The 288,358-nt window shown below is 42.8% G+C and overlaps 2 protein-coding genes across 2 annotated transcripts; one reads left to right on the top strand and one right to left on the bottom strand.

Moving 5' to 3' along the window:
- The first annotated feature begins 23,724 nt into the window (after positions 1-23,724).
- Positions 23,725-24,363, top strand: DNAJB8 (DnaJ heat shock protein family (Hsp40) member B8). The gene has a single exon (XM_058032254.1). The coding sequence runs from the start codon at positions 23,725-23,727 to the stop codon at positions 24,361-24,363; it is 639 nt and encodes a 212-aa protein (XP_057888237.1).
- A 140,243-nt stretch (positions 24,364-164,606) lies between these two features.
- On the bottom strand, positions 164,607-287,933 carry EEFSEC (eukaryotic elongation factor, selenocysteine-tRNA specific). Its single transcript, XM_058031843.1, has 7 exons — positions 287,663-287,933; positions 255,985-256,192; positions 253,700-253,796; positions 251,948-252,112; positions 223,154-223,795; positions 207,991-208,147; positions 164,607-168,094 (listed from the first exon to the last, which is right to left on the bottom strand). The coding sequence occupies exons 1-7, from the start codon at positions 287,931-287,933 to the stop codon at positions 167,910-167,912; spliced, it is 1,725 nt and encodes a 574-aa protein (XP_057887826.1). The 3' UTR covers positions 164,607-167,909.
- Positions 287,934-288,358: the final 425 nt, after the last annotated feature.

Genomic DNA, 288,358 nt, shown 5'->3' with positions numbered 1-288,358 from the left:
ATCCCGGAGCAATGGAGGACTTCTGGGGTTTTCCTGTTTCTAAAAGTCAACCTCTGCTGGTTTCAGCTACATTTAACAGCCATTCTGATAGGGCAGGACTCTCTCTTTCTTCCAAACATGTGCATCTTACATTTTACACCATCCTGCCATGCCTGGCTCAGTGCATAACCTCGAGGGACAGGAGGCATCATCATACCTGCTACCTTTGCAGAGCAGCACATCTTCCTCAGTTGCATTTGAGCTCCTCAAGTGTCAGCCAGGTGGAAACAGCAGTGTCTTTTCCTTGCTGGAGCCACATGCAAACAGACTGACCCAATACAAAACTCTCCTCCACAGGGCAGAAATCCAGCCTTAGCTCCAGCCCTGCCAGCCACAGCTCACTTCACTTTGTGTACAATGTCAGATGTAGTTTGCTAACCTGTCCCAAGGCACTGAGTCTGTGGGTGCTGCCTGTGTGACTGCTGTAAGCCATGGGAAGTAAATTTTTTTGGGATCTGGCACTAAAACAGCTTTATGGGACACACTGCAGTTCCCATGTTCTTGGCCACCAGCTTCAAACTCTGAGAGGACCATTGGCACAGGAAGCTGTGGTCAGAGGCTCACCAGCCCTGCAGCTTAACCTGATTGTAAGGTCTGCATGGAGCAAATATTAACAAGAGATCCGCACGCTGCAGGGCTGGCTGCAGAGGCTGGGCTGCAGAGCGAGTGTCCATTAGTGAGGAGGCAGTGCAGATGTTATCTGCCTGCAGCATCATCCCTCACTGTCCTAACTTCACTTTGGACAGTTAAGATCTTGATGACATTAGGAGCAGGGCTAAGGGCAAACTGTGGCCACAGCCAGATTAGTGGCACACACAGGGCCTGGCTGCTGCTGTTGCTGCTCCTTTCCTGGGCTGTCCCATTCCTGCTCTGCAGAGCAGTGCCCCATGCCTGTACCACAGCAATCCCTTGCAAGCCATCACACTGAAATAAATTTTTAAATAATTTAAAATTAATAATTAAATTTAAATGAATTTAAATGGTGAATTTAAATAAAACCACCAAGGAAAACACATTACAGGCCCAGTTACACCCCCAGCCACAGAAAGCAACAGGCACAGGGACATTCCCTGCTTTGCTGGGTGAAAGGTGTGATGGCAGGATAACCTCTCCCATGGGTTCAACCCCGCACCTCCCAGCAAAGCTTTTACCACCCTCAGCCCAGGGGCGGGTGATGTTTGCTTAAGCCCAGGCTGTTTCACGTTTTCACAGTGATATGATAATTGCGTTTAGATAGCCCTGTCTCTCTCTGCTGGCTTTCACAGGGCTCTCCTGGCCTCCAGCAGGGCTCATTTAAAAGCGGCTTCTCAGTGATATGCCACAGTGTTTTCAAAAAGAAACAACCAGCAGTGGCTCTCTAGAAAAATAACAAAGAGACCCAATTACAAGCAAATGTGTTGAAGGGTCCCAGGGCCGTCTGTGGGCAAATTAGGGCCAATTAAAGGTCAAAATGATTTAAGGTATAAGGACAAGAGAGAGAAGGGAAACAATTGGTCAGATTCCTGCGCAGAATAAGTGTCTGCTGCCAGGTTTGAATATATTTTAGCACCCAAACAGTGCATAAACTTCAGAGTTGAGGTTGTGCCTGATTTTTAAAGTGGGTAATTTTTACTTTCGCTTCCATCCATGCTCGGGAAAGTGCTTGGTGTGCTCACAGTGAGCAGTCTGCCTCATGAGCCCTGCTAGGGCCTGGCACATGGCTGCCTGCATGGCCCCGTGCAATCCCAAACCCTTGGGCAGTGGTGTGCAGATGAGTTCCACTGTCATCCAAAAGCTGTGAGGAGGTTTGCTCTGGCTGTCCCTGATATCCAGAGGGGACTCAGAGCAGCACTCCAGGTCCTCACTGCCAGGTTACAGCTTGGACCAGCTGTTCCATCAAGTTTGTTGAACTCAGCTCAAAGCTGAATATTTTCTTGGGCGAGTCAGATGGCTCCCCAAGGGAGATGGTGACAGCCATACTGGGTGACAGCCCTGTCCCACCCCTCCACTTCCCCTCCCACCACACCACTGCAGTTCTGACCTCTGCCTGTGCTCCTGTTGGCTCCATGACCTCCTGGCATGTCCATGGACAAGCTGGCCATGGCTGGTTGGGGCAGATGGACTGCTGAGCCTTTACATTCACCTTCCTGCAAAGGCAGCTTGAAATGCAGGAATGAATGTAACCCTGCTCAAAATTTTTAAATTACATGCTCAACCATGTAATTTAAAAATTTTTTCAGCAAATCATCTCTTTGGGATGATATTTTGGAAATGTTTAAGAAGTCATACTCAAGTGAGGCGCACAACTCTTCTGAATGAAACTGTCTTCCTCCTGCTACCCCAGCATCAAAGCAAAGGCAAAAGCAGCTTTTCCCTCCCTCACTAGGATGTCTGTTTCCATGCCCTCATAGATGAGATCATCAGCCGCTTGAAAAAGCTGAAGTCTCATCCAGAAATGGTCCAGCACATGAATCTGTAAATGGGCTGGGGATCTGACACCAAGTTTCCATACAGAATCTGTTCTTCTGTCTGCAGTCACCACAAATACCCCAGATATGCTGCAACAAATACAACATGATAAATACTTTCACCAGATCTATTTAAAACCAGAGAACATGCTCAGCCTGTTTTCTGTTGAATTTCAGAGGAACCTTATGCAGGACTTGGTTTTCTCATTGCCATTTTTATCCAAAGACAAAGAAGCCTGGGTAAGGTTTGAACTGATTACTTCCCCACATTTCCATTTATGCAAAGACCTAAAGCTCTAATTTTTAAATTATTTTGTAAAAAATTATTTCTCCCCTTCCCTGCCCAAGAACAGAGAGGCCATTTGAAAAAAGTACCCTGGATTTAGAATTCACACATTCCTCGGTGAATAAGTGTTGAAATCTAAAGAAAGACTCAGAAAAGTAGTCCTGATGTAGCATTTTGAATAGCCCATGATACTGGTTGGCTTTTTATAAGAAAGCAAATAAAACCATTTAGGAAGAAATCACACCACAAATGGTTTTACCCAATTATTCATTATTCTGTACATCTTCATCATCTGCTACCTGGACCTTTTGGAAACAGCTTATTATTGGTGCCGTATTTCTATGCAGACTTGCTTAAACAACCACAAACAAACCTAAAACAACAAGAAAAACATAGTTTAAACCCATTTGACAAATAGTTCTAAAACTTCCAACCCTGTCCCGTCTCCTCCTTCCCCCTTCCTACATTCTCCAGCTGGAAAGAAGACCATAAAGCAGTTTTGTGCAGTCACATGTAAATCCCCTGTCTCTGTTAAGGCAAGAGATTAGCCTGTTAACAAAGTCACCTTGTCACCTACTCTGCTTAATCCTTGCATTTCAAAGTGTAATTTTATTGAGCGCCTTGGAGCTGAAATCTGGTATGTGCTATTTATTTATTTTGTTCCCTATTTTTTTTTTTTTTATTATTTTTAATTCACCTGGAGCCTAAAACATTTTTTTTCCTGCCCTGCTGAAACTTGTGACTTTTGGAAAGGCAACACCTGTGCCATCTGCATTAATTTAAATACATTTATTTAACCCTTCGGGGACTGAGGTAGTGCAAAGACCCCCTCCTCCTCCCTCTTCCACACCTTTCTGAGACGACAGTCAGACAGTCTCCACACGGTGCCGTACGGCTTCTGGTGCAGCAGCATATCCTGGCCATAAATCTGTCAATACAAAGAGAACAACACACACATACAAAATGTGGCTAAAACCAAGAAATGTAGCATAATTACAGGTTCATTATTGCAAACAAAAGCATCCCCCGATCCCACCCCTTTGGCAGGGACGGGAGCAATTCAAACAGGCTCATTATGTAGTTACCTGGCCAGGGTCAGAGCCTCCTGAATAGCTCCTGTGGCTCTGATTATTATCCGGCTCCGGACGCTGGGAATGCGCCCGTTCAGGCTGTGGAGGTGCAGGAGCAGCGAGGCTCCCAGGTCTGCTCTCCCCCGCCCTGCCCACCTATTGTTATCTCCATCCTCAGAAGAAGATCTGCCTTTGTGCTCGCTTTGAAGAGTGTTTGGCCATGGCAAAATGTGGTTGACAGCCTTGGAGACTGAAATCTTGTGCTCATCTGCCCAGTGGGCGCAGCAGGAAAAGGGGAGATGGGGTGCAGCAACAGGCATGGGAAGGGGAACAGCATTTTCATCTCCATTGCCTGCTCCATTTCCCCTCCAAAAGCGCCTGCCACAAGGCTGGATGCTGGCTGGGAGAGGCACACAGCTCCTGCAGGCCCTCCAGCAAACACCTCTCTGCTTGGAAACACCTTGTACTGACCTGGGGTGGAAAAACCACAATTTTCCAAATCATCCTCAATTTCCCAGAAGTCTGAGGGCATTCATAACATGCTAAACCAGAACACTGCCTTGGGCTAGCAGGCAGAACTTTTTCCCAAAACATCTACTCCAGCCCAGTGCAAGCCTGTGCTCTGTCCCATCACTCCTTCCCCACACCCAGCCAGGGATGCAGCCGGTGCTTTCTGAACGTTTCCAGCCCGGGCTCCCCTTCTCGCCAGGCCGGGAAGTGGTGTGAAGTCCCCTTTGACACCACGTGCCCCTTCCAGAGCCACAGCTTCCCTCTGCGATGGCCCAAGAATTGAGGAACTCCAAACGGCACCGCCGAATATTCAGGGAACCTGCCAGCCCCCTTCCCCTCCGCCTGCAGCAGCGGTGAGCGCCGCTCGCACCCACGCCGAGCCTGCCTCCATCCATAACCTAAATGTCAAAACATTTCCTCTCTTGCAGCCCCGTTCATGTCGTGGAAGCCCCGAGCCCAGGTCCCAGTCACTTTTGCTGCTTTTGGGGTCTGCCTGGCTGAGCCATCAGTGCCACTGCCCCACTGTGTGCAGATAAGAATGCACTGCTTCTTCTGACTCATTTAGCTAAAACAATGGAACCACCAGAGGCCAAATTAGTCCCTGGCGATTTCAGCAGAGTTACACCAGTCTAAATTTGGTCCCAAGCGTGCAATTAGCACAGAGGAAAGCACAGTGTCATGACAGTGAGTCTCGGCTCTCGCTCCAGGCTTCTTTCACCAGGCTCACCCTCTCTGCAGAGCAGCTGGGTGCTCCCTCTCAGCCATCTCACTGGTCATGTCTTGCCATTTCTGGGCACTGGGCAGGGCACCCTGCAAGGGGAAAAGGCGCCTCATCACCAGCAGTTTTTGCCTGGGAAGGGCAGATCCTGTTTCCCTCAGTATATAGAAAGAAAAAGCTCATCTTCCACACCTTGGGCTTGAAAGGAAATGAAAGCCATTCTCTGTGAAAACATGCCTGCAGGTACCCTTCCAGCACTGGACATCCTGCTTGATGCCTTCAGCTGGCTGAGAATCTCTCCCAGTTCTAGTCTCCAAGCCCTTTTACTACCACACCACAGGTCATTAAATTCAACGCTGAACCAGCCTTTCATCATTGTTATCATCACCATCATCACCAGTTTTGCGCAACCAGATTCCCTCTAGTAATAGTTAAGCCACTGAACTGCTCTTTTTCAGCATATTTGCATTTCAAATGCTGAGAAAAATGCCTCAGAAATCATACAGGAATTTTCTTTGGTTGCTCATGGCTGACCAGGCACTAGGAGAAGTGGAGGCATTGCCTGTGTGCTCCTGCAGCTGCACAGAAATGCCACACCCAAAAAATAGAAGCGGCAGAAAAAAACTAATTAAAAAATATAAAAAAGGCAGCTAACCAGAACTTTTCAAACTCCCTAAACACTTCCTCAAAAAAATGGTTTGTGTGTCATGCATGAGCAGAGCCTGGATCACAGAGCTACTTCCACGTGCTGTTCTGCAGCAAGGTGTGGGAAATGCCACACCAGCAATGCCATGGTGTAGGACTGGGACTTTGCTGAAACTGTACAAAAATTCTTGCTGGCCTACGAAAGTGCATGTGAGAGAGACAAAACAAATAAGCAATGAAAAAAACTTCTAATAATTTAAGAAAAAAAAAAAAAAAGGAAAAGGGGAACAAAGAGCAGAGTGTGGGTCTGGAGAAGGTCTGTGCTTGATGCCTCCCTCTCTGTGTCCCCCTGCCCCCTCTGGCTCCACAACTCAGAGCCTTTTCAAACATTCAGACTTCTCATTCCTTTGACAATTCTTCAAAGGCCCCAGGATTTGAGGGAACTTCCTGTTCCATCGCAAACCCTCGCTTTCCTTTCCTTTTCCAGACGATTAAGCCCCGCGCTAACGAAGTGGCGCTCGCCGCGTGTCCCACAGCCCTGCCTGCTGCGTGACATTAAAGATACACTGCTCAAGGTGTTTTGGTCCTCACATCCCCCTTCTGACCCCTGGGTTTACTGCAGAACAAAGTCTTGTTAAGCTCAACACTGGAAAATATATTTCCTTCCTCGCATGCCTCGTGGTGGTTGTTTCAGCGTTGTACAGGGTTGCGTGTATTATTTTGTTATTGCAGGGTTGCTGGTGACAACTGATCTGCACACACTGCTTTGTTATTGTAGGGTTGTTTTAAAATCCTAGACTCCTGGTCTTAGTTTTATTTGTTTTAGGGAAAGGTAGTTTTTGAGGGTTGAAAAATAAACATGCTTAAAAACTTACCAAGATATGGCAAGGAGATGGTGTGGAGAGGAAATCCTGTCAAATCCAGGGCCTTGCCTGCCTGAGCTGTGCCCCTCCAGCATGACCACTGCTCTCACCTCAGCTGTCACAACCCAGTAGCAGTGACTGACTTGATACTCAGCATTTTTAGAGTGCACATTTAATGTTGCTGTGAAAACAGCCCAGCATTAACAATTCTCAAAGGCTTGAGTTACTGCAAAAAACTGCACCAGACATGAAGTTTAAAAGTTCAGATAAAGGAAGAGATGGAAGGGAAGAAAAGAGCAGGGAGCAAGAGAGGAGTGAATGATGGCATGTGCTGATGGCTCTCATTGTAACTAACAGGCATCACCCCAGGCAGGATCCCCTGCTGCCAGGGAGCACCTGGAAGGGCTGCAGGAACTCACTTCATTGTCTGTTGGTGGGTGACCAGCTGTCAGAAAGGCATTTAGAAATCACAGAAATCCATCCCAGCATCCGTCTCACCTACAGCGCCCCCAAAACCTCCTAAATTTGCTCATTTAGACAGAGTCCAGTCCCTGACACTGCTCAAGAGCACAGCAGTGATGGTGCAAGGGCCCAGACCCTCACCTTGCCCTGGAATCATGTCTGGGTCTCTTTATCCTCATCTGCTGAGGGAAGGGGGAAAACAGATGAGTTTGAGCAAAGCAGAGAAGAATCAGAAACAGTGCACCCTTCCCAGCAGAGCATCCACAGTGAAACGGGAGACTGAAAAGACAATGAAATTAAGGGGAGAGACTCCTGTCAAGCTAAATAATTAAGTCCCAGGGTACATAATTGATGGGCTCTTGATGTGGACCCTAAATCATTTACAAAGCTGGTGCATCACCCGACATGTGCAGCTCTGGCATGGCAAGAGCAAGGGAGGAGCACCTCCTGCAGCAGAGTGAACTTAGCAGGGCACTCCTGCTGCTCAGGAACACACTCCCAGGGGCTGGGCTGCCTTGGGGTGCTGCACCTGCCTGCTCCCTGCTTCCCCAGCCTGTAATCAGGCTCCTCAGCTGTGCCACTTGCCTGGCCTTATGCTCTGGTACACAAGAGTAGCTCCATCAGCCCAGGAAAGAGGTTCATGTGGCAGGACAGAGAGGTATGACAGGGAGATGCTGCTGTTTCTCTGCCAAGACTTGTTACCCAGCTTCAACTGAACATAACCTCTTTAAGCTGAATCTTAAACATCAACACAAGATACCCAGCACTACTGTAGCACACACAGTTTTTTTCCACCACTAGAGTCAAACTGGAGCTCACCTGCAGTGCATGCACATGGTCTGCTGGATACAAACATCCCTGCCCAGTATTGCTTGGGAACAGCTCTTTCAAACTTCTCCTTTCCCTGCAGCTGTGCTGATCTGTATGCCTTACCCAGAGAGATGGAGTAATCAATACACAAACAAACTGCTGGACTAAACAGGGCCAGTGGGGACAGGGTGGTGCTGTGGACACAATCCCTGGGGTTTCTCTGCCTGGGCTGAGGAGAAGGACATAGACCCAGCAGCTGACTGCACAATGCCATAAGAAAGACATCAATCTCCAGGGCTTTTTCCACTGTCAGTTATCTGCAATCCTCCTCCCTGCCCCATCAGTTGCCAAAGTCAAATGGTACCATGCATTCCTGTTCTGGTCTGGTTCTTTTCTCTTTCTATACGCCATCATCAAGAAGATCTCTTTCTGCCCTTCTCATGCCTCCCTGTGACCCTGCCACCTGCATTGCAAGAGCACCAACACATGCCATGAAGGCTCTGGGCATCACCAGGTGCCTGGCCTGGTGGCAAGAGCATGGAGCAGAGCACAACTCAGGGCTGTCTGCTGTCACAGAGACTGACCTGGAGAGCAGCAGATTGGCTCCATGCTGAAAAATATCACTGTTGCCCCCTGCTCCCAGTGTTTTGACAGTCAGTTTGATGATCTGGGTGCGTTAACAGTCACCCAGAGTCCCACCAGCTCCACTCCACCCTGTGCCCACCCCAGGCATGCGCTGTCTGCCTGACACTGCCTACAAACTCTATTAGCTTTGTAATTAAAAACAGCTGTAATCTGATCAGGTGGAGATCATGATTACAAAATGAAGGAAGCCATTAGCAGGAAATGTTGTGGTTCAGGCAGACATCAAATCAGTTTAAAGAGATTGGATTTCATTGTTTTTATACAGTTACTCCATTACTATAATGCACTGGGTCCATTTAAGCGGCTGGCTCAGAGGAGTGCTCATAAGGCAGTAGTGACATCTATGTGAAATGAATGGCATAAACTGCAAACTCTGAGGAGATAGTGGTGAATTTACACCCCTGCCTCTGCGGGGAATATCAATGCACCCTGAGCTGCTGGACTGGGGCTTGTTGGGGGCTGGTTTTCTCTCCTTTCTCTCCAGCCCCCGTTGGTGTTGCTGGTGCCTCTGTGGGACTGAAAGAGCCTTCCCAGCAGGGATCAGATCCAAGGGCCATTCCTCTTCCCCCCCAGCCACAAACCAAACCACGGGTCCAGTTTCTCAGTAGCAAGGTGGAGTGAGAACTGAAACCACAGCAGCCACATCGCTTTGCTTCCTCCTGGCCTCTTCACCCCTGTGTAAACAGCAGCCAGTCAGGACAAAAGCAGGAGAGTAAAATATTTAAGTTCTCACATGGGATGTTGCCCTTTTCCTCTCTTTTCCCCCCACAAAAAAGGGGAAGCAATCTGTGTTTGAAAGCATCAGACTGGTCCAAGAGCACTCAGTCCAGTGAGGTGACCCTAAGGCATTGCCATCAGGAGGGGCTCTCTGCAAAAGCTGCTGCCTCCTGCTTTCCATTTAGTCCTGTCCTGAAGCCAATAGCCAAAGATAAAGCTGAGGTGCCTGAAGGAAAACCTACATCAAGAGGCTCAGCATGGCCCCTGACTTCTGCAAGGCTGATGGTGGTGACTAGAGGAGTGAGCAGGGTAGAGAGTGGGAGTTTTTGCAATATTTTTACAATATTTTTACAATATTTTGTGGGTTGCACAGCACCAGTGGGGACAAGGCTAGTGAGTTGAGTTGCCATGAAAAAGCATGGCCAGAAGCAATGCGAAGGAAGGGCTGTGTTCCCCTGATTTCAGCCCATCATTGGTGCCTGTAAGCTCTTCATGCTCCAAATATTGGTAGGACAATTGGTGCCTCTAATGTGTCTCTAGAAAAAAAGCCCCATGTAGTACCACGTGGGTTCATTTGTCTTTTCTAAGCCTTACAGCTTCCTTCCAGCAGGAAACTGGGCAGGGAAACTCATGACAGACCTGGTATAGGGTCTAAGATGAGAAGGGTGGTAAGGATATGCAAACAGGGGAACTCTGACCATCCCATGGTCCTGCCTGAGCAGCAGAAGGACTCTCCAGGCAATACAGAATACAAACACCCTCTCCCCTTGCCAATCTACTCATCAGTGACAGAGATAAAAAGCACCCTCCAGACAAATGCTCAGGCTGCCTCCTGCCCATCGTGGCCAATCCCAGCACAGGGAGCCCCTGCTCTGATCAAAATGCTCTCGGTATTGCTAAAGCCCTCTTGGCTAGAAAATGGTTCTGTCATTTTCATACGAATCCAGTTCCCACACAAACAGGCAACTCTTTCCTTCCCTGCCACCACTCATTGCCTTCCTCTCCTATCCACCCCCTCCTCCTTTTCACCCTAAACTGTATCAAATGAATCAAAGCCCCAGTAAATTATGTTTCCTTTGACCTGCTGGCAACAAGTTCAGCCACAGTACATTAAAAGAACAGAGGCTGAAGTTTCCTGGTCAGTGAAGGCAGAAGCAGAGGGGGAACTGCAGGCCTTTTTGCTGCATTGCTTTTTCCTTCAGAAGTGACATTTTCAGCCAAGTTCAGTGGGTACTCAGTACCAAGGTTTGGGGCTCAGCCCATATAGGAAAGGGGAGCTGGTTTCTGAACAGCCCCACAGCTGCGTGTCCTGGCTGGGTGGTCTGACCCAGCACAGCAATGGCATTGCCTCCCACCACCCATTTCTGGAGATAATGGGCTGGACAGAGGTTAATGGGGGCCCAGGGGAAGTGGCAAGGGCAGGAGACACAACACAGCTGGGCTGGCTGAATCTTTGCAAACCCCTGCATGGGTGCAGCTTTGCTCACTGGGGTTCACCGTGCGTGCTGGGCTGATCACAACCTCCCACAGCCCTCCCCATCCTGATGGTTTCCCCAGGCATGGTCTGTGCTTTGGAATTCATGATGTTACATGGGCAATCAGAGCATCCTCACCTGGTTTTGGGTTTGATTGCAAATGACACCCATACCTTTGCTGATGACGGCTCCTTAGGCTGCTGCTTGCTGCAGGGAGGAGACACGGGCTGGTAAAGCCAGCAGGTCATGGATTTCTTTTGGGGGAACTTTGTGGGCTCTGGATAAGACAACTAGTGCCCCAAGTTTCTAGCTAGTTGTCCCTGGTGTGTCTGAAGTCATGATGCAGAGGACGCTCAGCATCACTGCAAGCCTTGGCACCCTGTGCACAACAGCCCGTGTTGAGAAGGGAAATGAAACTGGAGAAAAGTGTCTGTGGCATCTCTGGCATTTACACACTGGCTCCAAACAAGATGATGGACATAAAGCAATGGTGAATATTGTGTTGCCTGTAGAGAAGCAGAGGTGCACAGGGTCTGGCTGTCATCTCACAGTTTGTGCTCTCGTGTCCTGGCTGTTCCTGCCCTGACTCAGGCTGGTGTCACGCAGAGCTCGCAGTGCCCTCCCCTGAAGCCGCTGTGACTGCCATGCCAATCCCCAAAGAAGCGGCATCCAATCTGGAGCCTGTGAAGACATTGCCAGGAAAATAAATATTAGCTAATATTTTTAGCCTGTTCTTGTTCAGAGAGAATTTCTTTGTGTCCTTCTGAGGAGCTCGCTGGATCTTTCATCAGTTTGTTTTTCTCATTAGCCGGCATAAGCTTTGTTCTTATTTAATAAAGATTAGGATCTGCTGCCTCCAGCCCTCTCTTTTTGCTCCTCCATCAGGCCCACGAGGGCTCAGGCTGCAGTGACATGTTTGATGCTGGGCCACGGAAGTTGAAATGTGGGACAGAAGCTGTGCAGGGTCTCACATTTGCTTCCCTGAAAAGCTCTGTCCCACACAGCTGCACTCCCACACCCTCTGCAGAGGGCTGCCCTGCAGCAGGAGAAGGGAAGGGGATGGGGCTGATTGGGAACTGCTGCTTGGATCATCCAGAGGTTTCCAGGCTCAGCTGGCTCAAAGCATTGATCTTGGTCTGAGCCATCAACAGAATGGGGGAAAAACAGGGAACAACTGATACAGCCCGTGCATGAGTCTAATAAAATAGGAGGCATGCCATAAATGGGGGAATGGCTTCTTCCAGCTTCAGAGGTCAGAGAGATGTCAGAGAGATCTCCCATCCCTTTAAATGTAATTGAATTCTCCTAGTTATCAGTAAAGTAAAATAGCTCATTTCTTTCTTGAACGGAATCATTCTTCAGAAAATTATGACTTTAAAACAACAGCAGGTATGAACCAGAAGGAATTTCATGAACTCCCAGAAGGCAGTGGGGTCTTCTGAGTTTCTGGTCTCTGCTGACAGCTCCCACCACTGTGGGCTACTCTGGTCAGAATGCCACTGCATCCAGCTGGGATGGAGGCTGCTGTGTGCCAGTGTGGCTGCAGAGCACTCCAGGGGCAGGACCAATGCCACATCCCTGGGACAGGGATGGCAAGGGGACGAGTTGTGCCTGTGACGAAGGCAGGACCTATGTCCCAACTCAACATCTTCCTTATTGTCTCCACTGCCAACTGCACAGATGAGCTGGGCTGTTGCTCTGCACCTCAGTGCAGCTATCCCTGGAGCTACAGTATGTTTACCTGGTAAGAAATGCTGTGGTTATTTACTTGTGGTAACATATATAACTAGGTTCATACAGATCCAGTGCTATTAATATTACTATATGTTAATATGCTTCTTTCTTGGAGATTTTTATTAAAAAAAAAAAACCAAAAAATCTTCAAACACCCACTCTTGGTATGGAGACTCCCATTCCAGGAGGAGAGCCAGTTTTGCATATGCGTAACTTAGAAGGGGATGAATAACTTCATGGCCAATAACATTTATAGCTCTGCCTTGCACAGGGAGATAAGGGCAGAGGAACGCAGGGCTCCAGGGCAGGAGCTGTTTGCTGAGAGGGGCCGGGAAGGAATCCAGTCCCCACCCTGCTGGAGCCTTACCTGCGCCCAGGTGCGGCGGTGGCGCCGAGCCCCGCCAGCCCAGCAGCAGCCGCTGTGAGGCTGGATACCAAACTCCCAGCTCACTCTGGCATGGCTCAGGGGGAGGAGGAAGGGGGGACGGAACAGCAGGGAAGGCAAATTTTAGAAATACTTCTTGAACAGTCACAGTTGTAAATGAACTCACCCTCACCATGTTTGTGTCACTTGTGTTTGCTGCCTGGGGCTATGTGAGAGCACAACTTTTCCTGGCACGACAGCTCTTGGAAAATCAGCTTCCAATCCATATATGATAGTATTCATGGAAACCACAATTCTAATTTACATGCACTGGTTTCCATGCCAGAAACCATGCTGCCGTCCAAGCTGGCCATAAAATGCTGTCCTGTGACTTCCCTGCCCCATCACAGCCAACCAATTCACTTAAAACCCAAATATTTTCCAGGGACTGTTTGCAACCCACGGCCTAGAAAAAGGAAAACTTTCCCCAAATTCATGTGGTGGCTCAGCACTACAATTGTATTCAGGAGGCTTCCCAATAGGTATTTTCCAAGACACCACAAAGGCAAAACAAATAAACCCTTGAGAACTAAATCTTTCAGATACAAAATGTCTTAAACATTCTTCATTCACATTTTCTCCCTTGTTTTCTCAAGCACTTGACACCTTGCTAAAGAGCCATACAGGTCACCAATATACAGGGAAGAACCTGGCCCTTTTAAACCCCTTCTGCCCTGGCCAAAGCTAGGGAGAGGTTCTCCTTCCTCTCCCCTTGCTGAGCTCAGCCCAGAGTCCTGCTTCCTCTGCTCCAGCCACTGCTGTTCTCTGTGCAATGGAGCAAAGGTTGGGGTGGCGGAGACAGAACCCTTAATAAAGATAAAATCTATTTCTAATGTCTATAAAAACCAAACCCAAATTCCCAGTTACTTCAACGTGAGCTGTGGAGATGGGGTAATGGAGAATGGAGTTATTTATTAATAGAAGGGCATTTCAATAGAGATCAGAGGAGGTGATATGGGCCAAATGGAGGCATTTACAGAAATAATGCTCAAGAGGTTTTACCCAGCTTGGCCAGGTGTCTCACTACTGTTACTTAAGAGCAGTTGTCTTGCTTTCCCTGAAAAGAGCATTTTTGGGGAGCCGTGTGCTCCCAAAGCCCTGCTATCACTGAACACATTTACCCCAGACCTGGCTTTCTTTTCCATCTGGAAGTGGAACCAGAAGAGCAAGCGCGGAGGGGGGTCCTACCCCTGCTGGGTTTTTGGGAAGCAGTGTGATGCTGTTCACCTCCCCAGCTCAGACCCTCCCACCGCACACCCAGCGCGGGGCAGAGGAGCCGCAGCCCCTCTGGCACACTCCCTGCCTTTACCTGCCTGGGCAAGGAGCCCCGGGGTCAGGAGCCTTAAAATTGCGTGAGACCCCGCTCTGATTCCTACCGCTGCCTCCCACAAAATGCAAAATTTCTCTCCCTAAATTTCTCGCCGAATCCTCTTTAACGCACACCTCTGCTCTTGCTTGGCAAGCAAACAGCGCCGAAATTCCCACCTGCCTCTCCCTCATCAGCCATGCAAATAAAAACTGCTCCGAGAGCCCGATGGCCAATTCCCCCTCTGCTCTGGCGGGGAATGACAATTCTCAGGGGTCTTCAGGGAGGGAGGAACGCGGCACAGCGTGGCTGCGTGAGGCAATCAAGCTTTCCCACCGCCCCCCGTCCCCGGGGAGCATCCCAGCTCCTGCTGTGAGGAGCCAGCAGCGTTCCTCTCCCACCTTGTGAATCCCCCTTCGCTGCGCTCCCCATCCCGAGCCCTGGGATGCCCTGGGAAAGCAGCGCCCAGCCCTGGCTGCCCCTTCTCCCTTCTGCCCCTGCTCCTCTGTGCATGGAGGAGAAGGGGAAATGTGCGTTTCTTAATTGATTTTGGTGAAGAAGACGGGCGGCCGCGGCACTGTCAGATTAATTAGTTCCAGCGCTGTTTGCAGTTATGAGCCGCGTTAAGATCAGTGGCCATTGCGTTTTGGTGCTAGGGAGTGGCGGGGGAAGAAGGTTTTCTAAGTTTCTTTGCTCTGGTGGCTTTCTTTAAAAACATAGAAGAAAATAAAAGAGAAAAGAGCCCTGGCTGCCCGCTCTGCCCCAGGGCCAACTCCTGCCCTGCTGCAGCACAGAGGATGGGGTTGAAGTGGCCGCTTCGGTCCTTCGACATTCTCTGCTCCAGGCTGGACAAAGCCAGCGCTTTGCTGCAGCTCTGGCCAGACTATTCCCTCCTTGCAAGGGCTCCTAAGTGTCACCCCGGTGCCACCCCTGCCAAAATGTGGTGGCAGCACCAGCTCCTGCATCCCTGCCAAAGCGCGAAGGGAGGCAGCCAGACACACCAGTCTCACCTCCGGAGATGCTTGGCCCCTTTTGTCCCCTCTTGCCCTCTCCCCTCAGAGAGCAGAGTGGGCTGAAGACTGGAGGAGCCTCCGAACCCCCGGGTGCGGCTCACGGGGCTCAGATCCCTGATTAGATGCGAGCGCCTGCTGCAACCTGATAAGGCGGCAGCGTCTGCCGGGGAGGCTCCGGCAGCGCCCCTCCAGCCGAGGCGCGCTATTGTTCGGCAGATATTACCCTGCACCCTGCTTACATCTGGATATCGATAAGCGAGCCTGTTTATGCATAAACACAGTACAACATGCAGCCACATACCTTTGCATTCCTCCTCCCCTCCCTCCCCTTATTCCTTTATCTCCTCCTCATCTGCTTTTGCCTGTTAAATGTTATCTCTGCTCTGCCTTCAGAGCCCAGTCCTGGGAAAGGACAGTTCTGGTGGGTCACACATACGGGGTGCTGAAGAATGGCAAATATTTCAGGTGAATTTCCAAAGTTTTCAAGGGTCTGGGTGGAGAGAAGCAAGGGAAGACACTTTTGGCAGACCACAAAACTGCCAAATAGAGCCCAGCCAGGGTAGGAAAAGGCAGCGTGGTTTGGCCAATATACACAGAGTGTTCCTGAGTCTGCTCAGACAGGACCTCTGCCTCTGGGTTTGCAGCCTGAGCCTCCTCTGCCCAGCCATGCACACAGGCACCCACAGCCCTACATCTGCACATGCTCTTGTGATAAGAGTGCTACATCTACTGCAAAAGCAAAAGAGCAGGAATGTGGGTGTTACAGTGATTAAAAATTATTTAAAAAACCCCAAAAACCAACCCAACCTCTCCCTTTTCTGTTCGTCATTCAGTAAAAGAAGGTCCGAGAAATGAGCTAGCACCAGGGGTACCAAATACCACCCTCAGCACCTATGGCTGCCCCCACAGACCAGAACCATCTCTGAGACAAAACACTGCCAAAACTGTGTGCTCGGGGCATGGACCTGGGAGATGGGAAACATCCAGCAATGCTGTTGGGGAGAAACAGCATTCAGAGAAACATGTCTGGAACTCGAGGACTTGTCTTTGCTGAAAGGCTGGTGTTCATTGCTGCAGGTGCTGCTCTTGGCCCCTGTGCTGGACCCTGAATGTGAGCCCTGGTACTCCGAGGAGCCTCAGTGCTGCCCCACTCATGCCATTGGGGCTGGGGCCTGTGCACAGGGGGCTGCAGGGCACTCTTTCTCCAAAAGCAGTCTGAGGCTCACCCCGAGACAGCCAAAGCACAGCCTTCCCAAGAACTGACCCCTGGACACTTGTGCAAGGACAGGGAACCCACTGCCAAGCCCATCCCCTTCATGCTTACTGTGTGCTGAGGGCTTGGTCCAGTGGGCTGGGAAGAAAAGCACCCCATTGCATCTTCTGGTGTTCTCCCAAGATTTGTCCCCACCTCTCCTTGCTCAGAGTATGTCATCAGCTCTGCCCTCAGGAGGACAGCAGGTTGGCACTGGGTGTTACATCCTCACATAAGGGCTCCCAGACCAAAAGCCATGTCTTTGGGATGGGCTGGGTGAATTCTAGAAGCAGGCTGGTTTCCAACTCTCCATCTTCCTATAAAAAAATGGAAAAGCACATAATGCCAAAGATGCTCACTACACTTAGGCAATTTATCAAGGAACTTTGTCCTGGACCAGCTGAGTGACAGCTGCAACCCAGTTGTACAAACCCAACCACAACTCACCTCAGAATCAGCCTGACACATTAAGCCCTGCTCAAGAAGCTCTCCTCAAGCCCTCAGCCCCAGGGTAGGGGACACATGGGGGATAAGTGGAAAACTGGGGGAGACACTTGTGCATTGTGTAGCTCTCTAAAAGCTCTATCATTCCCACTCTGGCATTCTCCACTCAAGAAGTGATGCTGCTTTGACTGATTCCACGTATGGGACAAGGTGGCCATGCAATCCCTGCTGCCCACACACAAGGACACGGGTAAGAGCATGGAGCCCCTGCAAGCACCAAGCAAGGACACTTGGACAGCAGGTAAATGCAAGCAAGTGGCTCCTCAGTGAGGGGGGGACTGTCCCTCCTCCCAGGAGCTCATCTTCAAGGACCTGCACTCGTTCCCTCCCTGCAGTGAATGCCAACACAGCTCCAGCACAAGCGCTGGTTTCTGGGCTGAAGCAGCAGCAGGGTGTCCACGTCTGTACATAAGCAGCAAACTCCCATTGTGCTCAGGCAGGACAGCGTCCCTGGCCAGTGTGTGCTTGTTTCCAAGCATCTGTGCACACACACACACATATGCAACATTTTGGGAGCCAGGCAGGGCAGAAGGGCTCCCTGCAGGGCGTGGGTTTGAGCAATGGGAGCAAGGGCAAGCTCGTGAGCCCAAGGCAGTGCGGCTGCACCGCATGCAGGCTCTCTGGAATGGGGCTGTATACTGAATTTATGAGCTCTTAAGTCATCGCATTTACAATTTGTGTTCTCCAGTCTTTTAATCTCAGCAATAAACTCAGACTAAACCTTTGCTGAGGCAGTGTGGAAATTTCACTGTTCCCGTCAGCCCTATGTACAAAGTGCCCATGCAGGACCAGAACACACTTGCTGATGGCTTCAGTGTTCTTACCCAGTTCCCATTCCCATGAAAGTCATTGGTCAGTCCCTCACCCGCTACCTGGGTTGCCCAGGTCCCCCTTGTTGGATGTGGGTTATATTATAAAATATGGGGGCACAAACACTTATCATCCCTCCTGCATGTCTGTGTGCACATCACCAGGACCCTCACCTAAGCCTTGTACCACTGAGGACTCCCCCCTTGCCCTGCAAACCAGCACCACTGGTGCATTTTTTACCTGTACAGAATTGCTTTGCTTCAGAGGTCCACAGCAGTAAAACATCTCCAGGAGGTTTTCTGCTAGAGAGCTGGCTCTCAACAAGGACTAGTCTGCAAAGTGAGCACCTTCTTCATTAACAGGCCTCAAACTGAGATGAAATAAGCACCAATAAACCTACTAATGGAGTCAGACCTTCCCTGCTTGGATGAACCTCACACTTTCAGAGGGTGGCATCATTTCTGCAGAATGCTTGAGTGGCCTCAAATAACACACTGAACTGTCAGGCACAAACCCAAGTGATGGCGTGAGCCAGCACTGAAATAATGAGAAGCTGATCTACAGCTTTTCCCCTCTGGTTTATTAAATGAATGCTCCACATACCACTTCCCACTGACTGGAAACAGGGAGAAAATCCCAGAACAGTAACTCATCATCCTTTCTCTCCCTGTGAAGATTCAAGGCTGTGGCTATGTATGGATGTTGTGAAGTGATACAGTTGCTGTGGCTTCAGGAGTCACCACACATCAGCTGAACTGTGCCATCTGACCGTGCTCCCAGCTCCCTGCAACTGGGTGGTAAAACATGTTCACTCATGATGGGGCTGGAGCAGGTACACTGGCGGGCTCCAGATAAGCATGCTTTGCTGATAAGCAGTACCTCATTAAGCCCCAGGACTCAACGGCTTGCAATGCAATCCTTGCCCCAGAAGCCTCTCCTCTTTTCAAGTTGTAGCTCTCAGTCATGGAACAAGCAGCAGGAAGCCCCTCTGGGAAAGTGGTCAATATTGGATGAGTTCCTGTGTGTTACATGGAGAGGATTTAGGGCCAGAGACCATGCCAAAGAGGGGTGGTGGAAGGACCAGCCAACCGTGTTGCTGAGTACAACTTCAGCATGTCTGGAGAGGATACTGCCAATGACACGTGGAGATGATCCAGTCAGTGAAACCAAAGTGCTCTGAGCTCTGCTGGGGTCAGAGTCCATGGACATCAGTAACAATAGCATTTGGGCTTTCCAAGACTGAAGCAAGGTCCAGCCCTGTATATGGGGCACAATCTAACATAAAAAACATTCCAAGTTCCTTCTTGATTCCACTAAATAGGACCAGGCCTCTTTGTCTTCATATCTCAAAAAATAATGTTTTTTTGAGGTTCCTGCCCTTCCCCACTACCATTCAGAAGAGATGGTTGTCTTCTTGCCTAAACCTTGGTTTAGTTTTAAGCCCCATCCTGAGTCCCAGAAAAGCTGGAAACAGACCCAGCTCTGTGTCTCAGCCTCTGGGGGTCTCTTGCAGTCAGCACTCCCCAGAGCCACCCCATGTCCCATCCCAGATCCAACCTCTGTGCTTAGCCCATTGCATGGGATCAATGCACAGGACATGCTGATGCTCTCTCCTGTTCAGAGTGGGGAACTCATGTAGTTTAAGCCTTTTCTGCTCAACAATCACATTTGCAGAAACAGCAGGCAAACTCCAGACCTCCTGAAAATAAGCGCCAGGCACCTCCCCTTCTCCAGTGCTCCACCCAGATGGGATGGGAGGTACACACATTCAGGATGGGTTCTCCTTACCTAGGTGTTGCACTTGTATTTTGAGAGGTGAGGAGACATCTTCAGGGCAAATTTTCTTTTTATTTTTCTTGTCTTGTTCTGAAGTCAGGCAGGTTCCTCTGTTCGGCCCCAGTGGGAGGAGGGCCCAGTGTGCCCATCCCTGGCCATCATCCCCAGGAATGTCACTCCAAGGCCGAGCACAGCATCACCCCCTGCAGGGCTGACCCGCAGGGAGCCTTCTAATGACAGCTTGACTGGTGGAGCAAAGCTCGACTCATGTTTGTTTGGATAGTCAAAGGACTTGGAACAAATGTCTCTGACTTGGTTTAGATAAAAGAAGCCCAGCCTTGTCACAGAATCAACAGGGCTGACGAGAAATCACTTGTGTAGACCTCCTCTGCCCTCAGATCCTTTTAAAACAGAAAAGATCACAATGACAACAATAATAATAATTATTCTTTAGGTTGGAAAAGACCTTTAAAATCACCAAGTCCAACCGTTAACTCAGTGCTGCCAATCCCACCACTAACCCACCACAACCAGATGGCTTTTAAATACTTCAAGGGATGGTGACTCAACCACTGCTGGTTGATGGGCAGCCTGATCCAGTTCTTGACAGTCCTTTCCTTGAAGAAACTTTTCCTAATATTAATCTAATCAAAATAATAATAGAAAGTTTTTTTTCACAACTTGGAGGCACTCATTCCTTTCTGGACCAGGGCTCACTGGGGTTCCAAGAGCAAGATCAGGGATTGGGGCTGCATGGTTGCGATCACCTGTCATCTGGGTGACAAAAAGTTTGGGACATTTTGCTACATAGTGCTTTCTGTTTTGCTCCCCATCCTGACCTGGCTGACAATCCCTGCCCTTACAGATCCAATGTCTGGCTGGGAGGGAAGAGAAGGCTGGACATGGCAGTGCCTGGAGTGGGGAACCAGGGGGGACATCCACATCCAGCTGGCATACTGAAGAATGAAGGAAAAGGAAGGAGGGGGCGGGTAGAAAAGAAAATCCCAAAGATCCTCGGATAATAAGCACCATTAAGGTTAGTCTGTCTCATGATTGTTTCTTATTAAAAAGAGACTGTACTTTATCTGTGCAGGATATGCTGTTTGGATGAGGGAATTAGCAGAGTGACTGCCTCCATATCATCTAATTAGCAAAAATGTTGATAAGCAGATACAATCACATATGATTAGGATCCTTTTAAAAAGCCACTCCATTAATTAAATAGACAGAAAGGCTGCCTCCAGCCCTCGCGTGCCACTGATTAGAATACAAATATTTACACTAATCTCACCTCCATCAGCCATGGGACACTTTTGAGTATTTTTAGTGACATCAGATTACTATTGATTTTCATCCCCAATGTCAGACCATTTTGTTAGTATCTGAAAGTGCTGCCTTCAGTTTCGGATGCTTTAAATCATGTTAAGGGTTTATCTTAATGACGCTGCTGATAACCACTGTTCAGGTCACTCGTACTTTCTCTTCAAAGAACACAGTCTGGGCGGGCTTTTATTGTTTGTACTTGAGATTTAAGATACGAAAAACATTTCTCATTTCAAAGCCTTGGTTTCTAGGGATGGGGCTGCCAGGCCAGTTTGGGTCTAGTTACTTGATGTGTGCATGTCTCATTTCCCTTTCTCCCTAACTCTCCTTGACCCTCTCTTTTTTCCTTGCAGACCCTTTTGGCTCTCAGCAGTGGCCTGTCTTGAATGGCTGCTAATCACTGACGCCTGCTGCAGGCAGCAGACAGACAGGCAGTGAGCATCCTCCGTTTGGGGATGACAGGAGAAAAACACTCCTTACTTTTCAGCTGGGTAGGATGCACTAAATCCAAGACAGATAACCCAGTGCGCCAGCCAGTCTGAGATGGGCTCACAGCATCAAAAGCAGGCAGGGGAAGAGACGCTTTGCAAAGACACAGCAAAAGGCAGTCACCTCCCTTCCGTGCCCAGCCCCACTCCCCAAGGTTGATAACAGCCCTGGGACCCTCTCCAACAGACTTTTCTGATGTCCCATTTCCCCTTCTGGGTAATAGAGAGTAGGAACAGCAATCCTTCTTGAAATTTCTGCCAAGCATCTGCAAAAGGACCGTGCTGGCAGTGGCTAGAAGCTGCTGGGGACTTGTGGGTGGTAAGCTTGGATCACCCTCAAGTCCAATGGACAGTCCTTAAAGATCTAGTGCCTTTTGTGAAGATTTCAAGCGTAAGACTACAGTCTGAGTGAGCGATCAAGTCTTAGCTCTCCCCTCAGTGTAGAAGACCACTTCAGGGTGTTTTGGGAATGCAAAGAGCCCTCTGAGCTCAAATGGGCTGCAGCAGCTTGCTGTTGGGCCCAGATTACTTTTGCCATTTCTACAGAACAACATCCAGCAGAAAAATAATTCATTTGGCACAACCACCCTGTAATTAAGAAGATTTCTGTGCCAAAGGGGGCAGAAGCTGAGATCTGTCCAGTGAGGTGAGCCCACAGGACCATGAGCTCCTCCAGCCCCCAGACCTGCACGGCCCTGCAGCAACCTTTGCTGCCCAAGTCTGACAAGCACCTCTGTGCTGCTGCCCCATCATCGACCAGTGAGAACACCAGCAGGACAAATACCTCTCCCAGCATGTGTCAGCTCAGTTGCCTTCCTCCTTCTGTGATATTGCTGTCTCCAGGCTGCCATGACTGCCCCTTGCATTCAGAGCCCCCCCATCCCAGTTGTGTGTCAGGACAGCAGCCAGCTCATACGCTGTGCACATGCTCTCTGGTCTGGCTGGCTCCTGACTTCTTCCCAAAGTGTGGGATAATGGAAAAGAGGGCAGTGATCTGCAACATATGCTGTTATTAGTAGGTGTTTATGACATTGTGTTACAGACAGATGAATTCTCATTATTGGCACTTCCTTGGAGATCTTCTTCATGCAATGTTTCCCTCTGAGGATATTGAATTTCCCACCAGAATGGCAAATCCAAGGAATAGAAACAGATGCAGGATGACCCTAGATTCGATTGCCTGTGTCAAGTTCCTGGGCCATCCCTGTTGTACATGCATACACACCTTGGGACAGATATCCAAAAATGCACATAGAAAAGAGGCTAAGGTTGGTAATTTGGGGAATTTAATTTACTACCAACATGAAAATGAGGCTCTTCTGAAAGGGTTAGGCTTGTCTATAATTTCAGAAATATGATGTCCATCTAATCTTGATTTTAGGAAAAAATCCCATTCAGGGTTTAAAAATGGCCACATGGGGAAGTTCCAGTGATTTGCTACCTTCAAAAAAAGGATGTGCAATGTATTTTGAATTTAAATTTTGCTGATGATACCTTCCACCTGCTTTGTCTGGGAGCCTGAAGATCCTGTGTCACTGAATTGCTGTTCCCATGCAGGTTCTTGCTGGCATTGAACTTCCTCTTTCCTCAAGTCTCTCACTCCAGAGCAGATTTTCCAATCCCTTAGTCACATTCTATGGGCTTTCCCTGGGCTTTCTCTGATTTACCCACACTCTTTCTGAACTATGGGTAGCCAAACTGCAGCTTCCCTATAACTGCTGCCATAGGGAATTATGTCCCATGGATAATATGACCTGACTACACCACACTTCCCTGGACTGCACACGAATCCACACTATGTATCTGAGAATCCCACTGCAGGGTGGGTTCAGGCAAAAAGTAATCTGACAAAGTCATAAGGGTGGTAAAACAGTGAAAGACATTGCCCAGGGAAGCTGCAGATGCCCCATCCCTGGAAGTGGTCAAAGCCGGTTTGGTTGGGGCATTAAGCAACCAATTCTAGTGGAAGTAGTCCCTGCCCATGGCAGGGGACAGGGATTAGATGGCCTTTTAAAAAGGTCACTTCCCACCCAAACCATTTCATGATTCTATTGCAGTCCTGCATCACAGCTGTGTCAGCACAGTTACATCCAGCAGCTACAGCATCATGTGCATGATCTACATTTACAAACAGAAGGCCAGTGACAACCAACTCACCCTGGAATGTGGTCAGGACAACAGAGCCAGGATTGGCTGAACCCTCTCTGAGGTCACAATCTCACGGTTTGTGAGCAACAGGTTTGAAAAGAATGTCTGTGGTCAAGCAGCTCTTGCTGTCCTTGCACTGCAGCAGGGCAGAGCAGCTCATGGGGTGGGCTGAACATCTCTCTACCCTCTGCATGCTGATCAGCCTTGGTAGGAGAGAGAAAACCAGGCAGCTTCCAAACAACCCCAGGTGTCCTCTGAGATGGTAGATTACTACAGGGTCCTTGGACTGCAAAAAAATGCCTCACAGGATGCTATCAAGAAATCCTACCACAAACTGGCACTAAAATGGCATCCTGATAAGAATCCCAAAAACAAGGAGGAAGCTGAGAAGAAATTCAAAGAAATTGTTGAAGCATATGAGACTTTGTCCGACCCTCAGAAGCGATTGTTCTATGACAAGTCTCTTGATGAGATCAGAATCCGCAGAGAGAGAACTCCGACGAGTTATAACAGCTTCTTTGACCCTCAACATGGATTCTCCCATCAAGACGAGTTCTTTGGAGGCATGTATCCATTTTCATGTATTTTCTTGAACCCTTTTGACATCAGAATCAATGGTGAGAACTGGCAGACCAGCAGTGGAAGTAGAGGAAGGCCCAGGGAGCCGTTTGTGCAACGGAATTCATTCTGTTCCAGCGGGCACCCCACCACCTTCTTTGCTGAAAACTCATCTGGGCCATATGGTCTCAGAACAGTGATAACCACTACTGAAGTGATCAATGGCAAGACTGTCACCACCCGGAAAATCTTTGAGGATGGGCAGGAGACAAAGGAAGTGGAAGAGGATGGCCAGCTGAAGTCTGTAATAATCAACGGGAGAGACTACCTGAATTCCTAACGTGTCTGCAAGCATTGACTGCAAGCTGTGGGACAGTGCTCTCATAGCTCAACTGATGGGATTTGCTTCAAGAGTATCAATAAATGCTCTTGACACAACCGATGCAGACTTCTCAATGGCTGGGAAAAAATATGTCACAGGTAAAGATACAGTTATGCTAAACTAAAGAGTGTGAGTCCACAAGGCCTCAATGAGGTGCTAGATAGTGATTATTCAGTAAATATGTATCACAGGTACATGTGAAAGCAACCTTGCTGGTTTGCTAAAGAGACCAAGTTGATTAATAGAGCAATAGGAGACAAGCTGATTTGTGGACACGTAAGAGAGCCCTATAACAAGCTATAGGTTCCCCTCCCAGTCCTTGAGATGCCAAAGTTTACCAGCTGGACGAATAAAGCCTTGTGTGACTCTCATACACAACCCTAAGTGAAGAATATCCTTCCTACTTTTGGTGTATGAGAAGATGTATATCCATTGAAAAAAGGTTTTTATACATGGGAAGAAGGTTGGCAGGGGTCAGTGGGACATGGAGAACCTAGAGAAGAGAGAATGGCATAGAAAACAACAACAACAACAACAAAAAAAAAACCAACAAAAAAAAAAAAAACAGAGGAAGGAAGAAAATATCATTCCTTCAAGTGTAAAAGAAAATTGGGGCTTCCTTGAGAATGCCCTGCAAATTATGATCAGAGACCCTGATGGAAGTACTGCATAGCTCAGGGGCTGAAACTGAGCAGGGAAAAGGTGAATTTGGCTCTTGAACTGGGACAATCTATATTCCTTCTCTGCCTGAAGTCATTCAAACACAAAGAGCTAAATTCAAACCATGAGCCAACAGATTCCAGGGGCCTGAGTTTAGCTCCCTCTTTGTGCAAAGCTGGATGTGAAGACTTAGATGATGCTTTACCATCCTTATTGTCTTGCTCACAGCTGCAAGAGCCAGTTCACAATGCATTTCTTGCACAGCCTGCCAGCATGCTGTTCTTGTCCTCCACTGAGCTACAGAATGCACTCCCCATGTTTCCACCCTCCCCTGGGCTGACATGAGCTGCTGAGCCTTGTTTCTGGCTTGGCCAGGTCACCTTAAGCATTTAAAATCGTACACACCTCTTGTTTTTGGTCCCACGCTACATCCCCTTGAGTTTCCCAGCTTTCCCTGCCCAGTGATATCTCCCTGGAGACAGGAACTCGTTTTCAGGGACATTTTCACTTTAATCCAGATTGCAATTGCTGCCTGTGTTTGGGCAGGTCTTTGCATCTGTTTCCTCTGCTGTAAAATGGGAATAACAGACTCCTGAGCTTTGCAGGAGACTGTGAGGTAGTGTTGCTAGTAACGGACTCTGAGCATTAATGAATAAGTTAAATTAGCCAGAATGCTGCCATCCCTTATTCAAGCCTTTTTCTCTTGTAAAGACAATGTAGCTTAAATCACCATCCTTAGCAATTGATGCCATATCCAGCATAGAAAAACAGGCAAAAAATGTATTTGTAATGTTAAGGGCTGTTAAGCTCCTCTCCCAGTGAGAAAAAGGCAGCACTGGGCAGCAAGTGGAAGCTTAACTGCATGCTGGGTGCATGGGGGGAGGCCAGTGGCAATGGGAGCAGGGAAAGCCTCCATGCAGGGACAAACTGCTGCTCCTCCACAGTTTGGAAGCCATCAACAGTCCTGCAGGCACTGGGACTCTGAGAACTGCAAATATTTAAGGGGCTTGATACAGAAAGATTATTTTGGTCAGAGCAAACACGAGTCAGTATTTCTACCAATACTTCTCCTGTGGACACCATACTAATGAGAGATGGCTTAGGGAGTTTATGTTATTCTGCCTCAGAGGAAGTCCAAGGTAAAAAAACCCAAAACAAACAAACAAAAGAAAATCATCATCATCAATAACAACAACAACAACAACAAAATCAAACGGCATGTTTTGTGTTGGAAACTGAAATGGTCTTTGATCCAAATAACATGTTTGGAAATCTGGACCAGAGTTGAATTCCCAGCTCCTCAACCTTTTCAACTTCCTAGCCCTAAAACTTTGCTTCAGTCTTGTCTCTAATGGGATATTTATTTATGTACATCAATATTTCCTGATCTGAGACAAAGGTATGCAAGAGTATATATATCTTAGACCTTTCTTGCCTTGGGTCAGTAGTTCCCTCTCCTCTGCTGGTATCTAAAGCAGCTCCTAAGAGCAAGTTCTTCATTTTTCCATCCCTGGGTCAGAGTGTGTCTATAGCTCTTGCAGTAACAGGGATCTCCTGGGGCTGCTCTGGCAGCTGCACATGCCCAAACCTGCTGGAAGGAATAAGGGAACAGACTGGGAAGGGACCAGCTCACCCAGAAAGTGTTGAGTCCAGGAGGACCTGCAGATCTTCGTCCATTTCTTCCTGTACCCTGCAGACCATGGAGCACCTCTCAGTACTTCCTGTGAGCTAAATATTAAAAAAAAAAACAAAACTAACCAAGATCATCAAGGTCTGGTGGTAAGAGAGCGGGCATTAGCAAAGTCCTGCATTCCTGCAATAGCAAGAAATCTGCCAGGTGTGCCCAAAGCACCCCTGGAATGGGTTGTGTTACAGTAAGTCACAGACACACACATTCTGTAAGTTCTGTAAGCGAACCCCAACACACCTTGCCTTGGAAGCAAACCATTTTCTGTTCCAGGACATTGGATCAGACTAACACTGAGCCTGCCAACAAAACACCAACAACTTAAAGGGGTTTTTAAAAACTTTTTCTCATGCCATTTAGCAGCCATAGCACCAGAGGAGGCAGCACCAGATGTCCATTCAGCCACAGCACAAATTTGTAAGTCTTTGCCTTGCCCAATTCTAGTTCTCTGTTCCTCTTCCAAAAGTGCCTCTGTCCTCCAAAAACCTGTATTTTGGGACCTTACCTGGTTAGTGGTGAGTCTTTCGGGTGTGTTCATGGCTGAAGGTGCTTGCACACGCCTGCACATGCAGTCGATCCCCCTATGAGGACCAGGGGTACCAGCTGCACAGCCTTGTGCTGAGCTGCTGATGGAAATCAGCCCAACATGGTGAGCCGGTGCTCATTTCCAGCACCAGCTCTGCCTGAAGATGTCACACTTGGGGGCAGCTGGCAGCCTCCCTTCTGAGTGCAGCTCCAGCGTGTGGCCCTGGCTGCCTGGGGCAGAGCAGGGAGTGAGGGTGGCTCCAGCTCCATCCCTGAGCATGGCCAGCAGCCTGCACTGAGAGGCTGAGTCATTATTTTATTAGCAGGGCCCACAACTACTTTAATGTGGGCTTAGGCTGCAAAAACAAAAACATACATAAAAGCATTTGGAATTACTTCATAAAATACTAAATCACGATATTAACCGACTGACCTTTGCTCTATGCAGACCTGCTAATTTTAGCAATTACAGCCAACAACTTGAACATATCAAGTGGGCAACTGTTTAACAATAATGACATCTGCTTGGAAAATCAAATTATGTCTAAACATCTTTAAATTCCCACTAGGGGATACCTGCTTTTTTTTTGCAACTGTTAGTCCCTGTTTAATAGGATTTTAAACTCACAGCCGGCTGCACACTGTGGTGGCAGCAGCCCCTCTCCCTGGAGTGACAACAACAGGACAGACATCCCATTAAGCAGAGTGAGAGTCTCTCCTTGGACAGTGATGGAAGTGGTTTGGGTTTTGACAGCTTAATCTGATAGACGGGTGCATTAGCTGGATCCTTTGCCTGTGCCCCTGCAGATACTGCTCCCCTGTGCAGCCCCCCAAGGTTACATGTGCTGGACACATCCAGGGCTGATCTCCACTGGCTGTTGCTTGGGAAGGATGGAACCTTGCTACCAAGATGGGCTTTGCAGCTTTCAGTGCTGTTTGTGGAGCCACTGACATGAGATTTCCTCCTGCAATGTCCTCATACACAATCTAGTTTTATTTTTGGTGATGAGTTTTGTTTTTTCCCTCTCTTTTCTCCTTTCTTTCCTCCTGTATCCTCAGCTGCTTAAATCCCTCCCTGCTATTCTCTGCTTCATGAATGAAGATCCAACACAGATCTGTTCTTCCTTTATAATGGCCTAAAACATGGCTACAACAGCTCTGCAGTTGCTGCTGTAGCCATATTTCAGGCCTGTAGGTTTTTCTTGCCAAGAAAATTAACATTAGAAGCAAATGGGACCAGTGAGAATGGATGAGCACAAGAGCACCCAAATCTCCACTGAAGCACACCAATGCAGACCCAGACCATCCACCATTAAATTAAGATCCTTATTCAGCCCCCATTTAGGCTGCTGCAGTGCCTTGAGCTCTGCTGATCTGGGAACAGTCTCAGCTCTCAGCTCCAAGGTCCCACTCCTGATCACTCAGCACCCTGGGCTGCAAGGCTGTTGTCAGATATTTGAATTGAGATACAAGAACAGAATATTTCCGCCCCTTCTCCTCTCTCCCTCTCTCCCCCTCCCCGGCCAGTCTGGCACTTCTCTGATGGAGCGTGCAGCAAAATCACAATCACATGTTCGCAGCAGTAGGAGGCCATTGGCATGGAAGTGGCAGTGATGTCACTACAAACATTTCCACCCTATCCCATTTCTCCAGAACAGTCTCCGTTTTTATGACCCCATCCTGAGATCTGCAGGAAATCAAATTGTCCTGATGCTATTTTGAGCGCTGGTGTCATGGCACCGCTGCACAGCGCCGCGGTGTCAAACCCGAGAGGCGGGAGCGCTCGGCCCCGCTCTGCTCTGCTCTGTGCAAGGGCTCAGGGCTGGATCCCAGCCCTGCAGGGACCCTCGGGGGGTGTGTGCTGAGCCAAGGGCAGAGCTGAGCAGGGCAGGCCTGGCTCCTGTCCCTCAGCAGCTCCCACACCCCGCTGGAGGGTACCAGGCCCCGCAGTGCCAGGGGGCAGAGCAAGCGCGCAGCACGCGGCGTGTGGTTCCACACCCTGGATGGCAGCCACCCTGGGGGCTGCACGCAGGGAAGAGCATGGTTACAGGACATTCATGAACAGTGAGGGGAGATCTGGGGAAAGACAGACACTGGCAAGGTGCCTAGGACACGAAATCAAATGACAATCTGACCAAAATGGGGAGAAACAGCACCCAGCAGCTACAAATGCTTGTCTGAACTAGGATTGCCATCTAAACAGAATGAGGCATGGGTTAGATACCCCTGTCTATCAAACTGAGATTTAAACAGCGGTTTAGACCCCACTGTGCTCACAAAACCCCATTAACATGAACCCCTGCAGCCTGGAGCTCTTCCTTGTGCCTGTGCCTCGCAGGAAGGATTCAGGCCCTGCAATATCTCTTGCCAATTAAGCTCCGGTGGCATCCCTACCTGATTCATCTCCTGCACCTAAATCTTATCTTCTCCTCAAATAGCATCAGATCTAACACACGGCATACACAAAACACTCCTGAGCTGAGATCTCAAACAGAAGAAACAACATCTGCAGCAAAATTTTATCTATTGGGCAAAGCTTATCCTGGGAGAACTTAAGAACCCCTAGAGTCTCCTGCAGCAGAGCAGGAACAAGTACCAGTTTGACTAAAAGTAAGCAGTGGGAGAGACATGGTGGTGGCCCAGAGCTCCTAGTGGATAAGAAAATATTAACTGCTTCTTAGAAAGTGTAGAGGGAGCTTCTCTGTTATTTCTTTTAATGTAAAGGACAGGACAATCTTATAACTTTAAAGTTTTTGCAGAAGGGTGCAGGTTTGAGTCCTACAGTAAGAGCAGCTCCTCCAGGAGAAACATTTTTATCAGGCTGTGTTATGAAAAGCTAGAGCCTCCTTGTGAAGGCAGAAGAGAGCCCAGTGACAGAATCTGAGTGTCTCAAGGCTGACAAAATGTCTGCCAAGTGCTCACTGTGCTTGCTCTCCACAGTACCAGAAAATACCATGCTACAACCCCAGAGAGGAAGAGTTTTTAACCCTTGAGGCACTTTGTTTCTGACTTTGCTTTCAAGCACATGGTGTGAAGGTTGGGGTACCCTGTGCAGAGCCAGGAACTGGACTTGATAATCCTGGTGAGCCCCTTCCAACTCAGTATATTCTGTGATTCTATGATAAAACTCCATTATCTCATCTGAACCTCACCAAGACCACATATGACCATTTGCCTTTAGCCATAACTGCTAAACTCACTGCATCCAAAGGAGTACAACCACTTTGTAACCTCCTGGATAGGGAACATTAGTAATTGGAGATAGTGTCCAGCAGCCTTCCAGCCTGAGACAACGCTTAAGTTCCCATGAAATTGAACTGACCCACGAATTGGTCATTAGTCATCTCCTCCAGCTTTCATTTTCAAGCCCTCCTTTATCTTTGGCTACAATTAGCACTCAACTGCATTCATCTTTGGTGACCCTCCAAAAACCACCAGGCAAAGGAGCTCATGGGACTTGAATACCACCCACTTCTCAAGCATTCAAGAAAGTTCTTTACTGTTTGACTTCAGTATCTGCTTTCCCATCTTCCATGGGGCTATGCCCTGTAACTCTCTCTTCGTGGCTGGCAGAACTTTGTGCCCTTCCTTCCCCAGGCTCAGACCTCCCTGGTGCCACTGCAGACAGCTCCTCACTTTCCCATGCCCTTGATCACTCAGCATCTTGGCACAGCAATGCCATCCAACCTTTCCAGCTCCTCCGCTTCCTCACTTTACCCTGAATTCCTCTCACCTCCCTCCAATGCCTTCCAGGAGCTGCTGCTTTCTTGCCTTCCTCCTGCTGCTTGCAAATTCTTTCCTTCCCACTTTGGACACTGCGCTCCTGTAAATAAATAGTTGCTTGAACTGCTCATTTAAGAACCTGGCCTCTTCCCACTACCCAAGGCATGAGGAAAACCCTCAGTGGTGTTAAAGCAGCTGCAGAATGAGGCCCAGCAGCATCAAGTGACTTGGCAAGGAGCGGCACTGGTGTTAGAGGCACACGTTCCAGCGTGGTCGAAGTGAGGAGACCATGTAGGGTGATAACATTTTCTTAATCTAATTTTTTTATTTTATTATTCCCTCTCTTGTGGTCCCTTCCGTTCCCACAACGAACAGGGGTTTTTATTGCTGGGGTTAAAAAACATGAATTTGCATTACATCCTGGCTCCTGCTGTAATACTTTAGTCTTGTTTCTCTCTCGTCCCCTCTCCAGAACAACTGATGCTATCACAGCCTGATTTAATTTCAAAGACGGATTGTGATTTGGCAGTCGGGGGAAAAAAAAAAAGCCAAGTTAATCAAAAGTCACCATCTGCTGTGTTGCCATGGGGATATTCCTCCCCAATAAATGTGCTCTTTGCCAAAATCACAGATAACAGCACTATAAAGGGTGGGAGGTGGAGGGGGGGAATCAAAGAAAGAAGTTCCGACACTAGGGGGGAAAAATGAAAGAGAGAAACAAGAGAGAAACAAGAGGCAGAGAAGAAGTGGGAGAGGAAGGAGCATGGACTACTGAGGAAAAATGACAAATGGACCAACTAGGGAGAAGGAGGAAAACAGAGACACTAACAAGAAGCTGAGTGTGACAAAGTGATGGAGAATACAGACAACTGGAAAGAGGAAAGAGGAGAGACACCTCGAGACACTCTGCCACATAATATACCAAAACAAAACAAGCAGAGATAAGCAAATTGCCCTCAAAGCCTTGTCTCAGGGGAAGGGGAGAAAACTGAAGCATCAGTGAGAATTCTCAGGGATCTTGGTTGGGGCACAAGAAGAGATCTTACCACTTTTCACACTGCAGTTACCAAAAATAAATCTTTGGCTGAGATGGATGGTAACACATGGGCATGACCAGGGTCAGGTTTCTGGTGTTTCAGCAGCCTGGATGCCATCAGGACCCTGTGGTGAGCTGGAAAGGGTGACTGTGCTGCAACACAGCACCAGGACCTGGTGGGACAAAATACAAATTATCTAGAAATGAGCATCTTCAGGCATCTTGAGATGGCAGAGAGATGGGGGCTGGTCACTCAACAGCTGCTCTTGCTTTTCATTTCCCCTGGTGATACTGGGTGGCAATTCAGGATATGGAATATAAGGCCAAAGAGTGCATCTGTGCAAGGAGACATTGCTGTCCCCAGTGCTCAGGGGGGACCAGCCAGGCTCCTGCAGCACTGTGCACCCCAGGCACAGGCACCAGGCAAGGCAGTTGCCCAAAGAGTAGTGGGGTCACCTAACATGGAATGAGTAAAAGCTGTCAAATTTTAAGTCACAATGTGTTGGCTGCCCCCTGACCCTGCTTAGAGTGTGCTTGTGTGTGTTGAGTGCCCCTATTAACCCCAGCAGCACACGGAGATATGGGAGGCATCCCGCCCTCCTCCCCAGCCCCAGGAGGGGCCAGGCAAAGGGGTCACTCAGCACCCACGCTGGTAAAATGGGATGAATTATTCACAGCAGAGGCACCACCAGCCTTTTTCTCCCTCCTTCCCTGTTGAGGAATAATTCCAGAATACACAGGTTGTATGAATTCTTCACTCAAAAAATAAGTGAGTGACTTCTGCATGAACTTGGTTTGCAATTCAACACTAGCACTGATAAGGAATGGTCGCTGCACAGTGACTGGAGGAGCACAACACCACACGTTGCCCATATCCAACAGTCAAAAATGTGAATCAGCTCTCTTTGCTACCACCTCCACCCCCCACTAAGAGGTGCTGTAAAAATCACAAGTCTGAAAAGACAGTGTTGGATGACTTTTTCTGTATAATCATTTCAGGGCACTGGAGTCACACTTCCGTCCTTCTCTGCTCAACTGCGTGTTTTGTTTTGAAGGAACGCTAAAGAGACTCCCATCACACACCTCTGGGAACTGGGGTTTAGAAGTGTGCTCTAGGTATGTCCCACAAGAGCATTAATGCCACTTTAACCCATGTACATGGGAAGAATGAATTAATTTAAGAATTACAGCGGGAGGTATTGAGGATTTTTCAGAGTAGCTTCAGTGAAGACTGAAGGCATTGGGACCTCTGAGATCAAATGGCCTCACCTGTGCAAACAGAGCCAGATGGGCTGTCACAGCAGCAGAGTTTCTGTATTCTACATCCCATCCTGCCCTCATAACACTAACTCAAGGCTCCCAAAACACCTCTCCCAAGCCTGGCGATGTCTAAGCAAACAGAGATGGCCATGGAAATAATGGGGCTCTTCCAGACCCAGCATCTTCTCTGTGTTGGCACAGTGGAACTCACCTCTGGCTGGAGCTGAGAAAAGGTCCAACAGGTTGTCTAAAATCCTCCTTATCCTCTGCAGATGCAGGATGGTGCCCTTAGGGAGTCCCGGGGGCTTCTCTGTCATGGCTCTCCCTATCCTCTCACTGGACTATGATAACATTTTACAGAGGTGGGAGAATGGTAGTTTCAGCAAGACAAGGGACAAAAATTGGAAACAATGCAGATTTTTTTAAAATTAGAGAATTTTGTTAAACAAAACCTTTTCTTATGCAGTCACCCTATTGCTATTACCAGTTTTCTCCCCTCACTCCCTCCCCAATTAAACAGCAAATTATACTTATCAAAGAAAAGAAGGTAAAGAAAAATCTGAAAGACTGTGAGAAATCTTTAATTACTAGTACAGTGGCATGAAAAGCTGTTGATCCCCTTAGAAACATACATGGCCAATTATCAAAAAATATAAGCGATGCAGAAAGAAAGGTTTGTCTAATAAGTACGAATCGCAGGGCCATTTAGAACATCAGTGTTAAAGCATTAGAGTTAAATGGAAAAGTAAAAAGGGGCTGATGGTTTTAACTGTTTCACAGGAGGACAAGAGGTTGATACTGATAAGACAAGCAGTATAGTGAAGTTAATTATCTGCGGCCCTTGGTGCACAAAGCTTTTTGAGCTGGTGATTAATAGAGATAAACCATTCAAACTTCACATTTCTAAGGTGAATGAAGATGGCAGAGGAGCTGCACAGCCCCAGCATACTAACAGCATGCTCAGAGCATTCTAACAGCACGCCATCTCCTCTGACAGTGAGGGGCTGGCTGCTGCAGGGGGCACTGGGTGGGTTCATCAAACCTGATCTGCTTCCCCTCCTCTAAGGGCAGGGAGGTTTGGGAGGGATGGAGAAGGGGTGGCCACACATCCCCACTCCTCTGGGTGCTGCTTCATTGGAGATGGCTGGGGCTGCTTCCCTTTAACTAATACAAATCATCCTTACAACACTCCAATGTTACCTTTCTGACAGCAACACTGTCTGGGGGATGCTTGTATGCAAGAATTTCATGCCATGCACTGCATTTGCTCTTTGCACAAGGCCTGCTTGCTGCTGGGATGTGCAGAGGGCCCTTCAGCCTCATCCCACCCTTTAGCTCAGGAAAGAGTATTACAGCCTCCCTGGACCAGTGTCAGTGCAGCAGGCAGGATGTGGAATTTGGAAGGAAGCACGAGCCCTTGATAGTAGTTCTGTGGGGTACCTGCATGGAGGGTAGGAATAAATTAAGTGGTCTGGCACTTTGGTGAGAACTCAGGAAAAAAGATGCAAAGGCTGACTCAGCCCTTGGTCTTCCTGAGACAGATAAATCAGGCACCGGGGGGTTTATCATGCTTGAGTCTGGCAGATAAGACCTAAAAACTGGAGAGCCTGGGTGGAAAATCAAGAGAGACAGATCTTGATCCTACAAGATTTCTAGCCACATCTCCAGACCAAAGCAGTTTAGACATGCTCCCAAGAGAGTCCTAACCCCCAAACTCTGGGATTTGGGTCAAATATTCCTCTGAATCTCCTGGAACTGAAAAATTCCCAGAAGATTTCTAATACTTCCTGCTGTACCCCCCTAGATGCTGGAAGGACTGGTTTTCTTCTTCTGATACTTCAGTGTTTCTATCTAGAGGCCAGTTAGAACAATGAAGTTCAGTGACAGCAGCAAAAATGGATCAGGAAAAATGAACTTCATTTCTAAGCTTCACAAATTACTTGGTGCATAGGTTTCAAGTTCAATTTGAATTCTAGGATGACTTTGGGCTTGGCTGTTATTTTCTCCAAAGTGGTTGGTTGGCTGTTATTTTCTCCAAAGTGGTTCTCTTGTCCTTGATAAGTTTGGAAAGGCATCTCAACTTCAGCATCTGCAAACAAAAGAATCTTATATTTTTGGCCAAACTAAATTGAATAAATTTTGTGTTTGTTAATTGCATCCAGGCCAACCTTGTGCAGGGCCAAGTTTCAGCCCAGTGGGATTTGCACATGGCCTGGATACAAGCTATTGTAAATGGGGATCCCTGAAGGAAAAGCTGACAGATGGTGATTCTAAAAATGTTTGCCAGAGCCAGCCTTTGTGACACAGAAACCCCATAGCCAAGGGGGTCCCTGAGTTGGAGAGATGGTTCTGAAATATGTGGAAGGCCAGGGGAGTTTGTTGGTAGTGGAGAAATTTGACTGGGCCTCTTCTCATTGCTTGCCAAAGCCCTTTCCCTTAGAACTCCTTCTCTAAGGTCTGGTTATTTGGATAAAATTGAAATTGGATCAATGCTGCACCTGGTTTTCCAGCTACATATTCCAAATCCACTCTTATTTCCATGCTATAAAATAGGACCAAGATGGACATAGTTTATTCAAGCTGTATGGAAACCCTCCTCAGCCAGCACCACGAGCAGAGTTACAGCCTGGCTTGTGCATCAGCTTTTTGGTGATGGATCAACACCAAAATTCATTGGTCCATCTCCCCATTAGTGCCACTTTTCTTCTAATTGAATGGTGCATCCAGAGTCTGGACAAGGAGAGGTCCCAGCACATATATGCAATTCACAAGGGAAAATTTCTCCTTGTGGTTTCCTTGTCAACACCGCAGATTCAAAAGTTTCCAGGCAAGGAAGATGAGATCCAAAAATGAATTTCCAAGTTGGCCCCATTCATAACAGCAGCATCCTAAGACACCCACAGCTTTCCCAAAGTGCTCTGCAGCAAACATCAAGCTTTTGCAGCTAAGATTCACTCTTGCAAACAACAGGTCTCTGCCTTCCCTTGCTCATCATCATCAGTGTCAGGTTTCAGCGGCTGCCAAATAAATGGGTTTCAGTAGCCACATGCAAAGCCGTGGCAGAGGAGTGAAAGCCATAGAAGGTGCTGTGAGTCATCTCTGCCCACAGATAACGGGGATGAGGAGCTGGAGGTGCCAGGAGTGCAGAGCCCAGCTCCACAAAGGGCCTGGACACCTGGGGGAGAGGGGAGCTGGCTCCAGGAGAGGTTACAGGGCCCTTGCGATCAAGTTCAAATTACACATCAGACACACGCTCCACAAACAGACTCCAGACACGAGCTGCTTATTTTCAGACTGGAAAAGCCTTTTCTTACCAACACAGGTGGTGAGGCTGGAGAGGCAGAGCACCAGCAGCACCAGCAAGCCCATGCCCATCCATCCCCAGAGGGGCAGTGCCCTCTGAGCACTTTCTGTCATCTCTTTGCCCTTTTGCGGTGGGAAAGGATGAGAGATGTTCTGAATTGCAGCATAGGGACCACGAGCAGCTCTCTGACACCCTGGCACAGGGTGTGCACAGCCCCAGAGTGCCTTGCCTGCTCTGGTGACCAGCCTTGAGCTCTCTGCTGAGCTCATCAGTCCCAATGTTCAGCAACACTCATTCAGAGACTTAAAGAAAACAATATAGCAGCTTGGGAATTGCTTCTAAAAACCCCTCAGCTTTTCTGCATTTAATTCCTCATCATTATAGCTGTAACCAAACTAGTTCACAAGTCCTGACATCCTGCTAGCTCCTTCAGCAACTGGACAAATCATTTGGATCAAATTATTTATTTGATGAATTCTGCTTTCTCCCTGCAAACAGCAAGCAAAGAGTCTGCAATTGTTTTGGAAACATTTTTAAATTTTCTGCAACTAATTTTCATGATTTGCATCACTCATTGCAGCATTTGTCATCTGAAAACTGAAATTTAAATCCTTCATCTGGCTCCTAGCAAACATACCTGTAACATGCCCATTTAGGTGGACAAAAATTTTAGGAAAACACACTAAAAAGAGTTTAAAGCTGCCCCTCACCCCCCAACATTCTCTGCCATTAGCCTGTTTTATCTGTTGCCAGTCATATTCATACACATATATATGCATGTGTATGCCAGGGTATTAATGGAAAGTCAATACAAATAGGAAACAAGCAGAGCAAATACATTTACCACAACTTCATGTCAAACTCCATGTTCTATGAAAATGCACATTCTTTCTCTTACATCTCTGCAATTATGGATGGAAAACGCAAGAAACAAGAACTTATCTAAGAGATACCCTTTACAGGGATGGGAAAGCAAAGTTCACAAAATATTTCAGACATGAAGATAAACATTTTCAGAAAAAAAAAAACCAACAGAAAGAGAAATGGCCTATTCAAATCTCTAAGTTTAAACAAGAGATGACATTAAACAAGAAAACCAATCTTTCCCTCTCAGGGGAACTCACCTTTTTGAACTCTGACTGCAACACAAGGCTCCACAGAGCCCTTTGGCTCCTGCCATCTTACAGGATCCTACAAAAGAGCATATTTTTCTAAAGAGCATATTTTTCTAAAAATCTGTATGAATTCACTGGGAGTAAGGAGGTATTTCTCCAAAGTAAAAAAAAAAAAAAACAAAAAACAAACAAACAAACAAAAAAAAAAAAACAGAAAAAAAAAAACAAACCCAAAAACCTGCTTACATTTTGTTTAATGCTCTTTCTGCACAAGACATTCCTTCTGGAGGCTCTTTGACAAGGAAGGCCGGAGGTGATGGTCACTGCTGTATCCAGGCTGCACATTTGGGGTGTGCACACACATGGTGAGGCCTCAGCAGGGCAGAGGGCTTAGCAGCAGCTTACACATGGCTGGCACAACAAGGACAGGGAACCCTGAAGAAGCTCTCATTTCTGCATGGATATTGAAAAATAACACCTGAAAATTTGGGAGATGATTCCAGGCCACAATATATATTTTTTTTCCTTTTGAGTAAGAATAACTTTATGCTAGGATTTTAGCAGTAATGGAAGAGTGTAGCAAGAGCCAGGCTAAGTGTCTATCAGAGGTATTCTGCTCCAAATACCAACAAGATTTTTATCAAGGGTAACACAAGCACTCCAAAAAAATCTAGTGTGGCAAGTTTGCTCCCATCTACCTTAATGTCTGGTTATGATCTTCTGGCAGGATACAGCTCATGAAAAAACTCTTACCTCACCTATTATTTTTGGGTGGGCTTAACTCAATCACACTACTGCAAAGGTCATTTATTAGCTCTTCTCCCTGTGTTACCTCCTGCCCCAAATCTTTGTGCTGTTATGGCTGATGGCACCCCAAGGCAGCCATGAAAAATATCCCAGTTGCTTGTGCTGTCCCATTATGGGAAGGTCTTGTTCTTCCACAGCCATACTGTAGGGAGGAAATGATAAAACACAGTGGTGACATCTCAGGGAAGATAAAGTGTTGCTCAAAGTAAAACCAGGCTGCCTCAGGTTTCTGCTCTGTGTCTCCCCTGCCAGCCATTTGTCAGGAATTTATGCATGGTCTTTAGTCACTGTTGACTCACCTTCTCTCCTTTGCTTTTAATCACTCTTCAAATAGCACGGGAGAGGAGAAGCTCTGCTCCCTTCCTTGGTTAGGAAATCAAATGTTTGGAAAACCCTGGGTGCATCTTCCTCCTGCAAGCCACAGCTGGTGCATGAGCTGGGATTGCAGAAGAGCCTTCATCTCCCGTCTCTCCCATCTCATTTTTCTAATGACTCATTTATGGTACTGCAGCAGGGGCTTTCCAGTTTTTCAAAGGAGAATAATCCTGAAATGCTAAGGCAGTGTGGAGAACCCCTTCTCACACATGTTTTTGTTACAATAAAAGGCCTTAACTCAAAGGGAAGACCCGGGCACCCAAAGGGCAGGTTCTGAGCACCCTGACTCAGCCAACACCAATGAGCTCTGTGGTTTCCCAGCACCCTTCAGGATGAAAGGCTTTCAAAAAACAATTCATAGATGTTTTTGGAAGCTATAGAAGGCTGTAAATTAGCAACAGGAAGACACCCAAAAGATCTATTCCATCATGAAGTCTCTGCTATGGAATCTTTTTGGTTGTATTTTAGTACAACTAGTGATGATAACTAACTATAAAGCCCTAATAAATTTGCTAAATGGTTTTTGGGGTTTTTTTTGTTTTGTTTTTTTTTTTTCCTAGAAGCCATGCAGCCATATGCTCAACTCCAGTCCTTTTTGCATAAGTTAGGCACGTACTTGGCATCTCCAGACTCTCGGTCTGAATTCAGACATGACAAAATACAAATGTGCATGTAGCTGCTCAAATGGGTAAGTGCCTGCTGGAAAAAAGGAAGGTGGACATCAAACAGATTATACAGTACATGGCAAATGCTGGGAGATATTCTGGTGAATTTTTCATACAAAGAAATAGAAATCTTGGTCACAACTTACTGGGATATTTTAATAAATAAAGTCTAAGAAAGGGAAAACTTTAAAATAGCAATTTCTGACAGAGGTGAGATTGAATATTATTTAAGGCAGGTTGTAAAACGCATAGATTGGAAAGATGGGGATCACAGCATGAATGATTTGCAAGTTAATGTTTGGGATAGAGATTCACTTAACCACTATTTGGGAGGGATATGATGGGATCATCTCAAACTGCAATGATTAACTGCTTAATTATTTCTAAAGTATGTAAAGGCAAAATATTCCAGGTCTTCTTTTCTGAGACAAAATTAGAATGATCAGACTTCTTTTGCTTCACGATACTGTTTCTGTTGCCAAAACCTAAAGTATATGTCCAGGCTATAATAAAGCCAATTTGGTTCTTCCAATAACTCCATGAGCTTGTATTGAGTTTTAAAAAAAAATTATTAATTTTGTCATACTTATTTGGAACCAACAACTACTCTCTCTCTCTCACATGCTCATAATTACTATTTTTACCTACATGCGTACATTCATTGCATAAACATACATATGTATACAAGTATACATCATCTTCATGCCCAAATCAAGAAGGCAGCTCATTGAATTCAAATAGTTTCTGCTTGCAAAGTTCTCCCATAAAAGCCAACAATACATTTCAGAATAAGAGTAAAAAGGAGAGACAAAAGAGAAAGAAACCAGCACTGTTGAATGTATATGGAGCCTGGACTACTTCATTTCTCTGTGTTGAAACTAATTTGTTGCATTATGTTTCTATCTCTTGCATGTCCACATTGCCACAAGCTCTTATTTTCACAAAACAGACCCATCATTCTTTCCCACAGGATGAAAACACGGCTAAATACTTGCTGTAAAAAAACCATTATGTGATGTGCTAGCCAAATGATACACTAATACTCCGACGTAAGTGCTTTTTTGGCAACTACTCAAAGGAGCAAAAATTACATCGTTTTCAACCCCAGTGATGATAAGATTACACAAAAGAAAGCAAAATATACAAAACGGGTTGATGATAAATATTGTACAATAAATGGAGAATAAGCTGGTTTTTCTTGCTGTCACACTCTTTGCAGTTTTCTGCAATTTTTCCATCACTTGAGACAGCCCTACCAATTATTTCCATTGTATTGGGTGTCCCCTGTAAAAAAAAATCTGACAAAAAAAAAAAAGAATTTGAAAGATTCCTTTTCAGGAACTTCCTCCACCAACTATTTCCTCCTTTTCAAATGGGGTTTTCAGAGAGGAAGTGGTGGCCAGCAGTAACATTCCCCACGGGAGGGACCCATCTTCCCTTCACATGTGGAGGAGCGAGAATATCCTCTTATGAGGCAGAGCAGGAAAAGAAATCATCCTTTCATCAGCAGTGTATTCTGCCTGGAGAGGTGTCTGGTGTCCATGGTGGTACCTTCTGAGGAGCCACTGCCAGTTGGCTTCAAGCCCCACACTGCAGAAGGACAATCAAGAGCCCATTGGTTTATCCTCTACCCTACTTATTTTGGTTGGAAACAAATCAAGACGTTAACAACCAAATAAAAGCAACCCTTGATCTTCACTCAGATCCTCCACCATGAAAAGATTTTCTTACATCCTCAGCGAGGTGCTCAAATATTTCTCCTTGCTGCTAGCAGACACTGAGTTGGTGGGAAATGTTTCTTGCAGCCTTTCACCTTTTTTCCCCCCACAGTTTGCAAGCCCAATTTCCTGCCTTCTGAGTATTCCTTTGCTCCTTATGAGTGTTTACTGGGTAGGTGGAAGGAACCAAGGTTGCAGAGGAGCTGTGTACTTTGAATATGCTTTGTTGTATTCAGGTATGTAAATCACAGCTGAGCTCCCTATGTAAGTTTTTAAACAGAGGGGAAAAAATAAAGCAGTACAGTTAGGATGAGGCATGGAATGGGTAGAGGGGGAAATCTGCAGCAAAAAAGCCATCATCTCCCTTGTCCTTCTCATTCCATGCAGTGTGCTTATTGCAATCTCCAAATGTCCAGCATCCCATGGGAGCAGAAGCCTGTGGACCAAGCCTCCATCACCACAGCATCTGATGGCACACACCTCACTCCCAGAAAGCATCCAGAGCCCCGGGGAGCCCCAGCGCCAGCCCTGTCCGGGTGCACGGAGCCGCCACATGTGGCCGGGAGCTGGGGCTGCCCGCGGAGCCAGACGAAAAGCAGGCGGCCCGCAGAGCATCCCTTGTGCACAGATGTTTGCAAAGGCAGGCTCAGGGGGGCCGCGGAGCAGGGCAGCGTCTCCGAGGTGTGATAGCACCAGGAATGTTTGCAAACACCATTTAGCGGAAGTCAGATGCCTACTTATCGCTTTCAAAGGGAGACGAGATCGGCTGTTAGTGCTCGCGGGATCAAATGGGTAAATTAGAGGCAGAAAAGATCGCCGTTCAGGCTAATAGGATTTACACTCTGAAATCAAGTTATGTGGATGCATTATAGGGAGTTCACATTGAGGGGAGCCAATTACCCCATTAGCACTAATAGGAATTGCACTAAGGCATCATGTGAGAAGACACATGCAAAAAGATCGCAGCTTCCCCTCACTTATGCAGGGTTGTTTTGCTGAAACAAGGCAATAACTGATGGGTCTCTCTCCCCTAAATACGGGCCAGGGTTTAGATGTTAAGTGTTGACTTCATCCAGCCCCTTCACTCATAAAGCCGGGAAGAATCTTCTTCCCAGAGAGCAGATACAAGGAGGGCTCACCTCTCTTGTACCTGTTGCCACCTCTGTTCGTACGCAACAAGGGCATAAACCCAAGTCCTCCTGCTGCTAAGGAAGCTGCATCCAGGGATGTGCCCTTTATCTGTGGTTCCTCCTGACTCTCTGAAGCTGCTTGCTGGCTTTGTCTCCAGTTGCTGCTGTTTATCACCATCTCTTCACTGGCGAGTGCCCAGCGGACGCATTTATTCCCTCTGCAGTGCATGGAGGCATCTTAAGCACATACCTATAAGCCTAATGACAGTTCTGTAATGAAGAAAAGGCAGTAATATTAAATGCGACTGGCACATTACCACACTTGTTTTAAATTGATATTTAATTAAAAAGTTAATTATTAATTAAGTTTATCAATTGCACATCAGTTGTTCAATAGAAAAGGGCTCATTCATTTAATTATCTGTGTGCAACCGATAGTATATGCTTTTTAGCCAGGCAAGGTTATCTCTGCATCTGTTCTAATTTAGATCAGTTTAGCTTCTAATCTATCGAGAGTGCTTCCTTTTGCGAGCTTTTGATTTGATCTATAAATGTTTACTCACAGAACTGTTAGGTTTTAGAAGCTGATCAAATAAAGGGAAGAGCTCCTCGGAGCTGCGCTGAGCTTACCAAAGGGCTGTGGCTCTTTCTTGCAAAGACCTGCTCGGGCTTTGCTTTAACAATGCGCCTGCTGTAAAGTTTCAAAAAAGATAAACATCCACCCCGAAAGTATGTTAATAGCCCAAACAATGGGGAATCTTCAAAGGGCGAGAGAGGCCTGAGAGCAGAATCGAGCGACAGACGGCCACCACCACCTGGGGAACCTCCTCACGGTTCCTGCTGCAGGGAGGGTTGCAGGGCACAGACCATGGTCAGGGCTGCACAGAGGTTCCAGCTGCAGTGAAACACCACTGCTCCTACAAAGAACTACGGCTCCAGCTTTCCTTCCTCTTCAAAGTTTTTCCTAGGTGCAAATCAAAAGCTTTTTATAGAGGATTTTTGGATACCACATAGTAAACTTTGTAAGAACCTCTTCTAGTACTTGGATAGTGTAAGACAGAAAGATGCCCTGTGGAGGTTGTGACTCCAATAGTGTATTCTAATAAATTATCTTGTATTTATTTTAATTGGAAATCACAGTCCTGCTCAGTTTCTAAAAAAAGTAGCATTCAGTGCATATATTAAAATATTAAAGAGTCCTAGTAGATTAGTATATTATTGGGGATGAGAGCTGCTTGGTACTGAGGATGCTGAGCATCAGTAAAGTTAATAAGAAACTGAGGGTAACCAGACCTGTGAGCATTGTAGGAAGCAATAGATGGGTGCTGTGTAACTAATTAGAAACAGCCCCCAGCTCAAAACTTTCAGCCTTCAGCCCCAAAATGGGCTGCAGCTCTTGCATATCCCTAAATGATTCTCATATCCATGACAGGATAAATGGCTTTCCATAGGCAACCACCACAGCACAGTCCCTGCCCCAGGAGTTCAGCTCAAATCATGAACGTGTGACAACAAATGTGGCAAACTACAGAGGCTAAGGCAAGGAAAATGTGAGAGGAAAAGATGCTACAGAACAGAAGGCGGATGGACTGCCTTGAGGGGGCAATGCTGAAACAGATGTGTCTTTTCAGGGCTTAGTTAATCAAGAAAAGGAAATGTATCACAACAAGTAAATAGCTGCATCACAGAGGTTCATATAATTCAGGTGAATGCCCAGAGTCTGCAGCTTGTATTTGATCTGAAGACAACAAGCCCAGGGCTGTCTCCCATCTCCTGAGTCAAAGGCACTAAGGGAAGAGGGCTTTTAAAAGGAAGGTAATTTACAATGCAATATTGCCGGGGGTGGTGGTGCTGGTTTGTTTGTACAACTGGAAAGATGATAAAAGAAATCTCCATGAATAGTAACTCTATGTTTATAGATGGGTGCCTCTTTGCCAACACTGCATGCAATGTGTATTCATCTTCACCAGATATTCAAGTGGCAGGACTTTTTCAAGCAACAGTGTTTATAGAAAATGACTGTTTTGAAGCTTTACACACTAGAGTTTTAGGAAACTTAAAATTTACATTTACAAACATCATCAGTCACCCTATCTGATAAATCAGAACAGAGGAATCTGGTTTAACTATTATAGATGGGCAGCAAACAGCAGTCAGTTTCTCAAGAGAATTGCTAATATGGGTTAAAATAAGAAATGCAGCATGCATCGGCTCACAGATATTCTGAAAAAAACCAAAAACCAAACATATCAAAGCACTGATTTGTGAGGAATTGTTTACACCAGTGCTTTTTCTTGACTAGGGGATAAAACTGGAAAATTTCCTTTCTGTTGTATCACCCCATTTGGTGGAGCATTGAGCCACAGAGTGCTCCTTTCCCTCCAGTGACAGGACTAAGGTGAAAATAAAGAACTTCCACATTGTCACTAGCAATGAAAGTGCTATATAAGCCAGCAGCTCTGAGAGATGGTGGTCAGGGAAAAAAACAAAGCCCGTTTGTTTGTTCTTTAAGGTGCCACTGCACAACAAGATGGTTGATAAAGTGAGAGTGTTTTTGACTGGAGCTTTTCCACAGCTGGGGGACACCAGAGAGCCCTCTGCCTCCCCCTTGACCCATCCTCTGCTTAGGATCCTCTGCTGTATGATAAGGAATGAATTAACACTGCAACTGTTTCCTAATAGGGGTGCTAATTTAGTCTGTCATCTCCAGTTGAGCAGCTTTTCTCACAAAGCCTGTAAGAATTTCATATGTCTGAGCTCTTCAGGCTTTGTGGCCAACTGAGTTTGAAGAAGTCACTTGGGGAGGGATTGAAAGATGCTGGCCTGATACAGGATGTCACACCATTTGTCTTTGAATTCTTGCATTGAAGAAAGCACCTTGAATAATTTAAACAATTTCTGCACCTATTGAGCAGTAGGACTTTTAGGATGAGACCATTTCTTTATAAGTTATGAGACACCAATAAACACCTTCCTTCCATCACCTGCAGAAATTAGTTAAAAAGAACTAGGTTCCTCTAAACTTTTGGCCCAAGAGGGCCAGTGCTTGCCTGAGTGTTAACTCTGTCCTTCTGCCCCAAAGGGTGAACCTTTCCAGCTGTCAGCAAGCAGAAAGCAACCCATCAATCAAGGAAGAACCAGATCTTCACACAACACTTTGATTAAACCTCTGGTTTCAAAGCTGAATCTCCTGTGTCCTTCTGTAGTCTCAGGCTCCACTGGCAAACAAACGCAGAAGTGCCGCTGGGGAAAGCATGTTTGTGTGAGATTTCCAACCCAATTCTGCAGACTCAGATGTTAGGCAGTTTAGATAAGGGGATGATTAGAGGTCTAAGCCTAAGGTTTGAAATACCCAGACTTCCTGGAACCACTGGTGCAAATCCCAGCAGGGCTGACTCAGCCTGCACCTCTCCTCTGGATGAAGATAAAGTGAGCTCCATGCACAAGTGTCACTTGTGAGGCTCCACCAGCCAGGACCCCACTGGGGTGGAGATAATGTCACAACGGTGGTGTCAATCCTGTAGGAGGAGATTCTTTGCTGGGTCTGTCCCCACCACAGCTTCTGCTGGTGCTCCCATTCCTGGGCTCCACCACAAGTGATTTATGAATCCTGAACTTCTCTAGAATTTCCCTCCTGCATGTCTTGGTGTGCATGTCCAAAGTCTTGCAGTGCTGCTGGCAAAACTATGGCCCTTCTTATCTTTCTGTTGTGCTATATATTGACCCCTCCAGAGGAGCTCTGTATCAGCACAGTGGGTGACTCACTCAGAGAAAAGCCCTACAGAATCATATTACATCACTTTTCTATCAATCCAATAATTATATTTCAGAAAATAAACCAAACTCCCAAATCTCTGGTATGATATTCACACAAACATTTTGTTTGCCAAGTGCAACTACTTAAAAGTTATCAGCAAAAACCTTTTAATAAACAATCAGAACGAATCAATTTATCCTTACTTTTCCTATCAGCTACTGGACAATTAGCCAACATGACAAAAAATTCTAGCATGCATTTCCTCTTTGAAATTATGCATAATATTCTCCTTTAATAATTCACAGAGTACTCACAATTTATTCTTTTGTGCCGTGTTCTGAAAATTAAGTCATCTGATCAGGGGCTCCTAAGGAAAAAAGATAAAGAAAACCACACAATTTCTGTAACCATCAAACACAGCATTGATGACTGATTTCACAATGAAGCATATCATTTGAAATGCACTTTAGGAAAGTATTGAAACAGCAGAGCTAATTAAACCTTTGCTTTCCAGTAACATTCACCTCATTACAGCTCAGACATTCACAGGGCAGCAAATCTGCACATACTTGAATATTCTCAAGTGCAACTGCAAAAATGACAGAACCAGATGCACGTTTTGCCATTCCTCCTCCCATACCAACAGATTGATCACATTGACCAAACCAGCTAACAGGTACTCAGGTCTATTACTCAGCCCAACATAAAAACAGCAGCAAGAGAATTTTAACCCATCCTCTCTCTAGCTCCTGTTTTCACTCTGGCCAATTGGGTGATGACTCATCAGCACCTCCACCCCCAAAATGTTCTCCAAGAGAGGCAGGGGATAATGTGCTCATTTATGGCTCTTAGAGCCACAAGAGGCATCTCCAGACTGCCACCCATCCAATCACACAAGCAAATTCAAAACAAACAGGTAACTCCAAGGGATGTGGAAATATGGACTCCATTTTTCTGAGCTCCATGTTCCCAGGGCTGAATTATCCTGTGTCTTAAAAGGTACAAATCTCATGTAGGTGTTGGAAACATCTCCAATGCCTGCAGCCACAGTGGCTGCATGACAATACCTCACCCTTCTTTTCCTCTTTCTCATATCTTTTTATTCTAATTATACTGCTTCTGCATGTGCAAAAGCTTTTCTTTTAGTTGAAATAATGGCTTGGTTGCCTCTTCACCTCCTGGTGTTTTATTTTCACACAACAGGAACAAAGGATTTTAGAGACCTCTAGCCTCCTGCCATCTTTCACTGAACTTTGCACATAGGCTCCAGTGTCACTGAGGGAAGGAGTGAAACATTTCTTTTAAGCCAAGGCTAAAAGTTACTGCAGAAGACATGCATGCACACAAGAAAAACGAAATTACTTAGTGGAATCCTTGACTTTCCAAATAAAAGTGTCCACCTTCTGGTTTTTAATACAATGCAGCCAGCATTTTCACTCTGCTTTGGTCTGGCTTAAATTTGAACTCCCTTGGGGCAGTGTCATTGCCTTTCTATTTGCTTTTAAAATGCCCTATGTGCCCAGCAGCTCCAAATATAAAATAATCTCTAGAGCTGCAAGGAGAAAAGTCTCCATGAAGACGTGCCTGAATTTTGTAATGAAGTTGTCTCCATGTTGAGATGTCCTGGTGCAGAAAAATTCCTTCAACAGGGTTCCACTAGCACAAATACTTGCTTTTTTCATTTCATGTTAGAATACACATGAAGACTGCATCTGAGTTTGGGTAAGTATCCACATCAGAGCAGCTTTGTAAGTGAAATTCCCACTCAGAAAACAGAGAGTGATTTTTTTTGACCCATCCCAATTTGGCAATAAAATTGAAATGTGGCAAACCAGACCATCCAGGCTTTTTATTTTTCCTTTCTTTCTTTTCTCAGTCCCTCACCCCTCCTTCTTTTTTCAAAGCAGCAAACAATTTTGTTGAATTGTTCTAAATAATGACAACATTTGAAACCACTTCAGTCTGTTCAAGATCTCAAGGGAAAAATTTGGTGAATAAATGACTCAGGATAAATCAAATCATTTTGTTGTAGTAACTGTGTCTCTCACTCTTCTTATCTCAGTTGCTATCCCTACTATGTACTCCCAACTCCTGGGCATCACCCTTTGCCCTGAAGTCTCCGCTGCACTTGTCTCCAGCTCTGCAGTGGTCTTCATCCCACCTCCTCTCATCTGGTGGTATCTTTAGCTTGTCAGAGTGACCCCAAGAAAATTTGGAAAGTCTCTTTTCCCAGCCCTCAAATAAGGAGTCAGGGCTCCTCATTTCTTGGTCTCAAGGTTGTTTATTGTATCTTATCTATAAAATTCTTTCTCCTGCCCTGCCGAGGTCCATTCAGCAGGACAGACAGAGGGACTCTGCCTGCCCTCAGAGCAGTGTTATGTCTTTACACTAAAAACTACTTATACAATGCTTACAGTTACTTTCCCATACCTATCACCTATGTTAGACAGTGAGCTTCTACTCTAAACCAATCTGTAAGTGACACCATCACAGCAGAAGATGGAGGCCAAGAAGAAGAAGAAGGAGAAAGGCAGGACATGCCCAGATTCCTCCATCTTGCCTCCTGAACCCCCATTCTAAAAACCCCAAAATCTACTTTTTCACCTTGTGATAAAGTCACTATCATTCTATTTAATTTGTCATGGCTTGCAGATTTTCATCTGAGGTTGGTAACTTGCTCCACGGGTCATACTCAAAACCACAGGGGCATTTTGGGCTCTCTGCCAGGGTCTCTTAGACCCCTGGCAGGGGTCTTGGCTGCTCAGGACAGCCAGAGGGATGTCCTGGGTTCTGACACTCATCGAGCTCTCAGGTTTCTCCTGTGTCATCTTCCATTGCAACTCTTTTCTCCACGCAGTTCCCAGCCTCTGTCCACCAGCCCCACTCACCTGCCAGTGCCTCCTCCCCCTCCCTGCCCATCGAGCCTGCTGCACATCTCTCTCTGCTGCTGTCTGGCTGCTCTTCTCCCCGAAAATCAACAGGCACAACCCCACCTGGACCAGACTCTGGTACCCCTCTACATCTCACTGCCAACACAAGCTGAGCCAACACCCTTTGCTTCTCCCCTGTCCCCTGCACCGCCATCCCCTCCCCACGCTGCTGTTCACGGTTTGCAGTAGCTGCGAAGCTGACAGCGCCCTTTGGCAGCCTCTGGGCACGGATTGCAGATGAAAGGCTGCATGGCCCTGGGCTGCCTGCCGTGCCCGGGGTGTGTGCCAGAACCAGGAGAGGTCGGGCCACTGTCTTGACCTCCTGAGCCCATCTGCCTCCGCCAAAGTGAGGACACACGCTCTAAACATGGATTATCTTTTCAGGACATTTGTTTCGGGAGCGAGTTGTGCTAAGCAAAGGTACGTCAATTGATAATAAACCTGCTCCACACTGTCATTTGTGGGTGATTTGAGGAAAACCAGACCATGTAATCAGGTCTAAGGGGTCCCTAATACCAGAGACGCTGGTGCTGTCAGCTATAGAAAATAATTAGAACTGTTATCCCTGTGGCAAGGAGAATGTAAATACATCTAAAATACGACATAATGTCATTCTCCTCTGTAAGCCAGGGGATCTGCTTCAAATAAAAGGGCCATTAACACAACAATTAAAGCCGAGGGGGCCGGTGAAGTAGGGAGCTGGCCTGGTGCAGGGCGAGGCGAGCGAACGCCCGGCGTAAATCTTTCGCCATCCCAGCCAGGAATGTGACTATTAGCCCTCTCATGACCCGAGGGCTTCCCAATAATGCATCTGCTCTCTGTCAGGGCCAGGATTTCGTAACGTCCTCCCGAGCGAGCCCAGGGCTGACTCCACGGTGCGGCGCCAGAGCGGGAGCCGGCGGGAGCGGAGGCTCCGCTCGGGCCTTGGCCCCCGTTCAGCAAAGCACTTAAACACCGGGCCTGGACACGGCTCCTGCCGGGGATGGGTGTTCGGGCACCCGGGGATGAGCCATGGGTGGGCTTCACTCACCATGGATGGACCTGTTGTCATCTGGAGAAGTCCCTCTCTCCATCTCCGCTCTGGGGATGCGCCCGCGGGATGGGGAACGATGTCCCTGTAAAACTCCGGCTCAGGGAACCTGCAAGAACCAAGGCACGGAGAGCACCATGGAAATTAAGGCATTTTTCAAAGGAAATAATGTCACTGCTTTCACCGTCCAGACAGCAAACACCCTGAACAGGCTACAGGCAACATAGAGATAATATTATCTATAAGCTCTTTGGCAAACTTTAGGAAATGATGGACAAGTGCCTGGAGAGGCCAGCAGTTCCCACCTTTCATCCAGTATGAAATAGGTGATGATAAAACTCCCAAACATATCAGGAACTTTGATTCCAACACAAAATGCATCCAGCACATCCCTGCAGGTTGTTGGCAAAGGAAAAATATCACTGAACTGGCATAATCAGCTTCCACAATAATATCAGGCTCAGGCATAAGTCTTTCTAAGGCTGACACGTTAGGTCACAAAAATTTTATTTCCTTCCTTGTAGAGATGAAAGTCTCATGAGATTCAAAATACTTCTTCATATTTTTCCTCTGTTTTTGATTTTTAGTTTTGTGACTTTTTGTGGTAAATGCAAAATTTTATGTGTCCGGTGGAAATTTGTAAATGCCAGAAAACAGGAAATAGCTGAGTCTTGCAGGAAGAGAACAGCACCAAATCCAGCTCTTTGGGAAAAATCTGTCAAAAGTCAGTTTTATTGCACCTATCCTCTTTTTCAATTCTAATAATGATTCTAAGAGCATGACATATCAGGGTCTTTGAAACAAAACAAAATCCTCAGGATTGTACTTTTAAGGCCCAATGTTTCAAAATCCAAAGGTAACATGCTGCCTGGGCATATAGACATTCCCACTTCCCACCCCAAATGAATAAATTTAAATTGTTGCAGGACATACAGAAACTTGTAAGGCTAGTTAAAAATGAATGCTAATTTAACAAAAGAATATAATTCATATCCTCTCATCCTTTATAAGTAAAGAAGATCTGAAAATAACTACAGAAGTCACATTTCCCTTACAAAATCATACCAAACACCTGACACACAGAGATATTTTTTCCCAATATTAATGACTTTCACAAAAGAAGTCCTTGTTTAATAACCAAGAAGCAGAATAACCAACTGAAAATCAGAACTGGATATCCAGAAATATTTGCATCTCATGAAATGAGGCTCTGGTTGCCAAGAAATTCAGACCAAATTTTGGGGCAAAGCAAAAATGTCTCTCCTGGGCTGTGTGGGCACTCAGTCCATCCACCACTGATGGATACAGGATCAACACCCTCTAGAGGATGCACAGCTGAGCTAAGAGAGAATGATGTATTTTAAGGTAGAGCTCACAGCACAGTATGATCTCAATATGGAAAAAAATTGCATAAGCAAAACCTTATCTGCATGTCCAATATAGAATAATCTTTGAAGATTCTCATTACAAGTAAACACAGGATAATAACTAATGGATAAGCTAATTAGTCATGCAAATCTGATGGATTTTCACTGCCTCCTTCCAGCCACTTACTTCTTTAGAAGGCATTTCATTTTCTGAGTAGTGCACAGTTTAACATCCAATTCATATTAGCTGGGCAAAAAGACAGTCCTTTAATCTTCTGACACTTGGGTCCTCAGTGTGAAACACAGAGAAACTGTCCAACGGAGAAGCAAAATGAGTCATAATATAAAAGAAAATATTAGCCAAAGCTCTCATGGAACAAAATCAGGTGGTGTTCTCTGGCAGATCTCATGCCTGAGCATTGTAGACAGCAGTAACTTATAACCTGCGATTGCAGAGACAGCAGCTGACACATGTGTCCCTTTCAATTATGTGAGCTGCCTTATATATAATAAAGCTGGTAAAAACCATCTGAAATAAACCACAGCCAGCCTTTATAGCTAAGGTCACACTGGCCAAAAGGGTTGTGAATGTTCCAGCAAGCTAGGAACAAGTTTCTAGACAGCTGGAGATATTTTGAGCAAACATGGGCCAAATTAAACCGACGTGGGAAGCCAAAGTGAAACCAGTAAAAGCTTGCCTACTCAGATGACTTTTGTTTGAGCTGGAAGTTAAATTCAAACAAAATTCCTGGGATGATACTGCTTTGACTGTGACAGCAGACACCTGAGTCATGTGATAAGCACTTTGCTTTAAAAATTCCACCATGTCACTCCTGAGAACAGTAACATATCAGATCCATGAGAAGCAAAAACAAAAGGGGGAAAAAAGAAAAATAAAAGCTTTTGTACAAACTCTCTGAACCAAGTCCCCTATGTCTCTTCCCTTCCAGACATTTGTGAAAAAACAGCTCACTGGAACCACAAAAAACAACAACTGAGCAGCATTCTAATATGGGACATCCTGCTGGACCAGCATGAGCTGAAGGAAAAAAGAAAGCCACAAACGTCAGAACTCAAATTGGACACTCAAACCTAAAGCCTTACATTTTGGTGCATTTTTTCCCATTTAAACCGGTATAATCAATTGGTCACCATAATAGAGGCTTCAAGCAGCTGGCTCAGTAACGTCCATCTGTGACGAACCCTGGAACCAAAGCCATGTGTTCAAAAGTACACACACTTGGAAACACAAATAAATGATCAACTATTGTGTCTTAAAATATCTACAGTTGACTTTGTGCATCACCACTAATAAGTATCATAGCACACTAATGTTGTTTGTGGAACTTCCAATCAATTCCTTAGAAATACAATTTATACAGCATTAAGTCCTAGGGATGGATTTCTCCTCATATTGACTTAAAAGCCATGGGCAAAGTTTTATCAAGGGTCATTGCCTTGTGCTAATGACCCTATCTTGGGAAAGGCTGCAGTTCAGAGGGCATGAGGAGTAGTATGAAGAGATTGTCAAGAAATGAAAGACTATAAAACAAGACAGTAACTTGGGGAAAGTGTTGGGGTTTGGTTTTTTTTTAACCCAGGAAGCAGTAAATAACTGGAAAACTGGAAGGTAAAAATCCTCCCTAATTAACTTAAAATAATTATTTCAAAGCAGACCCTTAAAAGATGATTAGTGACAAGGTCCACAAGTAGTTCTTATCCACCTCTGTCTACGAGGTGTCTCCACTTTGCTTCCTTCTTGCCAGCTGGGCATCAAGACTTCACGGCTCCCCTGAGCAGAGCAGGGCACTGTCACATACCCAAGCACTGGTGCCCCAGCGCCAGGAGACCAGTCTGGAGACAAAAGGCTGCAAGGATGAAGCAAAACTGAGCCCAGTCCCAGCACGGCGTCAGATCATGGCTGGACCACGACTCCCAGCCAGAGTCCAGCTTGGACCAAGGAGCTGGAAAATGCTCCTTGGACCCTATTCCATCTCTGGGATGTTTTTCAAAACTGAACCAGCTGCAGAGCCAAGGTCTGATAAAATGGAACCTGGAACTCAACCAGGCCTGTTTTTTGGATTTACAACCCCAAAATCCAACAGCCAAGACACCACAAATCCAATAGGATGCCTGAAGAGTTGGGCTGCTGCAGGCCCCATGCTTTTAAGGTCCACATTTGGTTTATAATATGTTCCAGTATGGTGCAACTCTCCCTCTCATGGCCTTTTACCTCAAATAGGACCCACATATGCTCAGTTTTGCTGTATCTACCTTCTTCACCTCCACTTTCTCTCTACTCTCCACTACCACTCCCTTTTTCCATGGTTAGCAGCCTCAAAGATAAACTCAGTAAGTAAATGGCCAAGGGATGTTGAGGCTGCTGCAAGACCAAAACCAACCACCGACTCTCTTTTTATCTATTAAAGCAAAGGCTTAAATTCTCCTAAAAATAAACTGGGTTTTGTTGCAAAAGAAAGAAAAATTCCTAGCAATAACAAGAACAGAGATAAATGTCCTAAGAGAACATAATGGAACTGGAGTAAATTACTTTAAAATAAGAAATCCAGGGTGATGGGGAAACTCCCCAAAAGTGAACAAGTGCTTTTCACATCTTAAATAAGGAAAAGATTCCTTCCCGCCCTCCCTTTTTTTTTTTTCTTCCTTTCTTTCCAGCAGCTAGAAGTCCCATCTGGTTCCTGTTTCTATTCATCTGATCTCCCAGAAACTTCTAAAAGCCATAAGCATCAGCCAAAAATTCCCCAGGCATGGACTCCTTTCCAAAATAGCCCACAAAACGGCATTTTTTAGGTGGGTTGGTTTGGAAGGAGCAGAAAGGGGGAATGTTGATTTCTGTAACATTCCTAGGAATTTTTTGCATCTATTCTCCCCTGTAGGATTTCTTCTCTGCCTGAATTCCCCTTTCACTTTCCGCTGTCATGCTGGTCAGCACTGGGACTGCCCACTCCCATGTGGCAGGATTCAGCTCTTCTTGTGGCAGCTCACAAGATGATGAGAGGCTTTTATCCCCAAGGAAGGCAAAGGAAGTTGCAATTCCCTTGCAGCTGAGATCTCCTCTGCTGGGTTGGTCTCTGTGCCATTTGGAGGCTGCATAACTGGATGTTTTCCCTTGCTAAGGTGTTGTTAAGACAGGAATTTTGGAATTAGCGACTTGATGTAAATAAGCAAGATAGATAAGGCAAAAAAAAGCCTGGATAAACCCTACATGCTCTAGTTCATGGCCTTAGGGACAGGTGGAAGAGGCTTTCTAGAGATCCCCAGGTCCCATCTCGCCTGCGAGCAGAGGCAGTGTTGTGTGGCACCATCAGCTCTCATGGCTGAAGAGAATGGTGGCTCTGAAAAGCAACCAGTGTGTTCAATTTCTGTACACTCAGGATCTGGTCCAAGCAAGATTTGTGAAGGTGATTAGTTCTCACTGACCTTGGTGAGTGCTTAAGAGCTTCACTTTACATAACTAAGACCAAACAAAAGCCACCCCATTTAATTCATTATGAGTACATCTCTTGATTGCACCCATGCTTCTTGTAAAGGTGCACAGACCAGTCATGGACACTCCAAGCTTCTTGGTCTCCTCTGCTTCTGAAGCCTCATCATCCTTCACTGAATCAAACAAACTCTTACAAACTTTTAGACAGAGATTCAGAAACACAGGGAGAGCAGGGCAGCTCCAGAGGTGGGACATGGACTCTAGTGGTCTGTCCCCCACAAAAAATCATCCCAGGTCACTGATGACTATAGGGTGCTACCTTTAGATATCTGAATTAATGAAATTATTTTAACCTCACAAGAAACCCCCAGCTGCCTCACTGGACCCATTCAGTATTTATAGAATAATAGAATAATCTAAAAGGTCACAGCCTTATCTCTCCACCCTGCACTTGCTTAAGAAAATAAGCTAGAGGCATAAGAGAGGGCAGGCAGGCTCTAAGGCTCTGTGGCACAGCTCCAGGACAAAATGCCATGCTGGGCAGAGTTCAGCACATTCTCTCGTGCTGTCAAAACACATCCACTCAACAAGTCTTGTGTCATCTTAGCATCTAGTCCTGTTTGAGAAGGTATCACTGGAGTTCCCTGGCTCTCCTGGCACAACTGTGGCATGTCACCAAAATCCCCATGGCATCCCTTCACCCTTCCCATTCACAAAATATTTAACCTAGCCTGGCTTTTTGTACCAAAGATCAACTGGCATTTCTAGTCCAGGCACAGTCTGAGATGCTGCTAAGAACACCTCTCAAACCCTCTGTACAATTAAATACTTCATTAATAAAAAGTAAACACACTTCATTTTCTATTATAAAAGAATCCCTCCCTCCCCCCCAATGTTTTATTTTAGCAAGTGCACTCAACCATGTTCTCAATCTGCACTTCATTTCCTCCTATTCAGTTTTCTGTGGTTCACAGACAAAAATACCTGGGGGAAAAAACAAAAAAAGCACAATACCAGATCCCAGGGGGCTCTGATTTACCACAGGAGAAAAATGTGTAGCACTGTACAACAGGAGCCTGCTGCCCAGGATGGGAGTTGGAGACACAATGGGTGAAACAGAGAGCATAGAGCTCAGGGACAGCAGTGCCAAGAGCTTCTCAAGTCCTCTTCCAGCCAAGGGTATCCCCAGGAGGGCATCCCTGTCTTCTTCATCTATCATTTATCACTGTAGAAGTAATAATAATAATAATAATAAAAAAAAGTGTCTTTCTGCGTAGGGCATTCCACCAGCCCAAGAAAAAGAGCAAATAAGAGCTTTAGTCCCTATTCCTGCCAGACCAGCCCTTTCATCATTATAGAGTTAATACAGAGAAACGCTTTTCTGCAGCCACTTCCATCCATGAGGATCCCAGAGTGCCAGGTCTTCTGCAGCTGTGGTTGGCATAAGATATGAAAGCAGGCAGAACCTGACAGCAGATTGCCATGGGATTTATAGAGCAAGATGTACAGCAAGATGTACATGGCCATTCTCTTTGCAATTTGGGCAGAAGGAGGTTTGGGAAGAGAAGTTTGGTGTCCTTGGCAATGAAGTTCTTCCCACCCACTGCAGCACAGGCTTTTCTCATCAAACAGATGCTTCTGGTGCTGCTCCCTGTCAGACAGAAAACCCAGGGGACAAAGTGAATCAAGACCAAAGATCCATCAAAAGAGAGCCAGCAGACCCACCTCCTCCATTGCAGCAAGGGATAGCAGGTAAGGCTGGAGATGGAATTGTGTCCATCCCAGCGGGCATGGTCCCACCCCACCCATTCCACTGGGTCACAGCAGGGATGGAAACCAGCAGGGAGTTCACTCACATGTTTTATCACATCACTTCACTCCAAGTAATGTGTAACTAGGCACTAAGTAGGCAACACAGCATTACAAACATCCAGCCTTGTCTCTGTGCTCCAGCTTCCCCTGCTATCCCAAGTGGAGAATTGCAAATTACAGGGTTTGCTGGAGTGGATATCACAAAGAGGAAGGAGAGGGACAGAACAAGGCCAGAGAACAAAAAGATGGAGAAAGGAAAAGACTGGGGGAAGGAGGGGACTTGGGGCTAAATACAAGTGTTAGGGAACAGAGAAGGGTTTGTGAGCACAGGGATGGGAAGGCAGAGACGAAGAGCCAAGGATAAATTGTTTTGATGAGTGCTTCAATGCTGAAATAAATATAACCACCCAAGGGGGCTGTGTGACTCAGTCTGACATTTTGGCTATTTTTTTTCATGCCACCAGATGTAATCAATTTAGCTGGGGGGGCGAGGGGGGAAGCACACACATATTTTTATTGCATTCTAATATCCGCAAAAGAAAAAAAAAAAGTACGTGTTTTGTTTTGTTTGGGTTTTTTCCTAGTCGTAGTATACAACACTTTGTGCAGAACCAAGCACAAGCAGAACTTTCACCTGCCCTTTACCATCACAGAAACTGGAGTTTTGGGGACTGGGTGCAGATCAAGCCCCTCATCTCCAGAACAGCAGGGAGGAAACCCCAAGCTGAAGGAGGATGTAAGGGGTAGCTCTGCAACTTCGTTCACATTCGCCTCAATACGCACGAGGGAACAAATATGGCCAATAACATCCTAAGATATTGTCGTGCTGAAATTCTTTGTTTACCAAGAAACGACATGTTGAAAGCCCTTGGCATTTATGAAGCAGATGATTTCTATTTTGAAATTGAAGCATTTTACAGTACTTACCCAGACACTTGGAGCGATTAATTTGCCAGATCTCATGTGGAGGACTGGGGCAGATGGGTGAGCTCCAGAAAAATCTCTTAGGATCCTAGAGGAAGTGGCGTGGTACTCGGGTGGTGCTCACCCTTCCATTTAGGACCAAGGTAAGGGAGGGGGCCTGTACTGTTGGATTCTTCCAGTTGTATCTTCAATTGGGCATTCAGAAACCTTCGACTCCTGTCCAAAACTTTGGGAAAATGTTTCTGTGCATTGTTAAACAGCTCCTGCATTCCACCCAGAGGCTGATGCTGTTCTGTGGTAGGTGAATAATTCCCATATTTACTCTTTGCAAAATATTTTGGACTCTGGAGAGTTTTTGCTCAGGCAGACTCCTTCTGAATTAATAACAGCTTTGCCTAAGAAATGAGAAGACAGTGCTGCAGAAATTCATATTTTTAAATTCATCTTGGTCATGGGCTCTGCAGATCAGCGTGCTGGTGGGAAATACACATTCTTGTCTTTCTGTTACCCAGCTGTCCTCCTCTATCTCCTGCCCATGTATCTTTGAAGGAGCCATAGGAACTTAGCCCAGCGCAGGACCTAGGATCACACATCCAATAACTAAGCATAACTATTCACTGAACTGGTTGCCAAGCCTCCATCCAATGACCAACATAATGTCCATTTTATCCAACATCTAACTCATAACTGAACCCACATTTTATTTCAAAATCTGTAAAGATGCAGCAGTCCTCAAGAGTTACTTCCACCACAACTAGATTTTTGGATGTCTTCTCCTTGGATGGTTATTGGCATGGAAAAGAAGCCCTAAACTTTCCCTTATAGGGCCTCTTTTTCAGCTCATTAAATTAATCCCCTTCCCACTTCCTAGGAGCTCTGTGCTGAAGGCCATCAGAAACAGGGGAGTTCTGTGAGGCTGCTTAGTTTTTATAGATGGTCTCTAGTATATCTTAATTTCAACTCTGAGCACACAATTTTTTTTCTGTCTTTAACACATCCCCAGAATCTGAAACTCTATTTTAAAATCAAATCCACATTTATTTAAAGTGTCACAGCTGCTCTTATCTGTCGTGTTAATTATAAAGACTTTTTTCCTTTAAGTGAGAGTCATTTGAAATATATATAAACGATTCCATAACACGACTTCTTATCACCTTTTCTAATGTTTCAAATCAAGTCACCCACAGTAATGCATCCTGGGTATTTTGCAAATTAGCCATTTTGAACGTGTTTTGTGTGCAAGGAGTTGTGTCTTGTGCTCTGTGCAGAGTCTACTGATTCTGTACATGTATGTACATGTCTGAAATAACCAAATTTATACCTACTTGTAGGGACAACCCATGAACATTCAAGAAGTTGCCTCATCACAACAGGGTAGAGAAGGAGATAGAGAAAATTCTACAGCTGCACAATGAGCTTGTCTTAACTCCATAATGTCATTGATCCTTGGACTGAAATTGCTAACTTTTAAAGATTTAATTAGTTAAGCTTAGTATTTGGTTGTCCTAGCTTTCTAAGATGAGGAAGGTTGTCAAAGGAAAACAATCTTTAAGTTTGAAAATCCTAAGGAAAAACATGTATTAAAACATAAGTCTCCTGTAAATTATAAATTTAACCCTGGAATCACTGTTTCAAAATCACCATGAATGCAGTTCCCAGAGGTAATTTTTAGTCCTGCAGTCCTAAACAGATTTTTCTGTATTTCAGCTATCTTAAAAAAAAAAAAACCAGAAAAAAACCTAAACAAAAACTCCCACCACAAACCAAAAGCCTCCTACCAGAGATACTTAACTAAGTCAAGACCAGATTTTTAAGTCTGGCGTCCTCGACCCAGATAGGGAGAAAGGCGAGCTGCAAATCCAATAGTTGCACTAAGATACCCATTTAAAACTTTCACAACTTTATAACTGATAAAATGCTTTTCCTTAAGCTGAATAATTTTTCTCGCCTCCTCACTAAGGAGATGGAATTGAAGTCATGATTGAAAAAAAAAAAAGTTGATACATTAGACGTAGGAAGTGGAGATTTTTGCCTTTATGTTTTTGAATCATACTGAAGAAGTAGAGCAGACTAAAAACTAATAATCAAAATACATTTTTAAAATAGAAAGTGTAGTTTTCACAAAATCTGAATGTTTCATGGAAAAACTTTAATTTTGCCACAGTTGCTTAGTTTTCCACTGGGGAAGATCTAAACAAGGGATTTCTTTTTAAGTTCTAGTTGACTGAAATGTAAGATTTTAAATAACTTTTTCAAATAATAAACAAGTAAATAAAGGAGGATCTAAGGGTTTTCTTCAGCCTGATGTCTCCTGAGACATGAAAGATGGACCTTTACCACAAGGCAGAGATTAGCAAGGAGCCCTACAAAGAGGACTCCAATGAGCACTGTCCATACCTTCAGCAAAAATGTGTCACTGGGCTAAGACAAAGCATGGAAAATTTCAACCCAAAGGGAGTGAGCCTGAGAAAGACGTGAGCATGAGTGATGGAGGACAGGCAGGAACAGCAGTTGGAGCTCCATGTCAGTTCCAGCAGCTCTTGCCAGAGCTGAATAATAAATTAATAAATACCATTAATAAACACCAGCCCCTGTGCAGAGCATGCACAGCCAAGGTGAGGCAGCCACAGCCACTTGTGCTGTTTAACACCTGCAGGAAATACCTGCTGTGGGTGCATGAGCAGAGATCCACACATCATCCTTGCCCCAGGGACATCACCCCTTGGGATGTCACATCTTAAGGGCAATATCCTACTTTTCTGAGCTTCCATGCATGGATCCCTCTGGCTGCTGGTGGCCTGGGAGTCTTGGAAGCACCAGAGGAGTGGTTGGGTACCTCATGAACACTTCAGCACAGATTCAGGTCCTTCTGTGTGTCTTCCTTGAGCACAGGGGCAGCACACCATTGCCATGACTTCCAGATGACCAGCAGGAAAGGAGCTTGTCCTCTTCAACCTTCCTGCCTGCCAGGCCTGGTCCTGGCCAGCCTGGATGTTTGCTGCAGAAGATGATGCTCCTATGGGGAGGAAGAGCTTCATGGAGCCTTTCCACTGCACAGCTGACCTCTCCTTGTCCTCCTTGAGAACCTGGCATTGCTGAGACCTGAGCACAATCAGAGGCAGCTGCACCCTGAGTCCTGTCCCAGCCTGAGACCCCCACACATGTCTCTGCCCTCTCTCAAAGCAGGGCAGCTGTCTCCAGAAGGCAGCTCTTGAGGAGACAATTTTCAGACAATCCAAGACAAATGGAATTCAAAAACCTATTTCTTCACAGTTTCTTCCTGCCCTGAAGCACCTTATATTTTTGTTCACACTGCTGGCACTCAGCAAAATGGAGGATGGTTTTATTTTCCTCTGGAAAACAGAAAGAAAAACAAAAATAATCAGTGTTGCCAGCTCTTGAAATTTTAGTCCCACAGTACTTTTTGTTTTTCTTCACCCCCTCCTCAGCTTCTTGCTTCATTGTGTTATGCAAAAATCTCAGATTTCATTTTTAAAAGAGAAGAAAAATGAAAAAGCATTTTGTGGACTTCCAGGTTCTAGAAAAAAGCTGAGAAACATTAACTCAGAACATCCTAAGGCACCACCAAACATAAAAAGAAAGCATGGAGAAAATAATATTTATCACCTTCTTTTTTTTTTTTTTTAAGAGGTGAATAAAAAAACAAAACCCTCAAGACCTGAAGGACCCAACTGATTTTTGAGCCCTTGGGATGAAGGGCTAATTCCATAGGTACCACCCGTGGCTTGCACTGGCCAGATTTCAGCTCCCTGTGCAACAACAGGGAGATGAGGAGATGTGCAGGGCTAAATTTCTATCCCACACTTGACTTTCTGGAAGAAAAAAGGAATAAATCATGTCTGGAAGGGAAGGAAGACTGCACCTCAGTGGGATTTCAAAGCTGCTCAGTGAGATGGGTCCGTGGTGCTCTGTTGTCCCAGGAAGACAAGTGCCCATTTAAGCCATGGCTTTTCCTGGGTTAGAGGATCCAAGGAGATTAAAACACTAGACATGGGCAATGCCTAGAGGTACAGGGTGCACAGTGAGAGCATGGGGTTCTCATGCACCCCATCATGTGCTGGGGGACCAGTTAACCCCACGAATTGTCCCTCCTGTGCTTGCTGGGTCTCTGCACTTTTAGGAACAGTGCCAAGAGAGCCCACTTAGTCCCTGTGTCAAGAACCCATTTCAGAGGAATGAGATGCACTCAGAGTAACTAAACTGCTTTGGAGACTGCTTTTCCTCTGTCTTGTTCTGGCATTTAATTTTTTTTAAAATCTAAAACACAAGACATCCATTTTTGAATTTTGTGGCTGAAATTTTGTGGCTGCTGTTTATGTATGGAAAATATTTAACAGTTCAAGTCAGAAAGCCCAATATTCAGAACCTTAAGGGCAATCCAAAACTCCTAGGGTCTTCACAATCAGACTAAAAATACCATGAGAGCAGGCTTCCTTGGACCAGATACTGATTTTCTGCAGCAGTGTGAAGGAATTAAAGCTGGTCCTTAAGCACCAGCTGGGAACTGCCCTGACATTTTCGTGTCATCTGCTCCCTGGTCCTCTTGTGAAGGCCATGCAGTGAAAGGCTGGAGGCTTTCAGGGCCCTACTACAATCCAGCAAACCTTGGCTGGTAGAACCAGCCCCAGAAGAGATTCCAGCTGGCTTCAGTTAGAGCAGCCCTGTGGCTGTTCTAACTTAAACCACCTGCCAGTTCAGTCCTGGGCCAGCTCTAGGATCTGGGAGGTGGAAATGTGGACAAAAATAAAATTTGCCTGCTGTCTTCCTTATCTTCCCAATAGGAGGCTAGAGGTCCAAACCCCATTTGGAGATGTCCCTGGTATCAGAGGGACACCTTTGAGCTCCTGGTTGCATCTAAAATCCAAGAATGCCCACTATTCAGTCCCACCTTCCTTCCTTACCTTCTCTCATCACAGTGCTTGCATTCATAATAGTGAAGCCTGAACATGAGGAAATGTGCAAGGACAGGTTATTTCCTGGAACAGCTGATGCTTTCTGACCTCTTTTGACTTTCCAGGCAGCCTCTCCCCTGCAGCTCTGGTGCCTCCACTCCTGTAGGGAACCAAGTGATAGAGACCAGACCAGATAGAGAGGGTTTTTTGCTCTTTTAAAGAATGAAAAATCAGAAAGTAAATTTAAAAACAAACAAACAAAACTTTCCCCAAATATTTCCAGAGCTGCTGATCTTGGTTTGAGCTTTGCCAGTAAGATCACAATGATTTAAACAGCCCCAGTTCACCCTTTCAGAGAGACACACATAATCATGTGCAGTGGTAGGAATTACCCTGGTAATACAGCCTGAATTGTCCTGCCCCTGCCCTTCCTCCTTGCCTCTCACCATGCAGCTACCAAAGATAATGAGTAACAGTGATATTAAACAGGGATTTGGGGGTTTTTACCTTTTTTTTTTTTTTTCCTCCAGAAAGTGGATAACATCCTACAGTAGATAGAAAAATCCATCCGACTTTATTTAACTGTAACATTTATTAAGAGCTGTGAAAAGGTCAGCAGGGACTGTATGGGCTAAACTCCTTCCCCAGCCTTGAATGCGACAAGAAAGCAGATCCTTTAAGATGCAACTATCTTAAGCTCCCCTCCGATGGTTAAACTCTTAGTAATTCTAGGTTTTGGAGACAAACGTCAAAGCAGAGGGCTCTTCCCTTCATTATTCAAGAAAAGGCCCCATCAATATTATCTGTAATAAGAATCTGCTGTTGACATGGCTCACCCCGCAGTTCCTGTTCCAGGCAGTAGTCCCTGTCAATAGGATTAAAGTGGAGGAATGCCTTTGACAAGTCCACCGGCTGCTGATTCATTGCTGCCATCAGGCTGCGGGCTGGGAGAGGCAATGGGCACCAGGAGCCGGAACTGCCCTGGGGCTGGGAAAGGCAATGGGCACCAGGAGCCAGAACTGCCCTGGGGCTGGGAAAGGCAATGGGCACCAGGAGCCAGAACTGCCCTGGCCAGGCAGGGACCAGTGCCCCTGAAGCTTTGGTTTCTTGTGCCTGAGGGAAGCTCCCTGGAGCTGCAGGGGGAAGTGGGGAGAGGGAAAGCCTGGGAGTGGTTTGCACTGCTTGTGTCCTACCCTGTTGCTTTTGGCTGAGCAATGGGCACATCAGCTGGGAAGTTTTGAGGTGGTTTAATGAGCAGTGTTGAGCCCAGGGGCACAGGGAAGCCATCCATCATGTACAGGATGGGAAGGAGTGTTCCTCAGCCTCTGTCACCATCTCCTCCTTGCCAGCCTGGGAGATTGCACACTGGGATGAAAGAGGGACTCTGCTCTCACGCTGGAGTGTTCTCAGTGCCACAGGAAGCCACGAGCAGTGACACCTGAGCAGTGCTGCCCAGCTGCAGCGATGGCAGCTGACAGGCCTGAGGCACAATGGCCCTGGGAACTCACAGGGAGAGGCAGGAGCAACTTTCTGTGACTTTCTCCTGGAGCTGGCCTATGCTTCACCAGGCATGGGGATGCAGGGATGTGCTCAAGGACCAGGAGTAAGACCATGGTAAAAATGAACCACTGTGGTAAAAGCCCTGGAACGAAAGCTCTGGGCACCAAGGGTACATAGTTGGGCACATCCACTCCTCGACAATACTGACTTGTATTTTCTTTCTTGTTTACCACAGCTCCCTATACAAAGGCTCTGTCATCACCCCCTGACTTGCAGAGCCCCAGGTCTGCAGAGGCCCTGGCTCACCCTCCCTGCAGGCTGGTACCCATGGTGGAGGAGCCAGAGCAGGGATTGTGCAGCCCCTCTAGAGCCTGCAGGGTCTGGCACCGCCCAAAAACCAGCGCCCAACCACAAAAGTCAGGGGAGAAGTGAGCTGCAGGGAAAATCTGAGCCTCCTAACCTTCCACCTCTCAACTCTTCTAGCAGAGCATGCAGGACACATGTGCACACACACATACACATTAACACCCTCATCTTTTCCAGTGACTAAGCTCCTGTCTAATTCGTTCTGTTCCTGTCCCCTCAGGTGCTGAGGCCAGGTCAGGAAGCAGGCAGCCTAGAGTAAATAGATCAGCTCATTTTAAAATAAAACCTCTATTATTATCCGTAGGAAAAAAAATAACAACCCTCATTTTCAGGAATTGTTACATTTAATTAGGCTGCAGGTTCCACTGGGCTCCACAAACGGAGCCAAGAAAGCATGAATGTCAAAATATTCTGCACACAAGATGAAAAACCCTGAGCTGGGCGATCCGGTGAAAGGGAGCCCTGTCAGCTCGCCTGTCAACTGTGCTGCAGATTTTTCAAACCTAATTAAAATGATCTTTAATTTTTTTTTTCTTCTGCTTTTAAAGAAACACATTTTTCTTTTCTTTTTTTTAAATTTTTTTTTTCCGCTTTAGTTTTTAATCAGTCTGATTTCCTGCATTGAGCCAGCCAGGAAGAAAGTGAAAGGGAGACTCTCAGAGGCATCCGAGGCTGGAAAACAGGAGGATGGGTGGCTGTGCAGGCAGCAAAGCCTTTGCTGCAGCTCACCACGCACCCACTGTTTACTCACATGTGAGATCAGCCCTAACAGGAAGAACAAGGTACCAAATTCTGTCCCTGCCTGTTTCCTGCCACCTTTGGGGGAATGGGACCTTTTGGGCCCTTTGTAAATAAACAGGAGCACATCAAAGGGACACCTGACCACTGCACCCATTTTTGGAAAAACTAGAACAACTTACAGGCACTTGAATTTTTGGCTGACAGCTCATACCAAAAAAGCCTTTACTGCCCTAGTATTAGCTTGTAGCTCTGATGCTTTGGAGCTGATAGAGGAAACCAGTTTGCAAATCCTGAAACAGGAGCCTTACAGGAGAGCTTGAGCCACCGATTTATTTTGCTCACATCTATGCCTTGCCCCTGTGGGGCCTTGCCAACACCCACTCCCTCACTGGGTTCATTGTTTATATGTGTGAGGTTATTTGGATGGGCTGATCTCAGCAAAGTGGTTTGCAGAATTCTGCAGCAAAACGGGAGCTTGCTGAGATGAAGGTGGCAGCACAGGGCAGAGCAAGTCATTAGGACTAATAACCAGCATGATAAAAATGGGCATAAATAGGGATAAAGAGATTTAAACCAAGAAACTAATGCTTAAGGGGAGGTTGGATCAACAGCTATATAAACGCACGCTTCCCCTCCCACCTCCCCTGCTGTAGTGTCTTCAAGAAAAATATTTGCTTACTTAAACAACCATTTATTTTCAGCCTAGTTTCCTAGAGAAACAATTTGTTTGTGATCATGCTGTGGGTATGTCTGTCTTTCTCTCTTATAAACTTGTGAAGTCCCTGGCCAATTTCAACCAACTTTACCAGAAGGGCAGAGTCCTCAAAGATACCAACTGCTTTGAAGTCTTGCCAGACCTGGGTAGACAAGAAAACACTGAACCCATGGTGAGACAAAGGCTGCAGCCAGGGCACTCCTGATATTAAACACCAGAGCATCCAACCTGGAGTTGCCTCATGTGTTCCTCTGCAGGAAGCCACAGTTCTCTGAATCACACAAAGTGCCCTGTAGAAATGGCATCATTTGGGCTGAGAGTTTAGAATGATGGTCTCTTTCTGAGAAATACCACAAGAGTAGTGTCAGCATGGGAAGGAGTCCCAGCCAGGTAAAATGGGGTGCCTGCAGGCACAGGGTAGCACCAGCACTGCTCTCCAGTCACCTAAACTGGTCCTCAGCCATTCCTGCACCAAAGCCACCTCTTGGACCCCAAGGGGATTCAAGGCCAGGAGCAGGGATGGGGTCACCTTCGGCTCCATGCAACATCCCAGCTGCAGGGTCTCTCCTGCTGCTTGGGCGAGCAGAAGTAGAGGTAGGTGCAGTCTAGCTACTGTGGGAGTCAGTGACTCATAAACTGAGAGCATTTGACCTAGGATCAGCCAGAGGGAAGGACATTCTAACAAGGTCACTCTCCTACAGCATCAATTTTCAGGCTCAGCTTGCTCTTTAAAAGCAGATTGGGAAAGGCCTGCTTCAGATGCCCCTCTCTCATAAAGGGCACAGGGACGCTCTTGGTTCGGGTGGGAGCATGGAAGTGAGCTGGGACCTGCCATACTCCAACAGAGCTTGGGTATGGATGAGGAGGAGGGCTTGAAAAGGATAATGGAATGAATCGACAGTCCCAACCAGGGCTGCTCACTGCCAGCACAAGAAAATGTCCTGATCAAGAGGGTCCCTTTTTCTCTAGGTTGGGTTTAGGAGGTTTAGTGCAGTCAGATTTAGGAAAAAAGTCAAGGGGGTAACCAAAGGTTTAGATACAGCCATGAGCTCCTGTTCTCCAAGATGATGGAGACAACAGACGGGAACGCAAAAAGGATATTTCTAATGGGAAGGATCTCAATTTCAACAATCTTACCTCTGCTCCCACATCATTTAAATTTGGAAATCTCCTCAGAATATCATAACAATCCTTTTAGTTGTGAATGTCCTGGCACTTCTTCCCTTTCATCAGCTCCCTGTTATCTCATTGGGAACACCCTCTCATCTGCTGAAAACAATAGAGCATCTCCTGGAGTAAGAAAACCCTTCAGCCAGAGCCGAAGGAAGCCTGGCAGGTTTTACCCTGTGATTGCTCAGGGAAAATTGAGCCATGTGATCTTTGTGTCCCAGAGAGGAGATGAAATCGAGCCTTGCGCAAGGCGCTGCAGGGAAGGGACGGCCAGGCCAGGTGGGTTTGCCCTCGCGGTGAACAGGCCGGGATCTTGCGTGCCTGGGAATCATGTCCCTAGGGGGATAGATGGAGCTGGCATTTTTGGGACCCTGTGACTGGCTGTCCAGCTAGTAATTTAGCAAAGGGTGAGCAGGTAATTTCCTGTTGGACTGGTCTGTTGGAAGGGCCTTTCCCCTGCGGGGAGCTGCTGGCTACGCAGCCAAGCCTGAAGACACACGGGAGCAAAGCGTGCTCGCTCCTTTTATAGCGGGGCTGGTTTCCCCGCATTGCCGTCATCCCGGGGGCGAGCAGTGCTGCAAGACATTTGAGGCTCTCCCCCGCAGAGGGTAAAAAGTCAAAAGGGTATTAAGCTGTCACATTGGGGCAATTTATGTGTATAAACAGAGCCCCGCTTTGCTGATTTACACCCTGATAGCACATGGCCCACAGGTAATGAACGCAGCACATCCCCACATCTGCCAGTGGAAGCAGTTTGGATTGACTGACCCATAAAACTGCAAGGCCTGAAGTTATCTGTCCTCACATCTACATATACACACGCAAACAGCCGCAGCCAGCAAGTGCTCATGGAGTAACACGATATAAGCAATAAACGCTTTCCCCCAGCAAAAGTTAGGGGAGAGATTAGATAAGGTGGCTAAAACAAACTTTAACCACCACGGTGGGAGCTTGGCTGGGCTGTCCTTTTACTCAGCTGAATAAGTCACAGCACAGGGAGCCCACAGCACCAGTCACCCCGTAGTGCTGGTTCCCCAAAGGGTGCAGACAACCTAAATTAGCCAGCCTATCTCCAGTCTCTGTGAAAGCATCCTTATCCCCATCATTATGAGAGAGCTGTGCTCCCTCCCAAGTTCAGGGTCCAGTTAAGTCTTGCCTCCCACTGGAGAAGGGCAGCAAATCTTTTTTCCTGTTTGGGAATGCTCCTGTGGGGAGCTTGGGACAGGGCTGGCTGTGATGGGCACAGGGGAGAGGGAGGTGGCTCTGGTGCCATTGCTCCCCTCCCAGATGGTGCAATACAGCTCCCTTCAACTACATTGCACAACCAAACCCCACTCCCTCCCATCTTTCCAGGGAAAATCATCTTGCAGTTGACCTGGAAACTTCATCCTTTCCCCTTCAATGACACCAAAAAATCAGATTACTCCCGACCACTGACATCTGAAGGTAGGACTGATGGACATTCAGATGGGTGCCTGCTCCCAACATACCATGTGCAGCATTTGCTTCCCACCATTGCAGCCCGTGCCTTCACATCATTGTGCCGCTGTGGGGATGTGAGCAGCCACTACATTCCCCTTCTGCCCAGCAGACTTCAGTGTCAATTGCATGCTTTGGGCAAAAATAACAATTGGAAAAAGTAATTGCATTTATCATGTTGGCGACTCAGCCAGCTACATAAGAATGTTACATAGCAAAACCGCAGAATTCAGCCTGTTTTCACACAAACAGCAGAACAATGACTGGCAGGAATCCCCTGACATCAGACACTTGCCTTTAACTCAAGCAGTTTTTCTACCAGCATCTTGAATCCACCAACCTGGGATGCCACAGCAGTCTGGCCTGCAGGTAAACCTGAAGCTGATGAAGATACCAACAGCCAGAGGACAATTTCCAGCAACAACTAAGCAGGCAGGAACACCACAGCAGACTTATTCTACTATTTTGTCAGTGGAGGCTCAGAAAGATGTAGGATTTAACTTTTCAATTCACACCATGATTCATAGGAAATTAAACTTCCCATGCTTGAGGCAGCAGTGATGGGTGACAATTATGGAAGAGGCAAATGTTGGCTCTTCCAGTGTCACCATAAACCCCACAGATATGTGAATTGCAGCTGTGCCTCTTACGGTAGCTTTTCAACCTGCACAGTAACATGTGTTATTTCAGTCTAGACTTTCCTTCTTTGCTTAGCCCACTAACTCTGCCCCTGTGTAACCTGGTCACTGTGCCTGCAGACTGCTTTCTTGCACAATTTGTCTCATTAGAATATGCTGCTAACTTGCTTTGCTGTTGTGAAGAGGGATTTAAGATAATGCAATGCCCATCTCAAAGAGTCCAAGTCAGAAAATCAACTGTTATTGAACAGGCTTCATCCCTTTTAACTGAAGGGAGCCACAAAAATCCCACCTGCTCTTTTGGACTGTAGTGACTGGGAAGCCACTCTGAAAGTTGTATTTTTTCAAAGTAGATTGGATCCAATTTGAAACCAGCTCACCAAAACAGAGCCTGCACAAGCAGCAAATAAATCCAGCTCCTCAAGAGACAAGGTGAGGCGGGAAGCAGAAGAGCAGTGCTGCCCCTTTTGGATGCAGTGCCAGCTAGATGGGTTAGCCAAAACATGAATTTGTTCCCCAAAGCCTTGTAAGCAAATGTAAGTTAAAATAGGTCCCTCTTGGATTCAGTGTTCATTGGTCTTCTGACTCCATGATGTCTAAATTATGTCAGTTGTAGGCTCCCTACGACTTCATTGTGTTGGCATAAAACATCAAAATGAATCTGCCTGGGGCATTCTTCTGCTCACAGGATATAAACAGTTGGCAGTGACTGATCTGCCACTTGTCAATGCACTCTCCTAGCCTGATCCTGCAAAATAAACTGCATTAGCCTAAGCTACCTCAAAGATGCAGTAAAGCCATCCCTGGAGTTAGTTTGTTCTTCTCAATGAAACTTGAACTGCCTTAGATCTTATTTAGCAAACAACTTAAATACAGAGCAACACCAGTGCAACTACACTTAAATTGGTCCTAGATGTTGGTTCATGCTGTGGATACATGTTATGATGGACATCCTTGTCCTTCCTGAGTTAGCTGAGAGTTTAACCACAAGATGCTCATTGGCACTCCCCTAGAGAGGCTGCAACCCCACAAACCCACTGCTGGATGTAATCTTTTGAAGCTGAGGTGGACAAGAACCAGTTGGTTGTGGGTATGGTAACATTTCAGCTATCAAAGCTTCTTACATTGTGAACACACTATCCAAAGATTTGGAGTTACAACCAGCACCACCTACAGCAGTTTTAAATCAATTTTGAGATGCCTATCCAAGAACTTGTACTACATTATTTTAAAAATACTTTAGTGGTTTTTTACACATTTGTGTATAGACCAGGATATAAAGGTGTCTAAGAACTCACAAGTTCTACGTCCCCCAGACCTTGGCACTTTTAGTACAGACTTCTACATAAGCAGTTTCAGCTTTTACTTACGTGCAGGTGTCAGTCACCAATCTGGCTATGCCAGTATGTAGCAGTTGCTGGTTTAATCTGGCTGAGAGTCTGGTCCTGCACTCAGGTGTGCCATGAGTTGCTGAACCTGGACAAAGATCCCAGACAACAGAAATTAATTCCAATATCCTAGTATTTACTTCACTCCCCACATCTGGAGTTGTCCAAACTGGGAACAACTCTATCTTCAATTTTGCTATTGTGGCTTAGCAAATGGAGTCCCTCAGGGCTTTTCTATCTTTCCAAAATTTTCCTCTTTCCTGAACCCTCTCCAGCATTTTGATGTTTTTACTCATCACAGCAGCACTGAAATGAGAAGGAAATACATTAGAGACACTCTATGCTCTTTCTACCTCCAAGTATCCTCCTGCTCAGTTACAGCTCAGCACCAAGAACATCCAGTCAACTGATTTTGGCTGGTGAAAAACTTTTCCAAAAGAAAAAAAACAAAACCAAACTTCCCAAAAGCTTCTTCAGGCTCCTTCATCCTGGAGTTCACTGTCTTATAAACACAGCTTTTATTCTTTGTTCTTGCATTCACCTGCATCACCATATTTGTTGTTTGCTTGGGCCTGGCTCCCCAAGTGCTCTGTATTCCTCCCTATCAGTGACCTCTCCTCTCCATTATTTACTCTTCCTGTCTCATCACACCATCAACAGACTACATCAATGGTGATTTTACCTTTTCTTCCATGTCATTGATAAAGATATTAAAACCAAGAATACTGGAGGGACTTTGCTACAAACACAGCTGGCAGATGATTTACAGTTACATTTGGAGACTTGTCAGGGAGCCAGGTTTTAATCCATTTAATGCACACCCTCTTGATTTTATACTGCTCTAGATTCTTAATCAAAATGTCATGTGGTACCCAGTCAAATGTCTCACAGAAGTCTTGTATGTTACTATCACTTTTATCAACTAAACTAAAGAGAGGCATCCCATTCTATTTTCCATTAACTCATGCTGATTGGCATTAATTACAATTTTCATCCTTTAATTGTTCATGGACTCCCATGAATAAGGGCTAACTTGCACCACCCAGTGCACCACTAACAGCATCTGTCTGACTCATCCTTGGCACAGTCCATGTGTATTTTGGGAACAGCAATCCTGTAAAATCTGAAGCTGGACCTGGGCACAAGCAAAGCTGGGCACTGTCTGAAATGGCACAACAGGGGACCATGGAAACAATCATGGTTTTGCTGATGGCTTTGCCTCTTCCAGAGGGCTGGAAGGGCAGGTGAGCTGCTCATTTTGGACACTAAAGAAAGGATGTGAAGAATGCCTCTGTCAAGTGAGTCAACCAGTCTTTGAAATAGCACTGACCCACACTGGAATCACTTCCACAGGAGTGGTCAGGAGAGTCTTTTTCATGGTACAAGGGGTGATTCAAAATGTTTCTCTCATTGCAAGGAGACCAAAGCTGTTTATTCAGCACACATGTGAGACTGAAACATACTTCTAACAATAACAAAGCACGTGTTACCTTATCATCACAACTATTTGGTTTTTTTCCTTGAAGGCTGGATGTAATTCATTAGCTTACCACTGAGTCACTGCCTTGGTTTTTTCAGCTCTGCTAGTGAAATACAGGAAGAAGTCCCACAGCACCTAGCCACAATACTGACACATCTATGACCCTGGACTGTTCCCTTTTTATCCTTTAACTCTGCAAATCATTGTCTAAGTGTCCCAAGTGGAAGTAATTCCTCACCAAGAAACTATAGAGAATAAAAGGAAACAAGAATTTTCTTCAAACATCCAAATCATGTTGGTTTTCATTTTGATATAGTTGGCATTTAAAAAAAATGGAGCAGAACAAAAGTACTGGCTTAACTTTAAACTTTTTTCTTTTTTTTTTATGATTGAGGTATTTTTAAAAATTGATTTAAATAGGAAGTTTCTAGGAATGAATGTCTCATGCTTTGCAGGAGAGGACAGAATATAAAAGCTGAAGTCCTCCCAACACAATAGCATAGGCACATCAAAGTGAAGTCACTAAATATTTCAGCATCATTAAAACAGAATTTGTTTATTTCCTATAAATATCTTAGCTAAGGGATTTTTCCAATCATCAGTCTTGGTCAGTTACTACCAGAATTCAACTGCAGCCTGTCTCCATTTCAAGTGGGCAAGCCCTAGTAAAGGGTAGAGATGAAAATCTCATTACTACCACAAAAAGTAATTCCCATAACAAGACCTGCTTGAATGGAAATGAAGCATCTTGTGTAAATACCTAGAAAGCCCTTCTGAAACTTGAGTTTGGGAGCCCCATAAATCCAAGCACCAGAAGCAGAGGAGGATGGGGGATGTAAGATTGCAACTTCCCAGACAGGACCATTCTTCAGTGGCTTTTTTCCTTTTTCCATTTGAACAACACCAAAGAAAATGACTGTGCTGGACAGTAGGAATGTTTCCCTGCTCAGTGGTGATTATACACAGGCTCTTCTCTGTCCCAGGGAGCAACACACAAGACAGCAGTTTTCAGCTGTGAGACACTCTAGTTTTCATCTTTTCTCTGCTTAAGGCAAAATCTTGGCAGAACACGCTGGAAAAACACAAAGGATATTGCAGTCTTGGGGTTAATGGCTGTGCTGCTGAAAACTTTGCAGAGACTTTGACTTATCTCATTAGCAAGCCAGAGATCTGCTTTGGCATTAGATGTCACCTATGCATTTGGAACAATCCCCAACATCAATAAATCTCAGCAAACATCCCCTCACTGCAACCCAAGTGCCTGCAAGGGTGCTAATCCCCAGCCAACATTCACTTGGCTAAATTATTTTTAAAAGATGATGCAGCTAATACTCCTTATTCCAGAGAATCCTGCATTGTTTTCCTTGTAAATTGCTCCTCCAAAAGGATAAAGGCTACAGCTTCTCGCTTTTCACTCCAAAATAACCCTTCTCCGCTGGAGCAGCAGCCTGTGAACTTGCCCAGGAAAAGTGAGATGCGTCTGGTGAGTCAGAGCCCAGTCCCCAGCCACAGCCAGAGTGATGGTCAGGGGCGGTGGCTGTGTTTTATCAAGCCTTGCTCTTTGTGCTGTGCCTGGCGTTTCTGTCTGGTTCCCTCCTGGATTTGGACGTCCCTCCCGCCGGTGGGGCTGGGGGGCAGGAGCAAGGCCATGCAGGAGTCAGCGGCATTGAAGGGCTCTGTGCTGGCAGAACAATGGGTTTGCTCCAGGCACAGCTACTGACTTTTAACAGCTCTTTGCCAGTAACCCCATACGGGATTGCATCATGGAAAATCCTAGTGGAAAGCTAGGAACAAAAGAAAGATGTCAGGCTGCTTTTAAAAGGGACTTGTTCTCAGAGCAGAGGAAGCCCTTTGGTGGCCAGAGTGGGAGGCTCAACCAGAGGAACCTGAGCTCTCTTAAAGACTGGAGGCAAATCTGAAGACATACACCAGACGGGAGAGATGAGAAAAGGGCAATGCTCAGGAGGCGACAGCTTTGCCTCACTTTGCAGCGTTCCTGCATTGTCTAGGGATGAAGTGTATGTGTCTGTGTGGAAAAATTCCTATGCAGATGTTATGTCCCTTTATTGAATTGTCCCCACGGTCGCTGAAAAGTCCAGAGTGCCGGTCAGGACAGATGATGCAACAATGCCCACGGGCTACTGTGCTCTCATCTCTGATCCAACATCCCCAGAAAGGGAGCCAGGCAAGAGACATGTCCCTGAAAAACAGGGCTTGGGACACTGCCTGGACTCTGTCCAGTCTCGGGTAGCTGAAAAGCACCCAGAGTTGATTGTACAATGTGTGACAAGAGATTTTGGTCAAGAGAGGCTCTGTTCTTCAATAGAGAAGCACAGTGAAAGGTACAAACAGGATCACCACTCCATTTCTGAAGGGATCACAGCTCTAAGTGGTATCACATTGCAAGCCCAATGAGAAACCTTTTGATGGGGAATTAGAAAAAACAACACTTCTGTAAGTATGGAAGAAACTGCTCATGAGAAGAAGGAAAACTCCCAAGGAGAGCCCAGCAAAGACACTCTACAGTGCCCAACCATGGGCTCACTGAAGTCCATATACCATGTGACTTTGTCTCTGATGTGATATCTAACTTACAAAGACAGACCTTCTTGTCTGCCTTTCTTATTCTAAACTGGTCTTTCTTTAACCCTCCAGGGACAGCATGTGGAAGGATAGTGCACAGCAGGTGCTTGAGAGGCTCTGCTTCCTACTTTGTCATTCCACTCAAAACACTGCATTTCTCATTGGCAACACAAGGACAACCCCAGCAGCCAGTGTGATGTACTTAGATCACATGGCTAAAGGAAGGACACTTGGGTACCATCCACAGAAAGGAAGCAGTAGAGGCTGTAAGCAAGCCTGGAAAATGAGCACATTTGCATTCTCATTAGCTATATGGAAAACAGCTAGGAAGATTTTTTTTTTGGCAATACAGCTAGCCATTGACTTGCTTACTTGGCTGAAAGACTGATGCCAAGGAGCAGCAAAGCAAAGCAAGAGAGCTGGCCTTGAACCAAGGGATTTTGCAGAGCTCTCATTTTGCATTCATTCCCCTTAGTCTAGGGGTCTTAAGTGTTGTCAATTTTAGGGCCTGATTTGGAAACTGGATTGCAGAAGGAGCTCTTCCCTATTTGTATATGGGTGTCTCTGCCTTTCCTTTTCACTCCATCCTTGGCCAAACAGTCCAGATTTTGGACAGAAATTCCCTCCCAAACTCCAATGCTCCCGTGCCCGTGAGTGTACAGGGCTGGCTGACTGCATCAGGGTGTGGGGCAGGGCTGGCCCTGCTCTGGCAGCACGGTGAGTCTGCAGTGCCTGGCCAGCTCTCCCTGCTGCTGGCTGGGGATGGCTCTGCTGCCACTCCTTGTCACTAAAGACACGCTCTTTGCTCAGCCACCAGTGGACACCGCTCTGGGCTGCCTCAGTCCCAGTAATACTGGCAGTGCTGCTGGATGATAAATAACTGAGGGCACAGCACCTTGCCTGAGAGCCCCAGCACGGACTGGATATCTCAATCACCTTGTCCCAGTCGTCTCCAGAAACAGCAGCCTCAGCAGGAACAGCACGCCTCTCTCCTGCCTGTACCAAACACCACGAGCAGGGACAGGACAGCCCCATGCAAACACCATGGAGAAGCCTATCCCAGAGTGCCAGAAGATTGGAAATGTTCCTGGTTTTCCATTACTGTGGCATTATGTGGGACTTTGCTTGGAAAGGTTTGCTGCTCTGGGTTGCCCTCAGAAATCCTTACAAGAAGATGGAAAAGAGTGAAGCAGATATCAGCTGTGAAGAGAAACCCTTCTCCCACCAACTTCTTTTAAGGTTGGAGGTGGTTATATATCTCAAACCTTTCCCCCACCATCATTTCAAATAAATGGTTCAAATTTGGTCTGCCTGCATTCACAGGCTTTTATGTTTGTTTACCAATAATATTCTAACAATGGCATTTACTTTCAGGAACATTTACTGAAATGGCAAATAATAGAAAGCTCATAAACACAGCAATTCAGACCAGAATCTGGTTCTGAAAGTCACGTACCAGTATTTCAGAGAAGAAACAATGCCGTGTGAATATTCACCTAAGCCAAAGTCACCACCACAGCTGACATTTCAACCATTCACTAGTAACACGTTCATTATCAAGATATATTGCCTGAATTATTCTTAGATGCTATTCAGAGAATTATTTCAAATAATTAATATATGTAAGAAAATTACTGGCTCTGAACAGAAGAATTGAACTTGTCATATTAGAGCTGAATAAATGCCCTGCAACTATTCACTCCTCTCTTTTGGATACACTAATTTAATCAGATTCAATCTTTAACCCTATTGGGGCTGAAGGAGAAGTTCTATAGCTCTGCTTGCTGTGGTTTGGGACACAATCCCCAGGAACTCCATCCCTCTCTGTAGGGGGACTGTGGCCTTGTCTCACAGGCTCTCCATTGTATTTCAGGAAATAGAGTCATAGTTTTACCTTTCACTTACCTCAGGATAATTTCTGTGGTCTTCAACAGAGCTGTGGTTACATGCCCATGCGCAGGACAAGAATTGCACCAGGTTTAATCTTGTCCACAGTTCATTGTTTCAGCATCTCAGAGGAGGTGCTGGGAAGAGCTGGCAGAACCTGGTGGTCCATGGCCAGATGGTGGGGACAGCCAAACCAGGGCAGGCTGGAACCTGTGCTTGGATCTCCAAGAAACAAAGGAGTCCTGACGCTATTTGGGCTGGTCTCAGGTAGAGAAAAGTGAGTGCCACCAATTTGTCCAGACATAGACATGAGAGGAATCAGATCCAGAAGCTGAAATTACCGACTTGTGCTGTTACAGAAAAATGCGGCGGCAGGAACCACAGATCCTCAGCAGTCGTGCATTTTGCTAACACCTTCAACAAGTGTTGTGGGGTTTTTTCATTGGTTTGTTTGGGGTTTTGTGCCGGTGGTGCTTTCCAGACACCAGAAACTCCTGTAGCCCTCTGTAGCCCACAGAGCAACACAACCCAACCAACCTGCACTTGCACCATAGGTGACTCCTGTCCCACAGCTTTTGTCTTTCACAGTCACACAATGAACTCCTGTTACCTGTAAGAACAGCCTTGTCCCTAGAATCCCTCCAGCACGTGTGATGGAGCTTCAGGATTAAGGATGCAGGATCAGGCTTCACGTGGAGAAGAAATAAAAATATAGACAGACATGTAAGACAAGTAGAATAACTAAGGGAAGAGGCATATTTACATGAAAGTTGCTAAATAGGTGTCTTGTTAACTGCATTGTGGCATTGTTCCCTGTCCTGTTATTCCCAAGGGCTTAATCCCTTCTCATGCAAGCCCAGGACAGGCTTAACTTGACTGAGGGCAGGGTCTAGGTTTTACCGGGCAACAGAGGTCAGTGTGGGGAAAAAGAGTCTGCCTAGCAGGGTTTGAAGAGGGATTTGGGTGAGGAAGGGGCCCAGGGGTCACAATGGGATCTTTTGCAAGACCTCAATGCTGCAGCTCATGGCATCCTGGCTAACCCAAGAACATACAGAGCCTCAAGACCCAGGAGAACTTTTCTGCATCAACAATCAGCACAAAAAGTAGTAGCAATAACTGGGAGTATCTGAAAGGGGTTCTTTGCTATTCTCTCCCCCCTAACTCCCCCTTTTTTATTTGCCTGACTGACAGAGGATTTAAATGCAAAGTGGATCTAATGCACACCCTGAAGTCGGCTGGCAGTATGCAAATGACCTGTCAGATTAAAATCTGAATGAAAGAGATAACAAGCTTATCTTCATAACAAAAGACTCTTAGGGCAAACTATTTGACGCAGTGTTGATGTTTGTTTTAACCCGTGGACTTTGGACAGTGCAATATTTCAGGGGCTTCACTCTCCTCACTCCCCAGTGCTTGCACGCCTGTGTGTGGTGTGTGTGTGTATTTGTATTTGCACTGGCAACAAAAGGCAAGTGCTGTGATAATAAAACAGGGAGGAGCAAAAAAAAAAGAAGCCTAGTGAGGGCTCTAACAGTTGATTTTGAAGTCTTTTCTGGGGGATGGCTTTGCAGAGCCAGTGCCAAACAAACCAGCAATAGGTCAACTCACGCTTGCAACCAGCACTACAGCTGCAGTGAGAATAAGCAAACACAGCAGCAGGGGAAAGAATTAAAGGAGGGGGCTGGGGGTGAGGCGGGCGATTTATTCTTCTGGCACGTGCAGAGGGGCTGGAGATGGATCAGCTGTATTTATTCTGTGAAAAGGGGAAAGAAAAGGTGGCAAAAGAGCAAAGCAAGTTTCACTGCATCAGAGAAAACAAAGATTTTCAATAAACTCCCCATTGCCACCCGCTCCCTGTAAAAAGGGGGAGAGGAAGAAAAAAAAAAAGCTGCAGGTGTTTGCGAGGGGTCTGTATAGAAGCCGTGCGGGGAATTAGCAACTGAGGCAAGTTGCCTTTAGAAAAGGAATCTGCCCTGAATAGATTTGCATTTCTTAATTTAGGGATCATCAGCAAACAAGAGCCAGAGAAAGCACCCCTCTGCAGCACCAGGGGCTTCAAAGTGAGCAGGGCCATGTGCCGGGCGGCCCGGGAGGTGGCTGGGCCCGAGACTGAGGCCTGCGAGCTCCCGCTGGGTCCATGCTCCTGGGCTGGCCATTGAGGCCTTCCAGCTCCCGCTGGGGCCTAGCTCCTTGGGCCGGCCATTGAGGCTGGGAGCTCCCACTGGGGCCATGCTCCTGGGCTGGCCATTGAGGCTGGGAGCTCCCACTGGGGCTGTGCTCCTGGGCTGGCCATTGAGGCTGGGAGCTCCTGCTGGAGCTGTGCTCCTGGGCTGGCCATTGAGGCTGGGAGCTCCCGCTGGGTCCATGCTCCTGGGCTGGCCATTGAGGCCTTCCAGCTCCCACTGGGGCTGTGTTCCTCAGGCCGGCCATTGAGGCCTTCCAGCTCCCACTGGGGCTGTGCTCCTTGAGCCGCACCCTGAGTCCGGCTCTCTCCGGCCACCCCACTTTATCCTCCCCACACAATAGAGCTGTGCGAGCATTGAGGAAGTGCCACCAAATCCTCCCCTTTCAGCTCCTTCCCAATCCTCTAAAGCCCCTCAGTTAATGCCCTGCTGCTCTGCTCTCTTCCTGCTGGCCTCAAACCACCAAGCAGTGTTGACAAGCTTTTCCCCAGGTTGCAATTCACCCTGATGCTGACCCCTTGCTGCAGGGGACAGCAGAGGTGTGCCCATGCCAAAGGGACAGTGGCAAGAGTAGAGTCCTGAGATAGAGCCTGGACCTGCACCACCAAGCCAAGGCAATGGTCTCTGCTCCTTGCAGTGACAATGAATCCCAACTGCATCCCACACCCAAACCATTTCCTATTATTCATACATGTTCTTGTGTAAGGGCAGTCTTTGCACAGGACACCTTCCCATGCATAGTTTGTAGTGTAGTGCTCTCCTCAGTCCTGCACTACAGAAATGTACCTGCTCCAAATTACTCTGTGGGAAATAGGCTGGAAGAGAAATCCCAAATGCAGTTGTCTTGGATGAGACTGCAGAGCATGAAACTACAGGCCAGGGAGAGCCCTCCAGGGCAGGTTACTGCACTCCATGAAAAGGTCTTTCAATTCTGGAAGGGAAAAGCAAAAAGAAATGTTACATAGATGTTAAATGAGGAGCAATTTGAGCACTGTGAAACTCTGCCATTACTCCCCTCCCAGCTCTGGCAGAACATGAGATGGGACTGCAGCAGATAAACCAGGAGATGCAAAAGAACAGATGGAGTGGAATATGTCAGAGATACAGAGCCACAGAATTGTTTAGGATGGAAAAGTCTTTCCAGAACATAGAGCTCAACTGTTTACCCAGCACTGCCAAGGTCACCACTAACCCATGTCCCTCAGTGCCACCTCCACATGTCTTCTGAATTCCTCCAAGGGTTCCCTTAAACCAGGAACTTCTTGAGAAAGGGCAGTCGTGACTCCACTCAAATCTACAACAAAGCTCCATCCAGCTTAATTATATTCAGCATTTCATGCCATCATGTCTGTTAAATGCCTTAGAGTGCTCTACTCAACCTCAGTACTATATAGACAGTAAAAAGCCATGAACACAGCATTTATGCCCTTGTCCTTTGCATCATTTGTCTGTTAGTGATTTTGGTTTTAAGAACTAGCAGTGAACAAAAATCTGTATATTAATTAAGCCTATGAGGCACATAAGGCAAAACCTCCCTTGTGCTGGGCATTCACTTTTGGTCTTTTCTCAGCAATAAATCCAAGCAGCAGGATCCTCAGCTGGCATGACTCAACACAGCTTATTTGAACTCACACAGTGACACACTGCTCCTCTGCAGCACAGATCCTGGCTCCATCTACATAAGCAGAGTCTGTGTTTGCTCCAGAAAGGTAAGATAGGATCTAGAGAGATGACACTACCAAAATGAGGGTGGGAGGGTAAAGCCAGACAGCTGAGACAAGGCAGACAGTCCATGAAAAGCTGGAATTAATATATTAATTTTTAAATTTTCTTTTCTTTTCTTTTTCTTTTTCACTGATGGGACACTGATGTGTAGTTGAGACTGTGCTCATCCAAAAAGATTTTTAAGATGAGTTGCTTCTAACAGGTTTTTTTCTGAGAAATGATCCATGTCTGGAGCATCCTGCTCCATCAGAGACCAAGCTACAAAATCTTAAACTCATGAGGCACATTCTCCTCCTGTTCTTACCTCCTGTGTGTGGGCAAACTCCATCAAGTGAAGAACTTTTGGGCTGCTCTCCTGTTATCCTTGTGCACAGGGAACATCTGCCAGTGCCATGATGTGGGAGCTCTGGGCTCTGTTTCCAAATCCTCCACGGCTTCACAGGCTTTTTTCATTCACAAACCTCCAGGACCTCTCTGTGCCTCAGTTTCCCTGAGTATAAAGCTGACAAAAAAGAAACTCCCACTTCCCCATGCTTTTTCTTTAAATTATTATACCTTCCTTTTATAATGGCAGTGAACAGATGCAGTCAAAATAAAAATCACAGAGTAAAAATATACAAGAAAAGGCAGTCCTGCTCCAGACATGGCTTTGAACACAGACTGCACTCAATTTGAACTGGCTCTGCTCATGTTATTTGCCAAAACATCAGCACTTTGTAAATAATACTGTGATTCCCTGCCTCATAGGGTTGTTTTAAACCCTGTGTCATCTTGTGTGGAAGAGCAGTGTGAGCATCAGCCTTTCCCATATGAGGTAGTTTATACTGGTAAATCAGGGCACGTGGGAATAGACTCACAAGGATTTTACCTGTAGTTTCCATGGATTGCCCTGTTTCCAGTCAATGCCTGTTTCCCCCTTTGCTTACAGAAGGATAGTGGTCAGGGGGAGTGCACTGCACTGCTGGCAGCATAGAAGTAGCTAATATACAAAGCCAGAGATAAAGAGCTTTATGAAATAAAAAAACAATACAGAAAATCCCCTTGCATTCCTGAATCATCAGGAATTGACTGGCTTATACTCTTAGCTGTACAAGTATGAAATAAATAAAGACGATGTTGTTCATTTTGTGTGTGTGTCTAATCCTATATTCTCAATAAAATGCATTTAACCTTGTTCCTTTAAAAGAGCTCTGGACAATCAGAATCATCTTTACAGAAGACTGCGTCTGCTTCTAAATTAGCTTTTTAAAACGCAGCCATTCTCTCTTTCTCCTTTTCCAATTCCCATTCACACTTGGCACAGATAAACACAGGCAGGCCAGAGCTAGGAGCTCTCTGAATGTTTAAATGGAAACCACACTCCAGAAGAGCAGTGCTTTTCCCCCACAGCAAGTACACAGTTTGCTGTCTGCCCAAGCCATAAGAGATTCAAAAGTTTTGTTTGTCAGCAGCCCCTCAAATACCAAAAGTTGAGATAAACAAGGTTGCAAAACGACTACACCAGTCCATGTGACCACTCGTTACACACCTGGGAGATGGTTTTACATTCCAGTAATACCACAGAAAGCACCTCTCTCCCTCAGAAACATTCCTATCAGGTGCAGGTCAAATCTATTTAACCTGATTTTTGCCTATCCTTTACATCCAAAAGTCATTGCTTTACATCCAAAAGTCAAGTCCAGCTCCCAGCCTCATGTGGAGTTGTTCACGACACTGACCTCCGTGTCAAGCACAAACTTGGGAACTGGTGTGGAATTTGACCTCTAGCATTTGTTAATAACCTCCTTATTAATCATCTTTGTCACTTCTCCAGTTCCTCCCCTCTGTAGATGCAGAAGCACCTTGTGAGCCACGGTGAACTGAAGTGATGGTGTGGATTAAGAAGGGTATCTTCATTTTCCACCTGGGAACAGAGGAGCACACAGGGCTGTGTAATTAATGCTCAGTAGATGGGGGCTGCTGGCATTTTCCCAGCTGCAGATAACTCCTACCAACACTCAAAACCTGCTCCCACCGTGATCCTGAATGCACAGGGATGTCCTCCCATGGCAGGGCTGCAGTGTGGGAGGGGAGCCACAGTGCTGCTGTGCTGGGGGGATGGAAATGATAGAGGAAAATGAGCACATTTATGGTCAAGGATGGCATGTGCTGGGTGGGGGAATCACAACACAGAAACCATCAGGGAGAAAGTTTCCATCCTGCAAATGCTGGAATTGAACCACCCTTATCATCACCGGGGCTGCGTAACGGCGCGCTTGAATGATCAAATTACTGTTCTGTCTGTGAGCTCAGGTTAAAATCCCAGCAGAGATGAAGTCTGGCTTTAGCACAGGGCTTTGCACTACTTACAGGTGGCTCAGCTCAGGCCCTGCTGTGCAGCTCTGCTGCCGGTGACACTGGCACAACTGATGGGACTGTTGTGGGAGGATGTGCCTTGGTGACGTGAGCAGGAGCCAGCAGGTAGGACCTCAGTGTCCAGGGCCCCTCCTGGGCTCTGTCTCTGAAGCCCTTGAACCAGCAGGTTTGAGTCAGAGCCCTAGACAGACCCAGGGAAAAGGTAATGTTATATCCAAGTCTGTAATCCCAATTTTACCACAGTGAGATCCCATCCTTACCCCTTTCAGTCCCTTACAGCTTTGGAAAATAAGTATTATTCACTTGACATATTTCATCCTCACATTCAGCAGCAAAGCAAAATCCACAGGGTGAGGTTTTCCCTTTTATTAGACCAGCTGGAAGCACTGGAGGGGAAAAGACAGACAAGTTATCAATGTCTAAGCTCTTCTTCAAACAGTGTGTGTAAGAATATTCCAAACTGTGGTCTACAACTGAAATTTCTGCTGATTTAATAATATGCTAGACAGATTTCTTACATTCTTAGTTGAGTATTTGTAGATCAGTACTGTTTTGCGTGTCCCAGGAAAACAGCCCCACACGTCAGCCATGGGGAAAGTGCAGAAGCAGCCCTGGGTGGTCACACATTACATTGCACAAAACCATACTGGCAGTGAGAATAAAAGAACTCCTTACCTCACAAAATCAGCTTTTCACATAAAAATGCTTTTTGAATAAAAAGTTTTGAGTTTTTTTTTTTTTATTTTCAAGCAAAAAAAAAAGGTAATTGTTTTCTCAGTACCAATTCTGGTTTTTAATCAGTAACTGTTTTATAATACTAAAAAGTGCTTTGCCTTCTTGTGAACCTCTAAAAAAATAAACACCCCTTTAAATTTTAAGGCAAACACAGTATTCCTCCCCCTGCTCTCGGCCAGCAGTTTTCAGTACAATACATTTTTTAAATGCAGGAGGAAAGCATCAGCATACTAACATACATAGCATACAGCAATGTGTATTTTCAGTAACACTGGCTTTATAACTCACCTTGGAAGCCTCAGATTGCTGCTCAGGGCAGCTCAGATGGCAGAGCACCAACAGCAGAGGTGCCACTGGGTACAGACAGGCTGGATCATATATCCATCAAATTGCTCTAAGTGTTCAGATTGAAACACTTGTACTATAAAACACGGCAGGGAGGAAAAGAACTCCTAATAGCCCCAAGCATTTAAGAAAGGGCAGATGATTTTGCAGAGGAGATGAGGCAGAGCACAGGCAGGGCTCTCTGACTCAAACTCACGCATTTCTGGGCTCTTGCACTGTGTACTCAATGAGCTCCTGCTTAGCACTGCTTTAAGGTGGAATTAACTAGGAGTTTTTCCACCCTGAAAGGTAGTTTTAGTACAGCAGGGTTTGCACAAACCCATGCTTTGGTAAACGGGAACAGTTGTCTGTTTTTAAGGGTTGTTAGGGAAAAACTTGGGCAGCTGGATGAGTTTGATGAGCAGGGTGCCAGGGAGGTGTTTGGGGACCTGGATTTTGTGGCTGACTGCATGCGCAGCTGGGGGATCCCTGTCAAGTGCACACACTATCTCTGTATCTCACTGAAGCAGTAAAACTAGAGCATTTCTCAAGAGCATTAGGGGGCTAAATTCACAAATATTTGAAATTTGGCTTGAGAGCTCTGAGGGACAGGACTGTAGCATGCCAAACTGCGGCGGTACTGTGCATGTTGGAGGCATGGTGAACATTAGCCAATTAACTGCAGATTATTATGTTTAGAGGAATTAAAATAAACCCCTGGATTCTGACTTGGTACAGCCAGGAGGGTGTAACAGCCCTCTGCTGTATCAATATCATCCCCAGGTCCATTAGTGCAAGGTCTCTGTGGTACAGAAAAGCCGAGCCCCACACCAACACCATTCAACAATTGGTCGTGGACAAAAACTGTCCCCACCAGAGGCTGTCTGGGGAGAGCTGGAGGCATTTGGTTTTTATCTGACCTGATTCTGAGGCTTTAATTTCTTCTCACCGCCAGTATTTCCCTTCAGTATTCCTTTCAGTATTTTGGGAGAGGTGAATATAGCAAACAGCACATCTGATGAAAAACTCTGTCACCCCTAAGTATTTGCTTTCCAGCCTGCCTGGCCACAGTGGAAGCAGTGGTCAGTTCCCGAAGGACTGGATATCTCTGACTCCGGGAGCAGGAATCAGAGCCATGCAGATAAGGCTGTCATCAGAGATAACAGCAGTCAACAACCCTCAGCATCATTATCTCAGCAAAGGGAAAAAGCAGGCAGCCCCCCTTAATATACAAAGTGCCGTGGTTATATATGTCTCCTTTACAATGATAGATGGAAAGGGATAAAGGGAGAAATCTAAAAGAAAGCCTTCAAAGCCAGCCTGCTTCACATGCTCGCTCTCCCAAACTGGAGCATGTTTCCATAAAAGCAGTAAACAGCCTCCCCCCAGCCCACACCCACACTCGCCCAGCAAAGTGGCTCCAGCAAAACAACTTCACCGGCATGGATCTGAGCGAGCGCCGTTTTCCCCTCCTTTGGTTAGTGGAATTTCTTAAGAAGGAATAATGAAGCAGTGATTGCCAAACACACCTTACTGGAAGGCGAACAAATTGGCTGGATCAGGCCTTTTTAATTTGAAAAAATAAATAGAATAAACCTGAATTTATTTGCAATGGTTTGATTGCAGTCCAAAGCCATTGCACTGTTGAGCTCCTTTTCACCTTATAATCAAACTCTAGGAGCATAACACACTCCAGCCTGTCACTGTGCTGTGTGAGCTGCCCCAGGATTTACCCAGCTGCATCCTCCCCATGGCACACACAGACACGTGCAGTACAGGACCCAGCACTTCCCTGCCACAGCTGGCTGCTTCCAGACAGGGACCTGCGTGTCACCATCACCAAAACCCCAACACCAGCGTGACACACTGCACTGCCCCTTTCAAACATGCAGGCCAGTTTGCAAAGCCCCAGATGAGCTGATCCTCAAAGAAACACCTTAATCAAAGCTGAAGAGGAAGCAGGGCAAATTAATAAGCAAAGATGTAAGGAAAAGGAAAAGCGGCAAAATCCTAAATAAAACGTCTGGGTCTGATTTCTTTATGTGCATTTCTGAAGTGAGAAGAAGCACACAGAAGGGCATTTAATTAAATCAAAGGGTAAAGGAAGGGGTTGCCATGCAGCTTGCTATTATGTTACAGTTCACTAAAATGAAAACTTATTTTTAAACCTCTGGTATTAATTTGAGATTATTCAGATACTTAATTAAAAGTGCAGCATGTGTTAAATATTATTTCAACAAAGATTATCATCAAAACCCTATGTAATAAGATCCTTCAATGCTTAGAGCGATATTTTATGCAAATTTTGTATGCCACCAAATGAAGGTCTCTTCAATTTTTTCCCCCCTTCTTCATTTGCTGCAGCAAAATGTTCCAGGCAGTGGAAAAAAAAAAAAGGTTTCTAGAATAACAAGGATCCTACAGATAATGCAGTGCAACAAATAGCAGCTCGGTGGTAGTCACGTTTCTGTGCTCAGCTCCCTTCCTGATACCACTCGGCAATAAAGGACGAGATCAAACAGGCTCCCATTAGAGCTAAAGGGCTGAATTTTGCTCCCACTGAGGTTACAGATGGTGTAAGCCAGGAGTAAATTTGCCCTGGCAAAACCCTGTCGGGGTAAGAAAGGCAGGAATTCACTCCTCATGCATCAGGAATGAACCAACAGTTCATACCTGGAACATATAAGATAACAAGGTTTCCAGGGCAAAGAATATGTTTTCCTGTGTGGGATTTCTCCTGTGGCCTTTACTCCTGTGAATGAACTCAGTGAAGTTGATGGGAACTAATCCTGTAAGACCAAGGTTCAGTGCTAAGTTTTCAGTGTCATTTGCAGTTTGATTTCTTTTAGAGAAAAAAAGATTAAATACTTGCTCTAAGTGACACTATCCTGCCTGAAAACCAGCAAATGAAACCCTTAGGAAAATAATCAAATACTTAAATGGATTTCCCTCTTATATAATGGCTGTGTTAGTCCTGCCACAAGCAAACTTCATTTATTGATTAGGGCCAGCATTGCACTGATTCCCTAACAAACCCAGGACTATTCCTGCGCAAAGACCTCATTGTTTAGAGTGAACGTACCAGTCATGAGGAATTGCACACACTGGTTGGAACATATAAAACACTGCTATTCTACAATGCAGAACAACTTCAAAAATAGTTTGTTCTTGCTATTCAGCATGCACTCAATACACTGATTTTCTAAAGACTGGGAAGGACTTCCACTTATTAGAGGCTGCTGTCAAAATATAGGAAAAGCAACCACTTTCAGTTTGGGGAATAGTTCAAGCCATCATCAAAAAACAGAACAAAAACCTTCCAGAGAACCAAAAATCAAAAATAATATTTTCAGTGTATAAAAGACTACGCCCATATCCTACACCCCCAGCACCACACACACACACTCAGCTTCTCACATAGATTCTTCACTTTCACGGCTGCCACGCAGTTTGAAAGCCCCAACAAAACGACAAACCATGTATTCTGCTGAAATCACAGCCCTAAAAATCTAGGGATAGGAAATGCTGAAACTATGTTAAAGAAACTGTTAGCCAGCCTCAGATTGTGGTTGGAGGTAAACTGTACCAGCAACACGAGCAAGAGATAATATGGAAGAATAATTAAAAATTATCCAAGTCAACATATCAGAGTAGCAGAATGCCAGCCGCAGCTTCAATCTGAGAGCCAGGAGGGGAATTCCTCTGTGCTGGATAAGGATTATCAGTGTGGCTGTCCTCAGAACAAACTGCGGGAAAGGTGCAATAAAGTGCATTTAAGGCAAAGAGAAAAATGTGGAGCCGAGGAGCAGTGCTCGTTTGTAACCATTTGCTCAGTCCTTCCTGCGCCTCAGTCGGTGCTGCTGCTGCTGCAGCGGGTCTGGCTGCAAACTCACACGGGCAAGCAGCTCGCCCTTGTACTTGCCAGAAAAGTTCAGAACTGGCCACTGATGCTACCAACAAATCCACATGATATCTAAAAGGATTTTGGTTTAGTTTGGTTTTTAAAGGATGTTGTTAACAGGCAAAGAGAGAGTTAGAAAAAGTAATAATCACGGGATTTTAGTATTGAGTGTGCATGTTCTGAAAACAGAAGTTAGAAGTGATTAAATAAGAGGTAAAAGATGTTCCATCATGAAATCTACCCATAGCTCTATCTTGAAACAAAGATCTGAGCATAACATGATATATCATCTTGGGTTTCATACGGACCTGCATGCAAACAAAAAGCTGCTTTTACAGCAACTTACATATTCTCTACATGCATTTACTCGCATGTTCTTTGGGGTGCATTTTTGCACAAGAAGCAAAATATTATTTCTAGGTATTTAAGTGGTTGCAGTTTCTTCTTCTTTTTAATAGGTCTTTAGGTTTGGTTTTGTTTTTTTCCATTAGGGGCAAGTTACCTAGGAGAGCACATCAGAGCCTCCTCACTCCAATTATGCACACGCAAAAAAATTAAAAACCGGCAAAACCAAAAAAAAACCCCCGGTTGCTGCAGGGGGCTGTTGCTGTGAGGAGCAGGGGTGCGCGGGGCTGTGCGGTTCGTGCGGGGCGGGTTTGGTGCGGGCTCGGTGCGGGCTCTGCGCGGCACGGGCGGAGCGCGGCCCGAGCGCAGGCGGCTGCTGCCCCCTATGGGCCGCGGCGCGCAGTGCCCCGGCCGGCGCGGAGCGCGGAGCGCGGAGCCGGCCCGCACAGCTCAGAACAGCGCGGCACAGCGCAGCACAGCGCACACACACCGCTCGGAAAGGCCGCTGAACCACCGCCCGATGCCCGCTCTTGGGCACGCCAGGCCGGGCAAAGCCAGGCTGGCAGGAGCAGCTCTGCTCAGGGCATCGCTTTCCCAGCGCCGCTCCCGCCAACTTTCACTATCGGAAGTGTTCGAGAAAAGCCCGGCTTTATCGCGGGCTCTTTGTGCTTTAAAAGCTCACTGCTTTATGGTTTCAAAAAGGGATCGACACAATGTGGGAAAAGAAGAGGGAGTGCAAGTTTTCCACTAGAGCAGCTGACTAGGTATTAAGAATAATTAAAAAAATAGAAAAAAAAAGGGGGGGGAGGGGGAATGGGACTTTTTTTCCCCAAAGTGGTGGGGGGAAAAAAAAAAAAAAAGAGCATAGCAATGTACATATATTGACGTGTGAAGCCCCACACTTTGGTGCAGTCATTTCTCAGATGGGCTGAAGCAGCACCCTTACCCAGTCCCTTACACAAGTGTGTCCACATGAACGCTCACCTTCAAGGAGTACAAGTGTTCCTCTCAATCCTGTCCTCACTTCCACTGGTTTTGAAAATCTGGAGAAAAGCCACAAAGTTAAGTTAAACCAGCAAGAGTTTAGAATCAGATTTCCAAATATAGTCATTTTAAAGGATGAACTTGCTCCTCCTAATAATGCATAAAATGTTGGTGTCAGTCCTGTTTCCATTTAAGCCCTTATAAATACGCATATACAAATTGTGTATAATATGATGTGTAAGTAGGAAGAGAATCATGTATGTGTGTATCCAGACTGTATTAAAGATAATTAATATGCATGTTCTCTCTGACCAAAATGCATATTGGGGTAAACACTGAAGCATAGAAGAAAATATATATTTTTTTTCCAGGCACTTAAAGTAGCTAGTGAGACCAGGCGTTGAAAACTTACAGAGAATTTAAGATCATAATTAAAAGCAACTAAGATTAGATTAATCTTTTCAAAAAATAAGTCAGACATCAGGCCCCAGATGACAACATATCCTGTCTCTCAGGTAATAGCTGAGACAAATAAACCAAACTGTGAGGTTTGTACTAATCTGAATGTGTGCCGGTGCTTCTCTGATGGGGGCACATAACTGCCTCAGTCCCAGAACAGAGGCACTTCAGGATGAACTGTGAGGCCAGTCAGAGCTGAGCACCCATCCTCTACCCAACACTGTATTTCACAAAAACCAACCCAAATTTATTCCTTTCCTTAAGGTCTTTCAGCCTTACCTGCACCAGCCTGTTAGTTCATAACCGCTGCATGGGCAAAGGCTGCTCTTAATTCCTGCATCTGGTGTGAGGCAGAGGACAGAGCTGGTTTTGAAAAGCAAGTCATGGTGAGAGCGTGCATTGTGATGAAAACTGAACAGGCCAGTAACACTGTGATGTGCTCTGCAAATTCTATCCTGTCTTTTTATTCTATTGCAATTAGAAATAAATTACCTTGCAGAGAAAGCAGACAGTGATGTGCAGCTGGCCTAGGTGGCATGGTGAAATTTATTACCAAGTGGCACAAGTGAAGATTTCTGTCACACGGAGGTCAGTGTGCAGTGCACAGACATTCTGTGAGCGTGTTTTGTGGGTCATGTTTTTATCTTCCCAAACGAGCGCGTCTCTACAGTAACAGAACGTTTGTTTGCTTGTATGGGGCTCATTACAGCAGGGTCATACTTGAAATCCCAGAGTTTATGGCATGTACAGGGGAAATGATTTTTCATATGATCTCTGGTCCTGCTTCTCTGCAGAGCCACCCACATAGCCCACATCCCACTGCCCGCCCAGCTGTCTAACACTGATCAGTTGGTGTTTTTAAACTACCCGTGTCCATAAGCAGCTTCCCATTGACCAAAATGATGGCTGTTAATCTTCATTAAACTTAAAGGGATACCAACACATCTAAAATTAATCTTTTTTTTTTGTCTGAAAAAAAAAGCAAGGAAAAGTCACAACTATGTTCAGAAAAAGAGAAAAACTCTGAAAGAGCAGTATGCTTGTTATTGACTGATTGTACAGTGTGACACCAGGTACCTGAACCTGCTCTCCAAAACCTTCTGTGTTCCTACCATGTTATTAATTGCACTGAAAACTCCTTCAGTTATTTGAAGCCCTCAGTTATCCAAAATTCTCCCCTTCTCCACCATTATGTTCAGATAATTGAGGCTGTGTGGAGCACACTTGCAGCCAGCTAGAAGAGCGAGCATTATCTTTCAGCTGATACAACTATCAATAGCAAGTGTACAGCATATACTACAAAGGCTTTATTGTGCATATGTAGGGAGATAGAGATGAGATACGGCTCCGGGAGGCAGTTTGTCTAGTGGTTACAGTACAGAGTTGGGTGTCATGAGACCAAAGTTTTAATTACTACCTCTGCTACTGACTCTGTTACTCAGATAAACTGCTCGCTGTCTCTGCATGCCAGCATCTCACCCAGCAAAAAAAGGGCACTGTGAGAATTACCCACCTTTGTCAAGCACTGTGATACCCTTAGATAAACAGCTTTTTATGTATAACTGCTGAGTCTTACTGTCCATTTAATTGCTAAACTCTTTGGAAAGAAAGGACTGAAAAAAAATAGCTGAAAACATTTGAGAAGCATAACTTTAGTTGTCAGAGACTGGCACAAAGTTCAGCAGAGCTGTGCTGACTTAAATCAAGGCAGACCTGACCCTTGAAACATAGTTTGGTGGATGTGACGTGACCAGTGTGAACAAGCTGTACCTGTGCTAGGTACAAACTACCAAACCCAGATTCATATGTATTGCTGCAAAAGTCTTTATGTCTTACCACAAACTAGCACCAGTACTTGGTATTTGAACAAGAATAATTCAGCATTCATTAAAGCAATCATCTTTGTGTTCAGTATGCTCTGAACAAAGTAATTTTGTTTAGAGAGTCCCGAAACTTTCCGCACAGAAGGATCGGCACCAGTGTGTGTCCTCCCCTCGAAGGGAGCCAAGCGATGCGCAGCACATCGCACGCTGGCACCAGGAAAGGTGCCAGCCTCAAAGAGCACATCTTAAACCCTGGTGCCATTAATGCCTCCAGCACACAAAGCGCACAAAGATAATAGAAAACAAAGGTCTTTGAATAGTGATAAACCTCCTGATTGCAGGTGAGGGACTGCACAAGCTCCTTGTAACTGCACGTACAGTACACCCGGATACGGTGCAGACGTATTTGTAATCACCATCTACCAAACTCCTTAAGAGCAGGCAGAACACGACCCTGTGAGGTAAGGAGAAGGCACCTGCCGCTCTGCTATCTTTCTGCTTTGTCTTATAAGCATCTGAAATTCTGTTTTAAGGCTTTTCCATGTGGCGATTTCTATAAATCGCCCTTATCGGCTGGAGTGCTGAGGTGAGGGGAAAAAAATCCCACACTCACTTAAAGCCTTTTATTTCTCTTGTGACATGGACATCTTGGAGAGCAGATTAGCCAAAGGAGGGGGAAAAAAAAAAGGCAAACAGAATACCGTGACCTAATCCTTCCTCTCAGAAAAAGAAAGGGGAAAGAAAGCCTCTTGTGATCTCCAAGGAGTAACTTGCCTTGTAAACTAGTCTCCTGTTTGAAACGGAAACAAGAATGTGAATCCTGATACAGAGAGGCTACCAAAGACAGGGAACAGCTTAACAGACCAGAGATTTTCCCTTTCAGTGCAATGCTGGGTATTACACTGGTCCTGCCTACATTAGAAGTACAGGCAGCAAAAACTTAACAGGCTACAAGATCCTTTGGCCACAAAGATATCAAAATGCGGTTATTTTTATACACTAGGCAGGAGCATAATCTGTGTCCAAGTTTATAAACTGTGGGCTTGTAGTTTATTAAAAGGATTCTATTACTGGCTCCCCTCTCTTCAGTTATTGCATCCAACCCCCGTGACATGCAGTTAAAGCCCTCTCAAGCCTGCCCCTCTATAAAACCAGGAATGCTGCCCCTGCCCCCTTACTCCCCCTTAGGGAATGGGGGCAATCAGCATTAGAGTAACTAAATATTTGAAGAAGATATCCACTTTTACTGGCAAACATTATTTGGAATACAAGTTTGTAGTTCCTCAAGTGCTTAGATAAAAGGGCACAAAGGCAGGCACATTGGCTGCCATTGTCCTTTTTTATCAGGTGAAAAGCTGAGATCTGGGGTAGGCTCATAGCAAAATTGAGAAGAGCCCCTCAAAACTCCCCAGGCCCCTTTGCAGCACCAAAGTGGACAACTGGCCCGCTGAGCCTAGTATCCTCTCCAGCTCCAGTCAGCCAGATCATTCCTAACAGCCAATTCTTGAGACAAATTTAATTTCCCCTCCTGCATGCACATGCCCATGACTAGGCTACTTACACCTTCCATTTTTCATTGTCCAGAAATACTTGCGGTGGTGAGGTTTTTTGCAGCTTCTTTGAACATCTCGCTCCATTCTCAAGAAGCACTGTGAATATGCCCTGAGCACTGTGGTGGCATCACTTCTGTTCCCTCCAAGCAGAGGATCTGACCATCACTGGCTCTGACACACAAACACAACTGGCATGAAAAGCTTCCAGGAATACTCACATGGTTATGCTTTTGTTTTACTCTGCAGGAGCACAAACACTCATGAAAGCCTGAATGGCGAGGAACATACGCAAACAGAACTTCATTGTGGCAACAGCTAATTCATTTTTTAAATTCCAGGTATTATCTTCAGACTTCTTTTTTGGCATCCTTCCCCAGTTCCTATCCAAGTATCCAATGTCCACGGCTTCCTAAAACATGGTGGCAGATGCCATTCTGATAGGAAACCAGAAATTCCTTCCTGATCCAGCAGATTACATCATGCCTCTGAAATGCAAAATCAAATCCAATCCAGCTACCTGTCCATCTCCAGAGTGCCTATCAATTAGCATTAGACACTAATTTGATTAAATTGGTATGTTGAAATTTTATTTGATTCCACCTAAGGAGTGTAATTCCCCTTGCGTGTTCTCTGTAACCCACTAATTTTCCAATGGAATGGGAAACACAGGTTGGGATTTGGAGACTAGTTTTTCTACTTGTTAACATATGAGCTTAAAACCACAGTAAAAAATAAATCCATGCAACTGGGTAGAATGAGGCTTGCCAGTTTAAGAGAAAACGGCTTTCCACAGAATAACCCAGATGGGGGGAGAAAAAAGTATACTTTTAACTCTGAAACCTGAAGTGTTCTTTGAGGGAAAATGAATACATTTTAGCCTTAAAGGGATCACAGACTGCAATTATATAATTCTTGTCAACTGATGTTAAAGATAGGCTGGAAAGAATGTATGCTGAGGCCCTGCAATAAAACGAGCTCCTTTACTCCTTTCAAATGTTTGCAAGCCTTGGAGGTTATCCAAAGGTCGGATACAGGAAAAGTCTTGGTGAACAGAAAACATAATCATGGGCTTTTTTAATACGGGCTCTTTTTGTAATAAAATAAAATTATGGTAAGGGAAGGGAGGGCGGGCTCTGTCTCCTCAGATCTAAGGCCAGAGGGGCTGAGTTTTAATCAGAGGCTGCTGTTCTCCCCTCCTCTCTCCTCCCCAGCCTGTCACTGCACACACAGAGAAGCCAGCAGAGGTGCACAGGCACCGGGTGCGCTGCAGAGGGGCAAAGGGAAAGCCTGCACTGAAACCCCTTGGCTTTGCTGCAGTGCAAGGACATGTTTCCCCAGAGGGAGATGGATCTCCGTGGTCAGCCAGCTTGCACAAGGAAGCAGCAGATCCTCCTCAACACCCTCCTCGCCTGGGGTCTGCTGGAGAACAACTCCGTACAATGCTGGAACTAATGTGCTGCCCCTTCTGGGGTGCACCAGAACAAATGGCAGGTTTCCCACAGAAACTCCCCTGGAAGCTGCAAGTCAGGTATACGGAGAATATCACATCCAGCTGCAACTACACAGGAGTTGTCAATACACTCATGGATTTTGGGGTGGAATCCAGGGCTGCAGTCTTTACTCCTTCTAAAAGTGACATGGCTTTAGTTGTGACCACCTGCAGTCAGGGAGCTGCTTTCTGTTTTACCTGGAGACACTGCCTGGTTACCCCACCTGGGCTATGGACACAAGCACTTGTGTCACCTCCTGCATTTGGTTCAGAAATTTCCTATCCAAGTACAGATTTGACCCCATCCCCTCAGTCTGCTAAACACAAACCTGGAGCAGCAAACCATGAAGTATCTGGAGGGAATTAATGAATTGGACATTTGCTGAAGGCATCAGGCACTTCTGAGTTGTGATCATACTTCATGAGACAACCTGTGAGACACCCACCAAGAGTGGCTTTGTTCTAATGCCACACTCTGTAACACTTTATCACCATTTATCTCTTATGGTGACTGCTCCATCATCCAACTGTACTACAAACCTGTCTTACCTGTACCTCACAGGCTGAGAAAACAATCTTACAACAAATAATACTTTTCCTCTCAATAATTAGAAATCTGTTTTAGTGATCCATCTGGGGAATGTCATTCATGTTGACCACCACTGTTTTGAAGCTATTTTTTCCTGTTTCTTGAATTTCTTCTGGACTTCCTCTCACATCACACCATTATCAATCTGGATGGAGACACCTTTCCCATCCCATGCTTCATATGAATAAATAGAATTAGGGAAAAAAGAAAAAAGAACATAGCTACTATTCCCATCTAGGCAAGAAACGCACTTGAGAGCTGGAGAGAGTTGGAGTAGTGTGGATTGACTGGTAAATGCACCTGCTCTGTTAGGATTTGAAACTGTTTCACATTAGCAGTGCTCCCATAGACCGTCTCTCATCCTACAGACATGAAAACTTGACTGCATATTTAATGCAAATTTAAGCCTTGGGGGTGTCCTGTGCAGGGCCAGGAGGTGACTTTGATGATCTTAGTGGGTCAATTGCAACTCAGGATATTCTAAGATTCTATGAAAGTATTTCTTTTTTATGTAATTTCATGCCTGTAGTATGTTTTCTGTTATTAACAGCACATTTTGTTCTCCCTCATCTTTGAGGAACAGATGCAGAGCTGCCTTTCACAAAGCCAGAAAACAAAGATTTTTGACAGACCCTCAACATTACTGCATGCAGAGTATGCCATATATTTATTTTTAACAGTATGATGAGTCACAAAAGAGATGTGATTGGCAGCCCTATTGCATTCCAGGAGTGATGGTACAAGCCATTAGGAGGTATGACCCAGAACATCACCTCTCCATTTCATTTCACCTCTCCCTCTTTCATCCAATCCTCTTCCTGCTGAGTGGCGTTCCTTGGCTTTATCCACATGTCCTTCCTCTTCCCTTTGAGCTGCAAGAGAAGAAATATATGAGCACTGGAAAAGCCACTATAAAGCAAACTGCTGATTTTAAAAATAAAGGTACCTATTCACAGGCTGATTTAGAGAATTGCTTTGGCATGTACCTAAATGCAGCTGATCTCCACAAGATGTAAAAATGCACTAAAACTCAGAGACCAAAACTCAAACAGACATTGAGAAGCCCTTCCTCAGTGAAGCCACTTGCCCAAGCTGAGGGTAAGTTAAGATATCCTATAGAAATTCCATGTGCTCAAGACAGCTCTTGAGCCCAAGAAACAGTGATAGCAGTAAGCTGACCCTGCACACTAAAATGAAATCAGAGCCCTGGGAGATGAGATCCAGATTTTCCTGAGAGCAGGAGGTGGATGCTCAGTGGTGCTGCAGGCAGGCAGCTCTTCAAACGAGCTCCACACATGGGAACAAACATGTCCAAAGGCCTCACACCCAACGGGAAGCTGCTGGGTGCCGAGTGCAGCTGAAAATCTGGTGCTCAGAGTGGGCACTGAGCCCTGGCAAATCCAACTCCCATCCCTGCTGAAAATCTGTCACCACATCGTCAATGTTAAAAGACAGGTTTTCCAAATGGGAAAAGTGCGTTTATCACCCTCAGCTAACTCACGATCAACACAAGGCATAATTGCTCAAATGTCAAATAAAAATTCTCGGCTGAGCAAACACCACGCGTGGACCTTTTTTGATCCCCAAATATGAATGTTTTAGAACAGGATGAGCATGTGGCCAGCGGGGCTGGAATGGAGAGTGCTTTGTAACCTTAACTATACCAGGCGTGATAAAGTGCCCGCTATCATGAAAAAAAGCTCATCTAAAAGACAGAGGGAAACCAGATGGGAAAAGAACACAAACTCTCAGCAGGAATTACAGGGATTTTTTTCTTTTTTTGGACATTGCTTTCAGTTTTTCCAAAATAAAAATCTCATCCCAATGCTTGATGCTAAGTATAAATATGGTCTGATCCACCTGAGGCATTCTGAGGGTAAGGCTGAGAGGTCAGGGTTAGCTCTGGAGCTGCAGGCTCCCCTGCCATTGGGATCTGTGAGCACTGCCAGCCCCTCCACCCCATCAGGCACCTGGGGCTGCAGGAGTGCCTACCTCAGCTATTGCTGACTGCAGCACCTTGGCTACTTCTGCTCCTGCAATTCTTTCTGCTGCCCTGGCAAACGCTTCAGCCACTCTTTCTGCTGCTGGGTTTTCTGATGCTCCCACCACAGTTGCTGCTGCTCCTTCGGGAGTGAATCCCTTCCCCTCTAGGCTTTCTGCCTCTGGCATTGCAGCTGCTTTTTCTGCTCCTTCCACCTCGGGTTGTGATGCTGTTGCATCCTTCCCTCCTTCCTCTGGGACTGTGACAGCCAGCAGCTCCATGTCCCCTGCCAGGTCACCAGGACCCTTCCTTCCCTGGGGACAGCACAGTCAGAGCTGGAACCTGCTGGTAGAAACAGAGAGGGTGAAGCAGCACAACTGTAAAGAAATGTGTTTTCTGGGTCACTATAAATGAAACAGCGAAGGTCCTGGAGCCAGCAAGGACTGCTTTCCCACGGCCTGCCTTGTCCTTAGAGTCCAGAGCAAGAGGCCAGGACTCGTAGCACTTGTGCAGTAGCACAGCTTTGACTGTCTCATCCCAGCCTCATGTTCTCCTGTGGGCAGCAGCCACTTCTGCAGTCCTGAACTGAGACCAAGCTCATGCTGTATCCCAAAACAATCTATCTTGCTGCTATCAGGTCAAAATATAGCTTGCAATGAAGTAAATGAGTAAATGTGAGAGGTGTTGCACTGTAGATGCTGCTACTCCTCCCTAGTGATACCTACTCCAGTCTAGAAGTCAGGACAAGTCTGAGAGGTGATGCTGGATGGACTAAATTGCATAAATTCGTACTACAAGTTTAGGACTCAGAAAGAGCCATTGAATCTGCTTATATCCACTGACTTGGGCAGAAAAAATCCAAACCACCATTTGATTAATTCCTGCATGTTCTGTCCCATCTCTCTTACAGAGACCAACACAGGCACTGGATTAACACACAAGTAACTTTTTGGCTTTGCCTACACAGCAATACACAGATTCCTGCAGCATGGAGACATCCTCAGGCTGGCTGTAACCCTGCCAGCACCACACCAGGGTTTGGCACAGCCCACAGCCCCCTGCACACCTCCACGGGCAGTCCCCAGAAAAGGACAAGTAACACTTGACAGATGTGCTCAGAAACTGACATCAGCAGGGAACCCTGATGAGGCACATGGGGGATACTGGCCCTTCCCAAGCTCACACGTGCTCCATAAACCACTGGCAGGAACTTGGGCAGGCCTGATGAAATAGTGATGACACCACTGTTCAATGCTGCTCAGCATCGGTAATTAAAAAAAGAGAGGAGGAAAAATAAGGTGGGGAGCTATGAAAGGTCAGGATGGAATACACAAGAAGTGCTAGGGGTGAAAAAAAGACAATAGTAGAGAAAAAAGGTAAAAGGAAAAAGAGAAGGTAGAGGGGAAAAAGTGGAGAAGAGGGAAATGGGATACAGATTGTCACTGCTGAGAGTTGTGCCCAAATGCACTCAGAGAGAAGACAGGGGCTGAAAGCCACCTGAAGTGTCCTGTCACACACACCTACATCCTTGTGGACACAAGTCAGTCACTTGCTCACTGAACAAGTTACCTGCATATCTGCTTCATTAAATAGTAACCCTGTAGGTCTGCTGACAAGAACATACTTCTCCCTCCTTTGGTAATTAGCCCTGAAGGCTGGTCATGCTCACTGGCCATGAAACGCTGCAACAAGCAGCCTTTTCATGCCTGGAGCTTACCTTTGTCCCTGTCTGTTCCCGTCAGGCTGGGAAGGCAGGCACCATGCCCACCTGACAGGCTGCTCCGGGCTGCAGCCAGGCTCCCAGCCCGCCCGGTGTCTCTCAGCAGGGCAGAAATGAGCTCGTGGGACAGCTGTGAAACCGGGGACTTTCAGCCTTTTCCTTCTGCTTGGAAAAAAACTCAAGGGCAGGCTCGGGAGCAGCGATTTGCTGCCAGTCAGCTTGAGACAGCTGCAATTTGATATGCTGGGAAGAGGAAGGGTCTTACAAGGCTCCAGAGATAGAGGAGAGGAAGGACAGGGCTGTGTGTTGGGAACTGGACAGGAGCTGGAGGCTCAGCTCTTCTGCCCAAGCTCTGTGCTCAGCAAACCTGGAACTGGGGCTGAGCAGCTTGCTCTCACTTCTGCCACCAAGGACAGGATTTTGCTGGCCTCAGTCAGTGACATAGTCATAAGAGCAGTAAGAGACTCAAACCTATTTTAACAAACATAAAATGCCTCCTAAAGTTCCTGCAATGTGGGTTGAGTTAAGCTAAAGCTGACATGAACTCAGTGTAAGGAATTAAAATGGTTTTGGGTTTTTTGTTTTTCTAAATTACTTTTCTTGTCAAAAAACAAAGGAGGCAGGTTACTAACACTTACCCCTCTCAAACCTGTAAGGAGCCTGAAAAGAAGCATGCATAGCCCAAAGCTTTAGCTTTATGATCACATTTCCCCTTCAAAATATTTTGGAGATAAATTCCAGGCGCTTCAGCCTGGAGAACTTCACTGGAGAACAGTGCAAAGATTAAAACCAAACACATTGCCAGTAATTCCTGGCAGCCTGTTCCAGCAGTGAGACCATGAACCTGGGAATGAACCTTCAGCTGTGCTCTGACTCAAGATAAGACCTTGACTAAGTCCCTCCTGCCACTCTGGCCTGCAATACTCTGCAGGGGCAATGGCTGAGAATTAGCAAAGGTTATTCCTTATTTTATGGTGTCTGAGCTCTGGTCACTGCAAGTCTGTTTTTTCAAGAAGCTTGCAGCCTGCCTGCACTGTTTTTGTATATGTACATATTAGCATTTTGACCCATTTTCATGGAGGCTAATTTCACCTCCTAACCTCCAGTTTAACCTCATAAATTGCCTCTAAGCCTCCAGAACATTGCCCTGCTGCTCCCCCAGAGAGCAGGCTGGCAGGATTTTGGATCAAGCCACCACTCAGCTGCACCACACAGTCAAAGTCCAACACCCTGTGCCCAGCTCACTCTGATGCCAGACCTGCATCAGTCCCAACCTGACCTCCTTTTCCCAAGCACTTGCACACCTGGCTCTAGGCTGCTATGCAGGTGAACTCCCTTGTGCTACACAAGCCCTGCTCCTTCCACCAGAGACCACTTCAAGGTCTGTTTTCTGCTCTGCAACAATTCTGTTCATGCAGGGACACAGTTTGCAAAGCCCCATTTTTAAAATCTCTCCCGCCATTTGGCACGCATCTAATCTGCCCCCAGCCCAATTGTTTATGTCTGACTAATGTCCATTGCTTCAAAATGAGTTTGGAGCTAATGCTGTGTCTACCAGTTAAATGTTTGATGGAATGACATCAAAATCAAAACAGACGGAAAAAAGCATTTCTCTTTGATATGCTGACCACATTGTACAAAACTCACTATTATAAGACTCAGGTTGCTTAGAATTTTGCCAGACTGTAATCTTTTGAATTAAAGCTTTTGATGCTGGTTGTTTGCCCTGCTGGAATTCAGGGTGAAAATTTTAGCTAATGAAGTTCATCTACTACAGGAAAGCTTTTTGCCCCATTTAAAAAAAGAGAAAAACAACAAACAACTGATATCTCGTGCAAGCTTTTGGTTGAATAGTCTCAGTGCTATCATTTGGAGCTCTGCTTTAAATTTTGGCAGGAAGGTCACAATGGTGCCAGGGAATAATTTTTTACAGGAAGAGTAATGCACCTTTGTCCAAGCTGTAAGCCCCTGAAAAATCAGTTTGCATATGCTCTGTAATGATTTGTGATATGCAGAAAAATATTTTTCAAAGTCCTGATTTCACAATCTCAATATTTTTTTTGTGCAGTTTTGGTTTCTTTTAATGTAATCTATAAAAATAGCCAGTGACCTTTAGTGACATCTAAACAGGCTCCCAGTTTCCTTCCATGGTTTGAAGCCTTAAACAATAGCCCCAAAGAAATGACTCAATACCACACACACATGTACTTGATGCCTGGGAAATTGCTGGTTGCTGGTCAGCAAGAACAAGGAGATTCACACAGCTCCAAGGCATGGCAGGTTCAGGGAATTTGGGGAACTCAAGGCATCAAAGGCCTGAGATGCAGGAAGGCAATGTCCTCCCAGCCACCACTGTGAGCTCCAAGCAGTGTGAGGGTGCCCATGAGTTTTGAGTGAAAGATAATGAGGGTAAAAAACCTTTTGGGATTCCATGGGATGTTGTGGCCCCACTCACTGAGCTTCTGGCTCAACACTTTCAATGTGCTGAGCGTCCCAAGTTCTTAGCACAGGCTGCTGAAGCCTCTCAGTGTGGCAGAGTGGAGGATTCGTGCTCTCAAATCAGTATATTCCTGTATTAGGGCAGGAGCATTAAATTACCCTTGTTCTTAAAGGAGGAGGAAATTTCAGAATCTTATTAGGCAAAATTCACCTGACACCAGCTTTTAATATGTGTATGTATAACCTCAGACAGAAAGAAACCTCTGACAGCTCAGCTGGTGGAACTGTTTCCTTTAGACCACAAGCAATGTGTGTGAAACCTGAGAGAGGAAATCTGCAGGTTTCTGAATAAATGAGGATTCTGAAAGTGAGGTCAGCCTTCTGGCTGACAGTCACAATATGGCAACCACCAGTGACCAAGGACAGTGGGCAGTTTGCAATGAATTATTTGTCCCAAGGACTTCTTTTCTCTATTCCTGCCAAAGCTACTATTTATCCAGCATAGCCATAGCATTGGGTCATTAAACAATACTGATGGCAATGCCCAGAGAATTCCAAGCACCTATTGTACTATCACTGAATTCCTCCTTTGATCACCATGGTCAGAAATATCTGATTTTTATCACTCTTTAATAGCTCCCAATCAACTTTAAGAAGTTACCACAATGCTCATGGCAGAACCTTTGTCAGACCAGGCTAATAATTGACAAACCCAGAACAGCAGATCTCACTGGCTCTGCATTGTCAGTCATACATGACCTTCTCCATGGGCTTGAAACCCCAGGGAGAGGGTTTGAGCTTCCATGTTGAAGAATACTCTGCCTCTGTCAGAGCAAAAAGAGCTGTAGGTGTAGAAGCCTTTTTTCCCAGCTTTCTGCAAAAGCCCACTGAGATTAATAGGGAAGAAAATTTGAAGTGCATTCGAGCAATCTCAGAAGGACACACACTCCTAAGCATGAAATAGGAACTTTCCTGTTTGTGTTGTTACTGGATCACTCAAGAGAAACACATCTTGCCCATACTCAAGGCACAACAAGGCTCTTCCTTGTACAATTCTGCCACCCTCCACCTGTGTACCAGACCATGCTTACAAATAACCTGGCAGCACTTCCCAGTGGCTGTTATGACCTAGAGATACCTACTCTCAGCACCTTCCCTCTCTGAGATGGTCTAATTCACACAGATCTAACCCCAAGCAGCTGCTTATTCAGCATAGGCTTAGCACTGACAGCTTCTGTTCAGATTTGGAGGGTTGGTGTGCCTCAAGGTTTGCCTGAGCTCTCCAACCATGCTGCTCCATCTAATAAAAGACACTATCTCTACCTACAAGCCTTATCCAGCAGTAATCAGAGAAATGTATCTTGTCCGATTCCAAAATTTGTCAGTTAAAAGGAAATTAAAAGCCCGTGCTCTGATGAATGCTTCTGAAAACAAAATAGTCAAAAGAAAGGAATCTGAAATCAAGCTTAAAAATTATAGAAGTTAATATTGTTTTACAAATCCCTGTTTTCTGTATGCTGCTAATATTGCTCTTGAGAGGCTTATTCTTGAAACCTAGGAAACACTCAAGAATCAGAAACACTGAAAGTGAGTTTAGGAGAAAACTTCTCTTGGTGAAGGAGACATATATCAACACCCACAACTGCTTAAGTGAAAACAAAAGGTTTATCCTTGGTTTTGGATTTATTCTGTGAAACTAATGAAGATTATAACCCAGTTGCAACATATTTAATGAATCACAATGAGCAGATGACAAATTTGCAACAGCCATTTGACAAGCGAATATTTTTAGGTAATCAGAAGTTATGTAATTACATGATTAATGCTCTACCTTGTAGGTAGTCAAAAATCAAAACATGGCAATAAAACATACAACAACATGTTTAATCCAGTTCAATAATGTGCAGTTGTAAGCTCATGTTCAGATAATAATTTCTCTCTTGATTACCTACCTGGTGATGTACAACCTGGAAATTCCTGGACTGACACTGAAGCACCAGGCATTATCTAGAGGCAATACAGTGGACTCAAGGGACAGCTGTACAGTGCATTTGGGTGAGTTTCTAAGGGGTTAAACAATAATAGGAGTTTACAAGACTTTCATGCTCCTGAGGAGTCAGACAAAAAAGGAAAAATCACATATGTCTAAAGGAAACTTTTAGAGTAGGCATGTTGGTGTAAGCTACCTGGGGAAGATGAAATAAAGACCACAGATTGCATCCACCTCACCCAAGAAGCAGCTGCATGGTCTGGTGGAAGTGTTATTTTCCTGCCTCTAACATGTGCACATGTTCATGTCCCTCAGTTGCAGATCACAAGCCCATCAGTCCAGTTCCTTGATTTGTAAAGTTTAGGAAATCATAAGGATTTTCACTCTGGTGTATTTTGGGAATTCTGCAGACTTTCAGTGCACCTACTCAAGTTGGCCACACAACCAGATGATTGAGCTAAATTCAGTTGAAATAAAATCCTTATTTGATACTTAAACAAAACCATTGAGCTCTAAAACACTGAAGTGTTATTTAATGACCACTAGGGCAGTGTGACAGCTGGATGCACAGCCAGGGAGAGCATCCATCTCCTCTGGCTCTGGGTGGGACAGAGGGCTGAGCTCCCCTTCACAGCAGCCTGATGTTACATTATCCCCAAACTGTGTGCATCTCTCTGCAGTGGCTCACAGAGCTGCTCTTGGGCTCTGCCTCTTCCCACTGAAGCACTGGGCATCTTGTAAGGACAAAATGGGAAACGGCCTTGGACTGTGCTTGTGCTGTATGGCAACACAGTCCATATAGAGCATGTCCATAGAATAACCGAGCCTTTGCCACAAACCAGCTGTCTCAGCCTTAGAAACAAATGTCTCTTTACTAGTTAGCCAATAAAAAGATTTAGGGTTACTAAAGAATAAACACCCATTCTCTCAGGGAAACCTTTATAGAATATATGGATGTACCAAGCTTTTCCTTTGGTGAGCTCTAAGTACTGAAATCCCACAGGTGCACGTGGCCAGACCGTGCTCAGACTCTCAGAGAGACACTTGAAAAGCTCTCCTCTAATCACCACACTGCGTCTGAGAAGCAGAGTTAGAAAAATTCAAGCAAATCTCTTCTGGATTCTCAAAGGAAGCTCTTATCCAATCCTACCATCTACTGAGAAATTGTGTTTTTGAAGGAAAAGGACCTGTCTCCCATCATGAAAATTTCCTCCAGCATCTGAGCTGAGCCAAGTGCAAATGAAACTTTGAACCAGTGCCCAGAATGATCATCAGGAACTGAAACTTTTGAATTAGGACAATATAAAATATGCCAATAAAAATTTCTTAGCTGCAAGTCCTGTTCTGATGGATAAGTCTTGCCTCACGTCCCTCCCAGCCCAGCTAAAACCTGGGCTGTGCAAAAACCTTGGGGAGACCCCACTCACAGTATTCCTGACACAAGCCAGGGAGCAGTTGAAATTACAAAAGACAGTTCTCAGATCAAAGAAACTCACCTCAATTTGCATGAACTGTTAGATAAACACCAAAAAAAAAAAAGTTAAAAGTTCACTGAGGGACTGACTCTTTCCTGCAATCACCCTCACACAAATCCTTTATTTGCCCTTTGTCTTGATGGGTGGTAAGGTCTTAGGGCAGGCACCATGACTTCCTCTGCATAAGGAAAATACCAGCAGCATCAGCTTCTGGTTCTAAATGGAGTCTGAGAGTCCTGCCACAGTATAAATAAAATTCATAACCTATCCAAGCCCTAACACGACTTCATGAGGACCCTCCCCTCCTCTATCCATGCTGCTCTAAGTTACTGAGGTCAGATTTAGTGAGGTTTACCTTGTGAAATTGACTCATGCATGGTATGTCCAAATGATCAGAGACTGGGAAACAAGACACATGATCAGCTCATGTCGGAGCAAAACTGAAAACTTTATAACAGCATTCATCTCTCTCTCATTCCTCCTTCGCTTTAATCACCAGATGTTCTCCATTCAACTACCTGCTACCTTCTCTCAGATTTAAATTAGGCACATAGTACTCCCAGGGACGTGATCACAGCACAGAAAGGTTATAGGAGAAATACATTTTTGCCTTGGCATCCTACAACTGGTAAGAGATATGAAAAGAGCTGAAAATCCCGTGATGACAAGCTAGCTTCGGGCACCCTACCTAAGAGCTCAGAAATCTCACTCTCTCCCTTGTATTAGAGCAAGCAGCTTCACAAAGACTCAAACCCTAGATTATCTTCAGGGTTATTGTGAGGTGACTGCGAAGATTTCTCGTCAGGCTGCCAGTGGGGGGGACAGAAAAAAGCCTTCTGAATCAGGCCCTTATCATTTATACCACATTACAATCCAAAATGAAAAATTACTTGCTCCAGATTTGATAGAATAAAGCATCTTGAGATGCCACAGAAATATCGAATTTTCAATAAAGACATTAAAACTAAGCTTCAAAAAAAGGGAATAATTACATCGCTTTTGCTTTGAGTTCTAATGTTAAAAGTGTCAATTTATAAAACTAGGTAAACAACCACAATTCCTAAGCAGACTGCAACTAATTAGACCCCTTTTGATCTTTTATTTTGCCTAGAAGCTTATTTAACAACTTTACACAAAACTCAAGGTTTTGACACACTAGTGGACTGGGGGAGGGAGGAGACCACAGAAAAGAAAATTCTTTTCTGCTGCTTGCTAAGGTGGGAGATTGTTCTCTTCCTGAAGCACACTCACTGTCAGCAAGCCTGGGAAACTTTCTGGCCATGAAAACAATTGATTCTTATTTGAGCTGTCTTGATGGAGACAAAAACTAAATCAAAACACAAATCAAATGTTCCAGTGCTACACACACTATTTGTGTGTGTGAGTTACTGGTTTAGATGAAGGATCACAACACAGAGCAGACAGCATGACTGCAGACCTGCTACTGCAAATAAACTGGGCTCTGGCACTGCAGTATTCCCCAAAGGCTGCACAGCACAGAGAAAGGAGGGAGCTGCAGTTCCTGTGAGCAGCAATGCCCTGCACTGCAGAGGAGGAGTCCAACAGGGTCTGGGGGCAGTAGGACAGGCAGTGCTGGTCACAAAGCCCATCCTGTGCTAGGCTGCACCAAAAGAAATCTTTGAGCAAGCTGACTCCATCTTGGGGCAGCAGAGAGCACTAGACAATATCTCCATGTCCCTTCCAGCTCTCCTTCCCACAAAGAACTGACATTGAGGTAACCACGAGGGCTGGGTGGCACAGAAGCTGCCAGGGCTTGGGCACTTGTCACTTCTGTGACCACATCACATCCACCTCCCTTCTCTAACAGGGGAGACAGACATCCCCATCTGCCAGGAACTCACCACAGCAGCAAAGTCAGGAGTGTTAAGGGCAAAAAGCTCCTTGTCCTGTCCTGAAATAAAACAGTATAATTAGACTTGAAGGACTCAGGTCACTGGGCTCATGCACACAGACAAAGACACAAACATACATTCCTTTCCCCTCCATACAACTGGGAGACCATTCCCCTGGGACCATCCCCTCCCTGCCTGGGCACACCAGGGGGTGTCTGTGCAATCTTTCCCAGAGGATCACAGCTTCACAGCATCCACCTGTACTGCAGCAGCCTTCCCACTCCCCAGGGCTGAGGGTCAGCCCTTACAACATTTTAAAGCCCTTAAAGCCAGGCATGGAGAGGGAAGAGTAACAGAGGGAAGGGAGAGAGGGAGTGAGCAGCTCCAAGCACTGTCTGCAGTGACATGATCCTGTCTGCAAGCAGATCCCATCAAACAAATATCTGGATAAATCAGAAACAACCATAACTATCTGGATTACTGCTTCAGCTGTGTTAATCCTCTAACAAGCAAACTGGGGCCCAGTGCAATCCTCAGTCTGATGTTAGAAACAGACCTCCAATGTTTCCCTGTCACCACTGCACTGTCTTCAGTCTTGAGGTAAGGAAATCTGAGCTTATCTGATAGCTGAATTTACCTAGGATTCTTTGTTCAAGCAGGAATAAAGATGCTGATGGCAGGTCTCAGCCCCCACTGAGCTGTTACAGCCTCCCCATACCCACAGCCAGGTACCACCCAGAGGATTCAGACACAGCCCTTGACTGTGTGCCAGTTCTCCCACCCTAGGCTCACAACCATTAAGAAAATCTTTCATTGCCAATTTATTGAAAAATTGGTCTTCCTCACCCAGTTCCAAGGCTGTCCTGGCGTGCAAATTCACTTCCTTTCCTGCTCACTCTGCTGCAGGTGCATCAGCTGCATGATGGTCCAACAAAGGAAGGGAAGAAGGAAGTGATCAGAGGTGGTACCTGCAGAGCAGCAGAGCTGCTTCACCCTCATGCTGCACATGACAATGTTAATGATTTCAAAGAAAACCATTTGCAAAGCTAAAAGCTTAATGTAGGAACAAAAATCAATACTGTGCTCACTGAAGTCCCCTGATGCTGGAGACTCCGAAGCATCATTCAGGGAGACAGCACTGGGCATTCCCTCCTTAACAACTGCCTGCAGACCAGAGAGACAGGACAGTGCTTTAATTTATTCTCTTTGTCATTCTAATATAGATCTTCCCTTTTAAAATGGTGTTTGTACTTTATACTGCAATCTGGGTTCAGAAATAGAACAAGTCCTAAAAGCTGGGATCAATACATCCCACGTTACTTTTCAGAAGGGAGGCAGCACAGCAAAGGGAAGAGGGCCAAATGCTCTGCTGGCAGAAATAGTGAGTTCCTAGATGCTGCTCTTTAAAATATGAGTCAAAGTATGGACTCAAACTTAGCTAACTAAATTTAAAAAAAAAAAATAAAAGGGAATTAGGAAAAAAAACAACCCCAAAACACCAAACCAAAACCAATAAAAACCCAATACAAACAAAAAATCGACTGATCCTTCTTTTGCCCAGAACAGCTCTCTACAAATAAATCCAAGCCTCTTCCAAATATTAATAATTTATGATGTGTCACTACTAATAACACTGGCAAACAGTACTGCTGGGATGCAGAAACTGAGCAGAAAGTCTGACCCCTCCAAGGCAACTACCCAGAGAGAGGAGCCAGCTCATTGCCTGCTGCCCCTGCTGCTCTGGCACAGAAGAATCTCTTCTCCTTTTCCAATATTCCATGCTATACAGACACCTGAGAATTTTAAGTAATTTATCTGGAACTATGCACAGTGAAACACTAAACATAAGGCTCCTTTTGCCTGCAAGGGCAAAGGCTGTTTTAAGGTACAAAACATCAAGGTTCTGTAAATCCACAGAAATTGCAATCCCTGGTTCCAGAAAACTTCCAATGCTGTGAGTCTGGTCTGTCTCTTTTTAAGAAAGGATTATTCCCAAGGTTTTCTTGTTTGTTTTTGTATGCCAGACTCCTGCCCTCTGAGCAGAGGTGGAGCATGAGAAGGCATTTCCCTGTGTTGACCACAGTGGGCTTGAAAATCTTCCTAAAGGAAGCAAGCTTAATAAACAACAGCAATCAGTCCAACAAGCCTCCTCCTTGACTCCCAATAAACAAGGAGCAGAAGGAAGTAGATTGGAAAAAACCATGAGCCATCCCCCTGAAAAAATAGTGGCGGGAAGATTTTTGAAAAAGTGGCCTGTCAAAATTGCTCTGTACATCAATGAAATTTCTAAGAATTTACACATTGTGGGGTAATTCCAGAATGAAAACTGATGGATGTGTGCAAGTGTCATGCAGCTGTAACAGTTAAACAAGAACTAGCTCTAGACAGTTTATGTATGGACACTGAAATGATGATCAGGTATGGAAGATGATCTCCAAAAGCTGCAGGGTTAGTACAAGTGCCTCTCTCCAAAGGAGACAGGTTAGTTCACAGTGTTTTGGTGTACATAGGTCACCCCAAGTGCTCTGAGGTGTCCCTGTAATCCAAAATCATTCATGCATCCTTAGAGGAGAGTGTGCAACAGGCACAGAAACTTAACTAAAGTTTGTTTTTTTCAGATCTAATTGATGTAGGTTTCTCAATCTGACATTGCCCTAAGGGTCAGAGATACTCTCTACTTTTATTACATACAGATGCCAGATCCATATAGCTCTGTTCCACAAGAAAGAAATCCCCAAAGATTCCAATTGTTTTAAATAAAAAACCTAAGCAAATGAAAAACAAACCCTCTCCTGCCACCTACTCAAAAAGCACATGCAACCCTACCCAAACACTTCTGCTAATGCTTTGCAGTAACACGTGCTCAACACCAAACAAAAGCACCTATAAGTCACCAAGTCAGTTGGTAAAATCAGATCTAATATGTCAAAATATTTCAGTTTCACCCAAACACTCTTGGTTAGTTAGTGCTAAATATTCATTCCATCTCTTAATCCTTCTGCTAGGCAAGCCAGATTTCCTGCTAGCAAACAAAGTCAAGCAACATGTCTAAGATCACAGAGGAATGTTGCCTGGACCAAAATAATAACCAACATCTCATCCCTCAGTCTGCCCTCCTCCAAAAAACAAGGGTCCACTCCTTCCACTTCAGCACATTGCACCTTGGCTTTTATCCACTGCTTATTCATCTTATTTCCTCTCTCCTAGAGTCCAAATAAATCTGCATAGTGTTAACTGAGCCCCTACAAAGCAAACGGTGGAAGAAAGGCATCTCAGCCCCCTAATTCACTGCACAGCTCAGGCAGCCCAGGAGAAGGAGCTGCCCGTGTCCCCTGGGGCCATGCATGGCCCTCCAGGTGCCTTTTTTGGGGGAGCAGCCACCATTTCCCCAAGGAAGCCACTGCAGCTCACTCACTGTCCCTGCCTGAGCACTGGGGCTGGAGCCTTCTGCTTGGCTTGCTGTCCCCTGGGTTTGATCCAGCCCCTGGATCCTTCCACCCATCCTTGGGAGCTGAGGCTCACCAGGGAGCATCAGGACACCTTTAAAAAGCAATGGCTGAAGAGTGTCCTGAAAGCTCAACGAGGGGTTTTGTTTCCACAGGAGAAATGTGTACAGGGCTGCATTTAGGGAAAGGGCAAAGAAACATCTGTGTGCTCCCAGCAGCAGCAGCACGGGCACAAGCTGCAGCTGCAAACCCCTCCAGCTTGGCTGGTGCTCTCTGCTAACTGCTGGCATAAATATAGTAACAGGGTTGCACATATGGCAGGCTGTTTAATTTTAGAAATCAGAACTATTGAGTGATTAAGTTAGTCATCCTTCCTCAATTTGGGACCAATACAACACTACCAGAGGCAGTGGTCATAACCACTGTGGTTTGCCGGAGAGGAGGAGAGCGCATGTGCTCCTGAGGCAGCAGAGAACACCAGAAACCCCGTCCTGCTCTGCCCAGCCTGGCTTGTCAGAGCTGGACCAGACAAAAGGAAGAAAATCCAACTTAAACCAACTTTCATATTAAAACTGAGAGCCTGCAGATTTGCACGCATGAGCACGCACAGCCCACAACATGTTCTGGATGGAGCATGGCAGAAACGCTGTTCTGAGCACAGTGCTTTCAAAAGGGGAGATGAAAATCACACTGTGCCAATTGGCCTCTGGAAGTGACATCCATTCAGGTCTCAGTCAGGGACTGGAATTTCCCAAAGGAAACCAAGGAAGAGGGAAATGGGAGGGCAGTTCAGCCAGCACGGCTGTGTGGGTACAAACACCCCTGGGTCAGGAGTAAGAGCAAGCTGTGTGCTGGGACACTGCACAGCCCCTTGTCACCAGCTGTGGGTCCTGCTGTGCTCAGCCTGTGCCAACACAAACCCACCCGTGGCCAGGAGGGGCCTGATGCACCCCAAAAGCAGCTGCTGCCTCTGCAGAGCCCGTGGCTTATCCTCAGCTGCAGCATCAGTGGCACCAGGAGGATGCAGCCCTGCAAAGCCAGCCAGTATCTTTCCCTTCCAGTGAAAACCAACAAACGGGGAAAGCAAACGCCATGGAGGGATTTTCTGTTTCTCCAGACAAACACTCTAAGAACAGTTCAAAAGAGGCTAATTAAATTCCAAAATCCCTGTGCAAATACATTAATAATGATTTTGAAATTAGCAGTTAACCAGGGAAGTTTTCAAGGTGGGAAGTGTTTGATACAGAAGAGCGTGTGAGACAGAGCTGCCCAGCCTAGTTAGAGACAATCTCTCTGGCTAGCACATGTTCAGGGGAATGGGCATAGCAAATGCTCCTGGGCCCAGGGACAGCAGTGTCCCCAGGCTGCAGGGCACAGGGAAGCCAATCCCCTTTCATTCCAAATCACCAGGAAGCCAAGCAAACACTAAATGACATGGCCATGAGTCTGAACTCTCGCTGCATAGCCTCACCAAAGAGCTCCTCTTAACCATTTCCGGGATGAAGGAAAAGCAAAAGACCTTTTTTTCTCTCTTGCTGTCATTACAGGAAATTTCCAAACACCAGATAAAATTTTTTTGTCTTCCCACAAAGGCAAATCAAGAGTCTGCTCACCCTGTGCATGAAGCATGAAAGGATGAAAAATGGATGGCTTGTTATAACTGCTCATATAGCAGTGGAAAAATCTGATATTGTTGCATGGTCTGCACTCCCACGGTTCATGGAAACTCTCCATGTTAAAAGCCATCATTCTCACAAGCAGGAAGGACAAGAGTACCGTTTTTCATTTAATGATGGCAAACCAAGAAAAGAAGTGATGTGAAAAAAACACAAAAAGTGATGTTCCCTTGCAAAGTCTGTGGCAGCAAGGACGTAAAGCCACTGGCTGAGGCCCTGAGCCACCAGGTCACCCCGTCTTAGTCAAACCTCCAATCCCAGTCACAAGATTCTTCTCCTACTCTTTTCCTTTTATTCTTTCCATGTCTTTTCCCAGCAAAATACAATGATGTTTTTTTCAGGTACGATCTCATGAGATACTGAATCATATGCTTGTTAAAACCCAGATCCATTATACCTCTTTTTGCTTTCATTCACTAATTTTATTGTCCTATAAAAGAAAAGATTTTCTGGTGAGATACATTTACTGTGCTGCCGCTACTGCTAAAGGCACAGAGCTGCCATCATCTTCCGGAAGCAGCTTTGGTTATTTCATAAATCCTGGCCTCAGTGTTCTGCTAAATACAGAAATTACACATAGGATAATAAATTCCAGGATAATTCTTCCTTTGGATTTGACAAATAGAACTGCAGTTCTTTCCCCAGCCCTGAAGTGCCTCTATAAAAGAGCAGTCAGCAGTTTGATAACTCTAGATAAACCATTTAATTTCCAGAAGGAGCCTTGTCTGTATACACACAGTCTGCTGGGTGTTCTCCTTTCTCCCTGACTGCTCCCTGTTGGGAAGCAGAGGCTTTGGTTGAGTAACTGGCAGTCTCAGCTTTCTGCATCACAAAGCTGTCTCATTCAAAATTTAAGAATCACTTTCATGAACTGTAAGACTCTGTGCTATTTACCTCAGCAGCAATCCAAGTACGCTGTTCTACAGTTTCACAGCCTAGGAGAAGAGGCTCATCAATGTTTTTTTGTTTTTTTTTTTTTTTAATTTGTATGAAACTGGGAGGAAAAGTAGAAAATAATGATAGAATAAAAAATGAGCAAGAATTGTGAGGCACTGGCTTAGGAGGCAAAACAATGAAAGAGTAGAAAAGCTGTGCAGTTTTCTTCTCCTGTTTAAATGCTGCAAGAAAGGAGAACAACTTAGAGGTAAATCCAGTCTGTATAACTAGAAGAGAAGGAAGGAAGTTAACTGCCAAATTCAACTAGATCACCAGAAAAAGCCTCCAAGCAGTTTGACTCATTATGCCATGGCTAATCCTGCTTAGGGAGAGATTTCACATCTAAAAGCAGCTCAGATAAAAGAAACCAGAGGTGTGCTCACCATGTATGAACACACATTAGCTACCTTTAGCTAAACCTTGCACATTGATAACAGCAAAAGCAGGACAGCTCTGTGCAAACTGGTCATCACCAGGCACCTGGAGAAGGGCTTGCAGCATTTGGGTTTGCACTGGGGCCCTTTGCAGGGCACACAGAGATCCTCCATAGACAGCAGCTCACTGCCAGTGAGGGAGGGTGGGCAGCAGAATTTCTGAGCGTGGTAATCTCTTGTAATGGCAAAAACATGTTTTGCCCATGCTAATGCTTCTTTTTGTCCACCTGAAAATGTCTAGGAACAGCCAGGGCTAAAAGGTGTAGAATAAGGCCCCATAAAACCTTCTGTCTGGAGTCTGGGAACTATTAACCAAGAACATCAGTGCTTTTGCACAAGCCTGTTGTTAGATTTTGTTGTCTGTACTTTTTCATGCATCCTTGGGTAAGGATTTCCCTGCACTGTCCTCACAGCAGCTAACAGTACTATGAAAAGGTGTGGTCACAGAGTGGAGATCCTCACTGCAGAGATTTTACAGCCTTTTCCAAGTCAATGGCTAGGGACATACCAGATTAATCCTGATCAGTAACAAACACCTTTGCTGTGATTATATTGGTAATAACCACTTACATCTTCTTGTGTCAGGTGGGCCTCATTTGATTCTCACAGCTGTGTCTGGTATTTCAGCCACTTCTCCATCATTTTCCTCACTTGTCCATTTTCCCACATTCTGCTATAATTGAGGAAAAGAAAACAGAGTTAGGAGTGATTATCAGAATAGAAGACTCCCACTCCCACTGCTTCTCCCTCCAGCTGAGGATTGTGTTCCTGTTGGCTCTCCCTTTCCCTAGCTGAGCTTGGGCATGGTAAGCCACCCTTCAAATCCTCCTTGTTAGAACAGGTCCATCACATTGTCTGGGATATAATAGAGTGGGGGAAAAAAAAAAAATCACAAACCAGCAAGGCTGAGTTGCTGGGAGAATTGTGCTAGGCAAACATTTCAGTACCTGCACTGCACAGGTATTTATAGACCTTATGGGCTGCTCCTGGAGGCAACAACCCCAGGCTAAGTGCCACTACACAAGGGCTGGGATGACAGCTCAACGTTATGGGAAGAGCTGGCACATGCAGAGCATCAGTTATTTGGGAGCAGAGACAGCTCCTTGGCTGTGCTGAGGTTGCCATACCTCAGTAACCCCATTTGCAAGGTAGCTTTCATCATAGGCAGTGCAGCAATGTCAAATCCCAAAAAACCACTCCACTTGTCTGCAGCACACTGTGATATGAAAGAACTCAGAGGTTACTTGCAACAGACACCAGGCACAAAGAAGCATCTGCTTTAACCAGCTGTCCTTTTTGTCAGAACAGGTCTGATGTCGTGGCTGAGTGCCTGAAGGCCAGCAGCACTGGTCAGTGGGTCAGAGCAGGGCATCCTGGCTCCTGCCCCCTGCTTGGAACAGAGCTTTGTCTCATAGCCATAAAACAGGTGAACCAAGATCAAGATTTTCTTCCTCATTCAACACTGACTCACTCTGTAACCTTGAACAGGATCCCACACCACACCTTCCCCACGTGGAGTGGCACAATTTATCCATTTCCCTGTGCTTGTGTGCCTGCTGCAGCTGGTGCCCATGGGGTGCTTTCAGGTCACTGGCTCCAGGGTGCCAGGCAAGGACAGAGCTTGGCTGTGTTAACACATCCTGGGCTTATTCCACACAATGTTAGAGCCTGGGTCAATGTATGTGAATTTTTTCCAGCGCTCCACGAGTTCTTCTGTATAGCAAAGTTAAAGCAAGCAAGAGAGAGAGAGGTTCCCATTTGATTGGCTGTGACTAGCTGCAATTAAAAACTATAATTTATTACCCTGGATTATGAGTATAATTTCAATGCAGAGAATTAAGGTTTTCTTCTGAGATGGAAATAAAGATTAATTTTTAATTTCCTTTCTCACTGCACATTTAAGAGCAATGGACTCCATAGAAAACTACAGGTCAAAGTAGTTTTATGGAGGAATGACAATGTTCCATTGCAGAATAATTTAATGCTCTTGCTGCCTTTTTAATATTTGACTGCAGCTCCCTCATGCGAAACAGCGGCAGCAGATACTGTACACGTTTGCTGCAGCACTCAGGTCAAAGTGACTTTGAAACAACAAAGTTTCACTGCTCAGGACGTGGACAGCTTTGGGAGCTCCCTGATGCAGGCAGCTGGTCTGGGATGGGGAGAGCAAGGTGGGATTAAAGGCTGAGGAAAGAGGAGGACGCTGAAGCCTGGATGGAATAGGCACCAGCAGCTGCATGCCAGCTCAGACAGGGACAGGCACATCCAGACAAAGCAAGAGAAGTGTTTCCACCCTGGAAGTGCTGCTGCAGGACAGCAGGACTCTGTGGTTTACCTGCACACAGACTGTGTTATTCCAGTCTGCACAGCACACCAGCAGAACACAGGGGAAAACTGGGAACCATAAAGACCTGTAAAGGAGAATCCAGTGCAACTCCAGAAAAGAGAGGGGGGCTGTGTGCATCCATTCCTCCAAGAACAAGCACCTCTCAGGACAGGATTTTCTGTTGCTGTTCACAGCAGCCCAATACCAGAATATTTCCTGGGCCTAATATTTTCTTTGGGCAACTGGCAGTGAACAAAAATGTCCCTGAAATTCAAGAACGCTTTAAATTTTTGCTCTGGTGCTAGAAATAAACAAAAAAAAAATAAAACCAAAAAACCAAACACAAACAAACAAAACAAAAATCCCCCACCCAAACTAAAGAATAAAATGCTGCCACATTAATTGCTTGGATCCCAGTTAATTGAATAACACTGTACTGATGGAGCTGCATCCTCAAAGGCCTGGTAATATATAGTATAACCTGTCCATTGCAGGGATTTTAAAATTTATTGGCATCTTATACCTGGCATCTTGGGTTATAAAAGCAATTAGATGCCTAAGTGATGCAACTGCTGAGCACTGTGCAGGGTCACCAGGAGGAGCATCCCCCTGGGATACAGTGGGGACAGTGCTTTCAATGTGAACCAGATCCTCTGAGTGCCAAAGATCCCCAGCTCTCTTGGTGGCCTTCAGATGAAGTCTGCTTAAGGAGGGGAGAGAGGACTTTTTGTGAAAATCTTTTCCCTATGTGAAATCTGTTCACATAGAGCTCTTAGGGGAGATTTGGACAGAATAATGAAACAAGTTCTCAAAGTTTTGGCAGTCCCTCTCCCTCCAGGACTTCCAGGAGGCATGTAAAGTAGATTCATTTTCAGTGCAGAACAACAGCAGAGCTAGGAGCCCAGTTTAGGACAAGTCAACACCTGTCTGCTACTCACATCTCAGCTTATAAACTGATCAGTTTCATGAGGCATCTCCTCAAAAAAGAGGGCAAAAAATAAAATGGTGCTGTCATTCGCCCAGAAGTCTCTACACAAACTATATCTCAACCTTTTCATGTTAAGTCTCAAAACAGAAGATATAACACCCACAGACAGCTTCCCATGACCCCCCTGCCCTGCCAGCAGGACTGCTCTGAGCCTGCTGCTCCTGCAGGGACAGCTCCTGCCATCTGATGCACTTCTGCTCATCAGCCCAGGAAAGGCTCCTCTGAGCTCTCAGGGAAAGCCAAGATGAGCAGTTGTTTGGAAGCACTCTAGAGGAAACATAGAAGCTGGAAAAATTAGGATAACTGAATGGGGAGTGCTTCTTCCTTCTGGTCAGGACTGCTTCCCAAGCAAACCCCGTGCTTTGTGTGAGAGTTTGGAAAGGAACTCCAGCCAACTTCAGTGACTGGAGCTGCCCCAGTATTTCTTTCAGCAAGAGTGCTGAGCAACACCTGAATGATTTCCACCTTGGGCATTTATCACATTCTGACACTTTACAGAATTCCCTGCAGATTTCCAGTTCCCATTATTTTCTTGTATTGTCTGTCCTAACAATTGTGTCTAGACATTTTTCTCTTGAATCAATCACGTTTCTATTCCCCCGTGGCTGCCTTTCAGCAGCAACTGAAGCACTCACTAACTACAACAAGTTTTCTTCTGATGGCTCACAAATCCTGAAAAGGGGATACACACCAGTCTGGATGTGACCAGACTTTGGGAGTGTCCACCCTTCCTCAGCCCAAAGCACATGGAATTTAGGTGAGTTTTTCAGAAGTATTTCCCCCTCCACTGCAGGGATGCTTACGGCCACCTTTGCCAAATACCACAGATATTGGACCATTTGGGACTACAGTTTTGGAGCTCTGGGGAAGCAAAGGAGACACAGAACCACCAGCTACAATGGAGCATCTTGCTCAGGAGCATTCATCATCAGCCCTGTCTCCAGCAGCCCACTCTGGTATAACCATTGCCTGCGTGCAAACACTGGTGTATGTCTCCGGAAATGGAGTTTAGATGTTTGTCTTATCTGAACAAATTCAGTGACTGAACATGCTGCACAAAGAGTGTGAGTAACCCTGACAAAGCAACTGCCTCTCCTTATCACAGTCTCCAAAAGACTGAAAAGAATCAAGCATCAGAGGCTTATCTCTCAAGAGATGTTCAGTGCCCATGCCTGGCTTACCAATCAGCCCTAACTCCCTTTTTCACTAGGGTTCTTTGCCTTGTTTTTGGTCACACAGGACAGCCTTGCCACTTCCTGAGTGTGGAGGGGGAGAGGGGAAGTGTGGTGTGGAGGATGGGCCCCTTTGCCCATGCTGTTTTCTTTCCATCTCTGTATTTCTGGACATGGGATGGTAGACACGGTTACCATTGTGATAACCGTGACAAACGGCCATCCTGGGAGCACAGAAAGGGTCTGAAGGTTTGTGATGACATAGAAACAGAAGCTGAGGACAGGTTTTCTTGAAGCCACATTAACTTGGGGTCCTTCTGATGGCCTACCCATGCCCTCAGAGCTCAGCATGCCAGGTATCTGAAGGACAAGTGCTCACCTTGAGATGGGAAAGGGCTCCTGGCTGTGGCTCACTCCCAGCGCATTATGAGCCTTTTGGGCTACTCAACAAGAAGAGAGTCATCACAAGGGTCACTCCAGAATAGTGGGACACTTCTGCCAACTGGCATTTTTGTTTTTGTGCCTGGCTCAACTCCTTATGTCAGTACCTGCCTGAAAGAAACAGGTTGGGGTTGCTCCCACACCAGCCCCATGGGTAACTCTGTTACGATGGTCATAACCCTCGACTGATCTCCTACATTCACAATGTTCAAGGTCGTAGAAATTGAAATGCAGAAAATATCAGCTGTAGAGAAGGAGGATTCTGATTTTCACTCACACCCAAATCTTAACCAAATTCTGCTAAACCAGATCAGAACAGCCTACATCTACACTCAAAATGTTATTTGATCTCATTTCACTGCCTCATCCCAAGTTCTCAAATTTCTACAAGCAAATGTGTGGATTCAGTTAGACCTAATGTACACTCTTGAGATCACTCTGAGTTTTGATATTTCATAAACTTGAACATTTTTCTTATTGCCTCTTCATTCTGAATGCAGTAAAGGTGTAAAACTAGCATAATGCTTTATCCTTGAGATTGCCAGTGTCTCTTTCCTCGAAAATTCAGTGTGTAAAGCAGACATCATGAGAAGGATGGTGACAACACCACATTGAGAGAGACAGCAATATTACCACTAACTTACAAGGCTATTCTTATTTGCCCACATAGGCCTGGAGGCACGGCAGTGTTTGAGGACTGGGCAGAGCCACGGGAGCTGCAGCCTGGCCCAGTTTTGTTCTTGCACGCAGCCCTGAGCAGGTCACCTTACCCCTCGCTGGCCCTCCCTCTGCCCAGCTGTGTGCCATGGCTGGGACTGTCTCAGGCCATTGCAGCAAGGTGTATCTCCTCAGGCATATTCTGTACCTTGTTCAGTGGAGCCCTACTCTGACCTAAGGTCTCTGAGCACTTCTCTGAGATGTATATTCAACAATAACATGAAACGGATGCTAACCGGTTGTGCAAATACCTCCACTCATTTCCATATTTTAAAATCTTTCCTCCAGAAAACCCACATAATCAACACAGATGCCTGCCTGTAATCATGCAAGGCTGAATTCATAACAGATGATGTTTATGGAGAAGTCTCACTGAAGGAGCTTTGCACAGCTAAGGTTCTTTTATCAGGCACTCCCCAAGCAGCCTCTCTCTCATGCTGTGCTCAGCTAAACAGATACAACAGGGGTTGGAGGGGAATTTCAGCTGGCAGATAACAACCAACGCTTGAACTCTTTTTTCCAAATCTGCAGATTTCAACAGGGGTTGGAGGGGGATTTTCAGCTGGCAGATAATAATCAACATTGAACCCTTTTTTACAAATCTGTGGACTTCAGAGGTTTGGCACACTGGTCACCAGGAGCTCAGCTTAGCTCCTGACTTCACATCAATCCATACAGGACACAGTGGAGCTCTGCAAGAGTTGCTCAGACCTCTCCAACAGCTGTACCAGAACATGAACTATAATAGAAACTTCTCAGCTATCTGTCATTAGGCTTTTTCTCTAGGAGGATATGGACCAGGCAAGACAATGCTCCTCTCCATCTCCAAACCCATGAGGGCTGCCCATTTCAATCACAGTCTGCCACTTCTCACATTTGCCAAAAACAGTATCAAGTTAAGGAATGAGTCTTGCCCACAGGGTATGGTTCAACATAAAATGGCCATCTGGCAGCCTTTGCTGCATAGTGCTGAATTAAGCTCTAGAGTTTGCATAACTGAGAACTTCTACCAAATTAAAAAAAAAAAAAAAGAGAATTCAGCAGAGGCTGTAGGGAGGACTGGCTGGCCACTGCTGATGGAGCACCCATGTTCCTTGGAAATCAACAAGAGAAAACACTATGACAGCTCAGACCTACCAAACAGAGCTCTGAAGAAAAACACATCTTGTTTTCAAAGATTTTCCTCTAACAGGCACTGGATGAAGAGAGGAGAAAACCCAACAAAAACCCCAAGCTGTGATGAGAAAGATAAATTCTCAAAAACAGCGACAGACGTGCGGAGCAGATACAGAGGGAAAATGCCACCAAGATGCGATTAGCCCAGTGAATCAGCACTGGGGACAGTATCTCTGAAACAAACTGCCCTTCCCTTCTGCCCTCCCACACTCTTCTTCCCACCATTGCAAAGTCCTCCCAGCCCACAGCTCACAGCCTGCCAGGGGTCTGGGGCTGTCACTCTGGCTCTGCTGAGGCCAATGGAGGCACTGGGCCCGTGGCTTGGACAGCTTCCCTCTCCACACAGTTGCTGACACCCGCTTCCAGCTTACTTTTAGGCTGCATTTGGGACGATTTCTGAGCTCACACAATTGGAAGGGATTGGGTTGGCATGTAGGGAAAATATATCTTCATGTGAAAGATGAGAATTGTCTTTATCAAAGGAAGACACACAGTTCTTAGGTGATATCCTCATGCATTTTCAGGGTGCACTGCCTATACCAACATAGGTCTCCTCCAGGGGCCCCTGGAAGTGTCTTAAGAAGGAAATAAACCTTCTAGAAGGTTTGTTGACCTCATGACCTTAGGGTGTGGAGGCTTGTGTGAATTAATGTCCTACTCCCTACTCCAGTGATGTGGCCCTGTGCACTGGTCAATGATGGCAACTGAAGACTCACCAAGGTATCTTGAAGCCATCCAGTGTGCCATGGGCTGTGGTTGTTGGCTGGATGAGGAACCTGCACCAGGCTCTGTGAAGCCAGAAGTACACAGGCAGATTAGCTCAGAAAAGTTGTGTGATTCAGCCACAGCCAAAGCAGATCTGCCTCAAGTGCTTTCCATCAGCTGAAGCAAGAGAGGAGAGCAGCATCCAAGTCAAGCAGCACTGGACAGGCTGCTCTCAGTCTTTCCCTGGGAAAGGAAAAAACAACAAAGGGTGTGAAGGAGACTGAGAGAATCCTGCTCTCCCACAGCACTGAGTTCCTTTTCCTAGAGGGAACAAATAACACAGAGCCATAGCAGTGACTGGAGCAGAAGCTGTGAGAGGAAAAATGATCTCCAGAATAACTAATTGTAGTCAAAGAGCGAAGAAACAGGAAGAGGAGTGGCAGGAGGATCCTGTCCTGAGCTGACAGAGGAATTCAGTCAGGTTTTAGCTATTTACAATCACCCTGCTAATTAACCAGCAGACCTTTCAGTGACTTTTCCCAGCAGTGAGACAGTTCCCATCCTGTGAGCTGCATCACATCACTCCTGTGCTGGCCAGATCAAGTCTCAGTTTCCAGACCAAAGGGGTACCATTTTGGTCTCTCCAAACTCAAGACACAAACCCAGGAACAAAGCCCGGAGCAGAAAAATACTGCAGCTTTGCCAAACCACTGGCAGCAGCTTTACCCTGTGAACATGAAGCTGGCCTCTATTTGCCAGACTGCAAGGGGGCTGCTTGAGCCCCTGGCAGCGAGTGAGCCCAGTGCCACTAAACACAGCAGCTCTCCCAGGCCGCCTTCTGCTCTGTTCTGGGGCCAGGATCAGCAATATTTCTATGGAAATAAGCCCTAAGAGTTGCTCTGGGTCCAGCAGGAGGAGCTGGCTAAACGCACATTTTTGTCTTAATGTAGGGCCTAAATAAACAATCAAATAAGACCTCAGTTTAAAAAATCCTGTAGTTTAAAGGATTCCCTTAATTCTCAGTATTTCTTTTATTCCCATGGCAACTGATGTGAGTCTGATCTGCAGCCCAAATATTTTCTCCTGCCTCCTTTTCTAGCGTAACTAGAAACATACACAAATTTAATGTTGGCTTGTACAGTCCTTGCAAATACTGTAACACATTTATTCTAAGTAATTGGTGGAAGCACATTGCATTTTTTTAAAAAAACACATCAACTGCGCTGATGCACAAGCAGAACATCTACGTAACCCAGAGCTACTCAAAGGTTTCCTATCCATCCATCTGAAGGCTGCAGTGCAGGGACTCAGTTCACTCTTACCTTCAGCCCATGGAGAGGCCATTCAGGCAGGCAGGGCTGCACAGACCAGCCCTTGGTTGCCCACACCAACCCAGCAGCAGTCCTGTTACTTCTGCACAATGTCTGCAGAGCCAGCAGAGTTCAGCCAAATGCCATCAACCGCAGGTTTCCTAAAAATCATCCTCCTTTCAGGCCCTGCTGCCCCTGCCATGTAATTTTGTCCTTGGTGCCATGGTCGGGTTGACAAGGTGGTGATCAGCCAAAGGTTGGACTCAAATATTAGAGGTTGTTTCCAACTTAAACGATTCAGTGATTTGGCAGGAACGCAGTTTCTGGTTCCTCTGGTCAGTGAAGGCCAAGTTCAGCCACAATTCACTTGCCATGCAGGAGCTGGGATCAAATGGAAAGACCCTCACTTTAATTATGTGATGTAGAAAACCACTACGTCAACCTTCAGGTCATCCCTTTAGATTTTGTCATCTTCTGGCCAAACTGCCATGCTGAATCCTCTTAAATTCCTACCCCATGGTAATGAGGAGCTTGCGGGATTAGCTTTTTATTTGGCACATCTGCCAATATTTATTTAACAGAGTTTGAATCACTTTTCAAAGGGTCCATGCTCCTGTCACCAAAATATACATTTCCTGAGACCCTTTAAAAGCTTTGTAAAATATCTTGCTCAGCACCTCCACCCCTTGTGAGAGTTCCACATCCCTTAAACAACAATGGAACAGCTTGTTCCCAAGCTGGGAGCAGCCTCTTCCAGGCACTAGGAGGGAAGTACTGAGGACTTTGCAAAATTGTCAGATATGTGCACCTGCTTATGAGTGGATATTTTGTCCCATATTTTTGTAGTAGAAAAAGAAACCAGAGGTTTTACCTGACAGCTTCTTACAATCCAGCCAGTGTAAGGTATAATACAGTCTTTTTTTCCCTTGCTTCTCAGATCTCAGGAGCGTGTGCCAAAAGACTGTCAACTTGTTAAAAGTACATTAATGCAAATTCCAGAGCTTTCAGTTATGTTTATGCTAATAGAAAGCCTCCCTCTCTGTGACAGGCCCAAGTGAAGAGTCAGTAACAGGAAAATTAATTCCAGCTGTTGAAATTGATTTAAAACTAGCTTATTCATAATAATAATAATAAGGGAGAAAAAAAAGAATTCCTGAAATAAAAATAAAAAGGGAAATACAGAAAGCACAAAATCATGTTTACTGCATGAAAGCAGAAAGGGTTCTCCTGTTGGGAAGAAATCTTCCAAATTTAATCAAGCCTGGTTAGAAGAAAGCTCTAGCTTGTTATCAGGTTGTAAGTGTAGATTAACATGAAAAGAATTAGCTATGTGCACAGCCTGATTTTGCAAAGGAAACACAAGGGTTTTGTGCACGTATTTTGTTTTATATTCCTTATGTCTAATCCACAGGCAAGGAGACCAAATCCAGGCTGCAGCAGGACAGGTAATATTTTAGATGACAATGGTTGCATACTGAGAACTGCAGAGCTCTGGGTGGGGAGATTAGCTCTCCAGGACTGCTGCATTTATTCAGTGCCTTTACATACATTCATACATTTCTGCTGACTGCAGTTCCGAGTGATTTCCGTGTTTAGACAACCCCAGTCTTGGGATCACATACCCCAACTTTGCTGGGGTTTCAGAGTTCAAACCAAGATCTGGTGCTGAAACTGCTAGCCAGCCTGCCATTTCCAAAATGGTCTCAAGTGTCCAAATCCTTGATATAAATACCCACACTATTTTTATCTGAATTTTTCTTTTTAATTTCCCATCAGTGATCCTCCTAAGTCCTTGATTGTGTGTATGTGTAGCCCTAAAAGCTGAAGGAACACCTTGCAAAATTCAGTTTAGATGTCTAAGGGGAGGCAGTCTTCAAAAATTTGTTCAGAAATTGACTTTCATTCATTCAACACCTACAGCTGGAACCAGATTTGAAAATCCAAGGCATTCTCATTTAGCCAAGAGAAGAGAGTTTCCAAAGCACTGGCCTCAGACCATTACAATTCTCCCTGAGTATAGGATCTGCCCTTTCCTAAGGAGCACTTCTGAAAGAGATGAGGCCTTATTTAGGGTCCTGCATGGGTGCTAAGCCTTATCTTTGCCATGGGGGTATTATCTGGTCAGGTCCATACTGGTTGTGCTTTTGAGGGGACTGATCCAGAGCTCACTGAAATCAATACAAACCTCTCTATTGGCTCAGCAGTTTTCACATCCAGCTTCAAGGGACAGGCTTGCACTTCAGCATGGAAACAGCCAAATAAACCCCACAGACCCTGTTCTCATTGCCCTCCTCTCTCTGTTCCATTTCCCCACCTCATGTCTCTCTGCATTTGCCTCCATTTCAAACACCACACATTCTTCACAGGGGTGGATGAAGGGGCAGAGCCAAAGAGATGCCAGGACTTCCATGGATCCTAACCAACTTATGACACTGAGAAATTTAGACGTGTGGGTGGATGTGAGGATAAATTGTTGGAGCAATTTCAGCAGGAACGTTTAGAGAAGCCAAGTCAAACCCATAGTTATGCAGGAAGTTAGCAAGGGATGCCAGCCCTAACCCTATAAGGACAGAAATGGGCTGATGAGTTTGCAGGTTTGGAGGTTGCTTTTTTTCAAGGCAGGGGGAAGTGGGAAGGAAGTTTCTCTGGAAATCCTCCTAGAATTTCAGAAATTTGCCTCTTTATTGTCAGCTACAGAGAATTTAGACAAATCCTACAGCATGCCACAGCTCAGTCAAACAATGAAACAGGCAGATTGATTGCTGAAAAGGAGGCACTGCTGGTTCAGAGACTGACAGTGCCCCTGACTCATGCCACCAGAGGAAGGAAAAAGCAACAAGAAGGAAAGCAGGGGCTATTTCCCAGAGTGCACCCCATGACTTCTGCCAGCTCACGCCAGGAAAGAAGGACACTGTACATTTTCAACTGAAGTGTGGGCAGCTAGAACCATCACTTGAACTTAGAAGGGCCATTCAATATTTACCAAATACAGTTAATCATGTGGGGAAACAAAGCATTGCAGTTTAAATTAAAATCTGATTAAGAAAGGAGAAGGAGGGGATATCATACTTTGCAGGACTGAAAAGTGAGGGAAGTGTGTGGAAGCAGGAAGGATTTTCTCTAAGGGCTGGTATTTCCTTCCATGGCACTCAGTCCTTGCTCACACCATTTTGTGGCACTTGCACACCAGGCTATGCAGGCTCAGGCCATTTGCAAGCAAAACCACCAGTTCTTGCTTCTCTGTTCTAATGCAAATCAGACTTCTACCTGCCTTCAGTTCCTTTGGCCCAAAACCAGCAATGCAAACCCAGGAATTCAAATACCATTAGTTTGGGGAGGGGATGGTGGTGTTTGTTTTTAATATCAATCAGGTTTGGGTTGTTTTTCTCTGTCTTCTGGCTCCTGACTCTTTCAAGCATAACCAAATCACACTTCCAATTACATGGGGAGGTGTGTGGGGGGGTGGAGTTCACACAAACATAAGGACTAGAAACATGCCTTTGAAGTGACGTTAAAATTATCAAGCAGTTATTTAATTCCCAAAGACCAGACACTAAACAATAAAAAATATCCCTATCCTCATTGGAAAGTCTGGTGCTGCAAATCCCTGCCTCCTACATATTTCTTATCCACATAAAGGGAGTTTGATGTGAGACCTGAGGAAAGACAATCAGGATTTAGCCCTATGACTTAAAGAAGCTGTTATGATCCAAAATCTGTAATACAGAGCAGAACCACAACTCTCTTTTCCCCAAATAAACAGAATTTGCTTGAAGCAGGCAAGAATCCTGTGCTGTAAAAATTCAGGTAGAATTGTGGATAAAAGCCCAGAAGGAATACACACACAAGGAATGTTAGGAGGGCTTCTCTGCCTTGCTTTTGGATGGCTCTTGAGCCCACTGCTCTGGTCAGGATGATGATGATGATGATGGAACACAGGGATTTGAAAACATAGGAAAAAGTAACCATCCCCTCAGCAGCTGGACCAGTCTGAAGTGATCCTGCACCTGCTGGGAAGACCAGAACCCTCTGGATCCCCCATGCTCCAGGCTGGAATCAAATTCCCTGTGTGCTGCCCTGCTCCATGTCCTCCTGCAGAAGGCCAGGCTGGCCAAAAAGCTGGAGCATTTCAAACAGCCCTTACACTGCCCATGCTGATCAGCTGCTTCCCCAAAGCCTCCCGGGCTGTGCAGCACAAATACACCTCCTGCTGGACCCTCTCAAAAAGCTGCAGCTACGGGAGAAAGGAGCTGAGCTCTTTTACAAGGCATTAAGTTTCATTTGCAATTACTGGGGATTTTATTGCACTACTGAATATAACAGGTTCCTTAACTGGGCCAGCAGCATTGTACCCATATGCCTTTTTAACAGAGCTTTTCTGTTATTGTTTCCTTATTGGTCTTTTCCCTTTTGCTGCACACAACTGGATTTTACTGGCGTCCAGCTTGTGCAACAGGCCCCAGGTGGCTCCTCCAAGAGCCTTATTTGTTAATTTGATGGCTGAACCAGTGCATGAGGAATGAAAAGTACTGAAATGCAATGCCCAAGATGCTACTTCACAGCAGCAGCAGCAACCCAGGAAATGCTCCCCAGAGTAAGGCTGTGGGTGAAGCAGCTCCTTGTCTAGGCCATCCTTGGAAGCAAGACATCCTTGATAAAACACCTGTTTTTTTCCTGCAACTGACTGTGGCTCCAGGAGGATGGAAAAGAGCTGTAACAAATCACCCTACAAGAGCTAAAATATGCTGCACAGGGATGAAGCTACATCAGGGCAAATAAAAGCTTCAGAACAGCTGCAAGACTTCAGTGCACCTTTGAGACGGACAACAAGTAAGAAAATGCAACAAGCCACAGCATTTCCATAGAGAACACCATTTTTTGGGCAAAGATTCAGAAAAAAAAAATCTTGGTTCAGTCTGACAGCTTTCATTCAGAACGCAATGACCAGGTTTACAAAGGAACTCAGCTCAAGTGCTAAGTGAATTCAAGAACTTTGAAAATCTGGTTTCCTGAGCAAGATACCAGCAGCTGATGGCAGAACATGAAGGGTTCTACCATCAGGGCTCACTGTACCTTTTAAAATAATGCATTTCTATGGTGGATAAGAACTGAAAAGCCTTGTGGAAGGAATACATCTGAAGGAGGGATTAGAACAGAGATAAGCCAATGGAGAAGGAGTTCTACTTGCAGAATTCCATGTCAAGATATTTTTTTTTCTGGAAAAAACATCCCACCCCTCAATAGAAATCTCAATTATCACAAAGAAAATGTGTGTAAGAAAGGACAGATTACATCCCTGACTTGGGGGAAAAGTGGGGAAAGGTTTCTGGTTTTTGTTTGCCATGACTCTTAAATTGAATGCCTTAATTTACACTTGGAGAAGACTTGAAATAAAAATAGTAAAAACTAAAATTAGATGTTTCAGTTGTTCAGGTCATATGTTACCTGAGCCTTTATGTTTTATGGTGGGGAGGGCTTGTTTTTGTTTAAAGAATTTTGGGTAGAGACATCACTGTCCTGATTTAGGAGATTACTTGGTTCTGGCAATTTTTCTTGTGCTGAAAAATTCTCCTAAGATGGGAAATCATGGTGAGCTCTGCTCTAGACCCAAGTACAAGGAACAACATTAAAAGGCATCAGCACTCAAGAGTACTTCCTTCTGCTGAAACAGAATCCCAAAACATTTGCTTTGCCAAGAATAAGAGAAAGAATAGAAACAGGATGCTCTTGCTGGGGTTACAAGCCACCATTAACAAATGCAACCTCCTCAAATGCCAAAAGAGAGCATCTTGTGCAGCTTTACTGACTCAGGGCTGCTTGAGTTGAGCAGAAGATGCATTCCTGATAAACCACAGCAGAGACAAGAAAACTTTACTTCTCCTCAGCACTTCCCCTGCCTTACCTCCTCAAGTTTTCTTCCAATTATGTCACAGATAACAGTGAAACACAGAAAAGGCTGGATCCAGGGAAAACCTGCCCTGATTCATCCCTTCAGCCCTCCCCACAAAACCCCTGATGTAACTCCTCACCTCTCCCCCTCCCCAGAGCCCTGCCAGCATCTCCTCCACTGGCACCCTGGACACTTGAGGCACTGAAAGGTATCTCCACATGCAATTCCACACCAAATCTGAACCCCTCAGTGCTTTCTGGAACACCCAGAGCTATCTGCAGAATCCCTAACAAATACATTAATTGCTTTCAATTTATCAGCCTCAAATCATTCAGTCTAATTACCATTCATCTGGAGTTTGTGTTTTTAATGGTTTATGGGTATTGTTGGTAATCTTTTAATTTCTCATTAAAAACAATATCTTGTACCCACTATGTGTGAAAAGCCCTAATCCGATAAATCAAGCAAGAGTAACACAGTTAAAAGGAAATCAGTGGAACAATATTTGGGTTTATATATTTCTGCCAGTCAATTTGTAATTAAAAGTTGCTACTTTAAAAAACACAGTTGTTGCTGTGAAAGCCATTATCAGTCGGCATTTTCATATGAATACTGCTTTAATTAATTAGCAAAAGTAAATACATTATATATCAAAAACCGCTTTCCCACTGAACCCATGCGTTCCAGAACAAAAGGCTTAATAAACCATACAAAAGAGGGACAAATTAGCTGATCCCACCCTCCCTTTTCAGGTTTAGAGTCTTTTAAAGTTCTCCAAGGTTTTTTTTCACCTCACACTTGCTTTTTTTTTTTTTTAATACATTGTTTGTTTTTCTTTAGAAGTGGGGGAGAAGATGCTACACAAACACAAAACATGCCATTCAAACTAAATTATTTGGAAATCAGTTTAGCTGGTTCTTAGAAAACAGGAGTGTTTATGATTATTAAAACCCAAATGTAATTACGATCACATACAACACAGTCTCTTTGGAACACATTATTTGCCGAACATTAAGGGGCTGGAGTTTGATTCACAAAAGGAAAAGATGTGTCTGAAAAAATCTTTTGTCTGGGGGCATTCCAGAGACTGGAAAAAGCAGAAGAAAATTCTCCATTTTCATCAACAAGCTGGAGAGAAAGTGTGGGTGAGTAGTGTTGTTTCAGACTGAGGCCTATGATAAGAACACCTCGAAACATCAATGGCATCTCTTATCTCACAGGCCTTTAACAAGAAACAAGGGTCCTGCCATCTGACTAGCAAACAAATCCTTCACCTCATCCTGTCCCTCTCCTGCTGCCAGCAGGCCCCACCTGTGGAAAGGAGCAGAGAGGGACAAGGGGCTCAGCTGGGAGGTGATGGTGGCAAGGGCTGGGCTCCCTGAGACAACAAGCTGGGCAAAGGCAACCCAGGCTGGGACCACTCACACAGGTGCAGAGCCTGACCTGAACAGAGAACTCACTAAGGCTCTGTCTGATGGATAAGAGAGAAAAAAATTAATTACACTTACCTACAGAGCTGGAGTTCACAGCACAGTGATGAACAGCAGCCTCAGCGGGCTGATCCTCACCCCCATTTTAACAGCATAAACAAACAGTGGTGAGCAGGTGAGGCCAATTGCCAGGCTGAAAGTGTTCAAGGGCAGGTTGGGTGGGGCTCTGAGCACGCCAGTCTAGTGCAAGGCGTAACATGGCAGGGCCTTGGGACTAGATTACCTTTAAGGTCCCTTTCAACCCAAATTCTGTGATTCCTTGAAGTCCAAAAGGACTCAGTGGGAAAAAAAGGAATTACTCAAGGGACAGTTTTTTCCATGACAGTACTGGAGGTTTTCCACCAAAGCATGCCTCCAAAAATAAAAACCAGCTCTAAGGAGATGTGACTACTGGACCAGCTGATGGTATGGCTGTGTAACAGCCCATGCAAACATCCAACATTTCCCTAACATAGGAAAACCAGGGGTGCACTCATGCAAAAGCAGTTTGCAGTCACCAAGTCCACCCCTCTCCACCAAATTTCCTTTCTCATCAGATATTTCAACACTCCACTCAGTCCTGACTCCTGGTCATCTTCCCACTTGCTCAGCATGCTTCCTGGCAAAGTAGATGGCAAGCAACCTTCCTTCCTGAAGGAATTACTGAATCCTCTTCCTCTAATCTTGGATGTATGAAAGATCTAACAGCCACTCCCAAACTGCTTTCTTATGCTTTCTCTTCCCTTGTATGCCTAGACTTCAAGTCTTTGGAGAAGGGATAGTTTTTCACTCTGACTCACAGTTTTCAGTGACACACACCCCAACAGGACTCAGAATTAATGCTTCAGGATGCCTCAAGCACTCAGATGATTTGGAAGATTGTCCTCCTGCTCACTCAGTTCCTTTACATCATCACACTGCAACAGCAAATTTCTTCAGCCTTTTCTGACAGGAAATCTTCACCTTTACACGTGGCTTCTCATCCAAGGGCTTCTGTGCAGCCCTGTGTCCCAACCTCCATCTCTGACCCACCAGCGCTGAGGCACAGTTTGGTGAGACACACACACACACACATACATCTGCTTCTTTGGAGTCCCAGCATGACCTGACCATCAGAATACTGTCACCTTTCCAGAGAGATGAAAGCCACTCTCAAATCCATCCCTGGCCTCTTGCAAGGGCTGACAGACCAGCCCTGCTATAATCCCACTGCAGTGGCATGACTTCTTGTTGCATTTGGGTGATTACTCACCTGTACAGGTTTCTAGTAGGACTTGTGCCTCAATCTGTGTGAAGTCTCATTAGGAAGGTACCAATAAATCGATTTGTCAGTCAATTTGTCAATAAATCAAGGCAGAATTCCCCCCAGCAAAGGGCAGATTTGGGCAGAGCCAGGGGGATGAGGCAGCCTGGGGTGGAGTGCCCAGAGCAGCACCAGTGCTGAGGGATGTTTCAGCACAGAGAAGCGTGTGCCTCATGCACAGGCATTCTTTTCCCTGCACATAACTCCATTGATTTTTATCATTGTTTTATTTGGTTTAGCCACCCATCTGGAGAGTTCTTGCCTCCCCCGGCCCCCATAAATAACCAAACCTAGCTCTAACCAAAGGCAGTTGACAGAATCAGCCCCATTGCCCTTTGGCAGTTCTTCCAGGAATTTTTAGGGTTTTTACCAGTCAGGAAAAGGCTTTGATGCTTTGGAATCAGGATTTTATGAAGATCACTTTGTAGGGTTCAGCCAACTCATGAAGTGTCAAATGTGGGGCACTCTTTCATCTCATCGCTGGATGGAGAAAAGATCCTCCCTCTCACCAGAATGAGGACTGGAGAGGGGGGAAACAGAGACATGAAGGTTCATCCATGGAGGGGAGGGTTTCTTTTCTCTTGATAGAGTCCACCCACCACATTCCCATCATACTGATTGCTGCAGTCCTATCTGTCTGCTCTCCAGGCTACATCAGATAAGAGGAGAACTGCTTGTTCGCTGTGGTTCTGATCCTGGCTCAGGGGCCTCCCAGGCTCCTCCTCAGCCTCCTCCAGCTGCTGCTTCCAATGGCTGCTGCATCGGGAGGGATGCTCTCAGGAAACCTGCCACATGCAAAGAATGAGACAGTAATTGAGAACAGACTAAGGAAACTTCATCTTCCACTTCACACTCATAAACACCCATCTACAAAAGAGAGCAAGAAAATCCCTGTTCTCTCTCAAAATTTATGTGCAAATTCCTATCCAGCCATGCCTGGGCTGTTGAGGGCTTGGCTGCCACTTCCCCCTGAACCAGTCCCACTGTGGATGGCACTCACACACTGATGGGCTGTTTCTGGAGCTTGCAGCTCCACTGCTTTAATAATTGTTCAGAAGCTGCAGACACCAACCAATGTCTATTTGGCAGAACTTAAGGCCTCTGCAATGCTGTAAGCTACACAGCCCCTTCTCATCTAGCAGCTGATATCATCCCACCTGGTTCAGAGCAGCTGAGCTGCACAACAATTGCTTACATCCTCTCCCATGGATGGGCATGGCTGCATTGTCCCAGTGCAAACACAGCTTCTTTGTTTGGGTACTCTGCTCAGAAAGTATTCCTGGGCTGGCTGGCTGGCAAACACACAAACACCAGATCCATGTACTGGAAGAAGAGTGAAAACAGCAAGTGGGACATCCTACACCCAGAGCTTCCACTCCTCTTCTGCAAAATAGAAGCCCAAGGCAATGTCAGCAACAGTCCCAAGGGAAATGACAGCAAAAATAACCCTGATGATCTCCTCCATCTTGCTTCACTCATGTTCACAAACAGAGGCCAGTCCAGGGTTCATCAAACTCACGATGCAATGCAAGGCACACAGACAGCCTGAACACTGCTGGCCAGGGGACCCCTGCTGTATCTACTGTATTCTACAGTGCTGCTGAGGCTTCAATGGGGACACCTGGCAGAAAACATTTTACAATGGCCACATGCCTCCAATATGCTGCTTTCCAGGGGCACAACCTCCACCACACCAGAGAACATGAAAGAGCCACTGAAAACAGCCAAGCAGTCTCACAGCCATTTCCCAGCCAACAAAATACCAGTGAGAATCAGTGTGAAATTGCCCTTTGGTGCTGTTGCACAAAACAGGCTTCTATATATTATCTTTTGGGTTTATTATTAAAGGTAGAAGACTCAGGTACTTACAGTGCTGGAGTAGATCTGCCTCCAGTTCCCAGCTCTGTCTATATGACCTTGGAAAAGTCATTCAACTTTTCAATGGCTGAGCTGCTCAAGTGCAAAACAAGGCTTTTTCAGCTTTTGGCTGTCTTGTCTGTTTAGACTGTAAGCTCTTCAGGGCAGGGACTGTCTCCTATTAAACAATCGTAATTCTCAATTAGGGTCTTCTACACATCCAGGGCCCTCACAAAAATGTCATAAAACAAAAGCTTTCTAATAAATTCTGGGGGATTCCAGATTGGGATCCAAAACTGCTCAGTGGTTTTCCCTGCTGAATATGATGCCGAATCCCTTGTTAGTTTGTGTGTGTGAGGGGGGAGGCGGGAGACTATAATTTAAAGAGATTGCATAAAAGACCATTTAAGTCCTTGTGGCTGTATATTTCTTTTAATTAGTTTATGCACAGTGCATTTGCATGGGAAGCTGCACAGCGTGTGGACAGACTTAATTAGGAGAACAATACGTTCCCTCTTAAGATAATGACTTGAGGATTATGAAAATTATTATTCCAGATCCATCCATGGGTCATTCGAGGGTCAGTATCCAACGAACTTTTAAAATGCATTGAGGTCAGCAGTTTGGATACCGTCAGTAAAGTCACTTGATTTTGTTGCTTAAATGATTAATTATGAGCAGCAGCTGCAGGCATCCCCCAAGTTACACAATGGCCCAAGGAGTCACTGCATTTCACATGTGCCATCAGCTTCTCTGGAGAGACAGATGTGCTGAATGGGGCCGAGAGCCACTGCAGAGCACTGCCAGCACATTCTCTGAGCTCTCCCCACTCCCTTGCATCCATCCCTTTGCCTTTAGATTCCTGGCTGGGGAGGCAAGAAATTTCCATCTCCTCTCATGAATCTTTGCAGCTGGAGAACCAAGACAATTAGGTGAGAGTTTCAGGGCACAGGTCAGCAGCCCACAGCAAGTGTCGCATGTCCCGTTTCAGAGCAGAGCACCATAAGCAACTGAGCTGAAGACATCACCTGAGTGCACCTCAGCTTTACCCATAGCTTGGTGGATCTTAAAAAAAGCTTTTTTTCTTTTCTGCCTCTCTCCAGAGTCCAATCAATTTTTCTTACTCTTAGGAAAGCATGATCATCATGACAAAGCATAGGAACATTTCTCTTTGAAAGAGTTTCCACAAGGACCGTGTTTCGGAGCCAACTCAGTTCAAATAATCAGAGCACCCAGCCTGCTCCCCCTCTTCAGAAATGATTGCTGTTGGGTGAACAGACTCCCCACTGCAGCAGGGCACCCTGGAGAGGGGCACACCTCTATCCCAAAACTACAGCTCCAACTGGAAAGGTCTTGGAAACATCTACCCTCAAATCTGGAGCACCAGGTGCAGAACAGACAGCAATCCCACCTTTCACCTTAAAAAGCAAAGCCACATATGCAGTCAAGGAGGACAAGGCAGCTCTTTCCACATCAAAATCCATGACTCATTTAGGAGTCATGGCAATCACACCTTGAGTATCCTTTCCTTCCTCTTGCCCTATAATGATAACACAAGTTTTCCACTCAAATGCAATGACTGTGAATTAAGTCAGGCCCTTTAACAGCAGTGACAGCAAAACTTGGTGAAACCTTCAAGTGTGGTGTTGTTTTTAGAGCTGAGGAACAGCAGTTCTGGAAGCAGAGCGGACATCATCTGTACTTCCTCCACTGAAAAACTTTGATTTAGGTTGATCAGAAATTGACATTTCACATCTGGAGGTGAGAGAAAAGTAGATTTGAAGGAAAAAATAAGACAGTTAAGGAAAAGACATTTCAAAGGATCATTTTGTGGATTTAAAACAACTCAGCCCAGTGATTAAATCCCTCACAGTCTTTGTACATCTTCTCCAAAACTTCAAGAGAAAGAATGAGATGGCATTTCTGCACTAACATTGGCAAAGGGAAAAATCCATGACTGGTCTGAACAGCTGCAAATATCCCAGTGCTTTTCCTTGCTACTTTCACTATTTTAAGGCTTCCTGAAGCCACAGTTGGTGCTTAAGGCCGAGTGTGGAGAGTGAATAGCACAGAAAACCCATGGTTTGTACAGCAGGGCACGAGGCTGTGCCCAGGAGAGGACACAGCTCCTGCCACAGCACAGACACCAGGCCAGGGCTCAGCAGCAGCTCCATCCCAGCAAGGTCCAGTTACTGTGGAGCAGTGAGGAGAAAACAAAAGCATTATTAATAATTACATGAGGAGAGAACAGCTCCTCAACTCTTCAGGGTCAACAGACAAGATTTGAGAGCGTCACCCCTTACTCAACCTCTGTTGTTGATAACACAGCACCCAAAGCATGCCAGGCACTGTGCAGGGCAAGCAGAGATGTCCCTGCCCCAAAGAGATTGCCATCTAATTCTGATTTTACAGTCATATTTCAAAAGCACAGTGAGATCAAAGCCCTTCTCTCTCCCCCAGGCACTCATTCTCTCTGGTGGAACATATCTTGATTCATAAATCACAGAAGCAGGGATCTCAGTGAGCACTGCCATTCAGGACACAAAAGGAAATGCAGAGATGCCAAAGGTAGTCCTAACATCATGCCAATGCTCAGGAGTAATCTGGGGTGCAGGAGGAGGGGAAACACAGCTTTTTTTTTTTTTTTTTTTTTTTTTTTTTCCATTACCAGATGTTTTCTTGTCTGTCTGCAGCACAGACAGCCGCAACAGCACAGGACAATGATCCACGGCACTCTAGGACAAAAAATGTGAAAAAAAAAAGAAAAAAGAAATTAAATGAAACTTCAGGAGCTATCAGGTGAGATGGTCAGAAAATACCTTAAGAATGAAAACAAACATTGGGATAGGGTAGCACTCAATTGGGAAAGGACATTGAATTAAACAAGCAATACCAAAGTCTGCTGCTTTCTGATTCTTCCACAGACAGAACCAGCAGCATCAGGGCACACCTAAGCACACAGGAGTAAAGCCAGTTGTCTCCCAAGACCTATCCCCACTGCAATATTCAAGTGTTCCCCCCCTCCACCCCCCCCAAAAAAAAATCTGCAATTCAAAAACCAAATTTGCCCCTGAACTGCTTAATCTGCAAGCTCCAGTGATCTGCCTGCAATGGGTGCACAGGCAACAGATGTTCAGACACCAGGCTGGCACCTTGCACCCCTGAAGGTGTGCCTGGGAGCCAGCCAGACAGGATGCACATTGCCTGGGAACATCTGATAAGGCCGTGCCCTTCAGAGCCTGCTCAGCAGGGAAGGGGCAGCAGAGAGGCTCAGAAATAACCAGAAGCTTTCTTCCTCTTCTTCCATGAGTCACTCCTGCTTCAAGGAGCTGCAGCTCTGATTATTAACTGGGCTAGTCAGCTAGATATTTAAATGATTCCCAAAAGTCATTAAGAGCCCAATCAGATATGCAGTGCTTGACTCTAGCACAGGAATGCAGAGAGGGAATTATTAGCATAAACTATGCTTTAGAGAAAACCTCCATGTATTTTATATTTCAGGGTACAGGGGAATCTGATTTAACTGAGTTAAAGAGAAGAAAAAGAAGCTTAAGCAATTTAAAGGAGCACATTAAACATGGAAGGGAGTAAAAAATATTAAATAAAAACATCAGGTACCTCAGGGATTAGGGATAAGAAAATATAATGTCAAAGCACTGCACTCTTCCTCTGTATTCTCTAAGCAACAGGCAGCTCCTTTAGATTTCCCCTGACATTTCAGAGAGAAAATTTACACTCAAAGTCAAAGCACAGCTGAAAGTTGCCTGCCTGATCAGGAGATCTCATAACCCTGCTGTCCTCTGTCCCACACTGAGACCAGAGATGGGAGCTGATGCAAGAAGTGAGGGGAGGGGCAGACACAGAAATCTTACCTTTATATTTACCTGGCCTCCACTCCAGAGCCATGACACAGACTCTCCCTCAGCAAAATCTCAAAGCCAATCCTCTGTGGAATGGTTTTTACAGGAAATATGGTGTGGCATGAAACCCACTGGGTTTGGCACCAGAAGACAATACCAGAACAGAAACAACCCCAGAACAGAAACAACCCCAGGGCAGGGGCCATGCCAGAGACAGGCAGAGGGTGACCTCACTTGTCTGCAGCTTTTCTGCTGGTTTGTAACTCACCTCACATCTCTGTACACCCAGCCTAGCAGGTAGTTCCTGCCACATCCTGCATGGAATCCAGCTCCTGGGATGGTGAAGTAGCACAGGACTCTGTGCAGGGGCTCATTCAGAGCAATCATGCCCAGTGTGCTGCATTCTTGCTGCTTCAGGTTAAAATCAGAGCCACGACAAGCAAATCTGCAAGACAAAACCTGATTCAGGGCGGTTGGAAAGATGGGCAAAGATTTGACTTTATAACAAAAGGAGAAAGCAGGTAAAAGTGGTGCTTGCAAAATTCTGTGGGGGATCACCCCTTTAGAAGCAAAGAGCAATCAGCAACTCAGTTCCTTGCCCTGCTTTTCAGCAAAAAACTCAATAATTTCTCATAAAAAGTCAGTAAACAGCATAACATGAGGCTGGTCACTGAAACTCTTTATCCATTAGTTCCCCCATCCATACATTGAGACTTAAAGGTTTCACTTTCTTCTTTCCATCAAGGAATGGGAGCTGGCAGATTGAATGTGCTTGTGCCAAAATACCTTTCTTGGAAAGAGACTGCCATAAAGAGGGCAAAACTGTATTGTGACTGTGATTAGAAACCAAAGTCCTCCCGTGCAGTTATTTAATTAAACCATAAATACAAACGGATAAGTGTCTAATGAGCCAGCTCTACACAGTGTATTTATATTCCTCTGAAAAAGAACAATGCTTAAACTGGTTGCAAATAATAGTCCTCTCTCCCAGCCTGGTTTTCCCTGCAATCAGGAATCAGGCTGCACAGTAGTTTGCTGACAAATTGGTTCATGTTATGAAGATAATGAAGGCATCAAATTACTGTGCACTCCTTCCCCCTGGAAGCGGCGAGGCTGCTGCAGGCAGCGACTGCCAGGGCTTTATTTGTGCCTGCATGTGTGTGTCATTCGTGAGCAGACAAGCCCCAGGGCCTGTCAGCCAAGGCAGGATGGCTCAGCCCTGCTCCCTGGCACGCTCTGGGGCTGCTCTGACCTGCTCTGTGCGCTTGTCAGCCTGCCAGGGAGGTGACCATGGCAAGGAGCCACAGCCTCTGAGAGGCTTTTCTGCCTCCAGCACCCTCAGAGATGCTCCAGGGTGTTCTCTGAGGGCCTGCGTGGGTACCAGAACCATTTAGTGATGCTAAGGCAGCATTTCTCTAGCTCTGGTGCACTCAGCTTTCCAGGAACAGAGCCTAAAGCAACAGATCCAGCAAAGCATTTAACCAAGGAGCTGAGCAAGGTCATCTCCAGAAAAATATAATAAATAAATAGAAATAGAAATAAAATAGAAATGAAATAAAATACTTTGGCAGGATCACAGTCCTTCTGGACACTGGCTCTGGAATTTTTTCTACCTCTCTTTCCCCTTCTACCTGCTAAAAGGAGGTTTTAACTCCTTCTTTGTGGAGGTTCCTGGAACTCAGGTAGAGAAGGATAGAAGAGAGGAGAATATTTCCATCCTGAGCTGTTATTACTAAATATATAAATAGATTCTGAACAGGTACGATTTCACTAAACTGGATCCAAGCAGCATTTTAAAACCCCTCCAGCCACTATGAGCACCAACAAGCCAAGAAAAGCTTTTTAGTGATCATAACAAATGTGTCAAGCTTTACCCTGCAATTGATTAGCTTTTGGTAACATAAGTTAAGCTTTAAATCTATATTTCATATATAATCAAGCAGCCAAATCGGCCTTTTAATATAGAGCCCAGACCAGCCACTGTGTCTTTATCTCAGAAAGCAGCAGGGCCAACAAAGCTACAGCCAGGGAACTGACAGTTCTTCATTATTATCCTCCCTGATCGTACCCATCTTCTCATCTCCCCTATCAAATTTCTGGGCCTTTTTGATAAAAAATAATTTAAGAGTGCGCTCCACAGGAAGCACACGAAGGTTACAGATTGAGCAATGCCTGGGAACCCCTCTTTAAAAGGTGCAAAGAGAAAAAGGGCCTGGGAATGGGGGTGCACACAGGGATGCCAGGTCAGACCCTCTGGGAGAACTCTCTTCCCTTCCCAGGCACCAGCAGCACCTTCTGCTGCTGGAACCCCAATGGGCCTTTGGAGTCTCATTGCTTGTTTTCCTCACCCTCTCCCACTCCTGCATTGCAAAGCTTCCCAAAACAGCCACGCTGCTGAGTCAGGCTGAAGAAGACTGATCTTCAATTCTTTCTTATGAAAAAGGACTTGGGTTGGGCCTTGTTCGGAGGGTTCTTTGCTTTTTTTCCCCCCCAAGTACATTCTTCAGCAAAAGAGTTTTCCCTGTTGGCTGGGTCTTTCTTTTTCTCTAAACTGCTCACAGAATTTTTCCCTCCCGCTTTGCTGGGAAGGAAAGTTTCATACCAGAAATTTGGTGGCAATTCCAGTTTTGGGGATCCTTTCTGAGTGCCTCTGCTTTGCAATGTGTGATCCCCTACGTGTGCTGCAGCAGTGCTCCATGGCATCAGCCTGGCTGGGGAGCCGATCCACTGTAACAACAAACACACAGGACACAAACCCAGGATTTTTCTTTTCTTCTGCAGTTGGATCAATTCCCTGAGATATTTCACTGCCCTGCCTTATAAAGCCACACAGTGACCCTCACAGGGATGGCTGCTGCAGGCTGGGAATGCCCCAGGCCATGATGCCAGGGAATTCTGCAGATGAGAGCTGGGCTTGCCTTGGCTGGCTCATGCCTCCTTCATCCTCCTGCAAGCACTTCAGAGCTGTGTCTGGATCAGCAATTATATCTAATAATAAAACACAGCCATTTTGGTGAATCCAGCTTTTTCTTCTAGATGTCTCTTCTGGGACGTCTCACATTGAAGCTTCTCACAAGGATCAAGGAAATTTGAGGATTTGGTTTAGCTGCATTTCATAGCCAGCTACAGAAATGACAAAGGATTCCACCCACCTATGAAAGATAAAATGGATTTATGTCCAAACTCACTGTTCAGCCCTCTGTGACTGCTCCACAAATCAGCATGCTTCTCAGTAGCACAAATAACCCACAAATCAGCATGCAACAGGAAATTTAGTGCTCAGGCTGGCACCTTCATCCATAATTTGGGCTGTCAAGGGGAAGAATTGGAGGAAAAAACCTAAAGGGCATATTTTGTGTATCTGGAAAAAAATGGACAGAAGGTTCTGCCAGTCATTCACAACCCTATTCCACATGGACCACGTCTCTGTTACAGACCAGCAAACTGCAGCACTCATATTCAATGGGCTGCATTCACAAATGCCAGCCCCTGAAAGCCAGATCAGCAGAAAGGCAAGGATTTCTGAGCTTATCTCTTACCTCTTGTGCCAGGTTCCCACCACTGCAATTTGCTTCCTGGCCAGTACTTAAAATTGGGTTTCTTTACAAACTTTCTACCTTAGAATAATGAAGAATTCAGTGCTGAAGTTAACACTTTGAGATACCAGGTGGCAACACTATAATGCCCTTTCCCTGTGCTGCAGGGTCCTACCAAAAATGTAGGAGAAAAAAAGTATTTTCCCCTCTAATGAGAAGAAGGGTTTAATTCCAGATTATTATGCTGCAGAGGAACTTTGTTACAGTTTGAGCTTTGCCAGATTTAGCTTGGACTCTTTAGTTAAATAATTCTACAAGATCTGACAATTTCAGCACTTCCTATGCCCCAAGCAAGACCTCCTAACCTGATATTCACAGAGGAGTGGAGTTTGCTTGGCTGTTGAGGGTTTTCACAGGTTTTTGTTTTGGTTTGGTTTTTTTTAAGCATATTTTTGAGCTTTGCCTTGAAGTACCTTGGAAATGGGTTGACTGGCTGATGGCTAACACCTGTGAGTCAGGGGGGTGGCTCAGAGTTTCCCAGTTCAAGCCAAATCATTTTCTAAAAGATATAAACCATGATGATCAGAAATGTATGGAGTCAATTAGCAGCATACAATTTTCTCAAGTGAGCTTGGATTTGGGAAACCTCAATTTTTAGGTTACTAATTTCAGACATTTTAAAATAACTTAGTTGCTTAAAAAGAGATATTTTATGCCACTCTCTGAGAGGCACCCAATGCTAAGAACTCAAAAAATCAGTGAGCACCCAAAATCCCTAAGCATTTTTTACAATCTCAGAACAAATACAGAGGAGATTTTATTTTCTTTTTTGAAGTAAGTCATACTTAAGGCCCATATATTTGTATTTCCTATGGTTCTCCTCAATACACCTCCATCCTGTCCCTGCAGGGTACTTTGCTTTCCCAGCTCCAGCAGCTTCCCCACACTGCACCAGGCCAGGTATATTCATGAAAAGGTCTGTCAGGTTCTTGGGAGCAGCACATGGAGGGTTTTTTGCAATGTGCCTAACAGGATCTATTACATAAAAACCAATGAAATTCAATTCAGCTGAAATAAAATAAGAAAAGCTTAACCCTGAGGCTTCAATACCAAAACAGGTGGGGAGGGGATGAAAACACTCACACACAAATAACAAAAACCAAAACCAAGCAACAAATCTAAAAGCAAAATTTACTTTCTTGGTCTTGCTGTTTACATACAACCAGCACAAGAGTGCTCACACTTTATCTGATATTTTTGAGAGAGCTGAGCACTCAGTCATCATACATTGCATATAGTCCAGCATTAACTCCTAAGGTGGATGATTTTAACATCCTAGGTGTTTTAACATCCTAGGTGGATGATTAAAACATACAAAGGTCATTTAATTCATTTAATTAGCACCTCATCATGCCTTATAACTTGCAGTCATCATCTGGTAGCTACCAGACAGAGCCACAAATGTGCGTGCCCATCCACCACACACTGTCACCCCCAGGAACACAAGTTCCTCCTAAGCAATTATATCTGTGTGCCCCCTAATTCTGATCTCTTGAGCATTTAATGCGTTTGCTCTGGGGTCTCCACAATCCTGCTCTAATTTTGCCAGGGGCCTTTGTATCAAAGGCCTGAGCTGTGTGAAAGGTGATTTAGCAGAGATGGTGTCGGTGATTATTTTCAAAGGAACTGTTGCAGCCCCACCACGAGGGACACTGCAGCCTCCAGATAGGGGGCCCTTATCATATTTTCTATTCTCAGATAAGATTATGTTTCCTTTTTTCATCCTCCTTCCTGAATGTTCTTGATAACAATTGGGGGCCAGTTTAATCACGGAGGTTGAAATAACCAAAAGGGTTCCTGGGGTAGTGGTGGGGAGGGCAGGGAACGGGGCCAGGTGTGTGGGGAGGAGGGAGAAACCTCACTGGACAGAAAAGTTGGGTAAGAGCAACTAGGAAATCAAGCCAGCAGAAATGGGGTTATTTCAAAGGGAACAGCTGTTAAACTGCAACCAAACAAAAAGCACATGCAGCCAATGTTCTTGTGGTCGCCCATCAGAAACAAAACAAGTTGTTCATGCGCCCATTCTGTGGTCTAAACAAATTAGAGTGAAAACGGGACCAGGACAGGGAGATGGATGACCTCAAAACAATGGGGGCAGGCTCTTTGTGCAACAGCCCTTTCTGCTGCTGGTAGGGGGTTTCTAAACACTAATAATATCTTTATGACAAGATGAATAACCAGGTCTGACCCCTGGGTTTTGATTCTGCTTGGACTGAGCATCAGAGAGCGAAGAGAGCAGTGAGTGCCCTGTGTTACTGCCCCAGAAAAGGATTCAGGCATGGAGTCAGAGGGGTGCAAGGAGCTCTGCAGCCCTGGCCAACACTGTCCATTCCAGGACAGCACAGCAATGTCACAGCATGGTGAATTCCCTGGCATATGTCCAGGGGGGTTAGAAGCCCAGTCAGTACTCAAATGAGACCTTTAAAGAAACACCCATCTGAGCTCCTCCACAACGACACCGTGTCCTCCAAGGCTGCTCTGAATCAGCACCTAAATGTTGCATCAGAAGGTGCCAGGCTCAGACAGCGGCAGTTGAGGGGCAGAAGGTGGGCTGGGGAGATAACATATTTCACATGGGTTATAAATCAGAACTGTTCATCGCCTGTTGCTGTTGAGCATCCCCCCCCTCCCGTCTTTCTCCGTTGCAAAAAACTGAAAAATCCCATTGTGCCTTGGCAGCACTGCTCCCAAACAACCCCTCAATCACCAGTGTCTGTTGTGTCAGTGCCAACGTCCCCACATGCCAAACCACAGGGGACTGTTGGCCCATCCCTGTGCAAAAGGAAACCATTCTGTCCTTATGGAGAAAGAGGCAAAGTGCACCCAAGACACCAAAGAACCTCTCAAGGCATGGCCTACTTTTCTGAGCCAGTCTGGACAAGAAGAAACCATTGAGATAATGTCACCACAGTATGACAATGGTGGGCCAGGGCCAGCAGGAGCCATTCTGGCCATTGTCCCAAGGTCTGTGTTTCCAACTGCAATGCTGGAGGCACCTAGAACTGCCCAGGGACCAGGTCACACATGAGGTTCCCAAACTCCTGGGCTCTCCTGGGTTGCAGGAGCCCATTGCCCAGCTTATGGCCACTGAAGTCAGAGCTCTGTTCTCTCCTGGGCCTGGCCTTTGAGGCTGGAACCAAACCTTGGGCCTACCTTCCTCCCGTGCCAACCAGCTCCACTTGTCCCCAAAGATGATCCCGTGCAGAGCTGAAAGCCAGGCCCGTGTGGCTGTGGATGGCAGCTTACCCCAGAGTTCCTGGTAATAAACTCTATTTGAAGACTCTCAGTGAAAAGTGTGTTCCTAATAGAGGATAACATTTCATGGTCATTATGCGATACACTTAACTTTAAAAGGAACAAAAATGCTGAGAAAGTAATTTTCTGAAAAGGACTCCCAGATTTCATTACTATGGGTCAAGCGCCTGGGGAGAAGAATTAAAGAAAAACACGAACTTGTGCACAAATTAATTAAAGATATTTCCACTAATAAATTGTCCCCATATCCCAAGGCAGAGCCTTCAGTTTGCAAAATGTGGTAATATTCAAGTTGTGGTTTTCTCCACCAGGCAAGTGGTTCAGCTACATTTAAAATCAAATGGACAGAGTTGGGGATGTGGAATATGGGAATGGGAGGGGGTTGCTTTCTGCTTCAGCCCATATAAAATTTAAGGTATTTTAGTGCACTTCTGAGAAAATGAAAAAAAAAAAAGCCTTGTTATTCCCCAAGCCCATGATGACCATTTAAATTCTTATTTTTCCTTGATGCAGCCAGTTTCTCCAAACAAGATCCCCTCCTCCACATTTTTCCACCAGAATTGTGAAGAACTGCTCCTTTTGATGCAAAGGCAGTGCCAGTTGCTGTAACATGAGGAAACTGCAGCATGAGGAGAAAGAAAACAAAACAAAAATCCCAGAAGGAAAACCAGAATTCACAGAAGTCAGCAGCTTTGAGGAAAGGCCCAATAGAGCCCAGTGTTAGTGACCCCTTCCAGCTGCAGGAGCAGCTACACCAGAGGGGCTGCATGCAAGCAGCTCAGAGTAGGATGGCCGCTGAGCACCCTCCATCTAAGCTGTTTTCAATACATGGCCAAACCTTCTTGGTTGTCTTGAGAGGCTTAACAACATCCAGATCCACTGTCTGGGCCAGCTGAAGGTTCTGGGCTGTGCTGAAGCCAGAGAGCATCACTGCACGGAAATTGTTGGCTTGTGAGGTGACTGGCACAAGAGTAACATCTGAGTGCTCAGACCTGCCTTCTCATCTTTCCCTGTAACCACCACAGAAAACTGAACTTGATTTTCTTTTAATTCCTACGACACTCTCCTATTATGTGGTGTTTTTCACTTGGAGGAAAGGGAGGTGGGAAGATTTGGAATCCTTTAGCAGCACATCTTCTGCAAAACCACCACTGTCTTAGATCACTACTGGCCTAGTGACAGATGGGAAGAATTTGGTCTCTAAAGTAGGTAACCAACAAATCAAAAGAATGAGTCTCTCAGATACACAAATACAGCTAAATACTCCTGTCCTAAGAGTTGGGAGAGTTTATTTGCTTTGTATTGACCTGATCCCATTTGAACATCCGTGTTCTCACACTGATCAGGGGCTGAAATGGAAGGAAACGGCTTCAAGCTTCTCTTTTCCTTTATTTTTTTTCCCCCTTCTCCCCCCCACCACTTAAATTTCACAGGCACCTGAATCTGATCACAACTTCCTCTGTCCAGTGTAAAGTTTAGTCTGAGAGAGTGCACATACCACAATACGTTGGGATAATATTAATGTATAGTATTTGAAGCCCCAGGGCCTGTATGTTTCATTAATTTCCTCCCCATTAAAGTAAAATGAGGATATCCTGTAGAGAATTGCAGTGAACCATTTGGACTGTGAAACTCGTCCTGACCCTGCTAAGAAAAACAGACAGAAGAGGAAAGAGCAGCTGATGGCAATATAGAGCCACCCAAACGAAACACAGGGGCTCCTGGCTCAGCCCTCCCTGCCCCACCACCATGCAAATATTTAGCTTAACAGGATGTGAAGAGCTGGTCAGCAAGCGTTAAAAAAATACGCACTGATTTTTATTTGTTTAAAACGCAAAACATTTCCCCTACATTCTTTGCAGTGCATTAACCCCAGGCACAATTTCCACTCTCTGGGATTGAGCAAGCCAGGGACCTGGGCTGCACACAAATAATTCAGATTACTGCATCTGTTTGTGTGTGGTAGGAGCGTGCATAGCGATCCTGGCTCATTAACCAGTGCAACCAAGCTCTGCCAAACCCTTGAGGGCTGCCACCCCAAAGGAGGCATCTCTGCCAGAACAACCGGCCATTGTCAGCTTTAGGACAGGTCCAGCAGAGCCCAAGGCCTTTGAAAGCACAGTGATATATCCACTCTACTCTCTTACCACCCTGGTTCTGGTGTTGTTCCTTACCTAAACTCCTGATCCCCTCTATCCAGTAACTTTGGTCCTCACACCCTACACCACAGCTCACCTATCCCTCAACTCACTTGGCAATGAATAAAGGAGAAAAGTGCCCCCTTTGGACTTGAAAACTCAGGTGAAAGCACATGGATTTTGTAAGCAGGGATGGTTTCTTTGCAGAGGACAAGGGCAGCCTTTCGGCCAAGGTTCAAGTTCTACCAGTTCCCTTTTTTTCAGCTTTTCCATCCAGCTCTGCCCAAACGCCTGAGCTCCACTGCTCCATGGCAGCTGGTGAGACAGGAGAGGTGGGAGGCAGGGCTGTGACCCCTCTGAATATCCCTGAACAAGTGAAGAGACCCAGACAGAGCTTGCTGCCTTCATTTTCTGTCAGGCACCCCTACCTTGTTCTGCAGGTTTTCCTATTTGTCCAGCAATGTTCGTGAAGTGATTCCAGGGCAGGCAGGGTGCAGCCTGGGAACCAGCCCAGCACAGGGTACCTGCCACAGGCTGCACAGCCAAGGAATTGCACATCCACTTCCAGCTGCTCTGGGAAACCAAGCACCCACATCGGTCTAAATTACCTTCCACTGACATGAGCCATGCTTCAAAAACACATCTGGGAAATCAATTTCCTCTTTGCAGCCCCTTCCAGCACCAACCCTTTGAAGACCTAATTTCAGTCCCAAGTAATGGCACTGCCCTGGTCCCAAGGCTGCAGGTTAAAAAGCACATTTTGGAGGCAGTGTGTGTCCTGCCCTGGGGGAAGGAGGCAATTTGAATTAGCCTGAACCAGCCTCTCTGGATTGCTAACAGACCTGGGTGGCCAGGCTGCACAGGATGCCCTGCCTGTGTCTGAAAGAGCACAACAGGTTTGTGATGCATGCTATGGGGTGAACCCAGAGAGGGGCAAATCTCAGAGGACCAGGAAGGTGTCCTTGCCCTCCCTACAAAAATTCTGCAAACACAAAAAACCAAAAACAAAATAAACAAACAAAACCAACGACAAAACCCAACCAAACAACCCCCCAAACCAAAACAAAAACAACAAAAACCCAACAACAACAAGAACAACAACGACAGAAAGACCAAAAATTCCTTTCCATGCTCCTGCCTGTGCATCAGGGTGCAAGTCCCAGAGAACTTGACCTCTTTCTGATTCCTGCAAATAGTGCTGACACTCAGGGGCACAGAGGTGACAGAACTGCAGGGTAACAGCCAGTTAAATTGGAGGCTGTTGCCTCCAAGGCAACAGCCAGTTAAAATCATCCTCAGCATGCACCCCCCTGAGATAAGACTCACAGAATGATTAGGGAATTTGGTTGGCTACCGCTCAAAATCCTAGTATAGCACCTCACCTGCTCCTCACAAAGCCCTAACTCTGATTGTCCTACCTTGCAAACCCATTGCCAATGCACCTCCCATGCCAGAGGCTCATCAGAATTATCCATTTGTGCTTGCTTGAACTTTAAAAGCGAACCCCATTCCAGATAAACTTTCATTGCCTTATTTCCCAGCTCCAGTTGCCATTTACTTTTCCTCGGCTTTCTACCAGCTCCTTCCAACAAATCCCATCATATTCTTCTCCCATTTCAATGTACATTTGTCCTTGCCAGAAACTTTCTTCCTCCTTCTACCCCAGAAGCAGCTTACTCTTACCCCTTGCCCAGCACACAATTCAAATGCTTCCCTAAATTAGAGCTGGGTCTAAAGAATGAAGGTCAAATCCAGATGTTGTGATGTTTCCGTGGCTTTTGGCTCCCAGGCAGCCACTTGGGCCTGTTTCTGCTTCCAGGGCCCTAAACTGCATGAAAGATTTGGCCTCTGGGCATTACAGGAATGCATATAACAATTAATCACAAAAGTCTCCAAGCACCATATACATGCCAGCGATCCCATTTGCACCATTTAAGATCTGAAACAAGGACTTTTATGCTCCTATTGGCTTGTACAGTGCCAAGCTCCCATTTGAGACTGTGAATGCATCATTTTCCCATTCTGCATGGACTCAAGCCTTCAGCCAGCTCTCATCAGGGTGGGGGGGCATAGTCATGATATAATATGCAATAGTCTGACGATTAGTAGTATTTCTTAATAAAAAAAGCACATATTAAAAAACCCCAGCACTAAAGAAAAAAAAAAAACAAAACACCACAGCCCCCCAGCTCATTATTTGAACAAGGAGGAGGGAAGAAGGTGTGGGGGGAAATTGTCTTAATTAAAATTCTCCCTTTCATCCTGGTAATTACATTCAAACAGGCGACAGCAGCAGCATCGCTGTTTGTCACCGTGCCAAAAAAAGAAATTGATTTGATCACCGGGACATCGTGTTGCATAAAATAAAATTCTTAAAAATTTGCCAGCTTTTTTTTTTTTTTTTTTTTAAACTGTAATTACTTCTAGAACACTGCAAAGAAGGCTGAAAACAGAGAGGAAAAAAAGAAGAGGAGGAGGAGGAGGAAGAAGGAGACCCCGTGGCAGATAATATGCCAGTAATGATGGAAACACCTGTGAGCCAGTGGAGATCTAGCAGCTATCAGCTCTGGCTGCATTCCATATCCATTAGCTACAAGAGGCTGCTTGGGCTCCAGGAAAGGAGGGTGTTAGCTCTGACAACTGGTGAAAAGCTGATGAAAACGTACCAAAGGGGCAGTCACGGCACTGCCATTTGATAAAGAGGGAAAAAAAAAGAGAGAGAGAGAGGAAAGGGAGAAGGGGAAAAAAAAAAGCCAGGAGTAAATCAGTCTAATTAATGGCTTTGCTCATTTATCAGGGGCAAATGCTAATTATTCTTTTTAATCAGTTTTCTGCCACAGTTGCTCATTCTCTCTGATTTTTTTTTTTTTCCCTGCCAGCTCCGCTTAGTGAGAGAGTCTGGAGAAAAGCAATCCAAACCTCTGGCTTATAAGGAAAGCACAAGAGAAAATTAAATAGTGGATGAAATTCTTCCATGAAATCCTACCACACTTTTCTCCATGTAGAAATCCCAGCACCCTTGCTGGTCTCCTGCCTCCTTTCATGACCCACTGGCTAAAAACCAAAATGCAAGAGCAGTCTTTGACAGAGGCTAAAGATCCTGCAGACAGCTTTAAAGCCAACCTTCCAAACTCTGAACTGCTGCTCTCATAAAGCACCTTGCTGTCCCTTATTATTCACCAACACCTGCATGGACAGCTTTTGTTCAGGCCAATGTGCAGGAAGCAACTCTGTGGCAAACCCAAGAGCTTCTGTGTGTGGGTACCAGTGTTTAACTTTCCCTTCCATTGCTGTATCCACACAGGGCAGGGCTCTCAAAAGCAGTGAGCAATGTTGGCTGCACATCTCCAGGCACCTCAAGAGCTTGGCTTTGAGAAGCAGTGAACACACCACCCTCTCAAGCCTTTTCCAGCTGGTAACCCGAAAAACCACTAATTGCCACCATAAATCCTGATCCTATTCATCAAGTGGTGAGCAGTAACTTGGGGTTTTGGTGACCAAATAGTCCATAAACACAGGGACTGAATCTGAAACAAATCCACAGACTTAAAAAATCCAACAAAACTACCCAGCAAATTGTCAGAAGAAGCAAAACCAAAAGCCTACATGCAGGAGCAAAGCCAGTCTGTAATCAAATCCCAACAGGACAAGGCTCAATTCATGGCTGTCTGTTTGGAGCAAGATGTGATGAGCACCCACCAAGAGACAGAGGTAAACCATGACTGCCAGACATGACAGACAGAGTGTGTGCAAGCAGCACTGCTTAACCAACAGAGCCAAGACCTGAGATCCTGGATTTCTGTGCCTTTAATTTGCAGAAATAAACCAGCTGCTGACTCCAGTGGGTCAGGTGTGCAGCCTAACCACCCCTGCCATTACAGCAAAGATACCCAGGGCAGCAGGACCTGGAGGAAAGGAAACTCTGTCAGCAGAGCAGCTTTCTTCAGTCACAGTTTAAAGGTCTCCAATAAGAATTTAATTCAACAATCCAGTTACCGCATAGCAAATCCCCTGAGTACTAGATGTGTGTCTTGATAGCTGCTAAACCTCAGTAAACAAGTCTTTAATCATCCATTGGTAATTAATTAGCAAACAAGAACTAATTGCAACTAGATAGCTTCTTAGATTCAGGACGGTTGTTTCACGTTAATTAAATAAAGAGGTCTGTATATTTAATCTGTATATAGAGCTACACAAATGCATCCTAACCAACATACATGCAGGTCTCTAAAGTGCATTTGCTTCCTAATGAACAAAACCCATTGAAATTGTAAAAAGGAAGCAAATTTCAGGGTGGTGCAAAGACTGGCACCTGTGACAGGTGCCCACAAGCACAGATACACTCATCCAGCTGAAAACAGGGACACCACAAACAGGGATAAGCAAGCTCAGAGCCCACAGCTCACCACTCAGTGAAAGGCTGAAAAAGCAAGAAATGATAAATGAATGGGGAATTTGGACTGTACTACACTTGTAGTCTCTTCTATGCGAAATTACTCCTGGAAAAATTGTTTGCCTGGATTTGATGCCAATCCTAATGGCATTAAATCAGACTTCTGTCACCAGTTTTGAAAAGAACCAAAGCTTTCGCTCTGTGTTTCCAGACCTCACTTTATAACCCCTTAAAACAAGCAAAACCCTGGACCAAGCTAAAGAGGTTGTACTAAAGCAGGAGAAATCAAAGTCCCAATTTGGCATTACCACACCAAAGATTTTGTGTAATCAAATGAAAATTTGTGTCTCTTGCTCCCCCAGGTTGATGTGAATTACAGGTTTTATAGACCCCTTTGTCTGTCTTTGAAGACTCTGGCACCTTCTTCTCCCAGCTGTGCCACTCACTTGCCAGGCAGAATTTAGCAGCAATTCCAAGTGATGCCCTAGAAGCCATTTTTAGTGATATTTTGTAAGATTTGGTAAAATGCTGGGGTTATGTCAGCATGTCCTAAGAGGGAGAGATCATTTTGAGTTCAGGCAAGTTAAGGAGAAAATGAACTTGAGTGGTTCAGATGTCTGGGGCTGCAGTGCAGAGGTTCATAGGGACAGACAAGGAAGGACAGATGACTCCTCACTGAAGAGGTGTAAAAGACAGGGATGAAGCCGGGCAGATGAAATTCAGCAATTGTGGTGTAAACACACAATGGAAAGCAGCAAGGAAGCAGTCTGGGATCCAAGCCCCAGATGCTGCAGCTCTTTGCTGCAAGAGGCTCTGTCCCCTCAGCATGGCCTTCCCAGACACTGTACACACAGTTGTGGGATAATTTCATCCAAATGTGCAAATATGCAAAACAGACCATCCAAAGGGCTTGAGCTGAAATGCATTAATGACTACAACACCCCAAACTCCCCCTGAGCAGCTCAAACAGCAGAACATTGCTGCCCAAACTCCTCAGAGGGGCTGGTACGCAATTCCTTTTTCATGTCAGAGCACGGGGGAGGTAAAATCTCTACACTGCAAACTCTTATCTGTTCACATTTACCCACCCAGCAAGAGCTGGACTTGAGCGGAAGTGAAGGGATAGGAGGTGAGATTTTTCATCTCAGCTGGCAGATTTCATCTCCCTCAGCAGCCTCTTAGCCCAGCAACACCCCTTTCAGGCCCCTGTGTCCCTCTAAAACACACGCACCAAGTGTGTGTTTACAAACACACCATTTATATGCGAGTGTCACATGCTCCCAGACAGCATGCCAGGAGAGAGATTTAAACAAAAAATATCTCTTTCTCTAAATACTGTATGTTGCCCTGGTCTATTCATTTCATTCTGCTTTATCTATCAAAAATATATTAACCCAAAAGCCTGTTTCCATCAAAGTCTTGATTCCATGAACATTTAAAGATAAGCCTTATCTTATTACTGGAGCATTAACAACAGAAATCTAAAGGGCTACTGTCAATCATCTCCTTTTTTCTGTTTCTTTTTCCTCTCCCCTCAAAACAGCTTTGCAGAGCAGAGCTGGGACCTCAGGGGGGTTTCTGGCAGACACAAACACACACAGACACCAACAGGCACAACCCACCCCTGCTCCAGTGAAAATACCATGGAAAAAACCGATGGTTTGACCAGGGCCAAGCATGCACACACGGAAAAGGAAAGAGGGCAGCATCAGTCAGCACCCATCCAAACCAGAAGGAGCCCACACGAATTTCTACAGACATGTCCCTTCATGCAGAGCCTCAGGACATATGATCTCAAAGCAATTTTCAAGAAGTTTGCACAGAAGAAATGAATCACTTGAAAAGTCCAAGGTCATAGAGGTCACCTGCACTTCTAACTCCATTGTATCTCTTATTTTATTACTACAATCTCTTTCCCTTGCCATCCTTAATTCACTACTTTTCCCCTCTACATTGTCTTCCCAACATCATATGTGAAAATTTGAAATTATTCTTATTAGGATATTTGCATCCAACTTAGGCAGCATCCAAGTATCTTGGCAGAGATGTTTGTTTGAACTTTTAAAATTAAAAGGTTGTAGATTACTTATGGAAATCAGTAATCATTTTCTAGAGTGATCTTCTGGGGCAGAGCAAACTCTGCAGTGGACTGCAAGTCCATGCCTCTGGGGCAATTAAAATATCCACCTTAATTTTGCAGCAATGTGTTTTCCTTCCCTTGCAATTTTTTTTTTGCTTTCTAATTAGAAGTTTTAATTCTGCAATGAGTGTCACTAAGAGACTGAGCCAAAAATAACACAGCCTGTTCCAAAGGCCCTTTGAAAAGCTTTTATTTTTAAAAGCCAGAACCAGACAGACAATCCAAGAGTGATAAATCTAAGTTTTCTGAAAAGAGCTGAGGATAGCAGGAGGGCAAAGAGACAGCTAGGGATGAACAGCATGCACAATGCAGCTCATAGTAAAAACAAACTTCTTCTCATAGGCAAAACTCAACTGCACAAGTAAGTTTCTACCAGAGATCTTACCAAGGCCAAAATAGTCATTATTGAGGACTTTCAGACTCAAAGCCTGACCCCCTCTAACATCCTCTTCCCCAGATGTAGGAGAAAGCTCAAACTTTGAAGGTCTTTGCCTGAGATCCATCCCCTAAGCAATATGGGAGAGCAATCTCCTCCTGCCTTGAAAAGGAATTCTCTTCTGGAAACACAGCTCTGAGACTCTGTAATGTCCCTCCGGGCAGATGAGTGCAGTGAAATCACTGAGCATAGTCAGCAGCTTCTCAGCCATTTCTGCCAGATCGGTTTTACCTTAACAGGCCAGCACAGAGAATCCACCTCAGCCAGGGCAGCCCCACAGATGTTCAGGACTGTCCCACCCTGTGCACAGCTGGGAGCTGGAACCAGACTACAATTGCCACAAATGATGCCTCTAGAAGAGTTTTACTACACTTTCTGTTCACACCTTTTTCAGCAATGTATCTCTTTTTATGCCCTCAGTTCCAGGAAACATCTGATCTTCAGGTCAGAAATCCCACTATAGGAGGCTGACACAAAGAATGAAAGCATTATCTAAGGATGATGTTCTTTCAAGCTGCAGGAATTTCAGGGTGAGCAAACCTGATTTTAACTATGGCTGCACACAGTCTCACACAGATTCATAAAATCACTCAGATATTAGGAAGCCATCTAGCACCAACTTCTGCTGAAAGCAAAGTTATTTCAGACCTGGTGACTTTATCCAGGTTGGTCCTGAAAAATTTGCAAGAATAGAGATTCCAGAATTTGAAATGTCAGCCTGGTCCAACCTACGTGGCTTTCCAGACTGAAGCATTGTCCTTTCCATCAAGTGCACTGAGGGGAGAAACAAGGTTAAATTGTGTGAAATAGTTTAACAGGTCACTGCTGGAAACAGAAAAGCATTTAAGTGTTTCTCTGAAGTACTGTTTGCTATAGCACATAAACTTGCATTCAGATAAACTTGTCTACAGCATCAATCAAGTCATGGCCAGCAGCTCAAGGCAGAATTAAAATCAGGTTATATGTTATGGATTCTGAGAAAATAGAAGAATGAACCGTAGGTCTTCCAAAAAACACTGCACAGGGACACAAGATTTTAACCAGGAAAACACATCAGATATTTATGCATGTTAGGTGTTTATTTTTCAATCAGGTACATGTGCCCAGACCATGACAGGATGTTTGAACTGTGCACATCAGGTCTTTCACCCACTGTTTATATGAATGTCAGTCACTATCAGGCCTCTGCGGAAGATAAACAGATTGGAGAGAGATGTGGACATATCAGAGTTTTGCATTGCTTCCACCTCTAACTCCACTCCTGGTGCTACAAGAAACAAAACATCTTGACCAGAAGCATCTCAGAAAAAACAGGGAAGGGAGAAAAAGCATTGGTCACAAACCAGGAGGCAGAGAACAGTGCAAATCAGACATCTACACCAAAATGTTTAGAGATGGGTATTCTTGAGACCATGAGACACCCAGGGCTATTCTTCAGGAGTCTGAAGATGACAGACACAAAGCAGTTGAAACTAAGACCAAAAAGACACATGACCCATTTACCTGGCAGAAAATATTCCACATGCACACCATAGAGATTTGCGAAAGGGACTGCAGGATGGCCAAATCCTTGCTGATGTTTGGATCACTGGGCTTCTTCCTCATTCCAACACTTGAGAAATCTCAGAACCCACAAAGTCAAGCAGTAGACTTGGACCTATGCACGGTGCAGGGAGAAGGGTTATCACAAAATGTATTATTCTTTGATATAGTGCAACACCATGGTCCAATTGACAAAAAAATGGGCACAAGCTCTAAGCCAGAAGTAATTTTTGGTAGAGCCATCCTTGCCCTCTTTCTGCAGAGGATGATCCCAAGGTTTCACACACTGTTATAACCAAAAGACAATATCCAAATGCATTTAGTGATCTGTGCTCATGTTCTGTCTTCCCCAGATGTTTCCCTTTCATTTTTCCCCTCCTCTGCAGCAATACCAGAGTTTACTGTGTATGTGAGGAGAGGTTTACAGACTATTGAACAGACATCAGAGTATGCCCTACAAATAAGAGGTTAAATGCCTGTAATTCAGGGGAAAACAGCCTAATTCTGTTGGAGATCAACCAAAGTCACTCCTGCAGCCATGCCAAGCCAGGTATAGCAGTTGGGTGGGTTTGGGCTGCCAGCTGCATGCTGTGGGCACACTCCTACCCCTGAAGTCAGCCATGAAACTCTGACTGTTGCAAGAGTAGGTTTAGGGTTAGTGCCTCTGAAAATCCCATTCATGGGATACCACCTTTACCTTCAAAAGGTAATTAGAATAATGATTGAACATATGTACCCAACACAGGGCACACAGCTAAGAGCAAAATGGATATTTGCAGCACTCATTTCCACGTTCAACCTTTTAGAGCACAAAATACTATCTTGGCTGTTATCTAAAGTCACTTTCACTGACTAGAGATTAAGATGAACAAAAGGCAGATGATATGGGGAACTCTCCCTTTACACATTTCTAGCGTTGCCTGATAGAAGTAGCAAGTAAAAGCATAGCAAGACTATATGCAATCCCCCAACAGCCCCAAAACTCCAGTGTTACTGTTGGGTAGCTCACAGACCCAGACTGCAAAAGAAAAAAGCAAGTAACAAAACAGCAGCATTTAGTGACCAAGCAAGGCCTTAAGCCTGTGACCAACAGCTTGCTGGCTGTACCAAAGAGTTTACTGATAAAAATTGTTGGTGGCACAAAGGGACAGAGATGCAGCAAGGATGGGGTAAAGATAACTTCTTCTGCATGGGAGAACCAATGAATTCACCACTCAAATATCTGCAAGCTCAGAGTGGAAAGACCACTTCCCTTGCATTCGAAGTACTATCATGCATTTCCCTTCAGGCCATGATACCATCAAAGCCCAGTGTACTTCCTGTGGCACACTCTCCCCTGGCTGAAGGGCTGTCTTCTGAAAAGATGAAAACATCAAATGCTGGGTATTTCCCATGAATCAGCCCCAACCCCAGGTATCTGAGATGCAATCTAATTCTGCTCCACTATGGGGACTTAAGTACATGCAACCCCTACTTTTTGTTTTGTGAGCAATCAGAACATCAAAGCATCATTTGAGCAGTCACATTTACTGGAAGAAAATGGTACAGTAGAGCCAGGCCCGAGGCTCCTTGGGGTGGGTGAGAGGACAGTGTGCTGCTGCCTAAGGCAGTAATCCATGGGCATGGTTAAAAGGGCAGACCCTATAACAGATTATTGCTCTCCTCAGCTCAGAGTGGTAACTTACCCACGCCATCCCCAAGGTTTTGGAATGAAGATTTCCAGATTCACACACCCATGTCACCAGCTGGGGCCCACAGCAGCACCTTGCATTATTTCCCATTCCTACAGATGAGCCCCAATCCTCACTTAATGCCTTGCACTCAGTGAATTTCCCCCATGGGCCCTGAAGGCAACCACAGCTGCAGGGTGAGGACTCCAGGTGCCATTTTCAAGCTTTTTCGTTCAGTCTCATCATTTCCCATCCCGAGCTGGGTGGGGAGAGACAAAGGCCATCAGTCTGTCTGCAGAACAGGCTGGTTCTGTTTGCCCCATGCCCCAGACAACAGAGATTGTGGACTTTTAATGGAGCACTCAGGTTTCCATTGATGCCAGCTGCAGATAGAGCAGCCCAGCAGCAAACAAGCTCAGTCCCTGGGGGCTGCTCAGATTCTCCTCTTATTTGTTAGTTTACCTGTAAAATACAGTTGGGCTAATTCTTGCCAGTGTGGTTGTAAAGATATGTTTCCCTCCTCTTTGGAGCAAGCAGGGGGAAAAACCAAGCAAGTGCAGAGGGGCTAATGGAGCAAGACAGCATTTCCCATGGCTTAGGAAACAGCAGGTATTTTCTGCTGGGAATTGTTTGCTGAACACCCTGCGCAGAGGTGAAGTTGTGCAGCACTTTATAATAACTAAGACCCATTCACTACACACAAAGGTGCAGGAGACATCCTAATATCTCCATGTTCAGATGGGCTGAAATCCAATAGCTCCTCATGACATCAGCTGTTGGATTTATTATATGCTTATTACAAGGCCAAGGAAGGAGAAGGAATTATCAGAAAATGTCTGACTTGATTTTTAAATTTTAATGAAAACATTTTAATCACACCTGAAAGCATCATGATACTGAAATGAACCCCAACACTAACCTGCAATTCAAATCCCCACTTATTCCGTGTGTGAAAATGACCCTGAATGTCTCCTTGGACTGCTGTTAGGATTCACCCTTGTCACCAAAACATTGTTTAATTCAACTGCAAAATTTGCTGCTTCTTAGCCCGCCCTGAAAGCCTTACAAGCTGTGATTTAGACAGGAGCCACGAGAGAGAAAAGCTGCAGGGCTGAAAGTGGGTCCAGGCTGTGTTTGGATGCTTGGCACCCGAGTGTTTGATGACAGCTCTGATTTAGGGCTGTGAGTGCAGAACACTTAAACCAGGCTGTGAACACAGTCTTGCAGGTCAAGATTTAAATGCACCTACAGAACAAAGATAACTTGCATATTACCTGTGTACAGTGTATTTTACACCAAATTGTCCACATTCCTAAACATCCTCTTACATATTAGAAATTTAAATTTTTGTAAGAAAAATGGATTCTAGTAAAACCCAAAAATAAACACATGCCTTGGGGCAGCAGGCTTCACACAGGTCCAGTTTTGCAGCTGAAATAAAATAAATAAAATGAATAATAAAAATAAATAAAAGCAGAGTGAGTAACTCTGAAAATATCACCTAGAATATAGGCATAGGTAGCTTGATTTAGAAAAACCTTTTGAGAGCTTTCCACAAGATATTTGTATAAGCAAGCTAGGGAAAAGTCCCCTGGAGAACATGAAGAGAATAGCTATTGATGGTATGCTGTTTGGGAGGGTTTATTAAGTATGGTTCACAGAAGCCTGTCCTTGAGCTAATTCTATTCAATATCTTCATTCATGATCTCAATGACTGGATAGATCAGTTGGGAATGAATATGCTGGAGGAAAGGTCTAGAATTTGAACCCAGCAAATTGGGATAGTAGTCTGAAAAAATAAGAAGCTATTTAAGATGGGATGTTGAAATGTGTAAGTACAGAATGAGAAATGGAAGCCTGTATTAAGAAACCTACAGAGAGGCATCATGATCTGAGCTCACACATTAAACTCAAGGCAATAAACTCCTAATTGTGCAAACCCTGCAGACAGGGAAGCATAAACAGGATGACATCATGAGGCACCCCCAAAGTTAAAATCCTACTTGAATTATTCAGCTCAGCTAGAGAACTGCCTGGCTGAGAGAAATGTACTTAAGAAAAGACACTGACCATTTGGAGAAACTCAGGGAGACAGAAACAAGCCCAGGTCCAGGAAACACAGCCCCCAAGGGGAGAGACTGTACCAACAAAGAACATTTAGTCCAGAGGAAAGAAGATTGATCACATCCATGCTCTGTCTTCAAGTATATAAAGAATGCTGCAAAGTGAAAAAGAATAGACTGTTCTCTGTATCACAGTTGATAGGGATAAAAAAAAAAAATATATATAAATAGGCTTACACTGCAACAAGGAAGATACTGGGAGAAAAAAAATCTGTTCCCTTGCTCTCCCAAACAACCCTGATACTGAATGCAACTGATCCTTCCTCTGGGTAGGGACAGGACAAGGTGACTTTAGGATTTCCTTCAAAACGTAACAGTTCCTGCCTTTCTACATACATCTAACAGATACAGCTCCTTACTGAGAAGGTGCAGAGAGATGCTTGTCAGTCACAGATTCTGAAGAGACCTTGCTAATGGCAGGGAAAATGTTCCCACTCTTAATATTTTTATATTTACAACAAAGCAAGCCACAGGATTCCAAGACAAAAACAGAGAGGTCAGAAACAGAGTGGGAGCTTAGTACACAGTACTTTGAACAGGATCTGGTGCTGTCTGAGACAGACACTATTGCATTGACATCCACCTAATGGATGTAACAGAGCTCACACACAAATGCCACAAGCTGGGGTGGATGTGGCACTGCTGCTCTGTAACTCACTGTGCTCTTCTGACCACCCCTCCAGGAAAGGCTGCACACCTGGTGAAGGGATTCTTCTGTTCCATAATGTGCAAGTCACTCACCTGGATTTCAGATTTTGAGCTCAGAGTGACAGAAACTCCAGTACCACAAGCAAAAACAGTGAGATTGGCCACAAACAGAAAGACACCTAATTTGCAAGGCAGGAGCCACAGGCTATTTATTTACACCAGAGTGTCTCAGCCATAAACATTTAATTAAATCAGCCTTCTTTCAATCATGGCATATTTTCTACATCATTGCTCATTTTCAACTTGTTGCAAAGCCTCTCCTGATGTTCCCTTTTTAAGACACTGAAATGCTGGTCTCAAAGTCACTGCACAAGGCATGAGCCAGAGCAGCCAATGCAGAACTGAGACACTGGGATTGCTCAGCCACTCCTCAAGCACTGCCCACCTCAACATCCACAATACCTGCAAAAGTCCTTCCAGCAAAAAACTCATTACATGATGCTGACAGTGTTAGCCTAAAGTTCAGGTGAAAATAAAAATTTCATCTTTACAAACTTAAAAATGAATCTACTTTCACTATCGGGGACAAACTCTAAAATTTGTGTTTGTGATCAAGGAGGGATTTGATCTAGGATTGTCTAGGATTGCTTAGCAAAAAGTGGAGATGCTCAATAACATTCATTAATTATCAACTTAGTCACTTCTATGATTGGTATAAAAATGACAAGTTCACTAAATGCACGATCAGCAGAAAATACCTGATAAAACACTTCACTGATTATTGACAGTATTTTAAAATTATTTACACATTTACAGATATATATGTCTTAACTACAGTCAATTACCAGAGTTACCACTTTCTTTAAAACAGAACTTACAAGGAATTACAGACCAGTGCAAAGTTACTTCAGTTCCAGATAAAACCATGAGGCATCAATCAAAACCAGGCTGGCCAATCTTCCTGACCAATGTCATTCACTAAGCACCAAAAAAAGCCAAGGAAAACTGGATACCTCTACTATACTGGAATTATACACACACATTCATAAAACATTTGGCTACCAAAGACTCTCTTCAAGAAAGGCAATGAAAGAGAAGAACAGGAGTAAGAATCTGGCTTTAATCAAATGAAAATCAAAAAAGTGCTAAAAAAGTCCACACTAACTCAGTGTTGCTTAACCAGTGACCCTCCAGAAAGGGAAGAACTGTAACTGGACAAGATTTGCAAATAGCAGGAGGTTAATACAGCTGGCAGGAAGAGGAGGTAGAACATAAGTACCATCAAAGCAAGGCTGAAATTGAGTATTGACAAGTGAAAGTTAACCATCAATAACATATAAATTGAACTATGTGAACATATTCACAGAAGAATCCATGATGGAGGATTTGGGCATCAATGTGAACCCCCATTAGAAATGAACACTTAATAAAGCAGGGACTCTGCACAGCAGAACTCTGTGAGGTGATGCCCAAAAGGGACAGTTAATATTGAAATTATTAAATTGTTACTTATCAATCTTCATTTGGAAGAGTATATTGATTAATTAAAACCATTAGAAGCATGGACAGTTTTCTGTACCAACAGAGGTGGCAAAGATTTGCACTTCTGAAGAGAGATGACATCTGATAAACAAACTAACAGCAAGAAATGAGGAAAATCACGACTTCTGTTCCTGCAGAACATGAAATCAACTCAAAATAGCAAATTATAATTGCAGTACCATAATTAGCTTGTGGGTTAGAGTGCCACAAGATACCTTGGAAAATGCATTTCAGCAGTTTTTTAAATGATTGTGTATTTGTCTGGCTAACAGAAAAACCCACACTTACTCTAGACAGAACAAAAATACAAATTTTCAGGCTCAAAGGACACAAGATATCCACCAGTTGTGAGGAGACTGGGGAAACAGTTCCCCTATATAGGTTATTCCATAATTATCCATGGCAGAAGTTTTCATACTTTCCAGGAGTGTGATGCTGGAAACATCAAATGCTAATGTTTAAAACTCTATCCTATCTCCCCTTGAATCTGCTTTAAAACAAGAAAGAAGAAAAATGAGGTAAGGGAGCTTGAGCAACTCCAAACACACCAGCCCACAAGGCTCCCTCACACCCAGCAGCTCGCTGTGCATGCTGTGTTACGGGCAGCCCAGATCAGCACATCAGGCATGGGCAAATCTCCTCAGGCAGCTCTTCTGCATTACAGGACTGAAAACTGGAGCTGCACAAGGGCCAGCACAGCAGCTGATCTCCAGAGACAAGGAACCTTCCTGCACTGGCACGGCTGGGGTTAAGCAGACAGAGGCGCTGAGGTGAAGCACTCCAACAATTGACCTATTTGTCATTCAGGTTTGAGACTTTGTCCTTACACCCTGTGTATGATCTGTGAATCTGCAGCTCTTCCCTAAGCTCAGGCTCCTTGGAACAGGCAGGTCTGATCAGGAAGATGAATGTTTCCTACCTTGAGGAACATTTCCTCCAGAAGCCAAACACACCTGCAGGCAGGAGGGTGCGAGCTAATCCCTGTTGTGCTGCAACCCTGCAGAGAGAGCTGATCCTTCTGCAATTCCAAACTGCCAGTCAAAGCTTTAACATCTTAATACACAGCATGCTCTAATTAAAATTTCTAATTAAGGGGGAAAAAAACACCCCAGACTAACCAGCAAAACTAATGTTGCAAATTAGCAAGCCTTGTGTACAAATTGAAGGTGGTGTTTGCTGCTCTTTCACAGATGACTTTAATGTTCGTATTTTAAGCAAATTGTGGACAAAGTTACCTCAAGTTCACTTCTGCCTGTTTTAGTAGTGGGACACAAGTACCAATTCCTACATGAGCCTTCTCTGTTAGGGTGGGGGGCAATCCACAGACAATCCATTTAAGAGCCTTCCTTTGGAACATGGACAAAACCGAACATGGACCACATGGACAAACTCTGTCTGCATTGCCTCAGTGAAAGATAAAGTTATGACAGATTTCCTCTTACTTTTGTCGCAGGAAAGAAACGTTCTGAGGAGCCCAGACTACCCTCAAGGCTGGCAATGCCAGGCTCATCAGTGCCTTCACATGGCAGCAAGGGAAACGTGGGAAGAGAAGCAGCAGGAGCCACAGTCAGAGGACTCGGGTCCACCCCTGTGACATCCCACACGTGGCAGTGGACAACTGACCAAACTCCTTCCCCCACTTTTGTACCCATCAGTTGGGCATCCATTCACTGCACAAACACATAAGTGAGTGCAAGTTGTACATAATGACGTGGCTTTGAAATACACCATATATCAAAAGCAAAAGTTGCCAAATACTGTCAGCACTTGGTACTGAGAACTCAAAATACTTTGTAAGATCTTGTCTCGATACTGATCTCACAGCAACTTCAGCTTTAAAAGAACTTGTGTGTGTTAAACTGTGATGCTTAAAGATTTATGTACCTGTTGCAACAACAGAATTACTAAATAAATGTGCTCAGATACAACAGTTTAAGGTCCCTACAATACATTTCAGTCTAAACCCATGCTTCTCATTGAGGTCTGTGTTCCTGACAGTTCTGTTTTCATTCCAAACTGGCAAACCTGTGTGTTCCTCCACTGTTCTAAATCCAGACCTCTGCCTGAAATTGCCCAGTCATGCCATGCTTTGCCAGATGGAAAATGAGATTTAGAGCTCAATTTAGAACTGGATGAAGACCAAACCGTCCACTCACCCAGTGGGGTTCTAAGCAAGATCAATCTTCACAGTTAAAAAAAACAGAACCCCCCCCCAACACTGAGGTATAAAGTGATTTGCATTTGTTTCAGAACAAAATTATTCTCTTGCCAAAGCTTTCCAACAATCTTTTTAAAAGGTAAGAGGACACAAAACCATCCTGTCCTTTCTCCTTCCACATTCATCAGCAATTGACACCTACCTTAGTTAATCTAAAGACGAAACAAGTAAGATGTTCATGAGAAAACACTGCTCAGATGCCTGATTTTTTTTTTTTTGAGGAATAATTTTAGTTATTCTTGCACAGTAAGTAACTAAGTACCCCATCTGCATTTCTATTGTCCTCACAAACAGCATGACCAGCACTCTGCAGAAAAAAAATCCCCATATCCATTTTACAGAGGTGGGCACCAACGCAGATAATTTTTCAGTAACTTAACAAGGTCTAGAAGAGCTTCTGAAAGACCCTGATCTTTCCAGGTAACAAAACTATGTTCTCAGAGAGTGCAGAGTTCAAGTCAGCTTTGGTTGAAGTGAGGCTTAAGAAAGAAAACTAGATGATGGATCGCTTACTTAAGCAAAAATGAAGAAATTTAGGCAAAACTTCTGTGTGGGGTCTAAGTTTCAGCTTGTCCTTGTGGAATGCTGCTTTGGGAATGAATTCACCATGAGGGCATGGATCACTCCTAACTGTCAGACTCAAGTTATAGGCACTAAAATATCAGTTTTCACAGAAAATAGTATAAAAGAATCAGCTCCTACACATCTGAATGGGGGCCACGTAGAGCCTAATAAAAGCAATTTTGTGGTCCAAAAAGGATGGAGTCTCTCTGATTGACATGAACAAGGCCCTTGAGAAATCTCAGAATGATCAACGAAAACACAAGAAAACTGCATGACTCCCACTCAAAGGAGAAGAAATTGATCTAAACAGAACATGCTAGAGCTAATGAACAGCCCAGCTTTCTGAAAGGATCAAAAGTAACCAGATCAGTTTAGCCAAAATGCAGTGCAAGGGTGTTAGCAGGCTCCTCATTCACTGCTGGGGTTGTCAGTTTAGCAGCACTTGATCCAGACCTCAAATTACCTTTTGGTTAAGAAACATGCACTAGAACAGGCAGGACTGGCAAGGACTCAATAGGCAAAAAGACAGTCTCATTTTAATGAATGTGCCTTGTAAAGCAGTGCAGGGTTGAGATTTACCAAAGCTCTTGCAGTATTTTCTGATCCTGTTCAATGAGTTCCTTTCACAACTGACTATGAAATACAAAAAGACAAGAATTTGATACATTCTCTCTCCTGTCCTTTACTAGAAAAAGTATACAAATGCATATCAGAAATGTATGGCTCAGATACCCCTTGGAGGACTCACCTTTGAGAAGCAACACTTTCCTGGAGGGGAAAGTGGATGATCCAAGTCTTGCAGACTGATTACACCACCTTGGAGAAGCACTTGTACCAGACACACAAATGGAAATAAAAACTGTAACACTTACTGAGGAGTGGAAACCCAACAATTGGAACTTCAACTAGCACAGCATGCACAGCAGGAGATGTGAGCAAGGCTCCATGTTCTGGCATTGACAATGGGAAATAAGCAGATCTACTGTACTCTTTTTCCTCATATATTGTCTACAGGGTAACCTGGTGCTTTTAACCTGTTTTTGCACAGAACAGCAGGAGAATTTGTGGGGAATCCCAGAGGACTTCCAGTATCTTGCTTAAACTCAGCCTCCCCAAGCCCCTGGATTCCTTCTGGGTGCTCATCTAGCAAAACTGGCCTTCCCACAGACTGCAGTCCTAAAGTCCTTCCCTTTCTGCTAGGCTTGGCAGGTTAGCTCCCAGTACTAGGCTCTATCTAAAAATAATTCTATTTATATCCTCAACAAGTTTGTTTAAAACTCATGTGTTTGTAAATGAAGAGCTTTCCAGCTCACTGTGGATATTAAACTAAAAGGGAAACGTGAAGGGGTTTTGAAACTGCTAATAAGGTAGCATTCCTCTGCTGCCTTTCATCCCTCATTTCACAAGATCCCAGAGCACTTTGCAGATGTAAACACAGAGCGGCTCTCCCAGCAGTGAGAGGCAAACAGTGCTGGGCTGGGCTGTGCCTTCACCACTGCATCACCCCACGAGCTGTGACGGGCTCTCATTGTGCTTTACCACCCCATGGCTGTTCAATTGCAGAGTCCAGCAGGCAAGGAGAGTGCTATTGCCCAGAAATAGATGCCTTGTACGCACCAAGAACTGCCCTGGTGCAGATGGTTCACTTTTCCATAGTCAGTTACTTGCAACCAGCCAATACAGGATTTAAGAGACAGAGCTATTTTCAGCTGAGCCAGAAACAGACACAGAAAGGACACCGGTGCCTCAGGCTTTGGTCAACAGATTGGAGTTGATGGCTCTGTCCCAGACATTAAATGCATTGTAGTTTTTAACAGAAGCTGTTCTTTAAGAGCTGTGTTGCAAGCCTGATGCAAACCCTTCAGTCTCAGTTCCAGTGCAAACCCCCTTTTTTAGGTGGGGAGACTCAGCTTTGATTCCAAGCAAAGGATGCCACCTACTGAATCCTTGCTACCATGAGCACAGCTTTGACCCTCCTGGCTCCAGACCTCTGGCACGATCACAAGCCAGACTGCAGTCCCAAAATAAATTCCAAGGAAAAGTAGAAAACAGGCTTGTAAAAACGAAGCTTTTCTCCCTGCTAGTCTCTCCACAGCCCGAAGATGTATTACTCACCAAACATCTGCACAGCCGTAATAATTTCTAGTTTTGCAACACTGACAACCTTAGGAGCATTAAAAAAACTCCTTACATCTTTATTCCATTTTGGATTCATTATAATACAGTCTGACAATATATGCTAGTACAGTACATTCTGCAACATTTAACCCCTGCTCCCAGCTGCCGTTCTTAACTTCACGGCTTAATGACACAGAGTCAGTAGATCACAATATGACCCTGTTAATATTTTTTTAATGCCATTTTTACAAATTACAGCATAATGCACTGATTATGAGGATGAAAGGAAAGTCTCTACGTCTGTCTGGAAACCAAATAAAAGAATGTTTGAACATCTGTTCATCCTACAAATGTCTTTTAAAGCTTTGATTTTCCCATAATCATTTTGTTCCACCATTTCACCCTTTTTCGAATGTGTATCCAACAGCCTCAGGACAGTAGCCAGAGATCTGCAGTAATAGCACATTATAATCAAAGTTCTTGGGCACACTTAGGTTCTCCCTTTAGAATTCTACATTGAGAGAAACACAAAACCAAACCCCAGTCTTCAAGAGATCCCTCCCCAGCTGTGTGTCCTACACAGACCTCTGCAGCAGGAGCAAAAGGAGAGGATGAGGCTCTGTGACAGGGGCTTTCTGCAGAGGATTCCAAGGCACAAGGGCAGGGCAGGGGGACAGGGGAAGGCACTGCCTGCTCCTGTGGGTCCATCAGAGCTGCCCAGGGTCAAAGCCTGAACAGAGGATGCACACAGGAACTGGGATGAGCTGCAGACCAAGAGCCTTCCCCACCTCACTGGGCTCCAGCAACCATCGTGGGAGCCCTGCCGTGGGGAAAGAGCAGAGCCAGAGCAGGGAGCAGCAATGAGCAAAGAAGGAAATGGGAGCACTGAGGAAGAGATCAGGCACTGAGCACTGAGAAGATGGAAGAAAAATGCCAAGCTAGTATGCTAGTCTGGAAATGAAATGGAAGATAGGAGGGAGATTTTAAAAATATGTTTACAAGAGACTGGATGAGAAAGGGATGTAGGTCCAGCTCTGGAATTATCGCTGCTCATTCCCTTGGAGTACCCAAGCAAATAAACCATGGGACTCCCTGCACTGGAGTCCTTTCAGCCAAGCAGAGGACTGCAAATCTAAGTGTTCAGGGTTAATGAGTTTTCAAAGGGATCAAGTTCCATAACAACAGACTCACTGATCCTGTTAAGGGCAATCCACGGTGTTGGGGGGAACACATTCATCAGATAGGCTTTTGTGAAAATACATACCCCCATTTACACTGACAACCTCCTCTCCAGAACTACTCAAAGGTGTCTTAGAAATGAGAGGAGACAAAATCCTTTAAGTGCAAGGATAACAACTCTGGAAGCACCTTTCCTGATCATTCCCCTTTTCTTTCCAATACTCCAAATTAGCAACCCATTTAAAATTTGGCAAGGACACTAGAACTATACAGATACAAGTATAAGTTCCTTAATAACTAGGAGCATTTAATTAGGATTTTTATACCCATAATTAGACTAACCTGGGATGATAGTAGCACTGTTCCTTCAATGTCATCTGTTTCTCTGCTCATCACTGCAGTATCTTAGGCAGAGTTAACAGTGCAGAGTACAAAACAGGATTTGATAAAGGCTTAAAAGAAAGATAACATTATAAATATTCTTTCCAAAGACTGCTTTTGGGGGGTGTTTGGGAAGAAGAGAGAAATGGGGAGGGAGAGGTGACAGGGGTGTGAAATGCATTTTTTCCATGACAGAAGGAAACATTTTCCAGCAAGGTTGGCAGCACAAGTTCTGTTAAGCCAATAGCTGAAGTTGCCTGCCTAATTCCTCTGGGATCACACTGAAAGCATTCCCCATCATCTTAAGGGATGTGCTAAAGCTTTGCTGGGACTCACTCAGCAGAAACTGTTTGGGATTATTACACAAAGCACTAATTCTGTTCTGATTCAAAGGGGGACCATCAGCCTAGTTTAGACACCAGGCTTGCTCTGTCTCACAAGTGTCCAGCTGTAAATATCCTCTCAACAGCTGGTAACTTTGCCATCTGTAGCCACTTTGGCTACCTAGAAATTAAAAGGGAAAGACTGGAAAAAAATCAGGATCATGATGGACTCGTGCCCATCAAGGGATATAGTAATAAGATTAATAAGAATGAATGCAGGAATTATTTACCTCCATGTGCAGCATTACATTGTACATATGGTCACCATCTAGAGCTGACTTCAGCAAAGTGGTCACAGGCTGCCATTCAGCATCAACAAGCAGGAACTCTTTTTGTTCAAAAGGCAGGAACCAACATTTGCCATGATGCCAAGCCTGAGTCCAATTTCTGTTCCAGACTGCAGCTTTCATACCTGTGGGATTGCTGTTCGTTTTCATGTTAAGGCGTCCTATACTCTGTATGCAACAAGGAAGGGATATTACCATTGCTCTCCTTTTCATGAGCCTAGGACACGAAATTGAGCGAAAGAGCTAAAGCAGCCATGAAATCCCTATTAAAAACTAATGGTTTCTAAAGCATCTTGGAGACACTCATTTTACAAGGCTTATGCAGCAATCTTCTATCATTATTTTAATGAAACAAAGCCCTTGACTGTTTCCAGAGGCAACTTTTTCTTTCACACACAAAAGGCATTTTGGTCACAAAAAAATAAAAAAAGGAAAAAGAAAACAATTATGGCATTGGATTCATTGCAGAACAGGCAGGAAAATAAAAAAAGTTACATAAAATGTCACTGAAGATAAATTCTGAACCTGTGGAAGAGCAAACAGAACAATCAAGACTCTCAGCTATACAGATCATTATGTTTAATATGAAAAACATTTCTAGATATAAACTGTATTTATAAAAAACATCCATACCATCTCTCAGACCGCATCTTTCATATTTGCAACTGAAGGAACATGAAATATCCATTTTAGCTCTCACCTATTCAATAGTATGCCTTTGGTCTCCCACTTTGCTCAAGGAAGTGAGCCTAGAATAATCAGCTTCACTTTGTGGATCACATGAAATTCACATCCTGACTTGGTGGCAAACTTCTAAATCAAGAGAAACTTCACCACAATTATCCAGGCAAACAGTGCAATTAGAATGTGCACCCAGGGTGCTCCTCTGGCAGGTGGGCCAGATGAGATGCCACAAAGATGCACATCACAGAGATGACAAAATAAGCAAATCTGAACAGAACAATATGAGATTGCAGAGATTTTGGAAGGGGGCACAGTCAGCACAAGCTTCCAGGCTCTGTTTGGGAGGAAGGAACAGGTCTAATGTGTTTGGACAAGAAACACATTCCACCTCAATGCATTTCAGGGTCTGGACTTTAAGGTGTAATCAAAGGCCTCTCTTGTTTCCTCAGGACTGAATCATTTTCTTCTGTGTGTCAAAAACATATCTTTTAAAGATAAGAGAGATAGTAACAGGTTGGGCTGAATCATTCTTGCTGCTTTCATCCTCTTTGTTCATATCCCCCTTCCCTCCCTTGGATTTCTTCTTGGAGGCAGCAGTTAGCAGCATCTTGGTGTCTGGCTTCAGCCCATCTGTAAAAGAGCAAGAACACACATGAAAAACACACTCAACATCACATTTCAGAGAACTAGAAAAAATGAGCAGGCATGTTTTCCTCTGAAATTAACAAAAGAAAATAAAGTAAATCAAATGCATTAGGGAAGTAAAATTTCTGTATAAGACTCCTGCAGTATGATAGTTTACACAGAAAATAAGAGAAGTCTTTAAACATAAAGTTCATAACAGTGATACCACAAATCCAGTGCAGTATCCTGAATCCTTCAGTGTCCATCTACAGCTTTTAAAGTATTAAACACAGGCAAGAATTTAAACAAGCCAGACCAGCTTGCCTGGTCTCAGTCTTTTACTTGGCAGGCCTTTCCTATTATTTAGACACATACCCAAAGTTTCTTGTCATCACTGAGAATATTTATAAAAATATAAGTCATGAATAAAAAACAACTGGTAAAACACTAAAATTATAGAGAGTCACAAGGCTCAGAAGATTCTTGAATTTCTTTAAATCTATTTTACCTGGATTTACCTGAAGCACACTGCTTCTTTATAACTTACACTTTGTAAATTATACAGGTTTTGTGTTTGTTTTTGCTTGTTGTGGTTTTGTTTTTATTTTGTTAAGACAAAGTATTTGCTAGGGATTTCAGCTTGCACTGCTTATTGCTTAGGGGCATGAGAATTAAGCTGCATAGTATTTTGGGGATCTGTTTCTCCAGGCATTTGTGCCAAACAAAAGTATTTGTCCTTTTCCTCCTAAACAGCCAGGGTTTGTTACACCTTTATTTTTTCTTATAACTCAACACATTGGTAACATTTTAGATAAGAAAAGCAAGATAGCAAAGTCCAAAGAAATGCTGTAAAACAAGAGAGATGCAGCTCTTAAAAGACCACTCCTGAAGAAGCATAAAGCAGAAAGCAACAAACTCCTCAAAGCTTTTCCAGCGCCACCTGAATATGCTCCAATGTGGTTTTCAGGCATTGGGCCAAAATCAGTTCAGGTATTTTTAACCTGTGGTGTCACATAACCTTATCTCAAACACTTAATCAGCCTCTCTCCCTTCAAACTGAAATTCAGATGCGGATTCTCGTATCACGGCCTGACAAAAAGATTGAGATGCTTATGATTTACTGGAGACAGGAGGTCTGCAGCACAGGTGAACTGCTCCAGCTCACACACAGCCAGGGCCACTCTCAGCTGATGGCAGGGGGACACAGCCCCAGCTTCTCATCTTGCTGTGTCAGGGAGCAAACTGTCCCAGCAGCATTCCCAGCGCACGGCCAAGGGAAGGGAGGAAATGAGGAAGTGTTGAAGCAAAACCAGGAAGCTCCCAATTGCCATTTCACAACCAGAGGCTCTAAACCATCCCTAAAGCCCTGCAGTGAGGAGACTTTCACAGAGAGAGGGGTCTTTATTTGGAAAAAAAACAAAAAACAAAGAATAAACACAACAGCAACAAAAAAAACACACAAAAACCCAACCAACCAACCCAAAAAAAACCAACCAAAAACCAAACCAACCAACAAACAACCCCCTCCCAAAAAAAACCGCAATAAAAAAGAAAAAGAAAGGGAAAAAAGTGCAACAGTCCAAAAGAGGAGCAAATCAACCTGTTATGTATATAACTAAATAAATTACAGCCCTCACTAAGGCTGCAGGAGTCCAGCATCAAGCACAATCAACTTTGTACAGTTCTGCAAGATCATGCATTTCAGTCATGGCAGCTGCTGTTTTTTCTTTCCAGATGGCAGGACACAAAAAAAGCAATGATTATTTCATTGTGAAAATAATTGAGACTGTTCTTCCTTGATGGCTGAGAAGTCTGATAATGACTATCTTTGCACACGTAAGGTTCAATTAATCAAACTAGGTAATATGGTGTGGCGGGACCACATATTTATTATATGATTTTATTACATTGTAGAGTCATGTTTGATGCAGCTGTTTTGATTTTTTAATTGGATGCTTTCATATGAATCCCATTAATATCATTACCCTTACAATCACTCCATCTTCACTACGAAAAATAATTTATCACTACATGAAAAGCAACTTATTTCCTATTTGGAAAGCTCTGAGACCATAGTGGGTGCTGCTAGGAAAAAAAAAAAAAAAAGCAACAGTCAAAAAAGGAGAAAACAAAATAAAAACACCAGAGAGAGTGACCTCACACAGCCCCACTCACTACCTTTGCAGAATTTATTTAATATTTTATGCTTTCTACTGTTTTGATCAACCTAATTGTAACTGTCCCTGCACAGGGTTTCCTCTGCTTTCCTGAGACTACCATTTATTTTTTGGACAAAGAAACATTTCATTTTGCTTTCTAGTTGGTTTCCCTTTCTGGGTCTTATCACTATTACAAATGTTGCTGTTACTGGCACAGCACTGTTTAAGAAAGATGTTTAACTAAATCCTTTCAGAAAGACACATTTTAATTAAAGCAAACAAATCCTAAAACACTTTTATTTATGTTAGCAGGCTTTGCGAGACGCTAATTTCCAAAAAATGGTAATTGGCGGAAAGGAGAGAGGAAGGGAGGAGATGTGGCATTAAAATTGCAGCCAAAATTTCCCCTTATGGGTATCTGAAGAACCCAGGCTGCCTCTGCCCACAGGGACATGGCAGTGTTGGCCTCTCACCCCACAGAGGTGCTGGGATGCTGCAGAAAGTCAGGGAATTCTCAGTCACGAGGGTGAAACAACCACCGAGGATAAACTGAGCTTCAAACCCACCAGTGACATGAGCTTGGATGGCCCAGCACAACTGAAACCTGGGGCAGCATCTGTGGTGCTCAAACAAACATCTCATGTCTGAAAAATTCCATTTTTGAGAAAAAAGACATGCTGCATGTGGAATTCTGCTGGGGAAAACGCATTTAAAACTGAGCCATCCCACCTCCTCCACCCTATCACTAACTTCCACACAGAAGTAAAGGTTTACCTCACCTGCAGCACTTAACACCTCTTTGGACTAAATAAGGTATTCCAGGTAAGAATTTACAGAAAAAATGGCAGAAAGTGGCAGTTTCTACCAGTGAAGTGACAGGCTGACAGCCAGAGGCAGCTCAGGTATTATTAAACTCACATGGTATCTAAATTACCTAATCAGATCCCATGGCCCTCATCCTGCAAACAGATTAGGTGGCTGGCATCATACCCTGACAAATGGCATTTTCTGTTTTTCTGCTCTGGTGCCAGCAGGTCTCAGGGCTGAGGAGGCTCTGAGACAGGGAGCAGCACAAAGGGGCAGGCACAGAGAGACAGCCACAATCGGGGTTTCATCTACCTCTGCGGATTTCTCACATTACACACAATGCATACTTTACATTTTACAAAACCAAGGAAATGAAGGGAAATATATCTGTCACCGAAGAAGACATCAGAGCTTTAATAGCTGAAATGACGGATATTTTTAGATGGAGGTCTAGTTTAACTTACTTACATTAAGGGTCTAATCTCTGCTGAACAATAGCTATGTTAGCTTGAACACATAGTGAGAAATCTGTTCCATTAATTAAGTGCTGCCTGTACTACTCGGATTTGTAGCAAATGTTAATAGATTTTTTTTTCTTCCTCTGTTGGACAATTACTTTATTTTGCCAAGTTGCTAATGGATTAAATTGAAAAGGTCCATGTGTTAAAAAAAAGACTTTAGCTTCAAAGTTCTAAAAAATGCCTTGCATACAACAATGGAAAAATACCTACGTATTAATATTATTAATGGGCCATCCTCAAAGGCACATAAGATATGTGAAGGCTTAGCAAATTCATTCCTTCCCATCAAAACCATGTCTGTAAGAAGTGCCCAGACAAGGTCTTATGCAAAATGTACTTTTAGCATCCACTAACTCAGGTTAGATACGAAAATCTAGTTGCAAAACAGTGTAATTTACTTCATTCTTTTCAACTATTGTTAATAATTAACAGATAAAAATACAGACTCTAATATCCTTTGTCTCAGAATGGCCTGAAGGATTTAGTCCCAACTGATCCATTTGTAAGCGATATTAATAAAACAATGCATTTTGAAGTTCAAATAAAAAGCAATACCAAATCAGGGAAAACAATTTCCAAGTCTAAAAACAATTTCACATGCACAAAATAAAGGAAAACCACAGTATTTTATACAGTTTTCACAAATAAAAAGCTAACAGCTTAGTGATTTGCAGTACCTTACACAGTTAAATGAATGGCAGTGTCGAGTTTTACAATTGCTCACACAAGAAATTTGCATGGAAACACACAGATTTTAACCACTTCATACTGTAGAACTCTGGACACCTTCTTGTGTATAGATTAAAATCCAGTTTTATCTATACACAATGAATTCAGCTCCGTGCCTGCAGGGCATGACTCCCACGGACACAGGTTCTGCCCATGAATCCCTCCCTGGAGCTGCTGTGCCCAGGATGGGCTCCACAGAGCCAGCCTGGAATGCCAGCCCCGACACAAATCACACACCCACACACAGCACCTAACCAGGCTCACTTCTGCTTTGTTTTCACTCCTGCTTCAGCTGGAAGGAGGATGAAAGCTGACGCAGTATCTGCTCCTCTAATTCCTTTTGCTCACCCAACAGCAGGGTGAAGGAGCTGTGCTTTTGCCTCATATAAATATTTATTTCATCTATTACCTGTAACCTTGGACTATTCTTCGCCTTTTACACTTTTAACTTCTCCACTACACGTTCTTCTTCACTTAATATTGTCATTCCTTATGAACATCCCTTGTCAGATTTGTTGACTTTTTTCCTTATAAGCCTTCTGCTTCCCTGCTCCTTCTATAGGTCTCCAAGAACAGTCCCCATTCTTTCTTTCTGAAGTCCAGCTCCTCCTTCCTTGACTCACAACTGCACTTGCTATTCAGCCCTTCAGGAGTTTTATCTCTCTCTCCCCCTTTTCCAACTTCATTTTTCAGATTTCCCAACTCTGCATTTCCATTTCCTATTTTCACAGTTCTCTTCAATATTTAGGAATAGTCCTGTCTCCTTCAAAGCTAATGAAACATTGTGTTTGAATGCAAGATTTTAAAGACTGAATGCCAGACACTTTAGATGAGAAGCAAGATAATACAGTATCTCCTTGTAGCCCAGCCAGAGACAGGAGCAATTTTTAAGCAACTGATAACCCATCATTGAAAACAGGTGTAATAATATAGGTGCTGGGCAGGCTTTCCAGCACAGCCAGGGAGAATAATTTATTTTGCTGAACTTCAACAACTCCCTTCTCTTGTGCAAACTTGTAAAAAAAGCCTATTGCAAACTATGCTGGTGAATATGGAAGTATCTGCATGCATGATTACACAGTTTTCTTACAGCATAGGAATTGTAATGGGGGGGAAAAAATCATGTTAAAAGCTTTGAATGCTCCCAATTAACGAGAACTTTGCTTTCAGGCCAAAATGAAAAGTCCATCCTACCCTGCACTGATACTTGCCATGGTTTGCTGGAAAAGTGCTGGCTCAGGATCCTCACCATGCTGTTAGGAAAAAGCACACTGAGGCAACACCAGCAGCTACCCTGGGAATAGAAAATATTCCTTTCTTCATTACTTATTAAGAAATTAGTGGACTATTCTTGACTTGCTGATACTATTGCCAAACCTCCCATTCCATTCAGGAATTTACAAGCAGAGTTTCAGTGGGAAACTGAACTTGCTTCTCCCTTCTGTAAACAAAATATCCTATTCCCTTTCTTTGAATGCTGCAGGTAGAAGACTCAGCTACAAACAACTTCTTGTTTCCTGTCAACATTCAAATGCTAAAAATGGACTGAACATCAGAGAACAAGTTAACGCTGCATATTTGACGTAGAAAATAATTTTTATCCGAGGCAAACGTAACCTTTTAATATGACAGGCAGACATTTTTCTTTCCTCCCGAGGGAAGGAAAAAAAGAGCAAAACTTGAAAGAGGCAAAGTGTTGGGGATAATCCTCACTCACAATGGATTATTTGTAACAGCTGGTTTGCACAATTTCAGGATTTCCTCAAATTGAACTCTCAGAGCCTGAACCCTAATTACACAGTTAGAGAGTGTGTGCCTGCATCAACTCTTGCTAACAGAGAGTACAAAAGCTGGTTGACCTGAAAATCAGAAATAATTAGAGGCCCAGATGGAGACGTCCATGCCACAGTCTGATGCAGAGGGGCTTCTCCAGAGAGTGCACAAAAATCAGCCTCTCCCTCAGCTTACTCCAAGGATGGACCACTGAAAGGAAACAGAAACTTTCTGCCGGTACTGCAGGACTCCAGAATCCTGTATTTCAGCACAACACAATTAAAAACTAATTCATTTTTCTTTTCTTGCAACAGCTATATATATTTACCCATCCTTAGAAATATCCATTGTTAAAAAAAACATAGCTACCTGTTTCCAAAGAAGGGTACGAAGTTCAAATAGAGTAGTACTCCCATTTGTTTCACATTCTGATTAACATTAAAATGAGAAAAATAAATTTATCATTGGTTTCCAGCAAAACTAATAGAAATACCAGTGTTATAAGAACTGATTCTCAGAATCCCACAAAACACTAGAAAGGACACACTTGTTTTCCAACTAGTCCCAAAACACATCAGCAGTTCTACAAAACTTTCTATGCACCATAAGAACTTGAAAAGCTCATGTAACACCTCCAAAGTAACATCCTGGAATTTTGATTTAAACAAAAGGCAGAAGCATTCTAAAATGAAAGGATCTGTTTGCCCAGCCTCTCCTCTGCAGTCAGGCAGAAAGAACAAGAACGAAAAAATACAACATCCTGCTGCTTCAACTCCTCACACCAGTTAGCAACTCTGCTTCTCTTCCCCTCTCCTAAAGATACCCCAAATTCTACCTTTTGACTTTATTAATGCAATTTTGCACCTTCAATATCCCAGCAAAAAAACCCAAACCAAACCAAAAGCAAAAACCAACAAAACAAAAAACCCCCAAACAGAAACCAAACCCAAAACACCAACAAAACCAAACCCCAAGCCAAAAAAGCCCCCAAACTGATCAGGAAAAACAAGATCTCTGTACCCATAAATACTATAACAGGGACCTCAAATGGACCACACTACACCCAGTGGCCTGGATGATGGGTCATCTAGAGACTGCTGATCCTGTCTAGCTTGGCATCCCATCTGCCTCTCATGAATGTGCTTTAGAAAGAGCAGGGGTGGAACTGTGTCCTGAGCTCAGTGGAGCCCAGGATCAGACAGGAATTCTCTACCTGACATCAGGGTCAACACCTATAAACCTTTTCTAGGCAGAACATTTAAGTTCTCTTACAGGAGCCATTGACTCTGTTCCTAGGTGTTCATCACCACAATAACAAATATAATATGATTACCAAGACAGTTTCAGTGTAATAGTTGACCAGAGATTCACTCAAGAAACAAGGGATACATACTCCTTTTCTTGCTACCCTCAGGAGCTCAGGATTTCAGCCTCAATTACTTCCACAGATCAGGCAATGAATTTTACTTATGTAAATCCCTTCATAATTCTCCAGTAATTCTATTTTGAATTCACACCACCTTTTCCACATCTCTTGTCAGCTCTCTCAAATATTCTGCTAGAGTTCCAAACTCCAGAGAAGAGTAATTTTTCTTTTCTGGCCAGTACAAGATCAGTTATTATCACCTTGCCTGTGAATATTAATAGGGCTACAGCAAGAAGTTGGCCAGGGAGCAACCAGCCTCCAAGAAGACAAGAAAGGAGACTCCTCCCTCCCAAATGTGCTAAATCCTCAGCATGGTATTTGGGATCTACGCAAAACATCCATAATTCTTTGTTTGATGACAGAGACAAGGAAAAAAAAATTCTTCCAGTGACTTTGAGCAGAAGTAGATGACCCCATGTCCCAAGCAAACACTGTTGTGACAGCCAGTCTGCATCAGCAGCACTATTCCTGCAGGCTCAGCATGGCAGACCGCTTGGAAATCCTTCACAAATTAAACATCTTCCCATAAATCGGGGAACAGCTGCCCTGTACCACATCAGAGAAGGCTGCAGCTCAGTGGTGAGCAGGATTGAGTCTTGTGTATCAATTTAAGTTTATACAGGCTTTTGGACTGAGAGATATTATTAAAAGAAGTGGTACTACTGGAAATAACATGGATTTCATTATGGGCTCCTACTTCGCAGGGAAAGAGCCAATCTTCCCTGATGAGGAAGACAGAAGCTGTTTTAATTTAAGCAGCTGACCTGGGTGAAGTTCAGGCCGAAGCTGAATTTGGAAAACTCTCCCATCAAGCTGGACACAACCCTTTCAAGCTCAGTGCCAATTCCACACAATGGCTTGAACTGCGCTCTCTGGCAGTCCTTAAAGGCACATTTTGTATCTTGGCTTTTGCTGCAAGCAATCAAGAAAGAATGCAAGAAAACAAAACTGTTTCCCAAGCACTGTTTGCTGGTGCCATAATTAATATAATCAAACAATTCCACAAATTGCTTCCAATTGCTGGCGTCACTTTCATGTGCAGAGCCAGACTTTCAAAGAAGGGCCCTTCTTGTCCTACATCCTTACACTGGTAACCCCCCTCTCACACAATAGTAAACAAGACCTCACTAAATAGTAGAGGGTAATTTGTACTGTAATAGGTCCCCAAGGCACCATGGACACAATTTGAAATGCCATCTAATTTTTCTTTTTAATTAAAAAAGCAGTTACTATATTTAAACAACAACACAAAAAAGTTCAGAGGGGACAGATTGGAGTTTCCCACAGCTCTCTGGGAGTTTTCTCAAGGTCAGGAAGAGTTTTATAGGCTCAATTGGTACACATTTTTTTCTTTAATTAGTCTGCCATACCTTCTACATGAAGTCAGCGTCTTGATTTTCAGTCTGATATTTTTCATATTGCTAAATGGAGCACAGACTCCAGCACACACCGTAGCTGCTGAGTGGGTATCAGTGGTACACATCCCTGTGCTTCCCTTGCCTGTCCATTCCCTCTCCTCTCTTCTTCCTAAACCTGTCATCCACACTGAGGAGATCCAGCATAACACAGTGCATTGAGGATGCCATTCATTCAGCTTTATATTGCTCAATTTCCAGCAAGATGATGAGGATATATTACCTGTTTTCCCAAATTTACATAATACAACCACCTTTTTAACCTTGCTTTTCAAAAATAAAACACAACTATTAAACAGCAGGTACAAATGGACCACTGTCATCTGAAGCCACACAGCAGGAGAGATTTCTGAACTTGACAAATCCCCATCATGTATCATGCACACCACTGCTCTGCATCCATCTCATTACTTAAGTAAATCTACACAAGCCCACACACACTTTAGAAGGGTATTTGCAATTCCCACTGTGGGTTTGCCAAAATACACCAACACACCCTTCAGCCCTAAATGACAGCATGGAGATGAAGTGACATACTTAAGGTCTTCATTTCTTGGCCAGCTGGCCATCCTTCAGCAGAAATCAGCTGAGAGCACCAAATCTGACCCCATTTTATACGCCAGCACAGCTGCGGTTGCACATTGCACCACAACCATTTGCTGGCCAGGTCTTCCTGTAACAACTTCCCTAACAGCAGAGAACTTTCTATCTTGCACTCTTGGAACACAACTATGAGTTGCATGCTCTACAAAACTTTGTGTTTCTGTGCAGCAGGGACTAACCTTAACACAGGTTACAGGGAGACTCCAGTGCACCATGCTCTAGGTCTAGGCCACACAAATTAAGTGTACACACAATAGATCAACTGTCAGAGCTACAAGACAACCCTTATGATCAAATTTGTGCCCTCAAATCCAACACTGTTCCACTAGCCTGGAGGAAATTTTCAAATAAATTTCTGCACGGACTTTCAGTACACTAACAAGGCTGCAATTACGCCAGCTGATGTATCATACCAACAATTATTACAACTATATTTTTATTTGATGGCCAATCAAGGTCCAGAGAACCACTGAGATCATGCCTAAGTGCTGTAGCATACCTGCAGGGAGAGGCACCACTCACACTGGTGCTGTGATTTCAGTCCACACATTCTTCAAGCTCCCTGAAGCAAAAACTGAATGTATGGAAAATGCCCAGTGCATAACAGGAACAAATATGAAAAAATGATGGAACTAATAAGGAATCAAATTATTTATGCATATAAATGTAATGTTGGAAGTTTGGGATTATAGGCAGGCTCTTATATTCAGCAGTAGAAAAATTGCAGGCAGGTCAGCATGAAATACCCAAGACCATTCAAAACACTCAGAACAGTGTCCTGAAATCACAATTACTGTCTCTGGATCTCCTAAACTCTCTCTCTTCTGGCAGAGTACTAATAAACATGCAGACATAAACACAGAGTAGAATCTGGGAGAGTGTATGACAACTGTTATACAGGACAGATTTTCACAAGTTTTATTATTGAGGTAGTCCTTGCTGATGAAAGTCTCAGATCAAGAGGAGCAGTATCACAAACATGTCCCCAGAGAGTACAGTTAGGTATGCAAAAATAGGAACCACTAAGGAATCACTAAGCACAGGAGCTTTCATAATTTTGAAAACCATAGAATATCCCTTTGGCACTAAATTTCCATCCAGTGAGGGAGTTTCTCAGCCCAGAGCCACTCAGCAGTGGGCCAGAAGGCACTTTTGATTGTGTTTTTGTCAGCACTTCAGTACCTACTGAACAGTAAATAAACAAAACCAACAATGCTCAAGCTGTGTGCACCAAGGTGAGCAGAAACAACTGAAAACATGTTTTGCATTCAACACAAGAGACTATAACTTCATCATCCCAGTGAAAAGGGAACAACAACAACACCACAACCTGCAGCAGTGCCCAGGATCTCCTGCAGCAGCCCCTCAGAAATGTTTACAATGCAGAAGAGGTCCAGGTTAGCAGAGCTGACACAGAATCAAAGGCAATTCATTACAAAGCAGCTCCAAATCAAAGTGCTCAATCCACAGGCCCCTCTGTAATCCTCCCACCTCCCCTGCCACTCTCCATGTGGAGGAGGCACCGAGCAGCCAGTTAAGCTGGACCAACCCCACTGACACATCCCAGGCATCTGCTGCTCAGCCCTGGTCCAGAGTTTAACTTTGGTGATATTCATCTCTCCCCAGGCTGCCTTTTTAAAGCAATCCTGAACAATGGGACTTCAGAATAAAGACCAAAACATTTAAATATTTTTTTTTTTTTAAACTTCTAGGCAAGGGCCTTTAAGGCGATTAGAAGGGGAGGGGGATTGGATAGCAGCTTTTGCTTTTTCATGTTATGTATATTGTGTGTAAACAAATATGCAATTTGCTTTAAAAAGATAAGGTGATTAAATTTTTATCGGGCTTGTACTCTGTTGTCACCACAACAAAGAGAATTAGGAGGAGGAAAGAAAGGCCTTTTTATTTGAATTATGCTCTTACCAGAGGTTCTCTACAGCACAGCTGTAAAGCCACTCAATGTTCTCCAAACAGGCCCTTTGATTACATTTTATTCAACTTGTTTGCATTTGGAGCAATCGAAAGGAAAAGAACGCTCCACATTTTGATGTCTTAATGTTCCTTAATACCTTCTTTAATTTATATTAAGCTTCTTAACTAGGGTGATGAATTCTTCAAAAACAATAAAGACCTAGTGCAGAAATCTTCCACACACCATGAAAATTGAAATTATAATGTATTCATGGCTTTTTTTTTTGTTATAAAAAACATTATTTAGAAGAAAGATTTAAAGCATATTAAAAAAATCCCAAAGTTGTATGAAAATTACTTGATCCAGAGAAATAGAGGAAAGTTCAAACTAATTATTACAAGGGAAATAAAATGTTGTAGGAGGTGGAGGAGAATAAACAGCATGAGAGTTTTGGATTACTATGAAGTTTTCAGTCTTTTAATAAACTATAAATTTCTCCTCTATGGCTTTCTACTAGAAAACCAACCAAACAAAAACAAACAAACAAACCCAAACCAAACAAAGAAAAAACCCCCACCCATTAAAAATTTGTATAATTTTGTTTTACCAAGACAAAATCAAATGTTTGCCAGCTCTTTTCCTTTATTATTCATATATTTCTTCCCTAAAATGACTCTTCACAGTTCCACAGTGTGTTTCCCTCCCAGTGTCTTTCACAGCCTGCCAAGACCAACAGTGACACTGATGATGATGATGATGATGATGATGATGAAGGGGCACTCAAACACCCTCAGATGCAGCAGCTCCATGGGCACACACGTTCCTGGGTGAGGCTCCCAGGGTCAAACCCCATCCACAGCAGGATCTCATCAAGCACCAGGGAAGGCTGCATGAGAAATGCAAGGGCCACTCAATAAGTAGAGGCCACTTGAGGGACAAGACTGGACACGTTTGCTCTCACAGGTTTTCCAGCTATAGTGGATGCTCAAACACTGATTACCTGGCTCAGGTATCAAAACTCAATCTCAACAATTCCAATGTTCTATAAAAAAATCTCTTCTGCAGAAAATGAACACAGCTCTCAGTGAAAATCTATTATGGACTTCTATGTACAAATTATGGTCTTTAAATACAAAGCAGCCTTAGTAAGGAACATCCAAAAGGGGGTAGTCTGTCTTTGCTTCCCAATTTGTCTACTGCTTTACCTTTCTTTTTACTTAAAAGTTGTACATTCTAATTTCACTGCTTTAAGTTTTCAGCAGTACATATGCATCTGCACATGCATAGACACAAACCCTTCACTTTGCTCCCCCTTGTTCTCTGCAAAAGAAGTCCAGAGGAAAGAAACAAGCCATGGCTGGTACTCCTCTGACACCAACGCAGTGCCCAGAGCTGTGTTGCAGTGAGTGGGTGTCTGGGTACTACAGCAGCAGAGAAATGAGCTTTCTAAGTGAATACATAAAATCCTCAAAATATTCTTGAAATAATAGATTTCAAAGAGAACAGACATTTTTGATCTGAACAATTGTCATTTTTTGTCGACATCCACTGACTGCTCACCTACATTCCCAGAGTCAAGTTTTTAAGCAAATTCCAGGAAAGCAGAGTTTAAAACCTGCCAATAAAGCCTGCCACATCTACAAAATGTTTGTGGAAAAGCTCACTTAGCTGTACCAGCAATCAACTGGCAACAATAATTAAAACAATTAAAAAATTCACATGCTGCATTTACCACAGAATAAAACAATGCTGATCCTAATCTAACACCAATGGCACCCTGGTTGGAACACCACCTTCCCCTCCTGAACGAGTCACACCGGCACAGAGCAGCAAAACCCAATTCAAGAGTGAGTTTGGATCAACAGATCAAAACTGAAAACAACCTGAGTACCAAGAAATTGCAGACTGTGACTGAGGCAGCACAAACCAGATTTACAAACCACATTGCTGCCTTCTGCTGTGGTGCAATGTTTTCTTCACAGCTGTCCTGCAAAGCAGTCACTGCTTTTGCAGGAATCAAGAGAGAAAGACAATCCAATGCTAATATAAACACTTATTCAAGCACAGTAATTACTGTATAACAGGTAATCAAGGCTGTATCCCAACTATTTCAACTTTCATCTGCATTTTTTAAGGGAGCAAGCTCCAAATTTGCATATCCAAACCAGTATTTTATGTATGTAACCAGTTAAGTCTTAACTGCTGTGTCTAAAAAGGCTTGTGCCTTTAAGCACAAACGATTCATGAATTTTAACTTGTTTTAAATGTTGAAAAATTCCATCCAAGTAAATTAAGTCAACAAGCCAAACGATGAAGACATGTATCTGGCTTTTATTTAAAAAATAAAAAACTCAAGTCTATAAATTTCTTAGTCACCCACAAATCCTCTAGCAGTAAAAAATGCTTTCCAATAACTAAGCTTTCTGCATTTCTTTTAATTAAGACACTATGCTTTTCACATGCTGGTTGAACACTACTGAGCCTTAACTTGATTCTCTTTGTATTATTTAACCACAATATTTTTAAATGTTCTTATAGAAATAAATTAGCCAATAATTATCAGAAAGCAGGGGGGAAGGTTTGCAGAATGGGACTCTGTAAGCTGCTTCAATATTGTAAATTTTAAAAATGCAATGTCATCACTCCACTCTACAAATAAAAATGCTTAAAATTGATATAAGCATTATTCTAAAAGTACCAATTTATTTATATTTCCCTCCGAAGTATCAAGACTTAGTTCAATATTTCCATGCTTTTTTACAGTAAACACAAAGACCAGAAATAAAACTTTGAATATAAAAGCTAATGCTTTCTAATAATTACTTTATAGTACTCAGGCTCCAAACAAACAGCAATGCCAACCAAGTTGAACCTGAGTAGTGATGTTTACAAAGGGCCAGGCACAGTAGGTCAGACTTTAAATGAGAGAGCACAAGCTGCAGAGATACAGTGACACAGACCCAGCACATATTAATAACTTAATCCATGCCACAGCAATACTTCCATTTTTCTAGGCAAGCACCCAAGGGCTGGGTTTCCTTCCTCACTGCACTCTTCCTGGGGCACAGACTGTTCTAAAACCCAGTCAAGTAAAATATCAGCAAACAGGTACAGCCTCTGTCCAAGCCCAGGGAAGCAGATCACATTTAGGCTGAAGGAGATTAGCTTTCCTGAACCATCACCCCAAAAGACTCTCCTCATCTTTCTGACATTTCCAGGTGCTGATCACAATGTTTAGAAATAAGATGCAGGCAATTCACGGGGCTCTGATGCAGAAATTATTAACAAGTGTCCTGATACAGGTGGCTGGCTGGAACAGAACAAATTACAGCAACCTAATGGACAAGACTCCCACTGCCAGTGCAAAGCTGCCTTTCTGGGTCCAAATGCAGCTGCGAAAGGGAAAAGGTTTGCAGCTTAAATTGCAGAGTGTGACAACAGCCAACCCAGCTCCGTGGAGTGACAACCTGGATTGGAGAGCCTCTGCACGTTTCCAACACACCAACTCTGTGTGACTGCACTGCCAAAAACATCCAACCCCCACAAATAAAGGCGGTGTTTCTAGGGAGTGCAGTAAAAGCCAGCATTGAAGGAGAGGGAAATAAAATTACAGGAGATGTAACACGATCAGCCAAAACACACAAACAAGAATAAATCAGCCCCACTACCAAAACCACAAAGGCAGCACCTTTGTGATGACTATGGATTTCATTAAGTTCAGGTTCTATACAGTCCATTTCAGGAGAGGGGGCTGTCAGATCTGAAGACTTATTTTTCTTGACAAATAATTGTTGAATGCTTGCCATGTATTAACATATCAATGTTTATTATATCTAAATTACTCAAAGACAACACAGGAACATATTTAGCCTATCATTACAAATAATTTGTAGAGACCCAATGAAAGCATAGAACATCTTTTGCCCACTGAGTTTTCCTATAATACTGGATTTTCGAGAGGGGCTAATTTAAGAACTACTCACATTCAAATTACATTTTCTCTGGTAGCTCCTCTACAACTTCCTTGTAGCTCCCATTATGACACTGCTCCAGTCAACTCTGCACTTCACAGCATCTGAAAAGTCATCCAATAAAAGGAAACCCTGTCCCTTCCCATACCCATCTGTGTTCTCCATTAAGAGCTGTGATGTCTCCAGTTATTGCTCAGGGCAGAGATGATCAACTGCAGGTTCTATGATGGCAACCAAGAAGCCACTTACAATTCCAACAGCTGTTACTGATTTTGCAGCAGAATTATGGCAAATCTGTAGTTCAAACCTTTCTTCCTTATGAGGAGGGGGGAAACAACAAGAACAAGAAAAAAAAAATCAACAAAAACCCAAGAAAAGGGAACAACTGGGGAAGTGCCATGGATAAAGGGCACAGCCCTGGCCAAAAACAGCTTTGCCTGTGCAAAGCCAGGAACACAGAGACTATTACACCATGTTAAGTCAAGCCCAAGGTCCTATCTTATCCAGGTTCCTTCCTTACAGGCAGGCAGCAGAGGGGGAAGTCTGCAGCACACCACAATATTGAGCCTTAATCTCCTTGTAAAGCTCTGCATGTCCTGCAGGCTGAGGGACAGGGCAGGGCTGCCTCAGGCACTGCCCAAGGGAATGGTCCAGCTGGGAATCACATCTCCAAGCAGGTCACTGTGCCAGCACAAGCACCAGCTCCAGCTTTATTAGGCTACTGCAGCTTTTGGGGATCAAAATGGGAGCAGCAGCATTCCCCCACCTTGCACATGATGAGGGAATTCATCAAAGTGTTCATAAGTGTGTGTTTTACATGCAGTTCATCAAGGGTCTGCAGGAGGTTTACATTAAAACTTATGCTGCTAAAATTCAAGCTCTAGTAAAACTCTAAGGAGAAAGAAAAATCAGAGTGTTTACAAAACCTGCTACATGCACTCCCTTCCAAATAGGTTTAAACTATAAATCTTAACAAAATTTTCCTGAGGACAGCTATCCTTGAATCCTTGGAAAAATTATGGGATACTTGAGGAAGACATGAGCCTCTCTTTGGAAGGTAAGCAGGTACTTTGCCCCAGAGACAAGGCAGGTGCTCAGAATGGAGCAGCCTCTTCAACTGCCTCCCTCTGAAACAAAAGCACCCCAAGTCGTCAGTGCCCATAGCTTAGACAACCCGTGTGGAACCCAAGGCTGCTCAAGATGCAAGAGAAATTATCAGTCTGCAGACAGAAAGGAACTGATCTTATTTCCTGCAGTAGGTAAAAAGGAACTCGCCAAGGTCATTTTAGCAAAAGTCAAAAGAAGCATAAAACAATTATGGTTTAGTATTTTGTTTCATGCTTGCATGCATCAACTTTGACTCAACAACTTCTTATTAGAAAAGGCAGCAGGAATAAAACAAACATTCCAGGTAAGACCTGCTCAACTTGCAACTCCAAAGTATACTTCTAGTGAACTTCTTCAGAACAACAACAAAAAAATTAAATAAAATAGCCTTAACATTAGAAGAGTCTCTCAGTCAGCAGTGCTGACTTCAAATGAAGGTTAGTTTGTGCTCTGCAATCTAAAATTATAATGGACAGGCCACTCTATTCCCAGCTTTTATTCAGTCCTATTTTACTACTTCAAATATATACTACCTAAATTTGTATACTCTTTAAGAGTAGTTAATCTTCAATTAAAATACCTAGAGCAGAAACTAAGATAACTGGTTTAAAAGGTAAAAGCTTATTGACAAAAATGTATTCTTCATATTGCCTTTTTTTTTAATTCTGCATATTAAAAATGTCATTTTTACGACTTGGAAAAAATCTTCAGGAATAATGAAGGCTAACAAAAGACTGAAGAGCAGTAATTTAAAAAGCTCCATATGTAGCATCCTGATTACTGTATCAGTCCCATTTCCATAACGAAGGGAGAAGCCACCAAACTGCTGCCTGTCCTTTCTGGTGACAGGGAAAGGGCAAAGAGGACGGTGTGTTTCCAAGGCATCATCCTTCAGGCTCCAAGGGAAGAGCAAGAAGTCTCCTGCAGTACAAGATGTGGGTGTCAGTGTCCAGCACTCTTCTGCAATACGGTAACCCCAGCTTTGGTGGTCCCTGCACATGTAGTTAATTTGGAAGCAGCTGGGTTCAAAAGTTTATCCTCCCTTTTTGACCTGCAAAGGTTTAGTGTGTGGGCGTGCACGAGTGTGCACATCATACCACACAGGCTGAAGATGTGCAGCCACAAAATACACTGTGTGTGAGCGTTTGTGTGTCAGGGTTTGCACACAGAACATGCTGCATCTTCCTAAATACCAAAACATTGTCCAGGATACACTGCAGTGATGTGCACTGGATGCAGCATTCAGCCATCCCAAGCCAAGCATAGCCAGCCTGCATTCCAAAAAGCTTCTGGAATTTTTAAGTGTAATTTCAAAAGGACAAACTACTGAAAAAAAATTTAATCGCAATATTACCTACTTAGATAAACAGATTGAACACGCTCCAGATAAAGGACACTGCAAGCCTGACTAGATCTACACACTAATATGCCCACCACAGGTACACACAAGTAATAGATTCAACAGACCAGGAGTTCTCTTCATATTTACAGTGCTTTCCAGCACAGACACTGCAGGATAAAAGTATAATTTAAGCTGGGGGCTAAGTAAGACAGGCAGGAAGACTGGAAAGCATGGGGAGGCTGGGGATCACTGAGCACAGTAAGTTCATGAGTAACAGTGACACAAGTAGAGTCGCAGACTAGTGGAATAGTCACAACTTGGAAGAATAAATGCATTCTCCAGCCAACATCTGAATATCTTCTTGAGTTGCTCTGAAGCACTCTACGATTGCAGGCAGAAATCTCTGATCTTGGCATGAAGTATATATTTTTCAACCATTTGTTATTTTACAGCTCAGACACAGAAGCAAGTCAGGGCCTATCAGCTGAGCTTCAGTAACTGCAAAATGCTCCTCAGCACATCGTATTCCCCACAAAACATCCTCACTGGGATTTAAAGAGAGATCTGAGGTTATGAATTTATTGCACATTTGTGATGGGGTTTGAGCACTCAGACAGTCACTATCACTGAGATAACAAACAGTAACTCATTAATCCATGGAAATGTGACAGTACAGTTGAGTGCAGCAGTTTTCTCAGCACTTGTGTTATTTTGAAATCTTGAATCAATTGTTTACAGAAGCTCTTCACTTGTGTTCACAGCAGTAAGTGCTCTACATACCAGTGAATCTTTAATACTTCCTAAATTGCAGCATGGATGAAATAGTGGTTTCTTTTATTTAAACTATAAAAACCAACACATAATGGATAAATAATTTGTGATGAGTGTAAGATACAAATTTTCAAACAGAACAAGCACTTTGTGTTTGTTGATGAAGTTTTAACTTTCAGTCAGAATTACATAACAATAACCCTATTACAAACCAGTTCCAAACACAACAAGGGGAAAACACTCTGTATGCAACACAAATCAAGTAAAGTATGTAGGCATAATGGCATAGAAAATAAAAGTTATTAAACAGAAGAGCCCATACATCAGCACAAACTGGGAATTAAAACACAGGATGGAGCCCCAGGGGCAACACTTAATACAAAGACACTACAGACTGCAAGTCTATCAAGACCAGACTACTTGACCAATGCCAAAAAATGCAAGCCTCCCTTCAAAAGTCCCAGGGACAAAGTGAAAAGTTAATGTTCAGAGCTATTGTGCATTTCAAACTTTCTTGTGACCTTAAAAAAACAAAAATCAAACTATCCAACTTTACAGGGAAATTTCCACTTTCAACAAAGAAGTTTTACACAGTGCTTTAGCATCAGATGTGATGCCTAATATGTGAAAAAAAAAAGCTAAAAGCTCTCCAAGAAAACAAAAACTGTATTTTCATTGTTATACAGTAACCCTAACATCTAGTCAAAGAAAACACTTCCTATTTTTGTTTCAACACAGTAGCACCCAACTACTTTAAAAAAACCTCAAACAAATGAAATAAATAATAACAATTCCAACAGACTACATTAAAGCAGATAAATAAAACTCACGAAGCCATAAAAGAGAGAAGGCTGTAATGCCATGCAAGGCTTTGGGCTGACAGCTCTGTGGGAGGGATACCAGCCAGAGCTGCTGTGTGAGCAGGGACAGCACATTTATTCTCTCACAAGTAAAATCTGTTTCATAAGTATAAACTGGGAGTAACTACACATTTGATGGTTGAAATGAGAGGATGATTGAACCAGTAACTGTTGCTAAAAACAAGGAAAAGAGAGGGACAGATACTGCCTCCAAATTGTCACACAACTTGCTCTCAAATTTTTGCAGCCCTAATGGGCAGACATTTAGATTGGAAATTAAGAAACCCAGGCTTAGGCAGTTTTGCTTCTTTGGCTTCCATCAGTTCACAACATTATTCCACCTCTGTCTCAGCTTCCCCACTTAGAAAACAGGGCTCCTAATGCTACAGTTCTTCATACAATACCTTGGAATACAGAGTCCTTTTTCAACCTGAAGAAAATCTACACATTCTGCGTAAGTTTACAAAGTGTCATTGTTGATGAAACAGCCTGCTCCTTTTAATTCCATGTTTAAACAACTCTGCTGAGGTCTGAAGATGTTGATTTATTTCTGATTTTACAAATTTTAAAAAAGGCTTTCCATGGAGGGTAATTCATGACTTTAGCATTTCATCAAATATGCTTTTGTTAAGTGTGGTTGAGCAGGCACATTACTCAAGGTCATAAACTTTAAGTCAAATCACAGGCAACTGAGCAGCTCCTGTGCTTTTTCTATGGTCTCTGCGCCTCCACAGAAGGCTAATTATTTTACAACAAAACTTGAGAAGTGTATTTTTTACCCTGAAGCCATATTTGTTCCTTTTTTTACTATTTCTGTTTCCACAGCAGGAACTCTTGCCTGCAGTTCATATTTTCCCATCAGAACCACAGACCTTGAACCATTCATACACCAGCAAGAAGAATCATGTTGAAGGTAAATTACATCCTTAAGAAGCATTAACTTCTGAGTGATGTGAAATTTAAACCACAACAACAAAAAAAAAAAAAAACACAGACAGAGTTCAAAAGTCAAATAAGAATCAGAAGTACCTCTCAGCTTGCCTAGCTGTGGGTCTTTGAATGCTGCTGGCAAAAAAACCCCAAACCAACAAACCAAAACCTTACTGTCCTCTCACAACACAATCAAAATGTGCCAGAAAGAACGAGTGAAAAAACCCCAAACTAGTAAGCTGTATTTGCTAAACACTTGATCTATTTGTGTCCTTACAACTATAAGATGCATATATAACTATGGGAAATTATTAGATCATCCAGAGAACATCTCAATTTAAGACAGGATATTTCCTGAAAGTACACCTTTGGTTACCTTTCCAGATGCATTTACAACTCCTATGAATTAGACAACTTCCAGTTTTCTTCTGAAGATTAATCCCTAGTAGAGAATGAATGCAGTGGATCAAGAGACACTATTAGGACAAGCAATTAAAAATAAATTTACCAACACTCAATGCCAACAGGCTGCTGGCTGACCCAATCACTAACCTGAAAGACAAAACATTGCAAAAGCTCCAGGGGATGGAATTATACTGGTGCTAAACCAAAACTCCAGTCTTCTTCACTGTACTGCCATAAATTTGCTGGCAACTTATTTAATATCTCTACATCTCTGGTCCACAGCTTTCTAGAGGAAGAAAAGAATAAACTCCATCTGATATGAGACAGGCAATAGCTGGGGGCTACCACTACCAAATGTCAGGGAAAGGACTTGAAACACAATCCATTATACTCATATTTACATTATGGATAGAGCAATAAAATTCTCATGTGAATATACAAAAAACTCAAACTGTCCAGCTTTGCCCAGAATTTTGCTGGACAAGAACTCTGCATATAATGTGCACGTTGCCAGAACTCAACAGTCTCCTGGAAAAAAAAAAAAAAAGAAAAAAAAAGCCTTAACCTCTTTGCTTGTACTAAGGTAGGCACATATTGCTGAGTTATTTCAGCATATAAGCTGTTTGAATTAACTTTTACATTGAATATAACTTTCTTGACTCCTATGGATTTTTTTCTTCATCAGTGTAAAGCTTGCAGAAAAACAGTCCTGCAAAAGTAAACAGTTTTATATTCTAAGCAACAAATCAGATGGCTGTGATGAAAACCATTATTATTACATCAGCTCCATTCTAAGGACAAGCCCCAAGATGTGCTGACATCAAAAACAGAAGTCATGGAAATACAGAAACAAAAGTCTCAGAACACTATTTTGTACAAAAATAGATATTCCTATTTTTAGGAGGAAAAATAAAACAACAGCAAATGTATTGCTGAACTGTGACTGGTGTGGAAAAGGGAGTTCCCTGACTATATAAATTGTCAGCCTCACCCAAAATAAAGCAAGTAGGTTGTTTTCATTTGGTTTTTTTCTTTTTACGTCTGTTAGGACCAAGTGACCCTCTTAAGGGAGGTAAAGTCTATTTTAATCTCTTCAGTTGTCCTGAAGCTCTGATTTTATCTGTGTCAGTTCTACAGACTGGTCCTTCACAAGTACCCCTGAACCCAACCTTTAAGCTGTTTCCTACTCTTGGCACTTTTCTGAGTATGTCTGAGGGACAACAATCACATATGCTGGAAAAGAACTTCCGGTGCAGAAAAAAGACTCACACCCCCAAAAACTTGGGATTAGACGAAAAATGCCTGATACAATATCATGTGCCAGCAGTTTTCTGTTCAGGAAATCAGGCATGAAAGTAGTGTCATAAAAGACAGCTGAGCTAAAGAGAAAAGAAGTCCCACACTTTCCTTTCCTTCCAGGTATTACAACTGCCTCTGGTAAGAAAAGAAGGGAGCTCAGCAACTGTACTGGGATAGAAAGAAACTATAACATGTAATAGTGCTCCAGGTGCTGAAAGCATTCACTTTCCAGGAGCTGGAACACCTGGGGATCACACATGGCTGTCCCAGGGCAGCCAAAATGCACACACTGCCTTGAGTCAGCGTTGAGAAAAAGCCCATCCTGAAATCCATGAAACCTCTTTGGACACAGTGAAATCAAATGGTAGGGATGCTCCAAATGCAGCTCCATCCTCCTCCAAGCACTACATACAGCATTCCTTTGTACAGCCTTGGCTGCAAGCCCACTGGTTTCCCACTTAATGCTGAAATGAGCTGCAAAGCTTTTATGTTTGTGGAAGCACATTGAGAAAGTGCCTGAAAAGTGCCAGTAGATGTCTGAAATGCCACCAGCCTGTACCATCTTAAAATCATATGCAGCATTAAGAAAAGACTGATAAGGAAGACTCATATAAAACAGGTTTAACAAACCCAATTTAATAAAAGAAATTAATTTATAACTACTGCAATCTTTCTCCTTTTATGATGACCAAATATGGGTACACAGCATCAGCTTTCAGCAAGGCTGGAGGAAGGGGAAAGACTTAACAGTTGGTCACATTTAGTCAGACAAAGCTGGAAGGAGGCAAAAGGATAATAATTTAGTCATGAAGAAACTCCAAAGACCTAGAAAAGCATGGCAGCCTCCAGAGATGGGGCTTGCCAAAAGGCTATTTTGGGGACAGATAGGGCTACAAAGCTGCTATTAAACTTCAATCCCTAAAATAAACCCATAAACTCAGAAAATATTTATCTGTAAGGGTGGCAGCCCAATAAAAGTTTTATGAATGTTTTAAAACTGCCCTGTCAAGGGGCTAGCTGCTCAGTCACCTCCCTCCCTCCTAGAAAAACAACACAAGCAAGAAAGTTAGGCCCACGTGTCAGGTTCCCAAGCAGGAATGACAGGAGAGCCTGAAAAATGGCTCTGCACCTCGTGCACCCTCCCATGAAGGCAGCAGAGCACACACATCCCTGCTGGGACAGCTCCTGCCACAGCCAACAGCAGCGGCTCTGCACCATCAGCCAGCCCCACACACCTGCCCTGGCTTCTCCTCTCCTTCCTGGCACTCACTGCATGCTGAGCAAGGAAATCAGTGAACATGAGCAGGGAACACCATGGATGATGGGGAAATACAAACCCAATCCGGTTTTAAAGTTTAATTTCTGAACTATTCTTGGATGCAGAGATGGCAATAGCATTTGGTTTGTGCTGCCCAAATGAACCAGCCACTGTTAATTTGGCAATGGCTTAGAGATGGACAGTGGGCAAAGTGTAGAGGATCAAGAAGTCCACTGTGGACTTTCCATGAGTCCGATTTTTATTAGCACCTAAAGGCTTTAGAGAAAAATCAAGCAGAAGTAATGCATGAATTTAGGTAAAAGAACATAAAATTCATTTACAAAACGGTAAAGTGTTTGTAAACAGTGAAGTTTACAAACTGTTTGTAAGACTGTGTGAAGTCTGGAACACCAGACAGAAGAGAGATGCTGCTTCTCCCTCCTACCACATTTTTTTTTCCTCTCCCATTCCTCACCACCAAATCTAAAAACTCCACACAAAGCTTAGCCAGAGGAAGCTTGGCAAATTCCTCAAAATCCAGGGGAGGAATAATCACTGGCAGCAAAATCAAAATAGGATGAAAGATAAGAACAAGCAATGAAAAATTGTTTGCAGCCAACCAGACTCTCAGTGCTCACATGCAGAATTTGCCATGACAGTAATTAGGTCCAATTCAAAACAGCTTTAAAAAAAAACAACTGAACTACAGTTTGTACACACTTAGTCCACTCTTTCTAAGCAGCATCATCCTACATGGTTTCTTCAATTTCACTTTCGAGTAAAATGCTTATAGACTTAAAACCAATACAAAATGCCCAAAGAAAATAACCCAGACCTCTGTGGCAGAACAGAGGGTGTGATGTGCACTCATACAATGGAGCACACACAGCTCCCAGGCTGGGGGTGCAGATGTGAGGCTGTGGCCAGCCCAGGGATGGTTGGCAATGCAGATGTTTCCTGTCACCAGTGTCATGTTTGTGCTGTTACAGATTTATGTTTTTTAATGTATTGTGTTACTCCATCTATCTTAGTGAATTGTCCACCTTGTAAAATTCTAATTATATTATTTTCTTCTCGTTATCTGCATTATCTAAAATTATTTATACTATTATAACCTTGGTTTCAAACACTGGTTATAAACATTGTTACAACAGTTATGAGATCGGAGCTCCTATACATACACACAAAGAGATGAATAATTTACTTTCCAACTGCTCTGAAATGCTGGGACATGATTTTGTTTCCCCAACATGCTTCTCTAGCAAAAATTTAAAAAAAAAACAGAAACCAAACAAACTAGAGGGACAAGATCCAATCTTTCCTCCCCTGGGACCTCAAAGCAGCAGCTTTCCTGAAGATGGCACAACACTGTCCTGAATTTGAAGCTTTGTTGGCCACTTCTTCCTGGGGGCGTGGAGCAGCAGCTGAGGCAGAGTTTGGCAGGAGTAAGTGCTCTGTTAGATTAAATTTCAGCATAATGTTCTTGATAGGAATCGGAGCACCATCCTGAGAGTGCAACGCGAGGGTAAAACGCCAGCCATCAAGATGGATGGTTTGTTTTTATTTTTATAGAGATTTTCTAAACCTCAACTTTCACCTCTTAGCCCCCTCCCCCTGCTGTTCTCAGTCACCTCCAATACTCCATCTGTCCGCTTCATTTAATAGAAACCTATATTTCCTAGCTAATGGATGCATTTGGCTAAAAAGATAATCTCTTTGTGTTCGCTTCAGTTGCCACATTCCTGTTATCATATTAATACTGATTAAATACGAAACCCAGCATTGAAGTCAGACCCCACACATCATTTAAAAGCGACAAGATGATCATATTTTGGCACTCTGAAACCTCAGCCAGCATGGAAGTGACCTCTCCCCCACTCTGAACACCTTTCAGCTGGGATGCCATCCATGTGGATTTGTACAGGACAGGGTGCTTTAGGAGCATTGTCCTACTTGAGAACACCAGACCAAGTTCAGGTTTCCTCAGAAGCTCTAGGAGTGCCCAAACTGATCTCAAGGAAAAGAAGACACTGCAGGTCAAGCAGCACAACACTGGGGGTTACAGGACAGGAAGGGTCCGTTCAGATCTCTGCTCTCTCAAAAATGGCCATTAACAGCCCATGTTTGTGCCTCAGTTTCCCCATCTGTATGAGAGGATATTTCACAAGCTGAGCTGTAGGTGTGCAGCCAGTTTATTAATGTCTGTTTGGGTCTGCACAGCTACAGACTGAAGCTGCTGCAGAAAAATGAAGTACGAATAACCAGACATCAAATCAGCAAAAACTAATTCAACAAATTCTGGGATTTATGCCAACTTTGTAACATGTCACATTTTAAAATCAGCCAGTCCCACATGTGATAAATCACACTTCTAACCCTGAGCAAAGCCATCCTCAAGTTCCAGAACAACTCTACTCATCAGAACTACACTGCAATAAGACCCAGATGAATTTGTACCATTCCTTTCTCATTTCTCATGTGACCATCATCATCCTCCTCTGTGGAGGAGGAAAACTGGGACAGAACAGCTATGGAAATTAGCCTAATTAGATGCATGCTTTAACTCTCTGTATTGTTCAACATGTAACCATCACTAATTTTTTTAATGAAAAATTATTAACATAGCTACTTACTTATTTGTGGTTTATGGGGTTTATCCTATTCAATTTAATGGGCTACCACTGCAAGTCAACAGAAGCAGAAATTAGTAAGACAACCTCAAAGTTCTGGTCAAATTAGTCATGTATGTCACTGATTTCTCAGAACTGCAATCAGTAAGATCCTGAGTTGAATGTTGTAGGCATCTTTGTGTGCAAACATCAAGTCTCAGTATGAAAGCACCATAACTACATGTGCAAATTATTTATGAGTTCCTGAAGACAGAGCCAGTGTTCCAACCACTCTGATTGCATCTACCTTTCTTGAGAGCAGGTCTGAGCTGCACACTGCACTCAGTGTGAGAGCAGGTCTGAGCTGCACACTCAGTGTGAGAGCAGGTCTGAGCTGCACACTCAGTCTGAGAGCAGGTCTGAGCTGCACACTCAGTGTGAGAGCAGGTCTGAGCTGCACACTCACTTTGAGAGCAGGTCTGAGCTGCACACTGCACTGAGGCAGTGCTTTTCCTCGAAGGCGATGCGACACCTCCTGAGCAGCTTTGGAGCAGACGAGGTTACAGCATGGTCAGGAAAGCTCCCTGGGGATGTCAAGAAGGCTAAGCTAACCTTCTGAGATCCGTATAAACAAACAACTGAACATGGAGAGCCTTGAACCCAGGGACTGCTGTTTATCTAACCCCTGAACTGCAAAAGACATCAATCCCTGCCTTATTAAAGAAATGCATACGCTAGCCAGACATGCCTGCTTGATCAGCCCTCTCCCATTCACAGCTTCTCCAGGGTCGGAGGAAGTTTCAACAGGCCCTGTTCCATAAATAAAATCCTTCTGGCTGGCAAGAGCTAAATTGTATCAAGACTGGCTCAGACAGCTTCGATGAGAAATAATTGGCAGGGGCGGGCTGAAATACCCTCCATCAATTTGCTTACAGATGGTCTCTTCCTCCTTTTCCTCCCCAAGCCAATTCTACCTGGTTCAGTGAAAGCAGCAGAGAATCCATAACGTGCTTCCACTTATTCTGTGTGTAATCTATGGATGTGTTTCCTGAAATCAAAACCTAGTATCTAATATAAGAGTAAAAGCTTTAAATACAGAGGCAATCAACAGGTCTATAACGGAAGATTCCCAACCATCAGCAAGCAAACCCAGGAAACTTCAGTGTGAATAACACAGACCTTTCTCCATCTTTACAAGATTTCCCTCATTTCTTAGCTACCCAAAAAGCAATCATTTGTGTACACTACAAATCCATCCTTTCATTATAATGACTAGAGAAAATAAAGCTATTCAACCAAACTCATTTGCAAAACTCTATAGTATAGTCTTCTTACAAGAATCAGTATTTATTAAAGCTCAAAATCTTACAGAGAAACAACATTTAAAATCTGTTGTTAATCTACCTATAATGTTTTCCAAATGCCAAATAAAACTTTTTTTCCTGTGCTTATAAGAAATAAGTTCTAAAAGAGACTCACTCCTGCTTTTACTCCGGCATACATTAACTCTGAAATCTAATCACATATTTAAGACTTAACACTAGTGAATTGCACAATGATCGACTGAACAGAAATAGTCAAATTGTAGTTTCACAAATGTTTCACAGATGTGAGACATTAATTTGATTTTTCACAGGAAAAAATCATCAAATATTAAATTATATACGTATTTTAGTATTTTCCCAAAAAACCTTTCTATTTGGCCTTGGTCATTGGAAAAATATTCTTAAAAATATTCAACTTCTCTTAAAAGGAAGAGTAGCTCAACAGAGAGCCTGGGTCAATAAACCCAAGCTTAAATTTCAATTCAAGTGAAAAATAAAAACACTGATAATTTACTGAATAAGTCAATCTTTCTCTGAATGCGCACAATTTCAAGACAGAAAAATAAAACCCATAACTAAATCCAATTACATTATGTCCTCAAATTACTCACTTCAGAGCGTAACAAGGAAAATACCAAGAAAAACTAGGGGAAAAAAGTCTGGGATTGGGGAAACAGGCATCAATTTCCACATGAACTCCAAAGGGACTATAATCTTTGAACATCTTCTGAGGAGGTACTTGTGAGAACAATCCATCGTAATGAGCCATGAAAAGAAAATCCCCAGTTCATGATATACAGCCTGCTCTCCTGTCAGCAGGAACTCGCATTCTTTAGCACATTTTCAGTTCTCAATAAACATCTTCTTTCTCTTATGCTGCTTGGCAGAGCCCATGTTACCATTGTGGGAGCTTGAGAAGATAATTCATTGCAATCATAAGGAAAACAAATGCATATTCTACAGGCTGCATTCATGTTGTAATACCAATCCTGATGAGCTGATACTTCAGTCCCTTGCCTAGCACATGCATACATCAACTGGCTATGTTAGGGAGAGAGAACTGTTCTTTCACAGACAGAAAGCTAAGGCAAACAAGTGCACTGAGGAGTAAATACATACCTGGCAGCAAACTTGTACTGAATTAAAAATCCTCAGGTGCACAGCAAAAATCCTGCACCACAGAAACAATGTTCTTCATTTACATACAATGACACAGTTTAGGTGGAACAACAAAGTAATCAAAGGGATGGCACAGGTCCATCTTCTTGGTTCAGGGTTCTGCATATATATATATATATACACACACATATGCATACACACACACACACTATATATATATATAAACACTATATATATATACACTATATATATATATACACACTATATATATACACACATACATCTCATTAAAAATACCCTAAAAAGCAGCACAGGCTGCTCTGGGTTGTGTGGGAAAGGTCAGGGGAAGGGGCTGCAGAAGTGAAAAAAGGCAAATGGTCAAACAGACAGGGAATTGAGTGGGGAGGGGAGAGTAGAAATGGATTAGGGTAAAACATCAACCTGGGTAACTCATCAGTTATAACAGGAAAGAAGAGGTTCTCTGAATCACCTAATTGTCTTGATTTGCTAATCTGGAGTAGGTGAGGAGGATGAGGGGAAAGTGGTGAGGGGAATTGAGGGCTCAGAGGTTTAAAAAAATATTGTCAAAAAAACCCATAGTACAAAAGCATGCAATATGGAATTCTTGGAATTGAAGTTACAACTTCAGATATTACAAGAAAGACTTTTCTAAGCAGGATGATGGTCTTCTCTACTTTTCCTGTAAGTTTTATTCCATGTATTAAGTACTTTGTAAGGTATTTTTTGCAATTTTCTTCTAAATGCAGTAATACTGTAGCTACAGGCAGGAAATGCTTTTGTTGCTTATGTATAGCATTATACAAAATCATGTTACAGCAGAGCCCTCCCTATGAAAACAGGTCTATTGAAGCTCCAGTTATTTCCTATTCTTTATTAAACACTCAAATTCCTTTGTGAAAACACAAACCAAAGACTCCTTCACACAGACTTCCTTGAAATCAATGCACACTATTAAGAACAACTATTTTTTTTTGTCCCCAAACTCAAAACATGGATCAGGCTCTCAAGGTTAACGTCCTTGTCACACAACAGTTCTCATACCCTGTGCACTGGCCACTGTTGTGAGTCGATACTTCAAATACTCTACAATTTGCAAACCACAAAGCTCTATGCCTCCAGGAAGCCCCCGTGGTGTATGTTTTTACTCAGACTTCAAAAAGCTATCAGAACAAACACTGGTGGAAAGGGAAGGTGAAAGGCCCAGGGGATGAACGATCAAAATCGAGTCAACGAGCACAAACAGTTTACAGAAAGGGAGAGAAATTTCATGGCAAGGGGGCAACCTGAATGCACGAGTGACCCTTGTGGAGACTTAAGAAGATCAAAGTTATGTAAAGGCTTGTAACCTAAGCATTTTCCACCCAAATACTGCAAAGCCATGAGTGAGAACTGTAACATCCAAAAACTAGCATCCCGTTTTGCACACAAGAAAGCAGAAATAAAGATGAAGGAAATAATTCCTTCTTTGGTATTGCATAAATAAACTGCAGATCTGGGAACACAAAGTTTGGATTCATGGCTTCCACTTACTTTCTCCACATAAAGAAGTGGGGTCTTGGAGAAAGCTGCCCACTACAAATAGGACAGAGCAAGTTCCTCCTGACCAGCTCATCCTGAAACCCTTGGTCCACCTGTCCAGAGAGTACTTCAGCCATCTCTCACCAAAACCCATAACCCTTCAAAGTAAACTCCACCTAAAACATCAAAAGAAGCAACTATAAATTGTGTATATCCCCTGCATATTTTTTGGAGAATTTAAGGATCACTTTTAAAAGTACCATATTTGGGCAGTTTGGTCATGTACCTGAATTCCACATATTTAGCTGCAGTGATATCAGCTGAGCCCTCAGCAAGAAAAAGGGCCCTTCCTTCCCAAAAGGACAATGCTTAACTGAGCAGCAGTAAACCAACACACATTTTTATGATGTCTTGTAACTCTTCAGAAGAAACTGTATTTTGTTCCTTCTGTACATTTTTCCAAGGCAGTCACTGAAGCATCCCAAACTTGCAAAGGGCAAGTATATGAGAACTAAGTATAAATATATATATATATATATATTCCCATTTGTTCTAGGAGAGACCAGATATTACCAAATTATTATTTTTTGATGCTGTAAGGTTGCTCAGCCAAACTGTATAAACACATAATAAAACTCACTGTTGGTTATATTCTTTTTTAAGAAAAAAAAAGTTTTCACATTTGAAATTACTGAATTTGCAAAATGAAACACCTAAAAAGGACAACAACAAAAAACAGATAGAAAGTAGCACATGCATCCTGCTCTTGTTTGCAAGATGTGTGGTACATTAAACTTCTGTACTATTTCATGAAAGCAAGAGCAATCATGTTGTTCCATGCCATGTTCTAATCCAAACTGTTTGCAACTTCAGCAGCATAAACCCAGTGAAGTCAAAATTACATGAAGAATTTGGTCTGTAAGAAACAGGACAACTGGGTTGTAGTGACTGTGCAAGGCATCTCCACTTAAAAATTAAAAATATCCAAAATAAAAATGCAGCAGAAATTTTAAAACATAAATATGGTGCTATTCTGAAATTGTGTGTTTATGGAACCATCACATATGCAAACAGGGTAGGATGGCTTTTATAAGGGAAATAAACTTGCTCAGTTTCTCATTTTGAATATTTAATTTTGCCTCCCACCCACATGTTGGATTTCTTCCTCCTTTTTTCTTCAAAAAGGTAACCTCCAGTAAAGGACCTCATTGAACAAAGGATTTCTAAGCAGGTGAAGCAAGACTCACCATAACAGCAGCAAGGAGTCAAGAGGTGTTAGAGAATTTGGAAATTAAGAGTGATGTGGTGGCAAATACAACCCAGAACAAACACAGGCAGACGGAGCAATAAATTGACAATTTATTCCTGTTTGGCCACATCCCCTGCAGACATGCCCTGCCAGGGAGCTGCACTGGGCAATGGCCTCCAAGAGCTTACAGCTGCTGTTATAATTATTCAAAATTCAGCAAAGTAACAGCCCTAAATGTGCAAGATGCTTATTTTCTCCCAGGGAATGCAACTTTCCACAATAACTACATTCCCCCAAAATAACAAAGCCTGGATTAACTGGAAAGACTTACGACCACAAGAGACTCTACACAGAAGTAAGGTTATTATACACAGCAGCATTTCCAGCTCTCAGTTTTACCACAAATCTCAAGATAAGTGCACCTCTTTTGAAATTCCAGATCCTAAAAACATGCAACTGAGCGCAAATCTCAGTTTGTTTAATTTATGTATCTAGCTCTTGTGGCTTAGGAGAATCTTATATATGACCTGAGTTTATCTAAGAAAAGAAACAATCTTTACAGATTTTTTTCTTCTTTTAATAAAAGGAAAATCATTCTTTGGGGGCTTACTTTCATGAGTACTTTGGACAGCTGACTACCAATGCCACTGCCAATTGAAACAACAACTGCTCAGTTTCAAAAATACTTGTAAAAACCCACAGTCGTCTCCCAAGCTCTTCCCACACTATCAGATCCTGATTTTATCCTCAAATTAAGATAAATAAATTCTATTATAGCATCTTTCTATTTTGCAACAGGGATTTGAAACTTAACTTCAGAATAACCAGTGGAGCAGTTGCTGTTCTTGGAGGCAAAAAAGGAAACTTAATTAGAAAGCACTTGGAGCAGACTATTTTGGCAGCTCAGTTCCCAGTGGCCTCCATCTGCAGAGGGCAATCTCAGGCACAGAACTAGACTGGATTTTCCCTTCAGCTCTTCCTTCCAAGAGCTCACAATATTGCAGCACTAGAACATCCACAGGTCAGAAAAAATCACCTCTACCTTGCACATCCCTACAGAAGCCTGAAAATGCTGGTAAAAATATCTGAGGGCAAACCAAGCTGTCACTGGCATCCAGCTTCAGGGACCAAGAAGGATGGGCAGGGGATGCAGAAGCAGATGAATAAAGAACAGAAGCAAAGAGGAGAGAGGTGAGAGCATTAGCAAAAACTTAGTCATAATGAAGAGAGGCTCAATGGAGATGGAAAGCAAGTATTAAGAAAAGAAAATGTATGCAAGTGGGGTTTCTTTTGGTCGTGGGTTGTGTATTTTTTTTCTTCCCCAAGTGGTAGAATCTGTAGAAGTTGTTACCCTATGGTCAAACAAATCCCATCTCTTGGAATTCTTTTTAAATTTTCTTATTAGGTTTTTTTTTTCCCATAAATAGCACAAATAATTGATTTCATATTTACAGCAGGACTCCAGTAAAATGCAAAAAATAAAGGAGTTGATTATTCACCGTGGAGAAAAAAAAATCCCCCAGTACAGGACAAGTCAGTTACAAAGCATCACCAAAACCAGCAAAGTTCCTTGTTGTGTCAGTGTGGGGAATGCAATCACCTAATTATACCTGCTATCATAATGCATCTCACAATGCAGAGATAATTAAGATTTTTTTTAATATCTAAATGCTTAACTTCACCACCTTGTCTTTTCAAGGTAGTTGTCTCTACAGATTGAGGCAGCACCTACATCCTTACTGCTTTCCATATACAAAGAGCTCAGAAAAACAGAATACAGAAGAATAACAGAAACAAACTGAATATGAACCCAGGAGGCAGCAAAGCCCAGAATGAAAGCTCAGTTTGCTTTGGGGCTGAGCTCACACTTGTGCAAGTGTGAGGTGCTTTGCTACTCAGGGAAGCAGAAAGGGCTCAGAACACACTGCTCTTAAGTGCCACAACAGGCTGGTCAGAGAGCAAGAGAATGCTTCCTGAAGGCCACCAATAGCCCTGCCCTCGAGGGAGTGTGGTGGGCACTGGTGAGATGTGGGCTTCAGGAAATAAACACTGCAGTCACATCCTGTGGTGCAAAACCACCAATGTTCCTTCTGTTGCACTAATGGCACTTCCATTGAGCTCCTCTTGCACAAGAACAGAAAGGGTGAGTGGCAGTAAAATAAAAGGCTCCTTCTCACTCTTTTCAATGACACAGAGGCTCACTGTGTAGCCCATTCTGTACCCAACACAAGGGATTACACAGGAGCTGGACTCCTTTCTTGCAGACACACTCAAATGCTGCTACATCACCTGATGCCTGATAATTCCATAGTCCATGTCTGCTTGATGCCAGAAAAACAACCTGCTGGACAGATACTCTAGTGGAAACTTCAAATCCAAAGAGTCCTATCGTGCCCTGGGAGCAGCATCTGCTCCAGTGTGCAATGACCTGCTGCCTGTGGAACCAACCTCACCATCAACACATTCCCCCTCCAGAGCTCTCAGTGCAGAGATTCCATCCTGCAGCTCTGTCATTGCAGACAAGACCAGGATCTCCCAATCCTATCATGAATGAGGCAGACAGGCAGTTAGTAAGTTGTTATTTCCTTGACTTCTGTTTTCATTCAGCAGGAATGTACACAAATTTTGACTTTGATTCCACAAGAACTCTCTAAGGTCGATAAATCTGGTTATTCAGCTTCAAAGGTCAATATGGGCTCACATGATGTCACCACTCAAAAGTAGGCTTGATTCCTTCAGGCCAACCTTTTTGTGCAAATGCAGTACAAATTCCCTGTTCCTATGTGGTCACCAGGACTTGCACATCACTACAGTTTAATCTGCTCAAGAGGGGATCATACAGGGAGTGATGCCTCTCTGGCAACAATCCTCTCCCAGCCTCTGTCCATGCTGCACCAGCCAACTCTCACAAAAAGGAGAGAAGGAGATTTATGCCTGAAGTACCCCTTAAGGATTTTAGGTTTTGTTTGGTTTAGAGGGTAGGGGAAAAGAGACTGTGAAAGAACAAGCAGAGCTAATCTCCAGCTTTTAAATAAAACACAGCTACACAGATTTCTTTGCCCTTGGGCTTTTGTTTTTCCTCTTGACTGAAATCCTGCTCAGCCTCACCTGATACTGAAAGGGATGGCAACCCACCAGACCCTTGCAGCCAACAATTTTTTATTTTCCGTTATTAAAGCAGAAGCCAGGCTGGGAAAACAGGGACATTAAATGTGCCTAAATTCCATTTGGCCTAAGAGAAGATTATCCTATTCTAATGCAACACAAGCAAAGAATTCCAAATGTCAAGATCTCCCACAAAAAAGGTATGCTGCTCAGTGACAGGATGTTTAATTATTCTCAGTGCAATGAAAAGGTTTAGGCTGCCCCATTCCTACTGATGTCAGTAAGGAGTGTCCTCCAAATGACAGAGCTGGGAATATGACATTAACTACAGTCAACCATTTAAAGCTTGTCTCCTACAATTGTTAAGAAAAACCCAAACCCCTGAAAGTAATATTCCACAAATGCCAGCCACCTTGGAGTGTTGAGACCTACCTGAACAAAGTGACATGTGCCTTGAATAGTAATGAAAAAAAATCAAATATCAAAAAAGAATACAATTAAGATAACTCTTAAGGAGGAGGGTACAGAAGACAATGTGATACACAACTTATTTTGCTGTTGTGTTTTTCAATCTTCACTTAAGTTTAACTGCCCTCATGCTATTTAACCTCCAGTCAACTTCCTGGTTTAAGTGGAATCCTTAAAAATACAGAAAAGAAATTGAATTGCACTTTTAAACTGTCAGTTTTTAACTGGAATTGAAATCATGCAGAGTGGTGCTGTTCATGTACAGCTCTTACATTATAGCTCTCCCACTATGTCATTAAGTACTTTGCAAACCAGTGGGGAATCTCATCCAATTGAAAAAGCAGCAAAATATAAAAACACCACAGATGCACCAAATCCATAATATGCTAAGGGGGAAACATATTCTGTATTTCCACCCTTAATTTCATATGTAAGAATACAAGGAATTGTCAAGAATAAGACACCTTGCTGAATTCTGACCACTGTATGTCCTGTTATGAACACTGCAGGAACCCAGAGGTGAGGGAGAAGAACTGTGCTGTCACTTCAGAACAGACCTTTATGGCACACTCAACCCCTCTTACCCTGACAAGCAGTGGAAACAGTGAAATGGACTTGTTCTCTCAACTGCAAGGCAAAAAGTTACTGGCAACAAAAGGCAAAGTCATAAACCAGTTTGTTTTCAACTGTTTTAAGAAACCCAAAACTCCTGTTATCCTGTATGGCTAAAAAGAACAGAGAAGCCACAAAGCTTGTACTCCAATATTCCCATTTTTATCTCTTCTTATGAAAAGTGTCTTTTATTACATTTAAATTTGCTCAATTCAGAAACGCGTTCAGCTCTTAGGAGTGTTAGATATGCACTGCTTCTTTCACATTAAGAAATAAGGTGACTCTTTAAGTCACGTACAGCAATTTTTAGTCAAAAAGAGGAGAATGGTAGACACCTTGCAGTGCCTCAGAAAGGATGAACACTTCACTAGAAATTAGACAAAGACAGAAAGGAAAGCGAACCATGCCTGAGATATCACACATGCTCCAATTAGATTTTAAAAGTTGCTGCATTTTACAATAATCAAGCACATGACAAATGCAATGAGCCAAAACCAAAGAAATGGGCATGTCTAAAGTCAATCTTTTAGAAGATATCAAGACACAGAGCAACAGCTCATGATTTTGCAAACCAAGCACAGTTTTAGAGGGTCAGTTCTTGGGTGAGAGACAGTTAAACAAAATCCACAATTAGCACTAGGTTATTCAAATGATTTGCTGAACTTTCCTCTCAATGTCTTATCAACCAGCACAACATTCCTTGGTGCAAGGTATGTTGAAATAAGCATTTTCCAAAGACTGCCATTGTTAGCTTTTATCTTCTTTAGAACAAGACACTCAAGCATACAGTCCTTGCCTCCCCAAACTTGTTCTTGAACAATATTTCTCACTCACTTGCCCTGTACAGTGTTCCATTTACAACTAAAACAGCGGCCACACATCACCCACCTCAGCAAGCAGAGTTCCATCAGTAGCTGGCTCCCTCATCCACACAAAACAGATCTTTAAAAGCAGTGTAGTTTAAATTGCCTTTCAAACCCCGTTTGCTTTTTAAGCAGCTTGTTAAACTACACAAAACTCTCTTGTGAGTTTAGAGATTATGTTCCCCTTTTTATGCATTGGATCATGCAACCAGTCTGGAAAGGAAGCGTCATCCTGTCAATTAACAGGCCTTGAAACTTTGCCTTCAGTTAAAGCACAAACAGCTCCACAACTGAGCCCTACAGAACAGCAGATCTGCCAGCAAATACTTTTTTTTTCCTTTTAGATGCTGTTGCAAACATTCTAGAAAGGTTATGCCTTGTCATTCAAGCAGTAAAAGTATGCCTGGACAAAAAATCAGAAGTGAGCTGAAAAATAAACTGTACTTCCACCCACCACCCTACTGCCTGCCTGTTTTACCCTGCACTAGCAAACATCCAGGCAAACTACACAAAAATATTGTCAAACTGGAATACATCTTCATCTGCAAAGATGATCTGGCAGCGCAAGAAATCTCTGCTAAATAACATCTTTCAATAGTCAAGTTACACTTTATTTCATGTTATTAAGCTTTGCTTCCACCTCCTTGGACCACCCTAAGGGATTCTTCTCCATTATGTTCTTCAAAATACTTGTGGATAATAATATCTCCCACTTAGACATCGTTTAGCCAAGTTTCATGCATTTCTTTTCATCTTCTTTCCCTCATAAATCAATCCCTTCAGCCTCTCCAGCATTCTTGCTGCTCTTCCCTGAACTTTTTCCAAAGTACTGACATCTTTCAGCAACTGAGGAACTTCCAATTGCATGCTGTACTCTAGATGTGCTTTTTGTACTCTAAAGAGAGATAATTATGTCTTTTCAAGAAATATTAATGCTCTAAGCCTGGAATAAATCTAAATCAGGAATTTCATTACTTTGGGGTTTTTTTTCCCAGAATGGACAATAGTTATCCTTGTTTCACAAAGCAGAAGAGCAGAGAGAAGTATCTGACTTATTGCTGCACACAAGCAGTGCCAGAGTAAGAAACAGATCCACATTCTGCCATTCCCAGCTGAGTTCTGCCAAGTTTCAGCCCACAGATGACACAAGACAAAGTTCCCAGGATGATCCATAGCAAACACAAGCCATTTCCCAAGAGAGCATGGAAGAACATTTGGGGAGCCCAACACTCGCCCATGTGAGAGGTGTTTGCACCAGTGGGACCATGCAGCACCCTAAGATGTGCCATGGTCTATTATCACCTTTAGTAGCCAGAACACAAATCTCTGATGGATCTCTTTGAATTTTACTGCCATGGAGAGGTTTGTTTCTAGAACCAGGTCAACTAGCTGAACAAACTCAATTCTAGGGTTGAGTGGTTTTAAATATGAGAGGACTGATGACTGCCAGGCTGAGGCAGTACAAGGCAGTTTTCAACCTGGACATTTCCTTTTCTTCCCTCCCACACCTTGATGCATTTCTGAAGGAATCACAGAAAAATAACTTTAGAAAAATTTAAAAAAAGATCTACCCCAAAGAATATGAAAGAGACTGCATGAGAGGAGACAAGGATGAAAGATGAGGTGGGGGTGAGGGAGAGAGAAGTCTGACCAGTTAAGTTAAAAAAAAAAACAAACAACCAACTCACAAACAGGGTGCAGACAAAGCAACACTGATCTAACAAAGGAATGTGAACTGCAGTTGACTCAAGCAGTATCACAGCAATGGCCCTCCCCCTACACACAAATCTCTGGAACTCCTAAAGAGACATGTTTTTAGGCTGTTTCAAATTCTGTGCCTCTTTTCCTTGATACCCTCAACCTGACTTAACTTACTGCCTTTTCTTTCCAGACAACAAGAGCACCCAAGTTTGACCCAGACTAAAGCAAAGCAAACTAAGTTGTATTATTCTGCCTACTTTAGAGAGGTATTAAATTCTAGCATTCTGCCACATATTCTTCTCATTGAAAGAATAAACCATAAAGGGTCCTCTGTTTCAAGGTCTGCTGTTGAACATCTGATGAGTGTAACCAAGATTAGATAATGAACACCTTGGTGAAAGGTATCACTTCTTCCCACTAGCTTAATGGACAGAGCAAAATGCCATTATCTAAATCTATATATAATTTTCTTAATGTAACTGCTGGTTCACAATTACAGTTCCTGCTTAAATCCACAAGGGTGCCAGAGACTCCTTATAAGGCTTCTCTCTGTCCCAGGAAGAACCATTTCCTCCATACAAATAAGTAGAAATGACAATGTAAATGCCCTCCTCCTGTTCTTTTTGTTCATCAGATCTTTCCCTCTGAGAGAGAAAAGTTACCAAGAACATTACAGAACTGCATTTTTAAGCAAGACACCATCTTGATTTTCAGCTTTTTAGCTCTAAGGTAATCTATGCATCATTTCATCACCTACCTAAAGGCACCTCAGTGAATCCCTACAATCGTTTCTATACCAGAAAACTGAAAGTAAACACAAATCTGCTGCAAACTTTTTCTTTACATGTGAAGCGTGCTTGCTAATTAGGCTCTCAGACCTATTTGCAAAATCTAGCATTTGATTATAAAACTAGAAGTACAGCTAGGATAGAACACATGAGATATTTTATATAGTCACAAATTCTTATTCTGTGACAGGAAGAAGAAAAGAAACTTGCAGAGGGTCAAAATTAGAGCAGTTGCATCCCACTCTAAATTAAAAGGAAAGATAGTCCATCTTCTGCAAGGAATCAGGAAACTTCACCCTTCTCTGAAGATCAATGGCTATGTTGAGTGTTTGCTGCCATAGAATATTGTAATTTTTTTTCTCCACTTGTTCAACAGAAGCTATCTTGCTCATCTCCCTAAGAGGGTGGGGGATTAACTAGTGACAAATGGGCTGAAGACAAAACAGAAATACAAAAGTACTGCCTGGTATCCTTACAAATCTTATCCTGCAATCTGAGTTAAATGCAACACCTATTACTGCCTTTTGAAAAGGCTCAGAACTACTCTCCTGCCTTAAAAGAAGGAGAAAAAAAAACCCCAATAAATGACACTTATAAACTCTAGCACCCATAATTTCCTATGCTCTAACCTAAGGAGGCATAAATCATTCCTGTAATTCACCAACGATGAAAAATACAGTCACATATAATATTATAAAACCAGGAGACACGAGCAACAAAAAAACTCTCAAGACGTCCAAAACCCCATTTATCAAGCAGGTTTTGCTTGAAGGCAAGTTAGGTAATAACATGCAGAACAGAGCCAATTTAAGGAACTTGCATCCAATATACTATATTTAATAAGCAGCCACAGGTAAAAATGATTGCAGGTTTGCTTTCTTTTATTTGTTCTGAAGGGCTCTGGTGCAAATCATACATACATTAAGAGAGGAGAGATTACCACAAACCTCTCTGGGCATAGCATGATTTCTGTGTTAGTGCCACTTAGCAAGAAGGCATTTTGAGACCTGAGTTTGTTGACACAGGGGAGGTGGCTTCAGGCCATTCAGTCTCACACTGTAAGTCACAGCCACCATCATGTAATTGGAAGAGGTACAGGCCCCACCAGATCACTGCTCCAACTGGGTGTGAGCTCATTCAAAACTTCAGGAGATCACTGGTAGCACTTCACCTTGCAATATGGAAAGTTCCTCCACACTGGACATAGATTGTTATTAGTTAACTGCTAACACCTACCTGGAATTCGGATTTTGAATTTACCACTTTGTCCAAAACCACCATCTATTATTCCATCTTCTCCTGTAGACAGTTTCACCTTCAGACCCACAAAAATCTGGATATTTGTTTCCTTTTTAAACAATGAACGACCAATCACACTGTAATCATCCATCACCTGCAAACAAAAATAAGGATTCATAAATCCACAAGCTAAAGTGACAAGAAATCGTCCATGTTATGTGCCAAGTTTGGCAACTTCTACCACTCCACCTTTCACAAACCATTTCCCCCACATGAGCAAAACTCTGTGTGAGTCATCTAAAGTGCTGAGTTTAAGGCAATTTGTGTCTAAAACCATAGAAGATTTTATGAGCTAACACATTGCTGCTTCTACCTCCCTTATCAAACTATAAGAAAAATAAAACCTACATCAGAACATGGTGTAAAAATTAGTTAATTAAAATATTTTTTCTGCTTTGAAACCTTTCCATAAAAGTCACTGAAGTACCTATGCTGACAAAAAGTTTATTCCATTATTTATTCTACAGCTAAGCACATTATCACCTACATAAACATTCTTTCTCTTAGCTCCAGACCTGCACTCCAACAGCTACACTTCCAAAGAAATGACACAGCTTCTAAACAGAGCCTTTTAAATACTCACCTTTACATACATATTGATTTGTTAAACCAAAAGCCTTATGACCACTGTATCCAATTTTAATTTCAAGGTTTGTAACCCAGTGGGAAGAACCATTCCAAGTTGAATTGTTAATTAAGCTATCAGGAACAAGAGGCAGTGAGGTTGGTGGGTAAGGCAAGATAAACAACCCTCCCTCAGGCATTACAAAGTATAAGGTGCAGTCAAGTGAGCCTAATCCTGCAGGTGTGAATATCCTTGTACACCCACTGCCTGCAGTTACTCTACCTTGTAGATGCAGAAAGAACATTTATTTATCAGAATAAATATGGGGATATTACTTCAATCTTTCCAAGATTATTTTATGTGGTAAAAGTTGCAGCTCTTCTTCACATCTCAGGAATCATTTTTAGCTATACCTAAGGGTTGCAAAGACCAAAGTGACTTAGAACAGTAAAGAATTGCAATCAGTTCTGAACACTCCCCTTAATTCAGTTTAATTGAACTCAAAATATTGATGACTCAAAATATTGCTGGTTTATTAAGCAGCTGTCCTTCCCTGAAGCCTCCTCCATAAACTATAATGCGTATAAGGACTCAAATTCCTAGAATTGTTATTATTTTGTTACATATATATGCCTCCATTTTAATGCCAGTCTCAGTATGGTAGTAAACCTAGCATCAGAAATTTCATTTTTGTTTTATTTTAAACAGAACTTACTTGGTCAGCTATAAACAGTCCTGAAAGGACTGTGCAGTATTAGAGAGCACTGGCAGGACTTTTCCCCGTCCCAGACCAGGTGCAGGATGAGGAATATCCACAGCCCTTCTTGCTTCTGTCACGTGGAGATGACAGCAGGACAGGCAGCTCTGCTCTGGGCTGGGTGCAGCAGGAACACTCAGATGCTTCAACAGCACTCACTGCCCAAACTCCTCATCTTTCCCCAAAAGGACACATTTTTGGCTTTTTGTTGTGTCTGTCCTCTCCCATTGCTTCAAAACAGCTTGTGAACCATTGATGGCAGTATCACTGCTCAGCAACATTCTGGCTTAAATGCAAAACCGAATAATGTCTTTTCCTAGAGCCCCTGATAATAGTTGGAGGTCGAGAGGGGAGATAAGCTTTCAGGCACACTTGCCTTTCTTTGCCTAGCCTAGAAGAAAAAGAAGCTGTTAATTCCAACCTGAGGAAGAACTTACATTCTCAAAAGCTAATTTTTTTTCCCTGTTACAGTGGCTGGAGAAATTAAAATGTTACTTCATCCTATAAATCTTTTATTCCTAAAACAAGAATTTCAAAACTGTTCATCCCACTTGTCCACTGCTGGCTAGTGTTTCTTTCCCCTGTGTTTGAAATACAGATGGTACAATAAGCTCCAGGGAGGATCTCTAATATATCTATTATTTTTGCAGTTATCCCTCAAATGGCACAGGAAGCCAAGTTAAAAGGCCAACATCTTTCTAAACATCTTTTATTTTTGCAAGAACACTTCAAAGTTATCTTTAACTTAATTAAAAATGGAATTATGGGATGAGCAATCATACTAGGCTAGCATGGCTCAGTTTAGAGCCTCACCAGCAAGGCTGTCAGAAACAACTCCAGTGACTTCTGTGAGCAAGTGTTACAGGCATCAAGTGCCTTAGAGTAAACCAGCAATGATAACCTTTAAAAAAAACCTTTAAAAAATAGAGTATTAGAACATTTAAAGAATTGAGTATTAGAACAGAAACTCCATCAGCATTCAGTTATGCCACACTCACTTAAAACCTTTGAATTAAAAAACCCTTATCTTTTATAAAGAAAGGTGCTTTTTAGGGCCTTGCTCTTGTACATTCAGTTTAGGAGAGTAACCAAGGACTCCAGCTGCACTGTTCTTTTCACTCCAATGGTCACAGAATCACTGGGTTGGAAGAGACCTCTAAGACTGAGTCCAATCGAGCCCTAACACCTCAACTAAACCATGGCACCAAGTGCCACATCCAGTCCTTTTTTAAACACATCCAGGGATGGTGACTCCACCACCTCCCTGGGCAGACCATTCCAGTACTTTACCACCCTTTTTGTAAAAATTTTTTCCTAATATCCAGCCTATATTTCCCTTGGTGCAGCTTAAGAAAGCTGTGTTCTCTCATTCTGTCAGCTGCTGCCTGGAGAAAGAGATCAACCCCCACCTGACTACAGCCCCCTTTCAGGGAGTTGTACAGAGTGATAAGGTCACATCTGAGTCTCCTTTTGTCCAGGCTGAACACCCCCAGCTCCCTCAGTGGTTCCTCACAGGGTTTGTGCTCCCAGCTCCTCTCCAGCCTCGCTGCCTCCTCTGGACGCGCTCCAGCATCCCAAGGTCCTTCCCAATCTGAGGGGCCAGAACAAGGTGCAGCCTCACCAGTGCCCAGTACAGGGGCAGAACGACCTCCCTGCTCCTGCTGGTCACACTGTTCCTGGCACAGGCCAGGATGGCCTTCTTGGCCAGCAGGGCACATGCTGGCTCATGGTCACTCGGCTGTTGATCAGTACCCCCAGGTTCTTTTCTGCCTGGGCACTGTCCAGCCACACCACCCCCAGCCTGTAACACTGCAGGGGGTTATTGTGGGCAAAATGCAGGACTCAGCACTTGGATTTATTAAACTTCGTCTTATTGGACTCTGCCCATCCATCCAACCATTCCAGGTCTCATTGCAGAGCCCTCCTACCTTCCAAGAGATGGACACATGCTCCCAGCCTAGTGTCATCTGCAAATTTACCAATGAAAGACTCAGTCCCCTCATCCATGTCATCAATGAAAACATTAAACAGAACTGGCCCCAGCACAGATCCCTGAGGGGCTGTGGTCCCTGTGGTCCCTGGCTGCCAGCTGGATGCAGCATCGTTCACCACCACTCTCTAGGCTCGGCCATCCAGCCAGTTATTAACCCAACTTGTTTAAAAAAACCCCTTCCTTTAACCAATGAATACATTCTGTAAGTATCACCACGATTCCTTGGGCATCTCTACAGGCCATTAGAAACAAAACCACTTTAGTGGTGCTGAGATAATAAGTGATCAGTGACTTGCCTGACTGGCTGTTTGGAATAAAACCTCTATGACCCAAAGTATCTGTCTCACACACTAAATACTACACACTCCATCCTGTGCCATCCTTGCCCTCCTGTGAGCCTATCACCAATTTATCCCTGACAAAGACAAAATAACTAGAGAGTGCCTGTCCTAACAGGAACTAAGATAACTGGATCAGTCTTTGCATTAAAATAAATGAGTGTAGCAGAGAATTGCTATGAAGGAAAGCTCATTTTCTCAACTTTAAGATTGCATTAGAAAATAATAAAAGAAAAAGAAAAATTATATTTTTGGTTTAGCTTTGCTTTGTAAAAAGGGAAAGAAACGCATGTTGTTCTCTCTAACTGAAACTCAACACTTCCAATTACTTTACCAGCAATTTACCTCCAATCGCGGGATTTTAAGTTAATCCCCTTTGAGTTCTCAGAACATCTACAATGGCAATCACTTTGCCTATTAGCTGAACAGCCTTTCGGGAGAGCTTTCTGCTTTTCTCTCAAACACTCTTTCTTTTGGTATAAAATATTATGAACTTACAAAGCCAAATGCCACAAAGACAGTAAGGGATCCACAGTCTGCTCTGAAGCAGCAGCAAGGGGCCTAGCAATGAGGGCAGACTAATTTTATTAACTTCAGGGAAACTTCAAAAAGCTTTAGGGCTTTAATGCCAGACAGAGACGACCCCAAAAGTCAGTTTAAGTGCTGCATAAACAAAGGATTAGGGCAAGAAAAAGCTGAAGGCTCCTTGCATTTCTTGTTTATATTGTCATATGACCTAGTAGGAGTGGGAGAGGGCTGCCTCTCTGACTTTAATCCCCCATGGTGTACAGTGGCGTTTCAGTTCACTGACCTACATTACGATAATATTTTTTTAAATTTATGGGCAGAGGTGCAGTATCAAACTCACTTAAGGACATTTAAAAAAGAAAAGGGGCAGGACGGGAAAAATACCCAGAAGAGAAATTTTCTGGCTGGTATAGCCTCCCCCTCTCACTTAGGTTAGATCAGCAGCTTAGAAAAGGATTTCAAGTTCAAAGGGAATGTCTCTGTTACTCTTGTTTTATGGCTTAGACCAGAGGACACAATAGCACTGAGTTTATGAAATATCCCTTCCCACTTGGCTTTTGTGTTTGCACAAAAAAAAGTAAACAGTGCTTTATAACTGTAGGTGAAGTATGTGCATCTCTGGCACATAACCCTTGTGCTGAAAGCAAGAAGTTAGCATAAAAAAATAACCAACTTGCACTCCTCATCTCTTCAGTACTTACCCTGCCTTAGACTGTTTGCAGAACCACAGTTCATGTTATGTGTTGGAATTCAGTACAAACCATAGTATTAATTCCAAGGGAAAAAAACTCCAGGATGTCCCTTTGAGCAGGACAGCAAGTTCCACTGTCCAGCCTGTTAAACAACCCTCCTTTTTAGGATAATTCAAAAATGACTGTCACCTGAACACCCTCTTAAACAATCCATCACACATATTTTGAGAGCAAATAACTCTCATCTCTTAATGTATTTGTAAGGAAAAAAAAGTGGATCAGAACAGAAACACACAAGGAAACAAAGTGGTGCCAGTATGAGAAAGAAATAAGGAAAGGCTAAGACAAAGTAAAAGCACTGAATATTAAATACTAGAAAAGATACTGAGAGAGAGAAGGAATAACCTTTTCTGATTTAATAAAAAGTTACATAGGTTTAAAAAGAAATTCTTTTAAAGGCCTAAGAATTATTCTGAGCAAACTCATAAAAGGTTAATTGGAACTAAAGCAGAAAAACAGGAGAGGAAAAAGAACAAAAAGAACCTGTGACTAATACTGAAAATACAAAGCATTTTTATTACTTTTTTGTACGTCAGAAAAAGTACACTTGAGACATCTTCATCATGATCAGTGACAGCTCATTTATTTCTAGAAAACAGTTTCAAGCACTTTCTACTTCTATGTCAGAAATGGGAATATTTTTGAGCCTGCAAATTCCTGTTCTCTTTTAAAACAAGGTTTCATGCATTGGGAAAATGATGGTACATGAGGCCTCAAAAAGGGTGAAGGAGAAAGGAACTGAGAGGATTGCAACAATGACCAAGTTTCCAGCTTTTTTGATTCTACAAAAACTTCTAGCTTATAGCTGGTTACTGAGAACTAGCTGAACAACATGGGACAAAGAATTATTTGGTCAGTCACAGCTTTTCCTCAAGACCTTAATTACAGCAGCATAAAGACTTTTCTTTCTGCAATTCCCTCTAGCACTAGAAGCCTTCAGCTTCACATCCCATTACCACTGTTGTAATGGAAGCCATCACATTAACTTCTCCACATATCCATTAACTTGGTTTTCAGATGTTTGTCCCATCTCTCACCAGCCTATGTTTCTTATATCCAAAAAACATTTTCTTTTCTCTCCCTTTCTGAGTAAAGGGACAATTGGGAACATTTAACAAGCCCGTAAAATGCCCTTCTCTTTGCTGAGCATTGTGCCACCAGTAGAGCCTGGTAAAACCTTGCATGGCAGCAAAAAACCAAGAGTGCTGAGTACTGAATGAGCACAATGAGTGAGAGGTGCACAACCAGACTGCTCTAGGTTCTAAAAGCTCTACACCTCCCTAACAGCATCCTCCAGGCACGTACAGGGTTTCAGCAGGGCACTGTTCATTCATTAAGCACCTTCATAGTGCAAGTTTCCTTCATCTCTGTTTAAAGCTTAGCAGGGTTGAATCCCAAAATAAACACTGAATTCCTGACATGGTCTGAATGAAAACATTAGTTTTACCAAGTGAGAAGCAACTGGTTCATGTCATGATTTCATTTTTTATTAATCTATGCTGCATTCCCATTATGTGGAAAAAGCAACACTAACAGATATGGGAATGTGGAGGCTCAAGATTGTTACTACATCCTACACCATCCATCTCCAGAGCAGCCAGCCCTGGCCTGCTACACAGATTAAAAACCCTGTGATCCTTACTATCCAAGGATAAAACCAAACCACAAGCTGTTCTCTAGGCAAGATGGTATGTACAGGTCTTGACCTGGCTCTGTAAGCATGACACAAAGAGGAATGCCAAGCTGAAGATGTCTCCTCTTCCTGGAGAAGGTTCTGAGCAGCCAGGAGGGTTGCTGGTGGTACTTCCATGGCTTAAAAACACACAGGCAATTTCTTAACTATTTTAAAGTATTTTTAGCTGTGGTGATCTCAGGTCTTTAAATCCTAAACATGCAAAAGGAGACATCAGTGGGACATGGCAAGTTTCATTTGGTACAGTGCACCAAATGCTGGCATATAGCAAGAGGTCAGATATAGCCACACTAAGTTAAATTTCTAAAGGAAACTGCCCACAAATAGCTTGAGGAGGGCAGGGGGGAATGAAGAGCAGAGGCTTACAAAATTCTCACTGGAAGGAGGCAACAATGACAGGACAGGCCTGGAAAGAGCTGCCTGAAGCAACTGATGCTGAGGAAGAAGAGAGAACTGTCTCTGACAGACCTGCATTTTCCTCTCATGACATTGCAATGCCCTGAGTCTGTCCCCTCCCCTGAGCATCTCCAACTCCAGAGTCTGGATCTGCTGCCCAGAGCCACCTCCTCAGCAGGAAACAGCCTCCTTCTGCCCAGAGCCACCTCCTCAGCAGGTAACAGCCTCCTTCTGCCCAAAGCCACCTCCTCCAGCAGGTAACAGCCTCCTTCTGCCCAGAGCCACCTCCTCAGCAGGTAACAGCCTCCTTCTGCCCAGAGCCACCTCCTCAGCAGGTAACAGCCTCCTTCTGCCCAGAGCCACCTCCTCAGCAGGTAACAGCCTCCTTCTGCCATTTGGCTGACAAGGTTTGTGCTACCAAGCCACACAAGCTGTGCTACACTGGATGTTTGCAACTGCAGCCCCAGTGAAGGTGCACAGTACAGGGATGGCCAAGCTTCAGCAATATGGAGGTTTAATTTTACTTCATCTTTCGACTTTAAAAATACCTAGGAAATTAAATAACTTAGGCTTTATAGGAAAGTAAGTTGCAGAATTGGGCACTTAAGAAGTTAAGAAATGCCAGATGTCCATACAATCTTATCCCTGTTGCTCTTTGATATGCTCCATGATATAGTCTTAACATGACCACATCCAAAAAAATTCCAGAGGAACCTTGCCTTATTAAGTGCACAGGGGAGCAGAATTAATGTTGCATAAGCAACTGTAAATCTGGTATTTCCTAACTTTCAAGTTCTTGATTTTGCAACCCAAGCAACATTCTTAATTTATTTTTGTATCCAATAAATAAAACGGTGTATTGGTTGCCTTGCTGACAAACTGATTCCCCCACAGGTGACTGTTACACAACCTCAGAAAAATCAAGACCAGCTGTCCACACACTTGCAAGGCTCAAAAGCATGTCTGCATTTTAAATTTAATAATGTAAATAATAACCATAGGTGTTACTCAAACCTTGCAAAATTCTACTACCCAGTCACATGGAGTAAGCCATTTGTTGCTGGTGAGTGAACTTTTTTTTTCCTATGGGCAAGAAGGCAGATTCTGCAATTTACCTGGTACACTTTTATGACAAATTTATTGTACTGTGTTAATCCATATGCTGAGTTGGGAAATATCACCATCCTTTTCTCAGCACTGTTTAGCAGAAATGGTATTTCTGTTTAATGGGCAGTAAGCCCCCTCTTCTCCCTTCCTCCACTATGCTTCTCAAACTCTTTTACTGAAAAACTAAACAAGACCCAATAAATAAATGCATCTTTTCCATTCCTCTTTAACAGTGCATTTTAACTAGTGAATGTGCTGTGCACTTTTATTCACCTGATTGCCTTCATCTCTGTATTATTACTGTATTTAGCATACCATCAGCAGCCAAGCAGAACCAAACAAACTCATGTTCAGACTTCAAAGCAGGAAAAATAGTAATTGTGGCGTCTGCATGTTTACAGTAGATGATGGAGTGACATCCACCACTTCTCCCAGCTGGAGTCACAGAGGGCTCTGCAGACAGCCCAGGTCGCTGCTTGTACGTGCAGGCAGCACTCCATCAGATTTCAGAGTGGCCTTGTCACTCACAGGGTGCCCCTGTCAGTCGGCAAACCCCACCTCAGTCACCCAGAGAGCACCTGGCTGATGCAGGGTTTTACCTGCTATGCCCCTGGCACTGTCACTGTAGATGCAACATTAGCTCTAGTAAGACAATGAAACATCCTGTACCTAGAAGTAAGTTAGATGGAAGAGTCTAACTATCCAAGGTGGTAAATTTTAATTATCTTCATTCATAGCAGCATCATGCAATCACTCAACAGAAAATTTAAGGGACAGTGTTTCCGTCACGTGTACTTTGAAAACAGTCTAAAGGCACAACTGTGAAACAAATTCTGCTATTATGGATAACTGCAAAGGATTAAGTGGAAAAAGTACCAGTGTTGTTTATAAATGATCCACTACTCAGGAATCTTTCCAGACAGGAATACGCTGGTACTCCTATACTAACCTACTGCCTCCCTGAGCAAAGGTATCCACCACTGAACTGGTCTCATCCCTTAAATGAATCACATCAGATGTTCCTGTTCATTCATGGGCAAGTCCATTTCTCCTCCTTTGCACACTCCTTCAGCAGTGGGGTAAAGTGTGTGGCTGAGCTACAACAACCTGGCATGTGCTCAGTAACTAAAGGTGCTATTTCCACTCAAACATTGCTCATAGTTTTTAAAAACCCACCATTTTCAAAAATGCTGCTTTTGAAAACATCTAGTTCCCCAAGGACAGTCTGGGTCATTCCTGGTCATCTACAAATTTAATACCATTTTCTCACAGTTCCTGTAGTTGCTTACTGGCACTCATCTCCACAACATCCTATCCTTCTTCTGAAAGGCCAGAAGGATCTGTGAAGTGATGGTGACAAAGACCTTCCCTTTGACCACTCAGGTAATCCACTTGCTCTGACAAAGCTCTTCCTTTCCTGCTGGAAGAAGAGGAAAGAACCCAACACTTTTAAAAGATGCTGAAAGATAAGCTTTCTCTCTTCCATTCAGGCTTCAGAAGAGATGCACTGATAAAGATCTTGGTAACTCACCCTGCTTTCACTTCTTGCTCTTGCAACAATGTGTTTCTCCTTGGGGACACTTAGACCACACCAATATGCAAACAATTAGTAACATGCTGTTATTAAGCAACAGGCATCCCTAGAAATGAAGCATTCTGGCTACATGATGGCCTCAGTCCCCAGGAGAATGAGTACAATGAGCAAATTGACTATCCAGCAACCCACAACACCTGTGAACAAAGTGGGATGAACAAAACCAGGACATCATGCACCATGGTTACCACCAAGTAAAGCCCAAAGAGCACGGCAAATCATGAGAAAGATACATTAAAAACTTTGAAATAGAGGGAATTAATTCTTCTAACTGAAAAAGCATCTTTATAAAGGACAAGCCCATTATGATAGGAAAGCATTCTTCTACACTTAAAATGGGAACCCATTCCAGCCAGCACATTTATATTTTTCGCTACACAAGCCTGAAAGTGCAGAAGGTGCAGCTCACACTGCAAGACAGACTTTTCCTCCTCCTTTTGTTTCTGTCACAGAGCTTTGGATTTACGAGTACCCGTGACAATAGGACACTGTGGCAACCATCCTAAGATAAATCCTACTCATGCAAACATTTTCAAAACAGGCAGAATATCTGAGTCATGCAGGAAAGCATAATGCACTCCTACAGTTCACCTTTCAGTTGAAACTCTCTGCACTCAACCTGTACGTTCGTGGAAGCCGAAGAGCAAATAATGTGACAAATATAAAGGATTTATTCCAGGAACTGAGTAAGTGCTTCATGAGTCAGACTGGAATGAACCTGCAAGGCTGCATAGAGGTTAAATTCAAAGAAGGTATTTCAGAGATGATGTTACGATTAATCAAGTCTCTTTGCCCACAGCACTGTGAAGAGCTGAACACTGTCTCTGGAAGCACAAGACCAAGGACAACAGCTGCTGCTTAGCTTTGTCATTTGTCTCCAGCTCCAGAACAGCTGACCTGCTCCACGGCAGCAAGCACTGCCAGCACTGAATGCCAAATCAGAGGGACAAAACCTCCCTCTCACTCATTTGCCCTTTTCCACCAAGATTCCCACATCACACTCCTTAGGGCTGCACTGGAGTTCACAATAGCACTCTCTTTTACCTTTTTATCAGTACAAGCCACTTGTTGCCAGCCTAGCTTTTTCCTATTGAAAGCACATTTGTCAGGCAGCCAAGGGTTTGCAAAAATAAAACATCCAGAGGGCGACAGTCTCTGCCTCCACACAACCACACCCAAAAGATGCTCCAGACATAAACTTCCTCCCACTGAAGCTCTCCCCTCTCTCAAGTCCCCTCTGCAACAGAAAGCTGGACTAACATTTCACACTATTTTTGAAACCATGAGGTTAAGCAAATATGAACCTCTACCACTTAGAACTCTTAGTCCAAATGAAACAGCATATTTAGATTTTCCTTAAAACTTACCATACTTAAAGATAAAAAACCCCTCGTGGTCTAAAGTGAAATAGAGCATTCTCACATTTTCATAACAGCTCAGAAAGATCAAATGGTATAATACCAAATAAAAACCATTACTGCAGTAGAATCATGCAACATTTTCATAACCAACATGCAATCCCAGCACCTCAATTTCATGGACTAAGCTGCACCTCAGACAACACTAACTTCTCATATAGTAATTTGTCACAGAGTGAAAAAAGTATCAGTATCAATATATATTGACAGTAATATATATTCCCCTTTATTCTGCTCCTCCTGCCAAAAAATCAGTTGTGGAGGCTCAAGTGGATAAACAAGGATGCACTGCAGACAGGTAAATACAAAGATTTTGATGAGCAACAGTAGTCAAGTGTGATTCTTTCTCTCACAGAGCTCCACTCAATCTTGGCATTAGAGAAGATACCAAAAGGGAAAAGTGAGCAGTAAAAGTGCAATGACAGGGTAGTTGAATTTTTGTAGAACATTTTCCACCACTTCAGCAGATGAGAAAAAACAGGAAGCTCAGGCATGAAATTTCAGTAAACTGTACTCCTCAAAGACTGTTTGCTAGCCTAAGTATGATTTTCAAAAAAATACTGTGTAGTAAATGCCATAATTTTCCATGGATTTCATTTCTATGTGAAACAGGAAAAATGTCACCCTTTCTTGTAGAAACAAAAAATGTTGGAGAATTAATATTCTTGTTTTATTAAAAAAAAATAAACCTTACAGTGCAGAAGTGTGCCACACACAAGGGGCACACAAGAAAAATACTGTGATGCTGAAACTTAATGAATTTACAGTTCTTACTATTCCATCAGTGCTCTGAAAGTAATCAGAATAGGAACAAAAAGCCAAACCATAAATGCCTGATTTCTCCTGGGTAAACTGGTAGTTAAACTGCAGGGAATTTATTTTAATTCCAGGAGCAAGCAGGGGGGCTTGGGAGACCCCTCATCAGATTAGCAGCAATGTTTTATAAACGGGCACTACTGAATTCCCTTGCATCCCAGTTTTAAGCACGTTTCTATGGTGAACCCGAGGAGGGACCTTACATGGCCCTGCCTCCCTCTCTCCCAGCCTTTCAGGAAGCTGTGAAGCTGATTTTCCCCTGCAGTATTCTCTGAAGGAAAAAGTTCACTTCTTGTGAAGGTAACATGTATTTTTTAATTATTATTATTATTATTTTATGCCTCCCCAGGGAAGGTGAGGAGGGGGGAGCTTCCTTGCTCAACAGAGAAAGAAATTTTCCTGTATCAGTGCCAAGAACAGACACCCTAAATCCAGCGATCCTAATCTCCAGCCATCCATCAGCAGCAGGGTGGGACCAGCTGATTCAAGTTTTCTATTAGCTGGTGACTTTGTGTACTAAAATAAGTCTCTGTACCACCCAATTGTTCCTGCTGCTGGGCTCTGCAAAGCACAGGCTCAGCCAGCAGCTCCCTCGGCCGTAAGCACTTCCCCAGCAGGGCCTTGAAACCTGGCACAATCCTCTTCCCACCAACCCTTCCAAGTCCCTGAGCACTCCTGGGACTTCACACCATGAGCCTTTCCTGCAGTGTCTGCTCCATCATCCCTCCAGCATGCACCAGGGAAAATGCCAGCTCCAAGTATCTGCAGTATCTACCACAGGAGGCAGAATGTGGGTACAAACAATTGTCCCTTTACAGGACCAGTTAGTGTCACACACACAGTGATCAAGGCACATATATAGAGCACACTGTGGTACAAAGGCAGGATAAAATAATAAACCTCCCTGATCTACATTTTAAAAGGCACAGGATGATAAAATAGTTCACTTACATAGCCTAATAAATTATTCTGTTGGTCAAATATTAAATAAAGCACGTTCATTGGTTTTGGTTTGGGCCAGAAAATAAAGTATGTGTAATTGATGAATGTTATTCCATTATTTACACAGTAAAATCTAGAGAAGAATATATAAACCAGCACACAGTTTGAACATAACACTAAATAAAAACAATTAAAATTGTATGACCAGGGCTAACAGCAAACTGTCAACCCCAACAGACAACTCACACAGTTGGTACTCTGCAAGTTTTTAAGTGCCAAAGATCAGTGCCAGGTACTGAGAACAAAAATAAAAATGTGAGACCAGTTCACCTCAGTGAGAGAAAGGCATCTGTCTCCATGGCTCACACAAATTTCCATTCCCATTGTAACTGCAAGCCAGCTCTCACTGGATCCTGGCAGCACAGGCCATGCACAAGTGCATCAATCTTGAGCCAAGATAAAGACAAAAGTTTCATGAGCTCAGAAAGCTCCTGAATGCCAGAGGAATGACAGACACACATATTTGGTCTAGAGCTTCTCTGCCCAGAACACTTTGGACTCCTGGTTCTAATTCAGTGTCTCCATCAGCCAGAGAGAAAGGCAGCTGGACATGTCAAACCAAGCAGACAACACACCTGCTACCAAAATTGGGAAGAGTGACTGCAGATTTTGGGTGTTTCAGATAACTCATATAAACAAAGATAAAAATTCAGGAAGCTACAGACATCCCCCTCCTAACTACCTCCCTTTCTAGCAACACAACTGGCATTCAAAAAACCAACACAATGTCATAGGTCTGCCATTCCTTTGAAATAAAAGGCCTCCAAAATCAGAAGTGAAAATTCAAAGGAGAAAGTCATATTTTCCTTTAAGAGCTAAAAATTCAATAGAAACCTCAGGAAAAAAAGGGAAGAAATATGAATTAGCTATTTGATCAATTAATTTAGTGAGGCATTTCGAAGAACCTCACTAATCATGTCCTAGCAGGGATCTTCCTACTATTAAATTAGTAAAGCAAACAAACAATATTCAAGGAGTCTGCATTATATATGGCAAACACAGTATCATATGCCAAGTGTTTAGTCTCCTATAGCAAATTAAGGAGAGATATTATGCAATCCTCAACTCAGCTTCATGGAATTTTGAAAATAATGCTAAACATTTTGTTCAAACAATGAAGTTTTGAGTTAGGAAAATCAAAATTAAAAGAGTTCTTTACCCAATGTTTAATAGATCATCTATCATACCAATACATCAACTAAACAAATGCTGAAGTTTGCATCAACTCTGTTCACTAAGGGGCAAACAATAAAGTTACTTATATATTCTACGTCTGCACCTAAACCATTCATCATGAAAAATTCCACTGTGCAATGTATCAACAAGTGATTCTCCACTGCTGACTGAAGGGTAACCAGCACCAAGGCCAAACCTATGCCAGCAATGTAACACCAACCACTACAGTCAGGGCATCTCTCCAATTCTGATGGCAGAGTACAAACAAATCCCCTTTAATTCTCACTGTAGCTGCTAACTCCTCCAGAAAGCATCTCTGTTTTCTCCTACACTGAGATGGGTCAAATACAAACCCTATAGCAGATGATGATAATTATTATTACTTGTGTGACATAGAAATAACATGCATTAGGCATGGCTGAAGTTCTCCATGTCATGAACCTGATTCCAAGTTCAACATGTTATCACTTGTAAGGCATCCTGTAGGAAATTTCTTTTTGCCTACTAAAGTAAATGCTTTTATTTGTTAAAAAGTAAAGATACCAAAAAACAATTACTTGTGTTATTTGTGTTACTTAACCAAATGCTACTTTGTTTTCCACTGTCTTTACATTTTCAATGCACTACAGACTCTGTAAAATACATCAATGAAACCTGGAAGTTTTGTCACTTAGGAAGGTGCAGAAAGCTACTCTCTTGAGAGGAACACACTGATCAGAGACTCTGAAAGGATCAGTGCAAAAACAGCACCAAATTACTCATCACTGGATCACACTGAATAAACCAGTCACTTTAAACAGTGATTTCAGTTTGCAAGCAGACCAGATGTAATACACTGGGTAATACAAAAATTAGAAAATCCTGTGTAAGGGCTCTGGAACATAGCAGTGACAATTCTTTAGTCCACCAACATGTAAAGGACAAATATTTCCAATTCCCATATATAGCAGAGAGAGACGCCTTACCCTTTCCACCTGTCCTTCTTTGTGCTTCTGTTTGTAGACTTTCAGCTTTGGAAGGAAAGTCTCTGTGTAGTTCTTGTCTTCCATGCCTTGGAGCAGCACCCCATGGAATGCCAGCCTGCAGGTATTGGCATGAATATCTGTATCCAGCTTGGAGCCAATCACAAGGCACAGTTTAGGACAAGTGACTGGTTTTTCAAACTCCAGCAAAGCCCACTGTTGTTTTGGGAGCTGAACTTCTCCTGCCTGGTCATTTTCTTTGTTCTCCTCTGAAGAAACCGAGTCCTTGGACAAATATTGCTCTTGATAAAGATAATCTTTTTCAAAATCAAACACATTTTCTTGAATTTCTTCATTGAAGTTAGCAGGGGCAGGACTGAAAAACATCACTCTTCCCATCACTGTCTCATGGCCGACCGTGATGTGGAACTTGGCCTTAGTCTGAAGAGCTCCTCGGAAATACTGAATTTTCTTCAAGGAAATGATGGCAGCGTGGATGGTGTGAAGTGAATCTGGGGTGCAAATCAGGCCTCGTTCCAGCAGCTTGGGATCAAACTGGGTCACACAGACACCCACCCTGTCACCCTGCATTGCGTAAGTCACAGGAGTATGGAACATCTGCATGGACTTGACCTTCTTTGTCACCTATGGATGAAAGGGCAACAAAAAGAACGAAACAATTAATTGCACATGAGTGCATCATAAGCACTCATATGCTCATGTCACATGATATCTGCTTATATTGTGATGTACAGCCACATGACACCCTGCTGTCTTGCAAGACAACTGACCTTCTAGAAGAGTCCACAAATCAAAAAGTAGAAGAACTCCATCATTTAAAATTACCACCAGCTTATTCTTCTTCTCTTCATGAGACTGAGGACTATCATGACCCCAACTGTTGATATTTACATCATCTGTGCTGCAGTACCCACAATACTATCTGCAAATAATCGGATATACTCACACTGGGGAATAGCTTAAATATACTCCCTTGAGCATCTGCAGCATCAAAAATTTAGCACTACAATACCCATTCATGCACCTATGCGTCTGCTTTCCCACCCCTTCCATGAAAAACCTTTCACACACTTCTCTGGCATGGTTGAATAAACTGTAAAATGTGCAGAGCAAAGAAAAAAAACGTATTTGCACAGCACCAAGCACAATGAACTCATGAACCATCACTACAAAATCATCAGTAATACAAAAGCCCACCCATTCCTGGTCTATAATATTCCATAGACTAAAAAACAAAAGCCTCAAAGCTTTCTTAGGAAGATTGGAATGTTCATGAACATACAGCTAGCACTGCTGTCACTAAAAGGTGGGGCTCCATATCTCAGGAATATCATAGGAAAAGTGAAACATCAATCACTACTTTTATTACAATTTCCCAGATGCTATCAAATTTTCGCCTTAATGAGCTTGCTATTGTATTACTTATTTCAAGGAGAGAAGAAGAATGAAATCAACTTTTAAAGATCAGTCTAGGCTCAGCTTGATCAGAGTAAACTGGTTTAGTTTAACAAGGATTCATTTTTGGTTTTTTCCTCTTTCAGTTCAGCAAATCTTCACCCTTAGTAAGTACCCCCATCCCCTCAAGTTGAATGTAACCAAAAGTTTTTTCTGGCAATATGTTTATGGTGCCACCTGTTGTATTCCTACTAATGCTGGATGCTTCTATAGGTAACCCCTCTGCTTCAAGTCTCTACATCAGATAGCTTTTAATATTGAAATTTTATCTTTGGCAATAAAAAAAATTATCTCCTAAATAAATATCATGTACTTGGACAAAAGTCCTTAGTACAGAAAAGTAATACACAGCATTTTTGAAGGGCCGAAACCTCAACACTCAGATCCAAGAACTCAAGTCTTCATGAGAATGCTCAATTCCAGAGATAATTTTTTTAGTATGCTTTTATCTACATGCAATAGATTATACTTTGAATGTGTACAGAACAACAACATTGCTAGGACAGATCTCAACTCTCAGCATAATTTCTTCTTCCATCTCCCTTTACTTATCATCAATTCTACAGCTATCAAAAAGGTTCATGCCAAATGCTACTGTGCAATTCTCACCATTCAAGCTTTTACTTTCTTGCTCAGCTGGAACTATTCTCAAATCAATTTCCAACCACCCCATGTCCCTTGGTAGCCCATCTTCTAATCCCAGCCCACTCATTTATCTTCTAACTCCTGAAAAAAACTCATAAAATATGCAAGCACTGATGAGGAGAATTCCAAACCAAAGGACTGGACTCAGCAGAGCTGGGCTTCATCCTCAGATGTCACACAGCTTCAGAGCACAGCATTTAGGCTGGACAATTCAGAACAGTCTAGGCAACTTAATTATCTTCATCACAGAGCTATTTACTCAGTAATTCATAATACTGAATGTATCAGCTTTTTTCTGCATGTTAGCTGCAACACAAGTGGAAACAAAATGATGTTTTTCACATTCCCTTTTTCCACAAAGCCTGCTGCCCTGTATGGAGGACATATCACTTGGCTCCAAATAATCTGTCTATGCCTATTCCCAACATCACCTGACCCAGAGGGGAACAAATTGCAGAAAATTAGATCAAAATAGAAGAGCAGATGAAAAGTCTATGGGCTGAACTAAAATCTTCAGTAACTGAAATATAAAGAAGTCTCCAAATAAGTCAGCAAAAAATGGTCACAGGCAATACACAGAAAGCTCTTAAAAAACCCAGAAAATACAGCAGCTACATGCCTTCTGGAAAAGAACAAAAATCTTGTATTCCTTTTGGAAATCATAATTATACAAATAACAATACCCATGAGCTTCACCACTACAAATATTGTTTGGGTTCCCTGAGCCTCTGGCTTCTAACCAAAACCAAAAGAAACACCCTGTTACAGATTATAATGTTATTACTACAACATTTTTCAAATCAAATGCCACATCAATGCCTGTGAATTCTTGAAGAATCCACAAAATATTATGAGAAAGGAGATCAAGAGGTATGTTCATGTAAGTGAAAAAACTCTCACTAAAAATGCCTGAACCAAAGTAGTTTGTCAAGATACTAACTAATGTCAAAACAGACTTAAAAGGCCATTGTAAATACTTGGTAGTTTAAGTTTAAAGCATTTTTGTACTCAAATAAACATTCATTACCCCTTTAGTTAAACCTCCTCAACAACAGGAACCAAACAGATACATCGGAGAGAAACAATTTGGCATTTACCTCCAGCTTTCTACTGACTTCCAAGATGGTATTTTAAAGGCTGAAAGTAGAGGGGCTTGAATCAAACCTTTCCCAAACCCTTCCTTCTTTCACCCACTACCCCTCCCTCTCCAGTTTCAACCATTTTTATAGTGGCCTCATTCTTATATAGGACTTCAAGAAGAAAAATGAAACATTAAAACCCAAGGTTTTCTAAACATAAGTGTTTCAATGACATTACAAGCACTACAAGAATCAATCTATAGCATGAAAAGTAAACGCCCAAACAATTTTGAAAGACTTTTGTGATTTCACATGTGATAATACCAACAGTGAATCTTTCCTCTTCTACAACCATGGATGGGGTCAATAAATTGGCAAAAACTAAGGAATCTTCCAGTACTGTCACTCCTCAAAACAGAATTGGAACCAGAAGATGCAGAAGAGATCTGTCTAGCTTTCTATTTTAAATGAAGTCACAAAGACTTTATTAGTAGTATTCCAGATTACAATATTATTTTTTAGCAATTACCCACCTAAACAGATGAATGAAAGTATTAGAAAAACAGTCTATGAATATTAATCTGAAATATCTTTTACAGACTTTAGATAACATTTAAGACTAAAAATTGTGATTAGAAAACAGAGTTGTGTGCATATACTCAGAACACATACTGGCTTTTAATTAGGCATCCATGAAACTTTCCTATGTTATGCCTACTCTCTCCTCTTAAATTAGCTCAAATGATTAGGCACATCTGACATGCAGCTCATAAACAGTGATCAGAAGGAGAATGAACAAGTACTTTTCAAATATTCACTTCACATGATTAACCTTTTTTCATTGTGATTTACAGTTCTCAACCATAACATACAAAGCTGGATTGTATCAGAATATAACTGTGTTCTGCCAAAACCCTCAGTTCATCTACATTAAACAATACACAGTTGTAAAGCATCACTTCCTGTGACAAAAAGTCTGCTGTAATTCCTGTGTGCAAGATAAACACTGTAGTGGAGTATGGACACAAAAGTATTTCCCAGCGTTGAATGAAGCTTCTGTGGATACATTTGCTCACGGTCTTCAGTTTCAAATGCCAGTTCAAGAACAGTTTGGATCCTCGCTAATTCTCTTTCAGAAAACATTAGCCTACTAATTGAAAACACACTGAAAATTTGCAGAATCATGTAAACATCCACCCACCCCTGTCCCCCCCCCAACCAAAGCAGGTTATCTGTGCTGCCCCAAACTCTCTCCCAGGAGGGAATTGTGACTGTGCCCACCCAGAGCTCTCAGAATCACCTGGTTTCCTTTTAGCTGGGTCTGGCTTTCACACAGGTCTGCTTGTCCTCAGACACAGTAGGAAATGCCATTGCATCACTCAGCCTACTGAGAATCACCACTTCATGCTCATCTATCCAGTACCCTGCAAATTATTTGATCAGCCCATCTATATTGGCTCTAATTGGTATCTATTATTGTATCTGAAGTTTCCATAAACCTATCAGAGAAAGAACACATCCAAGGCCATTTCTTTTTTCCCCTCCTGTTCTCAGTGCCAGAACTGTCAGAGGAGCACACAGCAGAGCACCTTAACTGACCACAACCTCTGTTCCAAGAGCATAATGTTTGTAGAAACTGGAATCTGACCAGAACACAGAGTGTGACTGGGGGGGTGGATTAGATCACCCAAAGTGAGTTGGAGTTGCTTCTCCTCCAAAAGGTCAGACATGGAACCAGCAGAGAAGTGAATCAGGGAGTTGGTCTGCACCCACTGTATCAAATAACAAGAGCCAGAGTAGCTTTAAATCACTGATTTCCTGTTTTCTGAGCAGCCCATGAACATCAGTACAGTATTTCATTCCATTTCACTCTGATCCTGACTGACAGAGACATTTGCCCATGGTTTAAAATACTCCAAATGTAGGGTTTTTCTTCAAGAGGCTCAAATACATAAGTAACATTCATCTTTATTTTGTCTGGCCTTTAAAATACAAACCCAGAAGCATTGAAAAGGGTGCAACTGACCCCCAGTATTAGATTTGTTTCTCTTATGCATATCTAGTTTCCCTATGTAAGGGATCCCTACAAGCTATAACAGAGTTCTAAGCTTTCACATATTTTCTTTAGCTTTACAGCAATGGATTTTTCAAGTTGGGAGCTGGGGCTGGATCATTCAGTCCACCCCTCCACCACTAGAATGAGGTAAAATACTTCTACTGTTGTCCTGAGCAACAGGAATTTTTAACTGAGACCAGCTATGACAAATATCTTTGGCATTTTTTTGCATTTATTTCAAGCACCCATTTTAGTTCTCAAAATTCTGTCCAGAAAACAACTTCTATCTTCTGTCCTCCATTAAAATTACCCAAGGCCCATTTTAGCAATCCACTCAAAGTGGGAAAATTAGGCCTTCAGACACAGAAAGTGAACATTATTGAGTGCAACTTTAAAGTGACAGGCTTTACTGCTTGTGAACTATGTAGGTAAACATGGAGAACATGGATACCATTACAAAACCTGTCACAAACTTTGCTAAGAAAATCACTCACATTTTGTTTTCTTGTGGCACAGGGGACTTGATTGTATATCAACATATAAATCAAGAGCCACATGTTGAAATCTTACATCATTTGCAGAGATTTGCTTCCTGTTTTAAATTTTAGTTTGCATAATGACATTAATGTTCCTAAAGCATTATGTAAAAAGCCATAAAAAGGGTGAGAAAGAAGTTTGTATTCAAATGCAGATTGAAAAACACAAAAAAGAAATCAAAAGCACCCAAACAGTTCAGCCCTTGAGATAAACAAATGTATCCAATATATGAGAACTTGTTATTTTAAGACCAAAGGAAAAGCCCACTATGATTTTCAAAGCAGTTTACTATAGACTAATAGAAAACAGGATACAGAAAAAGTCCACTAATGACTTTTTGCACTGATATGTCAGACCTTTTTTTCCTTTATTTATCCAACTTCCATTAAGTTATCAGCCATATGCCATTGCTCATAGCTTTAGATAAAATCCTAGCCATCCTGCTGCCTCTCAATGCTGTGAGTGCATCTTTCTGATATGAGATACAGCAACCAGGCTTCCCTGTAATGCTGATGAGAAATTGCAAAGTTAAAATAATTAGTCTCAATAATATGTTAGAGAAAATACTGATTATGAGTGCAGTATTATAAAAGGAGGATTGCATATGCAGTATAAAAATGACCCCACTTCAAATAGTGAGGACTCCAAGAAGTTTCAAGATAAAAATCACACTTCACAGCCCAGCCACTAAGAGCTGCATCTTTAAACGTACATTGAAAAAGGAACTAAAATTAAGACAGCATCATTTCAACCCTTTAAAGATTTAAAAATACATCAAGCACAAGCCTGCCTGAATCAGTACCCTAGCAGGAAAAAACTCTCTCTCTCCAGAAGTCCCAGCTGGCCATACCTTGTAGCAAAGTGCCAAATGCATGAAACACCACCTCAGAATCATCCAGAAGTGCATCTTTATAAGCAGAAGGGGAACAGCAAACTCCCAAGTGCATCACCAAAATGCAGTATCAGTGCATCAAGCACCAATCCCATACCTGCTGCTTTTCAAAGCAAGAACTTACTTCCTCCGTGTTGATCTACTACAAATTCAAATAAAGAATAAGGTATGTCACCTTCTCTCTTCCAGTATCCTCTCTTGGTGGCCAGAAGATACCAAACTACACTGGCCTCTAATCTGAAAGGCCACGAAGACTGAAAATTTTTAGTTTTTAGTCAGCCTGTGTTTAAGCAAAGCTCCAATTTAAACATAAAACTGCTCCTTCCACATAAGCAGATATCTTTATAAATTCTCTTCTAAACACAAAGAATGTTGAATTCTTTGCTTTATGAGGGATGGCAAAGCCAAATCCCATAGATGAGCAAGCAGCCATATATTTAGTGAAGCTGGCAAACCACTCCTGCTCAAAAGCATTAAAAGGACATACAGGATATGAAGGCACAAGAGAGCAACAATGAACCATCAGAAATAAAAAGTCACATCCTCCACTGAAGTTAAAAAAAATCTTTTGTTTTAAGAAATAATGTAGGAAGTATTTTCTAGATTCTCTAAGATGCCTTTGTGGTTCACGCAGTAAATAGTTAGCTCCAAAATTTTAACCAGGATTTCAAAACAGCATAAAATGGAGATAAAACAGGAGGTGTCAATAATACAAGAGCTGTCAATAACACATCATTGAACAGCAAATCACACAATGCAGCCTCTGCCCACTGCTCAGGTTGCAGAGACCTTTCTCTTCTGAGCCAACATCACAGGAGGAGCAGCTAGGACCAGCTACAAAGAGTAGAAACCTCCAAGAGTCAGAAATAATTCCAAGTGTGTGGGTTCCAGCAAGATCATAGGGCTTACTAGCAATTATCTGAAAGACCTTGAATACTTCTAGATTCTATTATTTCTGCATGGCCTCATCTCTATGTGGGAAAGAAATATAGCATCTGGAGAAAAAAAATATTTCATATTAAATGATTTTTTTAACTCTAATTTTTTTAAAGTGAGTTTTATAAGGGCATTCACCATAAGACCACTGTGGTGCTTATGTAACACCCCACATATACTATAAGATTATATTTAATATATTCTCCTTCTGGATAAAATAACACCAGAGCCTGGAGAGTCTGCACCGCAACACTGGAATAAAGCAATATAAAAAGGGATACTAAAATCCATTTGGGTTATTCCCTTTCCCAGCATCTGAAATATGACTATGCACCCAATATATAAAGAAGCAGGTCAGTGACCTTACTCTCATGCAACTCCAATACCATAATTTTAATTTATATTACATGTATGCTATATTCATGCAGACAGCCAAAAATCAAAAGATTAAGATTGTTCAGGTAAACTTAAGTGACCTTCTGTGCTTAAGCAGTCTCTTCTAGCCTTTAAACATATAAACCCAAATTTTTTTCAACAGAACCTAATCTATCCCATGTACAGGCTGGACAAATCTCACTGAATAAAAAATCCTGTCCTCTGTTTATTTTCTTCTCATGACTGAACTGCCCAGAATTCATTATTTACTGTAAACCATCAAATTCCCACTGTATTACATGTAGGCTATCTTACTGGAGTATTTATTTGGTAAACTCCAGTAATCTTGTCACCCTTGTGATGTAACATGGCATTATGCCTCACTGCAGATAAATTCAACTGCATCATTTGTCACAACCCAAATTCTCAAGAAAAGAACAAACTCAACAATGTCCACTTTTTAAGAGGAAAAGGCCAACTTTTCAGAATTATTATAACTTCATAGCAATCTTCCTCATCCACAGCAAAGCTTCCAATAAACATAACCATTTCAGACAACTTTTAACTCACACCAACCCCCCCAGCCCATCCCATCCCTCCCCAGATGCCACATGAGAACATTGTTATGAGAGATGCTGTCCAAACCCCACTCAGGTCATGACTCCTCCTGTCTCTGTTCTGCCCCAGAAGACAACCATGCTGCTCAAGCACCTTGCAGCATTTCCCAGTAACACAAGTTCTTAAAGAACTCTTGGGATCCCACCCCTCACCTCTGCCAAGCTTCACTGCACTCTTATTTTCTCTCTGCTTTGCCCCTTCCAGATTTGGGTTAATCTTTTCACACGGGAGAGGATCACCTCCCATTTTGGTCCTCTGGCCAAAAGAGCCCAACAGCCACACACAACAAATGTCTGGCAGGTAGGGAACAGATCCCTGCACCCCCTGGATGTGTGGAAGGATGCAGAAGGCAGACGCCTACCATAATCCTTTCATCTCAAAATGACTAAAATATCTCAGGGTTTGTTGGTTTTTTTGTTTGTTGGTTTGTTTTTAACATGAACGGAATATTATGATGTCAAGCATCCGAAATTAAGTGGTACTGTTTGTGCCACCTACCACCACAGATGACAAGGTAAGCATTTTAAAAGCACAGTATACTGCCAATGAGTTGAGGTAGCAAGTATCAATGCAGGGAATGTCAGACCCATAGTAAAACTATGACACAGAAGCAGCTTAACATTTACATTCCAATTAAAATTTCTGCAACTTATCAAAAATATTTCAATAAAACATTTTTCAAAGAAAAAACAAGTCAAAACCAATGCAAAATTATAGGTTAAAGAAAGGCTGTCTGGAATTTTCTTCTTCCAACACAACAAACTGAATTTTTTTTTTAAATAGATTTAAGTTTAGAACAATAGTAATACTTTTATCTGAAGACTTCAAAGTCACATGCAAAAAAATATATCACAGTAAACACAGGGTTGAAGGTTTTATAGAATTTGTACTGGCTTTTTTCCCCCCTTCTTCTTTAAAAGAAATTTGTTTACTACCAGTCTTTGAAAAGCATAAAAGGGAGGAAACTATAGGGAAAAGAAGTAAAACTTTAACGTGTAAGGAACATTTGGAGCTTTGTGAGAAGGCTGGTTTTGACAGAATATGCGACATGTAGCCCAATGTGAGTAATATTAGATCTCAAATAAAAATCAGCCCATGAATATACATAATCCAAAAGGTAATTCTCCCAATCTCTAAAATGTAATGGAGCCACTCTAGATCACTGAGGCATGAATATTTACCGTATTCAGGCTTTACTGCTCTCGATCTGGGTTCAATTTTGCAAATTAAAATGAAGGCTCTGTGGATAGAGAGATTAAAGAAGAGCATCCCAAAGCCTGCCTGTTTGCTTGGTGTGGTAGCAGTGATCTGGTTACCCTTCTGTTGGGTTATTTCTTTTTACTTATTGGAGTAGTTCAAAAGCAATTGAGAGTGGAAAAGGAGGTCATTTTTGGGTCACAACCTTAGAGTTACAGGCTCACTAAGAAAAACAAACAGAGTGAACATAAAGCTGCATTTAAAAATAATGAAAAATAATATTTTCAACTCTTTTCACTTCTATTTTGAACGGCCAAGGGGAGAAATAAGAAAAAAGTTGTTTTGCTCATTTCTTTCTCACGAACAAAGTTCTCCTGTCCTTTCTCTAAAATAAGCTTGTTAATAGAAGCCATGATTTATACAAAATGAAACAAAGGTGATGAATAATTACTGAGAGATCTGGTAGGCTTCATTAGCTATGGCAAACGCTAACATTAATCGTGATGATTTGTACATTTTCTAGGCAACGCTTGGAATATAAATACAGCAGCACCTGGGTGCAATACAGCAAACAAGCAAACACAACACACACAACAGTACAAATCAAATGATACAGTGCTACTCCTGGTGAATTCCTTCTACTAATTACAATCAAAACAAAGGCTACCTCTGCTAGGAGAAGAAAAGAAAATCAAATTAATTATGATCAGACAAGTATTTTTCGCAATACTTTTTAGTTGACGAAATAAAAAACAATTGGTATACAAAATCTTTATAGCTTTCCCTCGAGGCAGGATTTTTTTAGTGGCAAATTTTAAAGAGTTCAACTGGTAAGCAATTTTCTATTACAAGTCAGTAACAGTGATTAAGATTAGACGAGTAAATTTATATCCTCTGCACTTTTGCAAGTCCTTAGGATATTTGCAAAATCTAAGCAGCTAAGTCTAAAGTAAAGAACAAATGGATTTATCCCTACCACCTTGGCAAATTATAGTAAGCTATTAAAGGAACAAAGCAGTACAGTGAAAGGTTTCATGCAGCAAAAATAAATTCTGATGCAAAGATACCTGGTAAAAAAATGTCATGTTTACAGTAATGATTCTGATTACTTCATTCAAATGCATCCAAGGGAAAATCAAGGTAAAAGGTCAGAAAAAAGAATGAAAAAAAAGTGGGGGAAGAATGAAGATACTCCCTTTTCTGAAACTGGAAATAAAGGCAAAATGTAGTCATCATCAGGTAACAAAAACTGCATTTACTATATAGAGGTGCCATGTGATAGCTTATGAAACAAGAAATTCACACTTTTTTGCTTCTGAGCTACGTCATGGTACCAAAGGGTTACTGTGCTTTGAAACCTTCACCAACAGCCTTACTAAACATTTAATATTTTTCTTTCTACTTTCTTAAAGGCCCCAGATGTGTTCTTGCAGATCAAAAGAGACCAACTTATAAAGTTAAACGAAATCAAGGGCTTTTGTTCCGAGGCATCATTGCTGAACTAATTATTCCTGGATGTTGTTTAATGAAAGAGCGGTGCCATATATTAAAACAGTTAACAGGATGAGTTGCGTGAGTTATAGGAAAGGTCTGATCTGGGATTATAAATTTTAGGTTTTCTTCAAAGGAGATGAAACAAACTACTCACAACTCCCCAGTCCTTTCTGTCACTGAAAGGCTGAAATAAAAGAACCCAAAAATGTATGAAAGTTGAAATATCATTCCACATATTTACGCTTCCCTGAATGATAGAGAACTAAAGATGGGGGAGTTAAAAAACCTCCTGAGATTCTCCGAGATGGGGAAATGAAGATCTAAGTTATCCTGTCTATTCCCTGACTGCTACAAAGCACAAGTTAAAATAAATATTGTTAAGTCTTAGATGAAACTTCATTTTAGACGTACACGTGCAAAACAAGAAAAGACTCCCATCTTAAAGCAACCCAACTCAAATAGTTACAGGAGCAATTAAGTATATTTATTATCAGGAAAAAAAGCAGGAGGGTAAATAGACAAAGAGGTATTCCAGCATCAAATTATTAGCAGAACTAGATCTTTTACATTATTCGGCAGCCCCCAACTGCTCTACTATTTTTGGTAAAATGCGTATTTAACTATACTGTTACCTTACTGAGAGAAACAAAACACCCTTAAGATCCCTAAGGACATCTCAGGCTAGGAAGGCAACTTTTCACTCTTATACATTCAGACAATAAACACTTTACTTCCCTACTGATAGTCTCTTCTGTGTTTGTATTTTACAGCCTGACACAGGCCAACCCAACACTTGACACCCAATTAACAGACCTAGGAGCTGGAGGTCCGTATATTGATCACACTAAATGGGATTAGTGTGAAATAAAAAGTTCAAAGGGTCTTGACCAAACTTCACCACAGCCCAGCTGTGACAGCTGCTATGAATTTGTGTATCCAGTGCCTCACATTTTTATTAAGAGGGTTCTGGTGCACAAGAGTTTGCAGCAGCCTATGAGATCACGGAGGTTCACTAATAATGTCAGGCTCTGTAACTGTAGTGACTGACCAAAGAAAAAATCCTCTTGCTTGTTTGCATAGGTCTTTTTGATTAACTCATGAAAAGGGCCCTCACCTCTGATACAACAAGCACTTACAATAGACAAAGAGTTGGGACTTCTCTGCCTCTCAAGGATTTGTTACCTTGCTGCGGAAGAGCTGTCCAATTTGAAAAACCCTAGGTGTGACTATATAAAATAAGTAATTCCCCATACATGCTGCAAGCACACCAGTATATTCTGACAATGCCAGACAGGAGCTGTATTCAAATGATAGAAGTACAAACTGTTATCTTCTAAACACTTCTAATCTTCTTTTATCTTTCTATTTGCCTAAACCTTTCAACTGTCATCAGGTGAATAAATATTTCCACATTTTGCACACAGGCATTTCTTACTGGCAGTCCTATTGACATGATTTTTAAAACCTTCATCAAGATCCAAGGAAATTACAACTATCAAGAGCATATTTTAGTATTTCTGAGTACCTATGTGTTATAGATGAGTAATGTGATGGTTGGCTCCCACAAGTAAGGGATGAATATTACGTGTATGTTAAGAGAAGCCCCATGCTCCCAGCACTGTCATTTTTCCTTATTCAGTCCTTTGTTATATTTTGTTAAGGTTTAATAAACCTTTAAAAGTTAAAAGTGAGCATCATTTCTCACACTATGCAAATCCATTTCTTATTTAAAACAAGCATCATTTTCCAGTATCAAGTGTCACAGACACCACAGAAATCCAGTGCACCTCAGGGAAGGGAAGAAGCCCATCAAGCAGAGATGTGCAAGAACCACTGAGGTACAGAGAATGCTCAATGGGATTATATATATCAATGATAAGGAAGCAGTCTTCAGTCAGGACAAAGATGGTATACAGTTGTCAATTTATAAATAAGTTTAATCCATTATGGGCCTTTTAAAAGGAAGTTGGATGTGGTCTATGAGAGAACCTTAAAATAGGCTCACTGGGATTGCAACATGCATTTTTAACAGAGGAGACAGCTTCAGAGCCATCAGCAAGGACACCTGCCAGCAAATCACAAAGGACAGAAGCTTGGTAAAAGTTATGGGAGCAACTTGAAACCTATGAAAGATCAGCAGCCTGTTGGCACATAAAGTTATTTCACAGAGTAAAGAACAATTCTTTATGTAGTATTGCAGCACACCAAAAACCAGCTTTTCACTTCCTCTTAGTTTTTTCTATGTATTTCTCTCCTGCTCCATTTCTTTCCTCACAGGATCTGTCACTTCCTGTCCTTTGGGTCTCAGGGCTGTAGCTGCTGAATCACACCTGCTGAGACAACCTTCACTAAAATGGCCAATTCAAAGCAATTCAAACTGGGCTTCAAAATTAATATCCCAGGAGTGGGAGAAGATTTCCATATGATTGCTCTGCCTGCACTCAAGACTGTAAAACTCCAAGTGTCACTCCTTCCCAAGGCTGGAAAGCTAGAACCTTATTTTTTAAAATTAAAGTTGAAATTACATGTAATCCAAAGTGTGCAGGCCAAAAAAAATTCTATGAGATGATTGAATCCAGTCCAAAGAAGGTTATTTAGCCTATCCAGCAACGCAATACCTTCCATTATTAGAAACTAGATTGTTAGGATTGGGTGTTTGGATTTTTTCTTTGGTGGGATATTTTAAAAAGTTTCATCAGACTTTTTGTATGCATTTTTTCTTTGGTGGGGGCAACATATTTCAAAAATTTTAATCAGATTTTTGTAGATGTACTTCTTCACAATCAGCCTTCCTTATTTGCAGATTTTTTTTATCACAGTCACTAGCTCTCGTAGCTCCAATATAGCAAAAAACACTGTGCCTTCCTATGTTATCAGTTTATTTTCTCTGTGTTAAAAGTTGCAAATATGTTCATCTACAGCAAATAGAAGCATAGAAGATACATCACAGTGAAACTGCAACGTTCAGTTACCTGGAGACTGCATAAAGGTATAATTTGGGATGCACCATCCCAGTCCTGTATGACTTTTCTAACACAATGCAAGGGGCTTGAAAAGAAAATATAATTTCATTGGAAGTGACTGAGCACATTTTGGAAGCAAAATGCCAACTAGAAGAGCCTATGACTAAGTCCAGAGTGAATCTGAAACTAAAACCTGACCGTATCAATTGAAAGAAAAACGTCAACCTTAGAAACTCTTGCTACTGCAGCCAATGTTCATTAGAGGAAATTAAGTCAGCAAGTTGGTACAACTGGTGGAAGTTTTATCACTGTCTTTCAACAGCAGGAGTGCAGGAAAGATAATTTAAACAGAGATGAGGCCAAAGATAAACAGAAAAACAAGAAAAGCTTTTAATTTGGCCAGGACGCCAAGTTTCTCAAGCCTCTCTAAGGAGATTCCTGCTCCAAACTGAAGAGACCGAGCTTCAAGAAACAGTAAAACAAAAATGAGAAAAAATATACATGCAATATTTAAGCATACATTTATATCCCACTGGCTGTAGATTCTATGTGTAACATATGCCCATTTCATATTCCATCAGAAAATTAGATTTAGAGGAGAAAAGTTTTTACATAAAGTTCAACAAAACAGCTGCTATTAGTCACTTTACAATTTCATTTTTCTGTCTTTCTTAAAATGCAAAATATCACCGTACCACTGAAATATTCTCTGGTCAGCCATCATAATTTTTTGCATCCCCTCTGGATATCATATTTTAAAACTATGATCCTTTTTTCTCCTTTTTCCTACAAAAAGTATGCACTACATTGCCTTCAGGGTTTTTTTAATTTTATAAAAATAGGATAAATTGCCCACACTGTTTAGAAAATATCCCATCCCCTTATTTTTATGAAAATATTGTTTAAAATCCCAGAAGGATGCTAATATTTAACAAAAAGCATAGGATTAGCCTATTAGGATACCAAATCTGACAAGTTATCTAAGGCAAAGAATTATTTCAGTCCTTTCAGAAGAAAAACACAAAATCCCAGTACCTTACCAAGCATGCAACAATTGAAATAAGGTTGCAATGAATTCCAGTTTAACCCTCAATAGTGGATTCCAGTTACCATGCTCACAGGAGAAGGAAAAATATTGACAAAATATAACACCATTTTTTCAGATAAAGTAGTAAATGCTGCCACAGAAAACACTGCACAGATGTAAATCTACAAAGAAAATCAGGTTCCCACTCAAACTTCACTCTTTTTAGTCTTGTTAGACCCCTGGTACATGAAGGGATGAGCTCTCACTCTGCACAGACACAAGGGAATGAAAGAAGAATCCTAATGTGAGGTTTAGCAGCAAATAAATAGCTTTGCTGTTATAAATTTTAGTAGAAACATTATTAGTTAAACTTAGTGGGCTTTGTGGTTTAATATACATTCAGCACAAGTCATTTTTCTACAAGCCTTTAGCTCCATCTGCTGACTTTTAATATTAAAAATAATTGATGAGGTTGAAAACGCTCATGTTTTTGGAACACGTAAATCACCTACATTTTTGTAAGTGTGGTTCAAAAGGTACAACTAAATACCCCAAGTGTGTGGTCCTGTAAATTTGTCTGTCAAAATTACCTTGAAGCAACAACATTCCAGCTCTGAGGAGAAGGTACCTGAGTGAGCCTTGGATGTACAAGGGGTAAACAATTCTGCTTGGGAGAATGGCTGGAATCAGGTTTAAACAACAGGTAAACATCTGGAGGTCTATATCACAGAATCACCCAGCAATTAAGTACAAACCTGAGAAGTGAGATTCTGAGGAGAGTAATAAAAAGAATGAAAAATCTGTAACATAACCCTTGTGAAAACTCACTGCAGACATTTGCTCAACACCTGCCTGTGCTGGTTTCAGCTTCTCCCATTTGCAGAGAGATGTCTGCTTCAAAGAAACTAAAGCTTGTTTTATTTATGAACAAATAAAAAAAGATAAAAAATAACTCTGCAGGTTCAAAAGCACACATATTTGCCTGTTCCAACTCTGATTTATTTTTCATTATTGCAGAATTCTGATCATTATCAGAGCACTACAAACTCAATCTAGGTAGAACTGCCACATGAAAAATTGCATATGAGAAATGCATCTAATATGATCTTTAAATGTAACAGGGGAAACTCTTAGTCCCAAAACCCCCCACATTTATGATACTTCATTGGCCTTTTTTACAATTAAATAACTAAATCTATCATTAAATCACAGCAGTCTGCTTTATATTAACGCTGAGATCTCGTGGCTGCAAATTATTTGAGTGGTAACTGGGATAATCAGCATCTCTGGGAATTTGTTTTCCTTTGTGACTTGAACTTTTAGTATCTGTATTAGAAAAATCTAACAACCACTCTCACAACCACCCCCACAAAAAACAAAACACCCCTACACATTCAACTTTCAAGACCTGCTGTGACATCTCTGTGCTCTCTGAAACTTTCCTGTTACTATCAGTGTAAGAGATACATTCAGCCTCTCAAACCAAATCCCACTTGTTGCAATTGCTGCATATGGAGAAGATTTTTTTCTTTTCACATGCTGTTCTTAATTTCTTTATCAACCTACTGGAGTCTTAGTAGCTGACTTACAAACACAGGTAAAAAAAATAGATGGAATAAATTATGTTAGCAAGGGGATTTAAACACAGAATGAAATCTTAACTTTGTTAAAGCTAAGATTAAACAGAATCTGAAACAGATCCTAAAGCTCAGTCTTTATCACAAAAAAAGACTCATTTTCATTGCTTTCTAGAAAAAAACCAAACAACTCTTCTGAAATAAAAATATAAAAACCCCTTTTAGATACAGCACATGCCACAGATAATAGTTTTAAAAGAAACTTTTTAGAAACTACAGTAAGTGTTTATAATGTCTCCTTTAGACCCAAGACTGAACTTAAGAAATCCACTACTTTCAAAAACTTAAAACACAAGAATTGAAATTCTGAACAGAGATTACCAATGAATATTAATGACCTACAAAACATTAGGAAGATACAAGACCCATTTCTACATGGCCATGCCCAGATACAGGTATGGCTCCAATGGTTTAAAATTATATTTATGCAAATACACTGAGGAAAATTATCACCACACAACGGAGATTGAGGGAGACATTAATAAAAACTTAATCACATTTAAACATAAATCTAACCTGAAAATTTGATTCTTCATAGGTAGGAAAACAGCAAGAAAATCAGCATGTACTTTAAAGCAGTTCACATAACTATAAAATTTTAAATCACATCAGTGAGTTCCCTGTCGAAGTGTATCTAAATCATGATTCAGATAAAAAGCCCTAGTGTCAGCATCACTAGATGGCATGGAAAAAATGAAAGGCAGGATTAAAACTTCATTGCTAGCTGATCAGAAAGGACATTGTCCATCAGGGACAACAAAGTAATGTAAAAGCAAGAGCAGTAATACAACGTTTGATTTGCAGCATTACTCTCACTGTGCCAGAAAACGTGAATGTTATGGATTCAGAATAACATTAACTCAGCCCACTCCTCATTCTGGATATCTAAAGGCATGTTTTTACAACTGTTTGTAATGTATGTGTCACATGGACTAAGTCTTTCTTGTGAGTCACACTATAACCACAGAACTATGCCTGAGCATTAACTTTTCTTTCTCCCCTACTCCATTTAAATCTGACGTAAAAACTTCTTTGCCTATCTCTTTCCCCATATATGCACCTTCAAAGCATCTTGCCAATATTGAACACATGAAACCCTCAGACAAAAATTAGAACCACCCTTATTTAAATAGACAAAACAAACAAAAAAGCCCAAAACCCTTATCCTCCTGAAAATTAAAAAACCAAAAATTCACAAACAAAAAAGAAAACCAAAAACCACAAAAACCCACAAAGCAACTGAATAGAACCCTTACCTTCACATTCTTATTTGTGTGTTTTTACTAGAAAATTACTGACATTTTTTCAAAGATACTGATTAATTTCCTGCCAAAAATACCCCTTTAAGAAAAAGCACCTCAGTGTTTCTGGTAATTCCCCAAATTAGTTCAGCATACACGTTTTACAGAGGTGGAGGCAGATGAAGCCACAATTGCCTTCCCTAAAAATATTCTGCTTACTCTTATTAATCCCATTCTCTCTATTCCCAACAGTAAATTTCAAGTTGTAAAAAAATTCCCCCCTGCCACAAAGACTTTAAAATCTCCAAGGATGTCTCCAGAAGTGCAGCCAGAGCCTCTGATCTCAGCTCTGACAACAGGGATGTGCTACCTGCACAGATCACACATCTGGAATGCTGATTAAAAAATGGAACTTCAATAACCTCCACAGAAAGGATGAGTAGGCAGGAAAAGTGAAGATGAAAACATGGCAAAGACAAGTGAGAGGGAAGACCTGAAGAAAACCCCAACATTTGTACAACGAAAAATGTTTGACCACAATTGTATTTTAGAACTTTTGACTTATCTGTTAGTGCTTTCTGCAAGAAAGAAAAGCAGACACTGAGATTCCTACCAACCCAGTAATTTTCCACCATTTTGCTACTATTTAGGGAAATACATGCCTGAAATATATTAACACACCAGCATAAATGATACTGAACTTCACTCTTAGGTAACATCGCAGATTCACCGGAGGGCTCAGAACAATTGGGGCCTCGCTCTGTATCCCTATTTTAGAGAAGTTTCTCCACCTCCACCCTTAGGAGATTAAAGACCTACCCTGGGGTGAAGATATCCAATAACCTCCTCTAGACCCAAACAACAGAGCAGCCCTTGACAAGGCTGGAAGGAAGCATTAATATCAGGGTCTTTGCCACTTTAATACCCTTTGTACACACAACTGCTTTCCCCCAAACAAGAACATCATGTCAGCAACAGAAAAGGGAACATTTGAAACAGAAACACATGTTATACAAAACATTATTCTTGTTCAATCACCACTTGACTCCAACTCCCTCCTAAAACCAAATGCAAAATAGTTCCCAGTGGCATTTACTGTTGTATTTTACTTTATTTTACAAAGATTGCATTTAGACAAAACCAACTGGTGTTGCTCTGCGCTGACTCAAGGCCAAACTGGACATTTATTTCATGTATTGAACATTTATTCTAATCCTTTAGTAAAAATACATACTTTCAAGCTTCCCTTTTTTTCTGTGGTTTTGTGTTGAGTGTTTGCGGTATACCTGCATATTCCTCACTCCCTCAAGACTTTAAATTGTTGTCAGCTAATCTCCACCAGCAGGACTGACATCTTCAATTAGGCAAGAAAATACCTCATGAATAATACCCATATTTCAAAAATGAAATTATTAATAACAGTACATATTTTTTCCTTAAGCCACCAATTAACTTTTTGCAGTCCTATGTACTAGGTATTGCACATCAGACAAAAACCTCCTCTAGGGATGCTTAGCATAACAGTCTATTGAAATTCATCACATAATTAATATTAAGAAAAAGCAACTACAATACAGTTATTGAAATTAAGAAAACAAAAACAAATAAGTTAAAGGAATACCAAGAAAGAGCAGAAAAACTTCTAGACATTCTGAAGCCCCACACAAAACTTACATGACAAACAAATTTCTGACTTGGTTTCCATACCTCTATCCCCTTTCTGTTGAAGAAAAAACCTTGACAGCTGTATATATACACTGGGATTATTTATTTCCATGAGTTAATCTGTTCTCATGGCTGATTTCTGCCACCTAAACTGCACAAGGATTAAGGCCACCTCTGCTATTCTTCTGCAGAACCTATTACATACCCTATAGACAAATATTGAGGGAATATATCTTAAATACAGGTTGCCTAGAGAGGGACAGCTCAACTAGTAAATGTTTCACAAAACCTGACAGTTTTTAAGTCTACAATTTTAGTATTTAAAGCTGTATTAGCTAAAGAGACTCTTTAAAAGGCTATTTGAGCTTTCCTTGCTATTTCTAAAGTGTGAAATGTTTATTCTTGATTATTTATTCATTAGAGGAGAAAGAAAGAGAAGCCAATTTTATGTCATATGCTTTGAAGTTAATCTTTACTCCCTTGAAGAGCCTGGGAGTTTGCAGCTTTCATTTCAGACAGTTGCAAATGGAAATCTGTATCTAGGCATTCGTATCCTGTTCATCACAGCACTATCTGGGCAGCTAAACTAATTATAGCGTTCCAGCTGATACTGTAAATATTGGCTCTCTCTAGCATTAACTTTTCCAATTCAAACTGCACCAACTATTATAACATGAAGTGATGGGAATATTTTAGTGAGAGGATGCATCTCACATTTAGTTTCAGCAATACATATTATTGTCACAGGCATATGATGATTCAGGTGAGGAGCTGAATAAACACTTAAGAGCAAAGTAAATTCTCACATAATTTTCATGGCAGTATCAAAGAATAAAATGCAGAGAGTTCTCTAAGTGAAGCCCTCTCAGAAACACAGAGTACAAGGCATGAAATCCACAGAACTTCCTATGGTGTTATAGGAATACTTCAAGAAAGTACTCTGGTAATAAATACAGATTTCTGTGCAGTTATGCACTAATCCATTTTCTTCTGTCTCTGGGTCATATTTATTTTCAGCAGCATTGGTTAAGTAATGTTTTCAATATTCAGATCCTTTCTTTGCCAATGGCCAGAGCTGAACAGAACTTTATAACTTACAGACCACAGCTTAGTTAATGTGGCACTTGCTGAGCTGTTCTGCTTCTAAAAGCCTCATCAAATGAGGAATTGTACTGTGTATGGATGACCAAGGAAGAAGAAGAGTGACATTCCCTCCCTTCATTCTGATTACTGAAATTTTGCCAAAGCCTCCAGCACTTGAATTTGAATATTTAAAACATGAGAACTCCTCTCTGCCTTTACTAAGCCTTCTAATAAATTTAAATTCCCAGCAGCAATGCCATGTGAAGGCTGTGTGCACCATAGAGGAGGTTACCTTCCCAATTACTATTCAAGCATCCCACTAAGATTCCTGCTCCAACTGTTTGTGTACATGCATGTTGGTCTGCTTTCAATTAAACTGCACTGAGAACAGTTCTACCTGGTAAATTAAAAGAAATAAAAATAAAGTTAATGACCTGGCAGCGGCAATGCTTAAGCAAACAAGTTATGCAAACACAATCCAGCCATCCTTTGCTTTAAGGAGTTACCCTAAAGTTAAACAAAAAAACATTTGGATGAAACTTGTGACTACTACAGCAATGCCCATTAACTTAGTTCCAAACTGATCTTGAACCCCAGGGTACACAAAGCCAGGAACACAGCACTTGATCCCTGGAGCTGCAATGGTTCAACAGGAAAGATGTTACCTACTAAGTCCCAGGATAATATGTGCCTTTTTGTTCAGCTGCATCCCAGTCACAGCTCAAATTTGCAACAGCAGATGAGAAAATGCAAGAAGAAAAAAGTTCAATCTATGGTATAAGTAGAAATGACCAATCACTTTGAAGAGCAAGCTCTGAGACTGGAAAGGAAGGTAGAAATGGACAAAAAAGCACAGGGAGAAGCAAAAGTAAGAGTGAGCAGATACAGAAAGTTGAGAGAATACAGAAAAATCTAGATGTCAGGAGTAGCTCATTAGATGTTTAGTTTTCTTTTCAACCTCATTTTGGAATAACAAACTTGCATATTTGTTTATCTTTGTGTGCTGCTATAAAAAGGCCAAACTGCTCACTCATGTAGCAAACAAGAACAAAACCCATTTCTCCATTTGTGGCACACCTGTGCACTGGGATTTACCATCAGATCCTGCAACCCAGTATGCTGGTAGTTCCAAAAGAGCTACGGAATACTGAGCATGAGAGACTACACATGGACATCACATCTGCCAGCACTCTCCAGGAGTCTGAAGAGCACACTAAAGAAGCAGATGAGTGGGGAGAACTCCTACATACATGGGGCAGCACATGCAGTCACTAGTGGAACTATCACACTTCAGCGCCAAGAACAACCTCAGAACAACTCTGCCTGGATCATTTTCCTGTCAGTACAGTGGTTCCTTCTTCTTCAGCTCAGTTTCTTCCCCACCTTTTATTTCTGTCACAACTTTCTTTAGCTTTTCTAGCAGTTCTCATGGGACAAAATGTTTACTGAAATCTTGACAGAAAAAAATCTATCTTGATTTATCTAAGAAAATCAGTCATCATATAAAATAAAAGTATGACATTCATATCACACAGTATTTTCTTCTACTTAGAGTCAAGATCATCTTGCATTATTTTTTCACTTTTAGCCCCACTAAAGAGTGTGCCAGTTCTTAGACAGTAACAGTTCTCTGCACTAACTAAATATTAAGGCAAAATTATCTGCATGGCAATGGCACAAAATAACACACTCCAAATTAATCTCATGCATTAGCCACTACCAGTCAACACTGCAGATAACCCTGCACAAGCAAGCAGTGCCATGGAAATGCTGCAGAAGTTAATTCTACCTTGGAGAGCAATGCTGTTTCCAGCAATGCTGCATGTCCAGGTGGAGCCTTGATCTCAACAGACATTTTAAGATTATTTAAATAGACAGAAGCAACACCGAAGTTACAACTCTCTTCAGATTCCCTGCAGGAAGGAACTCATATGCTTTGCCTTCTAATGGATGAGAAAAATCACCCAATCTTGTACCCAACTGTCTCTATCTGGCAGGGAGCACACCGTACACCCAGACCTCCAATAAAAGCAGAAAAGCTGCAGATGAATTTCAGTATTTGAAGAGTTAATTGGCCAGCACTGACTAGGCCACTTTTCTGCCTACAGAGATCACATTAGACACACAAGCTCCAGAAATAGAGTGTATGGTTTGGATTAGCACTGCTCAGGTTGGCTGCTCTCCCCTGGCTTCCTTCCCTTCTGCTCAGACCAAGCAGGAAAAAATCAAAAGCCCCACAACATATATCTATTATGTATTATCCCTGGTCCTGAATAAGACAAACCTTAATGCACAAAGTCCTTTATCTTGCTCCCTCACTTTACTATACCTACATGATACTCAAGAAAAAATTGCAAGTGTTTTGAACTAAACATTGTACTTTGGTAACAGGTAGAGAATGAATAGCAACATACAAATCTCTTGCTGAACGTTTTTATTCCTGAGGGGGTTTTTGTAAGTTTAAAGGTCTACAGTTAACCACAATTTTGTATGTTTTTTTAAAACAACCTTAAAATGGATTTTGTGCTTCGCAGTCTTTAGGTGGCTTTTTTTTGGTTGGTTTGTTTTTTCGGTTTTTTTTGAGGGCTTGGTGTTGGTTTGGGTTTTTTAAAAACGTGAACTAAAACAGAAATAAGAAGACAAAACCGAACAAACCACACAGTAAAAAGTTACAAAACCATGCTTGAAAATGAGGGAACTGATCTTCAGAAAGAACTCAGCATCTGCTACTCTTATTCTCTTAAGAGATTGAGCCAAAAAGATTTGAGAAGTTTTTATTGCCAGATCTAAATTTCATTCCACAGGCACAGGATCAGATCTTTCATCCTCCACTTAACCACAAAGAACTGTGCAGAGCAATTTTGTTCTTCCAAAACAACTGATAATATCCTAAATGCTCAAAGCAGAGTACTTTTCAGTATAAGCCAAATCCTGCATATTTTGCTTTTAAGTAATGCCACAGCAGATGCAAAACCAGTAGGATTCACACTGATGTTTTCTAGGAAAGAAGAAAATCTCCAAAAAACCATAACCCGTGTTTCAAGCAGCAGACAAATAATAAAAAAAGTTTCATTCTTGTCCTGAATTAAACCCCTAGTAAAACATTATGTTTCTACATTTCATTTATTGCTTTAGGAGTTAAAGTTCTTGCATTTTTGCACCCACATCTTTTAATATGCACCATAAACTACCTTTTCACAATTTACCAGCTACATTTAGGTGATTCTTTCTCAACTCAATTCTCTGAACTGCCCTTCTTCACAGCACTCCAATGAGTGAAAAAAAAAAAAAGTTCAAGGCAAGCAAAACTCCCCTTCAGCAGAGGACTTGTTGCATTTTAAAGGGTGTTTGTATTGGTATTGAGCAAGAAAAACCCAAGTAGCACAGGAAGAAAGAGATGTAGAAGCAGTATTCAGACATACTCTCAGAATATACAGCAAGGGTGTTCTCTATCTGCTAAAAGCAATCACCATTGACTGCATTTTGGAAGGAGAGTATTAGGAGGCCCAAAGCACTCAAAATTGTAAAAGGAAAAACTTAACTTTAAGACTGTACCATGAAAGTCCACATACAAACATCTTTGTGATCCAATTCAGTGGGGTTTGATCCAAATTTGTTTTCTGAGACTTAACTGTCCTCTGACAAGGCTTAACTGTGCAACTCTGATTGTGCAAAAGTCCTTAAATAAACTAGAATTAATCCTTACTACATGTATACACATAATAAAGCTCACTAATCAGAGGTCCTGGGACATCAGACAGACTGAGGCACTTACATGGACAAAAGTACATCTCTGTTACAATTTTAACAGCTACAATGGTTTGAAGGAAATAGCCTTTCAAATACTATTTGAGTTATTCAAGCAGACAGTGGGGAATTTTTTTGTTGTATCAGTGATAAAAGCTACAGATCATTTGCCAAAACACAGACCAAGGTTATCCAGCCAACAAAAAAAGCTTAGGAGGAAACATCTCTCTTCATATGATGAAAGTATGTGAAGCCATGAAGCTTCCCAGTATCATGCAAAACTATGCTTCTTTAAAGTTCATAAAGTCAGTTTAATTTGACAGTCAATAGGCTCTTGCCAAGACAGAATCACTACTGGGTTAAACCAACACTCTCATTTACTAGGAGGCTTGATGAGATAAACAGAAGCAAGTTCCTCACATTTTTCATATCTAAGTCTCACATGAACTTGTGAAAGTTCACCTGAGTACTGAAACAATCTGTTTAACTGCTCTCCAACAGGAGGGGAGCATTTTGTAAGTGTGGTTGCAACATTTGAGACTGAGATGCTCCACACTAAAAATGGCAATGACTAGTACCAACCTCCAGGATGGTCAAGGTTGGAACTGGTAAGAATATTTCTCTTTCCTTTTAATTAGACTTATTACACAAGAAACAACTTTTTACAATACAACACCAGATAAGTTATTCAGATTCAGCAGAGTGAGAATCCCCACACAATCCCTTAAAGAAAAACATGGATGTAACCACTCAGCAGGAACACAGCTACTCAGCATTCGAGACACTCACAACTTCTGACACACACACACAGTACAAATGGCAGCACTGGACTTTACAGAGTTATTTACCTCCAGCAGCCACTCAGCTTGCACCAATCTGCTCCAGCATTTGTTAGCAATTCATTAAACAGGACAAACAGGAACCTGACTATAAGACAAAGAGAAAAGTTTCTATTTCTTACAATTCCTGAAGTAGAGCCCCAGCAGTGGTCTTCATACTGGGCTGCCACATCTGTGCCCTGGGTCTTGTGTACCACAGCCCTGATCACAGCAAGGCAATGCTGAGTGGACACTTCCAGGATAACCAGGTCCAAGAGCTGTGTACACCCCTCTCTGCCTCATCACCCAATTCAGACTTGACCTTTTCTACAATCTTTCTCACCTGGATAAGGAAGGCAAAAGATACCTTCCTCCACTGAAATGAAAACACTTTTCTTTTTCAGTTAAGTGTGCTATAAAAAGACCCAGCAGCACTGGAGTTTGACATTCATCCTCATTTAAACTGAAATTTCTAAACAACAGATACTTTAGATATCAGTAAAATAAAAACAAAACTAAATTGCAAAAAATTCTTATTATTCAAACTCCAGTAACTTTTATAAAGCAGAAATAGAAGTGTCACAAGTTGTTGCAGTTTATAAACTCAAAGACTATAGAGATTGAAAGACCACTGAAATAATCTTAAATGACATTTAGAATTCTGCCAACACTATGTTTTTGCTGCAGAAATCCTAGGTTCATGCTCTTCAAGGTGGATTTCAAGTGCTAAGGAGCAAATAGTACTAACTCAATTGGATAGTGAACTGTTTGCTGTGTCAAAGCTTCTTTCCAAACACACATATATAATTTTTCTTTTTGCCATATGGATAATCAACCCCAGATGGCAATTTACATAGGCAAAGCATAAAGGAATCCATGCACTGCTGGTGCTCTCAGCCTCAATCAGAGCCAGCATGGGCATTTGAGAATGTCACTGTTTATTTTTAATTGCTGTGTCCCTCCTTTGTGCAGGTTCAAGCGGTCAAAGATGTCGAAGTCCATTAGCAGAACTGGAAGGTGATGCCACTTCATTTGGTGAGAGGGTTCTTCAAATTTAAAAAAAGCAGCTAGTTTGTAACGTCCCTAAACGTACCAGCTGTCAATCTCAGTTACCATTGGGTCAGGGCAAAAAAAGGTCAGAGAGAGTCATAAACCACAATGTGTTGTGAAATGTGCTTCCTCCGTTACCTTGTACGCCTGAGAAAGGTTTGACCTTTCATAGGTATCCTAACCCAGCTCTGCATGATGCTGGCAGGGGTAAGTACAACACACAGCTCACACTTACAAACATTGCTTCCTTCTACTGTGCCTCGGTTTCCATACCTGTGCAACATGAAGGTGAATGCCCACAAGTTGCTAGTGCCAAAATACAAAATTCTGCCCACAGCTACTATTATCCCAAGGCATGGACACATCTCCCATTTCACACACACAGCAGTGGAAGGTTTAATTCATTAACAGCAACTGGAAAAGTAACTAAAACTTTGAAGGAAGTAGTTAATGCCATAAGAGCCAAGTCATCTGGCTTGTCTGGCAAATGACCTGTTCATCTGCTAAGTTGTCTGTCACTTCAGTGACTACTCTCCCAGTCACCTGGGAAGAAAGCCCACTAAAAAAACTCACACAAAGTCTTTTCCACTGTTGGAAAACATACAAAGTCTATTTCCATTTTTAAATACCAATTCACAAGTTATTTACTGTATTTTTGTCATTTCTTCCTTCATATGGATTCTTAAAAAGCAGATTTAGTTCTAAACACATTTCTTCAAAACATTCTTGGACTACAGATGAAAAGCAGAATAGTCATTTCCAGATATAATCTAGTGATGCATTCTTTCTTTGCAAGAAATAATTACTCTGCCCTGTCTCCCCCATCTCCTGGAGCACAAAATGACAGGAAGTTTGGCAAATGCTATGCCAGAAAGAAAGCAGTGAACTCGCTATGCAAGGCCCTGTTTGGGCAGGAGCCATCTCCCACTCCTTGCACTCCTGACTACTTGTCCCTCTTTGGATCCCAAGGACAGGCAGGCCCAGGACTGACAACAGGACACAACAGCAGAGGAAAGAATGCTGCCAAGTGGAAATCAGGAGAGGCTGAAGCTACAGCTACAATCCCAGCCAGTATATTCCATGCAGGAATTGAAAGCCTGGCTCCCAAAATAGGCTGCATGCTGTAAATGAGAATATGGGCAGTGAGGAACTCGACTGGGGAAGTAGAAATGTCAGAGTATATATGGTACAAATCACTTCTACGCAAAGGACAACAGGATATAAACTAGATGGCCACAGGTATCACTGAGTAGGCTGGCCAGAAATGAACTGTCCACTACCAGCCAAATACCTCAGGTGAAATTAGGATGCCTCCTGTAGCCCTTCACTTGCCCAAACAGTACAGTGAAAAATGAGAAAACAGCATGTTCACTCAATGAAATAGTAAGGTCCTTATAGTAAAATGACTTGAAGATAATACTGACAGCACCAAAGGAATCCCATCCAGGCTTGTTAGGCCAGAACTTGCCTGCCCACAGAATGTAATCAGTTCAGTCCACATTTAAGTGGCAGATGCAAAATACTCCTCAAGTCTTAATTCATTTTGGGCAATTAATGCTAAGGGAAAATCAAAGCAGTGATAACCAGCACCTGTGAAATAGATTTCACATGTTCCAAGCATAAAGTCACTTTGTTTTCTTTTAAAGGATGAATATATTTTAAGGAAATTAAATAGTAAGAACAGCTGAGCAGTTCAAAGGCCAATGGAAGGTCTCTTTGACTTTCTACTGGCTCTCTGAAGAGCCCAATAGCAGCAAGCCACCTCCTGCAGCCCAGCAGTTCTCTCAGAACATGCTGACACAAATTAAAGCCTCAGCAAACAAAGAGAATGTGCATCAAGCATTTCAATGCCCTCTTCTTGTCATTACCTTTGCTTTCAGACATTTCTGGAAGCCTACCTACATAGATTCTTTTGCAAACATCCTCACTGCAGCATATCTCAAATGAGAGGAACCTCCCTCAAACCTTGCTCAGTCCTTGGGTGCATCGCAGCTTGGAAACATGCCCACTTTGCTTCTCTGAATTTGAAAGCCTAACATGCTAATCTAGATCAGTCTTCTCTTCATCCAACTAAATTATTGAGCGGGTAACTTTACTGACTTATTTAAAAATCACTATTCTTCGTACTGTTATAAGCTGGGTTATAATAGAGTACAAAAATAAAAACTGAAAATAATTCAGATTGGATGAGAACACTGTCTTCTTTGTTGAGTGTTTCTTTCTATCAGGAAAACCAGGGGGAATGAAAATGAGAGACTCACCTTCAGGGCAGGAATCTCCACATTGTCACCAAGGCTAACAGAGCCAGAAAGAATAGTCCCTGTCATCACTGTGCCTTGACCCTTAATAGAGAAACAGTGGTCGACTGCCATAAGGAAGTGTCCTGAGGGGTCTCTTGATGGCAGGTAAGCCTGAGACTTCAAGACCTGAAAAAAAAGATAAAAGCAGTACCATGCCTGGGTGAAAAGTCATGACAGCAACACAGCAGAAGGCAGGCAAGCGGATGACTGATTGAACAAGCTTGCAATTTTACTGATTTCAGGCATCTCCCAATGAGCTTAGAACTCACCAATGTCAAATTAACTGTGTGTGCCATAGGGGAGGTGCACACTTAGCAGCAGGAACAGTTCGATTTTCTGCCTTAGAAAGATTTGGTGCTGCACATTTAGCTTGGTTAGCAAAACCTCACTGGCGATAAAGTTGCTGCCAAACTCAATATAAACACTGCAGCAAAGCAAAGAGGAAAAAAAACTGTACGTGTGTCATCTCCCCCTTTTTCCTGCCTCTCTCAAAAGGACAATTTTACAGAGCATTTTGCTACTTCAGCTTTTTTGGATTTTGTGAAAATGAACTTACATACAGATATTAGTGCCCCATAAAGACCATCTCTGTCTCCCTCCCAGAAAAACTGTAATACTGGGTTAAGTTTCAAATTCAACTTCCCCTTCAGATTTTTGTTAGTGCCTCTTGAAGGATCAATCCATTAATAAAACTACATAAGTACAATTTTCTAGAGAAATTCTCTGAGTTTAGCATTTTTCTTTTGTTGACAAATACTACATTTCTTAAAATATATCAACAGACAAAAGATTTTAATTATAGAAAGGAAGTAATATACTCAACAATGTTTCAAAGGAACTGGTTCACTCCTGTCTCAAATCACTTTTGATCTCTCTCTCTGTTATATCACCTGCATATACAATTGGTATTGCCTTTAACATCTGTTTTCAAGGTCAAAAACTGCAGCCCAAGCCCAGGTTGTAATGGCAGAACAATGGAGAGTCTCTTAGGAAGGACAGAAGGGATAACAGCTCCAAGTTCAATGGCAGGGCTCACACAGCTTTTGCCAGCTCATCTAATATTAGGTTTCAATTGATGAAACAGCTCCAATGAGAGTTTCCTTCAAAGGTTGTAACCCTGGAGAACATCCCAGTAAATCCAACAGGAGCCAGATAAAGGCAGAAGTCAGCACTTGCATATCTCTTCATCCCTAGAAACTACTGAGGGCAGATTGGTCCTGGCTAAGTCTGGTCTGAGGCCACACTACATCCCATCCCCGTGCCCATCCTGCCTCTCACAGCCTGGCAGGTGATGCAGCATTCAGAGCTCAGCAGCCTTGGAGAATATCCTGCCTTTACACAAGCTTGGCTGCCCAGGGCCAGGCATCCCTAGATTTTTGATGATGATGCTGCACCTTAACTTCAGCAATTTTTAAGTATTTTAAACCTGGCAGCACCCAAGTCAGAATTTGACAAGTCTTCAAAGAATGATGCCTTTGTTTTGGGACTTTTTTCTGTTATCTTAAGAAACAATGGCATCCCTCCAGGGCAAAGATGTTCCTCTCCCTAGCCTAATGACAGAAAGGGTGACAAGTCTATTGCAAGCTACAAATTGCTCTCAGTTACTTTAGGTATCCTGCCCTTCACAGTATAAACACCATACCATGTAACCAAGGGTTTTTAACATCTGAGAATGGATATTTTGATGTTATTATTATGTTCTTCAGTGAGTACCTCAATTAATTCAGAAATACCCAGTGGATTCTCAGACTCCGGGGCTTCTGGTCCACCAGGCTTTGCTGCCACAGCAACAATAGGACACCCAGAGAATCTGAAAGAGAAAGACTTTCACCATCAGACCACAGATCTCCTACACATGTCAATATAGAGAACTTCCAGCCTCATCTGAAGGCTAGGAAACTCCCTAAAATTCCAATAAATCTGCTCTTCTCCCATTGTGACTGACAATTTCTTTCTGAATTGCCAGCAGATCAGCACTACTGGACCTCACTATGAAAGCTTCAGTCCTCTTGCACATTAGCTACTGATTTAGTGCTGTGACATCAAATGCAAGATTCAGCTTATTTCAGAAGCAAACATCTGCTGTTATCCAGTCTTAATGAAGTGGTTTGCATCCAAAGTCACTTTAATTGGAGACCAGCAGTTTTTAAACTTTCATTAAACAATTAAAATTCTAAAGTCGTAACCTTCAAATTGGGAGCCAAATGCAAGATGCCTCATGATGCCTACCTGAGTCTGCAAGATCTGCAGACAACAGAAAGATCTAAATCTTCTGAAATCAAAGTCTGCAAAACTCACAAATCTCAAATACACAAAGGTTCAGAGAGGAGCAGTACAGCCAGCTGACCTCAGTTTACCTTTTACCCTACAATCAGTTCTATTCTTCAAGTCCTTAACTTACAGCAGATTTTCTCTTTTTTTTTTTTTTTTTCTAAAATACAACCTAGTGTAATCAGTAATTACACCAAAAAGTGACTTGCTCTCTTAGCTTCATTCTTAAGCAACAGATTCAGACCAAAATTAATTATTTTGGCCATCCTCTTGACACCCACCCCTCACTGATTCTCTCACAAAAGGTACCAAACTGGAGGGAAGACATGATGCTTTGCTAAAGAAATGTTAAGTTCTAGAAAGGGAGCTCACTCAGTGCCCCAGCTGGAACCAGGCACATGAGGTATTTTCTTTGTTTACACGCCATAAGCCTGAGGCATCTAAGGACAAAGGGTAATAAAAACATGCACTAAAAATTCCTGTGATTAACCATGAAACTTTTGGAAATGTATTTTCATAGAAGTATTTCAGAGCACTGTATGGCAATAAACAGAAATTTACATGTAACCAAATGCTTTATTCCTCTTCCCATACACCAGAACAAACTGGAGTAATTGTATAGTGCATTTGGAGGCACTTTCAAACATGATCCAGCCCTACTGAAAGTCTTACTCCATCAAACCAAATTTCTCTCTGCAGAATTTAGATCCTACTGGACAAAGGCAGAAGCTTATGTGCAAAAAACTTTTTGAAAAATAGAAATTCCATTCACAGGGACAATTTGCTTTTAGTTTTGGTACCAATTCAGAGGAAACTGAGTTTTGATTAGGTAAATTCACAAGCATCAAACTATGCAAATATACAACAGTTACCTTTCTCTGTCTTTTTTTTTGCCTTCCATACAATTTCTTGACAACACTACAATAATTTCCCCAGCATTGGTGGCAACATCTTCTCTACAACTGCAACAGCCTTCAGCTTTGCTGACTGCTATGGAATTCCACATGCACACCTATGTGTGTAGCGAAAGTATTTCAACAAGTAAGCTTTTTTTAAAGAAAAACAAAACCAAAAAACCACAATTGTCCTTAGAGGCAGTTGTCAAACAGTATAACCATATATCCTGCTAATAAGAATAGTTCAGGAATAGAAAAGCATTTCAAAAACCACACATTTGGAGATTCAAAGTCAAGTGGGAAAATCGCTGTGGAGAAACTCCAAATGCCCGAGATACAACAGAGCAGGCACTTTGCAATCCCACCCAGATCAGCAGTGCTTTCAAAGCACCATCAAGCACAGACTGCACATGCCAAAACTGAATTTTGGTTCTCTCTCCTCTGCACTCTGAATCCTATTCCTTTTTTCCTTCAACTCAAAATGTGACCCAATAGTTATGTCCCCTTATATCCCTGAGCAAAGCAAAGATGTGCTGTAACCACATCCAACAGTTCTTCACCTGGATATTCTGGCTTTGTATTATCCTATCCAAACTCCAAGCAGCTCTTTAAATCTAAAAGCTTAATTGCAGGAAAACATTTCTGTATACATGATATTTGCAGAGGTGAATTTGGAAATGCTTCTGAGTTTCTGTAAATCTTTTCACTCTCTTCACATCATTTTTGCTAGATATGCCACCATGTTTAGAAGCACCTTGGAAGAGAAATGTTGGCATTTTTGCCAAAATAAATTTTGTGACAAGCTATCTGTTAGTATTACTGCTCACTTACTTGGTATTTTCCAAGGTCTTCTGCATTTTCTTAGTCATCTTCTCAATGGCACTCTGTCTCTTCCCCTCTGGAAGGAGATCTATTTTGTTCAGGACTACCACCATCTTCTGGCAGGCAATTTGCCCAATTACCAAGCACTCTGCTGACTGTGTCTGCATCCCCTTTGTCACATCTATCACAAGCATCATTAAATCGATAATCTGGGCACCTGGAGGAGAACTCACAGTCAGTATTGCCACAGCATAAAAAGATTAAGGATCATTTTCTCAACTAGTTTCCATTTAAAATTGTCAACATATGTACAAATGCCTAGAAAGACAAACAGAACACAAGCACTGAATTCCACAGCTCTTTTGAAATTAAGACCTTGAGAATTTAAGCTATTATAGGCTATCACTGAGTCATAAGAACCAGGGAAGAATGTGATAGTTCAAGTCTAAGGCTGTTATCATTGCATTAAAAATATACTAAGAAAATTAAGCTTGTAGCAACACAGGCATGACATTTGCCTCAATTAAAAATTATAATATAAGCAGACAAGCAAGAATCTAATACAGCCAAATAAACACATAGCAACACTGCAGGGAGCTGCACACTCAGAGCAACCCCAACAAGAGCCAACCAGGTACCCCATAAAACATCCACAAGCCTCAGTCCCTACCTCCCTCCTATCACTTTTCTTTCCAAGCCCAAAATTTCATAAAAGTGAAAACCACGACCACCACCAGAGACAGGTTTATCCCAAGTCTAAAGAAATTCTTGAATCCCTCAGTGTCAGAAAGAGACAATTCAAAACCTGCAGTGTATCACCATTCACTCCCAATTCTGATCCACATAACTTGAACAAGTAATTTCAAACACAAGAACAGATCTGATTCCTAGATCTCTTCATAGAAAGGATCCTAAATTTTAGGCTGACATTACCTATCACGCTTATAGATTATTTTTATTTTTCAAAATATTGTTGTCGTGAACCCTTAATCTTTTGATTGAAGCAACCTGAATTTCATGGATTTAAATTAGTTTTCAAGGAAGCTTCTGATGAACATTGGGCCTTCCACTAATTACATTCAGAATTTTCTTGTTTCAATTGAGGTAACTGAAATGCTCTGAATACTAAAACAGAAAAGTGCAACAGACTCAAGTGTTGAGAAAGTTGAAACATAAAAAAGTAACAAAAAAATTAAAGCTGAAGTACCAGAAAGTCATATGCCAAAAAAAGCACATTTTGAAAGATGATAAAAGCTGGAAATCATGTAAAATTCCCGTTCTCTAACTTAAGTACTTTTAATATTGGCTTTAAGATCAGAAGAGCAAGAAATCAATACAACTGTTCCTTGTTTCTCCAGGCTGTCCAGCCTTTCCCTTGCCTTTTTTTGCTTTTAAGGCTTTTACAATGGCTATGACAACAGCTCCCCTTGTTCCCAGTTCCCATGAACTCAGGATAGGAAATCATTCCGAGGTTGAAGTGCATGGGTGAATGAGTGGGTGGGAACTACAAGAAGAAAAAAATTATGGCTACAAATGACTATTTCAACCTACCAGACCTTTCATCTTGTAAAAATGAATGTTAAGCCCTTCAGAGCACTAGTTGGATAATTATAGTATTTCCAGGGCTCCTGCAGAATTTCCACCAATCATTTCAAATATCTCTCCCTGACAAACCAAAGATGGGCTTTATATCTTCAAAAGTAGTTTGCATTTTTATTGTTTTGGGAATTGTAGTGATTTAGAGCTTGCTTAAATTTCAACACAAACATCATCAAGCCTGTACAAAAGGCTCAGACTTTACACACCACCCAAGTGCAGACTTGAAGGTCAGAAACCAAGGGAAACAAACAGCCTGAAAATAGTTTGAGTGGGACAAAGCACTTAACAATCAGAATAGACCCATTTTTGTGAATGCATACAGCAGGGCTGATTTAAACCTAATACACATATTTTGTATGACACTGTTCTACACAGCTGACATCCTGAAAAGGAATGGGAATAAATAATAGAAATCAAATCATCAAGTCCAATTCTTTATTAATACTTTAAAAGGGACATTTTGGTAACACAACAATGCTGCAGCTCGAGCCTTACCAAACATCACTGTGACTCCTAAAGCACAGTGATCCTCATGCTCCAGAACTAAGCCAAAGCCACCAGATCCAAACCTGGCCTTGAAAAGATGCAGTATGTACAGTGTGGTATCTTTCCCTCCAAAACAACACAAAATATGCACAGAGTTGTAATATGCAGTTTCAGTAAAAGGGGTCACTTTACCCTGAAACTCCAAATCAACTGCTTCAAATTCATTTGCTATACTCAAATGCTTGCAATTGCTATATTTATGAATCTATTAGCAACAATTAAAAAGAGCCATAAATATCACCAACCCAGTTGCTAGAAGGCTGAGAATGTCTGCCTTGTGGCATTGCCTCATCTTCACAGAAGATGAACAAAGAGAAATAACTGTACAGTCCATGAAAAACTCCAGAAACACCAGAAGATGCACCATGACACTCCAGACAAAAACATTTCAAGTCAAGGAGAGCAGCAGCACACACAAGTTCACAAACACTGTCAGCACAACTATTGTGCCTTCTCCAAAGCCCCAGTGACTGGCTGGCCACAGCTCCTGAGAGATGGCACAAGCTGGGACAGAAGGCACAGCTGGCACCAGGGCAGGGTGGGAAGCGCTGCCCTTCACAGGATCGCGGAATCACGGCAAAGACCACGACAGCACTGACAGAAACACCTGAACTGCCTTCTCACCAAGGCATGAGGATGTTTTGTATGTGTTTACTCACACATATCAAGGCAGAAGTGCTCAGGTTTCCAGGACCCTTGAGTTACAAGGTGAAAAAATATTGCTAAAACTTGGTTTCTCAGCTTTCCTTTCTGAGCTGATTAATAAACCATCTTTGATAATTCACCTTCTTCTCAATCCCCCATCTTCTCCTACATAGTTTTACATTTTGGTTTATTCTAGAACCCATTTCTTTCACTGCCCATCAGTTATGCATAAAGTTCATTAAACACTAAAACAAAATCATCTAGATAAGTGTACTAGGATTCACCAATGTCACATTTCAAATCAGGAAAGTTGGCAAGATGACAAAACTGTAACCCTCTCCCATGGAACATTTTCATGCAATACATTTTCTCCTCATAACATATAAATGGTAATAGCAGACTTAGAATATGTTTAACTTCGAATTTACTAAATCTCTAGTAAGGAATTAGCTTACTATCATATCAGAGTTCAGTCAACAAAAGAAAAAATATTTCTGAATAATTTTCTGCAGCAGAGTAAGATTTAACAAGAAACAGTGAAGCAAGGATGGACTACATCATTATTCTTATGAATACAACCTCACTTGGAAAGATTTTTCAAATGGGACATAAAAATATTGCAGATATACTATGTGGAGATTCAAAAACAGTAACAAGAGTTAAAGAAGGTGAAAATATTACTCACACCTGCACTATCTGATAACAAAATGTCAGCCATGGGGTCTTGTGCCAAATGGAACAGAAGAACTGAAAGAAGTCATAGGACAAAAAAAAAGCACTCCTCAAAAAAGGAGACAGAATATGGGCCTACACAGTTAAAACTAGTAATAGGGAAGAGATTATGGACTACTTGAATATTCCTCAAACCTTCAGAACAAGAAAATGGCTTGAATTAGTTTGAACCAAGCAGAGACACACGCAAAGGACAGGTCTGCATACCAGGAAGCACAGCAATCAAAAACATTTTATCTGCACTGAAGCAGGTCACATAAAATCAATGAAAAAGTTAAACTAAGATACTCAAATTATTTCTTCTACAGAGAAAACAGGGGTGTAACCTTTTATTTACCACTTCATCTATGAAAGACATGTTCAAGAACATTGAAAAGATAAATCCTGACATGTGATTTCTCACTTTGCTTGAAAATGAAAGATCAATTATTGGAGTACCCTTTGTGTGATGACACACAGCTCAGATGAAGCCTTGCAAAAAGCAAATGAAATAAACAAGTTGTCATCAGAAAACACAAGGGGGTGGAGAAAGATGGGCATTATACTTTAAAGATAAGCAGCTAAACCACAGCACAAATAAAGTAGATAGTCTGAGTGAAGAAAAACAAACAAGAAAGATAAAACATGAACTGAGATATTCTGGATGACAGCCAGATACAGGAAAAACACAAGACCAGCAGCACAGCATCACAAAGACTGCAAATGCCAGCTAAACCTGGAGGCAGCAGCACTCATTTGTATCGCAAAAGTGACAGGGAACACAAAACTCAGAAAATAAGAAAAATACCTTCAGAGACAAGATCAAGAAAAAGTCCAGCTACTGCTTTGAACACACAACCCATGCTTGCTCCTGAATTTTGAAGAGTATCTGATTATATAAAGTCATCAAGGAAATAATTTATTACTCTTTACTCAGGAGTTGAATCACAGATGTCAGAGATTATGACATATTTCCAAAGAGCAGAAGGAAGCAACTCAAGCTTCCCTAAAGTGCACTTGCAACATCATTCCTAGCTAGCTCTCACTCTTGGATCCTGAAAGAACTCACCAGCCTGAGTACACTGAAAAAGAATAGTATGCATTTCAAAAGAATGTATTGATCAACTTTTAGTCTTTTGGAGAAAATTCACTGCATTCTCTCTATTTGCATTATTTAGTTCAATGTATCTTCAAACCATTGCTGAAATAGGAAACAAAGCCTGCCAAGAGTTCCAGGCAACAAGGCTGCAAACCTTCATCCCCTCCATCAAATTCACTCCTCATAAATGTGTTTAGTGTCACACACAATTAGTAAAAATCAGCTCTTATACCAGTTTCACATGGGAGTAGCCAAGATATCAGATGCATTTTGGAAAACAGTAAAGCACTGTAATTGCCATGTTTTATTCTGCAGCAGAACATTTCATATTAAATAATAAACCTTCTTCAACCTCAACCACAGAGGCTGTTGCAGTTCTGCATGTACAGGAACTCAAACCACCTTCCATTGGTGCAGCCTGCATGCTTGTAAATTTTATACCCCAACTCCCAGACTGAGCTGTGTCCCTGCAGCAAAACATAATATTAACACTAACTTAGAAAAAAATTACATTATTAGATCTAGGAAGACAAACAAACAAACACTTCAGCCTCATGTATTAATTTATCAGTTCCAAAAATGTATTAGTGTTTTATTGTACATGCACTGAGCCCACTTTCAGAACCATCTAGCTACAATTTCCAAGCACTAAATTAGCTACCAATTCCTTACTGAAAAGCTCACCCAAAAGGCATTTTCAATAAATAAGCAGAATCTCAATTGGTTTGTCTTTACCAAATGCAGACAGAATATGAGAGCATTTTAAGCAGTATTATTTTGGCAAGCATAACTAAAATATTGCATTGTATTCCCAATAATACATCTATATAAAGCTGACTTGGCTTCAAAAGGTGAAACCTGGTGAGTAGAGAGAAGAAGAGGGGATCAGGTCCCTGTGTGAACAAAGGGGACGTTTTGCTTGTCACACGTGGAACATAGGCACAGATTCTGAGTGGGGCCTTCTTTAAGCTACTGTGTCCTGTCCTGTTTGTGGTAATCTTTTTAGCTGACTTTGCACAAACAGTACAACTCTTGTTCACAGGCAGCAAAAGGAAGCAGAAAATGGAATTTGAAATGTAAAAATAAAATAATTGTGGGCCATGGGCTATAATTTGATTTCATGCTCTACAAGGAAATGAAAGAGGACTTCCTTAAACATACTTTTGGTTTTTTTTAAATATGCTTTTTACCATGTTAGGATTTCCTCTAGTGTAGAAGAGAAAATAGGATTGTAGAAAATGTACCGTTCTCAAGTATCATTGCTACTCAAGGGCAAAGCTCTGTTTTAATGTGCACTTCCCATTCTGGGGAAGAGGAAATTCTTCAATTAATAAACCGGGTGGACTGAGGCGAGTTTTTAAGGTTTAATCAATTTCATCTGCACACAGGATAAAAAGACCAACTATTCTACCATTTTTACCTCTGCTATTCCACTTCCAAAAAAAAAAAGAAAAAAATTAAATCAATGTTTTATTTTAAATTCTTTGAGGTTAGTATCTCCTGTCTCAGGAAATATTGTCTATATCATGCAGAGAGTATCCAACTTCCCCTTTCACAGCCCCCTCCCCCAACTTTTTTTTGTGCTAAGAAACTTTATTCAGAAACAACTGAATTATTCCCTGTTTTTATACAGTTGCACCCTTGGGAGATGTTACAAGTCACACAGGATTTTGCTAGTTACCTTAGGGGAGGCACTGTGATGAATAAGGAAGATGTTTTACAGGATATGGAATCCCCCAAAATTCAAACAGAAATAGGAGGTGTGATGCAGGGAGAGGCATGCACTCAACTGGGGAACATGAATTACACATGAAGAAACCTTCTGTAAAGCAATGCAAAGGAAATACTTTGAAAAGGAGCTCATGGAGCTCAAGCATCCCACCATCACTTCCAAAGGAGCTCAGAGCACAAACAGCGAGCTGTGCAGCTTCAAACTCCAGAGCATTTGTAACATCAGATAGCAAGCATCACCCACAACATTTCTGAATGCACAGTAAAGCTTAAAATTAGAAGCATTAGGTCATTGCATGAATTCTCTTCTTCAGATGAAAACCAGCCACTCTGGTTGGTCTGTAACTGAGAGCTAGAAAGGGAAAGCAGTGTGGCCATAAGGGCATACATAATTGGAAGAAGTCCATTTCTTGTATGCCAAATAACAGATCTATTAGAGTTATTTATTTGTAAACGTGAGTCTAAGTCAAGTAGTAGGTGATAACTTTTTATAAGAAATAAAAGAGTTCTTTTGAAAGTATGTCACACAAAGATCCCCTTGAATATACTTTATACTTCATCTGGAGAAGAAAGAGCGTGCCATATTGTTCTGAGGAGGATAAAGGATAATGCCTCTACCATCTCCTTTGTCAAGTCATCCAAGGATCTGTCTTGTTTGACTAAGTTCTAACAACATGTCAGAAACAAGTCTGTGTTCTTTAAAGGGAGGAAATGCCTGTAATGATTAGAGTATGTCAATAAGCTTGATCAGCCATGCTGAAGTAGCACAAACAAAGCTGATAAAGCCTCTATGAAGGTCAAGCTAAGAAAGACTGACGAGGATCTTCCAATAATTTTTACAGGCTGATCTAGCCATTGCAATATAGTTCACAGGATTAAGCTCACATGAAATAGATGAGTTATTGAGAAAAAAAAAAAATCACAAACAAACTCTAAAGTGAAAACACTCTCAAAAAACATAGAACAATACAAAGATTGGAAGAAATATTATCAGGAGATCCTTTGCAGGGATTTACAGAATGTAAGGATTCCCATGTTGTCTTCAGCCTCTTCAGAGGAAAACCAAGCCTGAGAAATGTCTGAACACTCTGGTAGTTTCCACCACTTATGGAAGAGAGACTATTCTTAAACAAGGTAAATACAGGATGCCCTTGCTGCATTCTGACTAAATTCACTGGTTAAACACACATTAAAATTACACATAGTATTGTTAAAAAAATATGCAAAATTACAGAGAAATCTTCTTTCAAAGACTTCCAAATAGAAATACACTATTAAAGAGAGATTGCTATGAACCTTTTTAATTTAGGTAACACATTAATTTGCTATTCTTGTCCTCCCCTCTCCCCAGCACAAAAAGAACCTCAGTACACCTCACCTCCTGCAGCCTGAGCATAAACTCGAGCAGCACAATAATGGCTAAGGACACATCCTCACATCCTTCCACAGCCAAGGAAAGGCCATGACTAACATCCTTCACTTCCACTATGAAGACAAAACATGCAAGGGGGAAAGGCAATTTTACCCACGTGGTTTCAAGCCAGGGCAATCACACACTTTGCTTTGTTATTGTGCTGATCTACATCACTACCTGCAGTGATCTAGGAGTGATCCAGAAACAGCTGTCAGTGAAAAGGCTCTGGCACCTGGTCATGGAGGCTGCAGCTCCATGAGCTGGGAAGTTCCTGCTCCCAGTCACCTTTCCCCAACACTGTTTATTGAGGCTTCCCACAGCTTATGGTGGGTCTGATGAAAGGCGAAGTTGATGCTCAGACCAGCCAGCTCAACCCAGGCACAGCAGAGAGCTCTCCCTGAGACCGACAAGGTGAGCCAGCTCCTGCAGCACCCCAGGGAGAGCCAGAGCTGGCACAAGCAGGACCAGCCAAGAGTTGCCAAGGTAACAAGGGGAAGAGCAAAGCAAACCTCCTGATTTTCTGGGGACAAGATGCTGCTGCAGGCCAAGGGATTCACTGAACAGCAGCCTGAGGAACTACAGGGAAACTTAAAGCTGAATAAACAGTCCACAGATTGTTAGGAAGAATTGAAAGAAACTGAACTACATCTGTATATACACAAAACTAGTGCAATAACTTCAGAAAATGGTGACAAGATACAGTCATTATATGCTGTTCAATGCAAAATTGTTTTAAGTTTAGAAGCAGCAAAGAAAGGTAAAGAATTAGACTTTGACTATATACAATATCATATTGAAATAAAATACTGCATTTTGATCTGGTCACTTTCTGGAAAAGGAATCTTAAAGATAAAGTAGCTTCAAAAAAGGAAACAAGACAAATGCAGTTAGGTCCTCCATAAAGAAAAATCCATGTTAACAGCACACACTGACAAAAGCAAATGAAGTTGAGTGAAAGAATGGAAATAAAACACCTCTAATAAAAGAGCACAATCAATTACATAATTTTAAGCAGAACAATAATTCAAATTCAAATGCTAAATACCATGTCTTTACACAAAAAAATATAGCTTTGATATTTACATCATTAAGATTTTAGAGCTACATCCAGCTAGATAAAGCTTCTTTTTTTTTAATGAAACATTTACGATTTTATCCTGTGTAAGAAGTATTAAGATGAAACTTAAAGAAAGGGATACTTTATTCCATCACTGACTTTCTTGTTTGTCCCTCAAAACCAATCATTTCAGCTATTTCCAAAGAAAATGTAGCAAACCAGATGAGTGACTACTACAGTCTGGCATTCAAATTCCTGCTCTTTAAATAAATATTTGTCAAAAACCAGAAAATCATCCCAAATGGAAATCCTATAGACAATGAGGGGAGAGCAAAGCAAACAATCCTTGCCTTGTAACACGAAATGCCATGTAATACATAGCATGTGTAAAAATGGAGGTAAAGCACCATATGAGAGAAGACGTCATCCTTCTTCCATATGTACAAAAATCCTGTTCTGTAATATTACCTATTACTAGATCTGAATTTCTATATTGACAGGGCACAAACTGGACAGAGTCCAAAACAGACCTCTACTTATTTTAATGCTGAAAACATAAACTATGGTACAGTTGAAAAAAGCCTACATATCTTGGAAGAGCAACAATCATTCTGAGTAGACACAGATGACTGCTACAAAAAAAGGTAGCATTTGCTGAATTACTCAACACCGTGGTATTTCAGCTGCATTAATTTCTTTCTTGGCTTGAAGTCAAAAGTGCAGAAATTGTGAATTAGTTAGCAAACATTAACTTTTTAAAGTGTCATTCATACATATGTATATGCAAATACAGACACCAGTAAAAGCTGAGAATTTAAATATTTAGGATACGGCACAAAACTACAGTTTTCGCATTTTAGACTGAATGTCATTGTACTCCATGGCTGATGAGCTGTATAATCTGTGGCATATAGTAAGAAAAACTATTATTTCATAGACTTGAAAGAAAAAGAAAGCATAGAAGAAACCAACTAGCTTATTACTATCCAAGTAACAAACCTGGTTTGTCCAGGGGTGTTTGGTGGGATTTTGTTTGTCTGGTTTTTGCACTACCTATATTACACCTAGCAGAAAAAAGTTCAGCTTCATATTTTGGAATTCAGGCTATAAAACATTTCAGGCTATTTCAATATCTCTAAGTTCCCAAATGAGATACAAAAATGGCACCTGTAATTCCACCAATTCATATCAAACCTAAACTTAAGAGATTGGCAATGAAGTGCCCTGTTCCTTTTGTCTGGAGTTGTTCAGTTCATAAAATAAGCTTTCTCAAACAATGGGACAGTAAGTTGTGTAAGAAATCAACACTTTATGTTCATGCTTCAGGAAAAAAGATGCAAAGCAAGAAAAATGGAAAATGGATACTTGTAAAACCCTGCTTTGACCTCCTCAGATGATATTGTGTGCTCAGGGTTCTAGTAAGCTTTCCTAGTGCCTAATGAGTGATTAGTTCAAGTTTCAGACTTGTTACTCAGAGGTATTTTGTTTTGGTATCAAGGCCACGTGTGTCTTTGCACAGCTCTGAAGAGTTAAATGTGAGGTAACATTACACTTGGGCCTTATATAGTGACCATAAATGGTCCCTGATGGTCCATAAAGTCTTTACTGTAAACACTGAAAAGCAAACAGGTCAGAGGACCAAGAAGAAAAAAAATTACCCTTTTTATAAGTTTTGACCCATATCAGCTTTACATTTGCTCTCTACAAGATCTCCTGCCAAGTTTCAAGCAAAAAAAAGTAACTATATTTGCATGTGATAATGTTAAATATGTTGCAAAAAACAGAACTACAAGTATGACTATTCTGTCCTTTGCATGTTTCACAGATTACAGCAGAGACCATCTCTGAAGCTATTTCCAAGACCTGAAAGAGAAAATAGCAACTTAGCAGTATAAAAAGAATCAAACATCTGGAAGAACTGCAAAGGCACTGAACCTGCACCAATGAGGACATGAGCCCATCTCCAGTTCTGACTGACTTCCACATGTCTGCAGTCCTCTGCTCATCTCTAATGGCTCAGTTCACACCACACAGACTATTCCCAGCTTCAAGAATGCTGCACCTGAGTTTCTCCACTAACTGGAGTGTGGAGACAAATAATGAGTGAAAGCCTCTGTGGTACCTACAAATATGGAAATTCCTGCTGCCTCCCTGACACTACAGGATGCTCAGGTCAGAGCTGATAGCAGCCTATACCAGTATGCCTTCCACTATGAAAGATAAGTCAGGCAGAACCAGGTTTATACTGGAAAGAGAAAAGCAGTACAACAATTAGTGGAATAACTTGATCTATTTTCCAAGACTGTGTCAGGCAGAGAAGCTCATAAACAGCCACCAGTGTACACATTTTCCCTCAAAGCAGTGAGCTCTTTCAATAAGTGAACTCCTGTGTTAGCTTTTCAGACAATTTAACAATCTGATTTCCAAGAACAGACCAACTGATAAGTTTCCCAACCAATGTGTTCATATTTCTGCCCATATTTGAATCTACCATTGCATACAAGCCCAGTACTGGACTCAGAGTGGGGGCAAAACCAGACTCATGAACAGCACCTATCAAGTTTCTATAAATTCTGGTCTCTATCAGTATTACTTCACACTCAGCTCTTCAATCTTCAAGTTAACCTCATTTGGACAAGATGGTATCTTTCCATTAGCATATCTAGGATTCAATCCCACCCGTGGCCCCATGTTTTACCACAAAGAGAACCAGCACATCTCAGAAATCCTTACACAAGCAACACACAACTTCAGTACTTGATTCTCTCAGGATGAAAAGAATGTGCTATGCTTAATGACCAACTAGTTGGCTTTTTCCTTGCCAGAGGACTGGGGAACTCTTACCACAGTGCATCTATTGCCTCCCTCGGGGTGCTTTGGGGAATTACTGAATTATAAACACCTTGGAACACGTTAGAATTTCTTTAAGCATATTTTTATCAGTTTAATATTAGATGACAAGGAGACTTTTTTGCTATCTTTTGTGTTAACTTCTTCAAGACCTGCCTAGCCAAAGGATATCTCACTGTAAATTCCTGCTCACTCTTCTGCCATATCTTTGAAAGATCAGTCTAAAGAAAAGTTCCATGCAGCAGTCACTGGAGATAAGGACCATCACACAGGTAGACAGACCTGAATATACATTTAGATATGCAACTCCAAACTTCCAAAACCTATAAACAGCAGTTTGCATGCAGTTGAAAACAGGTAGAGATATGAAAGTTGTACCAGAGAGATACTGCAGAACCACCTTGAAATTCTTGACTCCAATTAACTTTACTCTACTTAAATTCAATGTTTTAGGCCAACTACTCTGAAAAATCATGGAATGCACTGGAGTCCCCAAGAAACACACCAATTATCACCTTGATCACAGAGATTTGCTACAGGATTCTCTTCCCTCCACCCCTCTGTCAATTCAAGGACACTAATCTTACAGTGCACCTGCAGCTTTAGATAGCTAAACCACCACTAGTAAGAAATTGATTTAAAACCTTGTACAGAGCAAGAGCATATTTCTACAAGACTATCAAAAATAAATTTTCTCAATTCTGTCACCAAGTCCAAAAGTAAAACTCGAACTCATCAGATTCTAAATCATTCTTCTACAAAAAAAATCCAGAGTTCCATTCAAAGCTGAAAAAAAAGTATGTGATTCTGCTCTTAAGTCATTACAAACCCTAAGCTACCTTGTCTTTGAAATAAAGTATGCAAAAGTCTCGCACCCTGCATTAAGGAGCTTCTTTTGTATTAAAATCCAGTCCTATTATGTTTTTACAACACAGCATGTAACACACTGTCCTAACAAAAGAGTTATGGTAGAGTATGGGAAGATATTCCTGCACAGCTCTCAGATGTACTTCATCTGAGAATGCAAAACAAGATTTTTTTTCTTAAATTAACAGTTTATATTTTGCTTTTTTTTTCCTCCCTTGTCCTCAAAAAAAAAAAAAAAAAAAAAAATTAAAGATTGCTAGGGGCAATGAAAAATGCAATCTTTAATTTTCTGTTCACCCTCCACAATACTGAAATAACATCAGTCAGGGTTATAAACATCTGTAATTGCCAGGGGAATGTACAATACATTCAGCAACTCCAGGCCCAGATATCCTGTAGCTCTGCACTTCACAAACAAAAGGTTGGGGAAAGAAAGAGGGGGTGGGGTATAGGGAATAAAGGCTTAAAGATTAAAGTCACAGGCAGAGACAGACGGCTCCGTTTTTTAATAACTGAAAACACTAGTTGTGCCTGAATGTGCTCATTGTTTTATGGCAGGGGGGAGAGTCTCTGCATGCTGGACTGGCTGGCGACAGAACTGCCTTTGCATCAAAAATAAGATTTGCAAAAAAAAAAAAAAAAGGAAAAAAGTCACCAAACCCACGCCCTCATTTCCCCTCTTGCAATGGCTAATGATGCTTTTAGGTAGCAGTCAACAAATTATGCCACCTTACCTTTATTAAATTGGGGATAACTTCATGGCTGGAAGTATTACCTGATGGAAAGAGTGTAAGACAGGGCTGCAGAGATGGTGAAGGTTTGATGCTGTGAAGGAACACAGACTATGAACAAGAACAGTTGTACATAACAAACAGGCACAGCTAGGGAACAACAAGCTTATAAATCAATTTCTTATAGGTTCTGCACACAATAAAAGCACTGCTGCAAGGCTGAATTATGGTTATAAGCAGATTTTTATATGGTTTCAAGAAGTTTAGCTGTCATGAGGAAGTTCTTAAGCCCTTAGTTTTTAAAAGCATCAGCTATACTTTTAGTGAATGAAATGTTGCACTAGTTGGGTTCACTTCAGTCAGTAAAAAATGCTATTACCTTAAAATATTGCACTAGAGCATAAAAAAAATTGAAAATGTTTCTTTTACACTTTAATTTTTCTCTCAAAAATTTAGGAGTAAAAGCACTTGCACACTACATGGCTACTCAATATCCATAATTACAAATGTGTAATATTTTGAAAGTCCATAATGTTAATTTTTCTCTTCCAAATAATCTAATACTTTGTATGATCCATTTCAGTGGAAAAATTTTTGCCAGTCAGATCCCACCAGAGCCCAGGAACCCATCTTAAGGTCAATGCAATGAGGTCAGTTCCACTGCTGGGTGCCAATGGACTACAGGTAAGCAAGTAGCCTCAACAAACATATGCAAATAAAAAAATATTAAATAATTATTGCACTTTTATTCTAATTGAGCCTCAGGTATTACCATAAGAGAGCTTTTGTTTTACTGTATCTTTTTGGCTTTTTTTACCTGCCAACTTGGTTTAAATATAGACAGAAAGGAGATAATTCAGTAAGACAACAGGCTCTTTCATCTAAAACCATGAGACTCCCAGTCATAACTTCTTGGGGAAACCTAAAATAAGGAGCAGGGAGCCACACAACAGGAGTCAATGAAAAGTAGTCTCCTGCCCCAAGCAAGCATGCTGTGCAGGGAGGAATCAGTGGCCACAATACACAGCTCCTCAGCCAAAAATGTCAGACCTGGAATGCTCCAGCTATCATCCCCTCTTTGTTGATGCAACACTTTTGCATCATCAGCCACTGGACATCTTGTTGAGATTAAAAATATTGTGGAGAGTTACTGTCTGTTCAGCAAGGAAAAAAAAGACAAGAGCCCATGTCAGAAAGGGAGGGGAAAGGAAAAGCCGTAACATGAGCTCATAAGCCTGATGTGGAGAATAAAGGCAGGCTTTGTTTTACCTCATTCATACCAAGTACAAACAAGAGACTCATCACTGTTTTGAGTTTGAACTGCAAAATTTGTTTTGTAGGCAGCACTGCCCATTTTTTTCCTCAAGTAACTCAACTACTCATCTTTCTCAAAAGTAGCTCCGGTGATGCTCCAATCATATATTTAAGCCTAGATGAAATCTGTCTAGTAACAGACTCTCATTCTGCCCACACTACACATTCTGACACTTCAGAAGCACCTACAAAGGCATTCTTACATGGTAAAGTCCAGCCTTGGTTAGATCATTGATGTTGCCCTAATGTCCTCATGCACTCAAACAAAGTAACTAAAATTAAAATACAGGAATATTTAAAAGAAAATAAAAATCACTTGGAGGACACACTGGCTATCTAGCCACATTAAGAGTTAGGCAACAGTTATTAAGCTAGAGATACTACTTTGGGCGAGAAGCATTAATTTTTTTTAACTTTCAAATGCAGATTTCAGTTCAAAAGTGTTTAACACAATGTTTAAAAGGTACAGTCCTTGGAAGATTAGATGTAAAAAAAAATCCACTAGAAAAAAAGTCTGTCCTCTGACAGAAACACTACCCATCAGTGCTGTCCCTAAAAGAGCTCAAGGGCAATACCAGAAGGCAGCAGGGAAAGCAGAGTCAAAGCAGAGTCTGGATTCTACTTTCGTGCTCCTAGGAGAAGGCGAGGAGGGTGGTAATTTACCGTGTACAACCAAATTGGACATGAAAGTTTCAAAGCAGCCAATTAAAGCTAACATTATGGAATGGAACTGAGGTCCGAGTGGAACGCGTTAGACACGCATTCCACACTGCGGCTCCAGAGCCCGCCTGCGAGGCGGGTACCAAACAAAGTACAAAGGGTCAAGAAGCTCCTCTCAAAGAGAGCCCCAGCTCTGAGCAAGAGTCAGGAGAGCCTGCCCAAAACAACCAAACCTGGTGCACAGCTGCAAAGTGACAGCAAGGCTGCAAAGCCAAGTCATCGCCCACATAGACAGAACGCTACGCAGACAGTTTGAAAATTCGTCAATCTAGCAAGGGCAGATCTCACCACAACTGAGAACCAAATGGAGGGGGATAACATGGAACAAAGAGCATTCCTAAAACTGGCAGCAATAAACATGCCCGTACCAGAGAAAATCTCTGACATATAACCCTTTTCATACACTCAATTGCAGTGAATCCTCCAAGTGATTTTTCTTTTCTTCCAACTACAGTTTTGCTTATCTTAAGCAGGTCAATGTAGAATGGGCAGAAGAGTTACTAATACCTAGTGGGAAGTTGGAAGACAACTACCTCAAGTTACCAGAACTATGTTGCATTTTGCCTTAGAGTCGCCTGTCCATTGGAGCATGGTGAACCCCAGTTTTGATGCAAGTTTCCAGATTTCTGTGACAGTAATGCAGAAAACTGTCATGATGGTACTCCAGCTGCAGAACATAACCAAATGGAAATTAAAAGGGAGAACAATTAGGTTGTTTCTTCTGTCTTATATTTCAACATACAACTCCACACACATGCAAATTGGGAAATTAATTACATGTCACAATAAAAAATTCTGTGAAACTTCTACAGCACTACTACTCTCCAAACCTTCACCATCTCCAAACACCAAAAAGAATTATAATCTTTACCAGAATAGTAGTTGGATAAAGGATGAAAAATAAGATACATGTCCAAAAAGTAGGTTGTTCTCAAGAAAGACACCCTGCAAACAAGCTCAGTTTTTATGTCAATCTTTATTTCAAGCACCCACATTACTACACAACCATAGGAGTGCATGAAAGAAATCTCAAATCTCTATGCACTCATAGGAGTGCATAGAAAGAAATCTCAAACAAATCAGTCCCAAACAAATTGTGGATGCCAGTTCTGAGAAAGAAAATACTTTTATTCTCTGCAGTGTACACAGATAATTAGAGCCAAAGTAAACAAGCAATACTTTGGAAAACAAATTTTTCTGGACACATTCTAGGCATCAGTCAGTTACCCTGATTTATGCTTTGCTAACTTGCAAATTTCAGCAGAAGGGTAGCTGAAGAGTTAATGCTGCCATTACATTATTCTGGTTAAGGTTTTTAAAACTTTATACTGAACTACCAAGGGAAGCTTTTATATGGAAAAATCACCACAAACATATCACTTGAAAACCACAGTCAAATATTTGTTTATTCTCAGTTCACTTTAACAGAGTTTTCCATGTTTATACACAAAGGCTGTAACCTCTGTTTGTCTTAAAAGATAAATTGGATTCACCACTCAAATTTCATTCAAGATTTATTTTGTATTTAATTGTCTGGCCTTCATCCCATGGCAGACACCAGGCCCTGCCCAAAAATTCACTATCTAATGACACTAGCAAGCATTTTGCATAATTTGTTATTCCACTAAGTCTCATCCCCTTGTGCTAGAGACCCTTCTCCAACAGGCCATTACCAAGCACAGGGTACTATTTCATACCTCCTGCCAGGCCAGCACAAGGGCTTCTGACAGTGGATTTATTTTTATTTAAATTTTTGCTGACTAGGATTGCAGAAGATACACACCTCATTTCGGAGCAGTCCCAAGGGGTCAACAGCCATGTAGATTTCACATCACAGCACTTCAGGACAAAACAAACTATATCATGTGGATATGCTATCTAAACTGCCAACACCACAAAGCACTCCAGAAATTGCAGGGTGCATGGCATTTGTGTTTCACATTATTACATTCTCCATATAATTAATAAAAGTCCAGTAAAATATAAAAGGTGAAGCTCACCGTAAGGGAAGAAAGCTGTGCAAAGTTTAATTACTAAATAAAACTAGGCACAATTCTTGTCAAGACTAGAATTTATACTGTGTTAAGAGGGGCTGGAATTTAATGATCTATAACCACACCAAGATAAGAGACAGTAGCAATGCCTGAGTAAATGTTGTCCATAGGACTAAGAAAAGGCAAGGTTAAAAATCTAAGTTATCATGATTTATAGACAGATGACATCTTAAAAAAAAGTTACAGCAGAGTGAGTGCCATAAAGATATTCCAAATTTCACTGGGGGAATATTAGTTTAAAAATAAATACTTTAAATGTTTTGAATTATATAGTTTATTATTTAACAGTAGATATTCATGTGAATGAACTTTTCCAGCCAAGGAGTAAAATACAGACCTGGTCTGACTTCATTCTGGTTTGGACCTTAATCCTGCAGTCTCCCTTACTGAGTTCATTCCTACAAGGCTTCATGGATTCAGAACATCCAGCTGGGCACTGAACTGGTACTTCTACAGAGCTGCAAATATGCATAGCACCTCACAGATAAACACAAAGCAAGGCCCTAGGTTCACAAAGCTCATAGACTAAATTTAGACCCTTGCTCCCTTAAATAAGGAAAGTATTTTAATCTCTGACACAACCACGTTATTTTATTGTTTCAAGTTTTATACTTAGAATAGCACAGATCTTTGTGAGGGGAACATACAGAAACCATCAACATACAAAACCAGGCCCTTTATCTCTAAAAGCCCTCATAAATATAGGAAAAGAGTTTTCAATTATGTATTTTGAAGAATTTCCAGAAGTGAAGTTGTTCAACACAACCCTACATAGAATTTCCTAAGACAGCTCAAACACTATACAAACCAGAACATGATTATCTAATCATAGATACTTCAGTAAAATTCAGTGCAAGCCCTTCCAGCATTTTCTCCAGGATGAACAAACAACTGAATAAAATACAAGTGCTGACACAAAGGAACAAGCATTTTACAAGCAGTAGTAGCAGTTTCTGTAAGCTGAGTTTGTGAGCAGTAACACCTGTGGGTTAAGCAAAACATCACTCAAGCTCAAAACCTTCAACAAGAACAAAACTGTGACAGAGGAGGATCTTTAGGAGCTAAGTACAGCAGGTCTCACAGTTTTGCATCCCACGTTCACCCTCCTTTTTCATTTAATCATTGAAAACCTCTTTTTTTCCTCACAAATCAAAATTTAAATTTTCAAGTTAAAACAAAGGCTGACAGCATCCCCAGGGAAGTGGGAAGAAAGCCTACAGAAAACAAAGTCTGCTCAGAATACACATTGCTCTGCCAGGCTCATGTGACCAGCTCTCAGGAATGTTGGCACTGCTCAAGTTATTCACTCAAAATAAGCAACAAACAGGAATCCTGGATAAACAACATGGAGTGCAAGGCACTAATACTGCTACTCCAAAGGTATAACAGTAGATTTTAATTCAATTGCACATGGCAAGAGAACACTAGTCCCAGCAAAAATTCAAAGAGCAGCAAGTGCAGGCACAGATCCATCACTCTCTACCTTGGATGGGGCTCTGGAAATGAAGCACCCACAAGTGCAATGAAGTCATCTGCCCCTGCTGATCTAATCTCTGTGACTTAGAGAAGAAATTCCGAAGCATGAATACAAAACAGGATCAAAAGTATGTCATCTTTAAATATTCTTTGTGTACTTGATATACTTCAGTCCTTCACAAAACCCCTTCTTAGATACTCTTGCCTTGTACGAGCCTTTTTCATATATTTAATTATTGCTTTTCACATTTTGTTAGGTCTCCTTTCCCATTCATATCTTGTAGACTCAGAGAGCACAATGGTTTCTAAATTGAACTTCCTGCCAGCAAGAACTAGAATTACAGAACAAGGGATGGAAAAATCAGAATGAGAATTTCATTTCAAATGAACTTAAGTAAATATACTTGTTATCTAACGACTTTGGCCTTTGCATCAAATGATGGAGACAACTGGTGTTGGAGAAGCCTATAATAATAATAACGGAAGAGAAATACAATGGAACATTATTAAGTATATTCTTATTGACAATTTACTGTAGACTTAAATTAAATTTTGTTAGAGGATTTCCTTAAAGTACTTCCAATAAATTATCTTTATTAATTATATTTAAAATGTCATAGTTAATTTGCTTTTGAGGAAAAGATTATCTTGCCATTTTGTAAAAATATAACATTGAAATAAAGCATATAAAGAGGAGAAAAGGTATGTAGGTACATAAAATGAAATTGTCTAATGACTGGTGTACATAGAAGAAAAAATCAAATACCCACAGAAATGGATATTTAACTTTTTTCTTCCCTCAATGAAGTAATAAAAGCATCTGTTTATATGCTTTTTACTTCTAGTGTCGTGTTAAAAGCAAGGTACTCCTTGGGGCTGGAGAAAGACTTGAGACACCACAAGAGTTCAGGAAAAGAGTTTTTAAAGCAGTTTCCTCATCCGTAATCACCATATTTTAAAACTACCTAATGTTTTCTGTTCCTCAGAAAAACAAGAATTCAATGTACAATGAGAAGATCTGCCTCTCTCCAGGACCTAAATTCTATTGGTCAATGGAAAATTGAATCACAACATCTCAAAGCACACAAGTTTTAGGAAGGGCTTTACCAGCAAAACTAAAGCTTTGAAGTTTTCAGTCCCAAGAGAGCAGCATCAATCTCCTCCCTCTGCAGCAGCACTGGGCAGGCAGAGCAGCCCATTTCCCTGCAGCTGTGAGAATGAACTGCAACTCAGGCTTGGATAATTTCTGGTTTTACCTAGGATTGACTCAATCATATGCAAGGACATAACAAGAAACTCCCTAAACCTGTTATCACTTTCTATGTGACCTATTCTCTTCCTAGCTACACTCCACCATTCTCTTAATGAGGCAAAAATAAATATCTGTAATGCAAAGGAAAAAAAAAAAAAAAAAAAACAAAAAAAAAAAAAACCAAGTACAGTGACCAAAATAACTTGCACCAATTTGACAGCAAGTCTTAAAAAAAACAACATTCTTTTACACAGTAAGTTTAGGACTCCCTGGTTTCTTGGTGCAGGGTAAGTAAAGAAACAGACAGCTAAATTTATCTTCACTTTGATTTGTTTGGCTTTAAATTACAACAAAGAAAACATTCAGGGACATTAAGCGGGGCTGGACATTAGCAAAATAATCAACTATATTATACTGCATATAAAGTTAAAAAGAAATAAAAAAGCACACTTAGGGACATACAATGAAAGAACTCCCAAACATCTGCCTCCACATAATTTGTTAGTGAACACAGTTCAGTAATGAAAGCACCTCAAACAAACTTTCTATAAAGACTGAATTCTCAGTCACTTGTTTTGGTTTTTTGTTTTGTTTTTCTTAAATAGAATTTAGCCAAACTCTTTTGTTCCCTTAACCGGAAAAGTATTTTCTCTGCACAAGTTTGATACAGTTCAATTTAACCAAATACACTTTTTTTTTTTTTGGTATTTCCCCTAAAAGCACTACACAGCACCACAGACAGGTGAATCTGTTCCCACAAGAAACTTCAGTTCAACACCAGCTTTACACAGAAAAAGCCACAATGGCTGGATATGGCAATACACACCAGAGAGAGTGAATGGAGACCTCAACTACACATAGGCAGCAAAACTTCATCACAGCACTTGAAATAATGGGAGCATCTCAGCTGTTAGTCAGGTGAAACATCCACTCAGAGAAAAAAATACTCATGATGGTCCCTCCCACAGGTGAAAACCTTTTAAACAGCAAGCAAATACCAAGAACAAAACTTTTTCCTTAAAAAACTTTTCCCTTTTTTTCCTTAAAAAACCCATCAGGTGTGCCTGACCTGTGACTTTTGAATTTTTAGCCATACACAAGAATAAATATTAACTATTATTTAAATGGTTTTATTATTTCCTTTATTTATACATATATAAACAAACATGTAATTTCAGTGTAAAAACTTGTTTTTCAGGCTTTAAGGATTTTTTAAAATTAGGCATATTACCATATGATTTGAAGCTATTATATAGCCAGACAGGGGCCAGTTTCAGTGTCAAATGCCCAAAGCTAGTCCCTGAGGGGAACAGTACTGCTGACACTTGGTAGCTTTTTGTTGATAAACTTTTTAATACTTTAAACTGAATACTCATCATTTCAGAGATCAGGGAAAGATTCTAATTCTGAATGCTTTTAAGAATGATGATGTGTTGGGATTTCTTTAGTTTTTAAATGTAACCTAGGCACCTAAAATTAGGTACTATTATTCAAATAATTTTCCTTATTCTCTGATGAAATGTGTCTTGGTCAGATCTTTTGATGTCTTTAAAGGATACTTGCTAAATTATAGAGTACAAGCTCAAAATGTTTTCTAATTAATGTACAGTTCATTTTTTTCATAAATCTTCAGACTTAGGGAACAGCACAGTCCCCAAAATTGTATACATACAAAACTGCACATTAAAGCCAAAGAACACAAAATAATTATGTGAATCTTTCCATCACACAGCAACACTGCTGCACGCATACATTCCAATTTTTACAGGATGGGGCAATCTCCCTACAAAGTTATCTGCAATTCTTTGCATATCCACATTCACACTAACATTGGGCTCCTCCACAACCAGCCCCACCACACTGGTGCTGTCCTTCAAGCTGCTGAACACCTCCAGCAAGCATTTTTAGGGTTAACACTAACACTTGCTGATGAGTCCCAGGCCCTTTGCATGGGATCATGTCACTGTAAAAACCCTTCGCCAGGATTTCTTCTCCTGGGAAGTTGATAAGTCTCAGAGAAAAATGCAAATAATAATTATCTGATTGCTGCTTTGGAATGTGGTTTGGAGATTGTTTACCAACAGGTGCATGTTTGATTGGTTTCCTGTGAATTGTTTTAACTTAATGACCAATCACCATCAGTTGTGTTGGACTCTGAGGAGTCAGTCATGAGTTTTTCATTCTCACTCTTGTTAAGCCTCCTGTCTGTATCCTGCTCTTTCTTTAATATAGTGTTAGTATAGTATTCTTTCAATATAATATCATAAAATAATAAATCAGCCTTCTGAGAACACAGAGTGAGACTCTCATCTCTCACCTTGTCCTTGGTAACCCTCACAAACTCAACAGGATCATTCACAGAAACTCCCTCAGCCCACACTTAGTGCCTCTCCCCTGCTGTCCCAGCACACCTGAGCTGCTGCTGCTGCCACTCTCACCTGAAGGGACAGCCCAGAGGCAGCGAGGAGCGAGCTGTGCCACTCTGCACTCTGAGCCTCTCTAAATCATCTCACACACCGCAATGGCAGCGTGCATAACCACTGCCAGAACACCACACACAATCCCCCCAAAGTCAACCACAGGTTCAGGTAATCATGACCTCTCCTTTTACAACATAAATGCATAATTTCCACACCACTCTTTGATGAAGGGACCACAGACTTAAAAAGAGGAAACAATTACAGTCATTAGAATTTCACCCAAGCGTGAGATTTAATCTCAGGCCATGGTCTTGCCAATGGCTGTGGGGGTCTCAATGGAGACAAAACTGCTCTGTGGGAGAAAAAAATGCCTTGATGATGACATTAGTCAGCAAGAGAGACTGAGCTTTGTCTTCCATCCAACAGCACAGTCAAATACAAGGAAACCATTTTCCCTCCCCCTCTTCTGGATCCTAAAAAAGAAAGCTACAATTTTGTTTTTCTCTCTGAAATGCAGTTTTTGCATACTTTGGAAAACTTTCTTCCCCAAAGCAATACTGCTGCAAGGCTAGTTTTTAAAATAAGAGAAGTAAATTTAAGCATAAATAAACATCTACAACAACAAAAAACATTTCCTATGCCTATACTTATTAATGTGATAGGATAGTTCTACCAACAACACTCAAACACTCCTATAGCTTTTTTTTACCCAACAAGTTCTTCAAGACCATTTCAAATTTTACATACACTGAAGAATCACATCTAAAGTATGTCATCTGCTCTACAATGCATTTAATGGAAACAAGACAGGTAAAACTTGGGCAAAAAAATTAAGGCAGAGTTTAACAACTAAAAAGAGCTCCTGAGATCCAAGAATACCAGCTTACAATCATATGTTTCATCCCAAATAAGACAGAAAACAAAGGAAAACATAAGCACAAAAAACAAGAAAGTGCTACAGGCAACAATACTAAATTCATTTTTCCAGTACTGCAGAACAAGCCGGATCTGCAGTGGACAAGAGTCATCATCATTATCCTTTCTATAACATGAAGTAAGGAGCTTCACAACAAAACCATATGCACAAATGAATCATCTCTTCTCTAGAGCCTGAGTTGAGGGAACCTGGATTCTTACCCAGACCAATATAAATCTCAAAATTCACACTTCAATTTTTATTCCCCCTTATCATTATTTACCTCCATGACACTCCTGGATACAATTTCTTCATTTTTATTTAAGCTATCCTGTCTATTCCATTTCCACTCCTTCTACTATCCACCAATTCCTTCTGCTGCTGCATTAAACAGAAATAAATATTTATTATTGTTTGTCTGGTCCCAACTACTCCTAGTGTTGCTAATGCTGATAATTACAATCTAATGTAGGATTAATCAGCCTAAGTTTGAAACTGAGATTGTCATTCAGTTTGGAAGGCAATACAAACCATTTCATGTTCGCTTGAAGAGATTAGATAAACTGCATGAGAACATTTTGGTAAAATAATTGATAAGGAGATAGGAAATAAGAATTATTGGTATTTACTTAGCCTGCAACACTTTCTGGAAGCAAACAGTTTAAAGGAAGCACTTCAGCACAGCTCCCTAATCTCAATTTCACAGATAGCACAAGGAATATTTTCTCACAGAATGCAGAGTATCTCTGCAATCCCAGCTATCGTGTGAGCTGTTCGAGTCTCTTTGCTGAAGCTCACAAGGGTAATTTTAACTCAGTTTTACCCCATGAGGAGCTGAGACCCACAGAACACAACATGTTCAAGAATCCAGCTGGAAATGACCACTGTGAAACAGCTGCCCTTGCCCTTCAGCCTGCCAGGCCAACCTTGGGGTTCCAGACAGAAAACTCACTGGCACAAGGAAAAAACTCTGATTTCACTTAAAGGACTTTAGCAATGACAGTGTGCAGGTTTGGTTTGCACCCTTAGTGAGATATCTGCTTTACAATTATAACCTCAATTCTTCCATCAACATTTTGTTTCTCTAGGGGTTTTTATAAACAGTACTTTACAACAGCCGGGCAAGAACATGCATTATTTTAACTACAAAAACCCCAAAATAAATATATTAAGAAAATTCAGTTCATGGCTCCATCAAGCTAACTAACTATTAGAAATAGGTTTATACATAAGCAACATATCCTTCTGATTATATCTAGCATCTACTAATTGAAGACAACTTTTAAATCAAGATGCAGAACCCATACAGTAGAATCTTATAAGGCTGGTTTGTTGATTAGCAGATCATGGAGTTGCTCAACTGTACTATTTAGCAATCAAGCATATCCATCATTAGTAAAAATGCTACTTTGAAAAATGTGCTTTAAATTTACTTTGACAAGGGTAATTTTAACTATAAATATGTTCCATATTTTACAGTAAGTTGTTCTATATTTTATGCAGTTATTTATAATACTTCACTACATTAGTTAATATTTTAAAGCATCTAAAAGTTGATTAACAAAGCTTCCCTGCTCTTCCAAACAGCTTACAAAATAATTTAAAGCAAGAATAAACATGAAGCAAAAGTGAAAAGTGGTTATTTGATGAATGCTTGCACACAGTATGCTGGAACAAAGAAATTCCATTTTAAAACCAATAAGAAAAATGATCAAGCAGACTTGAACAGCATAATTACAGTGCTTGGTTATTAAGTTTTCCTGAGAAGCTGTCATGGTTTTGTGTCAAATAACAAAGTGTCAAATAGCACACTTTTGTTGTATACAAGCAAACAAACACAACCACTCGGAAGCTTTGTAGAAAAATTGTCATATATTAGCAAGGGACAATTTCACATTCAAACAAGTTTCATTAAAACCACTCCTGGTTAAAATCTACACTTTAGATTGAGAATTCCATTATAAATCACACGTTCCAAACATGAAATGCACAATTACTTTTATCTTTTAAACCCCAAACAGAAACCAATACATTTCTGACAGGATTCTAAGAAGCAGCAGAAGGGAAGGTGATTATTCACTATAACTTTTGCTATCAGGAGAAAATGGGTCTCTTGCTCCTTGTAAACTACTTGACCCAAAGAATGAATAGAAGACTCCTCCTGCTCCAGTCTCTAATATTGCCTAAGAGCTGTTGTGTAAGTTTAGGAAGTTGTTGAATGTGTAACTTTTACAGCGAAATCAGCTTCAAGTCAAAATTGCAGAAAAGGGCATAGAACAGAAATAATAGTAATCCCTTTCCACTGTCACATCACTCACAAAACCCACAAAAACAAGAAGTAATGCAATACATAGAAAGTTAGAACTATTACAGTTATGATATAGACAGATAAAAAATCCACAAGATCTCTGTTTTAAGGAACCCTGATACACCCCCCCAAGTTTCATTCTACCCAATATCACACAACAAATTCTATTTCACACAGTAGTGGTTCAGAGCAGATTTAGTACAACTAGATTCCTTTTACCCAGTTATTTACACACATGGGGAAATGAGGAAGGAAATAAGAGACTTGTACACAATAAATTCCATGGTTCCCACATCAAACCAGTTGTTTTTTCTCACCTGTTACCTGTGTCTCATGTCATGTGTAAGACAACACCCCACACGTTTTTATTGCCTAAGTTATAAAAAGCACAACCCAAATTACAGATGAAATAAGACTAACCTTCCTTAAAACACAGAGGATGTTTTCTTTAAGAACAAGAAAATTAACCCGGAGTTGTGTTCCAAATCGTGTACTTAATTCTGCTTCGATTCACAGTGAGGTCACTCCCCCCAGGCTGACCTGTTACCCGAGTACTTATCCCTGAGATCCTGCAATGCAAGCAAACACTGCCCTCTTGTGCACTGCAACATCCAGGAGACAAAGTCCCATTGCCAGGGTTGTGGAGACCACGCAAAGTTTTTATTCTGGTTGTCCTTCTTCATGCATAATTAAAAAAAAAATAAATGTAGCTTTCATTTTAAAATGTCGATAAAAATACTCCTTGGTGTTGTCAGACAAGTATCTGGCACCAGCCAAATTATAGGGACCAAAAAAAAGACACTCTTTCAATTTCATTTAAGGAAATAAAGTTTATTTGAAATTTTAATACAAAGCAGTGTCAGCAATTCACAAGCACCATGAACCCAAAGAGTCTAATAGGTTTTAGAAAACATTCCCACTAGTGCTAGCTGAAGTCCCTTAACAAGTACTTCCATAACATCAACCACAACATCAAGATTTGTGGATAGGAATTACATTACACAAGATGTATGTTAATTTTATTTTTTTTCCACCAGAACAGGGTTCATTATGTTACTCTCACTTCCAGCTGGCAGCCAAAGACTCTCTGGTGACTCCTCTCTGAACAGAATGATATCCACTAAATACAGGGTACTCTTTCCCTCCAGAGGTTTCCCATCTTTGACATCTGTACTCAACAGCAAGTCATCCACATATATATCTACAACTATAAAACTCTACTTGCTCACTCACCTAGAATAGAAAAAAAAACCAAGAACTGTCACATCTTCACAAAGATTTCAACAAACAAAAGCTCACGTTGACAGAAGGGTGTTTTCATGGCAGTAAAGCAAAGGTAACCCCGAGTTTACAAATCCTCTTAAAAGCTTATAACAAACTCAGCAAAACAACTAATCTGTGATAAAAGGTGGGGATTTTTTGTGATATGTTAATCTTACAAATAATCTGCATCTGACTGAATTTGGATGCTGGTAGCAAGACCACATTTCCCTTGATCTCCCAGGCCTGTTTTCATTGTACTCATTTGCATCAGCAAGACATGCTTTTGCTATGCTCATTTCCCCCTCTCCAAGCTCTAGTGCAAGTTCAAAAGTCTTGGCCCTTCCAATGTATCAGGTATGAATTAATACCCTTCCTTAGCTGAACACAGCAGCAAAGTGGAAACAGACACTTGCAAGGCAGTGTGCTTTGAAAGGAACTGCAGGGACAAATGGTGACAATGAAGTTCTAGTTATAAAGTAAAAAGGTCAAAGGTTCAGACAGGCGTAAGGATTACAAAACTACAAGTTTGTCAGAGTTCCCCCAGCCCAGGTTTAAAAAACCAGGGTCAAGCAGTAGTGTTCCAATTAAAACCCTATAAGGATACTTTGTCCTTTGAACTTCACAGGGAAAGAAAAAAAAGACAATTTTCTGATTTAGAAGTTGTTTTGAGGACCCATCTCAAAATCAAACAGATAAAGGGCATCCAACAACAGCTCACCTAAAGCAAACACTCAGTAACCCTTGGCTGCCTGTGTGGGGGAAGTTGGGATGAGGTAATCATGTTCTCCTATATTAGTGTGCTGACCCTTTGTAGGGCATGAAATTAACCATCAGCAAGGAAAAAATCTGCTACTGCTTAAACTACTTTGCTACGCAAAGTGGTCTTAAAATGAAATATGGGGATTGAATTTCGTCTGGCAGATTAACTTGTCTAACCTCTCTGCAGGCATCCCTTCCTGCTGAACTCATTTGAGAAACCATTCCAGACCCTACTGGTGCACAGGCCTGTGACAAACAAATGTAAAAGCAACTCTTATTTTATTTCAATGACATTAACATCAGTTTTGTGGAAGATGAGGAGCCAGACATTAAAAAAAGAACAGAGGCTTAAAAAACCCCATAGTGCTCTGATAGAAAGTATCCCATCTCAGTGTGAAATTTTACCAAAAACACCACCCTAAATCTACAGCAACAGAAGAATGCAGTAGTGACAAATATCAGTCCTGCATCTTGCAGTCATTCCTTCAGTGCACAAACCAAAGTGTAAGGCAGATCTGAGTGCTTCTTACTGCTTGGCACAAGTCAGACACAAATGGCTGTAAATACTGGTTTTGTTGCCTTGCTTGAGACAAGATCCTGCTAAAGCACAGGAAAAGTCTGAAATTGTGTTTTAAAATAAAGAGGTCTGTTCTGATTGTTTGAAAGAGTAAGACAGAAATACAGAGCACAGTCCAAGCCACACAGCCACCCACAATAACTTAATGCCTTCCTGCCACAGACTCACAAGAGCCTTAGGAGAATATAAACCAGTATGGTTTGAATACAAGTGAAAGGCATGATGAAGTACACCAAGTGACTATTACTTATTCCATTCCAACCTTGACTATCACCTTCCATCTAAAACTTAAACAAAACATCTTGGGTGAAACTGTCTGCAACATTTCCCATTCCCAGCATGCAGGTAAAAAAAAAACAAAAAACAAAAAAACCATCCAAAACAAAACACTTTTGATTTAACATTTGATATGTTTTGTTTTCAAGGACAAGTTTTGCAAGAAAAATGTTGCCACACAGAATGAAATACGACTTCTATTTTTCATTCCAATTGGTTACTGCTCAAATATTCTGCATTCATTTAATCCTAAGGTAATGTGTCTGAACAAGCATCTTGTGAGTGACTGGGAGAAGTTCTCACAAGGTCAAGCACTACCTGGCACAGCATGACAAAAATGCAATGCTAGATTCTGACATGAAAAAATCCACTTCAGGAATTAGCTACGTACAGAAATATGTTAAAGAGTGGTAAATAGTAACATTTAACCTGTGAGCAGATTTATCAGTTTGTACAGCAAAGGAATTAACTCTTGGAGCACTCTGGGAGCACAGAAAAGATGAGAGTTACAAGAGAGATAACCTGGGACACCACTGGTGAAAATGGCACTTTGGAAGAGAAGAGGCAGAGAGTGACTCCTCAGATGGAAACCCCTGAGCTCCTCACCTCATGGGAGACCTGAGTGAACAATGCTGGTGCTACCCTGCCACAGCAGAGGGTGTTTCCATGAGCTGGGAGCACTCAAGGGGAAGCCAAGTAATGGAGAACTGCAAACAAGAAGATGCAGAAACATTTTCACAGCAGTAGCTTCTCCTGCAAACCCTGCATGCACATGACTAACAGAGCCCTGAAGCAGCCCTCTCTGCTGTCACTCCACCTTCCAAATCCTCACATCCAGCTCCCTTGCTCACAGGCATTCTAGCTTTTCTGCAGGTCAACTTCCACCTGTAGCTACCCCAGGGTTTCAATTCAGAACAGTGACATTTTAAAGAGGTATGGGAAATGCAGAATAAACACAGGAAGATTAAGTACTTTGCACTTATGTCTTAATGAAAAGCCATACATAAAGAAACCATGTAGTAACAGGGAAATCACAGATTCCATCAAAAAGAAAAGGGTAGTGACATTCCTGGCTGCAGAGAAAATGTTTGGAATGGTGAAGCCTTAATGCTTAGTAACAAGGAAGTAGATGAAAATAACCTAAATTTTTCAAGTACCATTATCTGGAAGGACTCACTTTCCATTCCTGAAGTGATGAAAAAGTTGGCATTATTGAAACACACATGAACACCAAAGAATGTATCCTGTCACACAGGACATGCTACGCTTCAGTTTGAGTTTCACCAAACCACACCAAACCTGTAAGCACCTAAGTAGTCCCACAGGCACAGATCAGGTTTTATCATCAAGGTTTCACCTTTCAAACCTGATAGTAAAAAAAAAGCATTCACTGTCAAAATACATCTATTATCAAGCAGAAAACTGAAGTTCCTAATTCTTTAAACTATTAACACAATACTGCATCTTCTCCACAACCCTTTCTTAACACACAGAATTGCAGTAAGTCACATTAATCAACTGGTTTACTTCAATAAAATACATAACCTGGCATAAGTGGAACTAAGCAAGTTTGATGTGCTTATGTGTCTGAATTACCATCTAGAAAGAATTATTTTTGCTGGGAAGAAAATTATCATCATCTCATCCCATCCATGCCTTCCTTCTCCCTGCACAGCCTATCAATAAGCAAATCTGAATAACTTATCCAGCTGTGACTAGATACTTTAAAGATCTTCATAAAAATAACAGAAAGCAATGAGAAGTCTGTGTATCAAACAACCACCCAAATAAGTGTTAAAGTTACTGAAAAAGAAAACTGGTCGAAGCTGATCTCTTAAGTTTTCCCACGTCCCCTCCATGAGAAAGTTCACACCATTCTGAGTAGCTGCTTCTGGCAGAAAGGAATGTCTGACTACAAGTGACTCTTCAGTACATCCAAGAAACATCTGCCAAAATCAACTTTGCTCTTTAGAAGATAATCAGGTGCTTACAATTACTGAAGAATAATAAGGTCTTGCCAAGTACAAGAAATGAGCACAAGACCGCAGGTTCCTGGAATTAAGCACACGGGCACGCCTCCCCTGCAGCTGCGGAGCACACGGGTGTGAAACAGACCATTTTACTGCTGCTGAAACTCACAAATAAGTAAATATTTATTATCCTACCCACAAAAAGCGCAAACAATACAACAGCGTTACCACTAATGCAACTTACAAATAGCACAATTGCTCAAAAGGGGGTTGAATTCCCACATCGGGACAAGTAACTCAGCTCGAACCTCAGTCTAGCCAAGAAACATTGTCCTACCAAACAACCACCAAGCTGTCATTAAAGAGACACTGGCAGAGGAACTGAAGTGGCAGGCGGATCCCCGCAGTTACAACCTGTGACCACTTCAAACCCCTGCAGCTGTGACTGCATCATCTCCTTAGCCAAGCACCGAGCACCTCTCAACACTCTTCTAAAGAGCTGGAAGGGGAGACAGAATACGGTGAACTAATTTTAAATGAGTCCTAATGCAAACCAAATTAACCTTCTGACATACTCTATGAAGACTAAAATGAAGAGTTACCAAAATCCACAAAATTATTTGTAAGCTTAAAATTATCATGTTACAACTCCCTAGTCCTCCAAGACGACATGGGCATGTTCAGCCACTACATCACAGCTCTCAACTACAGACAACATCAAACTCTGACAGCTTTACCGGGCAAGAAAACAGCAATTTATAGGGCTGTGCGGTGCCATTAATAAGCCTCCATACACGATAAATAAAACCTTTTTTCTAGTAAGTGTAAGAAACCTGAGCACATCTGCCCATCGAAACAGAACTCCAAGAACTCACGTGTACAGAGTGCTTTCCTATGAGCACAGTTTGTTTTACTTGAAGAGCAGCTACGAGCAAGCCCAGCAAAGTCACAGGCCCGTGAAAAACCCGTCTCGCCCCGTCCCCTCGGTTTGGGCACAGCGGACACCCCGGCTCCCGGCGGCCCCGCTTCCCCCGCGGACACGGGCGGGCGCAGCCCCGCGGGGCCCGGAGCGCCCCGGGAGGCACGGCAGCCACCGGGGCGGGCCGGGGCGGCCCCCGTGCGCCCCCCTTACCGCCGATGATGGTGCGGATGAGGGAGGCGTGCCCCGGGCAGTCCACCAGCGTGAGCTGCAGCTCGCCGGGCCCCGGGCCCAGCTGCGGCGGCAGCTCGGTGCGCAGGCAGGAGAAGCCCAGGTCCAGCGTGATGCCCCGCGCGCGGCTCTGCGGCGCCCGGTCAAAGGCGGCGGTGGAGCCGGTGGTGCTGAGCGCCCGCGCCAGCGCCGTCTTCCCGCTGTCGATGTGGCCCAGCACTCCCACGTTCACGTTCAGCACTCGGGCGGCCATGGCGGCGCTGCACGCGCACGGTCCGTCCCCACAGCGCCCCTGCGGGAACGCGAGCCCCGCCGCCGCCGTTCCGCCCGCCGGGGGCCGGTGCGCGGGCAGGGCCGAGCGAGCGCCGGGCAGGGCTGCTCGGAGCCGGCGCGGTTCGTCCGCTCCGCGGCCGGGGATGAGGAGCGCCGGCCCGGCACACGCCCCAGCTCACCTCACCTGAGTTTCACTGCAGACGATGTACTTCACTCATGAGCTGTCCTAGCCTAGGTGTGAAACCGACGCGATCCCAGGACGCCTCAACCAAACCTCTTTGCTCGCCTCTCGACCCGGAGTCGTCTCCGGACAACGCTCAGAAATCTGCGGAGCTAACTGCAGTTTCATGCCAGTCGTGGTAGAATCTACCGCACTCGCTAACTTCAAAAGCTGGTCCTCTCTAA

The sequence above is a fragment of the Melospiza georgiana genome, chromosome 11 (assembly GCF_028018845.1).
Source record: "Melospiza georgiana isolate bMelGeo1 chromosome 11, bMelGeo1.pri, whole genome shotgun sequence".
NCBI lineage: Eukaryota > Metazoa > Chordata > Aves > Passeriformes > Passerellidae > Melospiza > Melospiza georgiana.
This window is presented reverse-complemented; position numbering and strand designations above follow the sequence as displayed.

Bases quoted from the DNA above. Each gene is read 5' to 3' on its own strand.
- DNAJB8 (XM_058032254.1), top strand. From the start codon at position 23,725: ATGGTAGATTACTACAGGGTCCTTGGACTGCAAAAAAATGCCTCACAG.
- EEFSEC (XM_058031843.1), bottom strand. From the start codon at position 287,933: ATGGCCGCCCGAGTGCTGAACGTGAACGTGGGAGTGCTGGGCCACATC. The intron at 256,193-287,662 runs GTAAGGGGGGCG...GTTCTCCTCCAG, and splicing joins CATCCGCACCATCATCGGCG to GTGCCCAGATTATCGATTTA. The intron at 168,095-207,990 runs GTAGGTGTTAGC...GCTCTTTTACAG, and splicing joins ATTCAAAATCCGAATTCCAG to ATGGGCTGAAGCCAGACACC.